This window comes from Muscardinus avellanarius, assembly GCF_963383645.1.
Source record: "Muscardinus avellanarius genome assembly, chromosome: 1".
In the NCBI taxonomy this organism is placed as follows: Eukaryota; Metazoa; Chordata; class Mammalia; order Rodentia; family Gliridae; genus Muscardinus; species Muscardinus avellanarius.
In genome coordinates, this window is record NC_137786.1 from 165020621 (window position 1) to 165269242 (window position 248622).

Here is a 248622-nt window from a genome sequence, read left to right on the forward strand (position 1 = left end):
GTGGCTAATGGCTATTGGATTGGATAGCACAAGTCCACGTTGAGCGCTGGATGCCTGAGGATGTGTACTTCCAATCGCGCAGCCAGGGCCTTCTCCAAACGGTGGGAGCGAACAGGGTATGCTGCTCTCTCGCGCTAACCTCCCCACCCTGGTGTTGTGCTCCTCAGGGTGCAGAGCCTGGGAGGGGGGGGCGGGGGGCGCTGAGCTCCATCTCCTCGTCACAGGGGACGCCAGCGCACACTTTAGCAGAAGCCAGGCGCGCATCCTCAGGGGACGCCTGGCACTGTGCAGGAAGGTTTCAGGACCTCTCCTTCCAGAACGCACCGGCCTGGAGAGAGGAACAAGGGAGCGCAGCGCCTTGCCCCGTCCGCCCCGCAGCCCGGCCGCCAGGACCCCCAGCTGGACTCGCTCTGCAGGTGAGCGCGGAGGGAGGGGGCCGAGGCAAACGCTCGAGCAGGACCCAGAGTCCTGGGATCTTCCCTGGGCTGGGGGCGGGGACGGTGCGGGTTGTCACCTGCCAGGCATCTGCTGTCTTCGCTTGCTTTCGCTTTGCAGGGTGCTTGGCGAGGCCTGGCACAGCGCAAGCAGAGCGAGCCGAGCAGGTGGCCCTAGAGAAGGCTTGGAGCTGGTGCTTTTAACCCTTGGGCAGCTCCTGCCTTCTCCAGGAGGACGCGTCCCCAGCTCGGAATCATTACCCTGCTGGCGCGTGGGCACTGGCTGGCTAGAAAGCGCCCTGACCTTGGTCTCTCCCTGGTGCCAGGTCTGCGCACGGACAATGGGCGCCGCGCTGGGCAGCGGGCGGCTGGCTCTTGTGCCCGGCAGGGCCTGCGGCGCCCTCCCGCGCTGGGCACCGTCCGCGCCCGCCAGAGGCTGCCACTCCAAGCCGGGTCCGCCGCGCCCTGTGCCGCTGAAGAAGCGCGGATACGATGTGACCAGGAACCCGCATCTTAACAAGGTAATGGGGCTGGGGCTGGGGCTGGGAGGGGAGGCTGGCCCGCAGGGCCCAGGGCTGGGGCGGGGGGGGGGGGGTCCCGCCCCCTCGGCCTGCGAAGGCTCCTCCTGGGCGCCCTTCCAGTGGCTTTCTGGTTCTGCAGCTTGGTGTGATTTGATTCGCCTTTTTTGTCACCCTCCCTCCGCATGGGGAGAAGTGAACCGGTAATGCAGAGAGCTTAAAATGCACACACACACACACACACACACACACACACACACACACACACACACACACACTATACAGACCATGATCCTCATGGTCGGGTCCCTCCTTCAAGCGCACCAATTCTGTTGGTCTTGGACAGTTGTTCAACCTCTGTGAGTCAAGTTTCCTTATCTTTTAACGAGTTTTAATGGACACACGAACGTTATAGGAGTTATGTAGAAAATGGAGGCAGAGTTCTTAGCATGGTACTTGGCACCAGTACTGGAAAAAATGTCAGCAAAGGTTATAATTATTATTCTGGGAGAAAGATAAGTTGAGAGTAGGGATAGAAAGGTCTAGAATGTCAGCAAAGGTTATAATTATTATTCTGGGAGAAAGATAAGTTGAGAGTAGGGATAGGAAGGTCTAGAATTATACAACGTTTAGAGCTTGGAGAATCAGAGATTCTACTTCAAACCTCTCCTTTAACAGAAAAGAAAAATGAGAGGAGAGGAACTTGCTCAAGGTCTCCATCCAGGTACTTCTGGCCCTGCCATGGGATTCACATCTTACAGGCTTTGGTCAAGTTTATCCCACTGCTATGCTATGTATCAACTCATATTTGTTTCTGGGAATAGAGGCAATCTCTTTGGCTTAGAGGACTGAGTTGAGAGCGATAGAAGCAGGAAATACATTTAAAGCCTGTGCCCCCACCTCCCCACAGCAGCTTGGACAGTTCATTTAAATTTCATGAGACTTAACATTCCCCAATCTAAAACAGATATCTTGACAGACCCACCATTCTTACTTCATTTTGTCATTGTGCAATTAAGTAAATCACTGAATTCAAACTACACACACACACACACACACACACACACACACACACACATATATATATATATATATATATATATATATATATATATATATATAGGGATTTAATCCAGGGCTATTCTACCTCTGAGCTACATCCCTAGCCCTTTTTATTTTTTATTTTGAAAAGGGGTGTTACTAAGTTTCTGAGGGCTTTATTAAGTTGCTGAGGCTGGCTTTGTACTTTATAAACTGGGCACAGTGGCACACAACTATAATTACAGTATATATATATTCTACTTCCCAGGGTCTTGAAGTTCTGAATTACTTTGGTAATATTAGAAAATGCAAGCTGGCTTAAAAAAAAAAAAAGGGCTCCTTTAAATGCCAGGCCTGGTGGTGTGCACATGTAATCCCCATGCTTGGGAGGCAGAGACAGGAGGATCCTGAAGGTTTGAAGCCAGCTGGCTCAAAAGACCCTGTTTCCAAATAAAAATATAAAATAGGTCTGGGAGTGTAGCCTGGAAGTATAAGGGTTTCCAGGAACCCCAGTACCACAAATAAATAAATAAATAAATAAATAAATAAATAAATAAATAAAATTTTTAAAAGGCTCCTTTAAAAAAAGATCTAGAAGACGTAAGGTTTGACTGAGAAGTCCAAGTGACATTCCTAAAGATGCAGATATCTCTGGCTCTACACTCCTCTCACCTCTGGAATGTCACCTTTATCCTCATGCTCTGTTCTATGGATTCCCTCTCCTTAATAGTGCCACAGTGTCGCCAGGCATGGTGGCGCACGCTTGTAATCCCCGCACTTGGGAGGCTGAGACAGGAGGATTGCACAGGTTCGAAGCCAGCCTCAGCTACTTAGTGAGGCTTTCAGCAACCTAGTGAGACCCTGTTTCCAAATAAAATAGAAAAGAGGTCTGGGAGTATAGCTTGGAGGTAGAAAGCCTATGGGTTCCACCCCAGTACCACCAAAAAAAAAAAAAAAATAGTGCACAGTGCCCTATCTCCTGTGCTCACACCACACTATCCAGAGAAGCTGCTGCTAAAAAGAAGAATACCTCCTTTGATGCCTCAGAGAGTGACTCTGATTGGATTATCTTCCAATTCCCAAATCAATTACCAGTAACTTAAGCCCTTGTAGCCTACCTCTGGGGTTGAAGATAGTGTTAAAGGTAGGACCACCCACACCGATTGATTGAGATTAAAGGGGATGTGGTTTTTATGTAATAAGTCTAGATATTTTCATCAGAGGGAGAAGGGATGGATGCTAGAAAGCAAACCTATACATTCCCACTACAGGCTCCAATTATTATGACAATAATTGCTTAGAAGTGTGGGAATATTACCAACCAGCATTAATTGCTTTGTGAATAGTTAAGAAAATAAAGGGAGAGCTCAAATGCCGAAGTTTTGGCCCCCTAGAAACACTCTTGTCCTGGCTGTAATTTATTCCCTTTCAAGTCATGTAATTGGAATGTGATCCATAAATCTGTGGGGCTTGACCTTTCCATGATGTCAAATAACATTTTTACACACCCTGGATGCAGGTCTGGGTTGAGGAAGGTATCTAGGTCACTAATGAGAATCTGCTGGCACCCCCTCCACAACTTTACTAACAGTGAGAGAGGGAAGCATCCCAGGCAGGGACATCCTTCTCTTCCCAGTGGCGTGCCCCCATCCAGCTGTCTTGCCACCTTCACCACTTAGAGTCTCAGAGAAGGGTTAGGCTTCCTGCTTTTCTGCAGCCAGATGGGAGGACTGTGCTGAGGTTCAACTGAAAAATGAGGCTATTAGTGAGGAAACAAAAGAGAAGGGCAGCTTTGAAAGAGTCTTTGGTGCCACGATGAGTGGGCAGGTTTGTGGGAGAATTTTTTTCCCCTGCTAGAACATGAGCTCTTCCAGGATGAGGACTGAGTTCCATGTACCTGTGACTAGCATCTACCTGAGGCAGGGCGGTCCTGAAGGATAGAGCAGTTAACTGTGTTTACCTCATTTCCATCTCTACTCAGACAGATGAGGAGAGGCATTTAAGTTGAAGCTTGAGGACCAGAGTGGTCAGGAGGTGGAATATTCTTAGCAAAGATGAGCTGCTAAGCGAGATAAGCATTGCTGTGCAGTGTAATCACTGGGTTTTAGGCCCAAACTGTCCTTCCTTGGCCGTGTGGTCTCTGATGACTCTCATAAGCTATCTTCCCTGTTACCCCACTGCTGTGACTCTCATAGGACACGACCTCTGTGAAACGTGTACTGCGCAAGACAATGGATGAACCTGGAGAACATTTGTTGAGTGAGACTAGCCAGTCACAGAAAGTGAAAGGTCATATGTTTTCCCTCAATATGTAGAAGCTAAAGAGTAGCTGGGATACAAGAGTGACCTTAGATAATGGAGGCTACACCCCAGTGGAGTGATGGAGAGGGATTGGGAGAGGGGAAATTAATGAAGGAAACACTTCTATTGATGTTATGTGTGTATGTGAAAATATCAATGCCAATCTCAATATCATGAATGGGGAAGAGAAGGGGTGGGGAGGGAGCTGGGGGGAGCTCACTGAATGCTTTAGAAGTGAGACTACAACGCACCAATAAAAGCGTGTGTGTGTGTGAGTGTGTGTGTGTGTGTGTGTGTGTGTGTGCACCTGTGTGTGTATATGATCTATGTAACACACACACTGGATGATTATATGCTATGTGGTTGTGTGGATGATTCTCAGGACTGGAGTTGGAAGGGCACTTAGAGATGATCTAGTCTGGAATTGTTTGGACCCTGGATCCCAAACTATGGGATAGACTATTAGTTTAGTGGGTCTACTAACAATTTATTTTAAAAAGAAATAGATTTGAATAAACTAGAAAAAGAGCAAATGGATTAACATGAATAAAAAGAGCTATTTGCCAGGTCATTGTCTATAATGTCTGCTTTTATTATGGATTATAGTAAATTAAACATTTTTAGAAACCATTGCTCTCATCCAATATCTTCATTTTCCAAGGAAAAGCCAAGCCTGGAGAGACCAGTGACTCTGAGAGATTATCACTGGCCATAAAGGTGGGCAGCGGCAGCCTGCCAGTGTTCCAGTCCATGGCGAGGACAGTTCACATCTGCTTTGGCAGATTTTCACATGTTACTATCACAAAATTGGCCCTGGATGATTCCAAGTTCCCTTCAGGGGTCTAGATTTTCTAGGTGAGACAAATTGATCAATATGTCAATTTCTTGTCTCTTTTCTTTCTTTCTTTTCTTCTTTACTAGTGTCCTGCCTTTTTTCCCTAAAATATACATAGTGACCTATTCTATTGTTCAGGTAGATTGTGGGAAAAGAGTATATCTTAGACATCAGTTTTGTTTTACTCACTTAAATAGACAAATATCAACCCAATTCTGTAGAAGTATCTTCATAGACATGAAATATTTCCTTAGTCTATAAGTATAGCAAGCTAACTATTGAAGCGTTTTGGCCTCAGCGTACCTATAGCCTCTTTTTCCTTCCTTCCTTCCTTCCTTCCTTCCTTCCTTCCTTCCTTCCTTCCTTCCTTCCTTCCTTCCTTCTTTCCTTCCTTCATTTTTTTTCCAGTACTAGGGGTTGAACCCAGGGTCTCATGTATGCACTCTAGCACTGAACCATCACGCCCGCCCCATTTATATCTTCTTTAGGAAGCACTGTCCTATTCCCCGTTCCCAAACTGGATTTCAATATATATTTTGTCATTCTGTTTCCTCTTGGCACTGAGCACACTTAACAATGGCTAACTGCTTTCTCTTTCCCCTCAACCCTGATCACTGTACCTTGAGGACAAAGACTGACTTGTCACATGATGTTCTCTCTGCCTGACTTGAGATTTTCAATAAATATTTGCTCTTTATCTCATTTGGGTCATGGCCCTTTTCCTCTCAGCTTTATTAATGTCACTACTTCACAGCTTGATGCCCTCATTGCCAAGTTAAACACCTACACATGACCCGTTTTGGAGGAACTACACCTATAGCACCTTAATCTTCCCAGCATTCCAGTCATTTCACCAGAGGGTCATGTTATTACCCAAAGTGCACCAGCCTCTCCCTTCGAATTTGACCCAAATGCCACCACCACCAAGAATAAAAATAACTATATATTTTCTATACAATCTTATTAACCCCTTCAACTGCTTCTCTAAAGTTTTTTTTTTATCTCTTGCACTTGACATGCAAGGAAATAATGAATGAAAAGGGTGGTTGATCAAATCACTTGGACTGTCACATTTCACACAGCGAGCCCCCAAATAGCGCAAGGTTGAATAGGTGGGAGCCTTCCTGCTTGGACGTGATGGTTTCTGTTTGGGAATGCGTGAAGGCTTGGAAGCCAACACTGCAGCTTTGGCTGCACATCTGAGCTGCACAGAATCCAACTGAATTCCTTCTGCATCCACTGATGGCTTATTAGGCTCCCTCACAGCTAGTATTTGTATCTGAATAGAGTATATATTTTTGTTCAGTGGCAGCTTAGAACTCAATGCTGTTTTCTTTGGATAATGGGTGAGTTGAATCATCACAGATATGATGACAGGGTTTTATGGAGAATTAGAAGTTCATTGGTGATGCCATTTTCTGCCCCTATGGCAGATAACATATGTTTGTCTGAGATCTCTGCTTTGGATATGATGTAGAATTGGGCCTCCTGATTAAAAGAGAAGCAATGAGTTATTAGGTAAACATTAGTTCTATAAGCAGCAATTTGCTCTAGACCGGGGTCTCTTGCACAGTGACTCAGGGCATTGAAATTCAAATACTAATTAGATATTTTAGGAATGAGTGAGCTGATGCAGGTTGGAATTAAATCTTTCTCTGTTGAATAGAGTCCAGCTTCATGAAATTGGTAAGCATTTGGTGTATGTGCTTTGTGCTTGGAACTGCTAAGAGAACTTGTATTAGACTAAAGGGCAGAGAATTCTAACAAAATGAATCCCTTAATAGAGAGGCTTAAACACGATGGATAAATAAATCAGGGTAGGCAGTCATGGGTTGGCATGGGGTTTAATTTTGCTGTTCCATCATCCTCACAGAACGTTTTACTTTTCATGGTTTAAGAAGGCTGCTCTTGCTTCTGCTGAAAATTCCAGAAGCCAATAAGAAGAGAAGATACCTTTATTAAGGGCATAATTCAAACATCTTAAATATCACTTCTACTCCAGTTGGCCATAACTTTGTCATATACACACTTAGCTATAACAGAATGTAGAAAACTTAAGCTTTGGCAGGGTACATGTGCTGTCAGCTAAAAAAAAAAAAAACTCTATACCATTAAATAAAGGGAGAATAGGTATTCTCTGCTATAATATGTTGATTTGAAACTTTCATTCTTTGCTCTGTCAATTTACCCCAACCTTTACAATTTATCTGTTTTTCTACATCCCTAGCAACACCATATCTCTTTGCATATCATCACCTCATACCTTGATTATGCAAGAACCTCCTTGCTGGTCTTCCGCTTTCCACTCCTTTTCAATTCACTCCTCAGGGTCTGGTAACCACACTATGAGAGGCTAAGACCTTGGACATATCCCTAATTGCTCTCTATCAGACTCCATATCTAATCCACCAGAAAAATCCTCTTGCTATCTTCATAGTAAATCTGGAGTCCCACCCCTGTTGCTGTGAGTTCTGCTTTGTTTCAAACCATCAACATCTCTCTTCTGGAGGCAGCTGCCTCCCGTCTGGTCTCCTCATTTCCACTCTTGCACCTCTCATTTATTCTCAACACAACAGGGGAGTGGCCCTTTAGACTTTTATACTGTGCATGACATGAGCATTTGTGTGATCATTATGAAGATCCCAGAGACAGGGCCCTGTGTTTCTGAATGCTTAATCTATACAACCATGTTACTCTTCCCTGAAAAACCTTGCAAAGTTGAAGATGTCCCAATGCCTTGCAGTATTTGGGTCTCATTGACCTCATCTTCTGCTCCTTGTCCATCTTACCCACAGCTGCAACCACACTGGCCTCCTGGCTACTCCTCACACACGGAGGCACGCTCCCCTCTAGTGTCTTGGTGCTGGTCAGTACTGGTTGCTCTTCCTAGAGCACATTGTCCCTAAAGAGCCACAGTAGATAGCTTCCTTTCTCCTTCAGAGCTTCTCACTTTGTCAAGGAGACCCACTCTGGCCACCCATTCTGAAGTTGTCAACAGTCCTTTCAACCTTTTTCTTCCCCTTAATATTTTCCCCTTCCCCCAGATTGTATATGACTCTTCCTAACATTATTTAACTGGCCTACTTATTATTTCTGTTGTACATCATTTGCATTTCTGTGGTATAGTTCAATATCCTTTTAGGCAAAGATTTTGTCTGTTTGTTCATTGATGTATCCCAGGTATTTAGATGACATTCAGTTAACAGAGAGTGAGTGGGTGAGTCATTCAGAGAGATTTCTGCTGAGGCTACCTGCTTTCATCTCTTTCTTTTACCTCTTCATTCACTAGAGATCCCTCCTTTCACTCTATGCCTCTCCATCCTCAATATCCTCATCAGTGCTGTTGACATGCCCAGTTTACAGTGTGGATGAATTGCATATTGGCCCCTTTTGTGCTCAGGGGCCTATAATAGAGTGAAATGCTGAAAGTAGGGGGTTGGCAGAGAGATATTTATTTTCAGTTTTACCAGCATTAAACAGGGCCCCGGGAAGAAAACATTTCTATACAGAAGGTATGATTATACCTTGGAACTGGAACTAGGTAGAGACAATTCTTGAGGCCCATAAAAAAAATCAAAAAGGGATTATCTACAGGACAGAGCAGAGGTGGGAGGCTCCAGCTTCCCTCAGCATCTCCAACTTTCCCAAACTCCCACCCTCCTCTTTGACTCCTTGGATCCTCTGTTCCTGCTCTGAATCCCATCAGTTTCCCTGTCCTGGAGGAGCCCTGTTGAAGATAAGGGAAACTATACCCGAAAGAGCCTCATCTCCCAGGGTCTGAAAGTTCAGCAAGCATGGCAGGATCCTGGAGCTTGGGAGGGAGATTTGTTGCTGCTGGAATCTGAAGTTGATAGAAAATATTTTCTCACAAACATGTTGTTAGACATAGTCAAATTGTTACCTACTGAAAGTATAATATGTGTTAAATGCACATTTATATGATCATTATGAAGATTAGAAATGTTGGTTTATGTTAACCAATGCTTAATTCAAAATGCAATATACTAAGTGAAATCTGTATCCACAAGTGTTACTGTAAAAAGATATAACTTGGAAAAATGGCTTAGAAGTAAATGTATAAAAATGATCGTGTTAAGCAGGAGGATTGCAGGTTCAAAGCCAGCCTCAGCAACTTATAGTGGGGCCCTCTGCAATTTAGTGAGACCCTGTTTCAAAAATAAAATAAGGCTCAGGGGTATCTCAGAGGTAAAATGGCCCTGGGTTCAATCCTCAGTACAAAAGATGAAAGAAAAGAGAGAGGAAGGGAGAGAGGGAAGGAAGGAAAGAAGATCCAGAGAGTGTTCTTGCCCCTCTTCTGCTTGCAAGGACACAGCAAAAGATGGCAATTTAAGAGCCAGGAAAAGGGTCCCACCAAACAAGGAGTCTGCTGGAGCCTTGGCCTTGGATCTCTCAGCCTCCATAACTAAGAAAAATAAATGTTTGTGGGTTTTTTTTTAAAAGATTACCTTAAGCTGGGTGTGGTGGTCAATACTGGGTGACGAGGTGGTAATCCCAATACTTGGGAAGCTGAGACAGAAAAGAAGGATCACAGATTTTGAGACCAGTCTTGGAAACTTAATGATACCATGCTTTAAAAAATAAAAAAATAAAATTGAGCTTGGAAGTAGAATAACCCTGGGTTTAATTCCCAGTACACACACACACACACACACACACACACACACACACACACACACACATGTTAGGACAGTGAGATTATGGGAGATTTTTTTTTCCTCTTCATATAATTTCCCTTAATGTTCCATTGTCTTTTCAATTTTATTTTACGGTTTCTGTTGGTAGTCCATTTTCTAGAACCAAGTACCTAATCTGCAGCCCATCTGCTATATATGGGTGGAAATCTCTCTAACGTACTCTTTTATAACTCACTATTCTATAGTCAATAAATTTAGATTCATGTAATAACAAAATGATAAATGTAATAACAAAATTAACATAGGAACCTGCTGCCAGTTCTAAAAACAGTTGTAAACAGAAATATCTAGATTATGTAAGCAACAGCTCTGGAGGGCAAATCCAGGGCAGAAAACATGTGTTGTCTGGCTCCAACCTGGACTGACTGGCATCTCAAGTTGGTCTCAGTCTGAGCTGTATATAGAGTGAGTCTTTCTTTCTCCTTCCTTTCTTTCTTTCTTTCTTTCTTTCTTTCTTTCTTTCTTTCTTTCTTTCTTTCTTTCTTTCTTTCTTTCTTTCTTTCTTTCTTTCTTTCTTGTACCAGATATGGAACCCAGGGGCATTGTACCTCCAAGCTACACCTCCAGCCCTATTTTTTAGTCTTTTTTTTTTTTTTTTAACGGTGAAGTGCCTCTCTAAGTAGCTGAGGCTGTCCGCAAACCACGATTTTCCTGTCTCAGCCTCCCAAATGCTGGGATTACAAGCGTGGGCCAGCAAGCCCGGCTCTGTATAGTTTCTTAGGATGTTTATTTACTCATCTTCTCCTCAGTTCCAGTTTCTCTTGGTTGTCTTCAGTCATTGTAGACTCTCCAGTTTATGGCTTTATTTTACTTTGCATTTTTGTCATTTCTACCAAAGATTTCTTTTCTTTTCTACCCTCTTCTTTCCAAAGGCCAGTCTTACAGTGAGAAGGGGAAAAAGGGTCTTTTGATTTGCATGGCAATTGCACAACATTCACTAATGTGCAGCACTTTTGTTTGCAAAGACAGGGATTACAGTCAGCTTCAGAAACCTTCACTTTGATGTGTAGAAAGTATATTGGGAAATCCTTTGGGGTGGTGTCCGGCTGCCTCTCTGATGCAGAGCACAAAACATGGTCTATGGTTGTGTGATGAATATCTGACGGATGTCCTACAATTGAGGGTGCCGAGGTCAGCGGTTAAAAGCATGCATTCATTTTGTACCCAGATGGTTGCCAGGCAGCCTGGTTAAAACACGGTTCCTACCAAAGGACACATTAAAGAGTAAAACATATCCAGTCATTTGAGGAGAGGGTTTTTTGATGGAAAGATCATCAGCTTTTGAGGAACTTGAATAAGAGAAAATCAAAGCTGCATTTGTTTTTTAAAGTGGTTACTGAAAACTAAAGAGATGATAGGGGTATAGTTGAATGGTCAGCAACTTGAGAATATTATTTTTAAAGCATTTTGTCTCATTCTGTATTGTTGCTTAGAAGTGAGTCGCATAAAACCCATAACATGAATGGTTCTGAAACATACTCCCTGTGATGTGGAATTCTGGAGAAAGCAGGCTTTCTTGAGTCCTTTGTTCTGCTCTTTCAGAAAACATAAGGAGGGAGTCTACATCTACACGAACTGGTGTCGTTTCTGAGTTGTGGAGCTGTCCAGGGACTTCTCAATAGGAGTGAGGCCACCAGGTATACAGTAGAGTTAGCTTCTAGTCATGGCACATGGTCTCTATCTTCTTCTTCTTCTTCTTCTTCTTCTTCTTCTTCTTCTTCTTCTTCTTCTTCTTCTTCTTCTTCTTCTTCTTCTTCCTTCTCTTCTCTCTCTCTCTCTCTCTCTCTCTCTCTCTCTCTCTCTCTCTCTCTCTCTCTCTCTCTCTCTCTGGTTTTGAAAATGGTACTGAGGATACCAACCCAAATCCCAGTTCTACTGAATTTTCTTTGAGAGGGTTATGGGGAGAATTTGTGTAATAATTTTAACATTGGCATTTTGTAGGATACACAACATGCCAAGAGTTGTTCTAAGCAGTTGATATGCATTAGCTTACTTAATATAATACTACAACCTTTTGAAGTAGACACAATCATTATTCTGTTATAAAGGAGAAAACTGAAGTATCAAGAGACTGGGCCGCTTGCCTATAGTCACACAGCTCATGATGGCGGAGATGGGTCCGAAGCCCAGGTCATCTGCTTTTAGGGCCCATGTTCACATCATTTTGCCATCACTATTTGTGTGCAAGGTCCTTCTTATTGGGGACTACTGCATGAGATCTGATATGCTCTGGTCCTTCTGGAATAGGTATTCTTTCTCCTTGCTGTGGGTCTCTGAGTGGCTGTGATCACTTCCACAAGCTGGGTTAGAAACAGGAAATCTTGGAGAGAATGTTAAAGATCATTGGATGCCTTCTACTCACCCTCAAAATAGGCATAATTCTCTCAAGACTCATTTGTTTATATAGTAAATTTATCAATAGACATTTGCTGAGTTCATACTCCATTCTGGACAGTGGAGACCTTGTGGTGAATACATTTCTTCTTCTGCCTCAAAGAAGCTTAGCATATGAAGGATGTCAGTGAGCACAAGTGAGTAAGCAGGCACTTTTCATTCAATGGGGAGGTAGGTGTGATGTGAGGGGCATTTGTACAAATGTTAAAGAAGCACGGAAGAGAGGAGCCGACAAGGTTTTCAGAGCCAATACCCATGGAAAAGTCAGAGTTGGCAGATGAAGCTGCTGGAGAAGAAGCCATTCAGGTTAGGTCGAGAATGGTACTCCCTATGAGAACAACCATCCATTACTTTTGTGGTCTAGTGTGCAGAAATTGAGCCATACTCCTATAGCTAACAAGGGGCCTCATTTTCAAAGAACCAAATAATATAAACTCTCTACTTTAACAAATAGAGTTAATATCCCAGGATTTGCATATGCTCTTTGATTTTGTTCTTTTCCTTGCTTTTCTTTTGCACAAAGCAAGAGAAGAGACCCATTCATGTTGGGCCTCTTAATAAAATCTTCAGCAAATTTCAGAACTTAGTATCACCCAGGGTCACTTCTATCACACTGCCTTCAGCAACAGTGCCATGTGGAAGCAACTGGTTCACACCTCTGCACTCCTTTGGCATGTGGAGGTAGTCACAACCCTTTTCCACATTTGATCACAGCATACATTTATTAGTGCCTGAGTCCAGATGTATCATTGTGTCATCTTTAGGTCCAGGGGATGGTCTTGGGCATTAAATAGCCAGCACAATGCCTTCCGCATAATAGATCCTAAATAAAAATGAACTACATAAATTACTTTCTTTTTTATTATTGTATTTTTTTAATGTGGATCATATTGAAAAAGTGGCATCATTCACACAGTGCTTGGTTCCCTGCTTTCACACTCTCCCTGCCTCCAGAGATCAGAAACCACTAGGATGAAGATGGATAATAAACACTCCAACTACAACCTTCCATCTCTTCTGAGAAGATGGTAAAAGGCTTCATCTGACCATATAAATTATTTTAAGATTTTTCCATGACACTCAGAGAATTTTTAAATCCAAGAGAAATCTCTCATTTGGCCATATAAATTTTGGAAATACATTTCTTTTCTGTATGAGAGTTTTCTGCTCTGAAGCTGGGCCAGGTGCATTTTATCTAAAGAACATCTTTATGATGAGGTTATTTATTGTTACCCTGGGGCTGCTTTCAAGACATTAAATTTGTACTTGCTGGAACTAGCAACAGGTTAAAGGATTTTGAGGGTGAAGGAGAGTAGTCAGCTAGAGTCAATTGTGTGTGACCTCCCCTTCCCACCCCCAGAGGCATAGCTAGTAACCAGATATTGGCAGCAGGACACACTGCCTAAAATCTAGGGATTTACAATCAGAAGGGTCCATGCTTCCTGCTATTGTTTGGCTATGGTTCCAGTGTATTGCCCAAGGGTGCATGTGTTGAAATTTCATCTTCCTTGTGAGGTATTAAGAGGGTGGGAACTTAATTGAACTACAGAGTCCAGATCTGAGGCCCTTGGGAGGCAATTAGGATTAGATAAAGTCATCAGGGCGGAACCCCATGATTGAATACTGATGAGTTTCTAATAAGAGAGTTGCCAGAGGGCACACACACGCAGGGGCATGCAAGCGCACGCACACACACACACACACACACATACACACACACTTCCTGTCTCTAGCCATGTGATGTCCTGCACCACCTTGGGACTCTGCTGGCAAGAAGGCCATTATCAGATGTGATCCCTTGACCTTGGTCCAGAACCATGAGCCAAAATAAAACTGTTTATCCAACCTCAGGTATGTAGTTATAATAATAAAAAGTGAACCAATGCAATTCCAATTTCAGTTCCACCATTCACTAGCTGTAGCATCTTGGAAAGGCCACTTCATCTCTCTAATCCTCTGCTTCTCCATCCGTGAACAGGGATGAAAATAATAAATATCTACTTGCCAATTTGATGTACTGATTAAGTGGAATAATGTGTATAAAGCCTATTATAGGCATTCAATTAATTCTCTATTTATTCACATCTCTAAAGCCTTTGCTCCATTCTGGACAGCATGTGTAAAGCCTTCTGTGGGCTTCAGCAGTCACAGACCCAGCAGGGCTCAGACCTGGCCCATTCCCACATAAAGCATCCAGTCTGGAAGAAAAGGGGCAAGCCGAGGATCAAACTCTTCTCCAAGGGCATGGGCAACATCTGATTTTGGCAGACTGGTTAGGAGAGGAGTGAGTTAGGGAAAAGGCAGACCAGGTTCATTGATAATTTCTCTGTACTTGATGGGACATACATCTGAAAAGACATTTATCTGAAAAGCCTAGACATTCATTTGAAAAGAATCATATAAAAATAACTCTAGAAGCAGAAATCCAAGTCATTTAAAGATCTAGTACTTCTGTAAGTCAAAGCGGGTATGATATTGAAGGTAATGACTGCCATCATGAATCTCAGTCCCAATGTTTTAGCACATTCGAAACAAGGTTTTAAAGATTACTCTAAAAAAGCAACCCCAAATTTAGTGCCCCCCCTCTCCATATCTTCCTCTCATCAATATAATACTCCTAGTCTTGTGAGGTTATTATAGCAAGACAGCATGATAAGATAATGTCTGTGATGATAGTTAAGTATAAAATTTAATATGTTGCTTCAAATTCAGTAAAATGGGAACTTGCTAGGCCAATGTCCTAACTAGCAGTCAGATTAGGTAAAGAGTTTTAACAAAGTCCTACAGTCTTCATATACTCAGCTATGGGTAATCAAAAAGTACTTACACATATGTTTGTTTGCTTGTTTGTTTGTTTGTTTTTGTTTCTGTTTTGTTTTCATACTGGGGATTGAATACATAAATATTCTACCTCTGAGATACACCCAAAATGAAAATACTTTTTATTTTAAAACAGGATCTCACTAGGTTTCTGAGAGTCTCCTTGAGTTGCTGAGGCTAGCCTGGAACCTGTGATCCTCCTGTCTCAGCATCTCGAGTGCTTGGATTACAAGTGTGTGCCACCATGCCCAGCTATATATGCATATTTTAAATGAGCATTTATCCTTTATTAGAATTCAGGATGAGCATTTCCCCAAAAGACCAAGAGGTAATCTCTGCCTTTGGGAAGATAATGTCCTAGCACTTCACCATATTGTACAGATAAGATGTTAGAGCCCCAGAGGAGTTGATGCTCTTCCTGCTAGGATGTGAATGGTGGATGGGAACTCTGACTGTGTCTGTCTCTTACACCCTCTGCCTTTGAAAGTAACACTTTTCCTCCAGTCCTGAAATAGTGCCTGGAATCAGCCTCAGTCCTTTTGAGTCCTTCCACAGAAAATCAGAGGAAAGACTTTAATATTAAACATTGTCATATATTGCAAACTTGAACACCAACTTAGCATCTCCTGTCATCCTGCCTGTCTATTTCTGATGAATGGATATGTTCCCAACTCCCAACTTCTTTTTAAGTCTCTATTTTTTTTCTTTGCAGTAACGTGATCTCAAAGATAGCCCACAAACTGTTTGACAGAAAGTCCAACCCTCATGTCAGACTCTCCTTTCTTATCTCTTTTATTTTTGGCCTCCTCTAGTTCATAGCTATTTGTTTTGACTGGTAAAAATCACTTGAGATGACAAGGACAGTGGATAGCCATGCATTGCTACTTGATGAAACAGGAGTAGAGACAGTTGGTGTGAAGAAAAACCTATTAACAACCATTTTTAGAAGCAAGCTTTATCCGCCCCTCAGAGCTGAAAGATTTACCCTGATCTCACACTCCAAGAACTGGCAGCAGCTTCTCCTCACGTCTGCGGAGCCTCAGAAGCTGTCTGGCCCATGGAGATGATGACATAGGTGCTGGTGCGGCAGCCAGCCAGCTGGTGCCAGTTGGGTGGGGCTGCCCAGCAGAGGGACAGTTCCCCAGTAACCTCAGGTTACCTCCAGTAACCAGTTACTGGCTTCAGCCTGAGCATCCTCATTGCTCCTTTGCTGACTGAGCTCTTCAGCACTCTGCAACCTCCTGCCAGTCAACAGGACAGCATAAGCTGCCTCCTCTGGGACTCACAACTACTGGGATGATAACATTAGAAATAATGGTATCAAACCTTTATATAATGCCTACCATGACAGGTACTCTTACAGGTGCTCTACATAGATGATTTCCAAGCAGAAGAAACATTGCGAAGAAGGTAAACTTGCCTTGTAGTTATTATCCCTTCTATTTTCACGACGTCTTCTCCTTTATACATTGCTATACAAGCATATCCTGAGGGTCTTCATGGTACCCCTGAGCTGCCCAGGGATGCCAACCTAGAAAGAACTTTTCATCTTACAGTGTCCTGCTTCCTGCCCTGGATTTCATCCCTCTGTACTTCATTTCCTGCCTGTCCATCCATCCATTTATTCAATCCTTATAGAACACCTACTAAATATCAGGCACTGTTAGATATTGGAAATAACATGATAAAGTTGACAGCTAAGAACCTTCTTTTTACTGAGTATATAGTCTAGTGAGAAAAGCAGATCATAAGGAAGAAACATAAATCATAAATATAGTTATTGGTGATAGGGAAGAAAGAAACAGCACTGTGGGAAAGAATAGTAGAAGATGTGCTTCATATGAAAAGAGGAGATCTTTTTTATTTTTATTCTTTTTAATTTTATTTTTTATTAAACAAATTGTTATTGAACATAAATGGTATACATTTAAACTATATTTGGTGCCCTCTCCCCCTGCCCACGTTTTCCCTTCCCCCTCCCATCAATGGTTGTCCAGGTTAACCATATCATATTCATAATTTTACACATATTCAGATGTAGACCCTCATTAATCAAGATCAGCCTTCCTCCTCTCCTATCTTTCCATTCAAACTTTGCTGATATTTCCCTTCCATTATCTGGAGTCCCACTGGTATCCTCTGTGTTTCCTAGTTTGGGCATATTAGAGGAAACATATGTACCTTCTCCTTCTGTGCTTGGCTGATCTCACTTAACATAATGTTCTCCAGGGCTTTCCATCTTCTTGCAAATGATATAATTTTGTTCTTCTTTATGGCTGAATAGAATTCCATTGTGTGTATTTCCCACAGTTTTGCTATCCATTCATCTGTTGATGGTGATCTGGGTTGGTTCTTTTTTTTGGCTATTACAAATTGTGCTGCTATGAACATAGGTATGCATATGTTGCTGTAGTTCTCTGAATTCAGCCCCTTTGGAAAGATACCCAGGAGTGGTATAGCTGGATCATATGGTGGATCTATTCCCACCTTTCTTAGGAATCTCCACACAGATCTCCATAGTGGCTGAACTAGTTTGCATTCCCACCAACAGTGTAAAAGGGATCCTCTTTCCCCACATCCTCGCCAGCATTTGTTGTTGTTTGATTTCTTTATGCTTGCCACTCTGACTGGGGTTAGATGGAATCTCAGTGTAGTTTTGATTTGCATTTCCCTGGTGGCCAGTGACGTAGAACATCTTTTCACGTATCTATTGGCCCTTTGTATTTCTTCTTTTGTGAAGTGTCTATTTAGTTCATTTGCCCATTTCTTGATTGGGTTGTTTGTTTTGCTAGTGTAGAGTCTTTTGAGCTGAAAAGAGGAGATATTTTAAAGAGGTGATATTTAGCCGGACGTGGTGGCGCACGCTTGTAATCCCTGCGCTTGGGAGGCTGAGACAGGAGGATCGCGCAGGTTCAAAGCCAGCCTCAGCGGCCTTAAGAGACCCTGTTTCCAAATAAAATATAAAATAGGTCTGGGACTGTATCCCAGAGGTAGAAGGCCCCTGGGTTCCATCCCCAGTACCACCAAATAAATAAATAAATAAATAAATAAATAAATAAATAAATAAATAAATAAATAATGTTTGAGAAGAGACCTAGAGAGAGGAACCAGCCAGGGAAGAAGCCGGGGAAGAGCATTTTGGGGGAAAGGGAATAATTTGTGTAGATTCTAGAGGTAACAAATAGCTTCACATGGTAGTTCTGGAAACTGACAACAAGCAGATCAGTAGAAGTGCGATGAGAACATGGGAGCTGTATAAAATCAGGGTAGAAAGAGCTGGGGATCAAATGGCAAAGGGCCTGGGTGTTTGTGGAATGTGGGCTGGATGCCATCCTCTATAAAACAGGATACTAGTAAATAGTTCTAAGCAAGGAAGGGGTATGACTTGACTTACATTACAGAAGATCTTTCTCAGATTGGAGGTGGGTAAGGGTGTAAGCAGGAGGATTTGTTAGAAGTGTGGTCAGCAATAGGAGCAAGAGAAGATGGGGACTGAAATGTGGGGGCATAAGGGGAGAGTAGAGGAGTGGTTAGATGGGATATACAGTTTCTTTCTTCCTCTATTTCTGAGAAGACTTGAGTGGAATAAAAATAGAATTTGGAGTTCATGTGATACAAACTTTTCACAGATCTGGCCCTGCGCAGGCAAAGTGTTGTCACTTTATCCATTGGACTGAGTTTTAGCGTGCCTTTCTCTTTGCCAAAGCCTAGTTTGTCTTTATGAACCATGATTCCTGGAGAATAAAAATAGAATATCAGAAGCCTGCAGGAATGATTTTCTTGGCTAGTTTGGCTCAATATCAGCCACTTGTCTAAGTAAAAAGCTGTCTAAAGATTTTTTAAAAGTTGATATTTTAATAGAATCAGCAATAAGCATATAGCTGAAAGCCTACTCTTGTTTCATATACAGTTTATTTTGTATCATCTGCACAAGGTCATCTGTCATATGATATGACTCTAACCAGGATGACACAGACACCACAGACAGCCCAATGGTGAAATGTTTTCCAGAATGAAATATTCTTGGGAGGCCAGCAGTCTTACAATTCTTGCACAATTGTGAAAGATCTTTTGGTTTTACACCATGGTTTTCCCAAATCTTTGATCTTGTGCAACTCACTCTATGTAATATAACTGTAGTGTTTGTCTTCCAAAGAGCAAATTTTTATAATGGAGTATGACACTGTAAACATTTCGTGGTTTTGTAGCTTCAAAGAAGGAAGGCTGTAAACACATTTGCGTCCACTTAGCTGATGGTTTATAGATCTGAGGGAGTCTTTGGCTCCTGCTTTCCAGGGAAAGCATTTGTTTCATTGGCTTTGCCTCAGAGGTATCATTCCCATCAGCCCATTCAGAGAGGAAGTGCTACATTAGTGTCTTTGGTCACTAGTGTCTTTTCCTTGTACTTTGTCTTTTGTGTTATAATTCCATTTCTGTCTTTAGTTATTTTTGCTAAGTTTGCTATTTCTTTCTTGTGTTTTTTTTTACCAAGTTAGAAGAAAATTTCTCTTACTTTCTTCTTTTCTGCTTGATGTTAGGACATGGTATTTAGCTCAGAGAATTTCTTTAGGCTTACTAAAAATTATACTTAATATGAATATGTTTTATTAATCTTATTTTAGATATCTTCTCATATGTTCCTTTCATTGACACCATTAGAACAGAGATGAGGTCATTTATGTGTGCTTAACTGACTCTCTGGTTGTTGAATATGATGATGTTGAACTCTGGGGAAACTGTAAATGCCTTCTTCCCCATTATCCTTCTGGAAGTGTGGGGAGACAAAAAACATTTTGGGGGCTGGGTGACAAGGAAAGATGTATTTGGGAATATCAATGGGGAAACCACTAACAAGGATAAAAAAGCACCAAGTGCAGTGGCTCATGTCTGATCCCAGTTCTTGGGAGTCTGAGACAGGAGGGTTTGCAAGTTTGAGGCAGCCTGTGGCAACTTAGCAAGGCCCTGATTCAAAATATCAAATAAGAAAATGGTTGGGGATATAGCTCAGAGGGATAATTCCTCTGAGTTCAAGCTCCAGTAGCATAAATAAATAATAAATAAATAAATAGTGAGTTCGTGATAGAGCCCAAAAGTCTTGTGTTTTATATCATGTTGGAGAGCATAACTGAAATTACAACATGGAAAATAGGGATAGAGTTGAAGAGAGATAAGAATGGGGATGGAAATGTGCAACAGGCAAGGTGAAATAGTTCAGGATCAGAATGAATGACTGCTGCACACCTGTGGGGAATTATTGTCTTAGTGAAACCAAACCAGGCTGTGGCCTGCCCAGTCAGTGTGAGAACCTATGATGGTCCCAGGAGATGTCTTGAGAACATGTTAGTCACATACTAACATCAGTGTCCAAACACAGGAGACACGGCAACCCACCTCCACAGACCTTGGCAATTGCCCTGTGCAGCTTGAAGGATTTCAAAGCCAAAGAGGTTGAAGAAAATAAGACCCAGAGAAACCCCATGTTTCCCCTCTTCCCATACTGTGGTGAACTTTTGTGCCAGAAGATAACATGCTCTGTGGACCTCACCAAGCTTGAACTCTCCCACTGTAGGATCCTCTATACAAGATGCCCTTGCAGGATTTGGGGCTAAGCACCAAAGGACTATGAGGCAGTCCTGTTTTTGTTCACTCCTTTTCCTATATCAAGGACTTTCAAGTTGTTATCATTGAATCATACCCACTTCTCACTCGTTGGGGAATGATGGAAACTGGATCCGAAACATGTATGTGGCTAAGATTTGATCTTGAGGCCTAAGATCAATTCTAGCCTCACATCTACTCTCTCTGCCCAATAGCAGATGTTGAGATCACATGATCACATCAGAGGGGCTTCTGATTCACATCAACTCCACTCCTTCAGTTCTCCTCATGTCCACTCAATTGTATCCTCTAACCCACTAACGCCAACACAGTTGGAGAGCTATGTCCTAATTATCTGCCCATCTTAGAAATTTTGAGCCACATACCCTTAGAAACAAGCTATGTTAATAGTATAATTTGAAAGGATATTAGGTTTCTTTCACATTAATGTTTTCTGTTTTCATGTGAAGCTTCAATTTTACTTTCTTTTTTTTTTCTTTTTTTTTTTTTATTGGTGCACTGTATTCATACATCATAGTAGGATACATACTTTTGTAGACATACATGCACACTTTTCCCAGTCAGCCCCCACCCAATCCCCACCCCATTCTCTCCCTATCCCTCCCTCCCATGCTTGGCTTAGTAGTTCACATCTAGTATTATGGCAGTTTATCTAAAATTAAAAATGATAATCTCACATAACAGTTTCATTTGTCTGATACCAAGCTTTTGATGACTTAAAGATAACATTTCAATATTTCTTTTTGCTTTCTTTCTTACCAGAGAATATTTTTTTCTATTTTTTAGGTGAACTATCATATATTTATATATTTACTTTTCTGAAAAAAATCTATCCTAATATGGAATATGGAGTCTAGGTACCCAAAACGATCTTGAAAAAGAACAAAGCTAGAAGATATATATTTTCTGATTTCAAACCATATAAAGCTACAATAATTGAAACAGTGTAGTACTATTCTAAAGGCAGATATATAAACCATTGGAGTTAAATAAAAGCCTAGAGCTAAATTCTTCCCTATATTGTCAAGTTATTTTTGACAAGGTTTCCATGAACATTTGGTGGTGGAAATGATAATCTTTTAACTAAATATTGTTAAAAAATAATAATTACATGGAAAAGAATAAAATTGGACCCTTACCTAATCCCATATACAAGTATTAACTCAAAATAGATAATAGACCTAAATACAAATCTTAAGACTATAAACTTTTAGGAGAAAATCTGGGTCATAAAACCTCACAACATTGAAATTGGCAGTGATTTCTTGGTTATGATTTCAATGACACAGGCAACAGAGGAGTATACAGACTCCCTAAAAAATAAAAAAAAATTGTATATCCAAAGACAATGTAAACAGAGTTAACAGTTACTAATAGAATGGGATAAAATATTTCCAATTGCTATATCTGAAGATATATTAATATTTCAACTAGAAATCCTAAAAATTAACAACAATAAGGGCAAACAATACCATTTAGAGATAAGTAAAAGACTAACATAAATAATGAATCTCCACAGATAACCAATCTTAGTTGTCTGTTGGATGGAAACTCTTGTTTCTCTGGTTCTGGTGTGTGTTACCTATTTCTTCTTTGTAGTTAATCTCTTTGAGTATTTTCTCTAGTGCTGGTTTTGAAGACATAAATTCCTTCAGTTTCTGTTTGTCATGGAAGCTTCTTATTTCTCCATCTAATTTGATAGAAAGTTTTGCTGGGTAGGAAATTTTTGGCTGGAAGTTGTTTTCTTTCAGAGTTTGGAATATGTTACTCCAAGCCCTTCTGGCTCTCATAACTTGGTTTGGGAAGTCTGGAGTGATTCTAATTGGTTTGCCTCTGAATGTCACTTGGCCCTTTGCTTTTGTTGCCTTTAAGATTCTCTGCTTGGCTTCCACATTGGTCATTTTGACAATTATGTGGCGTGGGGATCCTCTTCTCTGATCCTGTCTAAAGGGAGTTCTATAAGTTTCCTGGACCTTTGTATCAACCTCTTGCTCTATGTTTGGAAAATTTTCTGCTATTACTTCCTTGAAGAGATTGTTGATCCCTCTGGTTTCACTTTCTTTTCCCTCCCCTATTCCAATTATTCTTAGGTTAGCTCTCTTAAAATGGGCCAATATTTCTTCAATATCAGATTCCTGCTGTCGGATATTTTTTCCTAGATTAGAAACTATGAGTTCATTTTTGGAATGATCATCTTCTAAGAGCGAGATTCTGTTCTCCATGTGTTCTAGTCGGTTGTTTGTGCTTTGAATTGAGGCCTTTACTTCATTAATTGCATCCTTTATCTCTTTTTGGCTCTCTCTGAGTTCTTTTAGAAGCACCTCTATTATTTCTACAGTTATTTTCCTGATTTGATCTTCTAGAAATCTCTGATTTTCTGTTTTATCGGGTTCTGATGTTGTGGGGTTGTGGGCATTCATTGCTCCAGTATTATTCCTCTTTCCCATGATTTCGGAAGTTTGTGCCTTCTCTGGGTTCTTCCCTTGGGTCACTATGGCTTCACTTAAGGTGTTCTGAATCTCGAGTCAGTAGTATCTCGGACTCCACTACTCCTTTACTGGGTTGTATCACAGAGTCTCTGACCCAGAGAGTCGATAGAGGCTGCTTTAGACTGTGGGGGTTGCCAGGTTGCACGTTCTCCTATGGTGTGATATCTCTGCCACCACCCCTCCCCCACTGGGTCAAGTCCCAGGGAGTACAGTACTGGGATTTCTCCTCTGTGGCCCGCAATTTGACTCACTGTTCTTGAGTACGCAGATGTGGCTGTACTGGCCTCGCTGAATTCGCTGCTGCTGCCGCCGGTGGCAATATGGCGCCGCTGCTACACCCTCGGCTATGGGGCTGGCGTTTTTCTTCTTGATTTTGATTTCTGCTCTGAATCCCTGCAGCGTGTGCTGAGCTCGGCCACTGGGAGCTTTAGATGCTCTCTGCGCGGAGAAATCCCGCCTGGCTATTCCGCAGTGGCTCACCTCGGCTTGCTGTAGCCGTCCCGTGAATTCGCCGGTGCCTCCGGCAGTATGGCGCTGCTGCCGCGTCCTCGGGCGCGAGGCTGGTTATCTCCTCTGTGGCTCTGTTCTCAGTCCGCTTTCTCTCTGGAGCCTGGTGATTTTTTGTTTCACTGGTGATGGTGTTTTCTGGCTATGAAAGGCGCTGATTTTGTGGTAATGGAAATTTGTTGTTAGCGGGGCTCTTAAGCCCCGCTTTTCTCGGTCGCCATCTTCCCGGAAGTCTCCCTCAAAGTCCAATTTTACTTTCTTTAGCATCTCAGTTTGAAGAAAATGTAAGGGATTTCTGTTCAAAACATTGGATCTATATAACTGAGTTCATGAACTGTTTTTTCTTTTGAGGAAAAAATTAGCTTCGAATCCAGACCCAGTAGAAAGCTCAAGTCCAGGAGTCTAGGACAGGCTCAGCCACACTAGTGTCCATGAGCCCTGGCTCTGGAGGGCATCATTTACATCCTGGATACAGATACTCGGATGTGTGCTTTGTTCCAGCAGGAACTGTTTATGACAACATATAGGGGACATGTTTACACTTGGGATAAATACTTGGGTGGGAGGTTTGTGTTTCAAGACATTGAGCACTAATTGTAAATAAAACCATTTGCTGTGATTTAATTCTTATTTATTCTCTTGTAGGATCTTGTGGATGCAGACTGTGTACATTAGGGACACTTAGCTCATGCATTTCCATTGAATAAATCTGCTAAAGAAAAAGGTATTACTTCCCCAGCTCCTTTTCAGACTCAGGCAAGCATAGAAATCTGATGATTTTGAAAAGAACAATAACAGCTTCTGTAGGAAACCAGTAACTCTAACTCCTCAAGCAGGCGACCTCCTGAAGTAGCAGTAGGAACAGTGGCTAGGGGACTGAAGACAGTGATTATAGAGTGAGTGGACTGACTCTTCACCTGGGCTACCTGGGGCCTTGTCTTTTGTTTCTGGGGAACTGGCAGGGGTCCTTCTAAGGCTCCTTCCAATCTAAAGTTCACTTAGAAACAATGTACTGCCATTCTAATGGTGACCCCCCCACCAGGGGGGCTTTGTGGCCAATGGGGAGTACAGTCATTCATATTTTGATAAGACAATGAGCAGAAGAGTGAAATGGAAGGCACATGCACAACTTTGGAATTCAAGAAACTTGTGTTTGCATCCTGACTCTGCCACAAACTAGCTGTATCATCCTGGGGAGACTTACTTGATTGTCCTTTCCAGAAGCTGCATGTGCATGGAAAGAGGGTAACAATTCCAACCTCCCAAGGTTGTTTTGAGGATTAAAAAAGATAGTATATCTTTTTGAAGTGCTCAATCAACAGTTTCTGACACATAGTGGGATCCCAATAAGTGCCAGTAAGTCCTTTACCCTTTTACTAACATTGACAGAATTGCAGAAACTCGAAAGATAATGTGCTATCCATCTTTACCCAAAACACTCTCCAAGAGTTTTTGTCTTTTTTGAGTGATAGCTTTTATTTTTAACAAAGGCACATTTAGTACTACTTATTCTTTCAGCATGTGCTGTGAGTTATCTTTTGGGGGGGCAGGGAAAAGAGTTTGCATTTGTTTATAAAAATCCACAGTGAATGCTGAGTTCCTGTTCCCTTGGTAGCTGTAATTGCTGTGTGAATTTAGAGGTCTGATTGCTGAAGTGAGCACAGCTGTGCTGCTCTCGAGCTGCAGAGCCCTGGGGGAGCTGTGTGGTGTCCAGGCACCTCGCACACCCTGCACTTAGGTCGTTTGGGAGGAAGTTTCCAGTACCACAACCTCACAGGCAATATTTAATCACCTCCAACTCTGGGATTGAGGTTAGTCTGGAAATGAAAAGCTATTTGGGTTTACCACTACAGGGAAGTAAGAAGACAAGCCATATCTAAGGCAACCTACTAGGAGCCAGAGGCTCCTCTGGGAGCCAGGTGGGAGCCAAGATGTCTGTCTTTCTGATAAAGACAGAACCAACCAGCTGCTCTGTGATGTGTGTGTGTGCATACATGTGTATTCACACACATATTTATGGGTGCATTATTTCTCTATCTCAAGCCAAGACCTTGTTACCATTAGTGTCTAAATATACATGTGTGTGTAGTTATACATATATATATATATATATATATATATATATATATATAGACATTTGTGTGTAGATAGTTAAGAATCTCACCTTTATTCATCTGGATATTGCCATAGTCCCCCTACTGACTTTCCTGTCTTCAGCTTCTCCAACTCCCAATCCAGCATTTACTTCAACTTTTACCAGATGAAAATTTTAAAACATGAACTCCCTTAGAATGGTTTCTTGTGACCCCTTCCCTCCCACAGTACAACGTTCCAACTCCTGAGCACAATACACAAGCCCCTTCTCGAGGCGAGTCTCAATCCAGCCTTATCATCTCCTGTGTTCTGTGCCCAGCTACACTGACTTCTCAGTTCTCAAACACACCCCAGGCTTCTTCTCTATTCTGTGTTGTGGTGTGCTACCCTCCTGTTTCTCTTAGCTCTGACAGTTCCAATGTCAATTTCTTGATATCTCTAGACCAAATATGGGCTTTCCCCACTGTGTCTTCATATTCATTCCACTGCCATGACCCTTATCACTGTGATGCATTTTTCTTTTTATCCTATGTGCTGTAACAGGATTCCCCAAGAACAGAGCCTGTTCTGTGGGTTTGGTAGCCCCAAGAGCCTGACTCGGTGCTTCACATACATAGCAAATGTTTCATAATATGTGTTGAGTTAATGAGTTAATGAGGAATCTCTAAATGTCCAAGTATGGGTTGTGTATAAGACCCAACCACTGTTAGTCTTGAAACTCATTGAGGATTTTAGATATAGCTACCATGGCTGATTTCCATTTTGTACTTCTTTTCTCCTTCCATAGATCCAATAATAATTGGAGAACAACAGCAAATCCTTGTTATAACCTTATTCAACTTCTCACTTTCTTTGTAAATCCATTTCTATGGTCTCACAGCACCTGAAAGTCTAATCTTGGACCCCACTCTGTACTCGTCAGTTGCTGGGTAGTTTCAAGAAAGCACTTAAAGAAAAAAACAGATACCACCATCTTTAGGGAGACTTTCATGTGCCTTTCTCATTTAATCCCTCTAACACCTTTGGAGGTAGTTATTTATAAATTCTTCTTTTTCTTTTAGGAGGAAGAAACTGAAGATCTGAGAAGTTAAGTAACTTGCCCAAGATTTCACACACACAGCAAACAGAAAAGCCAGACAGAGTCCAGTGCAGCTCTGATTCCACAGCTCCTGCATGCTCTGCTTGACTGTGTCCACTCCGAATCTCTTCCCCCATCTTAAACCTCCCAGGAAGTAGGGAGTGGTGGCTGTGCAGGTGCTGTGCAGGTTGTTCCAAGTGTGCAGGTGTGGGGAATGTTGTCACCTTGGACTTTCATTGGGACAATGCTTCTTCTCTGAACTGGTGCTGGCTGCAGTGGTCAGCCAAGCCTTAGCCACTACTTCCAGCCCAGGCCATGATCTCAGTCCCTCTCTTTACAAGTGCTTTTGCCAGGTAGTATCCAAAAATCACATCACAGACATTATCTCATTTTTCACTTTGTGAAAAACCCTGCTTGGCAAATGCCATAAGTAATCCCATTTTATAGGTAAAAAACGACTCTGAGACACAGAGAATGTTACAGGCTTCTCTAGGGCTGATGAAAAATTTAACCCAATGAGTCTCAGACAAGATCTCTTTCACTCTGCCCCAAGCACTGCACCATACCCATTCTGTCAGCCCCTCAGAAGCTCTGGGCTTCCTTGGAGGCCCAGGTTTTCTTTCTGTGACCCTCATAGGTTGGTACGTGGGCTCTGCCATCTCTACCTAGTACTGTGTGCATTTAAGCTTATTGCCTTCCCTGGACTGGGGAAGGAGGGAGGGGGTATCAGGTTAAACAAAGAAAAAGTTAAAGAATTAGGGAGAAAAACAATAGAGCCAAAGACCATTTGACCAGATTGGGCTTTTCTTAAGCTTCCACAAGTGGTAAAGTGTTTCCTCATCCCTAAGATGTGTATAACATCACTTACTTGTTTTGGGGATTGTTGCAGGTTCTCTGTAACCTGTAAACCCTTTGTCTTGGTCAGTATAGGCAGCTATAACAAAACATCATACCATGGCCTGGGTGGCTTAACCAAGAGACATTTATTTTTCCTGATTGGTCATGGAGGCTAGAATCTGAGATTAGGGTGCAGCGTGGTTGGGTTCTGGCATGGGCCATCTTCCTGGCTTGCAGACAGCCACATTTTCCCTGTCTCCCCATGTGGTGTGTGCAATGGAGAGAAAGTTCTGAAACCTAATAAGGACACAAATTCCATAAGGAGAGCCCTAAGAAGTAACCTCTTTTTAGCCTCATTCTCTTTCAAAGGCCCAACATCCACTTAAGGGTTAAGACTCAACCTATAAATTTTTTAGGGACAAATGTTCAGCCCATAACAGCCTCCAACATGGAAATATTTACCTTCATGATGTTAATGAGGAAGGGGCAGAAGACTAAAAATTAGAAGAGGAGAGTAGGGCCAATCACCAGGGTCTCACAGTTTGGGAAATATATTAAGGTCACATGCAAAATTCTCTGCCTCAAGCCCATAGGAAGATCCTAATTTTTGACAGTGCCTGGTGACCTAAAATGGAAAAAAGATAACAATCTCACACTTCAAGAATTACCGCTTAAGGTTTTTTTGGTTTCCAGTATTTTTTTTTGTCCCATAATATGAGAGTCAATAAAAATGGAGCATTCTGTCTAAATTAACTTTTATTGTCTCTTATCAACAACCACAGTTTCAGCTTTTTCTAGGAGAGTAGGCCAAGGATAGTGTTCAAAAGAACCTGCTGAAAGGTTTCCCAGGGAGAAGACAATATACAAACCCACTGCTATCTACATCCTCACTTTTTTCCTTTTCAGAATAAAAAAAAAAAATAGAAAAACAAACAAAAAAGTCCCAGAACCATTTTCTAGCAGGGAATGTGATCCTCCCTAACTAGAGCCTTTGTGCACAGTAGACAATCCAGGGTATGGGACCAAAATGCTCCAGTCATTCTTTGTTTTTGGATGGTTTTGTTTTAGAGACACAATAATTTATTTAAAAGTAAAGTCCACAGCTCTTCTGAAAGACAGGTAAGCTAAGCACCAAGCAAGACAGACAGTCCTGAGAGATCTGGCTGTGAACAAAGAAGACAGAGACCTAGGATCTAAGATGCCGTCCCAGGGGCATCTGCCCATTAGTGGGTGTGATACGCACTGTCAAGATGTCAAGATGCAGCTGGGAGCCTCTTAGCTGTCAGGCTCCTAGCAGGGATCATAGTAGATCATGTGGGCTCTGACCCCACACCCCCTGAGTCATTTGGAAGGAGTATTTAAGTCAGGGCCTCCATTCGAATTGACCCAGAGGAGCCTTCCCTGAACACCTCTCTCGAGTTTCCCACCTCTATCTTCCTTTTTCTTTCTCCTCTTCTTTTTCTTCTTCTTCCCCCTACTTATCCCCAAGATGGCTGTTTGTTGGAATCAAAGGAGACAGTGCTGTTGGAGAGGGATTTGGGGACTAAATTAATGGAACATGCCAGGGAGAATAAGGCAAGAAAGAAACTCCAGTTTCTCTTCTTACCTCCTGCCTGGACTCCAAGGTGCAGAATCTGCCCAGTGCAGTGGGAAAGTGGCCCAGTCTCTTCTCAGCTCCACCAATGAGGATAGGCCAGTCACTTTGCTGCCTGGAGCCCAGGTCCTCCACCTATGTGTGGCCATGTAACCTCAGAGCTTCGCCAGGTAACACAATCAGATGGCAAATGTGAATATGGCTTGAAAGGCACAGCACTCTAGATATTGACATTATCTCCTCAGCTAACACTTACATGGCACCTTCTGTATGCCAAGTACTGTTTGAAACATTGTGCATGTGTTAACTCTTTTATGCTTCATAATATCCTTAGGAGGCAGGTAGTATTATTCTTCTCATTTTCCAGAATTTGAAACTCAAGCCCAGAAAAGTTAACTAACTCATTCAAGTGGAGCTGGCATTCACAACAGAGCACTCTAACTTGAGTCTCTCAACCTCTCTTCTGTGAACACTATTTGCAATTGCCCAAGGAGAAAGATGCATGGGTCCTGATAGAGTGGACTGTGGCTCAGTACTGTCCTCAATTTTCCTTGGTCCTCCTCCTCCTCCTTCTCCTCCTCTTCCTCCTCCTCTTCTAGCACTGGGGATCAAACCCAGGAGTGTTCTACCACTGAGCTACATCCCTTTTTGTGTTTTCTTAAATTTGAAAGAGGATTTTGCTAAGATACTGCATGCTGGCCTTGAACCTGCAGTCCTCCTGTCTCAGCCTCCCAAGCGTTGGGATTCCAGGCATGCACCATCAAGCCCAGACCTTGGCTTCCTTTGTCCAGTAGCCTCAGTCCACTCCTCTGGGAGCGAGCAGCCTCCATGTTATCCCCATTATTTGCCACATCATTGGATCTGCTCCATCGCTAAGATTTAATACTATCTCAAAGTGGAATTCCCTTTGTTTCTGCCTGTTCTCCCAGATACACATGAGTAGGCAACTCTGTGCTTTGACTCTTTTTAGCCATTCCCATTCAAGTGTCCTCTGTCCTAAAGCCTTGTGAGTTTTTCCTTGTCATCCCAGTGTCTCCCACCTGGTCTCCTCACTTGCTGCTCTGTTCCTGCTTCAGCAGCCCTGCAACCTGCTCCAGACGCTTAAGGCTGGGCTCTGTCTTACACTGTTTCTGCCTGCTCTATGCTCTGTCTTGCTCTGACTTTCAGAAAGGAGCACAGCTATCCAATGCCTGACAAATAAAATCAAGACTTCTGAGGCCATCATGTAGGTCTCCTGTGATCAGACCTCTCCAGCCTACCTCCCCATCACTTCCTTTCACCCCCCCCCATGATCCAAGAAAGCACAGCTTCTCACTCTAACACCCCTGCCTCTTTGCTTTTGTTAAGCCATCCCATCTCCTAGAAGGACCTTCCAGACCCACTTCCCTAGCACCACCACTGTCTTCTTCAGTGCCTAGAAAACTCAAAAGCCCTATGAAACCCTCACAATGTCATCAGATGAATGCACTGTTTTCCTCCTCTGGGCCCCTCCAGAGTTGTCCTCTGTTGCCCTTTGGCCTGGGAAGGGCATACCTTTAGGTTTGAGAACAACCTAAGTTTGAAGGTCAGGTACCTATGTAGCTGCCTCCCTCTCCCTCACAACCACCCCGACAACTCTCAACATCCTTTGACATCTGCCTTGCACCTTTTCATTTTTCTTCTTATGCTACTCATCCATGCTGTTACTTTCTGATTCTTTTAATGTAGACAGTGCATAGTGGCATTTAACAGCAGGAACCTTAGAACAAGCATCATCTGAGATTGAATTCTAGCTTATGCAAACCATGTGACCTTGGGGAAATTATGTAGGCATGCTATCTTCAGTTTCCTAACCTATGAAATAGAACCAATAATTGTACTCCTCATGAGACTGTTACAAAGATTAAGTGAGCAAATATACTTGAAGCTCTCAGAACAGTACCTGGCCAACAGGAGGTGATTAAATGTCTGTCACTGTGCTGTGTCCTTGGTCACATCTCTGTGGTGTGACAGTAAACCAACTGCTGATCATAAGGTGGCCTCAGACTTTGCAGAGGGGAGTTTCTGTGGCCAAAGACTAAGAAACCAAACCCTTATCCAGGCCACACAGTCTTGACAATGACTCTCGGTGGTCATAACTGATGGCTATTGGAGACCCACAGCACTTTTTGGTGGGAAACCCAACATCTCAACTCTGTATCTCTGGGCACCGGGGCCAATGCAGCGATCCCGAGGAGAGTGACTAAGTGCTGCCCACTCAGCTGTGGTGACTGACTCACGAACCAGAGGGCAGAGGGATGGGAACTCCACAGGCCCTTCTTCTATAAACATTTGCTGTCGATACCACCCTGCAGTAAGGCCTGGGGTTCTCAGGAGGAGTGATGCTTAACAAGGGTTCCTGCACCTGTGTGGCACGCTGAGGTCACCCCAAATGAAACTGCTCACCTTCACCATCCCCATCACCTGTGTCTGTCCAAGGCCCTGGGAGGGCAGTTCTGTCCCTGACCCATGAGCGCCTCAGCCCCCTCCTTCACGGTGGGTGGGGGTTGTCGCAGTTTTGGCCAGCACGTGGTGAAAACAGTGCCTGTGGTTCTAGAAAAGATGGGGCACAGAGAAGCTGTGCGTTTTGCAGTTGTGGAGACTGTCAGGCAGGAGGCGAGTAGGGAGGTTAGCAGTGCAATTGGGACCGGAGCCCTAAGGACTGACTTCCAAGTCTCTGACTGTTGCAGTCTAATCTCAGTCGGGTCGTTATTGTCCGCTCCCGGTCAAATCCTCAGAAAGATGGGGCAAAAGGCAGGTGGAGTTCTGCAGAATCTTATCTGCAGCGATTCTTTCCCTTTAGGGACCTTGGTCTTTCTGAGGATTTGACCGGGAGCGGACAATAACGACCCGACTGAGATTAGTCTGCAACACTGACTTCTCAGGAGCGTCTGGCAAGGTGAAGGAATGAATCCGCGTGACTGTGGTATGAGGAACAGGGAGAAGTGGGCACAGGAGTCAGCCCCAGGTACACAGCATAGCAGGGCCTGCTCTAGCCAGCTCCACATGGGGGACTAGTTTCACTTCTTCACTTGTCCCTTCACTCTCTGAGGTCTGCCAGTTTCCTGACTACTTCCCCAGCAAAGTAAAGGCCCGAGTGAAACTGCTCCCTCAGGAAAGACTTAGCTCCTGAATCCTTTACAAACATTGCTTTTCAAAGTACCCATTCTATACCACCATGGCTTTGGAATCAGGCAGGTCTGAGCTAGAATGACAGATGCTTCAAGTCTTGAAGAAACTGGGCCTCAGTCCATTCATCTGCAATGTTCTGCGATAAAGACTGGAGGAAAGCATTCGTATCCCTCAGAACATTGTCTGGCACAGAGTGAGTAGTGCAGTGGCTACTAGTAGTGTGTATTATCTTTAAGACTTTCAGTTTGTAATTACTATGCCAATAGTTTCAGATGCATCAGCATTACATGAGGAACTTTATAAATAAGAAGATTTTATTTGGTAGGTCTGGGAAAAGGATGGGGATCTTTTAGAAGTTTTCTAAAGAGATTCTGTTATGCATTTGGATTTGGGAACCACTAACCCCTAATTGTTCATAGTTGGGTAGTTGGTGTGTGTGTCTGTCTGTCTGTGTCCAGGGGTTGAACCCAGAGGTGTTCTACCTCTGGGATATGCTCCTAGCTTTATTTTATTTTTTATTTTGAAACAGGGTCTCACCAAGTTCCTGAGGGCCTTGCTAAGTTGCCGAGGCTGACCTTGAGTGTGCGATCCTCCTGTCTCAGCCTCCCAGGCACTGATGTTGCAGGGCTGTGCCCCTGCCCATCCATAGCTTCCCTAACGTGAACATGGCTCTGGTTCTTTCACATTGTTTCACTGCCCACACAGTAAAGGCAGTTTTGTAGGTGCGCTGACCTTTGTTTTAGAAAACCCTGACTTAGGTCTCTAAGCTATCTATCCCTCTTAATGAGCTAAGCGCCACCACTTCTCACATTAATGTGAGAGAAGGGGGAAGCAGGAGAGCACAGGGATTGGGAGTTAGGCTTTGGAATGGAAATTCCTGTCTTCAAATCCGAGCTTTGTCATCTAGATGCTGTGTGACCTTTGGCAAGTTGCTTAACCTCCCCAAACCAAGCTCCAGGACCACCATTTTCAAACTGCTTGTTAAACATTTTGTTCAACCCCAAAGCTGCAATTCAGTACATAGCAACCTTGCCCCAAACTCACTGCTCCTCTATCCCTCATTTCCCAGGGTCTCAGGCCCAGGTCTGGTACGCTCTATCAGTCTCTCACCCCAGCATCTCCCCCATTCATTCCCTTCCTGCTATGCCTGCCACTCCCATGGGAAATGAGGCTTCCACGAACACCTTCTAACCATCTGCAGGCTGTCACCCTGCTCCTTTTCAGGTCCTGAGTGGTCCCAGATCTGTCTGCTTTGGAGAGTCCTGATTAACATCTCAGGCTTTCTTTCAAGCCTGAACTACCCACAACCCCCTGCAGCACTGCAGTGCACCAACCTCGGCCTTTGAACATCCTGACTCAGGTCTCTAGCATATGACGCACACTCATTAACATGATTATTCAAGAAACAACAACAGTTTCGAGGAGAAATGCTGGAGGTTGGTATTCCAAGAAAATGTCAATGAGTGTTTTCTCCAGGCAACAGGCCTGATTTGATCAAATCTGCTTCATCCTGTAGATTTATCTTGGCATTTGGACTTGTTTGAAGCAAAGATTACAGTAGGTTTGGGTTTTACCTAAAATTATATTGCTTTGGAGCTTTGGAAGATTGTGTGCAAAATAGCGAGTCACCATTTAAATTCTGTGTGCAGGAATACATTCCCAATCATCAGTTTTATGGAAATCCAGAAATGGTAAAACTCATAGTATTATGAGAAACATGAAAAATAAAACTCACTCAGGTGTAAACTGACTAATACTTTTCTTTTTTAAAAATTTTTTGGGACTTCCGGGAAGATGGCGACCGAGAAAAGCAGGGCTTAAGAGCCCCGCTAACAACCAATCTCCATTACCACAAAATCAGCGCCTTTCATAGCCAGAAAACACCATCACCAGAGAAACAAAAAAAATCACCAGGCTCCAGAGAGAAATCGAACTGAGAACAGAGCTCAGAGCCATGGAGAAGATACACCGGCCTCACGCCCGAGGATGCAGCAGCAGCGCCATACTGCCAGCGGCAGCGGCGAATTCACTGGACGGCTACAGCAAGCCGCCGAGGTGAGCCGCTGCAGAACAGCCAGGTGGGATCTTTCGGCGCACGGACCATCTAAAGCTCCCAGTGGCTGAACTCAGCACACGCTGCAGGGACTCAGAGTGGAACTCAAAACCAAAGAAGAAAAAATACGCCAGCCTCACGGCCGAGGGCGTAGCAGCGGCACCATATTGCCACTGGCGGCAGCAGCAGTGAATTCACCGAGTCCAGTACAGCTACATCTGCATACTCAAAAACAGTGAGTCAAATTGCGGGCCACAGAGGAGAAATCCCAGTACTGTACTCCCTGGGACTTGACCCAGTGGGGGAGGGGCGGTGGCAGAGATATCACACCATAGGAGAACGTGCAACCTGGCACCCCCCATAGTTTAAAGCAGCCTCTATCGACTCCCTGGGTCGGAGACTCTGTGATACAACCCAGTAAAGGAGTAGTGGGGTCTGAGATACTACAGACTCGAGATCCAGAGCATCTTAAGTGAAGCCGTAGTGACCCAGGGAAGAACCCAGAGAAGGCACAAACCTCCGAAATCATGGGAAAGAGGAATAATACTGGAGCAATGAATGCCCACAACCCCACAACATCAGAACCCGATAAAACAGAAAATCAGAGATTTCTAGAAGATCAAATCAGGAAAATAACTGTAGAAATAATAGAGGTGCTTCGAAAAGAACTCAGAGAGAGCCAAAAAGAGATAAAGGATGCAATTAATGAAGTAAAGGCCTCAATTCAAAGCACAAACAACCGATTAGACCACATGGAGAACAGAATCTCGCTCTTAGAAGATGATCATTCCAAAAATGAACGCATAGTTTCTAATCTAGAAAAAAATATCCAACAGCAGGAATCTGACATTGAAGAAATATGGGCCCATTTTAAGAGAGCTAACCTAAGAATAATTGGAATAGAGGAGGGAAAAGAAAGTGAAACCAAAGGGATCAACAATCTCTTCAAGGAAGTAATAGCAGAAAATTTTCCAAACATAGAGCAAGAGGTTGATACACAGGTCCAGGAAACTTATAGAACTCCCTTTAGACAGGATCAGAGAAGAGGATCCCCACGCCACATAATTGTCAAAATGACCAATGTGGAAGCCAAGCAGAGAATCTTAAAGGCAACAAAAACAAAGGGCCAAGTGACATTCAGAGGCAAACCAATTAGAATCACTCCAGACTTCCCAAACCAAGTCATGAGAGCCAGAAGGGCTTGGAGTAACATATTCCCAATTCTGAAAGAAAACAACTTCCAGCCAAAAATTTCCTACCCAGCAAAACTTTCTATCAAATTAGATGGAGAAATAAAAAACTTCCATGACAAACATAAACTGAAGGAATTTATGTCTTCAAAACCAGCGCTAGAGAAAATACTCAAAGAGTTTAACTACAAAGAAGAAATAGGTAACACACACCAGAACCAGAGAAACAAGAGTTTCCATCCAACAGACAACTAAGATTGGTTATCTGTGGAGATTCATTATTTATGTTAGTCTTTTACCTATCTCTAAATGGTATTGTTTGCCTTTATTGTTGTTAATTTTTAGGATTTCTAGTTAGAATATTAATATACCTTCAGATATAGCATTTGGAAATATTTTATCCAATTCCAATAGTGACTTTTAACTCTGTTTATATTGTCTTTGGATATACAATATTTTTTTTTTTAGGGAGTTTGTATATTCTTCTGTTGCCTGTGCCATTGAAATCATATCCAAGAAATCACCGCCAATTTCAATGTTGTGAAGTTTTATGACCCAGATTTTCGTCTAAAAGTTTATAGTCTTAAGATTTATATTTAGGTCTTTTATCTATTTTGAGTTAATATTTGTATATGGGATTAGGTAAGGGTCCAATTTTATTCTTTTCCATGTAATTATTATTTTTCAACAATATTTAGTTAAAAGATTATTATTTCTACCACCAAATGTTCGTGGAGACCTTGTCAAAAATAACTTGACAATATAGGGAAGAATTTAGCTCTAGGCTTGTACTTAACTCCAATGGTTTATATATCTGCCTTTAGAACAGTACTACGCTGTTTCAATTATTGTAGCTTTATATGGTTTGAAATCAGAAAATATATATCTTCTAGCTTTGTTCTTTTTCAAGATCATTTTGGGTATCTAGAATCCATTTTACATATTAGGATAGATTTTTTTCTGAAAAATAAATATATAAATATATGATAGTTTCACCTAAAAAAATAGAAAAAATATATTCTCTGGTAAGAAAGAAAGCAAAAAGAAATATTGAAATGTTATCTTTAATCATCAAAAGCTTGGTATCAGACAAATGAAACTGTTATGTGAGATTATCATTTTTAATTTTGGATAAATTGCTATAATACTAGATGTCAACCACTAAGCCAAGCATGGGAAGGAGGGATGGGGAGGGAACGGGGTGTGGATGGGTGGGGGCTGACTGGGTGATGTGTGCATGTATGTCTACAAAAGTTTGTATCCCACTATGATGTATGAATACAGTGCACCAATAAAAAATAATAATAATAATAATAAAAAGAATAAAAAATAGGGCTGGAGGTATATCTCAGAGGTAGAATGCCCCTGAGTTCCATCCCTAGTACCGCAAAATAAGTAAACAAATAATAAATGAATAAATAAGCTGGGTGTATATTTCAGAGGTAGAATGCCCCTAGGTTCAATTCCCAGTATCCCCCATTATATATATAAATATATATTACACACATGCACATATACATGAATATATACAATGTATTAAATATAAACTATCATTACTTTATGCCAAAATATCACATTGTACTTCATAAATACATACAATAATTGCACATCAATAAAAAACAAATATATATAAAAAAATAAAAATAAAAATAAATAAAAATTTTTTATTGGTGCATTGTAGTCATACGTTTTAATGGGATACAAGATGGTGGAGACATACTTGCACACATCACCAAATCCCACCCCATTCCCTCCCCCTCCCTCCTTCTCATGTTTGGCTAAGTGATTGACTTTGATATGTTTGTTAACGTACAATATGTACATTAGAGAATTCAGAGAGGAAAACTTAAAGTGGTTTTATCTTTATGAGGTGCCTGAAGCTCCACCTGATGAAGGAAGTTAGAACTGGTATAAGTATGTGACTTATGATGTTTCTAGTCACGGGGTAGGGAGGACATTTCATCACCCTTCGTTTTTCAACTGAAAGAATTATTCCTCTGTTTTTAAACTTTTTAAGGTTAAGGACTTCTTTAAGAAAACAAATAAATGAGTACAAGCCATGTCTCTTTCTATTGAAATGTGTTTTGAAGCCCTACAGACAAAGCCATGCCTCTGGGAATAAATAGTCCAGCTGCTCTAAATGTTATGACAAAGGAATACAAGTTCAGGGACATGAACTTGAGATGCTAGACGTTCTCATGACCCCAGTGAGAAAGATAGTGGGGCTCCGGTTTCCAGGCCAGGGTTTTCTTTCCCCAAAAGACAAATCATCAGTCAGGCCCATTGGATTCTCTGTATCACCAGTTAGCTTTTCATAGAAACAAGGGGCATGCATGTGGCTCCAAGGTCTTTTTTTGCAGAGCTTGTATAATTTGGAAGTGTTAATGCAGTACAATAAGGAAGAGGAGCAGGCTGGCTCTAAGCTCAGGGGTAATCAGATAATGGCCACGGTCATCTCCTTCATGTCTGGTTTTTTTGTTCACCCCTTATTTACCAATAAAAAATTCTTTATCTAGCCATGTGTAGTTATGTACACCTGTAATCCCAGAATTGTGAGGCTAAGACAGGAGGATCACAGGTTAAGGCCAGTCTCGGCAACTTAAGGAGGCCCTCAGCAACTTAATGAGTGAGACCCTGTTTCAAAACAAAAAAATAAAATAGGGCTAGTGTTGTAGAACACTACTGGGTTCAATCCCCAATGCCATATAAAAGAGAAAGAGAGAGAGAAGGAAAGAGACAACTTATGGTATTTCCTCCTTATGTAAAGCTTTTTTCTTTATCCTTATAGACTTTCCTGAAAGTAAAAATGTAAAATTGAGGCTAAGAGGTCCTTTAACTCAGTCAAGGCCTACACTGTAATTAATCAATTAATTGAATTAATTAATTCTATACTGTAATTAATTAGTTAATTTATTCCAAACTGGAATTAATGGAATTCTGGTCTGTATAAATCCAACATCTGTATTTCCATTTCCTGACTTAGTTACTGAACCCATTTTATAAGGAAGAGTAGGCTTACTAGTAAGACAGATCATCAGGAATAGAACCATTAGGAACTTTCAGATAAGACTGATGCCAATATTAACAAAGAGAATTTATTATCTAACAGTCTACAAGGTCATGGGCAGACCCACTGTAGGACACTGGCTCTCAACCTTTACAGCACTTTATTTTATTTATTTATTTATTTATTTATTTATTTATTATTTTGTGGTATTGGGGACTGAACTCAGAGGCACTCTACCTCTGAGTTACACCTCCAGCCTTCTTCTTCTTCTTCTTCTTCTTCTTCTTCTTCTTCTTCTTCTTCTTCTTCTTCTTCTTCTTCATTTCTCCTTCTTCCTCTTCCTCTTCCCATTCCTCTTCCTCCTCCTCCTCCTCCTCCTCCTCCTCCTCCTCCTCCTTCTTCTTCTTCTTCTTCTTCTTCTTCTTCTCTTCTTCTTCTTCTTCTTCTTCTTCTTCTTTCCCTTTCTCTTCCTTCTTCCTTCTTCCTTCTTCTTCTTCTCTTCTCCTTCTTTTTTGGAAACAAGGTCTCACTAAATTGCAAAGGGCCTCATTAAGTAGCTAAGGCTGTCTGTGAACCAGGATCCTCCTGTCTCAGCTTTCCAAGTACTGGAATTACTAGCATGTGTCACCATGCCCGGCTGCATTTTATAATCATTTGAAGAATTTTAAAAAGTACTATTGAGCCAGGCGTGGTGGCGCACGCTTGTAATCCCCGTACTTGGGAGGCAGAGACAGGAGGATCGCGCTGGTTTGGAGCCAGCCTCGCTGGCTTAAGAGACCCTGTTTCCAAATAAAAAGGATAAAATAGGTCTGGGAGTGTAGCCCGGAGGTAGAAAGGCTTCCAGGAACCCCAGTACCACCAAAAAAAAAAAAAAGTACTATTGAGAGGTCTCACCTACACCGGTTCTGATTAAATTGGTCTGGGTTATGGCCTAGGCATCAACATTTTTAAAAGCTCTCAAAATGATATAAATGGTTAGGCAAAAATGAAAATCACTGCTTAGGAAAGATAGAAATGGTATCTTAGAATATGGACCTGAAGTTGGATGTGGTGGTACACACCTGCAATTCCAGCCCTTGGGGTACTAAAACAGGAAGATTGCAGATTCAATCCCAGCTTCAGAAACTTAATGAAAGCAGCAACTTAGACTCTTTTTCAAAGTAAACATTAAAGTAGGGCTGGATAGAATAAAGTAGCTCAGAGGTAGAATACCCCTGGGTTCAACTCCTAGTATCACAAAAATAAAATAAAAAATAAAAATGCAGAACTGGAGCTGCTAAATATCTGTTGCCTCAGAGGCAGGGGAAGTGGCTGATCCAATGACCAAAGGAGCTTAGGAGAAGGCTGGAGATGAGGCAGACACTGCTGGGAACCAAACTGTCCCGCCAGCTACCCATGGTGATCATTGTGGGAGACAAAGGTTTGGTTCTTTGTTATATATCAGCTTGTAATTACTTTGCATGCTTACATTTTAACTCTCCAACTGAATTATAAGCTCCCTCAGAGTTTGAGATACCAATACCCAAGATGTACAGTGTCTTCCCCACTAAACTCTATGCCCCAGAGGGGTGCCCTGTCATCGCTGTTCTTCCCAGTCTCCCAGGCACATGGTGACTGGAATAGAGAGGTGGTGGCAAAATTAGCCAGAGGCACAGACATCCCTGGAAAAGTGATATTTTCATGTTAATTTATTCCAGAAGCCATTCTGCTTTCATGCCTGAAACTAGGGCTGTGCTTACGCACAGCGTAACTGAAGCCACCTTTTCCTTGCATGTCCGTAGGCCTTCTGCCACACATTTAGCCTCTGTGCTTTTTCTTGGGTCCAAGCACATAGGCTTTGGCTACATTTTAAATCTGCTAGTGAGAATGGCCTTGGCAGAGGAGATGTGAGCATGTTCACTGGATCCTAAGGGCTGTGATTTTGAGGTTGATACTAAATCCTTCAGAGTTAGGAGAGGGGGTCTGACTTCACAAGTCAGCAGAAAAGCTGCCAAGAATGTGCTTTCCAAATGGCTGTGTACATAATTCTCAGAACCTTGGTCATTTCGCTGTGTGTCTGATTGAAAAATTATATTTGTGGTCTTGGGCAAGGCAAGAATAAAGGAATTACAGTTAATATTTATATGCATATAAGCAGAAAGATGTTCACTCTTTGAAAAAGTCATTCTTTCAAAGTTGAATACCACAAAGGGCAAGCAAATTTGGCTGGAACTTTGATAGAAATCCAACAGTCTTTTAGCTGTGGTACAGAAAGGGAATAGAAATGGGAAACTGAGATTTTATGAGTATCTATTAGGTTTATATATCATTTTGTAAATGTTAGATCACTTAATCCTTGCCATACTTTGTTTTACTCCATGAAAATATTTAAAAAATACAAACATGAGCCTATACTACATCTGCTTAAAGCTTTCTGTGGCTTTCCAGAGCTTCTAGAATGGGAAATCAAATCCTTGGGGCCTCAAAGTTTGTGCAGTGACCTCCTGCAGCCTGTTGTTCTATGTGCTCTGACCACAGCCATTCTCCAATGAGCCTCACTCCCTCCTTTTGAGAAATTTATACGCCTTTTCTCTTCCCTACCTCCCTTCTTCCCCACCTCTCCAGTCTCCAGTGGGCCTTTACTTCCTTAGTTCCAAGTCTCCCTTCACTGCCTGAGTGTATCAGTCAGGGTCTAAGCAGGAGTCAGAAACCATACTAGTTGTTTGAGCAGAGGAAATATAATATGGTGAGTCATCAATTAAATGCAAAGTTGTTAACAAGGTACTAGAAAGAGAAAAGAACTCTAAGCTGGGATTGGTGAAGTAGGGCCAATGAAAAAATCCAATTCATGGCTCATTTCCATATGACCAGGGAGCTAAGAATAGTTTTACATTTGTAAAGGATATTAGAAGAAAATAACTACAATTACTAACTGGTCCCTTTACAGGAAAACTTTCCAGAACTCCACTCTAAGGTATCAATCACTCGTTTAAGGGTGTCAGCTGGAGAAGCAGCTACAGCTTCTAGGGCTGGAGGACCTGAGCCCTAGACCTGAGAGGAGGGGACCAGCTGGCTGAGGCAGGTGTCTGCAAGGTGGGACACGATGAAGTTAGTTTTATAAATAATAAAGAGGCTGCACACGGTCCTGAGCTGCCATAGGAAGGAGCTGTTGCTGCCCAGTGAAGAAGCTCTGTCCAGGGGCCATTTGCAGATAGAGGAAACCACAGAAATCACTCTGGAACTAGACAGGAAGAATCTAGTTCCTTCTCTCCTCAGCTTTCCGTATCTCTCTATTGTTCCCTCTAGAGCTGAACATAAAGGTAGTTTGCAAAGCAAAAGTGAGACTTGCAGGATCTCAGTCCTGACATCATAATACAGATAATAGAGGAGTAGGTATGTAGCAAAAATTTAATAACTAACACAGGAAGCCATCCCTAGGCTTTCTGATGTGCTCAGGGCCCTCTGTCTTTATTGCACTCTGTATATTTTCTCCATTTCATTTACTGCATGCCTCAATTTCATCATCTGTAAAGTGGAGGTAATATATATTTATATATCTCCAATGGTGTGTGTGTTAATTTTGAAATGTGCTTCAAGTTGGGCTGGCACATAGTACTTGAAGCACATTTCAAAATTAACACACACACCATTGGAGATATACAAATATATATTATCCCCACTTTACAGATGATGAAATTGAGGCAAAGAGAAATGAAATAACTCTCTCAAGTGTATAGTCAGCTAGAAAATACAGGAACCAGATCTTGAACTCAGGTCTTGCTCTTAACCCTATGCTATACTGTCTTCAGTTTGTTTTTTTTCAATTGTTGTCTCACAACAACCAAAGAAAACGATATTATTTAAAATGTTGAAAAAATAAGAGTTTCCTTTAGAAAATTTGAACATAATTAAATGGTACTCTATCACTTTATGACAGTGAAGATGTGCTACTTAGAAAGCCATCTTCTAACTCCTGTCTACCTCTCTGGTCTCATTTTCTCTTTACCACATAGTCCAGATACTTGCAGGACTCCCCATGCTAGATTTTCTCTTTTCTCTGTGCCATTTGCAATACTGTTTCAGAATAAAACCAGTGTTCCTCAACAATACATGTAGCGCTCCCAAATCTGGCTGTCAAAGCAGCCCATTGTCTGATGCCAAAGTAGGAATTCAAAGGCATCAGAGGGAAATCAAGAAAAAAAGTGTGGTGGTGCACACTTGTAATCCCAGCATTCGGGAGGCTGAGACAGGAGGATCAGGGTTTGCAGAAGCCTCAGCTACTTACTGAGGCCCTTTTCAACTCAGTGAGACCCTGTTTCAAAAATAAAGAATAAAAAAATAGGGCTAGAGGTGTAGCTCAGAGGTAGAATGCCCCTGGGTTCCATCCCCAGTACCACAAAAAAAAAAGGAAGAAGAGTGATAGGTATCATAAACATTCGTTCATTCAGTTTACCGTCTAACCAACTAATAAAATCTAAGAATTTTATGTAGGCAGCTAAGTTTTCTTCATAGTCTATTTTAAAACCAAGAAATCAATCTTAGGCAGTTTTCTATGACTGGATATCTCAGATGTTCCTATGAATAGCAGTAGCTCCAGAAACTCTATTATATTAGTTATGGCCTAGAGCAATAATTCTGTTGGATGGAACATAGAGAAGGAGAATAGAGCACTGCTCTCAAAGCTGTTTATATGGTAAATATATCTATTTCTACATGAGTCTCTGTTTTTTAGCTTGGAGGGATTTGTCAGGAGAATCCACAAATTTTACAGCCACTGCTAATGAAAATAAGTGCTAACTCTCTGTTAGTAAAAAAACAAAAACAAGCTTGATCTAGATTAAGAAAATAGAAAGCAGATGGTCATAGGGGTATCTGATAGATTAGTAGACCCAGAACTAGGGGTTAGGAAGCCCTCAGAGTCTTCTAGCTTCTCTCTGACTGCCAAAAAGCCAAATTCTACTTCTAGAATTTCTCCACAACTGCTCACAGCTTCCCAGTTTATATTAAAATTTTAGTTTCAAAGAGACACAAATTTATCCATCACTTGATCCCAAAATTAAACAATTAGAGAAAGAATGTATTGGACTAGCTTGAAGCAGGTGACAATTTCTGGTCCAGAATATATATGTATGGGCAGGTGGTGGTTATTTTGAGGGGATCAGACACCACAAAGATGTTTATTATATTAAAAAAAAGGCATTTATAACCTGCAGAGGGGAAAATATGTATTTTATAACAGTGTGAGCACACAGCACTTGGTCACTTTTGTTACAGAACTGGAAGGGCCCTCAAGGGACCTGTGAAATGCCAGATTGTTTGGGCTATGGATTAAAAATTTACTTCTAAGCATTACTATTTTCTATAACAAGGCTTTGGTTACTTGTCTTGTGATTGTCTGGTAACCTCAAGCAATATAAAACCAAAAGTAATAATATAAGCAAAGACTTACATAACACCTTAATATACCAGACACTGTTCTAAGCACTTTAATTTAATTGACTCATTTAATCATCATTACAGTGCCATGATGTAGTATAATAGTCAAGGTTCTTGAGATAAACAGAACCAACCAGATATATAAAAATATGCATAAGGAGATTTATTATGAGAATTGGCTTATGTGATTGTGGAAGCTGAAATGTTTCACAATCTTCTACCTGCAAGCTAGAGAACTAGAAAAGCCAGTGGTATAATTCGGTTTGAATTCAAATGCCTCTGGACCAACAAGGTAGTTGTTGGTGTAAGTCTTGGAGTTTTGCCAATGGCAGGAGAGGATAGATGCCCCAGTCAAGAAGAGAAAGAATTCACCCTCCTTTGGCCTTTCTGTTCTGTTCGGGCTGACCTTCAATGGACTAGATAATGCCTGCCCACATCAGTGAAGGCATATCTTCTTTACTCAGTCCACCGATTCCAATGCTCGTCTCTTCCAGACACACCGAGAAATAATGGTTATTAGCGATCTGGGTAGCTCTTCACTCAGTCAAACTGACTCATAAATGAAATCATCACAGTTAGGTACTATTGTAATTTCCATTTTACACAAGTAGTAACTGAGGAACAGAGAAGGGAAGTCATTTACTCAAGGCCACTCTGTCAATCAGAGCTGGAAACAGGGTTCAAACCCAAGAAATCCAGCTTCAGGGTCCATGTTCTTCACAGAGCATGACCCATGCTTTCAGGGAGTGGATGGGAATAGCTGACATCCTAATGGATCAATTCATCAAGTAAAGAAGGCCTATTTCACTGGTGATGGTATCCAGAGCCAGGAACAAGGAAAGTGCACCAGAACGTGAGAAGAGAGACAAAAAATGTAAAACATGCAGGCGAAGGATAAATAGACCAACAGATGGAAGAGATGGTGTGAAGAACAGTGTGAAGTGGGACAGCCACAGAAGTGTTGAGAAGAAAAGAAATCCGGTCCCATTTACCAAATTGTGTTCTACAGACCTCCTGACCTCTTGATAGAAATGCAGTTGTTGATGAGCTACCCTCAACTAAATCGGAAGTTCACTAGTGATGCCAGAAGGCCACCTGTTTTACACTGTTAGGCTTCTCATCTCAAGAGAACATTGAGTGTGTAGCAAGCAGCCTTTTATTTTATACATTCCCAAAACCCCTGTAGATATCACTTGATATGGTATTTACTATGATGACTGTGATTATCTATTTATTATGGAAACAAAATATATAATGCATGCGTGTGTGTGTGTGTGTGTGTGTGTGTGTGTGTGTGTGTGGTACTGGGGATTGAACCCAGAGGCATTCCACCTCTGAGCTTCACCCCCAGCCCTATTTTATTTTTATTTGGAAACAAGATCTCACTAAGTTGTCGAGGGCCTCATGAGGTTGCTGACTCTGACCACAAACTTGCAATCCCCCTGTCTTAGCCTCTCAAGTACTGGGATTACAGGTGTGTGCCATCATGGCCAGGTTGCAATGCATTTTTTAGTAACTACTAATGATAGCAGAGTATAAAACAAAAATCAAAACTGCTGAGTTTTATCTATATGTGTGACCACTGACAGATAATTTCTCTGCCATATGATTTTTCTTTTCCCAAAAGTGTAGATTCAGACACCTGAATCAATGACAGATATCTGAAACATGTCCTTTCACATATATTCTTCTACATGTTCTACACCTCCCCACATTACCCTCTGACCATGGTAGACATCATTAATCAATCATGACACTCCTCACAGAGCCCTGATTGGCTTCCCAATCTACTATTAAACACAGCATCCCAGCCATCCACTAACAATTGCTTGAAGTTGATTCTCAGTTGAAATTGTCTTGTCTCTAGACTAGATGATCCACAAAGCTCACATAAGTTCTAACAATATATGGCTCTTTCAAAGGAAAAACGTAATTTCATCTTATGCTTCAAAGAATTCATTTTCATTCATATAAAAGTTTATTCAATAAATATTTTTATATTTGAATTTATGTGAAGTTTCATGCAGACCTCCCCTCTTCCCATTATTGCAATCTAGATTATAAATATTATTGGAACATTGCATGTCCTGAAAACCCTTCAAATATTTGTTATTAAATTATGCTGAGAGGTTGAAATAACATCACTTTAAACTTTTATTTTAGGTCAGCTTGAATTTGAATACAGCCCTATTCCAAAATAGGTTTAAAGTTTGAGAATTTGCTTTGACAAAGGGAAGAAGGGAAAGGAGGGAAGGAAAGGAAAGAAAGAAAAATATGACCTTGGATTTAAATAGGGGGAAAACCCACATAAATAAAAAAACTTTCTAAACTGCTAAAACCAGTACTGGCCTATTGATTACCCAAGAGAAATTCTCAGGCCAATTGTAAGTAACTAAAAGTTCTATATTTTTGTTTAAGGATTCTGAAACTCGTGCTTACAATTAGCTAAGACTAAGGGGAAATTTTAAAAAATATGGTGCAGTTGACCTTTGTTGATCTTAAGTCTCATGTGTGTCAAAAAAAAAAAAAAAAAAAAAACCCAAAACAGTGTTTTTATTCCATTGGCTATAGAGCTGGATTGAAATAGCTGAAAATGGTGATTTTCTCCTCTCATTAACCTCAGAGAACATCGTGTCAGACTAGGAAATGAATATTTTAAGTAGGCAAACAATTTTCCCAAAGCAAATATGAAGAAATCTGGAGATGGCACAGATAGGTGGGTTTTAATTTTCTGATCTGAGCAATACAGAAACATTTTGGTCTGGACGCCTTATTCTTAGGCCTGGAATGGTTCCTTCAGCATCAACTGAACCCTGGAACCAAACCCAGACCTTGCTCTGGAGAAGGTCTGGTCAGGAGTTTGGACTGAGTTGTATTATTTAACCAATCACAGACATGAGAAATCCAACACTCTTATGGAAACATGCACAGAGACAAATGGCCCAGGTCAGATGGAGCCCATTTGGTAAAACCTCAGGAACTGGATTGAGGTCTTGGAGAGCAGAAAGGCTGGCTGAATTAGCAAAGTGTCTGAACTTTAAAATATTTGAAAATAAAAGAGGCATTATAGTAAGGTATGCAAGCAGCTAAAAGTTAAATCTTCAAAATGAGCTATCTAGTGGAGCTGTCTATATCTTCTTGAAGAAATAAAGGTAACTCCTCTATAATTAGCAGAATCAGTATGCAAACAAATTGTGAGATGAACTTCTTTAGATGGCTGCTCCCTTTAAACGGGATCAACAGTCTCTCAATGCCTCTATGGTGTGGTAGAGAAAGAGTGCATTTGCAATCCAGAGATCTGGGTTCAGATGCTATTTCTGAAATTCCTTTCAGAAAGCTATTTACTCTTATTTTTAGATGCCATTCTAATCAATTGACTTTCCAGTTTCCCAGGACCCGAAATATTAGAAACAAGTCAACCCCCCAAAAAAGGCAAAATGACAATAACTACCAGTGATGGAGCTGGTGCCTTTTCAACAAGAGGAGGGGGTAAGGGCTAATTGGGTGATGTGTGCATGTATGTCTCCACCATCTTTTATCCCATGTACGGGATCCCAAGTAGTCATACACTTAAGATGTATGACTACAATGCACCAATAAAAAATTTTTTTTAAATAAGAGGAGGGAGACAACTTAGAAAAAACTGAGAAAATTGGAAGATCTGAGGCCATTTTATGAAAATTCTCATAGGACTTCCTATACATGAAATGATTGCAATTATTGTACTCAGAATAATGACTGCAGTTATTATTAAGATTGGATCAAATTCATTACCTGTTTAAGAAGGTTAGGAATATATGTCATACATTCCAGTTTAATAAGACTTTTTGGTGGTAGTGGTGGTGGTGGTGGTACTGGGGATCGAACTCAAGGATGTTCTACCTCTGAGCTAGATCCCCCATCCCTATTTTGTTTTAATTTTTACTTCAAAACAAGGTCTTGATAAGTTACTGAAAGTCTTGCTATGGTGCTGAGACTAATTTGGACCTGCAGTCCTCCTGTCTCAGCCACCTGGGATGGCAGGTATGTGCCACTGCACATGGTTTAATAAGAAATTTATTGAATATCTAATAGCTGTCAGACACTGTGGTAAGTGCTATAGATTTAAAGGAAGGAGTATGAAGCAGATAATGTAAACAATTTTGTTTTTAATTTTTGTCCCGCAAAGTCAAACTTTTAGCACTAAGTGGATAAAGTTTATTACATTGGAAATTTTACTTATGTAGAAAAATTCATTCTCTGGATTAAACGTTTGTTGCTGTGAATTATTTTGAATTCCACAGTTGGAAGAACATTAATCAGCTAATCAGGCTCATTCCCAAAAATGAATCTGATGCCTTCATGAATGTATGAGAGTTAATCCAAACCTTTTCTTTTCTCCACTTCCAAAAGGGATCATGTAAGGTTGGATTTGACAGCCAAAAGGAAACTGAAATTAATCAGTACCATATTTTTAGCCCTCAGTTTAACACTTTATTATTCTATAATCTTCACATGGATAGTATTTTTTTTCACCAACAAGACTGCAAATTCTTTAACATTAGAAACGAGGTCATATATGTGACCAGCTCAATGCTGTGTATCTTCAGACTTCGTTTAAGCTAGCATTTCTCTTTAGATTAGGCTAGTATTTTCTCTGTGAGCTATGTGCAAGTATTTTTCATATAGGTTACCACATTTAATCTTTGTATTAACTCCATATGTGTATTAAATGTAGTTATTATCATAAGTTTGGAAGTGAGAACATTAAAGCTGGTGATTTATGTTAGTCTATGATTCTACATCTTATAAGTGGATTTGAACTCAGATCCTAAACTCCAGCTCTGATGGTATTAAGCAATAGGTTTCAGCCATATACCTATTCTTAGTATTTCATTGTAGTTTAATTACATAGCAGAATATTTTTTAGATTTTTGATTATTTATTTTTCTTTTCTCATTTAGACTCTAATTTGTAGATCAGGTTTCACATCTGTGCTGCAGCTTAGCACCCAAAAAAGAAACTTTATATGTGAAAGAGCCATAGTGTATTTTTCTTTATCCTTTGGTTATTTTTCCTTTCCTGCTCACATAGCTTGTGGTTAAATTATTTTCCTTAGACTTTCATACTAAAATAATTTGCCTTTGGATAGAGGTCAAGCATAGACCATTTTCAATTCTCTACAAGATTGTTTTTCTAAGTAGCTCAAATGAAAGAATTCCATGTCTCACAATGGGCATTTGTAAGTTTGGTTATTTTGGATAATCAATGCTAAAATATAGAATCTCTTCAAAATCTCGCATCTTCTCTCTACAGCTGCCCTTAGGAAATGACCCAATAACTACATAGAAGAAAAGAGCAGGGACCCAAACACCCAGACTAGTTACCATTTCCAGACTCATGTAGCTGTTTGTCTCCTTCATTTTGAGCTGAATTTTTTAATAAGGTCTTTTAATTTTCCACTTTTTTTTTAAATTTATTTTTATTTTTTTTGAGTGACATAAGTTTTTACTATTTCTGTACAGAATTAAACAATATAGAATAAACACTAAAGCCATTATGGCAATTTAGAATAGATTTTAATAAAAAATAATCAAATATCCTGATATGCACATAACATAGGTAATAAAGAGAAACTAAAGAGAAGAATTTTTTAAAACAAGTAATGTCATTTTTCAAACTATTTATGTGTCTGGACGTTAAATACTTAATTTCACATATTTTTTTTATTGGTGCACTGTATTCATACATCATAGTGGGATACAAACTTTTGTAGACATACATGCACACAACTGCCAGTCAGCCCCCACCCAATCCCCACCCCATTCTCTCCCCATCCCTCCCTCCCATGCTTGGCTTAGTGGTTGACATCTAGTATTATAGCAATTTATCCAAAATTAAAAATGATAATCTCACATAACAGTTTCATTTGTCTGATACCAAGCTTTTGATGACTTAAAGATAACATTTCAATATTTCTTTTTACTTTCTTTCTTACCAGAGAATTTTTTTCTATTTTTTTTAGGTGAAACTATCATATATTTATATATTTATTTTTCAGGAAAAAAAATCTATCATAATATGGAAAATGGACTCTAGATACCCAAAACGATCTTGAAAAAGAACAAAGCTAGAAGATATATACTTTCTGATTTCAAACCATATAAAGCTACAATAATTGAAACAGTGTAGTACTGTTCCAAAGGCAGATATATAAACCATTGGAGTTAAATACAAGCCTAGAGCTAAATTCTTCCCTATATTGTCAAGTTATTTTTGACAAGGTTTCCACGAACATTTGGTGGTGGAAATAATAATCTTTTAACTAAATATTGTTGAAAAATAACAATTACATGGAAAAGAATAAAATTGGACCCTTACCTAATCCCATATACAAATATTAACTCAAAATAGATAAAAGACCCAAATATAAATCTTAAGACTATAAACTTTTAGGAGAAAATCTGGGTCATAAAACCTCACAACATTGAAATTGGCAGTGATTTCTTGGATATGATTTCAATGGCACAGGCAACAGAAGAGTATACAAACTCCCTAAAAAATTAAAAAAAAATATTGTATATCCAAAGACAATGTAAACAGAGTTAAGAGTTACTAATAGAATTGGATAAAATATTTCCAAATGCTATATCTGAAGGTATATTAATATTCCAACTAGAAATCCTAAAAATTGACAACAATAAAGGCAAACAATACCATTTAGAGATAGGTAAAAGACTAACATAAGTAATGAATCTCCACAGATAACCAATCTTAGTTGTCTGTTGGATGGAAACTCTTGTTTCTCTGGTTCTGGTGTGTGTTACCTATTTCTTCTTTGTAGTTAATCTCTTTGAGTATTTTCTCTAGCGCTGGTTTTGAAGACATAAATTCCTTCAGTTTCTGTTTGTCATGGAAGCTTCTTATTTCTCCATCTAATTTGATAGAAAGTTTTGCTGGATAGGAAATTTTTGGCTGGAAGTTGTTTTCTTTCAGAATTGGGAATATGTTACTCCAAGCCCTTCTGGCTCTCATGACTTGGTTTGGGAAGTCTGGAGTGATTCTAATCGGTTTTCCTCTGAATGTCACTTGGCCCTTTGTTTTTGTTGCCTTTAAGATTCTCTGCTTGGCTTCCACATTGGTCATTTTGACAATTATGTGGCGTGGGGATCCTCTTCTCCGATCCTGTCTAAAGGGAGTTCTATAAGTTTCCTGGACCTGTGTATCAACTTCTTGCTCTATTTTTGGAAATTTTTCTGCTATTACTTCCTTGAAGAGATTGTTGATCCCTTTGGTTTCACTTTCTTTTCCCTCCTCTATTCCAATTATTCTTAGGTTAGCTCTCTTTAAATGGGCCCATATTTCTTCAATGTCAGATTCCTGCTGTTGGATATTTTTTTTCTAGATTAGAAACTATGCGTTCATTTTTGGAATGATCATCTTCTAAGAGCGAGATTCTGTTCTCCATGTGGTCTAATCGGTTGTTTGTGCTTTGAATTGAGGCCTTTACTTCATTAATTGCATCCTTTATCTCTTTTTGGCTCTCTCTGAGTTCTTTTCGAAGCACCTCTATTATTTCTACAGTTATTTTCCTGATTTGATCTTCTAGAAATCTCTGATTTTCTGTTTTATCGGGTTCTGATGTTGTGGGGTTGTGGGCATTCATTGCTCCAGTGTTATTCCTCTTTCCCATGATTTCGGAAGTTTGTGCCTTCTCTGGGTTCTTCCCTTGGGTCACTATGACTTCACTTAAGGTGTTCTGGATCTCGAGTCAGTAGTATCTCAGACCCCACTACTCCTTTACTGGGTTGTATCACAGAGTCTCCGACCCAGAGAGTCGATAGAGGCTGCTTTAGACTGTGGGGGGTGCCAGGTTGCACGTTCTCCTATGGTGTGATATCTCTGCCACCGCCCCTCCCCCACTGGGTCAAGTCCCAGGGAGTACAGTACTGGGATTTCTCCTCTGTGGCCCGCAATTTGACTCACTGTTCTTGAGTATGCAGATGTAGCTGTACTGGACTCGGTGAATTCACTGCTGCTGCCGCCAGTGGCAATATGGTGCCGCTGCTACGCCCTCGGCCGTGAGGCTGGCATATTTCTTCTTGGTTTTGATTTCCACTCTGAATCCCTGCAGCGTGTGCTGAGCTCAGCCACTGGGAGCTTTAGATTTTACCTGCGGCGAGAAATCCCGCCTGACTGTTCCTCAGCGGCTCACCTCGGCTTGCTGTAGCCATCCAGTGAAGTCGCCGCTGCCGCCGGCAGTATGGCGCTTATGCCGCGGTCTCGGGCGTGAGGCCAGTGTATCTCCTCTGTGGCTCTGAGCTCTGTTCTCAGTCCGCTTTCTCTCTGGAGCCTGGTGATTTTTTTGTTTCTCTGGTGATGGTGTTTTCTGGCTATGAAAGGTGCTGATTTTGTGGTAATGGAGATTAGTTGTTAGCGGGGCTCTTAAGCCCCGCTTTTCTCGGTCGCCATCTTCCCGGAAGTTGTTTTCCACTTTTTATATGGCCATGCATTTCTGTTTTATAAAATTATTGGTTACCTTAGAAAAAATTAAAAACCCTTAAAAAAAAAACAGTGCTCACTTCATGCCATGAATAATGTGAAGTGCTTTATCTGCATTATTATAGTTAAAACCTATAACAACCCCCTGTAGTCAGTAATTTTCTTCACATATAATAGATGAATGAAGCTTAAAGAAGCAATTTGTCCAGAGCAACTCAGCGATAATAATTGCCAGAACCAGGACCTCAAACCAAATCAGACTGTCCCCAGAACCTTTGTTCTTCATCTTAAAAAAAAAAAAAATCAGCTTTTATTTTGGACTATTTTGATTTTTAGAGAAGTTGCCAAGATATAACAGAGAGTTCATGTGTGCCCTCGCCTCGTTTCCTCACATTGTTAACATTTCCATGGCACATTGGTCCAAACTAAGCAACTGATACCGGTGCTTTACTAATAACTAAACCCCAGACTTCATTTGGATTCCTCCCATTTTTCTACGAGTGCCCTTTTTCTATTCCTGGATCATACTGCATGCCATTATCAGGGCTCCCGAGCTCATCCTGTCTGGAACAGTGTCTCAGTCTTTCCTTACTCTTCATGCCCTTGGCAGGAGTGCTGGTAAGTATCCTATAGCGTGTCCCCCAGTTGGGTTTGTCTGACTTTCTTCTCACAATCAGACTGGGATTCTGAATTTTTTGGAGGAATGTCATAGAGGAAGAACCTCCGTTCTCAGCCACTTTGTGGTGCTATAACATTTACGGACATTTGTGTATCATAAGTGGGTAGGATATTTCTACTTGCTAATCTATTTGTCATTTTACCAAAAAATGAACTATCACTCTAGTATAATTTGGGAAAACATAGTTTATTTAGAAGATGTGTGTGTGTGTGTGTGTGTGTGCGCGCGCACGTGTGTGTGTGTGTGTGTTACTGGTGATTGAACCCAGAGGAACTCTAGATTCTATCTCTAACTACATCCCAGACTTATTTTGTCACTTTTTTAAAACAAGATCTCACCAAGTTACTACACAGTAGCTTTGAATCTATGATCCTTCTATCTGTCTCCCAAGTACTGAGATTACAAGTGTGAGCCAAGAAGATAATATATTTTTATGCATGTATGTATGTTGCACATTGAATCTCACTATTATATATAATTGCAATTCACTAGTAAAAGTATAAAAAAGAAGATAATATATTTTTAAATCTCAAGATGACTTGCATATTTTTATAATGATAATATTTTACCTAATCTGACTCCTTTACTAATCACCCCAGCTCCTCCCACATCACCCACCCTCAACACTGGAAAGGCTCTGCTGACTAGCCGATACCCCAACTCCTAATATTAAGATTTGACTAAGCATAATACTCACGAACGATGGGTAGAAACCAGAAAAACAGGACAGAGAACGCTACAAATATGAGAACCAGGAATTACGAAGAGACAGCAGAAATCACGAATACTGACCTACTAGAAATGCAAGAAGGGGAGTTCAGAATCTTGTTGTTCAATATGATGAAAGGATTCAAAACAAGTATAGAGGAGGTTAAAGGTGAATTAGAAACACTAAAAAAGAATCAGAAAGAGGTCTGGAATGAAATGAAAGAGGCAATAAGTGAAATGAAGACAGCAATTGAAAGAAACTCTGGAAGATTAGATGAAATGGAAAACAGAATATCAATATTAGAAGACAGTACATCCCAAACCGAAAACACAGTCAGCGATATACAGAAATCTTTACAGCAACAAAACCTAAACATCCAGCAATTATGGGATAATATGAAGCGCCCTAATCTACGGATAATAGGCATTGAGGAAGGGATAGAGGTACAGACCAAGGGCATCTGTAATATCTTCAAGGAAATAATCTCAGAGAATTTTCCAAATTTGGAAAGAGACTTCGATCTTCAAGTCCAGGAGGCATACAGAACTCCACTGAGACAGGACCAAAGAAAGACCACTCCACGCCACATAATAACCAAAATGACCAATATAGAGGCCAAGGAAGGAATCTTAAAAGCAGCGAGAACAAAAGGACGGGTGACATATAGAGGCAAAACAATAAGAATCACCCCAGACTCTACAACCCAGGTCATGAATGCTAGGAGAGACTGGTATGATGTGATTCAGACCCTGGAAGAAAATAACTTCCAACCAAGGCTCATCTACCCAGCAAAACTACTATTCAAGATCAATGGTGAATCCAAAGTCTTTCACGATAAACAGAATCTCAAAAAATTCATGAATTCAAAGCCAACACTAGAGAAAATTCTTAAAGAAATAAACCATAAGGAAGAAAAAAGAAGCAGACTTCAGAATCAGAGAAGAGAGGAAGTTAATAAGTGGGCCACTTAAGTAAAGAAGAAAGATCACACCACCCAAGAGTAGACAGAACACAAAATGGCAGAAAACAAAAATCATATATCAATAATATCTCTTAATGTCAAAGGACTTAACTCACCAATCAAAAGACATAGATTGGCAATGTGGATTAGGAAACATAATCCAAATATATGCTGTCTGCAAGAAACACACCTCACAGCCAAAGACATTCACAGGCTGAAGGTGAAAGGATGGAAAAAGATATACCATGCCACCAGTGACCAAAAAAGAGCAGGGGTAGCAACCCTAATATCCAACAAAACAGACTTTAAACTAAAACACATCAAAAGACAAATCAGGGCACCTCCTTTTACTAAAAGGAACACTATACCAAGAAGATATAATGATAGTAAATATTTATGCCCCAAATATGGGTGCAACCACATTTGTAAAACAAACCCTTCTGGACATAAGATCCCAAGTAGACCCAAATACAATAATTCTGGGAGACTTTAATACGCCTCTCACACCACTGGATCGATCTTCAAGGCAAAAGATGAGTAAAGACGTTTTAGAACTAAGGGAAACCATAAACCAAATGGACCTAATAGACATTTTCAGAGTATTTCAACCAGGAACTACAGAATACACTTTCTTCTCAGCAGCCCATGGAACCTTCTCCAAAATTGATCACATCCTGGGACACAAAGAAAATACCAGCAAATTCAAAAAATGTAATATAATTCCTTGCATCTTTTCAGACCACAACGGAATAAAAGTAGAAATCAACAACAGGAAACTCGAAAGAAAGTATACAAATTCATGGAGAATGAATGATACACTATTGAATGACGAATGGGTAAGAGCAGAAATTAGGGAAGAAATAAAGAAATTTATGGAAACAAACGAAAACAGAGACACAACCTACCAAAACCTATGGGACACCATGAAGGCAGTACTAAGAGGAAAGTTTATTGCATTGAGTGCCCACATAAAAAGGACGGAGAACCACCAAGTAAAGAACCTAATGACACAGCTCAAGGATCTAGAAATTCTGCAACAGTCTATTCCCAAAGCCAGCAGAAGGCAAGAAATCATCAAAATTAGAGCAGAAATAAATGAAATAGAGAACAAAAAAACAATTCAGAGAATCAATAAAACAAAAAGTTGGTTCTTTGAAAAGATTAATAGAATTGATAAACCCCTGGCCAACCTAACCAAAAGAAAAAGAGAATCAACTCAAATTATCAAAATTAGAAATGAAAAAGGAGATATCACCACAGATAGTGAAGAAATTCAAAATATTATTAGAAACTACTTTAAAAATTTATACTCCAATAGACTTGAAAACCTGGAAGAAATTGATAGATTTCTAAGCACAGTTAACCTTCCTACACTTAGCCAAGAGGACATAGCAAGCCTAAACCAACCAATAACAACCAAAGAAATAGAAATGGCAATAAAAATTCTTCCACCAAAGAAAAGCCCAGGCCCAGATGGGTTCCCAGCTGAATTCTACAAAACCTTCAGTGAACAACTAATACCAATACTGCATAACATGTTCCGGGAAATTGAAAGAGATGGAACTCTTCCAAATTCCTTCTATGAGGCCAGTATCACATTAATCCCCAAACCAAATAAAGATACCTCAAGAAAGGAAAACTACAGACCAATATCCTTAATGAACATAGATGCAAAAATTCTAAACAAAATACTAGCTATACGCATTCAAAACTATATCAAGAAAATAATACATCATGACCAAGTCGGTTTCATCCCAGAAAAACAAGGCTGGTTCAACATACGCAAATCAATACATGTTATTCACCACATAAATAGAACCAAGAACAAAAACCACATCATCATAGCAATAGATGCTGAAAAAGCATTCGACAAAATCCAACACCCATTTATGTTAAAAACACTGCAAAAAATTGGGATAGAAGGAAAGTACTTCAACATCATTAAGGCAATATACTGCAAACCCAAAGCCAACATTATATTGAATGGGGAAAAACTGCAAGAATTTCCGCTACAGTCAGGAACAAGACAAGGATGCCCACTATCACCACTCCTTTTCAATATAGTCCTTGAGACTCTTGCTGCAGCAATCAGACAAGAGAAGGAAATCAAAGGAATTCACATAGGAAGAGAGGAATTAAAATTATCCTTATTCGCAGATGACATGATCCTTTATCTGGAAGACCCAAAGAACTCAACCAAAAGACTTCTGGACCTGATTGACAAATTCAGCAAAGTCGCAGGTTACAAAATCAACCTAAAGAAATCAGTGGCTTTTCTTTATGCCAACAACGAATCCACAATGAAAGAAATAAAAACAACAATTCCATTCACTATAACCTCAAAACCAATAAAATACCTAGGAATAAACCTAACCCAAGATGTAAAAGACCTCTACAACAAAAACTATAAAACATTAAAGAAAGAAATTGAAGAAGACCTTGGAAGATGGAAAGATCTCCCGTGCTCATGGATAGGCAGAATAAATATCATCAAAATGGCCATTCTGCCAAAACTGATCTATAGGTTCAATGCAATTCCCATTAAAATACCAGTGACATTCTTCAGAGACCTAGAAAAATCAATCATGAATTTCATATGGAGAAAGAAAAGACCTAGAATAGCCAAAGCAATTCTCAATAACAAGAAACACGCAGGAGGCATTACAATCCCAGACTTCAAACTATACTATAGAGCAATAGTAGTAAAAACAGCATGGTACTGGCACAAAAACAGATATACTGACCAGTGGATTAGAATAGAAGATACAGAAACAAACCCACACATCTTTAGTCAATTAATCTTTGACAAAGGGGCCAAACACATACGCTGGAGAAAAGACAGCCTTTTCAACAAGTGGTGCTGGGAGAACTGGCTAACCATTTGTAAAAAGATGAATCTAAACCCCTATATCTCACCAAACACAGGAATCAACTCAAGATGGATCAAAGACTTAGAAATTAGACCTGAGACTGTGAAGCTAGTAGAGGAAAGCATAGGTTCAACACTACAACATATTGGCACAGGCAGTAACTTTCTCAACAAAACCTCCAAAGCTCAGGAAATTAAAGCAAGAATAAACAAGTGGGATAACATCAAACTAAAAAGTTTCTTCTCATCAAAGGAAACTATCAATAACCTAAAGAGGAAGCCTACAGAATGGGAAAGGATCTTTACCAGCCACCATTCTGATAGGGGGCTAATATCCAGAGTATACAAAGAGCTCAAAAGACTCTACACTAGCAAAACAAACAACCCAATCAAGAAATGGGCAAATGAACTAAATAGACACTTCACAAAAGAAGAGACACAAAGGGCTAATAGATACATGAAAAGATGTTCTTCATCACTGGCCATCAGGGAGATGCAAATCAAAACTACACTGAGATTCCATCTAACCCCAGTCAGAGTAGCAAGCATAAAGAAATCAAATAACAACAAATGCTGGCGAGGATGTGGGGAAAGAGGAACTCTTTTACACTGTTGGTGGGAATGCAAACTAGTTCAACCACTATGGAGATCTGTGTGGAGATTCCTAAGAAAGGTGGGAATAGATCCACCATATGATCCAGCTATACCACTCCTGGGTATCTTTCCAAAGGAGTTGAATTCAGAGAACTACAGCAACATATGCATACCTATGTTCATAGCAGCACAATTTGTAATAGCCAAAATATGGAACCAACCCAGATCACCATCAACAGATGAATGGATAGCAAATCTATGGGAAATACACACAATGGAATTCTATTCAGCCATAAAGAAGAACAAAATTATATCATTTGCAAGAAGATGGAAAGCCCTGGAGAACATTATGTTAAGTGAGATCAGCCAAGCACAGAAGAAGAAGATACATATGTTTCCTCTAATATGCCCAAACTAGGAAACACAAAGAATACCAGAGGGACTCCAGATATTGAAGGGGAAATACTAGCTAAGTTTGGATGGTAAGATAGGAGAGGAGGAAGGCCGGTCTCGATTAATAAGGGTCTACACTTGAACATGTGTAAAATTATGAATAAGACATGGTTAACCTGGACAACCATTGGTGTGTGTGTGGGGGGAAATGTGGGCGGGGGGGAGGGCACCAAATATAGTGTAAATGTATACTATTTATGTTCAATAAAAAAATTGTTATATAAAAAAAATAAAAATAAAAAAAAAGATAATATTTTGAGATTTAATGTCAGCTCTAAGTTCCTAATGAAGTGATGTTTTTCGTAAAGAGAAGTTCCAGTATTTTTACTTTGAAAAATCAATCTTAGCAAAGTAAGTCCAAATATCACAAAAGGTGGTTGTTGTTTTTTTTCAGAGAAAAACTTCTTTACTGTTATTTATGATAATGAAACATTTAAAAATAGCATAAATACTAACTGGAGAAACAGTTAAGAAAATTATAGCATTTGTGCACAATTATATATTATCAACCTTTAAAAAGATATTTACAAAAGGTGGGTCATAATAGAGACAATGTTTAGTGGAAAAAGCAGGATATAGCATTGCATTCTTTTTAGTCACTAAAAACAATACATACATTGTCCAAAAGTGACTGAGAAAAATACACCAGAGTGTCAACAGTGATTATCTGTGGGTGGCCAGATTATAAGTTTTACTTTCTTCTACTTTTCCACACATTCCATCCAATTAGGATGTTTGTGTTATCTTTTGTTTTTATTTTAAACAACTTTTTTAAAGAGTATGTTCTCAAGCCACTTCATGGATATTTGGTGAATTTACGAGGTGATTACACAAGAGAATCCTTGAGAGTTAATATCCATGAATTAGACTCCATTTTGCACTGACCCCCAGGCCACAGCACATCAAGGTCTGGGCACTAATGTCTCTGAGTACGGAGAGTGGAGAGGTGGAAGGAGGTCCACGACTTCTCACCTCATACCACCACTGAAAGCCTGTATCCATATACGTATACACATTCCCACATTGCAGCCCTGCAAAGACAAGGCAGACTCAGACAGAAGATGCTTAATAGCTCTGTGATCTTGAATGAGACATCCTACCTCTATCTGTACCTCAATCAAGAGGCAGTATGAAGGAGTGAGTCAGTGGAGTGCTCCTCCTCGGATTTGAGACATAGGCAGTTTATTGACCTCTCTGTGCCTCTGTTTCTTCATCTATAAAATGGGGATAATAACAGTGTATACCTTGTCGAGTTTGACGAAGGGTGGAATAAGTTAATACATGTATAGTACTCAGAATGGTTCCTGCATGCAATCTGTAGTCAATAAATGGGATATAATGTGGTGCCTTGTCTTCAAACAGTCAGTTTCTTCCCACTAGGAATTTGAAAATTTCGCACAAATGATTTGTTAGGTAACCTCCCATTCTCAAATGCCATCTTTCCAACTGTCCAGAAGCTACTGCTTCTCAAATTGTGGCCCAGAAAAATGCAAATAGGGTAAAAATGTGGCTGGAAACTCTTTAACACCTATTCATGTTGAAGAATTGTTCATAAAGTCTTATTTTAATCAGATAGTCAGAAAAGCATTCCTGAAAAAAACTGCCAGCTGAAGGATATAGCTCTTGGTTTTCCATGCTTCGGTAGTGTGTGTGTGTGTGTGTGTGTGTGTGTGTGTGTGTGTGTGTGTAAAATTTAGTTCTGCCCAAATAGATGTTTTCTTATAGATTAAAAGCCCCAAATCCCAAAAGTCAGCCAGGCGTGGTGGCGCACACTTGTAATCCCAGCATTTGGGAGGCTGAGACTGGAGGATCGCAGTTCACGGACAGCCTCAGCTACTTAGTGAGGCCCTCTGCAACTCAGTGACACCCGGTTTCAAAATAGGGAAGGGGGTGTAGCTCAGAGGTCGAATGCCCCTGGGTTCCATCCCCAGACCCACAAAATAAATAAATTAATTAATTAATTAAATTAATTAAATTAATTAAATAAAATAAATTCAAATCCTAAAAGTCCTCTTGTGGTCATATGTAGCATGATCTAACATTTTAGACATTTTAAAGAAGAAGATCAGTTTATTTGAAGTAATAAATGGTATGTGTACCTGGGGGTTACATAACAATTACTACTTAATATTTAACACAATATTAAGAATAATAACATTATAAAAGTGATTAGATCTCTTTATATGCTGGCAGACTCAAATACAGAGAAGCTATTGAAAAACTTAAGTTCAAGACCACTTGGTTCAGGGAAATGTTTGGCAAATTAAGTGAGTACTTAGGGTTTGAATACTTAGCTTTGAGAGACCTCACCACCAAAAAAAATTGGGGGGGGGGCAAATTGATGATAACCATTAGCAAGAAGCAGAGAATGAGGGTCTAAGGTAAGATCACTTCCTGAGGATGGGGACACCTAGTTCCCTAGGAAGGCTCTTCTTTCTTTGAGGGTACCTTACTGTCTCCTTGGCCCACTGAGAGCCCAGACAGAAAGGGAAATAGGTCTCCAGTCTGCTCATATTGAGCAAAGAGTGCCTGGATTCACAGCAAGAGTATAAGCCAGCCCATGTATTTTGGTTTTAAATTAATCCCCAAATTCAGTTAATTCAAAAGAGGATGTTTTAACTACCTGAGATAAGTTTATAATATCTGGATTAGTAGTAAAAAATAACCTTCATGCCAGGCATGATGGTTCACAACTTTAATCCCAATACTTGGGAGACTGAGACAGAAGTATTGGAGGTTTGAGGCCAACCTCATCAATTTAGCAAGGCCCTCAACAACTTAGTGATATCCTACTTCAGAATAAAGAGTCAGGGTCAGGGTTAGGGTTAGGTTAGGTTGCTCGGAGGTAGAATAGCCCTGAGTTCAATCCCAGCACACACACACACACACACACACACACACACACACACACACACCACTAGTATTAGTGAAGCACTGTCAGCTTCCCGTGTTTGAGAGCCTTTGGAGCCAGGGAGACCTGACTTAAGTCCTTTCTTCCCCAGTGTCTTCTTAGAGGTGCTGGGAAGATTATATAAGATTCAGTTTCAAAGGGCTGAGTGTGGAGCTGGGCACACAGTGAGCACTCGGGCGTTGGTGTGTTGTCTTTGCACCACACAGCAATCCTTTGAGGTTGTTGCCATCATCGCTCCCATTTTACAAATGAGAGAACTCAGGCTTAGAGAGGCTGAGAGGGTTGTCTAAGATCCAGCCTATAGAATCATTCCCCATTTCCTGAGGAAGCACAGCTTCCTCCAAACGCAACACTAACCAGATACTCATTCCCCACCCCACCCCCAGGCTTTATTGAGCGACAGGACAATTGGCAAATAGAAATTGTACATACTTAAAGTCTACAGTGTGATGATTTGACATTGTGAAACAATAGCTACTAATTAACATATCCATCACCTTGCATAGTTACCTGCCCTCCCTTTAAGTGGTGAGAACAAACGATCCAACCTTTTAGCAGATTTCAGGTATTATTAATTATAGTCACTGTCCTACATGTTAGATCACCAGAGCTTACTGATAATTAAAAGCTTGTACCCTTTGACCATCTTCCCAAACATCCCCACAGCAACCACCATTTTACTTGATTTCCATGACTTAGACTTTTTTTCTTTTCTTTTCTTTTCTTTTCTTTTCTTTTTTTTTTTTTTTTGTGGTATTAGGGGTGGAACCCAGCAGCTTCTATCTCCGGGCTACACTCCCAGACCTATTTTATACTTTATTTGGAAACAGGGTCTCACTAAGTTGCTGAGAGCCTCACTAAGTAGCTTAGGCTGGCTTCGAACCTGTGTGATTCTCCTATCTCAGCCTCCCAAGCACGGGGATTACAAGCGTGCACCAACACGCCCGGCTATGACTTTGACTTTTTCATAGTCCACTTACAAGACAGATCATGAAGTACTTGTCTTTTTGTATCTGGCTATTTCACTCAGCATAATATCCTCCAGGTTCATCCTCATTGCCAACAATGACAAGATTTTCTTTTACTGGGGACGGAACCCAGGGGCATTCTACCCCAAGCCCTACTATTTTTTATTCTTTATTTTGAAATAGTGTCTCATGCTTGTAATCCCAGCATTTGGGAGGCTGAGACAGGAGGATTTTCTTCTTTTTTTAAAGCTGAATAATATTCATACACATATACATAATGGGATATATATATATATATATATATATATATATATATATATATCCCCTTATCCATTCAAGCATCAACCAGAACTTAAGACTGTTTCCATATCAGATGCTCATTATCTATCGAACAGGTGTTTATGAGCAGCTGCTTCTCTTAAGCATGCATTTGGGAAAGCAGGAGCAGCAGCCATTTCCCCTAGAGGCTCTGGTGAAGTGGCCTCAGCTCTGAGTTATGCCATCCAGATCTTCTGGTCCAGACACAGGCAGGCCAGCAGCCAGTGAGACTAGTTCAGCGGTGTGGCCAAGTGTTGACAGGTCCCCATGAGAATAGGCTGTAGGGTGGGGAGGGGGAAAACTGAGCCCATGTTTGGGACAGTATCTTAGAATTCAGCTTGGCTAAACACAGTACCTGGAACTTGGAGCAGTCCAGACCCAGTGTTGTAGCTGCCTGAAAGCTGGGATGTCTGTGGTTTTCTACTGTGTTGGTTTTTCTTGACCAACAGTCATTTTATTTTATTCTGTAAAACTCACATTACATAATTATTGTCATCCAGCCACTATCTGGGTGTTTAATTAAAGCAGATCTCCGTTCAGTCATTAATTATAAAGACAGATCTTCATGGCAACCAATCTGCTTTTGAGTATCAGGCAATGCCCCGCCTCCACCCATAATCTGAAAGAAAACCACAGCAGAGTCACACATTCACAGTGGCCTGGAGCAGAAAGGCTCCCCGCTATGACCACAAAGAGGAACCACATAGATATGGTTGCCACCAAGTCCAGGAGCTGAGCCTCTCTCCCAGGAGTCTTGAATTGGAAAATGGAATCTCTTCCAAGAACCCGAGGCTGCTGCTTCTTCACCTCTGTGCACAGCATCGCTCATGCAGTCAACGCGCTGTTTCCACACTTGTTACATTTCCATATCATCCTACCCATAATGTCTAGGCCTAACATAAATTCATTTCCCTTTCTCCATGAGTTGTCAGGAGTAATGTTTCTTTCCTTTGAATGCTCGGCATATTTAGTTTTTGCTTGTCTTGTCACTTTATTATGAAATACATAGGAATAGAAAAGTATAAAGCTATGAAAAATAGCTATGTACCAATCATCTGGCTTATGAAATGAAATCATCTAAATGTGCTGCCCCTCTATTCACCTCTCTGGTTACATATCCCTTCCTTCCATCACCCCTAATGTAATCACAATCGTAAATTTTGTGTTTCATGGTTCTCATGCATGATTTTATACTTTTACTATGCTTGGAAAAATTCTTGAATTTTAATCTTTATGTATATATTTAAATATTTTATCAATTATATCGAATGCAGGTATCCTTCTTTGACTCTCTTGCTTTGATTTCTAGAGTGGGCTTCATGATAGTACTTACCTTCAACATGTTTTTTGGGGAAGACAAAATGAGTATGCAAAGCACATAAAGTAAGGCCATGTGTTAAGTATTAACTATTATTATAATTGTTCTGCTTATTGTGCCTTGAGAGTTATACATTAAGCACCAATTACATATTTAGTTTTAGATCATTTTTTCTAATCACTATAACTTTCCAATGTGCCAACAAACAAAAATCCTTTTCTCCATGCTTATGATTAAAATATTTAAACTTCGCTAAGGTTTGGCTATAACAAACAAATTTGCAATCAGTATGCTTTCTCACATGTTTCTTATATGAAGAATGTGAATTGCTGAATATTTTTCAGTATATTTTAACTCACTACTGACTGGGTGTGCACGCATGCACGCATACAACTCTTCTCATTCCTAGCAGACTGTAAGCTCTTTGAAGACAGGCCTTATGGAATCCAATCTTTCAGTGATTTCATTTGGCAAATATTTATTCAGCAACCAGTACAGACAGCATCCAGGTCTGGATGACAAGATGCAAAGATTAAATGGCATGGGCTATCTCCCAGGAGACTTTAAGCTCTTAAAGATACACTCAGGATACATGTAGTTAGAATTATTGTCATGTCAGAGGGAAGAGAGCTGGTTTTCACTGAATATTTATGGCAGTGTGTGCATATTTTTATTCAAACCAAACATTAATGGTGCTACTTGCTAGTTGTGTGCCTGAGTGTGCCTGGGACTGACTATTAATCTCGCTGAGGTTAGTCTCTTCTGATGAAGAAACGTGGCTTCATTGTGTTTAAGAGCACAAACCTGAGTTCAAATTCTGGCATCGCCACTTGTTACCTAAATTACCTTGTATAAGAGATGTAATTTCTCTAAATCCTCACTCCCTGGTTTGTAAAATGGTAGGAATTATGGTATTTATCTTGAAGGGAGTTTGTGAATATTGCATGAAAAAAATGCAAGTAAAATATTTATCCAGTGCCTGCCACATACTAAGTGCTCAATCATTGGTGGCTGTCATGATGATCGTGTTGATTATGTCATCCACTAACCAAAAGACATGTGCCCCTTTAGAAGTCCGCACGTCCAAAGTCAATATGGAATTTGTTTATTCACTCTACTATAAATCATTAGCTATAATCAAATTATCTAACTTGACATTTAGAATATTATCAATTACTACCTCTTCCATACAAATGTATTTGGCCTGAGCTTTGCTTTATGTATAGAATGGGAAAGTTTAATTTTAATGTTTTTAACGTTATATAGATTTTGTTCTACTTAGCTAAAAGAATCGTTAACTCCTGGTGTTCCTTCCTCTGGACTCCTCTCTGGACCTTGGGGCAGGCTTCCAGGTCCAGGAGCTCCACTGGCAGCTGCACACTTCAACCTCTAGAGGGAGCTTGGGGGGCATTTGAGTCCGTTGCTCTAACTCCAGGCAAAACCTCATTCAAACCCTTCCTGAAAACAGCAGTATTGGCTCTGCAGAGGAAGATTCCAGAATCCCTTCCCAAAGTCAATTCAGAACACTGTCCAGACTCCTCCCCTCTCATTCAGACTTAGTTTAATAGAAGTGGGACCTCCGGCTCCCCACAGAATCCCATCCTAGGAATTTTTCACAAATTTAGCAATTGTGGACACATAGATATTATCTCTTGGCTGCCTCTTTGCCCTTCTGCAAAAAATAGGCACAACAGTTCACAAATGATGAGCTTCAGCTGAACTTTAATCTGCCAAATTCATTGCAAAATATTTGTAAGCCTTCCTGTCTGAGAAACACATTCTGGGAAGCCGGGTGTGTTGGCGCACGCTTGTAATCCTAGCATTTGGGAGGCTGAGACAGGAGGGTCGCAGTTCGCAAACAGCCTCAAGCTACTTAGTGAGGCCCTCTGCAACACAGTGACACCCTGTTTCAAGTAAAGAATTAAAAACAGGGTCGAGGGTATAGTTCAGAGGTAGAATGCCCCTGGGTTCCATCCCCAGTATACTGCATTAAAAAAAAAAAAAAAAGAAATACATTCTAGGGGTTTTCGTTTAAATAAAACAAAAATACTTACATTTAAGGAGTATACTGTTTATGATAATGCTGGAATCATTTATGTAATAAAATGTCTTCACTCTCCCTCAAACAACTTCCTACTGCCAAGTACTTGGGAAATCCCTAGTAGGTATATTTGGATTACAAAGAAATTCATAGCAAAATCCTTTTTCCAGCATAAGAGAAAGAATGATCCCAGGACCCATTCTTTCTCTGAAGGACAGAAGAAAGATGAGAGCCTGTCTAAATATCTGAAGAGCCATCAATTGGAATGCAGATTTTCTCTTCATCATCTAAAAGTCAGACCAAGGACATATCAAGTAGACTTCATTATAAGACCAATTTTGCTCAATGTTAAAGAAAAACTTTGCTAAAAAAAAAAACAAACCTCTGGGAAGCTGGGCGTGGTGGCACATGCTTGTAATCCTAGCATTTGGGAGGCTGAAACAGGAGGATCGTGGTTCAGGGATAGCTTCAGCTACTTAGTGAGGCCCTTTGCAACTCAGTGAGACCCTGTTTCAAAATAAAGAATAAAAAATAGGGCTGGGGGTGTAGCTCAGAGGTAGAATGTCCCTGGGTTCCACACCTAGTACTGCAAAATAAATAAATAAATAAATAAATAAATAAATAAATAAATAAGCACTGTGGGTATGCTTAAATGAAAACTGAAAGAAAATCTATTGAGAATACTGTAGAAAAGATAGGGAGTAACCTCCAACTCTTAAGATTCTGTAAATCTCTTATAAAAGGGACTTTTTTTCCTTTTTTACTTCTTTCGCTTACTTTTGTCTTTTTTTCTGATGATATTAACATGGCTCTTTTTGAATATTGTTTACTTTTAGTGAAAAAGCCCTCTCTTAATCCACTGACCTTAATCCACTGACCTTAATGGTGCTATGAGATGGAGAGGAGGAAATGTCTACCAAGATGCATGGTGGTAAAAAGGTAGAGAAAATGAGGCTAGGAAAGATTTTATAGACCTGAGAGCATTGAGAGATGGAAGAAGTTAGAAAAAGTTGGGGACTCCCAAGGCAAAGATATAAAAAGATAAAAGAGCTTGGTTCATTCAATTCATGATGCATTTTCTGGAATAACTTGACTTAGTGTCCTAAGAAGTCGAGGCTAATAAGTAAGGGTTATAATCACAACATTTAATGGCCAATGTGGCATGGATCTGAATCCAACAAAATGGATCCCAGCCAAGTCAGGGTGCAGTGGAATACCAGGTAAATATCAGCCCTGCCAATAGGTTTAAAAAGCAACTTGTAGCCAAAATACCCCCAAGTAAGGCATAACACAATTACATTTGCTATTTAGAAAGATCACTTTTAGGGGAGGATAGATTGCTGCATTTCTTAATACTGTGAATGTATTAAGTTGATATAATTTATTTAATAAGTTACAGTGCTGAATTTAATCATAAACCCAGCTATAAAAATAAAGCTGTCTCTCACTCCAGAGCAACAACAACAATACCCACCACAATGTGCCAAAGTGAAAATCAAAGCTTATAAGAAATGTAACCCCATCTTTTTTTCTTCTTACTAATGCCAAAGCGGTTTCCAAGCAAAGTCTGGTTTGGCACTGATTGCTAAGTAGACATACTGAAAACAACAACCTCACATATTTATATTTTCTTCTCCTGGTGACACATGGATTAGAAAAATAAGTGGGGTTGAGTAAAATAGAAAGGGTAAGTATCAGTTAAAGGAAAGCCAGATTTCCCGAACAAGTAACCTCCAAATCAAAGCCAGCCAGCCAACCAAAGGCCCCATGTCACGCCACAGAAATTGCTCCACTTTCGTGTCTGGGAGCGTCATCGGCACTGTGGACCAAGGGTCACTTCCCAGTGTGTGATGGAGGATTTTTGCACTATACCCATAGGAGAAAAGGAGTCCTAAGCAGCATCTGGTGAACATCAGTCACTGGGGTTGTCAAGGATATTTTAGGGGACTGTCAAGCTCACGGAATAGAAGATGATGCCTGTGTGGAGGAATGTGAAGAGCACCCAGAGCTCTCAAAATAACTCCACTAGGGGCAGGCCATTGATTGATTCTATAAGGCAAGAGCTTGTATTCTGAATGGCACTTGCATGTGTGGCTCTTAAGTAGCCAGTGACACCCTCATCCCTTTGCTGCCCACAGAGAGAAACTTTGGTGTGTTCTTGAGATATTTTTCCAAGATCCAGCTCAACACAGAATGTCAAAGGTCCAGGGTGGGAGTAGGGGTATTCAGAGCCAGTGTGTGACCATGGGCAAGGGACCTATCTGTCTCCTCACCTGTAAAATTAGTCCTCGACTAATTTGTGGAATTGCTATCACACTTCTATAAGATAATGCAGAGCAATGGGTAGCTCTCTATTGGGTATCTAATGGGTAGATAAATGGATCATTGCCAAGTAAATAGTGATCACATAATATTGTTATTGATATTCTCAAATTAGTTCAGGCAGCTTTGGGGAAGGAGGAGAGGTGGAGTCCATTCTCTTCAACAGGGTGTAGACTCCCAGAGCCTTCAATGAGAGTGATCTGCATGGGCTTCAGAAGCTCTTAGAACAAGAGTGGAGTACATAAATAGACAAACAGATCTGAGAACAAAGCTCACATGATCATATCAATAGATGCTGAAAAAGCATTTGACAAAATCTAACACCCATTCACATTTAAAAAAATACTGCAAAAATGGAATAGAAGGAATACATCTCAACATCTCTTTTTCTCTTAACAAGAATGTATTTGGTGTACATAAGCTCTTCAGTTTAATGCAATCCCACATGTTGATTTACTTTTTAGTTTCTTGTGCCTTTGGAGCCTTGTTGAGAAAGTTTTTGGTTTTTTTTTAATCTGTGCCTATGTGTTGCAATGTTGGACCTATGCCCTCTTCAAGGAGCCTCAAGTTCTCTGATCTAATTTCCAAGTCTTTTGATCCATCTTGAATTGACTCTTATGCAGGGTGAGAAAGTAGGATTTATTTCCATTTTACTGCATATGGTTAACCAGTTTTGCCAACACCATTTGTTTAACAGGCTTTTTTCCAGTGTATGTTTTTGGCTTCTTTGTCAAAAATCAATTGGCCATAAGTGTGTGGATTTGTTTCTGAGTCTTCTACTCCATTGGTCTATGTATCTGTTTTTGTGCCAGGACCATGTTCTTTTTATTACCATGGCTTTGTAGTATACTTTAAAGTCAGGTATTATGATTCCTCCTACATGGTTTTTGTTGCTGAGAACTACTTTGGCTATTCTGGGTTGTTGTTGTTGTTGTTGTTGTTGTTGTTGTTGTTGTTGTTCCAAATGAATTTAAGGACTTATTTTTCTATGTCTGTGAGGAATTATCTTGGTAATTTAATGGGTATTACATTGAATCTGTAGATAACTTTTGGAAGGATGGCCATTTTGATATTTATTCTGCCTATCCATGAACATGGAAACCTTTTCCATCTTCTAAGGTCTTCTTCGATTTCTTTTTTCAATGTTTTATAATTTTCTTCGTAGAGGTCTTTTACCTCCTTGGTTAATTTATTCCTAAGTATTTTATTATTTGTGAGAAATCATGAGTGGAAGTATTTTCTGGATTTCTTTTTCAGTGGATTTATGGTTGATATATAGAAAAGCTCCTGATTTTTTTAAGATTGATTTATTTACATTGTACCTCTGAGCTACAGCCCCAGCCCTATGTTTTATTCTTCATTTTGAAACAAAGTCTCAGTGAGTTGCAAAAGGCCTCAACTTTGTATCTAGACACTTTGTTGAATTTGTTGATCAGTTCTATAAGTCTTTAGGTTGAGTTTGTTGGGTTTTCTAAGTATAGTATCATATCATCTGCAAATAGTTAAAGTTTGAGTTCTTCTTTTCCTATTTAGTACTCCTTTGATTTCCTTTTCTTGTCTTATTGCTCTGGCTAGAGTCTCAAGTACTATATTGAGAAGAAATGATGATAATGGACATCCTTGTCTTGTTCCTGTTTTTAGAGTGAATGCTCACAGTTTTTCCCCATTTAATATGATGTTGGCTGTGGGTCTATTGTAGATCCTTTATACTGTTGGGGTATGTTCCTTCTATTCTGATTCGCTGAAGTGCTTTTAGCACAAATGGATGTTGGATTTTGTCAAATGCTTTTTCAACATCTATATTTTTTAACGTTATCTAACATCTTTAAGGCAATATACAATAAACTCCAAAACAACATCATATTGAATGGGCAAAAACTTCAAAAATTCCCTCTAAAATAAGGAAAAAGATAAGGATGCCCACTATCACCACTGTTTTTCAATATAGTCCTCGAGACTCTTGTCAGAGTAATAAGACAAGAGAAGGGTATCAAAGAAATTCAAATAGGAAAAGAAGAATTAAAATTATCTTTGTTTGCCGGGCATGGTGGCATACGCTTGTAATCCCTGTGCTTGGGAGGTAGAGAGAGGAGGATCACGCAGGTTCAAAGCCAGCCTCGCTGGCTTAAGAGACCCTGTTTCCAAATAAAAATATAAAATAGGTCTGGGAGTGTATCCCGGAGGTAGAATGGTTTTCAGGAACTCCAGTACCACCAAAAAAAAAAAAAAAAAAAAAAAAATCTTCGTTTGCAGATGGCATGATCCTATATTTAGAGGACCCCAAAAACTCAATCAAAAGACTACTAGAGCGGTTTAACCAATTTAGCAAAGTACCAGAACACAAAATTAACCTAAAGAAATCAGTAGCTTTTCTATATGCCAACAATAAATCCACAAAGAAAGAAATACAGAAACAGTTCCATTTAAAATAACCTCAAAACTAGCCAGGTGTGGTGGTGCACACTTCTAATCCCAGCATTCAGGAGACTGTGACCCAAGTATCATGGTTCGTGGACGGCCTCAGCTACTTAGTGAGGCCCTCTGCAATTCAGTGAGACCCTGTTTCAAAATAAAGAATAAAAAATTGGGCAGGGGGTGTAGCTCGGAGGTCAAATGCCTCTGGGTTCCATCCCCAAACCCACATAAATAAATATATATATATATCCTCAAAACTAACAAAATGCATAGGAGTAAACATAACCAAAGATGTAAAAGACCTCTACAATAAAAACTATAAAACATTAAAGAAAGAGATTGAAGACCTCAGAAGATGGAAAGATCTCCCTTGCTCATGAATAGGCAGAATAAATATCATCAAAATTACTATTCTGGCAAAAGTGATCTACAGAATCATTGCAATCTCTATCAAAATACCAATGAACTTCATAGACCATCTATGACCAATCAGAGTGGTAAGCATAAAGAAATTAAATAACAGCAAATGTTGGAGAGGATGTAGGGAAATAGGAAGTCTTCTATGCTGTTGGTGGGAGTTCAAACTAGTTCAGCTGCTATGGAGGTCAGTGTAAAGATTCCTTAGAAAACTGGAAATGGATCCAGCATAGGATTCAGCTATACCACCATTGAGTATCTTTCCAAAAAGAGTGAAATCAGAGAACTACAGTAAAATATGCATACCCATGTTTATAGCCACACAATTTGCAATAGCCAAAATATGGAACCAACTAAGGTGTCCATCAACAGATGAATGGATTACAAAATTATGGAAAATAATACACAATGGAATTCTATTCAGCAATAAACAAAATTATGCCATTTGTAAGAAGATAGAAAGACCTGAAGAACATTATGTTAAGCAAGATCAGCCATGCACAGAAAGAAAAGGGACATATGTTTTCTCTAATATGTTCAAGCTAGGGAATTAGGGATACCAGAGGGACTCTAGACAATGGAAGAGAAACCTCAGCGAAGCCAGGGAGTAAGGGTAGTGGAGGAAGAAGGCTGAGGTTCATTAATAGATAAGCTACATGTGACTATGTGATGTGAATATAACATTGTTAACCTGGACATTTGGTGTGGGGACAGAGGGAAATAGGGAGGTTGGGGGAGGAACTAAGTACTCTGTGAATTGTTCCATTGTCAACATGATCTACATTATGATGTGAGACTAAAATGCACCAATAATTAAAAAAGGAAAAACAGAAACAATAACAAATGGGTGCAGAGCAGGAATAGTCAAATTTATTGGGGCAATTATGGGAGACCTATGAGACTGGGTTGGTAGGGAAAGTAAAATATAGGAAGAGAAAATCATTAAAGAATCATAAGTAAAAAACAGCTGTGGTCTTTGGAGACTAGTTGTTTGGATTTAAGCCCTGGTTCTTCCCCTCTGGTTCTATAGCTCAGGGAAGTTATTTCTACATTCCATCTATAAAATAGGCACAATTTTTATAAATCTATTTTAAAGGAGTAATGCAAGGATTTAACATAATATAATTAAATAGACCCTAAAATAGAATACAACAATGCATAAGAGAAATGATTAAAGACCACTGATTTCAATGTACCTCAATAAAAAAATATTTTTTTCATAGAAAAAAAATGCATGTTGTCAGAACTGGAAGAGACTCAGAGTTCCCTTGAATTCATAGATGAAGTAGCTGAGGCCCAAAGACACTGGCCAAGAGTCACACAGTTATTGATGAAAAAGCTAAATTCAAGAAATCCTCTGAAACCAGAGTAATTTCCTCTATCACTCATAAAATATGTCCCTGGACCAATACCTGGTCAGAGATTCTCAGCTTGAAGGCCTCATGATTCAAGGCACCCCCATCCTCTTAACTCTTAAGGAACAGCATATGCCTTTATTCTAAGGCATAAAGGGTAATTCAGACTGGAAATCATGTTGGTAATTGGTCCTAAGGTCTTGTCCATCAATACATAGACAAACGAACAGCCCATGTGTTCCTCAGAAGATGAAAGGATTTTGCAGTGTATATACAATGGAATATTAATTCATCATAAAGATGAATGATGTACTGATGCATGATACAACACAGATGGCCTCTAAAACATTATGCTAAGTGAAAGAAGCTGGACACAAAAGGTCACATATTGTACAATTCCATTTATATGAAATATATAGAATAGGGAAATCTATAAACACAAAAAGTAGGTTAGTGGTTGCCTTAAGGCTTGAGATTTCTTAGGGATTAAGGAATAGAAGAAATGGGGAGCAACTGCCTAATGAGTAGAGGGTTCCTTTGGGGAGTAATTAAAATGTTTTGGCTCAGCCGGGCGTGGCGACGCACACTTGTAATCCCCGCGCTTGGGAGGCAGAGACAGGAGGATCGCGCTGGATTAGGAGACCCTGTTTCCAAATAAAAATGTAAAAATAGGTCTGGGAGTGTAGCCCGGAGGTAGAAGGGCTTCCAGGAACCCCAGTCCCACCAAAAAGAAAAAAAAGAAAAAAAAATGTTTTGGCTCTTATATTCATGATGTACATTAACAAACATATCAAAGCCAACACTAAGCCAAACGTGAGAAGGAAGGAGGGGGAGGAAATGGTGTGGGAATTGGGTAAAGGATAATTGGGTGATGGGTGCATGTATGCCTCCACCATCTTGTACTCCATTAAGATATACGACTCCAATGCACCATTAAAAAATTTTAAAAATAAGATGTTTTGGAACTAGAGTTGGTGATTTACAACATTGTAGATATACTAAACGCTACCTAATCATTCACTTTAATATGGTTATTTTTAAATTAAAAATATATGAGACACAATAGATTGATTTAGCTTAAATTCTGGTAATATGTATAAATATTCAATAATGGCTAACCTAGAGGTTTGCCTACTCAAACTATTTGTGTCAAGTGTCTCCCTAATTTTTCATACTTTCTTCGACTCAGTTTCCTGATCGATAAAATAGGAATAATAATATCTGCCTCATTCATTTGTCAAGATTAAATGACCTATAGATGTAAATTGATCATCTATTTACATGTATATAAACCTATTTACATTTACATGATGTTTTTATATGTTTACTACATATCATTATATTATAAATACCCTACATTTATCTTGTTTAAAATTGTTTTCCAGCAAAACAAGCAGTTATAATACCATTAATCTTATGGGAAAACCATTTTTGCTGTTGTTTTCTTTTAAGAGATAACACCTATACAGCAAAGTAATCTTTCTTGCTCAGGGGCATTTTCCAAGTCGTCTTTAAGTCCTCAGGTGAAATGAATGTTCTGTTTCTAAGGCTGCACATATTCCAGAGAGTATTTGTCATAGAGTTTTGGGTAGGGTAAGTAAGGAACTATTCTCTAAGACTTCTTTTGTCTTCCCTCCGTCCCTAACAAGATGTGTGGATGTCATGATCTCTACTCCCTCTTCCTGTTCTTTGATCAGAAACGGCCACAAAGTCTCAGTCCAAACGCGAGGGAGACTGGGAGATACCTGGGAGTACCTGAACTATTCAGATAGCAATCCTTTTTCCACACCGTTCTGGGATAGTTTAAGGAACTTTAGGCCAGAAGTTCAGTGCTCATTCTTCCCTGACCCAAAATTTGTTCCTTAGAACTGAGCTACAGATTTGGGTTCCAGCTCCCCTGGGCCACTATAGCCACATCCCTGCCTTGGCTCTTAATATGAAGCCTCCGGCCTCTGGAATGCACTTGCAGCAGATCCTTCACCCACTCACCTGATCTTCAATTTGCACTTCCATGACCCCGCGTCAGATTCCCTACTCTAAGCATACTCAGTAAACTGCCTTTTGTGGACTTTCTTTGTTTGTGCCACTGAGGGTTGAACTCAGGGGAGTTCTCCCACTGAGCTATACCCTCAACCCTATTTTATTTTGGAAACAAGGTCCCACTATGTGGCTTAGGCTGGCTTTGGACCTGAAATCCTACTATCTCAGCCTCTCAAGTACTGGAATTACGGGTGTCGATGTGTATATTTAGACTCTGCCTTCTCTGGACCTGTTGGATACGCCTTTTCTGACTATCCATTGCCAGAACTTTCCCTCTATTACCAGTCCTCCCTTGCTGAATTAGGCAGCCCACAATCTGGCTTACTCTGTTTGACCCATCCCATCATTTCCCAAGACCTGGTTTTGAGGGGAGAAATGGAAAAAGTAAAGAAAGGGAAAGTATGAAAAAGCAAAGCAGAAAAGAGGCAAAGTAATGTAATGAGTGGACATTACATGGAGAATGAGATTCTAAAGTCTTAAAGTTGCCCCATCTTGCCTACAAGACCTCTTCCAAGTCACTGGACCTTTCTGAAAATTTTGTTTCTTCATATAAAACATGAAAGAGGTAGATAAGATGACCTCTAAGGTTCCTTTCAGCCCTGGAAATTTTATGACTTTATATGTAAGTAAGAAGTTTTCTTCAAGTTTCTTGGGCTCCTTTGAGAGTAAGAGAGAAGGGGGCAAAGGCATGGACACTAACTGGGAGGTTTTGTTTTGTTTGGGGATTTGTTAGATTTGTTTGTTTTCTTGTTTATTTTGAATTCTGAATAGGAATTATTTAGGTATATCTTGTCCTAGTGATTAACATTTTCCTGGTTTACCTGAATAATTCCTGAAGCTTCTACTTGCAAAATGGAGGGAGAGTTGACTTTTAAAATATATTCACCTGACCATGATGAAAGTATTAAAATTGCACAAGCAGAAAATTTATAGTGTACTTTTCATCCTACCCATTTTGCACTGGGCAAAAGAGGCTGAAATCCAGTATGTTCTCAAATTAGCTGAAGAAACGCCTTGTCAAAGCCCTCTCAATCCATCTGGTTATTATTATTACAGCATTGTGGGGTATATGCTTTCCATTGGAAAAAAATGAATAATCCCTTCAAATATGTCATTTCATAGGTTTTGAAATATGAAGGCAACTGTTAGGGGAGCTATCAAAGCAGTCTGAAGTATGGTGTGAGATGTCAAGGGAAAAATATAAGGAATTTTCAATAACTGGAGGTTCAACGGGTTCTAATGCCAAAGGCTGGGATTATAGGAACACTTCCTGGAATTCTTCAAGTCTGTTGTACATTGCATGGAGGCATCTGAACCCTGAAGGTAAGTTTTGAACCACCTGGGCCACATTAGAGTGCCTGGGGCCTGGAAGGTGAAATGACGGAGCTGCTCAAAGGTGTTGTGTAACATGACTACCCTCCCACAACACCACACACCCAAGCTTCTGTCCTTGTGTGGCATTCTGTTCCAGGGACACTGTGCCCTGTGCCAACTTCGCCTCTTACACGTCACCTTAAGGGACAAAAATCTTCCCCTTGAACAGTATGGAGAAGAAAAAGTGGAGTCAGATGGATCCTGAGACAGAAATCACTCAACACATCCCTCTTGACCTGTTGGTTCAGAGCAATTACTTACTAGCTCTGATCATTGGTTTTCTTCTTTATAATGATAGTTTTTAAGGGGAAACTCTTAAAGGAGGACTTGAATCAGATCCTGGATTTACAAGCACTTAACTCAGCTCAGATTTTTAATCTATTAAGTGGAAATAATTATAATATCTACTCATTAGTTAAAAACACTTACTGAAAACATTGCCTGATATCTAATAAGCACTATGTGTATATATCTATACATATGGATACACACATATATAATAAATAAGAGAGTATTTTATAAGTTTCTAATACTTCAAAATATTATACACAAGATTCAGGCACAGTGCCACATACTTGTAATTCTAGTACTTGGGAGGCTGAGACAGGAAGATAGCAGGTTTGAGTACAACCTCACCAACTTAGCAACCTAGTACTAGGGATTGAACCCAGGGGCATTCTGCCTCCAAGCTATATCCCCAGCCCTGTTTTATTTTTATTTTTATTTTTATTTTTAAGCAGGGTCTTACTAGGGTGATGAGAGTCTCACTACTTGCTGAGGCTGTCCTCAAACCTGTGATCCTCCTGTCTCAGTCTCCCATGTACTGGGATTACAAGTGTGCATCGCCATGCCCAGCTGCACGTGGAACTTCTTAGTGTCCAAAGCCTCTCCAGTTCTTTTGGTGGCAGCTATTAAAATTCCTCACAGGTCAAGAATGACGTCGTCAGTTCCTTGTATCAAGCGCCTGGCACGGTGCGGGTGCTTGTTCACTGTCACCATGTGAGTAAGGAAGTTTGAGGAGTCTTTGGTCTTCTCCGTTCATTTGTCAGGGTACCCACACATTCCAGAAGTGAGTCATTTTCCTGGCAGTGAGCCGAGCAAGCCCGCAGCATCATTTCCGTGCAGCACCTTTGTTCTCCTGTCACAGACCATCATACTGAGTCCTCATCATAACCCTGTGCCAGGGGCTCTACATTACACCAGGTATGTAGCCAAGGAAGAGGGGGCAACTGAAGTTCAATAACTGTCCCAAAGCCATGCATTCAGTAGCCAGTGGAGCCACGACTCAAACACAGGTCTGTCTGGCTCAGACTCTGCAAGGCTCCCCCTCACTGTGCCCTTTGCAGAGGAGCGATGAGTACTCCAGGTCTTGCTGAAGTGGAGGAGCATCCTTGGATATTTCAGACCATGCTCTTTTAACATTTTCTATTGCTGCTAGACAGCAATAAGAAACCCTTAACATCTCCTAATCCTGAGAGGACTGGATAAAATTCTCCTTTGTGGCTGGTTCAATTAATAACCGTTAAATAAACCCTTAGATCTGGAGACAGTTTGATTATATCCAGCAATCAATGAGAGAGAAAAAAAGCCCTGTTTCTCCACTGCTTACAATTAGATTCCCAACAGCATCTGTGTGTTGCCTAATTAAGGCCAGCGGCTCACACTTCCCTCTCTTTGGATATAATAATGAAGACCTGCCTCTAGAGGAAAGAGGGTTTTGCCAAGTCTCCTTGACCTCTCTGGTGGCCTTTGCGTCCTTGAAGATGGATTCCATTTATATCTGTTGTTCTCTCAAGTAGTATTTTGTCAACAAAGCTCAATAATCATTCCAGTATAAAAGGGAATAGCCTCCCTTTTGAAGCCTAAGAAACTGGTTCTGAGCTAGTGCTGGAAGCTGAATCATCATGACCTTTGGAACCAACTGAATGGCTCTTTAGAATAAAGGCAGCAGCCTGGATGTAATAACCCAGTAACATTCTTGTTCAACTACTTGAATCCCCCTGACTCGCCCCCATCGTTGTCATGGTGCCAGTGACTGTAATGATGGGATAGGTTAGTGGAGGGGGGAACATAGACCTGGTTCTCAGGTGCAGCCTTCTATCCCCTGGCTCAGGCAGGCCTGTGTCTCTGGTAAGATTCTGTTCAGAGGGAGTGAACTGACTTCCTCTGGCTGTGATAATAGGATGACACAGAACAGGTGGCCTATACCATCATTTTTCTCACAAATCCGGAGGCCAGAAGTCCAAGAGGAAGGTGCCAACAGGCTTGGTTCCTTCTGAGGTCTCTTTCCTTGGCTGGCAGCCAGTGGCCTTCTCGGGGTATCATCTGTGTCCTAGTCTCCTCTTTTTATAAGGACAGCAGTCAAAATGGATTGGGGCCAGCCTAGCAACCCAATTATAACTTGATTGCCTATTTTAAGACCCTCTCTGTAAATAATACCACATTTTGAGGTACAAGGGGGTGAGAACTTAAACTATGAATTTTGAGGGGACACAATTTAGCCTATCATAGAAGCCTATCAAGCATCAAAATGGACCGGTATCACCCATTCTAAACCATGAGGGTTGATGTCAGGAGCCCTTCCAGAGCCAATCTAACTCCCAGGAAAGGGAAAGCATCTAACAGGCCCCTGGAGCCCAGCATAGGTACAAAGAAGAGCTGAGTAACAGAAAATGGGACTGGTCTTCTGGGCTCGAAACATCCAAGGCCTGCACACTCTTCCCATCCTACATTGCTCAACATGCAAGGGGGAATGTGTGTTGCTTTCTCTCCCTCTGACACTAATTTTTAACCCATCCCTTCTCCTCTGCTGTCTCCTCTGCCCTGCCCTGTTAGAGAGCATCTTCTTACTTCACATGAACCATGACAAAGCCTTACCACTGCCTTGCAGCCTCCAGTCTCTGCCACTCCCTCGTCCCCCACATGGCTGCCAGTGGTTCTTTTAAGAGACAGCTGGACCCTCTGCCTCCTGGACTGTCTTCCCCATTGCCCTCAGAATCTTCAGCCATTCCTTAGCATGCACATGCGGCCAAGCCTAACACCACCAGTGGCTCCCCACTGCCTCTGGAAAAATATGGTTAGCAAGGCTTGTGGGGCTTTTATCCATTTGGTTTGACTATCTCCAGCCTCCCTGCCTGACAAACACTGTGTTTTAAGCCCCACCCTCCAGGTGCCCAGCACCCTGAGTCTTTTCTTTGAGGAGGCGCCCTGTGGCTGGTGCCTCCAACGGGTCCTGTTTCCTTCTCCTGCCTCCAGGTTTGAAAAGTGCCCCAAGACGAGGCCTAAATCAAAAGTACTCTTCTAGCCAGGCGTGGTGGCGCACGCTTGTAACCCCAGCACTTGGGAGGCCCTCTGCAACTTAGTGAGACCCTGTTTCAAAATAAAGAATAAAAAATAGGGCAGGGGATGTAGCTCGGAGGTCAAATGCCCCTGGGTTCCATCCCCAGACACACACACAGAAAGTACTCTTCTGCTAAGCCTTCCCCATGCTCCCCCGGCGCCTTCAAGGGGATTATTCTCTTCCCACTCCGCAGCCCCACAGCTCTTGTCCGCTTCTGCGTCCGTGCTGCTCAACATCTTGATTAGCACCATTTTCTTCCCCTTGCCTCTGTAAGATGTGGGCTCCTGAACAAAACACTTTCTCTTATCCATCTCTCTATATTGTTAGGGTCTCACATCGCCCCACACAGAGCAGGGACTCAGTGGGAAGGTGTAAATAAACAGGTAGATGAAGCCACAGGAGTCTCTCAATGGCCTTGATGGCCCATGCTGTGGGATGGATGAGCTACTTGATGATGTCCTTTACAACCTCCAGTAACAAACTCCCCTTGGCTAGCATCCATGCCCCACTCATCTTCAACAGTGCATCTGCCCTCCATGGGCCAGGTCAGCACCCCCATTCAGGACAGTCAGCAAAAGTGCTACAAGAGCAATGGTTGTGTTAAAATTAGATGCAAGGAAACAGAGCTGACAGTGGAGGCTAAAAACAACACTGACCTCAAAAGTCCCTGCACCTTGTTATTGGGATGTGAGACCCACACACTTCAGAAGAACCAGGACATGTGGATGCCAAACAAAATCAGACTAGCTGTCGGAGCTCTGGCCCAATAGACTGGATGCACTGCGGACACCTGACAAGCGAAGCTCTTTGTGTCCTTCCTCGTGTCCAAGAAGAAGATATAGAAAAAAGATTTCAACAGTGGTCAAAGGCCGAAGTAATACAAGTAATTGCCCATCATAAAATATTGAAAAGCAGGAAAATATCTAAGGAAACAAAAAAACAAACTAAATATAGCCAAATATTTTCTAAATTTTTTATTGGTGCGCTGTAGTCATGCATCTTAATGGAGTACACAGTGGTAGAAGCATACATGCACCTATCACTTATTTATCCCTTCCCCAAATTCCCACCCCCATTTCCTTTCCGCCCCTTCCTTCTCATCTTTGGCTTAGTGATTGACGTTGATGTGACATGTTTGTGAATGTACATCATGTACATCAGAGAATTTCCCTCTTCCTCCCTCAGTTGGGTCTCCTTATTTGCTCATCTAGTTTCCCCTTCTTTATCTAGAGTTCCTCCTATGATCCATTTTCTCCCTAGCTTCCACATAATAGGGAGAACATCCAATTTTTTACTTTTTGTGACTGACTAATCTCACTTAGCATAACATTCTCCAGTTCCATCCATTTCCCTGTAAATGACAGAATTTTGTTCTTCTTTATGGCTGAGTAAGATTCCATTGTGTACATATATTTTTCAAATGATTTCCTTAGACACAGAATGAAACAAGTTGACATTTTTTAGTCAAACAAATTCACAAATGCCAATGTATAGGCAGATGAATATTATGAAGGATAGGTTAAACTCTAGCAGTAGAAGAAGACAGCCCTTGTTCCCATGACTCCTTTTCCCACCCCCACCTGACACCCCTGTGGAACTTCTGAGGACCCCCTAGACTCCTCAAGTGCAGATTGGCATCTCCTAATCAATTTCCGACCTCAGAGCTAATTTCATTCATTTACTTGTTCATTCATTTATACTTTCTTCTGTCTTCTCTGCTTTCCTCTCTTTCTCCATTTATTCAGCTCCTCCTACAAGCCAGGCACTACTGTAAAAATAAGTAAGACACAGTACCTGCCATAAGGAGACCCCAGGGTCTAAATGGGGGCCCAGACTTGACAATAAACACTTGCAGTAAATTCAACAAATATTTTTAGAGCTCCAGGGCTATGCAGCTGACAGCAAGGCTACCAAAAAAAAAAAAAAAAAAAAACCAGAAGGCAATTGATTCTCTAGTCAGTGCCCAAAATAAGGTGGCCTGAATTCCCAGGCTTGTGCTTGGCAGCCACCTGCTACTACTAAAGGAATAATGGAGGAAGCTTTTCCCTTAAGGGCCCTGGCTCAGCTGTTGTCCCCAGCAGTGATGAGTGCACAGAGCAAGCCTGGAAGGTGAGGGAGGCCAGGGGGAAGACATTGCTCTTCGGCACTGGGGACATGCAGCTGCAGCCTCACAATGTGCAGGGCCAGGGCCTCTTTTGTCCCAGACTGCTGGGGAGTTAAGGAAGCCATTGTGCCTGGAGGTCTTTACATAATGTTGTCACTCATGAGTAAACCTTAAGGAAACCCAGGCCTTCTTTCACTAGAAGGGAATTGAGCCCATTAATAGGGGAAAAGGCTCTCCCCTGCCCTTCATATTCTAGCGGACGATGGGCCCTAGAGAGGGTCAGGCATCTGTATCCCATAACTGCATTCCTAAGCTTCATGGAGGCTGAAGTTTGGGCCTCCACACTGCCCAAGTCCTGGGACAGTGACTCACCCCTCCCTCAGCTCCACTTCTTGCTCCACTGAACCAAGGGCTTGGAGGTGGGAATAGGTGACTCAAGGCTGTCATGTTCCCTGGTCTCCTATAACTAAGGAGCTTTGTACTAGGACATAGGTTTAGTCACCTTGCCAAGGTTTCCTTTGTGTACCATTTGTATTTGTGTGGCTTGAGATGGTCCCTATTAACAGTATGAGAGCCCCTGAAAATTTCTGAACATGTAATTAATACATGTTATCAAATGGTACTTGTTTTATTACTTTGTAAGGACCTTAGAAAGGAAAGGGAATCAATGTGTATCCAGGGAGGGTGCCTGTTGCCTGGTTTCCTATTGCCATACTGGCAATTAATTGTGATGTTATCTTTCTCTTCTGACCTGTAAGCTCTAGGAGGGCAAGACCACACCTGTCTTGGGCTCTGTCACATCACAGCTCCTAGCATATGCCTAGAACATAGGAAGACACATAATAATATGCTGAGTGATATTTATTTATATAATAAATGATCTCAGATGATGTGATGATGGCCTTGAAAAATTAGTATTATTATCCTATTTTATAGATGAACAGATTGAGGTTCTAAGAAGCTGAGAAACTTGTTTACAGCCACACAGCCAATCATTAAGAGAGAGAGTGTTTATCCAGAGATTTTTTTTTTTTTTTTTTGCGGGTCTAGGGGTGGAACCCAGGGGCATTCGACCTCCAAGCTACACCTCCTGCCCTATTTTTTTTTTTTTTATTCTTTATTTTGAAACCGGGTCTCACTGAGTTGCAGAGGGCCTCACTAAGTAGCTGAGGCTGTCTGCGAACCGCAATCCTCCAGTCTTAGCCTCCCAAATGCTGGGATTACAGGCATGTGCCACCATGCCCGGCTTATCTAGAGATTTCAAATCAAACGCTTGCTTATGTTTGAACCAGAGGGCACTCTTTTGATAGTAAAATAAAGAAAAGAAAATCTTTTTTTCTAGTGCTCTAGAAATAACTCGTCATGTTCTATCTTCTTTCTAAATGAGACAGGCAATCGATTCTCTCATAATATAATTGTATGCCCCGCCAGGTCTCTCTCTAGCTCTATTGGGTGTGCTGACACAAATCACAGTAGATGGCAGCTCATTCCATCTCTTTTGTAACCCCAAGCAGTCACCTCCCTTCTTCACACACCCAACTCCTCCTTTATTTGCTCCCATTTCTCTATCAGACTTTCACGTTTAGATATTGTTGCCCCTGATCTAGTCTTGCATTCTCTACCCCATTTCCCTCTGCTTTGGGGAAAATCAATAGTCTCCATTATGTTCTTTTGAACTTTCCATAATGTTCTTTCTAATTCCATCTGCCAACTACAACATCCTCCACCCCGAGTTCACTGCTTCACCTAAAACCCTCTCAAGTGGTGATGGTATATCTTCTCACACTGCTCAACCCTCCAGGTGGGGACACGGGTACGCTTCCTTTCATTCCCCAAAGTAACTTTCATAACGGTAATCCCCATCCTCTTATTTATTTATTTACTTACTCATTCCTGGTATTGGGAGCGAACCCAGGGCACAACAAAATTTGTATTTCTGCTCCTTTCTAAAGAGTCATGTCCTTTAACGACACTGACCTTTACTTCTTTTTACCATAATCACTACCTCCTTTCACTCACTGAGGACTTAGGCACTCGCATATTAACTTTCTCCAACCCAATCCTGCCTCATCCTAGGTAACTGCAGAATCAATGTGGCTGATTCTTCTGATACCCTGGCCTCGCCCAACTGGAATACTTTCTGTCAGCTACTCCCAGAGTCAAACCCTGGACCTTGGCATCACATGGAAGTGGTGTATGTTAGAAATCCATGATTCTAACAGCACACTGATTAGAGATGCTGCTTGGTCGGCCCTCTGAATTCTCCACAGTGTCCAATCCGCTCCACCCCAACACATTCACTTAGTCCTATCCACTAACCTAATCCAATCCAGCTGGAGGCCCACAGTCCATCATTTCCACTCTGCCTGGAAACACCCTAAGCTTTTGCTCCTGTTTTACCCTTCTTGTGGGGGGAGGTCCATCCTTCAACATTTAAACATGATCTGGTCTCCCTGCCTGAACCTGCTCCCCTTCAGTAGCCAGACTTCTTGAGTTATGTGTGTTTTCATTTCCTACCTCCTATTTTGATTATGAGGACCCCCCCCCACTTTGTTGAATCTAGTAGACAATTTTCCATTCTCATATTTACTTGGCCTTCCAGAGAAATTCAGCAGTGTTGGCCACTACCCCCTTCCTGAAACACTCTTCCTTTGCCATCTGGTGATGCTCCACCATATGGCTCTACTTTGTGGCCGTGGTCTCTTTCAGTCTCTTCTGCTTATCTTTTCTATCCAGCCTTGAGAAAGTGAGATTCTCAAAGCTTAGGCTTAGGTACTGTCCTTCCTCTAAGCTACCTCTGAAGAATAATATGTCCCCACTTTGTTTTTGCTGTTTTTGTTTTTGTTTGTGGTACTGATGGTGGAACTCAGGGACATTCTACCTGTGAGCTACACCTCCAGCCCTATTTTATTTTTATTTGGAAACAGGGCCTCACTCAGTTGCTAAAGCTGTCTGCAAACCCGCAATCTTCCTATCTCAGTCTCCCAAGCACTGGGATTACAGGTGTGCGCCACCTCTTCTATCTCCCCACTATAGCTTAAATGACTATTTGCTAACAATTGTCTAATTAATCCTTGTTTTTTTCTTTTTTTGTTTTTGTTTTTTTTATTTTTTTATTGGTGCATTGCAGTCATACATCTTAATGGGATAAAAGATGGTGGAGACATACATGCACACATCACTCAATTAGCTGTTACCCAATTCCTGCCCCATTCTCTCTCCCTCCCTCCTTCCCATGCTTGTCTTAGTGATTGATTTTGATATGTTTGTTTAAGTACATCATGTGCTTTAGAAAGTTTCCCTCTTCCTTCCTCCCATCCCCTCAGTTAGGTTGCCTTATTTGCTTATCTATAGAATCTCCTTCTTCTAGAGTTCCTACTGTTACCTCCCTAGCTTTCGCATATTAGGGAAAGTATCCAATTTATTATTTTTTGTGACTGACTAACCTCACTTAGCATGATATCCTCCAGTTCCATCCATTTCCCTGTAAATGAGGTAAATGTATTTTTCTTTATGGTTGAGTAAAGTTCCATTGTGTACATATCCCACAGTTTTGTAATCCATTTATCTGTTGATAGACATCCTGGCTGGTTTTGGTGTGTATTATTTATTTTTTCTTTCCCATTATTCTCTTTGAATATTTTCTCTAGTTCTGGTTTGGAAGGCAGGAATTCCTTTAGCTTCTGTTTATCATGGAAGATTTTTATTTCCCTGTCTAATTTGAGAGATAGTTTTGTTGGGTAGAAAATTTGGGGCTGCAAGTTGTTTTCTTTCAGTTTGGAATATGCTACTCCAAGCCCTTATGGCTTTCATGACTCGGTTTGGGAAGTCTGGAGTGATTCTAACTGGTTTGCCTCTAAATGTCACATTGCCTTTTGTTTTTGTTTTCTTTAAGATTCTCTCTTTGGCTTCTATATTGGTCAGTTTGACTATTATGTGGCATGAGAAAATTTTTCTTTGATCTTGTCTAAAGGGGGTTCAATAAGTTTCCTGTACCTGTGTATTGACCTCTTGCTCTATGTTTGGAAAATTTTTTACTATTATTTCTTTGAAAAGATTGTTGATCCCTTTGGTTTTTTTTTTTGTTGTTGTTTGTTTGTTGGTTGGTTTTTGCGGGTCTGGGGATGGAACTCAGGGGCATTTGACCTCCAAGCTACACCTCCTGCCCTATTTTTTATTCTTTACTTTGAAACCGGGTCTCACTGAGTTGCGGAGGGCCTCACTAAGTAGCTGAGGCTGTCTGCGAACCGTGATCCTCCAGGTCTCAGCCTCCCAAATGCTGGGATTACAAGCGTGCGCCACCACGCCCGGCTGTTGATCCCTTTGGTTTCAACTTCTTTTCCCTCCTCTATGCCAATTATTCTTAGGTTAGTTCTTTTAAGATGGCCCATATTTCTTCAATATCCAATTCCTGCTATCAAATTGTTTTTTTCTAAATTATATGCTATGTGTTCATTTTTGGAGTGATCATCTTCTAGGAGCAAGATTCTATTCTCCATGTGTTCTAATCAATTGTTTATAGTTTGAATTGATGCCTTTACTTTAATAATTGCATCCTTTACTTCTTTCAGACTCTCTCTAAGTTATTTTCAGAAGTCCTGTACTATTTCTACAGTTACATTTCTTATTTGACCTTCTGGAGATCTCTTCAATTCTGTGTTATCATGTTCTGTAATTGTGAGGTTGTGTGAGTTCATTGCTTGCTTGTTATTCCTCCTTCTCATGATTTCAGAAGTTTGTCTGTTGCTTTTGATAGATTTTTCTCAGTCTCTAGGTGTCAGCTGGTAAATCCAAAGGCAAGTTGTATTGTATTCAACAGTGAAGAGTGAATGAGGAGGGAAGTGAAGGCATAAATAAAAGAATAGGGTTAAGCCTCAGATAGGGTCAAATAGAATGAGAGTATGAGTTTGGTAAGGTAGTATATACTAGAGATTAGAGATAGTAAAAATGTAGTGGTATTCGAGTAACCACTGTAGAGTTTTTGATACAGTGATATGAAGTGGATTTAATATAAGACAGGGAGAGATAAAAAAAAAGAAAAAAGATAGAAAAGGGATAGAGAGAGGACTTCCGGGAAGATGGCGACTGAGAAAAGCAGGGCTTAAGAGCCCCGCTAACAACCAATCTCCATTACCACAAAATCAGCGCATTTCATAGCCAGAAAACACCATCACCAGAGAAACAAAAAAATCACCAGGCTCCAGAGAGAAAGCAGACTGAGAACAGAGCTCAGAGCCACAGAGAAGATACACCGGCCTCACGCCTGAGGATGTGGCAGCAGCGCCATACTGCCGGCGGCAGCGGCGAGTTCACCGGACAGCTACAGCAAGCCAGGTGAGCCGCTGAGGAACAGCCAGGCGGGATTTCTTGGAACAGAGAGCATCTAAAGCTCCCAGTGGCTGAGCTCAGCACACGCTGCAGGGATTCAGAGTGGAACTCAAAACCAGAGAAGAAAAAATACGCCAGCCTCACGGCCAAGGGCGTAGCAGCGGCGCCATATTGCTACCGGCGGCAGCAGCAGCGAATTCACTGAGTCCAGTACAGCTACATCTGCGTACTCAGGAACAGTGAGTCAAATTGCGGGCCACAGAGGAGAAATCCCAGTACTGTACTCCCTGGGACTTGACCCAGTGGGGGAGTGGCAGTGGCAGAGATATCACACCATAGGAGAACGTGCAACCTGGCACCCCCCACAGTCTAAAGCAGCCTCTATCGACTCTCTGGGTCGGAGACTCTGTGATACAACCCAGTAAAGGAGTAGTGGGGTCTGAGATACTACTGACTCGAGATCCAGAACACCTTAAGTGAAGTCATAGTGACCCAAGGGAAGAACCCAGAGAAGGCACAAACTTCCAAAATCATGGGAAAGAGGAATAACACTGGAGCAATGAATGCCCACAACCCCACAACATCAGAACCCAATAAAATAGAAAATCAGAGATTTCTAGAAGATCAAATCAGGAAAATAACTGTAGAAATAATAGAGATGCTTCGAAAAGAACTCAGAGAGAGCCAAAAAAAGATAAAGGATGCAATTAATGAAGTAAAGGCCTCAATTCAAAGCACAAACAACCGATTAGACCACATGGAGAACAGAATCTCGCTCTTAGAAGATGATCATTCCAAAAATGAACGCATAGTTTCTAATCTAGGAAAAAATATCCGACAGCAGGAATCTGATATTGAAGAAATATGGGCCCATTTTAAGAGAGCTAACATAAGAATAATTGGAATAGAGGAGGGAAAAGAAAGTGAAACCAAAGGGATCAACAATCTCTTCAAGGAAGTAATAGCAGAAAATTTTCCAAACATAGAGCAAGAGGTTGATACACAGGTCCAGGAAACTTATAGAACTCCCTTTAGACAGGATCGGAGAAGAGGATCCCCACGCCACATAATTGTCAAAATGACCAATGTGGAAGCCAAGCAGAGAATCTTAAAGGCAACAAAAACAAAGGGCCAAGTGACATTCAGAGGCAAACCAATTAGAATCACTCCAGACTTCCCAAACCAAGTCATGAGAGCCAGAAGGGCTTGGAGTAACATATTCCAAACTCTGAAAGAAAACAACTTCCAGCCAAAAATTTCCTACCCAGCAAAACTTTCTATCAAATTAGATGGAGAAATAAGAAGCTTCCATGACAAACAGAAACTGAAGGAATTTATGTCTTCAAAACCAGCGCTAGAGAAAATACTCAAAGAGATTAACTACAAAGAAGAAATAGGTAACACACACCAGAACCAGAGAAACAAGAGTTTCCATCCAACAGACAACTAAGATTGGTTATCTGTGGAGATTCATTACTTATGTTAGTCTTTTACCTATCTCTAAATGGTATTGTTTGCCTTTATTGTTGTCAATTTTTAGGATTTCTAGTTGGAATATTAATATACCTTCAGATATAGCATTTGGAAATATTTTATCCAATTCTATTAGTAACTCTTAACTCTGTTTACATTGTCTTTGGATATACAATATTTTTTTTAATTTTTTAGGGAGTTTGTATACTCTTCTGTTGCCTGTGCCATTGAAATCATATCCAAAAAATCACTGCCAATTTCAATGTTGTGAGGTTTTATGACCCAGATTTTCTCCTAAAAGTTTATAGTCTTAAGATTTATATTTGGGTCTTTTATCTATTTTGAGTTAATATTTGTATATGGGATTAGGTAAGGGTCCAATTTTATTCTTTTCCATGTAATTGTTATTTTTCAACAATATTTAGTTAAAAGATTATTATTTCCACCACCAAATGTTCGTGGAAACCTTGTCAAAAATAACTTGACAATATAGGGAAGAATTTAGCTCTAGGCTTGTATTTAACTCCAATGGTTTATATATCTGCCTTTGGAACAGTACTACACTGTTTCAATTATTGTAGCTTTATATGGTTTGAAATCAGAAAGTATATATCTTCTAGCTTTGTTCTTTTTCAAGATCGTTTTGGGTATCTAGAGTCCATATTCCATATTAGGATAGATTTTTTTCTGAAAAATAAATATATAAATATATGATAGTTTCACCTAAAAAAATAGAAAAAAAAATATTCTCTGGTAAGAAAGAAAGTAAAAAAAAATATTGAAATGTTATCTTTGTCATCAAAAGCTTGGTATCAGACAAATGAAACTGTTATGTGAGATTATCATTTTTAATTTTGGATAAATTGCTATAATACTAGATGTCAACCACTAAGCCAAGCATGGGAGGGAGGGATGCGGAGAGAATGGGGTGAGGATCGGGTGGGGGCTGACTGGGCGATGTGTGCATGTATGTCTACAAAAGTGTGTATCCCACTATGATGTATGAATACAGTTCGCCAATTAAAAAAAAGGAAAAAAAAAAGAAAAGGGATAGAGAGAAAAGAGAAGGTATGTACAAGGGGAAAATCTTGGGAGAGAGTTTGGGCAGAGGGGCAAAAAACAAGCATACACACTCACACACACAAAAAGAACAAAACACCAGAACAACCCCAACAACAAATTAATGCAACTCTACAAATAAATGACTAGCAGACAGGGCCTCTGCAGTCTCTCTCTGTGCAATTACTAAGTGCCACTGGCACCTCTCCTGCTGTGAGTCTGGTTCTCTGGGTCTCTCTCCGTCTATGCAGATGGTCAGTATCAATGGAGGCTGGTCACCCTCCACACTTTCCACAAATCTGGAGTCTCAGTCTCTCCCTACCTCCATTGGTGGTGTATGCCTCTGAGACCAAACTCAATTAAAGAGTCTCTGTTCTCTACAGCTAGGGCTGGCCTGGTATGACTTCTCCCCATTCACCACGATTGGGAGGTCTGTGGCGATCCCGGAGATCCTACTAGTTGGGTCTGGTGTTAAGCGTAGGTCTCCGCCCACACTTTCCACTGATCAGAGCCTGCGTCTGTCTGAGCCTCTGCTATGTCCGTTCTTTGCCTCTATAAGCTTGACAACTCAAGATCCTTTCTGTAAGCACAATTAGCAGTATTAGACCTTCTGTGACTGGCTCATTTCATGGAGCATGACATCCTTAGGGCTCATCCATGTTGTGCCATATTGCAGGACTTCCTTCATTTTAGAAGTTGAGCAGCCGGGTTTGGTGGTGCATGCCTCTAGTCCCAGTACCTGAGAGGCTGAGACAGGAGGATCATAGGTTTAAGGCCAGCCTCAGCAACTTAATGAGGCTATCAGCAATTTAGAAAGACCTTATTTCCAAATAAAAATAAAAACTGAGCTGGGGAAGCACCTCAGAAATAGAATGCCCCTGGATTCAATCCATACCACCACCACCACACACACACACACACACACACACACACACACTTGAGTAATATTCAATTGTATGTACATACTACCTTTTTAAAATTTAATCATTTTTCAAGGAACATTTAAGTTTTTGTTTTTGTTTTTTGTAGTACGGGGGATGGAATCCAGGAGCATTCTAGCTCCGAGCTATATCCTCAGTCCTATTTTTCTAGTTTTGTTATTTTTTGAAACAGGGTCTCACCAAGTTGTGAAGGGCCTCGCTAAGTAACTGAGGTTGTCCGTGAACCATGATCCTATGGTCTCCGCCTCCGGAAGTGCGTCACCATGCCCCGCTACCTTTAAGCTTTTCTACATCTTTTCTATTATGAATCCTGCTGCAATGAGCAAGTAATACTAATATTTCTTTGAGATCTTGATTTTAGGTCTTTGAGTAAGTACACAGAATTGAGATTTCTAGATCATTATTGTAGTTCTACTTTTAATTGGGGGGGGGGACTTCATACTGTTTTCCATAGTAGTGTCACTATTTTTCCAGCAGCAGGATATAAAGGTTTCCATATCCTCTCCTCTCCTTTTGTTTTTTTTTCAAATATGTAACAATATTCCTAACAGGTATGAGATAATAATTTGCACGTCCCTGATGATTAGTGATATTGAGCATTGTTTCACATGCCTATTGGCCATTTTTGTGCTTTCTTTGAAAAAATATCTATTTAAGTCCTTAGCCGATTTTTAAGCAGGTTAGTAGGAGTGTGGGGTGTGTGTGTGTGTGTGTGTGTGTGTGTGTGTGTGTGTGTGTGTGTTTTGTCTTTTTTCATCAGACAGTTAAGTTTCTTATATATTTTGGGAATTAACCCCAAAGATATTTCCTCCCCTCCTCTAGATTGTCTTTCCATACTGTTGTTTGTTTCCTTTGCTGGACAGAAGCTTTTGAGTTGACAAAGTCCCACTTGTCTGTTTTGACTTTTGTTTCCTGTGCCTTTTATGTCATAATAAAAAAAAATCATCGCCTAGGCCAATGTCATGAAATGTGTCTCTAAGGAGTTTTAAAGTTTCAGGTTTTATGTTTTACTTCTTTAATCTATTTTTGTGTATTGTACAAACTAAAGGTCCAGTTTCATTCTTTTGCGTGTAGATATGCAGTTTTCCAAACACTATTGTTGAAGATGACTGACACTTTATCTTTCATCTCTTATATGGAATGTGGCTTCCTCAGGAAAGCCTCTTCTAGTCACATGCCCACCTTTCAAAGTAAACACCAGGGCTCCCAGAGTTCTTTATAGGCTCTCATGGCATCCTCTTCAACTGTTTCTCAGTATTTCTTCCAATGAAATAATTATTCAGACAATTATTTACTTACTATTGTTTTCCCTGTTAGAATGTGAACTTCCATTATTCCCAGCTGTATCCCCTGTTGCCTAGCATACTACATTATACAAAGAGTGTTCTCAATAATTTTCTATGGAATTAATGGTATCACTTTGTTTGGTAGCTTGGTTTGAATGAATGACAAATCACTTCATTTTGTATTTTCTGTATTAGTACCCTCCTCAGGAGTGTGAGTGAGATTTGGACTTTTTCATCTTTCTTTCACTGTGCATAACATTTGCAGTGTGTAGCTCATTAAATGAATGGATGAATGATGGTTAAATTAATCAAGTTAGGCCAGATGGTCCAGCTCTACAAAGTCAGGGTAAGAAACACATTCTAAAATCCTTATTGAAAGCTGTAGTCTATCTTGTTTATGTTAACTTTTAGTCATAAAAACACTTTAGGGTTGGGCAAGTGACTCAGTGATAGAGATGGTACTTAGCTTGGATAAGGCCCTGGGTTCAGTCCTCAGCACCAAGGGGGAGAAAAGAAGAAAGCAAGAGAAAGAAGAGAAAAAAATGAAAGGAAAGAAAAAGAGGAAAAAAGAAAAGAAAAGAAAATGGAATTTTTAGAGATTTATTTCCTATAAAAAGCCAGCCTCTAATCTTAGTTTCTCCAAAAGGTTTAAATGCATATACCCTAATGCCTACATATTTAACTGGAAACTTATGTTCTCCCTCCTTCTCCTTTACCTTCTTCTTCTTTCTTACTATAGAAAGTAAGAATAAGAGTCCTTTGTTTAGAACTTTCTGTAAACAACCTAGCTTCTATCTTCTCTCATCAGTGCAGTCAGCTGATTCTCTCTCTCTCTCTCTCTCTCTCTCTCTCTCTCTCTCTCTCTCTCTCTCTCTCTTGGTGGGGTACTGGGGTTCCTGGAAGCCCTTCTACCTCCAGGCTATGCTCCCAGACCTATTTTTATACTTTTTTATTCTGGAAACAAGGTCTCTTAAGCCAGCACGGCTGGCTTCGAGCCTGTGCGATCCTCCTGTTTCCGCCTCCCAAGCACGGGGATTACAAGCGTGCACCACCACGCCCGGCTCTCTGATTTTCTCTCTTTTACACATTTGCCCAGTGCAGGATGGTCATTAAGATCAACAGCTAAAGACAAAGAGGTGCTGCTGCAGTAGTGTCAGACCACTACCGTCATTGTGCTTTTACAACATATAACTCTCATATTTTAAGGCAAGAACTAAAGTTAGTATAAGGTAGGTGTACCAGTATTGGGAATGGTCTAGGAAGATTTGAGAAAGCTCTGATTATTAATAAATATATTTCAAAAATTATTTTGTAGAAGAAAAGGGCAGACCTGGGGAAGGATCTGGTTTTGGCCAGGAAGGGAGCAGCTATTTTAAAGTGAAGTATCCTAGCTAAAAGTAATTAGCAAGTGGAAAGGAAAGGGGAGCTAGGACTTCCTCTAAACTTCTAAAGACAGGTTTACATAATAATTGCTAATCTAGTTAGGATGGGAGGAGGGGATGACCTTTTTGAAAGGAGAAACCTGGGCATAAACCAGGAGTTCCCTGGGAAAAGTAAGGGGGTGGACTTTACCTATGTCAGAGTTACGTAGGAAAAAGCAAGATGGAGGATGTCGCGTCTATAAAAAGATTGTTCCAGGTTTTGTATTTTGGTGATTTCATTCAAAGCACCCCCTCATGCTTTAGCATGGGGCTATAACTGTCTTCTGTATTTCTATCTTTTTAATAAACTCCTTTAAATCTTCAGCAAGAGTCCGGCTATTGCATATCTATCCTTAGCTCAATACTAGAACCTGCAGGGTTTTTTTTAAAGGAATTGTTTCCACAGGACTACAGGGGTCCCCGGGGACAGTTCTCCTAAATGGTAACATTCATCTTTAACCGTAACAGTAGGTATGGTGATGCATACCTACAAACCCAGCACTTGGGGAGGCTGAGAGAGGAGGATAGCAGGCCGGCCTCAGAAACTTAGCAATGCTCTGTTTTAAAATAAAAAGTAAAATAGGGCTGGAGATGTAGCCTAGAGTTAGAATACCCCTGGGTTCAAATCCAAGTACAGTGCTTGACCACACACCCACACACACACACACACACACACACACACACACACACACGAATACTAATAATCATATTAAATAGCAGTTGGACACATTCTTATCATTGCTGCTCATTCATAATGAAACTTTTTCAAAAAGTCAATGTTTCCCCTCCCTCCTTAGCTAAGACATCGTATTATATCTCAATTAAGATATTTTCCAAGAACCTTAACTCCTGAGTCTGTGCATTAAGGATCAGAGTTTGTACAGACCTTTTGTCTTCCTTTCTGGAACAGTGTTCATAATTACCAAGGGTGCAGTGAAAAGCCCTGGCCCTGCTGAGATCAGCAATTAGAGGTGAGGACTAAAGACTTAAAATACAGACCAGCAACCAAGTTGCTCCTGATGCACAATGAATTTTAAGAATCATTGTTAAATGTAAATTTGAGCTCATGTCTTCTTTGTCCTTTTGTCCACTTTGGTAATTAGCAGACTGGCACCAAAATACTTTCTCAACAGAGGAAGTCCATGGGACACAGAGGCTGGAGGGTGGCTGCTTCCTCTGGGAACGGTAAAGGCACTCTGTTGAAGGCTATCCAAGGGCAAGGTGGGGGGTCATTGAAAGGAGACTTTAAATATTGACTTTACTAATCACAGGATATAGGTGCTAGAAAAGCCTGGTGGCTAAATGACACTAAATGTAGCCTGGAGCATGCAGTTGTTTATGTTGAGGCACTTGGAAGAGAGGTCACCCTGCAGGTCCCTGGGTAGCTTCCTTCTGAGGAGATAATGTCCGTCTAGAACTCCAAGCATATTTGCAGGAATTCCAGTGACTCTCCTGAAAATCAAGAATGCAAAAGAGTAGCTTATCTAGATATAGATAATCCCTAAGCCCATAGATCACAGAGTTAATTATATTCATGAAATGATAATTTTTTAAAAGACACTCAGATTCATTAAGTAGGGGGAATAGATTCTATTTCCGGAGGGAATTTTAAAAACTCCTCAGTGTTGATTATATAAACCAAGAACTGGTAATAAAAACACACATAGCTTAAGGCTTCATCATTTTCTTAATATAAATCTAATCTTAATATAAATCTAATAAAAATAGAAATGTCATTTTATATTTTATTGGTGCACTATAGTCTCACATCATAATGTACATCATGTTGACAATGGCATCTATTCACACAGTACTTAGTGCTCCCCCACTTCCTCCTTCCCAATACTGAGTGTCCAGGTTAACAATGTTATATTACATATATATACATAGTCGCGTGTAGCTTTTCCGTTAATAAACTTCAGCCTTCTTCCTCCCCTACCCTTCCTTCCTGGCCTTGCTGGAGTTTCCTCTCCATTGTCTGGAATCCCTCTTGTGTCCCTAATACTCCCTAGGGTGAGCATATTAGAAAATATATATGTCCCTTCTCTTTCTGTGCTTGGGTAATCTCACTTAACATAATGTTCTCCAGCATTTTCCATCTTCTTATGAATGAAATGATTTTGTTCTTTTTTATTACTGAGTAGAATTCAATTGTGTATATGTCCCATAATTTTGTAATCCATTCATCTGTTGATTGACACCTAGGTTGGTTTCATAGTTTGGCTATTGCAAATTGTGCTGCTATGAACATGGGTATGCATATGTTACTGTAGTTCTCTGATTTCACCTCCTTTGGATAGATACCCAGTAGTGGCACAGCCGGGTGGTATGGTGGATCCATTCCCAGTTTTCTAAGGAATCACCACACTGATTAATTTCTGACTTCAAATTATACTACAGAGCAATAGTCGTTAAAACAGTATGGTATTGGCACAAAAACAGGCACATTGACCAGTTGAAAAGAATAGAAGATACAGAAACAAATCTACACAGTTATAGTCAATTGATCTCTGACAAAGAAATCAAATTCATACACTGGAGAAAAGACAGCCTTTTCAACAAATGGGAGGCTGGTTATCCATTTGTAGAAAGATGGAACTAAATCCTCATCTTTCACCATGCACAGGAATCAACTCAGGATGGATCAAAGACCTGGAAACCAGACCAGAGACTGTGAAGGTATTAGAGGAGAGCATAGGTTCAACACTTCAACATATATGCACAAGCAGTAACTTTCTCAACAAGACCTCCAAAGCACAAGGAAATTAAAGTAAGAATCAACAAGTGGGATGACATCAAACTAAAAAGTTTCTTCTCATCAAAGGAAACCATCAAGAACCTAAAAAGGAAGCCTACAGAAGATCTTTACCAGCCACCACTCTGATAGGGGGCTAACATCCAGAATATACAAAGAGCTCAAAAGACTCTACAGTAGCAAAACAAATAACCCAATCAAGAAATGAACAACTGAATTGAATGACACTTCACAAAAGAAGAGATACAAATAGCTAATAGCTATTCTCCTCCAAAATACACCTCAAGCTCTTTTTCTAATTTTTATTTTGACCCAGAGTACTGTTAAATTACTGAGAGTCTCACTATTGCTGAGGTGGGTCTCAGACCCAAAATTCTTCTGTCTCAGCCTCTGAAGTATTAGGATTACAGGCTTGTGCCACCATGTTCTGCTATTCTTGAACTTTTAACTTCCAATTCAGTCTTCTTTGAGTTTCCATCAATAATTTTCTATCTGCATTTGGTTATTATTACCAGCTTAAAGTTTATTAAGCAGCTACCCTTAAATTCCAAATAAATGGTATCCCATCTCTGAGAACCAAGTAGTATGAATAGAATGGATAGAGGAGAGAGACTAGAGAGAGAAAATCAGAGAAAGAGAAATCCTAAAACACAAGGCTCAGGAATCTGTGTTCTCCATGATACTTGGCACCTGCAAGGGCTCCATCTCAGCTGTGTGTACTGAGTGCCTGGGTGTATTCTCCTCTATCCAGGTATGTCACACACAAGGGCTTCACATAGTTATCATAACAACCCTTTGAATTGGAAATTTCTGTCTTCATGCTCTGGTGATAGAATTGAGGATCAGGGAAGTTAAGAAAGTTGTTAATGATCACATAGCTGGTGGGGCTGAATCACAATCTAAATTCAGGGACCAGCTTCAAGGCTTGCTCTCTCTCTCTTTTGTGGTCCACTGCTTCTCATGGGCAAATCTGTCCCTGCACACCTCAGCTTCAGCAAAAATGAAACTTGTAATCTGGGCAAGGTGGCACAGGCCTATAATCCCAGTACTTGGGAGGCTGAGACAGGAGGATCACAAGTTCAAGGCTAGGCTAAGCAACTTCATGAGACCCTGTTTCAAAATAAAAATTTAAAGAGGACTGAGAGGATAGCTGAGTGGTATAATGCACTTGAGTTTAATCCCTGGTACCACAAAAATATGCCATTTGTGCTATTCTGCTGAGCACCCCAACCTACCAGGAACTAATAAGCCAGCCTACATACTTCCAAATTAATTCTGAAATATGAAGAGCTGTAAAAGAATTAAAAGATGGCTAGACCCAAACTCTACGGAAGTAGGGGCCATATATATTTGGTCTTTCACTGCATGCCCATTGTCTGGTACATGGCTGCTACTCAAACCATACTTATTAAACAACTGATTATGTAAATGGACTAATGAACCACACATTGAATGGGACTCAAGATCCAAATCTCATTTCTGTATCTTGCTAGGTCCATGGTTTTAGGTAAAATGTTGAATCCTCTTAGCCTTAGCTTTCTGATCTAAAATGTGGGATGATATGTTCACAGCCTACCTTATAGGGCAGTCATCCTAATGGGACCACTATCATAGAAAATAAAACTGCTTTGTATACCCTAACAAGGCAATTAAATGCAAACAATTGTTATAAACACAGTCCAAAATTGACTCTGGACCTTATAACTCCTGCCTCCTAGTGTCAAGAGAGAGAGGAAGACAGGTCACTCTCATCTCCCATGCACCACAGTGGTCAACTATCTCCAGGTAAGAAAGACCTCTTTCTTGGTTCACTTGGCAAGGGAACAGAATTGAAGTCAAGGTCCAGGAGAACAAGGATTTGGTCAACATAAGGACAGGAAGAGCCAAACAGCCACCTGCTGGGCAATCCCCATCTGATGAGCTTGTCTTTGGCAGTCTTAATGTCTTGTCCTGTTCTGGCACCCCACTGTTAGAAACAGATTCTAAGGAAGCCAAAAATACAGTGCACATAACTGAAAGTAACTTGGCAAGATGATTTACTTCTGCAGAGGAGTGTGCAACTAACATGGGATCTGGGTAACAATCACACAGAGCAGGCAGTCTGCTCGGCTTTTATCCCTCACCTGATCCTTTCCCTTCCCTGATTTAGGAAGGGTTTGGTTTCACAACTCTATGTGATTGGCTACTTTCCAAGACAGACAGTAACTTTGAAACAGAGTTTAAAATTCAGAAGCTAAGATGGAGGACAAAAACTAAGATGGTTGATTTCTGGAAAATTCAGGGAGTGGAGCATACAGCTACATGTATCAAAAACAAATGCCCATGTTACAGTTACACAGTGGAAGAAGTACATTTCTGTGTAATTTGCTACTTTGACAGAAAGGATGGTCTTTACTTCTTACATCACTGGTTCATCTGTACCCATAATGCCTATTCTGAGACCCTCACAGTTGTGTCTGTTTGCTTTATTCCTTCTGGTTAGGGTTCATCTTTTGACTAATCCTCCCAGGCAGAGCCCAGCCAAATGCAGTTGTAATTTTGGAGGAAGGAAACTGCCTTCCTTGTTCTCAGCTGCTCCCCTGCCCATAACCTTCCTCTGCTGTTACCCTGCTGAGGTTCAGCTGAGTTACAGGGCCATTGAGGTGCCAAAAACAATATTATTTAAATTTTAAATAATAGGCTCTTGGGATTGCGGGTCATGACGCATTCAGACTGCCATGGGGAATTTAGCCAAGAAAATGATTCACAATGATTCCAACGGTCCACCTCTGTTCCCTTGCTGGGTAAGGACAAAATCCCAGAGTTGCCAAGTATTTTAGGAGAGAGTCTTCCAATTTTCTTCCATTCTTGTTCATATTTAACAACTTTGCATAAACTAGCCTTCCAAAGTCAAAATAAACCAATAAAATAGCCACTATTCTTACATGCTTTCAAAGGGCCTTTATTAAGCACATGCCCTTGGAGTGTTAATGACCCACCTGAACTCTAATTTCTTCTACAAATGGGGATAACAACACCTGCCCTGATTAGAATCAAATGACATGAGCCATATGAGGGCATTTTAGGAACAAAAGAGCAGCAAAAATATGCAAGTTATTTTTATTATTGGCAAAGATATTGGACGAGGCATCTGACCACTTGGGTGATGAGTTTTCTTTTTCTATATGCTTTTAATGGTGCGTTATAGTCTCACATCATGATGCAAATCATGTTAACAGTGACATACGTGCACATAGCACTGGTCATCCCCCAAATTTTATTTTCAGAGAAGACTTGAGTAAATGGTGTAGAATATAAAAATCAGCTTGTTTCTTTAAATTTAATATTATCTTAAATAATACATTTTGATTAATATGTCAATACCAATATTGGGCAGAGAGAGGTGTTTTGTTGGAGGGCAGGTACTGGGAATTGAACTCAGGGGCATTCTACCTCTGGCCTACATCCCCGGCTTGCCTGCTTACTTGATTGCTTGTTTTTTTAAACAGGTTCTTACTAAGTTGCAGAGGGCCTCCCTTAGGTTGCAGTGGCTAGCCTTGAACCTGTGAACCAACTGTCTCATATTTCCAAGTACTGGGATTATAGGCATGCACCACTACACCCAGCTCAGAGTGAGAGATAATCCTGTCCTCTCCTTTAGTTTTAGCAAAATAATAATAATAATAATAATAATAATAATAATAATAATAATGTTAGCTGCCTCTCGTGCAATGGGGTGCATATGGTTTGAATATCCTGCAAGGGTCCACTGTATTTAAAGACTTGATCCCCATGTGCACCAGTGGGAGGTGGTAAAATTATTGGGACATAGAGCCTACTGGGAAGTCCCTAGGTCATCAGCTTGTGCCTTCAGGAGGTAGTTCTCTTGAGTTCTCACCAGAGAATTGTTGAAAGAGGACCCAGCATGGTTTCTCTTGTCTTCATTTCTTGGCTTGAGAGGTAATCATTTGTTCCCCTACCCACTAAGGCTATGATGTGCACCTTATCAAATGCCAAACCAATGGGGTTACCCCATCTTGAACATTGAACCCTCAAAGTGGAAGCTAAATAAACCTTCTTTTCTTCATAAGTAGCCTTGCCAGGTATTTAATTATAGTAAAAAAAAATGACATCTACAACTAGACTCTTCACCTATCTTATCATGTATAATCCTCATTTAAGACTGGGTTTTTAATTCTGTCTATGAACAAACTGCTATTCAAGGTCTCAAGTTGTATGCTCAATGTCAAAAAGGTAGTACATTACAGATATTCAGATCAGAATTGCCTGATTCCAAAGCCCCAGCTCGTAATTACTGTTGAGTTTCATAAAATAATCCCAATGTTTTGCACTTTGGTGGGCTGAGTACTTTTAACTAAAGAAGAATGGGAGCTCTCATAAACAAGGTCTCTCTGACATTCTCCTGCCCACCTCTCACCCTTCATCCTCCCCAAAGCTAGTCATAGAAACTAGAACTCCTTTTTCTCAAGAAGTGTCATAGAAACAAGAATTCTTTTCTTCCCAAAGCCAACCATAAAATCTAGAAAAATCATTCTCTTCCTTCTCCCTTGAAGACCTTCATTCCAAAAGTGTCTTCCCATCCCTGGGAGGAGAAAATGCTACATAGAGATGCCAAGAAGAATCCAAAAGATAGGCATTGCTGAGACTTACCCCCCTTAGTCTATCCCCATTAGGTAATACCCTTTTCTCCAATCATATTTCTATATGGAAGTCCATTCTGCATTGAACCTAAGCATAAAAACAGCTCTGCCAGGATATTTGAGTCTCCGTGTCAGAAACTCATAATGAATGTGATTAAAAAAAAGCTATGATTTCCTCTTTTTAATGTGCCTTTTGTTACCGAAGTGTCAGGTATTAACCCTTATGATGGGTAAGGGAAGATATCACACACAGAGTCTTGTTAATAAATCTCCATCCATCTGTTCATTCCTCCAGTGCATGTTATCAAGTACTAGTATTGTGTTGGGGATCAGAGATGAATAAGACCAAGTCAAGCTCTTATCTTCAGGGAGGGTGCTCTCACCAGTACATGGATAGGAGGCAATATATTGAAGCCTGGCAGAAGTATTTAGAGGGTTCTGGGGGGACACAAGGCACCCAGCACACTCTGGGAGGAGCTTTGGAGGTCATGACCTGTTACTTCGCTAAATCTTTTCAAAAGTACCAAGATTTCTCAGAAGTGATTGCCACAGTCCCGGGCCTATTCTGACCTTGCTTGGAAAAAGTAGCCGGCAAAGCTATGTTGGTTATTCACATGATTACTAACAACTTTAATGTTTGTATTATAAATTAATTCTTTGCATAATGCTTTTGCTGAATCCTCTGCATTCTTATAAAGTGGATGAAGTATTAGTATACCCATTTTCCAGATGGAGAAAACTAGGTCTGAGGAAATTGAAAGCGCTTGCTTGTATAGTGTAATGAGAGGGTAGGAAAAATCCACTGAGGTAGAACCATCATGTCTTTGTCAGGATGTGTCTTATCCTCAGGACTTGGAACCGGGAGCTTAGCTGAGAGGGGTGAGAGCGAGGGCTGTTCAGCCCTTAGATCACATTTCTCCAAAGTGGCTTATCTCCAGTGGCTGTTTATATTGGCACACCAGTTATGAAAAGCATATTTTTAAAGCATTAGAGGAAACTGTTTGAAGACCTTGAGATATTTCAAGAGTGAAGAGTGATACCCTCTTACTCTGCTTCCCACACAATGAGTGGCGCCTCCTTCCCTCCTCAGAGAACCAGCAGATCTCAGCAAGGCCAGACACTGTCCCGGCCCCATGTTGCAGGGGAAACATCTTCAAAACCTCCACATCCCTTCCTGTAGAAGCCTTTCAATGTGAGACCTTCTTTGAAGCTCAGAGGCTTATAAAGAAAGCATCTCTGGCTGCTGCTGTGTAGATTTTTATTGATTCTTCTCATTTCCTCCTTAGTTCTTCTGTCCATGATCACTCTGAAATATGAGCCTTCCTAGGCCAGGCTGTGAGCAATGTCAGAACTTTGCTACCATTTAGAGCTCACAGGAAGCCACCAAGCCTGTTTTGAGGTGCTCCAACTGTTCCCAGTATTTGCAGAATTTGTCCACAAAAGCTCCTGGGATGAAAGACTCTGTTCCATTCCTCAAGGAAATATCTGTCCGCTCCTCCCTCCTCATAGTTTTCAATTGCATGTATTTTGCAATCAGCTATACTTTTGGAAGTTGTTTCTTCATCTTTAATTCTTTTTTTTTTTTTTTTTTTTTTTTTTTTTTTTTTTTTTTTTGGTGGTGGTGGTGGAACTGGGATTCCTGGAAGCCCTTCTACCTCTGGGCTACACTCCCAGACCTATTTTTTATATTTTTTTATTTGGAAACAAGGTCTCTTAAGCCAGCGAGGCTGGCTCTGAACCAGTGCGATACTCCTGTCTCCGCCTCCCAAACGCAGGGATTACAAGCATGCGCCACCATGCCTGGCCATCTTTAATTCTTAAACCATTCATTGTGAAAGCTTCCCCCACGGCCTCATGCCATTTTATTTTCCTTCTCTCAGCCAATACAGGGATCCCAGACCCCTCTGAAAGCCCCTCCTGTCTGCTGCCACCCAGGGAAGCTGCATGGTGTCTGGGCTCTGTCTGTCTGTAGCCCCCATTCACTCAGCTCTCCCCAACCTGCTCCACACAGCAAACCATCACTTTGTGCCAGGGTGAATCAAGCTGTCTCCATTCTGCTACCATAGGCAGGACCTGAGTCCAGGGCTTCAGTCCTCAGCTCCTAGGCTTCTCTAGGCCAGCCTGGGAGTGAACCCCAATGTGAAGAAGCTCTGCACTGCCCAATAGTGTGTGTGGCTATTTATAGTTAAATTACTTAAAATGAAAAAACTCTTTTTTTTGTGGTACTGGGGATAGAACCCAGGGGCCTCCTACCTCTGGGTTACACTTTGATACTCCCAGACTATTTTATATTTTATTTGGAAACAGGGTCTCACTACATCACTGAACTATACTACCACACCTAGCTGACATTTCAAGTGCTCAGTAGCTAAGTGTGACCAGTGACTACTGCACTGTACAGAGCAGATATGAAACATTTTCCTCACGGAGGAGCTGAGCAGATCGCTGTGTTGGTGCAGTAGTGAGAGTGGGCTGCTATTAGCTTGCTATGGGAACGATTCACCTAGAGAGCTGGAACCTTCTATGTCTTTTCATTAGTGGTTCCTAATTTTTGGCTAACTGGATAAGTGAATGAATCTGCCCATCTAGCCATGTTGTTTATTGAATGCTTACGTTCTACCAGGCAGAAGGGACACATAGTTCATTTAGACATAGTCTCTGCCCTGAGACCGGAAATAAATACCATAAAGTAGTTTTGCTAATATTGCTCAACTGCTAATAGACCTTAACCTAGATCAATAAGAAACTTCAGTAGTCATCGTGTTTTGTTTTTTTTTTTAAACACTCTTTTACCACATCTGTTGAAAATACATCTTTCAACATCCATGCCCCCCATTCAACACAATAACCCGGTAAGGCAGCGGACTCAGAGAAGCAAAGTCATTTCCCCAGGATCACACATCCAGGGGAGAACTGAATGTAGACTTTTTGTTTTTCACAAAAAAAAAAAAAAGAAGAAGGAATTCCTTCCCACTCCCCCATATGGCCTGTGTGGATGCATCACCTCTCTGTCCTGGCTATAATCCCACAAAAGAAAGTAGAAATGTATCTCCTGAATGGAACACGAACTTCCCGTTTATGTTGTAGGTGGAAGGTCCCAGCCACCCTCCACATACGCCCAGCCCATGGCACCAGTCTTTGAGCCCAGTCTTGGAGCCCAAAGCTGGCTTCTGGTTTGTTCTAGGCAGTAATGAGCCCTGACTCCTCCCTCTCAAGGATTTATGATGTGTTCCTGTATCTGTAATTTTGCACCTGAGCACAGAAATACATCTGGGAGGATATGCTCAGGTCTCTGTTTGCTGAGACTTCCTGGTACTTGTATTTGTGACAACACCATATATCCATCCCAAGAATGTGCTCAGGGCCCTGATAAACCTGGGACGTGGGGGGAGAAGAGGAACAACAGCATCACTAATCCCACTTCCCATCACCAACCAGAAATCACATCACCCTAACGCTTAAAAATCCCAAACAGATATGAGTCAAGAATATACAAAAGAAGAAACTGCCTTTCAGCCCCCTAGTAGCTAATCAGCTTTAACTGTGCAGCCTCGGGGATGACTGTCCACAGCTCTAGCCTAGCTGTGGCCACTTTCTACGCCGTTCTGTTTGATTGATGGAGGAAGCCAGTTATCCCATAAGCAGTCAGCACAGAGCATGATGTAATGATGCATGATGTAATGATGCATGACAGAAAACCTCTGCAGTTACACATGTGCCCAATAATCCTTCCTGTAACCATGATGGTGAGAGGAAACAACGGCTGTGTGTGTGCCACGAGCCACGTGCATCAACCCAGGGGTGCAGGCACACCTGTTTGCAGATGGGCTTAGTGCATTGCTCAACAGTGTCTGAAATCACTGGCTCAATATGCAGCAGAAAAAGCACCTCCCTGATTAAAAACAACTCAGCCAACAACTTTTAAATCTTTTCAGTCTCAGGAGCTGTTGACTCCCTGGGTTCTACTTCTGGGTTTTCCACACTCACCTGCTGTTTGACCTCAGGCAAGCACTTTACCCTGCTAGCCTCAGTGTGGGGATCATCACCATAATACCTTCCTGGCAGGGTCGCTGTGAGGATCAGATGAGATAACAAGAATAAGGTGTCCACATCTCTGTGCCTGACTGTGAGGAATGATGCCAGTCTTTTCTGTTGAGGCAGCAAATTGCATAGAAGGGCACTCCTTTCTGTTTTGTAGCTGTGGCTTAGGCATTTGTTTCGTGACTGCGCATGTATCTGTATGCTCCACTCCCTGAATCTTCCCTGTCAGCCACCTTAGCTTATTATATGACTTTTGGTCGACCTGAGTCTTCCATCTCAGCTCATATAAACTTTAATTGACTAGGAATCTTCTAGAATGTTAAACTTTGTTTCAAACTTCCTGTCTTAGAAAGTAGCAAATTGCACAGATTTGTGAACCTAACCCTTCACCCATGGGGCAAGGGGCAGGACCACATCAAGGATAAAACACGGGTAGACCGCCCGTTTGGTGTGCTTGCTTACCAGACTTTTTGTTGGTTGCACACCCTTCATTTTTTGCAGTACTGGAGGCTGAACGCAGGGATATTCTACCGTCAAGCTACAACCCCAGCCCTATATTCTATTCTTTATTTTTGAAACAGGTTCTCACTTAAGTTACGGAGGGCCTCACTAAGTAGCTGAGGCTGGCTTCTAACCTGCTATACTCCTGTCTCAGCCTCCCAAGTACTGGGATTACAGGCGTGCATCACCACACCCGGCTGGCTGCACACCCTTCTGCAGAAGTAAATTGCCTTGTTACTTTTGATTTTATGAGTTTTTATTTGCAGCTTCCCTAGAATCCAGTTGGAACTGTCACAGGCCTTTGATGCTAAGGCAAGATCTTGAGCGCCGCCCCTCCCACACACACACTTTACCAGACATTGCCCCAGTGGTTGTTAGATCCTGGGAAGGTCCACAGATTTCCTAGAGAAGCCAGAGCAGATATGGAGGTACGCTGGGCTGGTGTCAGAGCAGGAGTTCTGGGACAACTGGAACATTTCCAACTATTCACAATGGGTAGGTCCCTGCCAGTAAGTCCCAGCCAGTAAGTACCATGAGAGTACTGGTTTGAAGTTTAACTATGAGAGTCAGCCATGTTTCAAAGCCACTTGATCTATTTTGAGGCTTTTTCTTTTAAAAACTAGGTAATATAATCTGTAGTTCTATTTGTGAAGCACACAGAAAGTGCTTTCTCAATGTGTTAAGAATGGGTATGGTCCCCTGTTGGCTTCCCCCATGCTAGGTACCTTCTCACCTCAGGACACTTGGTATATCTCAATGGGTAGGGTTCCCCTGTTGGCTTCCCCCATGCTAGGTACCTTCTCACCTCGGGACACTTGGTATATCTCAATGGGTAGGGTTCCCCTGTTGGCTTCCCCCATGCTAGGTACCTTCTCACCTCAGGACACTTGGTATATCTCATGGGAACTGATACCTTTTGACCTTTGAACCAGGATCCTGAGTTCCTATTAGCAAAACTTGTACCAGTATTGGGAATGGCCTAGGAAGATTTGGGGAAGCTATGATTATTAATATATTTCAAAATAGTTGTGTCAAAATGGTGGCAAACATGAGTAAAGAAAGGACTTGATTTCTGCCTAAAACAGGCAGCTATTCCAATGTAAATTAACCTAGCTCAAAGTAATTAACCAGTCAATAGAAGAGGAGTACTAGGCCTTTCTCTATCTAAAGACAGATCTTAAGAGAGGAGAACTAGGCTTTTATCTAAAGACAGATCTACATGATGATCTAGGGAGGATAGAGCAGGGTTTGACCTTGCCCTTCATGAAAGAAGACACCTTGCCACACCTTGCTCGGGGAGGTACCTTACAGGGACGTTCACTACTCAGAATTATGTAAACAAGATGGAGGTCATGGGTATAAAAATTCTGGTCCACGTGTAATCCCTTTGGTGTATTCATTTTGAGTCACCCCCTCATGCCATTTTGGCATGGGGCTGTATTTCTATCCTCTATTTCTATCTTTCTAAATAAACTTCTTTAAATCTTCAGCAATTGTCCAAGCTATGCATATTTATTCTTAGCTTAGGACAAGAATCCGCGGTAATTTTCTGTTTGTGGTCATTTTTGGCTTTTGTTATGGGTTGGGGGAAAGTGTGTCCAGGACCCTAGCAGGGGTCCCCGGGAACAGTTTCCTCAAACCATATTCTCCCAATCCGTTAAGTTTTGTTAAACTTATTTCTTCTGTAGGTAAATGTGCACTCTCGTACATTTCTTCCCTGCTGTCCTGAATGGTGTTAAGAGTGCCCATCTTATTTTGGAGCCATGATGCAGCTTAATTGCCTACATTTCTGCTTTACACATTTATAAATCTGAAGTTGCCCTAGCATTAGCTTCAGGATGAAAAAGCTTCTAGAAGGCATGTCTTCAAATCCTTGAAATTACCAGTTGCTAAATAGTCATTCTTTTTCCTCAAATACAAAAGAAGTTGGTGGAAATCAGCCAAGAGAAACACTTAGCCTTGTAGAGAGAAGCCGACTGTTATTTAAAGCCACAGCAGTCATTAACAAAGATGATGTCATAATTAAATGTCTGGGCGCCCTGGGATCCCTAGAGCCAAAGAGAGGCAAGCACAGTCTTTACCAAGACCAGGAACAGTCACAGAGCTAATGGTGTTTTGTGAAAGTGCCCAGTCTCAGGGCAAATTAGTTTTCTTCAAAAGGACAGAGGAACTCAGTGTGGCTCCCTGCTTGCAAAGCACACAAGGGATTTATGAACTAGTGACCTGGAGCTTTGATGAAGAAAAAGGTTGGAATTTTATGTGTGGAGTACTTTGAGAAGTCTGTGTGACATACTTTCAAACAGAGTAGGACCTATCTTAAGATGGACTTTTCAGGCTGGGCATGGTGCCTCACACCTATAATCCCAGTACTTGGGAGGCAGAGATAGGAGGATCAAGGTTCAAGGGCAGCCTCAGCAACTGAGCAAAATCCTGTTTCAAAATAAAACATAAAAAAGGAGTAGCTCAGACATAGAATGCCTCAGGGTTCCATCCCCAGAAACATGCTAGCACGCACACACACACACACACACACACACACACACACATCTTTAATACAGTTCCGGCAATTCTTCTGGAAAGGACCCTTAGTATCTTATGTCAGTAGAAAACAGAAAATTAAAGCAACAATGACATATCACCACCTACTTATTAGAATTAATAAAAATTTTAAAAAGACAACTGACTATTAATTGTGGGAGAAAACATAGAACAGAAACTCTCTCACTGCTGGTAGGAATGCAAAAGTAATGCAGCTACTTTAGAAAACAGTTTGGCAGTTTCTTATAAACCTAAAAACAGTCTTATCATATAATCTACCAATCACACTCCTAGAGATTTACCCAACTGATTTGAAAATTTATTACCACACAAAAACCTCCACAAGAATATTATATCAACTTTATTTATAATCATCAAATATGGAAGCAACTAAGATGTCTTCCAGTGGGTAAATGAAGAAACAAACTATGGTAAAACATAAAATGGAATAATATTAAGTGATAAAGAGTAAGCTGTCCAGCCATGAAAATGAATGGGATGGATGAACCATAATTACATATTTCTAAGTGAAAGATGGCAGTCTGAAAAGGCTACATAATATATTGTTCTAATTATATGACATTTTAGGAAAGTCAAAACTATAGAAATCGTAAAAAAGATCAGTGGTTGTCAGAGGTTTGGGGGAGAAAGAAAGAAAAAAATAAGTAAATCTCATAAGATTTTTGTGTGGTGGAATGATTCTTATCTGATACTGTAGTGGTGGATGTATAACATTATACGTTTATGAAAGCCCATGCAACTTTACAGCACAGTGAACTTTATTGTTCCCAGTTTTTTTAAACCACTTAATTTGAGCGATCCCAGGAATGTATGGTACAAGATTGTAACCAAATAATGTAACTTTATTAGAAACATACATCTCAGTGAAACGGATAGAGAAAAAATGTGTTGACTTAAGAAACTTTGAGCAATTGTGTTCGCCGCCGCCGTCGCGCCGCCGTCGCTCTCCAACGCCAGCGCCGCCTCTCGCTCGCCGAGCTCCAGCCGAAGGAGAAGGGGGGTAAGTAAGGAGATCTTTATACCATGGCTCGTACTAAGCAGACCGCCCGCAAATCGACTGGTGGTAAAGCACCCAGGAAACAACTGGCTACAAAAGCCGCTCGAAAGAGTGCGCCCTCTACTGGAGGGGTGAAGAAGCCTCATCGTTACAGGCCTGGTACTGTGGCACTGCGTGAAATTAGACGTTATCAGAAGTCCACCGAACTTCTGATTCGCAAACTCCCCTTCCAACGTCTGGTGCGAGAAATTGCTCAGGACTTCAAAACAGATCTGCGTTTCCAGAGCGCAGCTATTGGTGCTTTGCAGGAGGCAAGTGAGGCGTATCTGGTTGGCCTTTTTGAAGACACCAACCTGTGTGCTATCCATGCCAAACGTGTAACCATCATGCCAAAAGACATCCAGCTAGCACGCCGCATACGTGGAGAACGTGCTTAAGAATCCACTATGATGGGAAACATTTCATTCTCAAAAAAAATTTTTTTTTCTCTTCTTCCTGTTATTGGTAGTTCTGAACGTTAGATATTTTTTTCCATGGGGTCTAAAGGTTCCTAAGTATATGATTGGGAGTGGAAAAATAGGGGACAGAAATCAGGTATTGGCAGTTTTTCCATTTTCATTTGTGTGTGAATTTTTAATATAAACGCGGGGATGTAAAGCATTAATGCAAGTCAAAATGTTTCAGTGAACAAGTTTGAGCAGTTCAACTTTATAACAATTATAAATAAACCTGTTAAATTTTTCTGGACAATGCCAGCATTTGGATTTTTTTAAAACAAGTAAATTTCTTATTGACGGCAACTAAATGGTGTTTGTAGCATTTTTATCATACAGTAGATTCCATCCATTCACTATACTTTTCTAACTGAGTTGTCCTACATGCAAGTACATGTTTTTAATGTTGTCTGTCTTCTGTGCTGTTCCTGTAAGTTTGCTATTTAAATACATTAAACTATAAAAAAAAAAAGAAACTTTGAAAAGTAGTGGAATTTATAAGACTAAAGGCAAAAGAAACTGCAGGTAAGTACCTACTTTATAAAGTTGCTTCCACTAGTGGTACAAGTTAGCAATTTTGACACTACGTTATGTGCTTACTAGAATCATGCAGTTAGGTGAACAGGTGGTAGATGTTAGGAATCAAGACTCTTACTGATGGAGTAAGATTACTGGTGGTAATTTATACATCAGCCAGGTGACAGGCTAGAGTGAGCCTCGTGGTAATGGATTAGCATTGGAGACATTAGTATGAATGTATGTTAAGCTTAGATAGTTGAATATAGAAATATCTACAAGTATGTACTTAATGCAAGTTTTAGTATGCATGTGTATGTCTCCTTGTTCTGCTAGCTGAGAGGGAGTAGAAATAATGAAACCCAGAGCAAGGGGCACAGTAGCAAATGATGCCCAGATTTTAGTTTCTAATACCATTCTCCAACAAAAGAATGAGGGCTCCTTAAAGAAATGGCTGGTTCTAGGATCAGGGCAGGCAGTATACAAAAGGAATCGGGAGCATCTTGTAGTGCCAGAAAGTAAGGAATTTGTTTAGCAAAACACTACAGTATGGGACATGGCCAAGGGACACAAGAGCCAACTAAAAGAGCTCCCATCGGCCAAAGTGGAGCAATTTGAGCAACAAAATAAATAGAGCAGTATTTTATTATAGCCCAAAGTATAAAACAAATACTCATGAGCCTATAATAATATAAATAAATGATGACAGAGACAAATCTCCCTTTCAGAGTAATTCTCAAACGGGAGCAGCGTGACAGTGGAGGAACTGACAAGCACCACCTTCAGCCAGATAACTGAGATTAATCAAGAGTGATAAATCAGGTTCACTCCATATTCCCTTGAGCCTATGTCACAAGAAATGGCACTTGACTTGTGTAGTCTACCCTGGAAAACTCTACACCCCAGTCTAATCGTGAGAAAAACACAGGACTAATTCCAATAGAGGGTTTGTACAGAACTCCTGACCAGTCCTCCCCAAAACTATCACCATCAAAGAGGGAAAACTGAAAACTGGGAGGATCCTATGATAACTAACTGTGAACAACAACAATGAAAGATCTTGGGTAAAAACTAAGAAAATCTGAATAAACTATAGGCATTGGTTATAATAACCAATCACCATTAATTTGTTAACTAATGAATGTATCACATTGGTATAAGAAACTAATAATTGGGAAAACTGGGTGAAGGGGTATATGGGAACTCTGTTATATCTACTCAGTTTTTTTGCAAATCTAAAATTTTTCCTCCTCTTCCTCTTCCTTCTTTTTCATCTGTACTGGGGACTGCACTTGTGAGCATTCTACCTCTGAATTATACCCCAGCCCAGTTTTCTTTTTTATTTTGAAACAAGGTCTTGCTAAGTTGCTGAGGGTCTCAAAAGGTTTCTGAGGCTGTCCTTGAATCTGTGACTCTCCTGTATCAGCCTCACAAGCACTGTGATTACAGGTTTGTGCCACCATGCCTGGCTAAATTTGTGGGGTGTGTGTGTGTGTGTGTGTGTGTGTGTGTGTGTGTGTGTGTGGTGGTAACTAGGGCTTGATGAACCCAGGGGTATTCTCTGAGCCACAACCTCAGCCCTATTTTTTTTTCATTTTGAAATATGATTGCCCTAAGTTGCTAGGGCTATCCTCAAACCTACAACTCTCCTGTCTCAGCCTCCCAAGTACTGGGATTACAGGCATGTGGCACCACTCTCATCTCCAACTAAAATTTCTTAAAAGAAATAAATTTAAAGCAAAACCAAAACCTGATGATGTAGGATTTTTGCTATCTTTTTAGTGGTTTTACTGGTTCATTATTTTTGCCATCTTTCTAATGAAACTGACATAAGATTGCCCTCTACTTAAATGATGGAGGTGGGATTTGAGTCCAGGTCCCTGTCTAGTGTGGCACTGGCTTTTTTCTGCCTGTCTGTTCTTAGCTTCCTGCACATCCATTGACATGTGTGCTTCTCATTCTCCGCAGGGGATGGCCTTTACACTTGAAGAAAGGCTGCAGCTTGGCATCCACGGCCTCATCCCTCCCTGCTTCCTGAGCCAGGATGTCCAGCTCCTCCGGATCATGAGATACTACGAGCGGCAGCAGAGCGACCTGGACAAGTCAGTGCCTGAGTCTGTCCCTCTACCTCATCCCTGGGCTCAGCTGCTGTTTGCTGTGGTCCACAGGATTTTCTGACTGCCCTTCAGCTAGAAAAGGCCCTGAGAGATTCCAGCCCTTTCTTTAGAAGAAGTGATGTTTCCCTGAGAGACAAGGCTGGTTATGACAGGCACAGTTGATGTGTTCTTGGAGAAATGGGAACCAAATTCAAACAGCAGAATCTTGAGAGCCTTCTAGGAAGTAGTAGGAGATCAGTCACCCAAGAAGCACTGTTCAGACTTCAGACAGCAATGATGTTTAGGGGTGGGTATTTCACTGAGAAGGAAGACATGGAGCCAAGATGTAGACACAGGGAAATTAAAGAAGTGCTACATGACCCGAGTCTCTGGAATAAGGGCAATGTGGTGGGTGACAGAGTAAATGGACAGGGGACACCTGGGAGAGACCTGGATGTCATGTGTTGGAGACCATGGCAGCAGTTAAGAACCTGGCCTCCTTTCCAAGTTCTTCTCAGGAGAGATGCGGACATGCAGAGCCCATGTGGAAGTCCCTGGGTCAGCGTTATCGGCCTTACTAAGGAAGACAGTCACCTTCCCGGGTCACCTGGCTATGAATGGGCATGGCCAGGGTTTGAACACAGACAGCTAACTCCAGAGCCTATGTTTTTAATTACTCTGCTCTGCCACAGCTGAGAGGCAGAAGAACCTAATGGCTATAAGATGAGATTCTAACTCTAGACCAATCTCCAATCCACATTCTATCCCTGAATAACAAACGTAACTTCACCTCTCCAGGTCATTCTCCATCTGTGCAATGATTATGTCCAAGTTGCCTAATTCATATGACTATTTCTACAAGGTTTTGATGCATTAGTCTTTGTGATGTGCTTAGAATACTGCCTGATGCATATTGGCACTGTGTAAGAGTCTGCCTAATACATGTGTCACCTCTTATGGGTTCTGGCAGAAACAGAAAGAAGATAAGGGTCTCCTTTATACACAAAAAGCTAAATGTTCAAGACTTGAGGTCTGAGAGTATGTCTGCCCCTAAGGGCAGCAGAATTTCAGGTCACCCTGCGCCTGACTCCCATGCCCAGGAGTCACACCACCATATCAGGGCATCTCTTTCACCATCCACAGCTTCCGAGTGACAGTGAGCAGGTGAGCCTCTGCCCATGCTACCCTCTCTACTCCCACAGCCCTCGATTCTAAGGCTGTTCCTACTCGCACCAACTCCAAGGCCATACTGTAGCCCAGGTCACATATTCTCTCCTGTTTATCCAACTCAGATTGGGTCTAGCCATAGCACCCTGATGAGCAAACCAGAAATTATCCAACAAATTCGACAGCATGAGACAAGCCCACTAAAGTTGACCAATCCGAGCCTTCTTCTGTTAAATTTATAAAAAGAAAAGAATTAAAATGCAAAGTGAAATGTTCTCTTATAAATATATTAAACTTCAAAAATTAAAACTATGTTCTTCCCTCCCCAGTTCTTTCCAGCCAAACAAGCCTCACTCGTTTGCCTGACAAAACACTCCTGGCTCAGCAAGAGATGAGTGTGCCCATCATTGGGAGCGCCTCTTGCTATGTTGATTACTTTGACTCACTTATTTACCGGGACCCCTGATTTCAGCAGGTGCTTGGAGAAATGCTAAAAAAGCTTGCGCCGGGCGTGGTGGCGCACGCTTGTAATTCCCGCACTTGGGAGGCGGAGACAGGAGGATCGCGCAGGTTCGAAGCCAGCCACGCTGGTTTAGGAGAACCTGTTCCCAAATAAAAAGTATAAAATAGGTTAGGGAGTGTAGCTTGGAGTTAGAAGGGCTTCCAGGAACTCCAGTACCACCAAAAAAATAAATAAATAAAAACTTTTAAAAAATTTTTTTAAATAAAATAAAATAAAAAAGCTTCCCAGCTCCCTTTGGGTATGGGTGTGGTGCCACACATTTGTAATCCCAGCATTCAGGAGGCTGAGACAGGAGGATTGCAGTTCACAGCCAGCCTCAGCTACTTAGTGAGGCCCTTTGCAACTCAGTGAGACCCTGTTTCAAAATAAAGAATAAAAAATAGGGCTGGGGGTGTAGCTCAGAAGTAGAATGCCCCTGGATTCCATCCCCAGGACCGCAAAAGAAAAAAAAGCTGGTTCTCCATCAGGGCCAAGGAATAGTAGAATGAGACTTGGGAGGAGAAGTGCATAAATGGCTACTGGGTAAGGCAATCTCCAATGCTGGCAAAGAGTTTAGATCCTGCTCCAAATGTGAATTCTCTCTCCCTGAAAACATTGTCCAGAACCCAGATTTTAGTTCTGAACAGGTACTTTTGATGGAGAAGAGGCTGAGGCCCCAGAAGGTCACAAGACATCCTCAAAGCGACAAAGCTGGTAAATAGCAGAGCTGGGGTCAACCCCAGGGTGTTGCTGCCATGCCCAGGAGTCACACCACCATATCAGGGCATCTCTTTCAGCCTACCTCATGCCAGGGCCTCAAGTGTACCCATGCTATCTCAAAGAGTTATCCAGGAAGGCTGCGATTCAGCAGTCACACATCAATGTGAATTTTTCTTGTATTTATTTATTTATTTATTTATTCATTGATTTTGTGGTACTAGGAGTTGAATTCAGAAGCATTCTACCTACAAGTTACACACACACCCCAGCCCTTTTTATTTTTTGTTTTGAAATAGGGTCTCATTAGGTTTCTGAAAGTCTCACTAAGTTGCTGAGGCTGGTCTCGAACCTCCTGTCTCAGCCTCCCAAGTACTGGGATTATAGGCATGTACCACCACACTCATTCTCAATGTGAATTTAAACCCCTGGATTTTCTGTATAAGAGGGTTTTTCACTCATTCAAGTGTCAATGAAGGCTCTTTTCCTCACTTAGTGATTTCAGGCTTCTGGGGATAGGTTAAAAAAAAAAGAATATTTTTAGAAAATGCCTCCTGAAATGACTTACCACCCAGCCACCTGTGCCTTCTCTGTGACAGAAACCAGCCCTGTCTTAGAAGAGGCAGTTTATACAGCCACCCCTCTGCCTGTGGCTTCGCTGGAACCTACTCCACCCCCAAATCATCGCTGTGCCATTTGTCACTAATGTCAACATAGTAATATTGCTGTCTTACCCAGTGCTTGGGAGCACAGATTCTGGAGTCAGACTTCTTAGGTTAAAATCCTTATTCTGCCACAAAACCTTGAGCAAATTAATCTCCCTATAAATTACTTTCTTTGTCTCTAATTATATCGTACATACCTTACGGGTCCTTGGAAGCTGTGAGCTTATGTAATCTACTTGGACAGCACCTACACCGTGTGTAAGCAGCACTGTAAGGCAGGTTCTGTTCTCCACGTTTCATACATGTTGATCTCAGACTTAGGGCAGTGGATGCACCATTGCAGCTGAGCCAGCATGGGGATTCTGGCCTCTCCTGGGTCCCAAGATCAGCCTTCTGCTTCTCCCCCTCTTCCCAGGTACATCATTCTCATGACACTCCAAGACCGCAACGAGAAGCTCTTCTACCGCGTGCTGACCTCGGACGTGGAGAAGTTCATGCCTATCGTGTACACTCCCACTGTGGGGCTGGCCTGCCAGCACTACGGCCTGACCTTCCGCCGGCCTCGGTGAGCAATGGAGGGGCGAGAGATGCAGGGGCAGCCCAGAGGGAGGGGAGCGCATTCTGCCACCATGCCAGCTTGGGGACTAACTCTAGGGACTAATTCCTCGGTGGTTTAACAAGCCAGGAGAGTAGAGAAGCTGGGTAGGGTTGACAAGGGTTTATACCCAATGAAGAGGAAGACCTTGGTCTCCTTAACACTACTGGGCAGGGTGGATTCATAGGGGGCTGTTCAGACCCAGGCCCAAACCCTGCTGGTGGTTCTCCAAGGGGTCAGCAATGGACATTGATGTCACAGCAACATGGGGTTCCATACAGGTAGAACAGACCCCTGCCAACTACTTGCACTCCAGGAACCAAGTCACTTCTGGGTGGGACTCAAGAGAGTGCCACAGAAGTGGGCACACAGCCTGGAAAACAGGAATGTGTCGGTTCCACAGGAAACAAGAATCAGGGGGAAAACATAGCCATGGTAAAGGCCAAGAATTATCCTAAACGCTTTACATATCTTTTACTTAATTATTACACACACACCTGAGACAGGTACTATTATTATATGAAAAAAACAAGGCACAGAGACATGTTACCCAAAGTCACACAGCTCATAACTAGCAAAGGCAGGACTCAGCCCATGCGGTGTGAACCAGTGTGTACGGGTAACTGCTATGCTACGCTGCTTCCTGTAGTTTCTGACTATGAGCATTTGGTGACGATCTGGGTAGGGCACCATTGCAGCTCCATGATGGATACTTGACTGCCCAGGGGCCCAAAGTTGGGATGGCCAGACACCAGTTCCAGAGCCTCTCCTAGGAGGAACTGATGCAGCCAAGTCCTGGGTTTTGCAGCTGGGTGAGGCTGTATCACCTTCTTAGATTAGTCCCTCACACTCTTGGTACAGACTTCCCACATATGATTTGCCACAAATTCTTTTGTTCAGATGATTATCTAATTAAGTCACTTGACATGTGACATTCTGAGCCAATGCTCTGTTTCCATTTAGCTGCTTGCCAGGTGTTGATTTCACACCTGCCTGGTTCCTGAGTAAAATGAGAGTTTGGGCTCCACCCAGCCCTGCGCTTCATCTGAGGCCTGGCTTGGAATGGCTTCACGGATTAGCATCTGAAGGGCAGTTGGCCTGAAGGCCAAGAGAAAGACAGCCAGGCCCTCTTGGTTTCTGAAATGATAAACATTCCTGCCAGGCTCCTGGAAACAATGGAGTCCTCTATGAAAGGGCCTGCCCCCCCCCCAAAAAAAAGCTTATTAGCCTAGCTGATCCTAAAACTGAAACTCCAACACACCTGCGCTCTGTGTAACCTCACAACCTAGAAAAAGATGCCAGAGTATCTCGGAGCACCTGAGAGTCCTGGGCAACTAGACACAGCTGAGGATTCTGGGCTCTGTTGGGCATCCTTTCCCTGTCTTGCCTCTACTCTGGCACATTTCTCCATGGGCCTCCATGGGCCAGGGTTTCAGGAATGACCTCTTAAGGTCACTATTATGTGACTTTGAAAAAAGTAAAATCCAGAGGTGAAGCTGGGTAAAGGCCAGGACAGAACTCAACTCAGAAGGCAAATGCAAAGCAGCAGCAAGATGGCACATCCAGTATCAGCACATATTGGACACCTCCTCTTGGCCAGTCCTGCATTCGCTGTAACCTCTTAGACTTCAAATGATGTGCACATATTTGTAGATCTTAAATTTCTAGTTTCAATGTGAGGTCCAACCTGTATGGATGATGGAGGTATTAAAGAAAAATATTACTCACAACACATGTTAAAGATGGTGAGGCAGACTTCATTTAAGGGGACCATAGTCATAGACATAGGGAACTTACAACAGGATCTTGAAGTGAGGGAGAAGACTGAGCTCAACTCCAAAGCCAAAAGGATGAGTGGGGTGGGGCCCAAGAATAGAAAATTACTAAAAGGAAACAAGGAATAAGGAGATCCTGGCTAAACTGACTTGATGGGATTAGTGCTGAAGGCAAGCTAGGGTGAGGTGATACAATTTAAAGATGGTCATATTTCAAGGGTAGGAGATTTTTACTAACCTGACTTAGCAAGATTCCTATTCAAAGTGGGTTCTACATGGACTGTCTGACCAATTAAAAAAGAACTCAGGAGCCTGACAAAAATTTTGATCAGGAGAATGTTATTTAGAGAGCTAGGTTGTGAGTGGTGGAAGAATAGCAGACTTTGAAGCCAGGCAGCCTTGATCTTGAATATCAACTCCTGATGACTTTGACAATTAACTTAGCACCTTGTCTGTAAGTGGGATTAATACCGATTCATGGGGCTGTGTGAGGATTCCATAAGAACCTATATGTAAATGGCCCTGGTGGGTGCTCAGCAGCTAAGAACTGCCTGACCTGTCATCCCCAGGATCTGTCATGTCATCTGACTTAGTCACCCTACTCAAGAATGTAAACTGTAAAGCCGGGCGTGGTGGCGCACGCTTGTAATCCCCGCGCTTGGGAGGCTGAGACAGGAGGATCGCACGGGTTCGAAGCCAGCCTCGGCTACTTAGTGAGGCTTTCAGCAACTTAGTGAGACCCTGTTTCCAAATAAAATATTTTTAAAAAGGTCTGAGAGTATAGCCCGGAGGTAGAAAGCTTCTGGGTTCCACCCCCAGTATCTCCTCCCCCCCCACAAAAGAATATAAACTGCAAACCTATTGCGGCCATCTCAGTCCTCTGAAATTCTGCCATGCTTTGTTGTATGATTTAGATTTTACACTGTGCCTGTGCTTAACTAGCAAATACCAATGAGAAATTAGAAAGCAGGTTGTGGTAAGTTAGAAATGCTGGGCAAGAAATGGGACTTGGTATATGTAATTGGAGGTTCTGTGAAAATGCATTTGCATTTGTACAAAGTCAGCAGCCTTTAGCCTGAGTCAGTCTTTCTTATCTGCAAACAGGTGGGTATCTACATGTAGGCCAGTCACATATATGCAGGATCTCAATGGTTTCCATGTATTGAATGCTTGCAATGCTCATGGGGGGCCGGGCTAGGTATTTCATGTACATTATATCAGCCCTACAACAACTCCACAGGGTGCCTATTATCTTACTGAGAAGGAAACTAAGACAACTTGTCTAAGATATTACAGCTGACCCAGAGCTAATGCCTTATGTTTTTCTTGAATTTCCACCCCAGCTTCTTGTGACCCTAGTAAATGTAATACTCCAGAGATAAACAATTGCACCCTTGCATTCATATAAATGCCTTTGTTTAATGGCTCTGCACACAAGAGGAGCTTGTGGAGGAACTTGGGAGGGGCAGCATGCCGTGGCGGACAGAGCAACAGTGTCCAGAGGGAAAAGACCAGTCCCCTATTAATAATCATGTATCCTTGAAGTCTGGTTACTCTGCCTGCCAAGCTGGAGTCATAGAAACTGTCCACCTCATGGGGCTATTGTGGAAGTCAGCTGAGTTAAGTGGACATAAACATGCTTCACCAATTGTAAGGTCCCTTATTAACTTAAAATGTATTTTTCATCTTTTTTCTCTCACCCTAATCTCCATAAAAAGGTGTAGTTAAGGCTCACATTCATCTCATTACAGCTTCCTGTTTCCTGGTTAATGTGTCTGATGAGCCTCATTTTCTTGTACTCGAACATTTTTATCTTCCGCCACTTCTGCCACGGTACCCACATGTGCACACACATACACAGGGATCCCTGGGACATGAGTCACGTGCTCCTGTCTCCGAAATGTCCAGTGGAGCCATTTCCAGCCAAAAACAGGAAAAATGGATACCAATATCTTGACCAAAGGCATTCTGGGGGGAAAAAATACAACCTTATCTCAGCAATTGGGAAGATTCCTGGTACCCAGGGCATACAGGCTTTCAGCACATGATTTCCAACCCAGCAGTCAGTTGATTGGGAGCACACACACACACACACACACACACACACACACACACACACACAGTCCAAGAAGGCAGGCAGATAGCAAGGATTAGCATCATCAGACCCAACTCACCCCAGCCTCAAGGTCCTAACACACTGATTCCTTTTGCCAAGACAGTTTCACGCCCAATTCCCCCAGAGTCCTCTGCCAAACTGTTCCTGCTGAGCTGCTGGACAGACTCGCTCATGGAAAGCAAGTGCAAGGTCTCCAGTCAGTGGTTAGCTTCTCCTCTGGTCCTCTTAGTTCTTTATCCTTCGGTATTATGGGAAGAACACTGGATTAGGGGTCAGGAGGTCAGATTCCGCCATTGCCACTCTCTTTCTGGCCATAAATCCTAAGGCAAATCACTTTGCTTATTAGTCTCCAGCAAAAGTGGTAGGATTAGGCTGAATTTGTGGTTACTGTGATCTCTTCTAGCTCTGACAGCTTGCAATCTAATAACCCAAATTCTAAAACCTGGTTAGAAATTAAATCTTGATGTGAACCATGTTCACAGTGTGGTTGGGCCTAGGTTTTTCCACCTGTGATATCAAAAGTGCTGTGTTTGAGCAGCAATTCTCATTCTTGACAATGCATTAAAAGTATCTGGGAATAGCCGGGCATGGTGGCGCATGCTTGTAATCCCAGCATTTGGGAGGCTGAGACTGGAGGATCCCGGTTTGCGGGCAGCCTCAGCTACTTAGTGAGATCCTCTGCAACTCAGTGAGACCCAATTCCAAAATAAAGAATAAAAAATAGGGCAGGGGGTGTAGCTTGGAGGTCAAATGCCCCTGGGTTCCACTCCCAGACCCGCAAAAAAAAAAAAAAAAAAGTATCTGGGAAGTGTAATCCCAGCATTTGGGAGGCTGAAACAGGAGGATCGCGGTTCACGGACAGCCTCAGGTACTTAGTGAGGCCCTCCGCAATTTAATGAGACCCTGTTTCAAAATAAAGAATAAAACTAGGCCAGGGGATGTGGCTCAGAGATCAAATGCCCCTGGGTTCCATCCCCAGACCAACACACACACAAAAAATTTCCCGAGGCAGATTCTAGCCATCTTTATTTTTCAAAGGCTATTCTAATGGGTAGCTAGGGCTGAGAATGATGAAACTGGGTGATCTTAGAAGTTTCTTTTATATTGGATCTTCTATGAGTTTTAAGGAGTTGGTAACCTACATCTCATTTTTGTCACCCCAGCCTGGAAGTATATTTGAAGTTAGGGTAACGAGAATATAACAGAAATTTCATCTCCAACTGAGCCCTTTACAAGAAAAATAATTGAACTCCACAAAGCTCTCATTTTTCACTCACGGAGTTGGTGGGGAAAGGGAGCCTCACACCTGCCGTCATCCCAGCCACAGATTCCCTCCTCATATTCCTATCACTAAGCAGGAATCATCCCTTTCCCAAATGCATCCACATTATCATGGCTTCCCTAAGCAATTACCTACCTTGTAAGGTTAATATTTGCCCACTCATGTCGAAAGTTGATTAGAAGCTAGATGTGGTAGTGAACATTTGCAATCCCAGCATTTGGGAGGCTGAGACAGGAGGATCATGGTTCAAGGACAGCCTCAGCTACCTAGTGAGGCCCTCTACAACTTAGTGAGAACCTATTTCAAAATAAAGAATAAAAAATAATAGGGCTAGTGGTATAGCTCAGAGGTAGAATGTCCCTGTATTCCACCCCCAGTACCTTAAAAAGAAAAGGATTGGATAGGAGCAAACATCATACTCAAGGGTGAATCCTTTAGGCAAGTACATTGCTGGTGTAGCCTGGCTCACACAATGAACTGGGCCCCTTGGAATCCTTTTCAGGAATTTGAACTGAGACATGGACAAAGTTATGTGGAAATAATTTTCAAGCTGAGAAGGGAAATGAAGGCAAAAAGGATGCTGTGGTTTAGATTTTAAAGTCAGATCATTGTAGAACAAAGGCAAATGCCAGCTATGTAGGAACAGAAAAAAAGAGCAGGATATAAAAGGAGTGAGTCTGTGGAGAGAGACAGGGCAGATGGGAAAGAAGGAGAAGGAAAACCCAGGCAGAGATAGTGACTGGTCCCTAGAGCAGCCTCAGGTCATGACCACTTTTTCACACTAGCTCCTACTAACATTTACAGTACACTTTTTCTCCAGAGGTAACATAAGTGAACCTCTGCTTTGGATAACTAAAACAGCCAGGTTGGAAAATAGTTATGTAATCAGGTAGATCTTATGAGCTTCTAATCCCCTTGCTAATGTTTTGTATAGGACTAACAGATTAAAGTAGGACATTTTAGTCTTTAACATGCATTGTAATCAGCTGGAGGAGCTGTTAAAATACAGATTCAACAAGTCTGGGAAGGGCCCAGAAAATTTACATACTTAACAAGATGCAGGTGATAGTGATACTGCTGGTGTGGGAACCATTCTTTGGGAACCACTGGATTGAAGTGAAAAGTAGCTCACTACAAAACAAATAGAGATGATCTGAAGGAAGCAGATGTAGGCACGGGCAGCTCTGGCTTCACGTTAGTAGAAAGATCTGAGATATGGGTTCTGGCCCCAGTTCTGTTCATCAACTAGGAATTGACCTTTAGAAAATCTCTCTCCCTTTCTGAGCCTCAATTTCTTCATCTATAAAATGAAATCATTTTACTAGGTGATCCTGGGAGCTCCTTTTCACCTTGACAGACTCTAATTTGGGGAGATTAGGGCACTGTGACTATAAATTTGCTAAGCTTTTTAGCATTCGAGAAAAATGCAAAACTAGATAAAAACACATGCTTTTCATTTTCTGACCAAAAAAAGCTTGCAGACTTATCTATAAAAGTGTCATTTTTTTCCCAGAGAGCTCTGATTCACAAATGGGGATTTTCTCAAACAGACCAGCTGGGCAGTCAGGATCTGTTATGGATGGTTTGGTGCTATGGGTTGAGCGTTGGTGCTGGAATAGATCTAAGAGAGGTGGCATGAGGATTTTTTCCAAACCAGGAGGCTGTTCAGCTATTATTTGACGTGAATGTCACATGGGGTAAGTTAAATTGCTTTTGTATTCCACATTGCAAAAACATTTTGAAACAGAGAGATGGAGGAGAGAAGGAACACGTATTTTTGTGTCTGAATCACATGGATTTCAGTCTCCAAGTGAATTGGCTTATTCTTTTTTAGAGGAAATCGTGAGATCTACATTCAAAGAGGTAAATTTGTACTCAGTTGCCTTTGAGTTGCCTGGGACGTTAGCACCAAAATGAGCAGCTTGCTCTGTGGAAAGGGCCAAAGAAAGTTCTCAGCCATCCATGAGTTTGGATGGAGGAGGCTAGGAGTAAAGGTAGAGATGGTTGAGTAGCTCCTCAGAGATACAAAGATTATATTTCCCTTACTCAAGTTGGAGACAGATAAACTTTATGGAATGGAACAGGATGTTCTGAGTTTGACTTCCTGTAGCCAAAGGCAAATTTCCCTGTCAATTTAAATAAACTAATTTTTTCTTTTTTCTTTTTTTTTTTCTTTCTGGCACTGTGTCTTTCCTACTTTGTCCCTGGCAATTTCAGCCACCATGATCAAAAAAATCACCGTGAGGACAATTTCCTTACTCAGAGAAGGAAATGCGTACATGCAAGAGTTGAGTAGACCTTTCCTTAGATAACCTGGATCTCCCATTGACCTTGATCTCCCAGTGCACTAAAGGTTGTGTTTATTCACATTAAGTTTAGTCTAACAAGAGCAGCTTCTTGAGTGCAAATGGTTCGAATGGCTCTGGGCTAAAGGAAAGATAAAGAATCACTGGTGTAGAACTTCTTAAAGAAAAGTAAAAGCTGCTTCCATAAAGAACCCCACCACTGGCTGGCCAGCCCACAAAGTTCATGGTTATATCGCTGTACTGGTGATAGTTTAGTATTCCTATAGTAATCCCTTTTTTTTTTTTTTTTTTTTTTTTTTTTTTTTTTTTTTTTTTTTTCATTTATTTTATTTATTTTTTTTAATTAATTTATTTTTTAAATTGGTGCATTGTAGTCATATATCAATCACATTGGAGTACAAGACTTGAGAGGATATACAAGCACACATCATCCAATTAGCCCTCCTCCAGCCACCGTCCCATTCCCTCCCCCTCCCTCCATCCCACACTTCTTTGGTGATTTACTTTGATATATTTGTTTATGTACCTCCTGCATTTTAAAGAGGCTCCGTCCTCCAGTATTACATACCCTCTGATTGATCACATTAGTTGCTTCACTATAGGGCCCTTTCTATAGCTCAACCTCTTCCTGTTGCCCTTTTCCTCCTAGTTATTGCTGATTAAGAGAAGCGTCTGATTTATATTTTCTGCGATATTTCTCTGTGCATGCTGCGTTGCAAGTACCAATCCCACTCTTGATGGTCCCAGTAGTGGCCTGGCTACTCAGTGGACTGATCCAGACCTCGCTGGCTCACGCAGCGGCCTTGCCTCATGGGAGGACCCAGTTCTGGTCTCGCTGGCCCCTGAACCGGTCAAACCCCTAAGCTGGCTTTGGTACCAACCTTGGAGGCCGCAGGAGTGAACTTGCCTCACGCCAGGCTCCGATGCTGGCCATTGGCCCCTGCACCGGTCTAACCCCTTGGCAGGATTCCAATCCCGGCCTTGGAGGCCCCAACACTGGTAATGCCTCACGGCAGGCTCCGATGCCGGCCTCACTGGCCCCAGCACCGGCCTAACCCCTTGACAGGCTCTTAAACTGGCCTCAGAGGCCCCAGTACCGGCCTTGCCTCACGGCAGGCTCCGATGCCGGCCTCGCTGGCCCCAGCAGCGGCCTAACCCCTCGGCAGGCTCCGATCCCAGCCTCGGAGGCCCCAGCACTGGTCATGCCTCAAGGCAGGCTCCGATGCCGGCCTCGCTGGCCCCAGCACCGGCCTAACCCCTTGGCAGGCTCTTATCCTGGCCTCGGAGGCCCCAGTACTGGCCTTGCCTCACGGCAGGCTCCGATGCCGGCCTCGCTGGCCCCAGCACTGGCCTAACCCCTCGGCATGCTCCGATCCCGGCCTCGGAGGCCCCAGCACTGGTCATGCCTCACGGCAGGCTCCGATGCCGGCCTCGTTGGCCCCAGCACCGGCCTAACCCCTCGGCAAGCTCTTATCCTGGCCTCGGAGGCCCCAGTACCGGCCTTGCCTCAAGGCAGGCTCCGATGCCGGCCTCGCTGGCCCCAGCAGCGGCCTAACCCCTCGGCAGGCTCCGATCCCGGCCTCGGAGGCCCCAGCACTGGTCATGCCTCAAGGAAGGCTCCGATGCCGGCCTCGCTGGCCCCAGCACCGGCCTAACCCCTTGGCAGGCTCTTATCCTGGCCTCGGAGGCCCCAGTACTGGCCTTGCCTCACGGCAGGCTCCGATGCCGGCCTCGCTGGCCCCAGCACCGGCCTAACCCCTCGGCAGGCTCTTGTCCTGGCCTCGGAGGCCCCAGTACCGGCCTTGCCTCAAGGCAGGCTCCGATGCCGGCCTCGCTGGCCCCAGCAGCGGCCTAACCCCTCGGCAGGCTCCGATCCCGGCCTCGGAGGCCCCAGCACTGGTCATGCCTCAAGGAAGGCTCCGATGCCGGCCTCGCTGGCCCCAGCACCGGCCTAACCCCTTGGCAGGCTCTTATCCTGGCCTCGGAGGCCCCAGTACCGGCCTTGCCTCACGGCAGGCTCCGATGCCGGCCTCGCTGGCCCCAGCACCGGCCTAGCCCCTTGGCAGGCTCTTATCCTGGCCTCGGAGGCCCCAGTACCGGCCTTGCCTCACGGCAGGCTCCGATGCCGGCCTCGCTGACCCCAGCACCGGCCTAACCCCTCGGCATGCTCCGATCCCGGCCTCGGAGGCCCCAGCACTGGTCATGCCTCACGGCAGGCTCCGCTGCCGGCCTCGTTGGCCCCAGCACCGGCCTAACCCCTCGGCAAGCTCTTATCCTGGCCTCGGAGGCCCCAGTACCGGCCTTGCCTCACGGCAGGCTCCGATGCCGGCCTCGCTGGCCCCAGCACCGACCTAACCCCTCGGCAGGCTCTTATCCTGGCCTCGAGGCCCCAGTACCGGCCTTGCCTCAAGGCAGGCTCCGCTGCCGGCCTCGTTGGCCCCAGCAGCGGCCTAACCCCTCGGCATTTCCGATCCCGGCCTCGGAGGCCCCAGCACTGGTCATGCCTCAAGGCAGGCTCCGATGCCGGCCTCGCTGGCCCCAGCACCGGCCTAACCCCTTGGCAGGCTCTTATCCTGGCCTCGGAGGCCCCAGTACTGGCCTTGCCTCACGGCAGGCTCCGATGCCGGCCTCGCTGGCCCCAGCACCGGCCTAACCCCTCGGCATGCTCCGATCCTGGCCTCGGAGGCCCCAGCACTGGTCATGCCTCACGGCAGGCTCCGCTACCGGCCTCGTTGGCCCCAGCACCGGCCTAACCCCTCGGCAAGCTCTTATCCTGGCCTCGGAGGCCCCAGTACCGGCCTTGCCTCACGGCAGGCTCTGATGCCGGCCTCGCTGGCCCCAGCACCGGCCTAACCCCTCAGCAGGCTCTTATCCTGGCCTAGAGGCCCCAGTACCGGCCTTGCCTCAAGGCAGGCTCCGATGCCGGCCTCACTGGCCCCAGCACTGGCCTAACCCCTCGGCAGGCTCTTATCCAGGCCTCGGAGGCCCCAGTACCGGCCTTGCCTCACGGCAGGCTTTGATGCCGGCCTCGCTGGCCCCAGCAGCGGCCTAACCCCTCGGCAGGCTCCGATCCCAGCCTCGGATGCCCCAGCACTGGTCATGCCTCAAGGCAGGCTCCGATGCCGGCCTCGCTGGCCCCAGCACCGGCCTAGCCCCTTGGCAGGCTCTTATCCTGGCCTCGGAGGCCCCAGTACCGGCCTTGCCTCACGGCAGGCTCCGATGCCGGCCTCGCTGGCCCCAGCACCGGCCTAACCCCTCGGCATGCTCCGATCCCGGCCTCGGAGGCCCCAGCACTGGTCATGCCTCACGGCAGGCTCCGCTGCCGGCCTCGTTGGCCCCAGCACCGGCCTAACCCCTCGGCAAGCTCTTATCCTGGCCTCGGAGGCCCCAGTACCGGCCTTGCCTCACGGCAGGCTCCGATGCCGGCCTCGCTGACCCCAGCACCGGCCTAACCCCTCAGCAGGCTCTTATCCTGGCCTAGAGGCCCCAGTACCGGCCTTGCCTCAAGGCAGGCTCCGATGCCGGCCTCACTGGCCCCAGCACTGGCCTAACCCCTCGGCAGGCTCTTATCCAGGCCTCGGAGGCCCCAGTACCGGCCTTGCCTCACGGCAGGCTCCGATGCCGGCCTCGCTGGCCCCAGCAGCGGCCTAACCCCTCGGCAGGCTCCGATCCCAGCCTCGGAGGCCCCAGCACTGGTCATGCCTCAAGGCAGGCTCCGATGCCGGCCTCGCTGGCCCCAGCACCGGCCTAGCCCCTTGGCAGGCTCTTATCCTGGCCTCGGAGGCCCCAGTACCGGCCTTGCCTCACGGCAGGCTCCGATGCCGGCCTCGCTGGCCCCAGCACCGGCCTAACCCCTCGGCATGCTCCGATCCCGGCCTCGGAGGCCCCAGCACTGGTCATGCCTCACGGCAGGCTCTGCTGCCGGCCTCGTTGGCCCCAGCACAGGCCTAACCCCTCGGCAAGCTCTTATCCTGGCCTCGGAGGCCCCAGTACCGGCCGTGCCTCACGGCAGGCTCCGATGCCGGCCTCGCTGGCCCCAGCACCGGCCTAACCCCTCGGCAGGCTCTTATCCTGGCCTCGAGGCCCCAGTACCGGCCTTGCCTCAAGGCAGGCTCCGATGCCGACCTCGCTGGCCCCAGCACCGGCCTATCCCCTCAGCAGGCTCTTATCCTGGCCTCGGAGGCCCCAGTACCGGCCTTGCCTCACGGCAGGCTCCGATGCCGGCCTCACTGGCCCCAGCAGCGGCCTAACCCCTCGGCAGGCTCCGATCCCGGCCTCAGAGGCCCCAGTACCGGCCTTGCCTCAAGGCAGGCTCCGATGCCGGCCTCGCTGGCCCCAGCAGCGGCCTAACCCCTCGGCAGGCTCCGATCCCGGCCTCGGAGGCCCCAGCACTGGTCATGCCTCAAGGCAGGCTCCGATGCCGGCCTCGCTGGCCCCAGCACCGGCCTAACCCCTCAGCAGGCTCTTATCCTGGCCTCGGAGGCCCCAGCACCGGCCTAACCCCTCGGCAGGCTCTTATCCTGGCCTCGGAGGCCCAAGTACCGGCCTTGCCTCATGGCAGGCTCTGATGCCAGCCTCGCTGGCCCCAGCACCGGCCTAACCCCTCAGCAGGCTCCGGTCCCATCCTCGGGGGCCCCAACACTGGCCTTGCCTCACGGCAGGCTCCGATGCCGGCCTCGCTGACCCCAGCATCGGCCTAACCCCTCAGCATGTTCCGGACCCGACCTCGGAGGCCCTAGCACAAGCCTTGCATCATGGCAGGCTCCAATGCCGGCCTCGCTGGCCCCAGCATCGGTCTAACCCCTCTGCAGGTTACAATCCCGCCACGGAGGCCTCAGTAGTGGCCCTGCCTCACAGCAAGCTCCGATGTCGGCCACTGGCCCCGGCGCCCGCCTAACCCCTCAGCAGGTTCCGATCACTGTCTCTGTGGTTAGTATTTCAAAGGTTCCAGTTGTAATGTATCAGATCTCTGCCTCCCCCGAATATTGGCCACTGGCATTGCCACTGCCTCCACCGTTTCAAATCCTTCCCAGGCTCTTTTTCCACTCTGAATGTTGTCCAGTGTTCCTAAGCATGCGTGATGGTAGCATTCGACATTTGGTGTAATTTCTCCAAAAAAATAAAGTTGGTAAGATCCGGTTTCTGCTTCTCCTGAATACAAGTCTCTACCACCATTGCGAAGAATTCTTTCAACACCGCATTTCTCCTTGGTCTCCGCTAAACTCTCTCCTTATATGTGATGTCTGAGATTCTTAACAATATAGAGAAATAGCAGTCCTCTTTCACGGCGAATTTTTCCATAAGTTCCAGTGCATTTAGATAAGTTTTGTCTGCATCTCCAGTGTCCTGGCATCCATAACGGCTTTCTTACCACCTCTCCGATATTTTTCTTTATCTTTTTCTGTTCTGGGCCCGGTTTCTCCAGGGGTCTGGCGTGCTACTCGCAGTTCGGCCGGGACCCAGAGTCCCGCGATCCGGGCCCCAGCTGGCGTGCCCTGTGCTAGACCCCCGCCCAGAACCCAGCGTCTTACTGGGCCTTGTTTCTCCAGGGGTCTGGCGTGCTACTCGCAGTTCGGCCTGGGGCCCAGAGTCCCGCGACCCGGGCCCCATCTGGCGTGCCCAGCCCGCGACCCCTGCCCAGAACCCAGCGTCTTACTGGGTCTGGTTTCTCCAGGGGTCTGGCGTGCTACGCGCAGTTCGGCAGGGGCCCAGAGTCCCGCGACCCGGGCCCCATCTGGCGTGCCCAGCCCGCGACCCCCGCCCAGAACCCAGCGTCTTACTGGGCCTTGTTTCTCCAGGGGTCTGGCGTGCTACTCGCAGTTCGGCCTGGGGCCCAGAGTCCCGCGACCCGGGCCCCATCTGGCGTGCCCAGCCCGCGACCCCTGCCCAGAACCCAGCGTCTTACTGGGTCTGGTTTCTCCAGGGGTCTGGCGTGCTACGCGCAGTTCGGCAGGGGCCCAGAGTCCCGCGACCCGGGCCCCATCTGGCGTGCCCAGCCCGCGACCCCCGCCCAGAACCCAGCGTCTTACTGGGTCCGGTTTCTCCAGGGGTCTGGCGTGCTACGCGCAGTTCGGCAGGGGCCCAGAGTCCCGCGACCCGGGCCCCATTAGGCGTGCCCCGCCCGCGACCCCCGCCCAGAACCCAGCGTCTTACTGGGCCTGGTTTCTCCAGGGGTCTGGCGTGCTACGCGCAGTTCGGCCCGGGGCCCAGGGTCCCGCGACCCAGGCCCCGGCTTTTGTGCGCCGCGCGCGACCCCTGCCCAGAACCCAGCGTCTTACTGGGCCTGGTTTCTCCAGGGATCTGGCGTGCTACGCGCAGTTCGGCAGGGGCCCAGAGTCCCGCGACCCGGGCCCCATTAGGCGTGCCCAGCCCGCGACCCCAGCCCAGAACCCAGCGTCTTACTTGGCCTGGTTTCTCCAGGGGTCTGGCGTGCTACGCGCAGTTCGGTCTGGGGCCCAGAGTCCCGCGACCCGGGCCCCATCTGGCGTGCCCAGCCCGCGACCCCCGCCCAGAACCCAGCGTCTTACTGGGTCTGGTTTCTCCAGGGGTCTGGCGTGCTACGCGCAGTTCGGCAGGGGCCCTAGTAATCCCTTTAAATTTGCTATGTGCCCTAGTGGGGTAACATTGAAAACTTTATTTCTAAACTTGTTTCTTAGAATTTCTTAAACTAGTATTTATGAAGGACAAAAATTGTTTGAAATGGAAAGGAATGGGAAGATTCAAGAAGGGCCTGTCTGGGGTGCTAGAGACAGAAACCAGGCTCAGGCAAGGTGTCCCAATGAAGTGCTGTCAACATTTTCCAAAAGGTCATTGAAGGGGAGCAGTTAAAGAGATAAAAGGACAAAAAATGGGAGTGGTAGATGAACTCCAATTTCACGCACTTAGATGGTCTCTTCTGCACACAAGCTTCATGGGGGAAGGAATAGCATACTAGCATGCTGTTCTTCCTTGGATTTCCCACAGTACTGAGCGTGATGTCTTCAGGTTCTTACTGGAGAGCACTTAAGGGTCTGGGGGTGTAGCACAATGGTAGAGTACAGCCTTAGCATGCTGAGTTAAGTTCCTAGCACACACACACACAAAAATAGCCTATTTGACTAGATTCAACAAGCATTAGTTAAGCACCATCTTTATGACTGGCTATCACAAGCAAACACCTGTAAGATTCAAATAGAATACGAAAGTGTATTCATGGTCCCTGTCCTTAAGGAGTTTATAGCCCAGCTAAGAACAATTTTAAGGGCATCATAAGTCAATGAGTGACATATAGTATGGACTGTCATGTACACTTTGTAAGTATTGTGGTAATTCTAAGTAAGAAATCGCCACACTGAATTGTTAGTTCTTCATATAAACCTTGAAATAACGATTTTGATACACACTGAGAAGATGGCCCAGCATAGACCCTGACATACAGAAACTTACTGGCTGGATTCCATGCAGGGGAAACTGCATAGGCATAGTGTGTGGCTGGAACCAGCCAGGATCATAGCTAGAATCTCAGGACTAGGAGTGTGAAGGACACTGCTGGCTGTTCCTTCCGAACATCCCTAAGCTTTTCAGTTATCGTTTTCCTTCAAATAACCATGTTCTTTTAGAAAGCCTCAATCCTTCCAGAATCAAGTGATGAGCTCAGATTAATCTCAGCCTATTGTGGTAGTCTGGCCCCTTGCCAGCCTACATCTACATCAACATCTACATCATGATCTTGATGTAGATACATGACCCAATTCTGCCTCAAAAGGTGCAAGGCTGGTCTGCCAGAGGACTTTGGGGAAGGATTTTTCTCATTAAAAGAGAGCTTCTCCTTTCCCTGGACATTCTCACATCATCCTGGATGCCTGAAATTACAGTCATCCTATAGCTCGGAGGAAAAGGGCCTCAGGGCCAGGCCTAGAAGGCCAAGGATGGCAGTGTAAAACATGGGGAGCCTGGGTCTTCTGTGACATTATTGGTCCACTAAATAAACCAATCCTAGAGCCACATCCTAGACTTCTTGTTACATGAAATAAATGTCCTCTTTTTAGCCAGTTGAGTCAAAATCTTCTGTTATTTACAGCTGAAACAACTCTCCTCTGTGATAGAATTCTTGGATCACCTTTTCATAAAACAGTAGCTCCTGTCTATTTACGCAGCACTTCCAATGCACCAGGCACTCTTCTGAGTGCTTTATTCATTCAGGCCCACAATAGCTCTGTGTTACACAGCATCAGTCCCATTATCATGAGGAGGAAAATGAGTCATTGATAGTTAACCTTAAAAAGCGTACCTATTTTTATTTTCGTAGTAGGAATTAAACCCAGGGACATTCTACCTCCAAGCTACACCCCTAGCCCCTTTTCTTTTTTTAAATTTTTTAGCCCCCAGTCCTTTTTTGCCTCAGTTTCTCTTTTTTCAGTATTTTTTTAACCCCTAGCCCTTTTCTATTTTTTTTAAACAGAGTCTCACTCATTTGCTGAAGTTCTCACTAAATTGAAGCAGGCCTTTAACCTGTGATCCTCCTGTCTCAGCCTCCCAATTACTGGGATTACAGGTGTGCACCATGATACCCAGCTTAAGCTTATATATTTGGCACAGAGTAGAGTCAGAGTTTACTCCCAGGCTTCTGAATGTACACCTTTATCTTATTCCTCTTGTGTCTTTCATTTCATGAGCTGCTTCTTACCTCTCTGTGATTGAGCATCTATACCCAGGACATAGGACTCTCTACCACATCAGCCTGGGTGTCACAGTGAGTGTAACGCTCCAACGCCAAGGGTGGGGAAGTTTACACTGTACGTAAGCAAAGTACGAAGTTCAGAGTGAGCTAGTCATGGATCTTGATAGACTTTTGAGTGAGTTGAGAAGCACTGAGCTGGAAGCATTTCTTGAGGAAGATAATTCTCAGAAGAATACAGAGGAGAGTCCAGTTTCACTCATTGCAGCATGGGGGTAAAAGCCCAACAGTGTCCCAGCTGGAGACATGAAGGATAAAAACCCAGAACTCCAAGAAAGTAGAACCTGCAATTCATGGAGACTGGCTGGTGTGAAGGTGAGAGTGAACCATGTGGTGATGGAAAGTTGCACTTGGGCCACAGAAATGGATCACTGCGCTGTGCAGCAATGACCACTAGTAGTAGTACTAGTACCACTTGTTTTTATTGAGCACCAATACAGTGATGGTCAAGTTGCCTTTGCTATCTTTGAATCCCACAAGAGCCTTAAGAAGTTAGAGTGCCCAGTGGTTCCCAAATGAGAGCTTCAGGGATGAAGACTTGCCTAAAGCCATACAGGTGGAAATTGGCAAGACTGAAGCCTGAGTCTGTCCTATTCCAAGGCCTCTTCTTCCTTCCACTTTTAAATTGCCTCTAGTCCTACATGTTTTAAACACAGCCCTTCTGGATCATATGTGTTCCCACAAAGATGCCCCACCCCATCTGCCCCTAACCAAAAACAACAACAACAAAAAAACCCTAAACTGAACAAAATTAGCAAAAGGAACCTGCAGAAGTCCATGTGCATCAGTCTTGCATCTAGAGTCTCTTGCAGTGAAATGCTGTGAACTGTAGTTGCAAGTCAGGATGCTTGGTTAAAGAGTCACAAAATGAAAACCAGGGTTTGTCCAGGTCCTTCATACCTGTACAAAGCCTTTTAGGAACATGCAAGCTCCCATGATACTCCCTTGAGTTTGTGTAGGTATATTTAATGGCCTCTACATTTTAATTCATTCCATGGCTTGTGGAGCACTCAAGCCAACACAAATGTTACCTGTGTGCCTCTGCAGCCAGTTTCCAAGCCCTCCTAGACAACTCCCTGCTGGGGTTCCAAGACAGGCTGAGGCATTTGCCTCCTACAAGGCCTTTGAAAACAGCCAAATCTATTCAGGCAACAGTAGGTGAGACCTGTCATTGAATAGATGAAATTGATTAACTGTTAAGAGACTCCTGAGAACTGCATTCCTGCAGGCTTGTCTCCCTCTGCGGCACACACCAGCAGATCACAGAGCTATAAATCACCCAGCTCAAACCAAGATCAACAGAAGAAGCAACACAATGCCCACCAGGGGCACAGGTCAGTGGAGATTGTAGTAATAAAACGTGGGTCTCCTTCCTTTTATTCCAAAACTTGTTATTCCTCTTCTTTGTGCAAAGAGACTGGTCCTCCCCCCACTATTTAAATCAAACTTAATTCATAATTGTTGCAATATTTATATATGTACCAAAGTTTTAGGGTGAATTCAAACACAATACTTCCAAGCACCCTGTAAAACAGGACAGCCCCCTTTCACACAAGATAGAGAATTTGAGAGGGCAAGTGACTCCCCAAAGCTGTACAAATAGAGATAGAGCTGAAGCTAGGATTTGGAGCTTACTATTTGCTACCCAGAATTTTTACTGAACTGTAAAATTCCAACAGGAAGGAACCATAATTGTTTGCTCATTACTGTATACCCAACACCCAGAGCTTGTGACATGGTCTTTGTTAGATGAAAGGAAGGAGAGATGGGAGGATCAGTGTATAGATAGAAGAAATTTAGAATCGTTTCCCTGCTGATTTTTAGTAGAAACCTATAGGAGTGAGTTTCTTTCATCACTGGCTTCTCACTAAAAGACAATTTCACCTCTATAACTGTTTAAACTGGATTGTGTGCTAATTTTTTTTGGTGCACTATAGTCTCACATCATAATGTGGATCATGTTGACGATGGCATATATTCACACATTAATGTAAAAAGTGGTTTAATCCCATTAAGAACTTGCAGTAAGAAGACTTGCATAGGGTATAGTAGGCACTCAGTAAATGTTTCTGGAATTTAACTATATTTACATGCAAGGAAGAGAAAGGTAATCAAAAAAAGTTTCAATGTTACTAGAGTAATGAAAGAAGAATAGACTTTATTCCTTATTTGAAAAATAACTCAATCCCCAAATTCAGGCCTACGTAAACTGAAGAGAAATAGAGAGCTAGAGTGAAATGAGATCATGACCTGCCCATCCAGAATCCTTGGTTCTGGAGGATTAATAACAGTGCCCAATCCTTATCACAAATGAGGTCGTGAAGAGATTGCCCTTGCCTGCTGGTACAGGGTGGACTCGGGTGAGCCAATCAGTGCTTCTCGTGTGCAGTCAAGCAGAGGGACATAGATGTGAGGTTGTCATGGCAACTTTTTTACTGTTTGGAAGAATAGATGAAGTCAGCTAGAGTGACCCTCTTTGGATTGCATGGGGGTGGGAGTACGAGTATCCAGCAGTAAGGAGCCTAGAAAATTCCCTCCTTGTAGGCAAAGAAAATGCAAGAACTTTGAATTCAAGTAAAGGTAGAACAAATACAGGCCAGGTACTAGGTAGAATAATTATGATGATAGGTAACTAAATGATTTGATTAGCAAACCAAGAAGGCAATATTTAAGAGTAAGCCTCTACCTGGACCAGTAGTTTTAAACTTTCCTAATTGTCTACTTATGAAAAAATACAGACTTTAGATCCCTTTCCCAGGATTCTGATCCACTGTCAGGAGAGGGGCCCAAGAGTCTCACTGTAAAACAGTCCACAACTTCCTCTCCTGCAGGGAGCTTATGGACCTTATTTTCATCAATCCAGCCCTGGGCAAGCACAGAGCATTAGGAACTGGGCTGGAGCCCACTCAACTATGCTCACCTCATGGAAACACTTAGGGAGAAGGAAGCCATTTTCTACTTAAGCCTAGTTTAAAAACAAAACACAGAGTTTGATTACTCAGTGATTGATAACAGTTGTTTCCCAAACAAGCTATTTGGTTTATAGGTTGCATTTTTTTTAAGTCTTACATTCTACCATACTTAAAAAAAATATATTGGTACATTGAAGTCATACATCTTAATAGAATACAAGATGGTAGAGGCATACATGCTCACATCACTCAGCCCTTCCCCAATTTTCACTCCATTCCCTCCCCTTCCCTCCTTCTCATGTTTGTTTTGTGATTGACTTTGATATGTTTGTGAATGGACATCCTGTACATTAGAGAATTTCCCTCTTCCCCCCTCCCATCCCCTTCAATTAGGTCACCTTATTTGTTCATCTATAGTTTCTCCTTCTTCACCTAGAGTTCCTCCTATCTTTATTAATAGATAGAAACCAATAGTTGTTCATTTTGCCCAACAAACTTTCTCCATCTTATCCAGGTGATACACCCCTGCTTACCCCTAAAATCCACCTCAAATGTCTTCACATCGGGCTTCCTCCTCAGTCTCTGTCATCCTCCCTTCCTTGCAGAGTACTCTCTTCCCTCTTCTGTGTCTATCTGTAGCTAAATACTTACTATTTATTTATTTATAATACTTACTAATACACCATTATATTTTGGCCCTTTTGTCAAAAATCATTTGGCTGTAAGTATATGGATTTGTTTCTGAGTCTTCTGTTCCATTGGTCTATGTATCTGTTTTTGTGCCAGTATCATGCTGTTTTTATTACTATGGCTTTGAGTATAGTTTAAATTCAGGTATTGTGATTCCTCCTGCACGGTTTGCTGAGAATTACTTTGGTTATTCTGGGTATGTGTGTGTGGGGTTGTTGTTGTTCCAAATGAATTTAAAGACTGATTTTTCTATGTCTGTGAAGAATGATCTTGGTAATTTAATGGGTATTGCATTGAATTTGTAGATCACTTTTGGAAGAATGGCCATTTTGATGATATTTATTCTGTCTATCCAAGACCATGGAAGATCTTTTCATCTTCTAAGGTCTTCTTCGATTTCTTTTTTCAGTGTTTTATAACTTTATTTGTAGAGGCCATTTACCTCCATGGTTAAGTATTTTTAAGAAATCGGATATTCTCCCTAACATGCAGAAGCCAGGAAGAAAATGGGTCATAGGAGGAACTCTAGATGAAGAAAGAGAAGTTTAGATGAGCAAATAAGGTAACCTAACTGAGGGGGATGTAAGGGGGAAGAGGAAAATTCCCTAATGTACAGGATGTGCACTCACAAACATATCAAAGTCAATCACTAAGCCAAACATGAGAAGGAAGAAGGGAGAGGATGAGGTGGGAATTAGATAAGGGCTAATTGAGTGATGTGTGCATGTATGCCTCTACCATCTTGTACTCTGCTAAGTTGTATAACCACAATGAAGCAATAAAAAAGTTTTTTAAATACTCCATTATAGAACTTACTGCATTGTAATTTCATAGCTGTTTACAGATATGTTCTGTAATGTTTTGCTTTGTCTGACAGGAAGATCACTAGATAGGGTGTCTTATTGGCCTTTGTATCTTTCCCTTTCTTTATCTCTCGCTATGGCTTTGCCATATGGGAAAATGAATGAACAAATTAACTAATTAATTAATGAAGTGAATACACATTCCATGAGGGCAAGGATTTTGTCTATTGAAATAAATATCTCAAGTGCTTAGGATAATATTTATTGCATAGAGGGGATCCAGTAAATAATTATTGAAATGAAAATAAATGCATGCTTTAGTTTACACAAGCCAATAAAAACAAAATAATGGACCTGAAATATTTCCCAGCATGACATGATGAATTTTTCAAAGTGGCACCCATGTTATCACAGTCTCTTGAGCATATTAAAATTGAGGACCCTATTTGATACTTCTGTCATTGAATAGTTTGGACTTTAACTCTATAGACCTAAGTTACTCTAAAAGAGAAAAAGTAACAATGAAATTATTTAACTCATATCCACATATTTAGAATAAGTCAACTGCTTTTGTTATTTGTGGTACTGGGGACTGAACTCAGGAACATTCTACCTCCAAGCTACGCCCCAACCCTTTTTTTTATTAATTTCTTTTGTTGTTGTTGGTGGTGGTGGTGGTGGTGGTACTGGGGTTCCTGGAAACCCATCTACTTCCAGGCTACACTCACAGACCTTTTTTTTTTTTTTTTTTTTTTGGAAACAGGGTCTCTTAAGCCAGCGTGGCTGACTTCGAACCTGCACGATCCTCCTGTCTCAGCCTCCCAAGTGCGGGCATTACAAGCGTGTGCCACCACGCCCAGCTCTTTTGTTGTTTTTAAGCAATATCTCAGTACGTTGCTGAAAGTCCTGCTAAGATGCTGAGTCTGGTGTTGAAACTGTGATCCTCCTGTCTCAGCCTCCTGGGATTATAGGTATGCACCATTATGCCCAGCAAGTCAACTATTGTTGCTTCTTTTAAATTTTATCCTTGCGCAATACATTCTTCTATTAATAAGAAGTTTGGGATGTGAAGAATCCTCTAGCTCAATTACAAGGAATAACAATAGTAAAAATAATTTTATTTATTGAAAATTTACTAAATACAGGCAGTATATATTTTGTGTGATTTTCAACTTTTTCATAAAAGTTTTATGCGTGTGTGTGTGTGTGTGTGTGTGTGTGTGTGTGTGTGTGTATTTCACCTCCTAGGTTAAATTTAATCCTAAGAATTTTTATACTATTGTAAATGAGAATTTTTTCTAAATTTCCTTTTTCATGGTTCATTGCTAGTATTTAGATATACTGATTTCGTATGATGAGTTCTAATAGTTTTTGTTTTGCTTTGTTTTTGGGTTTTTTTTTTTTTTTTGATGGAGTCATTGGGGTTTCAATATTTTTTTCTATCCCTTTACTGTCAGCCTCTGTGTGTTGTTAAGGGTAAAGTGAGCATCTTGTAGGTAGCATGTAGTTGGTTTTCTTTCCTTTTCTTTAAACTTTCAGCCACTGTCTGCCTTTTGATTGGAGAATTAATCAGTTCAAAGTCATATGCTTAAAGGAACACATTCAAAGCAATTATTGATGATTAAGAACTTAATTATGCTGTATTGTTCATTGTTTCTAATAGTTTTGTAGATTCATTCATTGTTCCTTTTCCTTCTCTTTTGCTATCTTCCTCTGTGATATGATAGGTTTCTGTGGTATGCTTCGTATCTTTTCTTCAAAGAATTAGGCTCTTTGAACCTAAACATACCAGACAGGCCAGGCATGGTGGCACACACTTGTAATCCCAGCATTTGAGAGGCTGAGACAGGAAGATCGCTGTTCATGGCCAGCCTCAACTACTTAGTGAGGTACTTTGCAACTCAGTGAGACCCTGTTTCAAAAATAAAGAATAAAAAATAGGGCTGTAGGCCTGGGTTGTAGCTCAGAGATAGAATTCCCCTGGGTTCCAGACCTAGTACCACCAAAAATAAAATAAAATAAACATATCAGACATTATGCTCACTGCTTCCATATATTCTCTTTTATTTGTCACATACAACTTTATTGGAAACATTGTATGTCCCTCTTTTACAGATGGGGAAACCAAGGTGCGAATGTGGTAGTGGTTTGCCTGAGTCATTCTGCTGCTAACAAAAAAGACCTAGAATTTGCTTCTTAATCTATCCAAGCCTCTGCTCTTAGACTTCACAATAGCATTGATGTGCTGAAAATTGGATGAGACTTATTTCTGACCAAAGATGTATCTTTTCCCAGTCATTTCAAAGCAAATACTTTCTTGACTTTGAAAATTCCTGGTGCAAGCATTCTCAGATTTCTTTCTTTAAAGAGATGTACAGTTTGGAAGCTAAGCTTAACCCAAGCAACATATTAGGTCAAATGTGTCCACCTCCCCCTCCTCCTGCTTAATTGCATCTGATAAGTGGCCCTTTCAGACACGTAGTTCCAGGCACTTAACTGTCTTTTACATTTGCTTCCAGTGATCAGGGTCCCTGCAATTTAAACATATGTTTTCCCAGTGAACTTTTGTCCTCTTTGAAACTACATTTTGTTCTCTCTTATTAAATTCCAGCTTTCATGACTAATATGCAGTGATAGCTCCAGAAATGTTTATATGATAAATTAAAGTGGGCAGGGCCTTCCGCTTACAAATTGCTTCAAGATAGAATTCAGATGCCTGACCATAGAATTGCCTCCTAAATGGTAGCATAAAGTGGATTCCAGCTTTTACGGTTTCAGCTTGGCCTTGGCTTATGTGCCTTTTGTTCTAGCGTGTCCTCAGAGAGTTCTGAGCTCCTACCTGATTTCTCAAATTGAAGCTGCAGAGATTGACAACTCAATGAGGGGGAAAAAACGTGTATGTGCTTCTCAAACCTGTTTTGGAAAAACAAGCAGATGGGATGCTTTTCTCCCTTTATCTTGCAGATATGTGTAAACAAATGACTCACAGGCTCTGCCTCTGAGTCAGGGGACAACAATCTCAGAATCTCTGGTCGCAGATTATTTGCTTTGGATATCAGGAGTTTGAATTAGAACATAGACTTGTGCCAAAAAAATTTCTGCCCAGGGCCAGATTAACCAGATGCCTCCTAGGCAGCAGGAAGGTGTTTGTTTTATGAAGTGGAGGCATGTGTGGGATATTTCCATGTTCACAGCCGTGAAAGAACATAAAGAGTGCTAAGTGTAACTTCTCAGAGAAAGAGGGCCTGGAACCTCCATGATTATTATTTCTGGAGGAGTAAATATTTCAGTAGAAAAAGAAACACCTTTGTACCAACTCTCTTTGAGTTCCTTGGCACATTTTACTATTTCAAGTAACAGCTGAAACTACATTAACTTTCTCTTTTCTAATTGGAAGCATCTGTGAAATGCAGAATTTGAATTTTTAGATTCCTAAGTAATTTTTCATTTGGACAGGAGTGTCAATTTTCACTGATATTCCCTTTTACGGAGCTTTTTTTCTCCCTCCTGATTATAAGATGTTTAGCCAACTATGGTTGTGGATATACAGGGTCCTTTTCATTGGCTTTTCTATATACTCATGCTTTTTAATGAAAACTGCACTTTTTCAGCTACTTGCATACCTTATCAGGAACATTCTTATTCAAGGAGAACAGATGGAGAAATTCCCCCAACTCTTGGAATTCGGCTCAACAATTTTTCTACTGCCAAAAACTATCTCATAATCACGAAGAAGCCCACAGCAACATATTATATTTGCAAATTCCAGGAAGTAATAGAAGAGTAAAAACAATTGGCAACCTATTCCAGTTTTCCTCTATGTTCATAAAAGCCTGTTTTGTAAAGTGTTTTACAGATACCTTCTGAAACTTCAATAGGGGAGACAGGAGGGCACTGTGGCTTCTGAGCTTCTTTCCCCCGCTACTTCAGCTACTTCTTATATCAGTGACATTATCTCATCTCATGAGCCTCTCTACTCTCAGCAATCCTTGGCTCCCAAACTTGTGGCAGTGAGTTAATGCTGTAGCATTTATAAAATAGTCCCAGGTGGGAACCAAATAAAGGTTGATTTCTTTTCTTTCCTATTTTTTACATTTGACAGCTAAGGTAATAATGGCATAACTTACCTGAGGCCAACGATCAGGCCTCCAAGGAGCCAGGACCAAGCCTGAGTTTGCTGGTCTGACACCTTTAAGTCTCCATCGCTTGTGTTCTAAACTAACTCTGCAGAGTTTGGCAAACAGTGAATTGCAGATTGTACCAAAATGTCACAGAGAGAAAAAGACCTTGGGTGATATGTGCCCCTTTGCATATGTTTGTGTTGCTACTGGGATTTTAATTTAACATAGGTACGGGATTCAAATAATGCCAGCAAAAGAATGAGATGGACTTCCAGGGTTGGCACCCAATAAATGTTTGGAATATTGAGCTTAATACGCTGGATCCGCAAATCAGCAAGTTTCAGAAAGTGAAAAAGAAAACAAATCATAGCTGTGTCAAGACACGGGGAAACCAGAATATGTAATTGTCCTACCTATGAACCATGGTGTGAAAGTCTGTGTTTCCTGGAGGGGAACCGACATTCGTTCCTTTGGCAAACATTTATAAAGTTCCAACTTAAAATTAATCAAGAGGCCACTCTATGAGTGACATTATACAATTAAATTACTCATTCCAGCTTAGTGAGATCAATTTAATGATTACAGCTTCATTTTAGTGATGAGCAACTAAGATTCAGACAAGTTAGGTAAAGTTGCACAGCAAATAAAGATTGCATCTGGCATTTGATCCCAGTTCTGTCTAGTTCCAAATCTATGTTCTTGCAATAATTTCCATGGATATTTATGAGCCCTGCCATAATACAGTCATAGAATCATAGTTTTAGAGGTTATCAAATCTACCGCTTTCATTTTGCAGATGGAGAAACTGGTTCAGAGAGGACTGGTAACCTCCTCGAATTCGTATGTCCAGATATAGTAGTGGAAATTTTCTGCTCTGTCCTAACTGCTCCATTCCTACATTCAGGGCAAGAGAGAAAAGAATTGACTATTTATTGGAAAATCCCTTCCTGAAGTAGACACTGAATTTATAAGGCTGTATCTGAGGGCCCATGGGAATTAACAGAAGTGAAGGATACAGCCCCTGCCCTTGTGATGCTTTGAGTCTGCTGGGAGAAAACCATCCCACAGCAGCAAGAGGGAGCGGAGGAAGGGGAAGGCCAAAGGGCTCTCCAGAGCCAGCTGTCCTGCTCTCTTGCTCTGATTCAGCCCTTCAAGCTTGCTGTTCCGTGGCCCTCCTCAGTCCTCCAATAACATCTCTGTTATACCCCATTATATTTCTTTTTTTCTTGTTTGCCCAAACCAGAAAACCCTTCTGGACCAGAGACAAAATCCCGTTCATCTTTGTGTCCCATGTGCCCAGTGTAATGCCTGACACAAAGACAAATGCATGAAGTTCATGCAGGATCGAGGCAACTGTGAGCCTCAAGCATGTGAAATCCAGAAAGCCCTGCCCACTCCAAGCCCCTACTGACAGCACCACCTGGGCAGACTTCACCACTCATCCCTTGAGCCATACTCCAAAGATAGGAGCACTTCACATCCCCCCATATCTGGGAAGGTCAGAAGGGAATAAGACCACCAGTGGGCAGGTAGGGGACACATGCTCAGGCCCTTTGGAACATCCCATCTCAGAGGGAAGCAAGGCAGAAGCAAGATGGACTGTCCAGGGTACAGGAAATTCTTTATAGTGATTCCGTGTGTTTAAATAATTGAAATGTGCCAGAGATGGTGGCACACACCTGTAATCTCAGTACCTGGGAAGCTGAGACAGGGGGCTGACAGGCTTGAGGACAGCTTCAGCAACTTAGCGAGACCCTCAGCCACTTATAAAGAACCTGTTTCAAAATAGAAAAAAAAAATTAAAAGGGTTTGGGGGTATATCTCAGTGGTAGAATGCCCCTGGGTTCAATCCCAGTACCACAAAAAAAATAAAAAATAATAATACTCAAAATGTCCCTCACAACCCTAATACGCTGTTAGTGGCACTACAAACTAGTAAAGCCACTATGGCGATCAGTGTGGAGGTTTCTTTGAAGATCAGGAATGAAACTACCACATGATCTAGAAATAGCACTCCTGGGCATCTTTCCAAAGGAAAAGAAATCAGGATATTATAGTGATACATGTATATCCATGTTCATAGCAGCACAGTTAGCAACAACCAAATTTTGGAACTAGCCTAAGCATCCATCAACAGATGAAGGGATCACAAAACTACGGCATATACACACACTAGAATTTCACTCGGCCGTAAAGAACAAAATCATGTCATCTGCAGGAAAAACGAATAGATGTTGAGTATACTACATGAGATTAGCCAGCCTCAAAAAAATGAATATGTTTTATATGTGAAAGCTAGGGGAAATTTGGGAATAAGGGTAACCTCAGGCAAAAGGGCAGAAACTCCAATTGAGTGATGGAGGGAGATTAGGAAAGATGGAGGGGGCGAATGAAGAAGTAAAGAGTAATGGCTGAAATAATGCTGTGTAGGTATACAAAACTGCCAATTCCAACTCAAAGACTAGTATGGGAAGAAGAAGAGAGGAAGGTGGGTCCCAGAGGGAAATGCTCTATCAGTTGTGTGCACGTGCATTTCTATTACTCTATGCCCCAATATCATATAAAATTACCATGCATCAAATCAAAAATGGTCCTCGAGCAAGAAAGTAAAACCAAAGGACTGTGAGAGACCAAGCACTGACACCGTGAGTCCTCTGTCACAACCCCTCCCACGACAGTCACACTGCCCTGAGAACATTTCACAGACACGGTGTGGGGGAATCTCCCCACCTGCCTCTCCACGTGCTTGGCCTGCAGGACCGTCCAAGATTTTTTTTTTTTTTTTTTTTTTTTTTTTTTTGTGTGTGTGTGTGTGTGTGTGTGTGTGTGTGTGTGTGTGTGATACTGGGGATGGAACCCAGGGGCTACCTCCAAGCTACACTCCCAGACCCAGGCCTATTTTTTTTATATTTTACTTGGAAACAGGGTCTCTTAAGCCAGCACAGCTGGCTTCGAACCTGCGCAATCCTGTCTCAGCCTCCAAAGCGCGGGGATTACAAGTGTGCGCCACCACGCCCGGCTCCATCCAGGATTTCTAAATCTACTTCTGAGCTCCTTAGGCTTCCCCTCTTCTGCTATGCTGTCAGCTCTAGGAGGCTGCTGCTGGGCTTTCAAAATAGCCTCTTGCAGGTTTTCAGAGGACAGGCTCCCTTCCTGCCCAAAAAATGTGTGGAATGGTGCTTTCGTGGGCAACAGTGAGCCTTTGTTACAGAGTTGAAAGTGCACACCCCTCCTCCCTGAGCCTGCTGCAATCTTTAGCCTAATGTCACTGACCCTGTTTTAATTAAGTCCTCCTTTTGTGTTGGACTTGGTGCCAAAAGCCTAAGTGAACAGCTGTTTCAATGGGTTTTGTTGTTGGGTGGTTCCCCCCACCGATTCTATTTTAGGAAATTTCTAAGGGTCGCTCTTCTGCAGGCTGAGATAAGGGTTAAGAGTCTTTTTTCTCAAGAAACAACATTCTCTTAAGTGAACATTATCATTGTTTTTCTTTCTGTCTCATGTAACTGAATTCTAAAATTCAAGAGAATTTTTCTGACTCCTGATGGAAACTAGAGATAGTGATGTGATTTACAGGCCTTTGTTGGGAGGAAAAGTCACCTGTGCTTGCCCTTATAACATTTCAACAGTTTTTAAAAATGTACAGAGAAGGAATTGTAATGATCACTACTTATGATGACTACGCAAAACTTCGATAGTTGGCTCATTAGCCTCCCGGGGCTGCTGTAACAGATTTCTACAAATTAGTGCCTTTTAGGAAGAATTCTCACCTCTTCCAGCTTCTGCTGTTTTCTGGCAATTCTTGCTTTCCTTACTATGCAGATACCTCACTCCATCTCTGCCTCCTATATATCACATGGTCATCTTTACCCATTTCTGTCTATTCCTCCTCTTACAAGGAGAGCAGTCCTATTGAATTAACTCGTCTAATAACCTCATTTTAACGTGATTACTCTGCAAAGACCCTATTCCCAAATAAGGCCACAGGTACTTGTAGTTAGTATTTCAACATATTTTATTTCTGGAGGCTGAGAGATGCAACTCAAATGACTTGGTACAAACCATATAAACTCACAGAAACACCTTGAGGTTGTTTGGTACTATATACTCCGTTTGTAACTACAAAAGTCCAGGGCCCAGATCTGGCTCATTTCAGCACCATGATCAGAACCACTCATTATACCTAATGCAGATACTGTCTATGGGTGGCCTTTGTATGCTCAACACTGCGCTAGGCCCTGAGGTTACAGCCCTGAGGGAGGGAGATGCTCTCCTGGAACATACAGGCTAGTGGGGGATATGCATTAGAGGTATCATTTCCTAAAGGCCTACTGCTAACTTCCTGTGCCATAACACTGTCTTAAATAAGGAATTATTTTCCCTTGTGATCATTGCCAGAGGTCTGTTGAGGAGATAATGGCTGCTGAGATTAAGAGAAATGAGAAATCCTTCAAAAAGAGCTGGCCTGAACTTCTGCTTTAGCCTGAGCACCAATATTTTGTTTTATATATGAAACATTTTGTTGAACAAAATATAATACCAAGGCCAAGTTATGCTATGGAACAAATAGCCCCATGCTCTCAGTGATTAATATCACATGCTTCTGCACACAAACACACACACCACCAGCATCATCAACAACAACAAAAGAATGGGGGGGGGGGCTGTCCTCTGTGTCACTCTCACTCCAGGTCCCAAGCTAAAAAAAAAAAAAAAAAAAAAAAAACTGTAGCCTTATCTGGCAATGTGAAAAAAAAGAGAAGTGGGTAAATCACACGCCGGCTCTAAAACACCTCCACCCAGAAGTGTTCAGTTGCATCTGCTCACATATCATTAGCCAGAGCAGGTCACCAGGCTGTGCTTCTTTTCAGCCAATCAGGGAAGCACATGCTGTCTTGTACCTGTGAGAGAGAGAGAGAGAGAGAGAGAGAGAGAGAGAGAGAGAGAGAGAGAGAGAGAAGGGAGAATGAATGTATTTGGAGAATAATTCCACACTTGGATAGAAGGAAGAGTTTCAACCTTGTGCCGGGATGAGCAGCCCACCACAAATAGGCCTGCCAGGTCAAATGAATTGAGGACATGCTCAGTGTGGAGCATGTCCTCTGTGTGGGCTCAGTGCAGGCTTTGTTAAACATGGATCCAATCTGGGTGTGGTGGCATAAGCTTGTAATCCCCGTGCTTGGGAGGCTGAGACAGGAGGATCGCAGGTTCACAGCCAGCCTCAGCTACTTAGTGAGGCTCTCGGCAACTTAATGAGACCCTGTTTCCAAATAAAGTATAAAATAAGTCTGGGAGTATAGCCTGGAGGTAGAAAAGCCCCTGGGTTCCACCCCCAATACCAAACACACAAAAACAAGTGAATCCACCCTTTCCCCTCTGGGTGCTCACCGCTCACCCCGAAATGCCCTGCAGGATGGAGCCCTTCTCTTGCCATTCACTTCTCATCTTTGCCCCGTGGGCCTTGATGACTGTGCACCATGAAGAGAGAACTTGTGCTGTGCTTCTAGGAACTGCAGGCGGAAAGTCATACATCAGGGCCATAATTCCGTGTTACTCAGCGTTTCATTGCTGACCAAAATACCTGACATTGCCATTTTGAGAAGGAAAAGTTTATTTTGGCTCAGGGTTTTGAAGGTTTCAGTCTAGCACTGGCTGGCTCCATTGCCCTGGGCCTGAGGTCAGGCAGAACATCATGGCAGAAGGAGACAGACAGACAGGCAGGCAGGCAGACAGACAGACCAGGGACAGGATATACTTCCTGAGGGAATGCTGCTAGTGACCTACTTCCTCCAACCATGACCCACCTGCCTATAGTCCTCATAGCCTCCCAGTATTTCATCCAAATTATGAATCCATCAAATGGATTAATCTATGATGAGGTCAGAGTGCCCATGATCCACTCGTTTCCCTAACGCCTCGCCTTTAAATATGCTGCATTGGAGACCAAGCCTCCCACACATGAGACTATAGGGGTCATTGCAGATCCAAACTGGAACAAGTTTACATCTGAAAGATCCCCCGAAGGGCGTGTGTTTAAGGCTTGGTCCCCACCTTTGGAACTATTGGGAGGTAGTGGAGCCTCGAAGAGGTGGGGCTTAAGGAGAAAGTCAGGTCACTGGGGATGTGAGCTTGAAAAAGGTTTTGTAACTCCAGACCCTTTTCTTCCTTTCTTTCTTTGCCTCCTGGTTGTCATAAGGTAAAGACTTCCCCTGTCGCATTCTCCGTCCATGAGATATGCCATCAAAGTCCCCAAAACAAGAAGCCAGGCAACCATGGATTGAGACCTCCAAAACTGTGAGCCAAAAAATAAACTCCTTCTTCTTTTTTTTTTTTTTTTTTGTAGTTCTTGAGATAGAACCCAGGGACATTGTACCTCTGAGCTCCAGTCCCAGGCTGATTTTTTATTCTTTATTTTGAAACAGGGTCTCACTATGTTGCAGAGGTCCTTACAAGTTGCTCAGGCTGCCTGCAATCCTCTTGTCGCAGCCTCCCAAGTACTAGGATTACAAGTGTGCACCACCACACCCAGATAACCTTTCCTTCTTTTAAGTTTTTGTCTCAGATGTTTTGTCACAGTAACAGAAAGCAGAATAAAATATTAGTGGATGGAGATGAATGTTCCTGAGTCATTTCCTGCAGTTTCCCTTTAAACAGCCACTTCCCAAATACACATGCAGTATAATTATAGGTCTATATGTTAATTTATTTATTTGCAACTTTTTAGGGATATTGCTTCTGTATGTTGGCAGCTAGCCATGTGTAATATATATTGTATTTTCTCCTCTTAAGTTCTAAAATTGCATCCTTGAAGTAAACAGGAAAAACTTGGGAGAAGTCATTAGTAGTTTAAATTGCTTGCTTTTCCTTTCATCCATTCCAGTTAGTAGCTATGAACCATGAGATTCTCATAAGTGCCTGCATCCCATGTGCAAATTTTTGTGGGCCTAGAAATTGTAAAGGATACTCTGTTCCAAGGAGCCTTTATCCCCAAGCACTCAGCACCTTGGGATCCCAATAATTCACTCCAAGGCTGAGGATGTCTCTGTGTCTTGGAGCTAGGCCTGGGCTTCTTGGAGCCTCCCACCCTTCTTCCTCCCTTCCGCATCCAGCAGGATGGTAACATCACACTTGAAAGGCACCACATAGCTATCGAAGTCAGTGCCTCCCAGGCATCATTCATTCCTGAGGTTTTGGCTCCTTCTCAAGGAAAGAAGATTGAAACAGACGCAGCTGTGGAGCACATAGAACTTCTTGGCACTCAAATTGCTACCCCAAACATCTGGACAGGGCTGCCAGCAGAGCAGAGCAGCGTGTGCTCAGGGACTCTCACGTCAGCACCCCTCTCCGACTTACCATGTTGGGCAAGGTCAGACAAATATTAACTTTCATGTGTCTATAGGGCTTTGCTGTGCACAGGGATTTTTGCACACTTGCCTTGTTTGATCCTTGCAGTCATTCCATAACAGAGAAGCCGTTGTGCCCATTTCACTGAAGAGAAATTGAGGCACAGAGAGGGGAGGTGGCCTGCCCCAAATCACACAGCTAAAGGGGCCACGTTTCTGGGATCCCAGAGACCCATGCTTGGAGCTCACCTCTCCCTTTCCATTGATTCCTCTTACTCTCCTCAGTGGACAATGATAACACTCAACTGAGAGAGTTGCATAAAAATTATAACAAATGGGGAGCCTGCCAGAGATGGAACAGAGGTGCTCAAGAATCTTATTGAATGTACCAATGGATTTTGTCCTTTTGTGGTTTATTTCCCTTCCCAAGCTGTCCTTGTTTTTATGGACTATTAGCTCTGGCAGTGAATATGGAATTAGTCCCAACTGTGCATCACCAAAGACCCTTTTATTTTCCCCCCACTCAGTGACCCATTTAATGAAAGGGGTGTGTGTGTGTGTGTGTGTGTGTGTGTGTGTGTGAGTGTGTGTGTGTGTGTGTGTGTGTGTGAATACTAGGGGTTGAACCTAGAAGCATTCTACCTCCAACTACACTCCTAGCCCTATTTTATCTTTTTTATTTTAAAACAAGTTTCACTAAGTTGCTGAGGTTAGCCTCAAACCTTCAATTCTCCTGTCTCAACCTCACAAGTACTGGGATTCTATGCATGTGCCACAATTCCTTCCTTCTAATGAAAGATTTTTTACCTGCCATGCTTTATTTATGACCGCCTTCCTCTGTCATCAATAAAAGGCACATGTCACTGTTAATCATGTCTCCTGAGAAATGTGCACATCAGTGCATTATCACTACTTAAAATACTGATTTATAATTAGATGCTAACATTTATTGAGCACTGGTTATGAACCAGGTACTTCACTGAACACTTCACCAGCATTGGAACCTAGACGATCCTGCTCCCAGGTGCACACTATTAAATGGTACAGGAAGAGCTTTGGTTTTTTTTTTTTTTTTTTTTTGAGTTTTTGCCAGGTGCCAGCAGACACTGGAATATGCTCTTTAAATATGCATTGTCTTATTTAGTCATTATCGTAAAGACAGAAGCAGGTGTTGTCACTTTGTCCCTCTTACATATAAGGAAGGGAGGTGATGTGTGCAGAATCGTCTACCTAGGGAGCTGCAGAGCCAGGCTTTGAGCCCAGGTGCGCTGGTTGCAGAACACTTACATCCATCCCTCACCTTTGCTAACTTCCCTCTCACATTTCTCCAACACTTCATGTGAGCAGCTTGCAGCCTCATCACTTGTCACTGCTTGGTATTAGTGGAAATCACTTGAAAAATCCCCATCGCAGCCCCTGGGACTGGAGTGTGCTTGAGGTCTCCTGGAAGAACCAAGCAGGGCCAGTGCTTTATCTGGAGCCACCACAAAGGAGTGCAGAGAGGAGAGTATCTGCACTCCTCAGCTGGTCAGAACCTCACCACCTGGAAGGGGATGGAGGATAGTGACCTTAAGTGAAGAGTCGCTGGAACTGAAAATGGGCTGCTGAGGGCATTTCAGCGGAACTTTGCTCCCCCGTGAGAAACTTCTCCCTGAGCTGGTCTACATGCAATTCTGCTAGCAAATGGGTGGATGAGATGGAGACGCCGCTCCCAACCCTGCTGGGGTCTGCAATCCATTTGTCATCATCATTATCCCCCAACGCTGCACATTTTGCTTCCTCATCAAGAGAAATATTTCATTAATGCCTCTAAAGCGCATTTCTGTTTGGGGCACTTCACTCGGCACCTCCAGCTGTCTGTCAAGAATCAGAGCCCTGAAAAAACAAGAGGTTTGGGTCAATGGAAGGAGCAGTGGGCTCAGTAGCCTAGTTCAAGCAGGTCCTACCACTAGTGAGCCGTGTGACCTTGGACAAGTCACTTTGGACTTCAGTGCTCTTGTTTAGAAGGTGAGATTGTTGAGTCAGACATCTTAAAATTCCCACTTAGGGCAATCCTTTGGGTTGATTGTAGCTATGGCTTAGGTGCACTTCGAGAAGTGGTTAAAAAGCCTTTATTACATTTCAAAAGGAGATATATTTGCAGCATGATCTCTACAGACCATGAAATTATACATGCAAAAAATAAAAAGGGAATGGGTCTTCTGAAATTTTAGCAGCTGAAGTTTATTTATTTATTTATTTTTATGTGAATCATATTGAAAATGGCATACATTCAGACAGTGCTTGGTGCCTTCTCCTCCACCCCACTTCCCCTGCCCCCTCCCATTGAGTGTCCAGATTGACCGTGCTACATTCATACTTTTACACATATTCAAATGTAGCTCCTCCATTAATCAACCTCAGCCTTCTTCCTCTCCTACCCTTCCATTCTAGCTTTGCTGAGGTTTCCCCTCCATTATCTAGAGTCCTTCTGGTATCCCTAATACTCTCTAGTTTGGACATATTAGAGAAAACATATGTCTCTTCTCTTTCTGGGCTTGGCTGATCTCACTTAACATAATGTTCTCCAGGTCTTTCCATCTTCTTGCAAATGACATGATTTTGTTCTTCTTTACTGCTGAGTAGAATTCCGTTGTATGTATTTCCCATAATTTTGGAATCCATTCATCTGTTGATGGAAACCTAGATTGGTCGCATATTTTGGCTATTGCAAATTGTGCTGCTGCAAACATGGGTATGCATATGTTACTGTAGTTCTCTCATTTCAACCCCTTTTGGAAAGATACCCAGGAGTGGTATAACTGAATCATATGGTGGATCCATTTCTAGTTTTCTAAGGAATCTCCACACTAATCTCCATAGTGGCTGAACTAGTTTGCACTCCCACCAACAGTGTAAAAGAGTTCCTCTTTCCCCACATCCTCTCCAGCATTTGTTGTTGACTTCTTTATGCTTGCCACTGATTGGGGTTAGATGGAATCTTAGTGTAGTTTTGATTTGCATCTCCCTAATGGCTAATGATGTTGAACATTTTTACATGTATTTGTCATTTATATCTCTTTTTTGTGAAGTGTCTATTCAATTCAGTTGCCCATTTCTTAATTGAGTTGTTTGTTTTGCTAGTGTAGAGTCTTTTGGGCTCTTTGCATATTCTGGACATTAGCCCTCTATCAGAGTGGTAGCTGGCGAAGATCCTCTCTCATCCTGTAGGCTTTCTCTTTAGATTCTTTTGTTTTTCGTTTTGTGGTACTAGGGATAAAACCCAGGGGCGTTCTACCTCAGAGCTATACCCCCAGCCCTATTTTTTATTCTTTATTTTAAAACAGGGTCTCATTGAGTTGCAAAAGGCCTCACTAAGTACCTGAGGCTGTCTGCAAACCTGCGATCCTCCTGTCTCAGCCTCCTGAATACTGAGATTACACGTGTGTGCACCATATCTGGCTTCTTTATATTCTTGATGGTTTCCTTTAATGAACAGAAACTTTTTAGTTGATCTTATCCCACTTGTTAATTCTTGTTTTAATAACATGCCAGATAATTTGAACAATCATTTTTTCTGTGTTTGTAATTAAGCACACCAGAAGTCTGCTAAGTATCTTACCTCTTAATGCGTGAGCTTTTCTCTGAGCATCTTACTGAGCCTCTTTCTGGGCTCAGGGCACAGAGGGAATGTTGAGAAGGAAGGTTGTTTGGGTACAAACCATTTCCAGAGCAGGGCCAAGTGCATCAGGAGACCAGGAACACATCATGGGGACTGGCTGGTGTGGGATAAGTCTTTCCAAGGTCACTCGGGAGTCATCAGTGAGCCTGGAGCTGGAGCCCAGTTCTTTCAGCTTGAAATAATTGGCTCCTTGGCTAGGGATGTAGCTCAGCAGTAAAGTTCCTGTCTAGTGTGCCCCAGGCCCAGGGTTCAATCCCCAGTACCACAAAATAAATAAGCCCCATAAACTCATTGTTGGTGTAAGAGAGAAAAACTAATTTTCTCTCTGCACTTCCCAGTTCTCAGGTGGGATGAAGCCCTGTAACCAAAGACAGATTAGTAAGAGAAAAACAAACAGAAGTTTAATAACATGTTCCTCATGTACACATGGGAGAAACCCACGGAATGACTAGTTGTCAAAGAGACAGCTTGAAGTTCAGGATTAAATACCATCTTCCACTGAAACAAGGAAAGGAGATTGTTGGAGAGGCCAATTGTGGGAGGTAATGAGGAAAAGCACAGGAAGCAAGAGTGAGGCTTGTGGCACAGGTTTAAATTGGTCAGAGCTTCTAATGATTTAGACTTATCCTCCTGTTCCTAATCCAAAGAGGGAAACACTCTTATAAATGAGATTTCCTGTTTAGACATAAATTTCTCTTTAAAAATGGTAACTCACTCTTGTTTTCAGAGCTTCTCCTATGTCTGCAGCTTCTCAAAATAATCAGATCAAAGTAAGCCTGACTTTGGCATACTCCAACAGTGGCATATTTAGGGTGGTACAGTCTGCTCTCCTGCAGTTGGTACCAGACCCAGGTCTGGCCACTCACTGCTTAAAAGCCAATACTTGGGAGATGAGAGTTGGTGGGAAGGAAATCGATTGATCCAAGGGTCAAGATGAAGAAGCTGTCATCCTTAAAGCTCCATTTGGGGGAACTCAGATGCAAAAGAGGGACTTCAGATGAAGGTGCAGGGAGAATGAGCAGGAAGACTACATGCTAGTTGGGATCTTCATCACCCAGGGCATGTGTCTTCTTTTCCCCTTAGTTGTCAGGAAAATAACACCAGATCCCAACTCCTGGGGCTAATTCCTATAGTTCATTAAACAGATATATTGATTTTCTGAAAAGTAAACCTCATAGCAATTTAGACACTTTGCATTAGCTTATGCACAGAACTAAGGAATAAGGAGGAGCATTACATATTCTGGTATAATCTGAAGTTCACCAGATATTCTGCATTCTATAAATATAAAGAAATCCTATATAGCACTTAACATTTCCGTTGTTTATGTGTAAAGTCTATTTAAAAATTAGAATGCCAGCAGGGCGTGGTGGCGCACGCTTGTAATCCCAGCATTCAGGAGGCTGAGACCAGAGGATCACAGTTCACGGACAGCCTCAGCTACTTAGTAAGACCCTCTGCAACTCAGTGAGACCCTGTTTCAAAATAAAGAATAAAAAGTATGGCAGGGGGTGTAGCTCGGAGGTAGAATGCCCCTGGATTCCATCCCCAGACCCGCAAAAAAAAAAAAAAAAAAAAAAAAAAATTAGAATGCCAAGCAAAGGGATGAGGTATAACCTCGCAAAGAATAGGTCTCTAAGGAATAGCCACTGTTACACAGTCCTATTTTGGGGAGGTGTATTTTTTGTTTCCTGCATTAAGATTATTGTCCCATGGATCACGTGCTCTGAATGAGCTGAAAGAGGAGAAGGAGAACAATTATGAATATTAGAGCTGCAGCTAACGTCATAAAGACTTGTTAAGAGAGGAGCCTCTGTTGAGATTTTCTCACCTAGGAGTGTCAGCTCATTTGGAAGAAGAAGACTGGCTGCATAGTTCTTTAAAAGCTTCCAAGTTTATAGGTTCCCCTTGGTCCATTTATACTACTGACACCAAAGCAACTACCACTTTTAAACTTCGGAACTTGTAAACATAGCTGCTATTTCCACCCAAGGCAATCCTTGAAGCTCATGACCAAGTGTGATTTTCCAGACGTTAACTTCATGGAGACAGTCTTTAAAAACAAGTTTCATAAGACAAACCTGCTTCTTATTTTTGTCTTGATTGACAAAATGGTGTTTCAAAATGGCATGGCAAATGCTTGTGAAGGGGAGAGGGAGAATTTTTTTTCTTCTACCCACATAGGGTAGAAGTTAGTTGGGACTCTGTAAATTAGACTGGCCAAAGACTAATTAGTAAGAGAAAAAAAACATGAAGTTAGCATGTGCATTGTGCATGTATACATGGGAGCATCCTTGAACATCCAAAGAAGTGATTAGAACTCGGGCTTAAAAACAATTTTAGACTAAAACAAAAGGAAAGATGCTTGTGGCTTCGAAAGGGGAGGAATTGTGACGAGGTGTCTAGAAAAAGTATGGTTAAGAAGTGTTATTTTGTAGGGTTTGTTATGTAGATTTAAGTCAGTGCTTTCTCCACTGATGTTGAGTCCTCTTGGTAAAGGAGAGGAGGCATCTGTTCAAATGGATTTTTTTTTTAACAAATGTAAGTTTTCTTTACAAAAGAAACAATTTTGCCCATTTTTAGAGGTTTTTTTTTTTTAATATGTTGATTCTCCGTGGCTTTAGCTCAAATTCATCTGTAGGTCCAAAAGGCATATTTTGGGGCAACATATTCTAGTACCCTTCACCTGGAACTTGCTCTTGGACTTTATGAGTAAGTTAATCCAAAATCCTACACTGCTCCCCCATTCAGTGTGGTGAATAGGGCCCTGCAATCCCAAATCTTAAGTGTTTTCTTTCTCCCCTGCCCTCCACCATCCTTCATGTGGTCGTTTCCCTACCATAAGGCACAGGACACGCAGAGCGCGCCCACTGCCCCACACCATGCAGCACTGTGGTCAATCCTGGGACACAACACAGGACACTCATGAATTGCCTTTGCACCGACTCTTATCTGACACTTTGCATCTTTATCCCTCAACCATCGTCATTATCATTCATCTCTTCATTTCTCCATTTATTCAGAAATAATGTATCGAGTCTATGGCCATATGACCCTGAGCACGCCCAATCTCATCTGATTTCAGAAATAATATATTGAATGTGGAAGCTTGATAGAAATTGGAAAGCAAAAGAGACCTCAGAGTTAGGAACAGAGACTCCAATGGAGTGACGGAGGGATTTTAGGGGAAGGAAGAGGGGGGATAGAGACATAAAGAAGTAACCAGGGGAGAATGCTATGTGTGTATGTGAAATGACGATGCTAATCTCAATGACAGAGACTGAGGGGAAGGGGGGCGGGATCAGTGAGAAATGCTCCAAGTTTTGTGTGCATGTATATTCCTATCACTCTATACCTCAGTATGAAATAATCACATCACACCAATAAAAGTATATAAAGAAGAAATAATGTATTGAATTATGGGCAAAGCTTGGAGAACAATACCAAAAATAGATGCAGATCTTGCCTTCATGAAGCATACAGTCTAACAGGAGGGAGGGATATTAGCCGAGTAGTCACACAAACAAATATGATGCTCGTGTATGGATGAGGTATATGGACCACTATAACAAGGAGCCCCTACTTGGACTTGGAGATTATCAAAAGAATAGCAGACATTGACTACATGAAGAGTAAAGAGAGGCGGGATGCGCCAGGCAGAAAGTACAGCGTGTGGCTGGTCCTGTGGCAGGAAGAACATGGCACAGGAAGGGCTGGAAGAAGGCCAGTGTTGCTGACGACTGGAGAATGGGAGGAATGAGTCTTTGTTTTGTCTTGTCTTGGAGTCATAGTGGTGGAAGATTAGATCATAAATCTGGTTTCAGACATGTTAAGCCTGAAGTGCCTTTGACACGTGTCAGGTAAGCAGTTAAATATAAAAGCCTGGAGCAATGGCTCTAAAACCAAAGATGACCCCCCCCTCCCCCGGGGTATATTTGCTAATGTCTGGAGACAGTTTGGGTTGTCACAACGGAATGGGGTGCTACTGGCATCTAGTGGGTAGAGGCCAGGAATACTGTCGAATGTCCTAGAATGCACAGGACAGCCCTCCCTCCTCACAGGGGAGAATAATCAAGCCCAAATGTCAATAGTGCAGAAGGAGAGCGCCTCTCGTTTTCAGATATTTGAGAGTCATTGGCCAACAGCCATGGGCATTGATGGGATTACATAGAGAGAGAATCAGAGTAAGAAGAAAACAGGATAGTACACATCTTTGAGAAACTTCAATCACATAATGACTGAATGTCCCAAAATAATAAACTAAGGAAAGCAACCAGAGGGAAAGGAGGGGAAAAAAAGTGGAGTCATGGAAGCCAAATTTGAGTGGAAGGAGAGTAAAAGTGTTAGATGCCACTGAGTAGCCAAAGGATATCGGGGCTGAAAACTGCTCATTGCATTCATGGATGTGAAGGTCAGTGGGAGGTTGGTAGCATAATATTGAGCCCAGACATAGTGTAGTGTGGTGGGGGGATGAGTAGGAGGCAGAAACATGGAGGGAACTAGTGTAGGCAATGCATTAAAGAAGTTTGGCAATGGAAGAAAAGAGAAAGAACAATCCTGGCAAGGAATGTGGAGGGTAAGGACCTTCGTGATTCGGTGATATTTTTGTTGTTTTAACTTTTCATTTTGGAAACTTTCAAACATATCTAGCGTGAACTGATTATTATCATAGACCTCTAGGTACTTTGAATTCTATAGACTCAGTGGGGTATGGTGGTACATGCCTGTAACCCCAGTACTGGGGAGGCTGAGACAGGAGGATCAGATTCAAGGTCAGCCTCAGCAACTTAGTGAGGCCCCCTACAACTTAGTGAGATCCTGTTTCAAAATGTGTGTGTGTGTGTGTGTGTGTGTGTGTGTGTGTGTGTGTGTGTTGTGTGGTGCTGGGGATTGAACCCAGGGGCATTCTACCTCCGAGCTACACCCCCTAGCCCAATTTTTTATTCTTTATTTTTGAAACAGGGTCTCACTAAGTTGTGGAGGGCCTCACTAAGTAGCTGAAGCTCACTGCAAACCCAGATCCTCCTGTCTCAGCCTCCCAAGTACTGGTATTACAAGTGTATGCCACCATGCCTATGTGTGTGTGTGTGTGTGTGTGTGTGTGTGTGTGTGTGTGTGTGTGTGTTCCTGGATAAGGTTCCTGGAAACCCTTCTACCTCTGGGCTACACTCTCAGACCTATTTTTATTTGGAAAGAGGGTCTCTTAAGCCAACGAGGCTGGCTTCAAACCAGTGCGATCCTGCTGTCTCCACCTCCCAAGCACGGAGATTACAAGCATGCACCACCATGCCCGGCTAAATATTTTTTAAAAATTGGGCTGAAGCCGGGTGTGGTGGCGCACGCTTGTAATCCCAGCATTTGGGAGGCTGAGACTGGAGGATCCTGGTTCGCGGACAGCCTCAGCTACTTAGTGAGGCCCTCTGCAACTTAGTGAGACCCTGTTTCAAAATAAAGAATAAAAAATAGGGCAGGCAGTGTAGCTCAGAGGTCAAATGCCCCTGGGTTCCATCCCCAGACCCGCAAAAAAAAAAAAAAAAAAAAAAAAAAAAAAAAAAAAAAAAAAAAAAAAACTGGGCTGAGAGGGTTGCTCAGAGGTAGAATGCCTGTGAGTTCAATCCCCAGTAACACACACACACACACACACACACACACACACACACACACACACACACTTATATAATACTTATATAATTCTATGGACTCTGGATTCTATTTGTTTCTCCATAGAGTACTTTTTATTCCAATAGCGTTAACTTAACTGGACTCAGATTCCAAACTCTGTCTCTCCTAATTAGATGTAACTGAAATCCCTGTTCAGTTCTTTTCAGCTTCTAGCTGTGACTTTATTTTTAACCAGTCTCCTGAGTATGCATATTTTAATGGTCAGTCAATAATCTGGGCGGATTTTATACAGATTTGGGAGTTCGTCCTCTGCAGTTCCTTCCCTTTGAGAATTTCCCCCCTTTGCTTCCTGGCTGCTCCTTTACCCACCCTCTGTTCTCTGACACCTCAAGTGACTTTGGCTTTCTGCTATCTCAGGTTGCTTGCAGATTGGCCTGCCAGGCAAAAAGCCACACATCTGCAAATCCCAAGAGGTTTAATTTATGCTTTCAAAGGTGGATTCCCCACCAGTTTCTGCCTGCATTTGGCCAATCTACACACACACACACACATACCACATACACTTTGTAACAATAAAATAAATTGTTTAGAAATGAGTTAACAAGTGTGTGTGTGTGTGTGTGTGTGTGTGTGTGTGTGTGTGTGTGTGTTTATTGGGGGATTCAACCCAGGGCATTCTACCTCTGAGACACACCTCCAGTCCTATTTTATTTTTTATTTGAAAACAAGGCCTCGCTAAGTTGCTGAGAGTTTTGCTATATTGCTGAGGCTGTCCTCAAACCTGTGATCTTCCTGTCTTAGCCTCCCCAGTACTGAGCTTACAGGCATATGCTACCACACCCAGCTTGAGAGAATAAGTTTATAAATGTTATCTACAGAAAAGTTATTCTAAGTGACTGTGTCACTACCTGAATCCAGAAGTCTTATATGTAAGATGATAAAGACTTGGGCATGTTTAAGGACTGATGGGAAATTAATGGGACACCCCGTAGAGTGGTAGAAGGGATCCCCAGGATCCCCACAAGATGTACATATTCTTTCACCCTTGATTTCAGGGCAGAAGACTCATGTTCACTTACTTTAGGTCTAAACACTGAGTTCTAAATCAAGTTAATGAGCTGTTAGATAAAACATGTTCTATTATCCTACATTTACAGATAAACCTTCTGGATGGTCTGGAAGGCTATGTTTAAATTGGGAGTTCTCAGAATCTAGTAGTACAGAGAAAACTATCCCATCCCTGGACCTGCCTTCTTCCCATCCCAACTCCAGTCCCCACTTAAGGGTCATCCTGCACATGTGTCTGGATGTCCTAATCCAAGTTCAAGTCACAGCCTAGTCCCCAGTGTGGCCTGTACTCAGGAGAAGGGACCTGGAGAATAGACCCACACAGTTCCTGAATCAGCCTTAGGGCTGGCCATACAGTCATGGAATTCTGAGGTTCTGGTACCTGGTCTCGAGGCGGGGAAGAGGGTGCAGACTCTGAAGAATACAGGCTAAAGATGGCCACACTGCTGGGCCCCGTGGTCTCTAGGTCCTGTGGAGTGAAGCACTAGTAGGAGGATCAGAACAGGACCTTCTAATCTTTTGGAAGTTAGAGAAGGGATCCCTCTTGCCTAGGCCTTCGGCAAGCATCAGGTGATCCAATGATACTCAGTACTTTCAGTTTTTGCTTTGTTCCTAGTCTGACTACCTGGTTTCTGCATGTGTGTTTGTTCTTTTTAGTGGGCTGTTTATCACCATCCACGACAAGGGCCACATTGCCACAATGCTGAACTCTTGGCCAGAAGACAATATTAAGGTATGTTCAAAGAGGCAGAGATGACTCTTAGCTCAAAGGAAACCTGGAATGACTTCAAGGGGTAAATTACATTGGAACTAGCCTTGAACTGAGGGTAGAGTTTGGACAGTGAGGCATTATGCACATTAGGAGGTTGGTCAGGACCTTCTGCCCAAAGGAAAAGCTATGGTGAGCAATATCTTCCCATGTGGGTATGTGTACCCCAGATGTATGCAGCAGGTGAGGTATATATGCAGAGTGACAAAGTAAACCTGGCAGTTCTTCCTGGAGTACCAATTCTAATAAAAAAAAAATAGGGTAAAAACACTTCTATATAACAAACCAAGTATAATATGGAATGCACACGTCATTTAAATTTTTACATATAAAATATGCAACTTTGTAAAAGTTTATTAGCCTCTGGATAAATCCCCAGATTTCTCCTGCCTTAGGGACTTCCATGGACAGGTTTGCGAGGTGCTGGCATCGAACTTCACTGTCATTTCTGTAAACAACATAGGTGAAGCAAAATGCAAAACACCTGCTGGCTGCCTAGTGAGGGTATTTCTGGTATAGGGGCTAGAGGGGTTGGAGCTAACCAAGTGCAGGATAAGTAGCTCTCAGGGCCTCTGCTCTCACCGCCTGCCTCCCTGGGAGGCTGGACCACTCCACCACTGCTTTCTCTCCAGGCCCTCCCTCCCTCTTTCACTGCCAGTTTCCTGAGTCCCCTCTCCAAAGGGTGCCTAGTACAGCTTCTTCCTGCCTACCTTTCTTTATGTTCTACCCACTTCTGGCCTTTCCAGAAAGTGTTAGCATGTAGAACCAGGACAGGGGTAGAGAGTAGGACCCCCGGCTCTCAGGAGCCAGGCTCAAGCTATCACCTGGCCATGATAAGTAGATGATTTCACACACCTCTGGCCAGATGTGTTTTTGTCCTGTTTCTCTTTCCTGCTTACCTGCTTAGACTCCAATTATGTGCGGGCCTTGATCTTGCAGGTTTTGGTCTTAGTCTCAGGGAAGCTAGTTTTCAGGGCATTTCTAGGATGAAATTATAATAGAATCTTAAAGACAGTAAGGAAGCCAGCTTACCCAGTGAGGCATAAACTCCAGGCTAACCTGAGTGGGCATGATGCTGAGGTCCCACAAACTCATCTCCTTCACATTCCTGCACAAGTCAACCATGTACTGAAGCCTTGTGCATAGAGATGCTTGCTGAAGTTGAATGAACCTGGTCAATAGATTGTGCTGAGCATTTCTCATGTACTAGGACAGAGATGGGGATCTCCATGAATACATACCATACTTTTGTGCAAATATGAGTAACTGGAGAGAATGAAGAAAGGTACCCTCTTAACCAGAAATAGAAAGGCACCCATTCCTCCAAGCCAGCATAGGAACTTGGGTTTGTGAGCTAGACCTCTGGTTTCAAAGAATCCTATTGTTGAGGTGCAACGTGCACAACTGTCAGTGTACACAAATGGGCCCTGCTGTAAGAGATGCAAAATGTCAGGTACGTGGGCCCTGTCCCCCAAATGGCTTGATATGAATTGAAAATACAACCTTGCGAAGTATCTGCTGACTTCAGTAAACATTTTGAGACCTCTCTAAATCTGGTGTGCTAATTATGAGAGAGCTGGAGACAATTATTTTAGAGGAAGAAAAAGAGAGCTTTGGGATCACCATAGAGGAGGGGGACTCAGGCAGGCTCCACACAGAAAGTCATCCAGACCTCTCAGGAGATTTAAGTTACATGAGCAGATCTGGGCCAGTGAGTAGCATCCAAGTCAGTTGCATTCGACTATCCCTTAGTAAACATCTGTAAGAGCTGTCTGAGGACTCAGGGATAAAGTCATGTAGGCCCAAACCCAAGGAGCCAATGTGCTGGTTAGAGACTGACCCAGAAGCAAGGACAACACACTGTCTGTGCTGCCAAAAAGAGGAGCCTAGGATTGAGGAGCAGACAGGCACTGGCTGCCCATCCACCCCATGGGACTCCAGAGTTTATTCCTGTCTCATTTTGGAGAAGCCTGAAGGTCAATCACAATGATTATGGAGAAGCAACCAGACAGACCAGGTTTCTGGGAGGTCTTAAACCTCCCACCTACCTGCTCTGTGTGCAGATAATCTCTCTGAGCTTTGCTTTACTATCAAGATTAACTATAATACTACATGTGTACAGTCAAAAGCGTTTGAATGGACACTGTCACTTTTGGAGGTGGCGGAAGCAGCTGTAGTATGTGGTGCCTAAGGGCAGCCATGAAGAGGGTGTCATCTGGGAATCAGAGACCACAAATGGGCAGATGATTAGACCCTTAGACATATTTCATTTGGCCCTCAGTGGTTGTTGAAAATTTTGAATTTGTAGGCAACATTTCAAAATCAGGAGATTTTATTTTAAAAAAATCGAAATCCTTGGATTTCTGTAAAAACCAGGAGCATTGAATGCTAGGCCTATAGTTTGGCTTGTGACCAAGCCCATAAGGCTGACTGGACCACCCTTGGCATGCCTCAAACCCCTCCCTACCTGTCCTACTCTTGGGGCTTATTCTGTAGGGTCCCTCCCTCCACCCTAGTGTGCCCTTTCAAGGGTTCAGAAAGTCTTTCTTGTTTCTGGTTCCTTTGCTCTTTTCTCTTACTTGGAGCTCAAGCAGGATTTCCTCCCCCATTTCATTCAGTTCTCACAGGCACTGTGATCAGAGTGCAGTAAAGACTCTTGAAACTTCAGGTGGATTTTGTTTTGTTTTGTTTTGTTTGTTTTGTTTTGTGGTGGTACTGGGGTTCCTGGAAACCCTTCTACCTCTGGGCTACACTCCCAGACCTATTTTATATTTTTTTATTTGAAAATAGAGTCTCTTAAGCCAGCAAGGCTGGCTTCAAACCTGCATGATCCTCCTGTCTCAGCCTCCCAAGCACGGGGATTACAAGTGTGCGCCACCACGCCCGGCTTCAGGTGCACATTTTGCTCAGATGAGCAAACTGAGATTAAGCAACTTGCCTAAGGTGACCCACAAGTGAGTGTTTATGCCCCTCTGGAGCCTGTGCTGAGCAGCCCAGTGGGGGAGGCAGACTCCTGTGTGTTCAAGGCACAGGAGTCTTTGCACCCTGGTGTTGCTGGCTGCCTGGCAGGAGTTTCTGAATCAACTCAGAAGGTAGAAAAATTGCTTTCCGCGGTTTCCTCGCTAGAAAGTAGAGCTGAAATCCAGACATGAGAAAAGTAGGCTTCAAGAGGAATGGAGCCAGAGCCCAAGGCTGGGGAGATCATGAAGTTGTGCGCCCTTCTTACTCAGGAAGGAGAGGTGGGCACATGGGCTGCTCAGCGCTGTCCAGTGTAAATCACACAGAGGGGTGAGAATTGCCCTGTTGACTCTTTCCCACAGTGGCTACTGCCTGGAGCAGAGGAAGGCTCAGCTGAGAGTCACCCTCCTCCTCAACATTTCCCAAGCTCCTAAACCTCTCCCGCACCCACTCCAACAGCATCTGGAAGGACGTTCTGAGAGGCCCCTCTACTGACAGGCACCAGCCTAGTAGGTATTTCAACTTGGACCAGATTGACAAGGCCAAGTGCCTACCCAGCCTACACAGGCCTGGCTTGGGTTAATTCCCACTCTAAGCTCAGTGTCAGAAATTGGATTTTCCCCAGGAACAGTCTGAGATAGAAATTGGCATATTAGGAAGTATGCTAATAAGCTGTGGGATGGAAGGAGGCAAGATGGAGCAGAGGGAGAGTTTAAGCTGCAGAGAGGCAAAAAGAAGACCCAACTGAGCCCGGAGGAGCTTCTGGATCTCGGTCAGCCATTCCAAGTCATCCTGGGCAAGGCCAGGGGCAGGCCTTTGCACTTCTGCAGTGACCACACATTGGTTGCAGGACTGGGGTGTAGCGCTGGGCAAGGTAGCTCTCTTCAGTACAGAAAATTCCCCTTTAGTTCTTTAAGTCAGTGCAGACTTGTTTCAATAGATGACAAGCTGAAGCTCCTTTCTCCAGGATCTGGCACAGTGTCATATGCAAAATGGATGCTTTACAAATATGCATTAAATGAATGAATAAATTAATGCCCATTGTAGTCTTTTAATCTAGCTATCATCACCATCAGCTTCATCGGCATCTGTTAATTTGCAGTAGGAAACTTTGAGCTAGCACTATATCTACTACATAGTGGCTCTCAGCGATTCTTTGCCAAACACAAAAGGCAATCCCCACACAGCTTGAGAACCTTCCTACTTTCATGTGAAATAGTGATTCTAGGAGACATATGTAGCTCTGTTTCTTGCAGACTGGATTTATTGTGTCCCAGGAACAGGCTGGGGAGCACTTCCACTGGTCTCTAAACCTTGGAGCCTCAGGAGCAGCTGAACACTTGTTTTTCATTTTCTTTCATCATATCCTTTCCTCTCTGCCTCCCCACCACCACCTCCACCAAAACTCGGGCTGAGGATATCTGCTTAGTGTCTTTGAGGGAGAGTGACTAGACACAGTTTTCCTGCAGCTGTTTCTGCATACCATATCCCAAATGCAGGACTGTCATTTCATGTCAGTGGGGGTTCTCACCAGTCTACCAGCCTACCCCACCACCTGCAATTCAATGAATCCTCTGGCCTCTGAATATCAGTGGGCATTCAGCTGTCAAGCCTGCCATGCTAGGGCTTTGAACTGAGCACTGTGTCATGGGAGGTGCTGCCCCTGATTGATGGCACCCTGTTGTTTTTCAGGCTGTGGTGGTGACTGATGGGGAACGCATACTGGGCCTTGGAGACCTGGGCTGCTACGGCATGGGCATCCCCGTGGGCAAGCTGGCACTGTACACGGCGTGTGGAGGAGTAAACCCGCAGCAGTGCCTCCCTGTCCTGCTGGATGTCGGCACCAACAATGAGGTAACCGGCTGCTAGGGCTGGGAGCTTTGGGCCAGAAGGGCACAGATGGTTGATGGGTGGGGAGCACCTTGACAGGGTGGTTCTATCCACAAAGTAATGAGCCGTGTCTTTCCTGGCCCCTGCTTTGACCAGGAAACTCCCCCTACACAGTTGTGAAGTTGCCCAGCCCACCTCTCCCAGCCTCTCACTTCTGGGTCTCCTGGCTACTTCCTTCTTCTGTACCCACCATGATCCGACCCTGCTTGGATTTCCTTTCATCCCTTGCCTCCGTCATTCCTCCCCTCCCATCCCCTGTGAGTCAATCAGGCACAGAGACCCACGATGAAGAAGGTGGGAGGAAGCTGCAGTTGTCACCATTTTCAAGGTGAGCTGTCTCAGTTGAAGGATTAACACTCAGAACAACCAGGACCAGGGCCTCAAATGTCTGAGCTGGGCAGATGAGCATCCTATTAACCCAGTAAAAGAAACCGAGGCAAGGTGTGGGCGGTGAGCTTCACCTGCAGGATTCTGGGTGGCTTGGGATTGAAAGAGCGCAAACCCCAATGGAGAGTATGTCTGCTCTGGGTACCCCTGTGGGTCCCACCCCTGTGGGACACAGTGTGCACTTTTATGATTTTCATCCCTGTGTCTCTGTGTCAGAAAACCTGAAAAGGGATTCAAGAATTCCTCCTCAGTAACCTTTACTTTTGAGATCAGTGCATGGTCATCTTTTAAAAATCAAAATTAGTGGACATAGTAGTACGTGCTTATAATCCCAGCTACTCAGGAGGCTGAGGCAGGAGGGTCACAAGTTTGAGGCCAACTGGGTAATTCAGGAAGACTGCATCAAAAATAAAAATACAAAGGTCGGGGGATGTAACTCAGTGATGGAGCACTTACCTAGCATGTAGTAGGCCCTGGATTCAATCCCAATACTGCAAATAAATATATTGATTAAAATTAAAATTCAGGAAAGTATTAAAAATAAAATATCAATCATATGACCCATGCTAGTTATTTTTTAGATTTTGGTATATTTCTTTTCAGCCCTTTCCCCCAGCAAAGCATAGGGTTACATTGCATCTACAGTTTTTGTATCCTGCTTTTGGAAGCTTAAAGTATGCCATAGGTTTTCTCCCAGGTCACTGGTTGCTGTTCCACAGTGTCTCTTTAATAGCTGCCTAGTGTACATAATTTCCATAAGAAACTCCCTACAGCTGGACATTTACTTTATTCCTAGGCGTTTCACAAGGATAAATTGTGCTTTCATGCCCATTTTTACAGATTAATCTTTGTCCTCATCTCTGATAATTTTATTAAGATAAGTTCCCAGAAACAGAAATACTGAGGCAAATTGAACAACCTTTTTTTTTAGATTCTTGATTCACATTGTCATACTTGTATGCATTCTGCAGTGATCTCTCTCAAGAAAACTTGCCAAAGCACTTCGCATGGACTTCGTTTTCCCCAGCCGCCATAGGTCTCCATTTATAAACAAGAGTGAGCAGAGCACTGTCGCTCCTAGAAGGAATAATGCTTCATCTGCCTTTAAACAGATGCCACCAAACAAGAGCATCTGGCCAACTTTGCTTAAGAGCCAGGCGATCGCAGGGGTAGGAGGGATGAGGAAGGGCAAGGGGTGGGAGGAAGACTAGACTGAGAAGCAAGGTCCTGGTCCAGAATCTGCTGGTTAGGGACCCTGAAAGGGACTCTAACGAGCCAGGTGAGTCACAGCACCTCTTTAGACTTGATTCCCTTCCAGAGCAATCAGGAACTGGACCAGAAGGTTACTTAGCATCCTTCCACCTCTGCAAGGTCCTCCTTTCCACAGGCCTCCTAGTTGGCCTAAGAGATGGGAGGCTAAGCTGTGACACAGCCACCACCTGATTCTCATCAAGACCTGTCTTCAAGTTTCTTCAAACTTTGCTCTGCAGTGTTTCCTTCCCTGTGAGCAGATGTTTGAGTTTACACATGGCAGCGATTAAAATTGTCCTCCAAGCCAGGCATGGTGGCCCATGCCTGTAATCTCAGTACTTGAGAGGCTGAGCCAGGAAGATTGTAGGTTCAAAGACAGCCTCAGCAAGTAATGAGATTCTCATCTATTTAGCAAGACTCTGTTTCAAAATAAAAATAAAATTGGGCTGGGAGATGTAGCTTGGAGGTAGAATGTCTCTGAGTTCAAGTTCCCATAATAAATAAATAAATAAATAAATAAATAAATAAATAAATATTGTTCTCCAGCCTCCATCTTTTTAAAAGCTGGCCCTAGTCAAGCATGGTAGAACACTTCTATACTATCATCAGTACTTGGGAGGCTGAGATAGGAATATCACAGTTTTGAGGCCAGCCTCAGCAACTTAGCAAGAATCTGTTGTGTTAGGAGTATAGCTTTGATTTTGAATGCCTCTATATCCAATACCCAGTACCAAAAAAAAGCAAGAATTACAACAGTCTTAGGTTAGTTCTGAAGCCATTATACTCCCTGATTAGGTGCTGGTTACCTCTAGCAGCTCTATTGAGATTCTTTGTGGTTGAATGTCCAGCATCCAGCAATGGTATGTTGAAGTTTAGGGCTGACTCCAAATTGTAACAAACCCACCAGAAAAGATGTCCAGAAACCAGCTATAATCATGGACTAGGCCCCTATACCCAGTTTAATCTTATAATAACCTTGTAAGTGGAGTATCTATCATTATCCTCTCTTTCCACTTGAAGTAATTGAGGCCTAGAAAGTTCAGTTTGCCCAAAAAGACCTACTGGAAGTAGCAGGACTGGGATCTTTATTGGAGCCTATGTTTTCTCTCCCCAAATGATGCCCCTGTCTTAGTTTCTGTTATTTATAAGTAAAGATCATCTCTCTTGACTCTTAGAATTTTTATCACTAAAACAACTAGAACTATATTCAAACATTTAGAGGAAAAGGCAAAGGGCATTTCTCCCTCAATGCCACATTGTGTCCCTCCAATATTTGTTTATGCATATACATAGATGGAGTTATTACCTAGATGTAATCATAATGTGCTATAATTTTATTCCTTTTTTCAGTTAAGATTATTTTGTTAATACTTTCCCTTTACCTATTTAATAAAGGTTTATTGGGTGTTTAGTAGGTGTCAGGCACTCTGCTAGGCATGGTGGAGATAAATGAGAGCCAGGCCTGGATGGAATATTCTAGTTGTCAGTGTTTCAACACTGTCACCTAATTGGTCATTTTAATGGGTCACATGCTACATCTACTCTAAGTGTCTGCTTCTCCCCTGGGTGTTTCATCAGAACACAGGAATTCAAAGTTGCACAGTGACCAGCATGAGGAAGATGGCAATTTATCTCTTCAAGTGGATTCATTATATCAGCTCCCAATCTACACTTTAAAAAAAATCAGTTTGCAAGATTTTCTCCCCAAAAGTCTTCAGCACATCTTCTGCTCAGAGCAAGCCTAAGCTATCAGAGAGGGAGGCCCTGCCTTGCAGCTTTTATCTCACACATCAGTGCAGGGAGGGTACTGTTGTGAGTAGTTTTAATGTCTGAATAACTAGACCATCTGCGTGTATGTCTCTATAAAAACCCCCAAGGCAACAGGAGCTTTAATCAGAGTCAAAGAAAACACCCCTCCAGGTTTCCTGTTGAAGGAAAACATCTGCTGTCTACAGCTCTGAAGTGAGTCACTTTTACCTGCCAACAACAGGGAGGTTTGGAAAAATAAATACATGAAGCAGTGATCTCAGAAAGAGGGGATAGCCCATGTTAGGTTCCAAGGAAGCAAGAGCAGGGAGCCCCTCTCGGTGATGGTGATGCTTAAAGGAAACAAAATACACAACAATCACAATGTCCTGGTTAGAAAGGACATAACAGCATCCGAAATGCTGTCTAGTCAACTCCTTCATTTTACACAGGAAAAGAGGCCCTAAGCAAAAAGTGGCTTCTGCAGAGACTGGCTCCAGCCCTGTGCTCGTCCTCCTCCATGCTGAGGCTCTCGGGGTGCCCCAGAAAACTTGACCTTGCAGTATCCCCCCGAGCCTTGGGGGTCTTTTTCTGCTCAGGTGTTGAGTCTCTATAAATTTCTCACAAAGAGATGCTGTCCGGGCCTCTGGAATGGACTAATGTGTCTGTCTGCCCCAAGAGACAAACCTGGGAGCAGATCAGTAGCAGAGCCTGCTCACCTTGCCCTAGAGGACTAGTGGAGTGATGAGGAATTGTGGGGTCGGCGTCAAGCTGGTTATTGCAAGGTTTCTTCTACCTTGTAAGATTATCATCACTGTGACTAATAAACATTCAGTATTCACCATAACTCACTCTGTATATGAGTGATCAATGAGGATGCTCTTCCTGCGGCTTATTCCAGGGCTCAACTGAGCATTCCAAGAAATGAGCAACAGGCACAACTGCTACCCTAGAAGGAAGGCCACTATGCCCAGAGCATGAGCACAACTCATGAACTCCCAGACCCAGGGGTGCTCTGTATAATATCTTAGGTACCTGTTGCTACATAGGACAAATATTTTTCCACCAGGAAGTTTATCTCTCTTCCAGTTGAAACCCAAAACTTAGTGATATTCACAGTACAGAGAAGTAAGCCATTTGCTTCTACTTCATTTTATCTCCAAGGCAAACCTTAGGAAGACAGAGCTGAGGAAACAGCCCAGAGAGCATATCCAACGTTCTAAGTCCCGTGGCAGAGGAAGAAGTTCTGGTCCACCTGTTTTGGGTAAATGCCTTCACCCACAGATATAGTCATTAATTTACTTCTAAAGGGAACTTGGTAACTGTCTAAGAGAGAGAAAATATTCATTCATTCAGTTATTATTAGGTGTCAGGGTGCTTTTCTGGGCACCAGAGCTTGGAAATGAGTAAACTTAAACCCAATCCTGGGAAAAGCTGCAGTCTAGAAATCATGGTTTTTTGCTCTGTTACACCTACCAATAATTTGTGACCTCGCTTAACCTTTCCAAGCCTCAGAAATACAGTTGGAGGAAGCTCCAATGGTCTTAGCAAGTGCTTGCTAATTTTGAGAAAGAGGGAAGTGAGTAATAAAAAGACCCTTTCCCCCAAAGAACTTGCTTTATATGACAGAGATAATTATGATCATTTTATAACAGAGAAAAAATAAAGCAGAGAGAAATTAAATATCTTTTCCAGAGTCACAGAGCTAGTTAAATGATGGAGCATGATTTTCAGATACATCCAGTATGATTTCCAGGTACATCCAATTCCAAGGCTCAGAACACTTTCAAGTGAAATAGAGGAGTTCAGAGGGACCATCCTGAGACCACAGCCAGCAGGTTCAGCAGTGCCCTCTCCTCTGTAGTATACTGTCTCCTAAGAGTCCTTCTTCCTCTGTTGGTAGGTTTGCCAGACTTATCAAATTATAGAAATTAAGTTAAATTTAATTTTCTATAAACAATCATTTTAGCAATAAGTATGCTTCATGCAATACTGAGACATGAATTTTTAAGAAGTTTTTAAATTTTTAAAATTTAACTGGGCATCTTGTATTTTTTAAATTTTTATTGGTGCATTGTAGTCATGCATCTTAATGAGATAAAAGATGGTGTAGACATACATGCACACATCACACAAAAGCCCTTACCCAATCCCCACCCCAGGCCCTCCCCATCCCTCTTTCCCATGCTTGGCTTAGTGACTGACTTTGATATGTTTGTTTAAGTACATCATGTGCTTTAGAGAGTTTCCCTCTTCCCTCATCCCATCCCCTCAGTTAGGTCGCCTTATTTGCTCATCTATAGAATCTCCTTCTTCATCTAGAGTTCCTCCTGTTACCCATTTGGCATCTTGTATTTTATCTTGCAATTCTCCATGCTAAAAAAAACTTTTCTTCTAAATGCTTAAATGAGGAAGTCAGGGTTGGGGCTGAGTGCAAAAAGATCTAAGCTAGCAAATACTCACACCTTGCGAGACACAGGGTGAAAGGTGAACTTCTCGCCCTATGTTGTGATGAGGACATTATGTGGAAGATGCATTAGGTGGGGGCGCCACTCATTGCTGTTTCAGAGAAGGCATTGACACCCTGCCAGAGGAGATGCAGCTGGCTCAGAGCCAGCTTGTAGCTGGACATAGCTTTTCCTCCAACACTGCCCCAGCTTTCTCTACTCCCGAGCCTGACCTACAGGGTGAGAGCCTGGACTTCCCAGCCTGCACTGAATGCTTCCAGGAGAAGCAGGCAGAGGCAGGGAGCTGCTGCCTACTTCCATGGTCCCCTCAACATCATGCAACAGGGAGGACATGGGCGCTGCCACGAGACCTCATCACAGCATGGCTTAACTCAGCTTAGTCACCTTCTGGCTCTGTGTTTGAGAAAATTATTTAAACACTTGAACTCCTACTTCCTCATCTGCAAACCAGAAAGGAGAATAGGTTAGACTATTAGGAGGTTCAAATAAATAGATCACTTGAAAGCTCTATACAAGCAAAAGAATCTAGTTTTTAGTGTCATCTCCATAAGGACTTTTTTTTTACATTTTTTGTGGTTAGTGTTGAAGTATTTTAGGCATGAAATATTTTATAAAAATAAAGTATAAGAACATTTTTAAAGTTTTTAGAATTATTTATATCTTGATAGTATCTCATTATGGTTAACCTTTGATCTTTACTGAGATATTCTGAGAAATTTGGGGAAAATCAAAAATTCTTGAGTACCTCTGGAGAATTTGACTCATTCCAGAAACTGCATTTCCAGCACTGAGAAATTCATTCTATGCTGCCTGTTATGCCAAGACCCAAATCTGTGATTTGGCAATAGCCCAAGTTATAACTGACCATGACTATTTTAAATAATTGTATACACAATTCTTCCATGCTGTATATATGCCTGGATTATTGTAATTATGATATCTGTGCCATCTTTGTAACCTTTTTTTCAGTACTTGAGATGGAACCCTGGAGCATTCTAACTCTAAGCTATACCCCAGCCCTATTTTTTATTCTTTATTTCGAAACAAGGTCTCATTGAGTTGCAAAGGGCCTCACTAAGTAGCTGAGGCTGTCCATGAACCCGGATGGATCCTCCTTTCTCAGCTTCCCAAGTACTGGGATTACAGGCGTGCACCACCATGCCTAGCTTGTAGCCTTCTTCTTCAGTCTAAATAATCTCATCCATATTTTTCCTTGTGGTTGCACAGTCTTCAGAAACAACCCATTAATGACTGCCCAGATGTTCATTGAGTTTTACACCTCAGTTACTTTATCATCCCCATTAGGAGCCTTTAGATGGTCATTCTGAAAGTGGTACATGGGAAGAGAGGCACCAAATATGTCCCACCTTCACCCTGCAGGTACACAAACACACACACACACACACACACACACACACACACACACCCCTATCAAGAAAGAACTCAGTTTCAAGGATCAACCCAAGGGATGAGAAGAGTGAGAGAAAGAGATTAGGACTCACTTTCTTTCTAAATGTAGGTCTGTGATGTCTAAATATACACCTGTGCTATCTTTTTTTTTAAATGTAGACTTGTCTGAGTGCTAAACCCACCTCAGACCGATTATGTGGACCTGGACAGGGAGAGAAGGGTTGGGAAGGCAGATATTTCCTGTGCTTTTCTGCTCTCTGCACCTTTCCCCAACCAACTCCTACAGTGAAATCAAATCAGTATGCATCCAGAGTCATAGCTTAAAAAAATTTTAATCAACTTTTGCTGATGTACAAAAGAGCCTCCGAAGCATCATGGCAGTTAAGACCATGGACTCTTGAGTTCAAATTCCAGCTCTTGACCTTACTAGCTCAACATTTTCAGCAAGTTACTTAATTCCTCTGTATCTAATTGTTTGACTTAAAACAAAATATAATGAGATCTGTCTCACAGGTCATGTGAGAGATTCATTGGCAGAAATACCATGAAGAATAAAAAGGACCAGGGTGGGAGTAGTTAGAGGCAGGTGGCCCTTCAAATTACAGTGCAAGTAAGATTCCTGTGAAAGCAGAGAAAGGAAGATTGGGAATTGAGCAAGAAGAGCCCTGACAGGGAGGGTCTCAGTCAGGCCACTGGGAAGTCTCTGAGCAAAGACTCCTCCAATCGATCTCAGTTGGACAGGAATAGCCCCCAGCCCTGTACCAGGCCCAGTCACTAAGCAGACTATGGAGAGCATAGCAGAGGACAGCTGTCCACCAACTTCTATGAACATTCACATAAATAAGTAGACAAATGTGTCATTCCTGAATGAGTTGAGAAGAGAGATAAACTCTAATGAGAGAGACCATTCAGACCAAAGCCGACACAGAAAATGACCCCCAAACATATGAATTCTATAATAAAAATGGCTGCAAGTGGCAGAGTAGAGCTTCATAGGGTAGGGCTTAAAGAGAACATCTTTCTAGAGCTAACCTTTAGGGTTGTGTCATTCTTTTTTTTTTTTTTTTTTTTTTGGTGGTACTGGGGTTCCTGGAAGCCCTTCTACCTCTGGGCTACACTCCCAGACCTATTTTCACATTTTTATTTGGAAACAGGGTCTCCTAAGCCAGCGGGTGCGGCTGGCTTCGAACCTGTGCGATCCTCCTGTCTCTGCCTCCCAAGCGCGGGGATTACAAGCGTGCGCCACCACGCCCGGCGAGGGTTGTGTCATTCTATCTTTGTATACCCCTGGGCCTTGCATAGTGTGAGGCATTGCATGCATGAATGAAGTATTTTCTAAGCTGAGTCTCGATCAGGGCTTTTGGCGAGACCTACTAATCTCCATCCAGATGCTTCCTAAATTCAGCCACAGTGATTCTCCACACCGGAGTAGTTTTGTCCCAATAGGACTTTCAGCAATATCTGAAGCCAATTTTCATGGGCATGACTGAGGGTGCTAATAGCTAGAGGCCAAAGCTTTTGCTAAATATCCTGCAATGTGCAAGCTAGTCTTTGCATTAAAGAATCACTCAAGCCACAGTGTCAATAGTGCCAGCTATTACAAAACCCTGAAATAGCGCCGGGCATGGTGGCGCACGCTTGTAATCCCCGTGCTTGGGAGGCAGAGACAGGAGGATCGTGCAGGTTCGAAGCCAGCCATGCTGGCATAAGAGATCCTGTTTAAAAAAAAATAGGTCTGGGAGTGTAGCACAGAGGTAGAAGGGCTTCCAGGAACCCCAGTACCACAAAAAATAAATAAATAAATTAATTAATTAATAATAAATAAATAAATAAATAAATAAACCTAAAATAGACCCAGAGTATGTAGCCAGGGGACAGGAGACTATATGAAAGAGGCTTGCCTATATCGAAGCATCATTTATTTCCAAAGACCACATGTGAGTCCATTCTTAGTCTGTGGCTTGGCCCACAGACCCTTCCAAACCTGACCCCTGGGTGAGACTGAAGGGACCTGGCCAGCTTCCTCTCTTCCATTCCCACCTCCTGGTTCTTCCTGCTAATCATTTAAAACATAATGAGAACAAATCAGGAACAGTAAGAGTCAGCTCAGTAAATGGGTGCTGTGTGTTCCAGGAGCTGCTCAGAGACCCTCTTTACATCGGCTTGAAACACCAGCGGGTACGCGGGAAGGAATATGACGACTTACTGGACGAGTTCATGCAGGCTGTGACAGATAAGTAAGTGGGCCATTGCTGTCCCTTCTGAAAGAGGACTCTTAAGAGATACCAGGACTGAAGCCAGCACTGGTTTTGGCAGAATCACAAACAAGAATGAGTAGGCACGTGCTCTTTTGGGTGGTCTGACGATCCCAACTTGACCCCATGTTCTTGGAAGACTGAATGCTGTATAGACATTGTCTGGGAGAATCTTCAGGAGTAGAGAGGGTAGGGAGGGAAGAGGAGTGATAGCTGAAGGCTCTGTGATCTGGAGGTAGTTAAGTATCCAGGAGGAAACTCTCTTGGTCTGAGCTGTTCATGGGCCTTGGCATGAACAGGGATGTGACCAGTGTGCACAAAAGATGTTGCCCTTCTCATGAAATGGCTCTGGAAGGCAACTTGCCATGTTTGTCATCATTTCCCCTCTGTACAAGGATGAGGCCATGTTAATGAGCCATTGCAGACCACATGGGCTCCAGGCCTGCTGGGTTTATAAGGTGTCACCTCTTCACTGAGGTGCACAATATTGGCAGCTCCAACCCCTTGCCTGCCCCATCTGTCTGTCATCATGGCCACCACTCACCCTGCCAGGACTGGCCCCTGCTGGGAAGAAGTCCTGGGGACACCCAACATATGAGCTACGCAGGCCAGAGTTTCAGCAGCTCAGCAGTCTCTGAGACACAGAAGGTCTGCTTCTCACTTGAAAAGAGAAAAATTGCACTGTGGTGACAAAGAATGGGAAAGACCCTGTAGACAAGAGGAAATAATGCTTGAGTACAGCAGATCTTAAGCTGTAGGAGCAAGGACCCAGTGCACATCTGGAGGGCTTAGTCCTAGGAGTAGAGAAACCATTCTGAGAGAGGGAGGAAGGTAGAATACCAAACACAGATGCCAGCTGGATAGAAGGAGAAAGGAACATGTGGGAGTCCCATCTAGTAGAAGATAAGGTTATCAATAAAAGATGACAGGTGCAGAAAGAAAAGGTGGAGGTTTGAGGATGGAGGCTGTGTGACCTAGTAATCTAGGAGAGAGGGAAAATCCCAGGCCTGAGAACTACAGCCTGGTCACCATGCAACTCAGTGAGTCTGCTTGAGGTTACTGGTCATGAGTTTAGCTTAGATCAGTGGTGTGGTTTGAATGTGTCCTCCCCCCCCAAAAAAAAAATTATGCATTAGAAATTTAATCTCCAGTGCAACACTGTTGGAAGGTGGACCCTGATGGGAAGCATTCAAGTCACAAAGACTCCAACCTCATGGATGGATTAATGCCAATTCTGAAAGGACTCAAGGCTCTGAGTTCGTCCCTTGTTCTTATTCTCTGGGGCTCCTTTGCCATTTCCCTTTCCACCATGGTATGATGCAATACGAAGGCCTTGTAAGCTGCTGCTTCCTTGAATTTGGACTTTGCAGCTGAACTGTGAGAAACATTTTTTTCTTTATAAATTGCGCATACTGTGACATGCTGTTGTAGCAAGCAGCACAAAACTAGCTAAGACTGTTAACCTGTTTCAATGTTTCTCTTGCTAGGTTCAATTATCTGACTAGGGGTCAGGAAGAGACTAAGAGTAGGGTATAATCTGAGTTGAGGTTTTTCCAGGCACAATAGAAAGAGAAAGAGAGCTGAGGGTGTATTCAAGGGAGTGGTTGTAATAATGTGTTCTAAGGTCCAGGCTAATAAGAAGGGACATGAGGCTGTGGAGGGCAGCAGGGGTAAGAGACAGTGGGGAAGGTGGTAGGCTAGATTGACCATAGTCCTGGTAAGGTCTGAGAATTGTTGAGCTGGGTACTGAATGAATGAGCTGGAAAGGAAGAAGACGGAGACTGAAGTGAGATTTGCAAGTGAGATTATGGAGGAAGTGTGCCACTGGGTTGTGACCACCAAAGAAGCCAATTCAGGTGCACTCATAGAGGTACAGCATCTAGAATAAAGCAGGTGAAAGCCCAGTTCATTCTTCCCCTTTCAGACCACACTGAATACCACATGCAGGTCTGACAAGACACTTTGAGGCTCATAAATTACCTACGCCTTTAAAGAATGATAACAATGATAGTGAAAGGAGCGTGAGGTTTCAGTTGGTGAAGAGAAGAATCGGAGGCTGCTGTGTCTACATCAGGACTGCAGTACTACCTCCAGCCTCTGCTGAAAGCTGTTCTTCCAGAATTGGTTTGGATTGGATTCTGTAAATCCAATAGTCAATTGGTGAAACTCCAACAGAAGTTGTTATAAATGCAAAATAAATCAGAGCCATCCCACAATGTACTAGACTCTGTGGGACTGAGATCCCTGTCACAGAAGGAATTCCAGGATAGGTAATATTGTTCATTGGTGGTGATATGAGTGAATTTAAGCATAAGATGTTTTTTTCTTTTTAAAGTTTTATTGGTGCATTGTAGTCATACATCTTAATGAAGTACGAGATGGTAGAGGTATACATGCACACATCACTCATATACCCTTTCCCCAATTTCCTAACCCGTTATTCTATTCTGGCTTCATAAGACCCTTGGGGCTGCCAGGATAAGTATTATTAGTCCCATTTTCATTGTTTTGCTTTTAGTTTTTCTGGTGCTAGGGACTAAACCCAGGGAAATTCTACCTCCAAGCTATACCTCCACTTTTTTTATTTTTATTTTGAAGCAGAGTCTAAGTTGCTGAGGCTGGCCTCAAATCTATGTCATCCTTCGAAGATACTAGTCTTGTTTTTATGAAAAAGGAAACTTAAGCCCTAAGAGGGCCAAGGTACCTGTCTCAGGCCACACACTTCCTGGCTGGACTGTGAGCTGAAGCCAGGTCTGCTGGATGGATCTAGGCTGCAATGCTGAGTTACCTGAGAGAAGGGGATGAAACTGGCTTTCAGGGACACTTTGAGTTTCCTGTTTCCAGGACTCCCAGCTTATCTAATGAGTCAGTAGTCATTTCATGATTCCCCAAAGAGAAATCTGACTATTCATGTGAAAAGGTTAAATATACTAGTATATAAGACGGTCTTCAAAAAATCATCAAAAACCACTTCACAACTTCACAGGCACACACAGGCAGCCCGGGTTGAACCCTGAGGGAGGACAGGTCAGCCAACAGAAATGTGTCCTTAAGCAGAAAAGATGATGGATTGATAGTCGATTGTTTTGACTTCATAATAAGCTGAAGCAGATGTTTCTGTGGATACTGTAGATGGGGAATGAGCTGGTCCCCCAGGCCCTCTTGGGAATATAGTACCCCCATTATGGAATTTCTGGCTGGGGGTGAGTCAGAAACCCTGAAGCCAAACACAATGTATTTTAAGAAAGAACTTTGGAATACATGAACTCCTGCCTTCAACGTCCTCATCTCTGTCCAAACATCCTGCTAATAAAAAGCTTCATCTTCATACCCCTCCCCACTACTTGGCAGGTGTCTTAGGAATTTTCTGGCCTGAGAACAAACTTGCCATGGCTCAGTTCCTGTCCTGGACTTTGGCCATCAAAGAGAACCCACGAGGGCAGAAGGAAGGTCCATTTAAGTCAGTGATCCACAATAATATAAAGCTAGAAGCATCCTTCTCCACGCTGAGACAAAGACTAATGTTCCATGGCAAGAACTCGTCATTCATCCTTCCTGCTCTTCCTTGGCCTTGCAGTGGGACCCAGTGCTGCACTGAGCACCACATCCTGCTGTGACATGTTTCCCCCGGGGTTTCCATTTACGTTTTTCATTTGTTACAACAGAATGGTGGGAATTGTCTATGGTAAGTTTGGACTTGTAACCCTAGCTCTGACTAATTAGTCTGGGCTGACCAGAGTTTGTTATTACCAGCAGCTTCAGCCTTTAGGCAGGCCAAGAAAGGAAACCACCTCCTTCTCTAGTTCCTCGAATTCTGTATATTGGGATTCTTGAGCTACTGAGAATAATCAAGAAAAAGGTAAATAAGCTGTATGTAGTAGCACAATCCTGTCATCCCAGTACTTGAAAGGCTGAGACATGAGGATCACAGGTTCAAGGCCAGCCTCAGCAACTTATAAAAAACCCCAATGACTTAGTGAGACCCTGTTTCAAAATAAAAAAGGCTACAGGTATAGCTTGGAGAGAGAATGTCCTGGATTCAATCCTCAGTACAAAAAGAAAAGAAAAGGAAGAAACAAAGAAAATAATAGTTAAACATTACTTTTAAAAGTTATCCAAAGCTGGGTGTGATGACACATCTGTAAACCTAGTACTTAAGAGGCTGAGACAGGAAGGTCACAGGTTTAAAGACAACCTCAAGTAGTGAGACTCTCATCAACCTAGTGAGACCCTATTTCAAAATAAAATAGGGCTGGAGATGTAGCTCTGAGGTAGAATGCCCCTGAGTTCAATCCCTAGTAACACACACACACACACACACACACACACACACACACACACACACACCTATTTACATTTTAGCTCTAGGAAAATTTCTTTTTTTTTTAGCCTATTTTTCTATCTCTGTATTCCTCCTCTCTCTCTCTCTCTCTCTCTCTCTCTCTCTCTCTCTCTCTCTCTCTCTTTCTCTCTCTCTCTCTCTCTCTCTCTCTCTCTCACACACACACACACACACACACACATACACACACACACAGCTATCTACATTTTATTTTTATTTGTTTGTTTTTTGGTGGTACTGGAGTTCCTGGAAACCCTTCTACCTCCGGGCTACACTCCCAGACCTATTTTTACATTTTTATTTGGAAACAGGGTCTCCTAAACCAGCGCGCGCGGCTGGCTTCAAACCTGTGGGATCCTCCTGTCTCTGCCTCCTAAGCGCGGGGATTACAAGCGTGCGCCACCATGCCTGGCTGAAACAGGTCTCTTAAGCCAGCAAGGCTGGCTTTGAACTGAACCTGTGGGATCCTCCTGTCTCTGCCTCCCAAGTGCAGGGATTATAAGTGTGTGCCACCACGCCTGGCTCTATCTACATTTTAGCTCTAGGAAAATTTCTTTCTTTTTTTGAGCCTATTTTTCTATCTCTGTATTTCTTTCTCTCTCTCTCTCTCTCTCTCTCTCTCTCTCTCTCTCTCTCCCCTCTCTCATACACACACACACACACACACACACACACACACACACACACAAGTTTTCAAACTTGATGTGAGCCCCCACCCTTCTGGAGCCAATCTTCTGCTCCAGCATGCATACCTGGTATCCCTGCAGCCTAAATGGGATTCCCCATCCCATCTCCCCTCTATGACTCATCCCGCTGGTTTCTGTCCATATGTTTAGAGGGTACCCCAAAGGTTACCATTCAAATATACTATAAATGCATCTGAATATATCTACTGTCCCCTGACAGGGAGCAAAGGAACTCATATATGTCATGCCTTCTTACACAGCACCAAAGTAAAAGCTAGAAACATGGAGGTGGGATCCCAAGACTGTCTCCTGTCCCCTAGACTGTGGAGTTGAGGCACACACCTCCATTTCTATTTGTGTATAACAAACCACCCCGAATCTTAGTGACCTAATATTTACTTGCTTTTGATTTTTATAAACCAGGCTGGTGGTTCATCTGCTGGTCATGAATACGGCTGCCTCCAACTGATGGATGATCTTGGAGCAGTCTCACTCAAGACACGGAAAATGTTGTGCTCCTCTCTAGAGACAGAGTCTCAAGGTCTCTCTCTGGCTCACTTACTTGCTCTCTCTCTCTGTCTTCCTGTGGCCTGTCCAGATGGCCTCTTCTCTTAACAAGCTAGCTGAATTTTTTACATGGCATCCCAGGGATCCAAGTACACAAAAATAGAAGCTACTGGGCCTTCTTAAGGGTGACACCTGAGACTGGCTCAGTATATCTTCCACCACATTACATTGGCTAAAGCAAATCACAGATACATACTGTGGTTCCAAGGGAGAAGGTTTGACAAGGATGTAAACACTGGAAAGTGTGGTTCACTAGGAGCCACCAATGTAACAAACTATCACAGCCCATCCAGCCTGGGAGGGATAAGATATGGGGCTGAATTACAGGAGAATGTACTCTAGACATGCAAGAAGCACAAACGAAAATAACTACATAGTTATACATATATGCAGGGACATGTATAAAATCAATGGGCATTTTTACCTAGTTTCTGCTGTGTGCCAGACACTGAGCCAGGAATGGTGAGAAAGCCACAAAGAAAGAAACAGTCCTGCTCTCAAAGCACTTTGCAGCCAAAGACATTTCTTAGGTATCTGCTGGACCTTAGATAACCCGACCTTCTAAGCCTTCTTGGCCTCTGACTATTTATGTATATCTGATGCTCAAGATTTATATAACAAGTTGGGAGTTGCAACCCACAGATGTTATTTAAATTCACGGGACTGATTTAATTAATCTAAACGAAGAAGGTAAGAAACAGAAGACAACATGATTCACCACTTTTTATTCTTTTTGGGGGGAGGAGGATACTGGAGATTGAACCCAGAAGCATTCTACCTTCAAATGATACTCCCAGCCCAATTTTATTTCTTATTTGGAAACAGGGTCCCACTAAGTTGCCGAGAGCCTCACTAAGTTGCCGAGGCTGGCTTTGAACCTGCAATGCTCCTGTCTCAGCCTCCCAAGAACTAGGATTACAAGTGTGTGCGACCACACCAGGCTTCATCACCTTTTTCTGAACTGTGCCCTGTGGATAACTATGAGTCTAAGTGCTCAATTAAATTTAGGGTTGGCCGGGCGTGGTGGCGCACGCTTGTAATCCCCGCACTTGGGAGGCTGAGACAGGAGGATCACACAGGTTCGAAGCCAGCCTCAGCTACTTAGTGAGGCTCTCAGCAACTTAGTGAGACCCTGTGTCCAAATAAAATATAAAATGGGTCTGGGAGTATAGCCCGGAAGTAGAAAGCCTCTGGGTTCCACCCCCAGTACCACCAAAAAAAAAAAAAAAAAATTAGGGTTGAACTAGAATGTTAATGGTTGAAAAATCAAGGAGGGTGAAAGATTTCATGTCTTGTGACCATGTAGGGTTCTGAGCCCTCTCTAGATCCAACAGGGAATAATGTCATGACTGATGGCAGAGTTTTCCCTGAGCAAGGAAGAGGGGTGCGGCACACGTGCTGTGCTTTATCAATCTTGGATCTACAAGGAACGTTAGGGTCCAGGCATCTGTGACTCTATGAATCTCACACTGGCTGTTCCTGCAACTACTACAGCTCAACAGTAACTCAAAGGCCTCTAAATTATTCTCCAACTATTCAGAGTCTTTCTTTTCCAGGTATTCAGAAATTTCAAGAACTATACCAAAACACTCTCTCTTTTGAGCCACATGAAACTGCAACTGCTTCTTCTGAGCAACAGAAACATACAAGATTATGCTCCTTTGGGTAAAATCCAACCTCATGGGCCCCTGCTCACTATGGAGTAGAGCAGGGAATCAAATAGAGTAGGCATGGAAACACTGACCTCTGCTCCCCAGATAGGGCATTGCTTCTGAATCAGCAGGGGAGCTTGCTTATAAGGCATGTAAACACATACTCCTAAGCCATTGTAGGCTGGGTTGAGGCCTGAGTATCTGTGGTTTCAAAGCTTTTCTAATGATTTCAATGGAGCTGTGCAAAGACTGAAGCTTAAGAAAGTCTGCTGGACCACATGCCCAGAAGAGACATCTTTTGGTCAGCCCTAGCTCTTTGTCAGGCTGGCAGCTGAGGTGAGGGTTTAAGGGTCAACACACAGAGACTTTCCACAAGTTTTACTGACAAGCACTTACATGAGAAAGGAGCTAGCATATTCTTCGGGCTCACCCTGCCATGGCAGTCCATCTGGCCAATGCATCTGCTGTCTGGACACCTTCCTTCTAGCCTGGAAACCCTCCAACAGAGCTAGTGCCCACTGGTTCTACTGACTGCCCTTTGTGCTGAGAAACTTGAGCTGTTCTCATACCTAGCATCATTGCATTTCCACATGTGGAGAAAGCACTCGCATATCTGGACCCCCAGGCTTAGAAGATACATCGTGGGTTGGAATCATCCCTGACTTCCCTACAAGTGATCCCATGATCAAGTCCAATTCCCCGCCTCATTCTTAACTTTGTGACAGCTATTGAGCTTGGAAAGGGGAGATGGCAAACATGCAAATTATGTAAAGACAATGGTGAACTGCCTGGTTCAGGTTATTTATTCCAAAAAGCTTCCTATGAAAATACAAAAAATCACATCACACTCCCAATATATCTGGGTTTTTTTTTTTTTTTTTGGAATTTGACTTTTTGAACTGGAAAGAGAAATACATTGCATGAGGGGATACATTTTGTTGGCAAAAAATAGGTAGATGCTGCTGCCAAAACTCCGGGTCTGAACTTTATTTTTATCACTGAGGTAAGAAAATTCATCATAGAAACTCTGAGAAACTAGGAACAACAAAGACAAACAATGCATCTCATCCTGCATTGCCAGGATTTTTGAATAATGACTATGTGCCTAAGACTCTAGTAGGCCCTGTAATGAGATTCAAAAGTAATAAAAGATATGAGATGTGCCCTTAAGGGCCTTTGAGTTCTTTTTTAAGACAATATTTTTTAGCTTTTTTGTGTGTATGTGGTACTGAAGATTAAATCCAGAAATATTCTACCTCTGAGCTACATTCCCAGCCCTATTTTACTTTATTTTTTATTTTATTTATCTATTTTTTATTGGTGCACTGTATTCATACATCATAGTGGGATACAAACTTTTGTAGACATACATGCACACATCGCCCAGTCAGCCCCCACCCGATCCCCACCCCATTCTCTCCCCATCCCTCCCTCCCATGCTTGGCTTAGTGGTTGACATCTAGTATTATAGCAATTTATCCAAAATTAAAAATGATAATTTCACATAACAGTTTCATTTGTCTGATACCAAGCTTTTGATGACTTAAAGATAACATTTCAATATTTCTTTTTGCTTTCTTTCTTACCAGAGAATTTTTTTTCTATTTTTTTAGGTGAAACTATCATATATTTATTTTTCAGAAAAAAAAATCTATCCTAGCCGGGCGTGGTGGCGCACGCTTGTAATCCCCGCGCTTGGGAGGCAGAGACAGGAGGATCGCGCAGGTTCGAAGCCAGCCGCGCGCACTGGTTTAGGAGACCCTGTTTCCAAATAAAAATGTAAAAATAGGTCTGGGAGTGTAGCCCGGAGGTAGAAGGGCTTCCAGGAACCCCAGTACCACCAAAAAAAAAAAAAAATCTATCCTAATATGGAATATGGACTCTAGATACCCAAAACGATCTTGAAAAAGAACAAAGCTAGAAGATATATATTTTCTGATTTCAAACCATATAAAGCTACAATAATTGAAACAGTGTAGTACTGTTCTAAAGGCAGAAATATAAACCATTGGAGTTAAATACAAGCCTAGAGCTAAATTCTTCCCTATATAACTTTGTCAAGTTATTTTTGACAAGGTTTCCACGAACATTTGGTGGTGGAAATAATAATCTTTTAACTAAATATTGTTGAAAAATAATACTTACATGGAAAAGAATAAAATTGGACCTTTACCTAATCCCATATACAAATATTAACTCAAAATAGATAAAAAAAGACCTAAATATAAATCTTAATACTATAAACTTTTAGAAGAAAATCTGGGTCATAAAACCTCACAACATTGAAATTGGCATTGGTTTCTTGGATATGATTTCAATGGCACAGGCAACAGAAGAGTATACAAACTCCCTAAAAAATAAAAAAAATATTGTATATCCAAAGACAATGTAAACAGAGTTAAAAGTTACTGATAGAATGGGATAAAATATTTCCAAATGCTATATCTGAAGGTATATTAATATTTACTTTATTTTGAAATAGGATCTTGCTAAATTGCTGAGGACCTTGCTAAGTTGCTGAGGCTGGCAGCAAAACTGTGATCCTCCTGTCTTAGCCTCCCAAGTACTGAGATTACAGGCGTGCACCACCACACCCAGCTTAGTCTGAGAAGACAATATATTTTAATAGGAAATGGTTAGAGGAGAGTTAAGAACTTTACTTTTGGGTGTTGCCTTCAGTTCAATAGAAATTCAGGGGAAAAGAGAAGCAATCAGGAATGGCTGGAAAGAAACAAACATTGTACAAATTAGGGGAAAATTTGACTAAGCAGCAGGAGAAAAAGTGGTGTTCCATATAGATGAAACATCATGGAAAAGGCAAGCAGAAAGGAAAGGCAAGGAATATGGAGAAGATGCTAGAAGACTGGCCCAAATAAAGGTGAACACTTACTGGTTCACAATAAAGTGAAGTGGCAATGGAGTAAGTAACGTGTTTGGGGTTTCTTCAGAGAAATAGAACCAATTGGAATGGGGAGGGAGGATGAGAGGGGGGAATTGGCTCATGAAACTATGGAGGCTAAGTCTTATGATAGGCCATCTATCATCTGGATGACCAGGGAAGTCAGTGATGTAGCTCGGCAAAACCCCAAGGCGTAGATCCAGAAGAGTCAAGGTGTAACTCTCGGTCTGAGGCAAGAGCCCTCAGAGCCTGGGGTGGGTGAAAAGGGAAGGAATGACACTGAGACAAGTCCCAAAGTCGGAAGTCAGGAAAACCTCAAGATCTGGTGTTTAAGGTCAGGAGAAAATGAGGTTTCTAGCTCCAGAAGGAGAAAATTACCTTTCCTCTGCTGTTTTAGTCTATCCATACCTTCAACCAACTGGATGGAACCCACACTGGCTGAGGGCATTATCTTCCTTACTCGTTGATTTAAATAGCAGTCCCTTCTGGAAACATCCTCACAGGCACACTCAGAAATAATGTTTTACCAATTACCTAGGTATTCCTTATTCTAGGCAGGTTGATACCTAATGTTAACTATTATGCTGAGTGGCCTTGAAAGCTTCAAGGCCACTCAGCATACTAGAGCTGACCATGAGAATGTGAAAAGGGCTTCATTCATCTAACCTAGTGGTTTTTAAACCAAGTTTCCCTGATCTCAGGGTCTACAGGTGTGCATTGGGGATGCTGGAAAGAAAATGTTTTCCACCAGTCATAAGATATTTAAATCACTTGAAGAAATACTATTTTGTTTTAATTGCTTTTTATATCAGGTTTCTGCTCAATATTTCATTTAAAAATTTTACCGAAAGACAAGCATGGTGGTACACATCTATAATTTCAGTACTTAGAAATCTGAGACAGAAGGATTACAGGTTCTAGGCCAGCTTCAGCAATTTAGCAAGAACCTCAGCAACTTAATAAGACCTTTTTTTTTTTTTCAAAAATAAAAACTAAAAAGGAGTTGGAGTGCAGCTTCAAGGTAGATGTGCCTGGGTTCAATCCCCAGTACTAAAAAAATTTCTACTAAATATGTTACAACACCTTACTTTGAGATGAGTAAGCAATAAAAATATGAGCGATAAGAAACTATGAGAAGCCGGCATGGTGATGCATACCTGTAATCCCAGTGTTTGAGAGGCTAAGACAGGAGGATCACAGGTTTGAGGCTAGTGTAGCAAGACCCTTTTTCAAAATTAAAAAAAAAAGGCTATGGGTGTTACTCAGAGGTTGAAAGGCCCTGGGTTCAATCCCTAATATCACACAAAGGAGAAAGAAAAGGAGTATAAGGAGCAGGTATGAGAGGTTCCTGAGCAATAAAAATGGCAAGATGTAGGAAGAGATCAGAGAGAAAACACATAGCAGGGCCCCAACAAAAATTCTGCCCAGCCTTGGGAAATCTACTCTGATCAGCCTGGCCTGAGAATCTTTCCCTGTTTGTAATTTTGTGAGCTATATATTGCACTTTTAATTATTCTTACACTGTATTGCAACATCTACAAGGGTTGAATGGGGTTTTTTTACACCTTTTTTTTCTTGTACTTTCATCTTTCACAGTCAGAGAAGAGAGTGGGCAAAGATGTGCCTTGACCATTGAAGAAGGGTTACTCACGGTCTGGAGTGAAGGCCTTTCCAGGCCATTCCTGACTCATGTCTTTTGGCCCAGTAACATCATTACCAGACTGCTGGTTCCTAGGGCCGTGGTTTTCCTTACTGGGGGCCTGTGGGAACTGGTGAGGGAGAGCTCGGTTGACTAGCTGGTAGGTGAGTTGGTAGGCAATACCTTCACCAGGCTACCTATCAATTAGAAGGAACTGACAGCTATGAATCTGACCACATAGGAAGAAGCTCAGGGGAAGAAATTCTGGAACTCATTCTGGCTTGTCTGGCCTCTGAAGTTTTCCAGTCTCCAACTGACATAGCTAATTGTTGACAACCCAGTTCCTACATGTTCCCATCAGAATAGGAGCCAGATGTTGCATGGTGGCAGCTGTAAGCAGTCCATCCTGGGTCACAGAAAGGGCCCGGTGACTGTACCAAAATGCAGACTGGCATCATCAACTCGCTTAAGATCAATTTTACTTCCTTCGTGGCCAAGCAAACAGTAATCGAATGGGTTTGCAGTTCACTAGTTGAGATCCAGCCTCAGGACTGAGGTCAAAATGTGCTAGAAGCCACCCACTGGCCAGAGAGAAGGGCCCAATGATGCCGGCTGGCTGTTTCCTTGTCATTTTCTCGTAGCGGCCTGGTTTTTATCACCTGGATTCAAGAACAGGAACAAAATCATTCCAGATCTGAAACTTTCAGATGATGGCAAAGGAGATGAAGTAATAGAAGGGTGTGTTTCTGTGTGTGTGAAGAGGGAAGAGAAGTGACAGTTATGATTTTCCTCAATGCATGAATAATAACTGATTACTTAACTGGTTATATAATAACTGAATTTTATTTAACTGATTGCTATGCATGGGCATTGATACAAGCACTCTATACAGTATGAACTCATCTAGTTCTCACAACAACCCTGTGAGGTAGCTTCATTTTAAGAGATGAAGAAATCAATAGTTTTAAGTATGCCCCACCTAATGCTGGGAACTCTATGAAGATCCCACCCATGAACTATGGTGGCTAAAAGCACAGATTCCAGAACTACACTGCCCAAGTGAGTCTTTTATAAACAAGGTACTTATTAATATACTACCAAACTTACCTGTGCTTCCGTTTCCCCGTCTGTAAGTGCCATGTGTGCTGCTGGGGGGAGGGAAGACTGGGAACTGAACCCAGGGACATTCTACCTCCCAACTACACCCCCAGCCCTTTTTATTTTTTGTTCTGAAACAGGGTCTTGCTAGGTTGCTGAGAGTCTTGCTACAAACCTGAGGCTGTCCCCAAACCTACGATCCTCCTGTCTCAACCTCCCAAGTACTGGGATTATAGGCATGTACCACCATACCAGGCTTTTAAATTGCATTTTTAAGAATTAACTTTGGGCTTCTGGTGGCAGTGATGAGTAGCAATAAGCATGTGGTAGAACAAGCTTCATGACCAGAAAGAGGGAAAAGATGGGCTAGGGCTCCACCCTTTTGAGGTACTTTCAGTGACCTAAGGAACTCTCATAAAGCCCACCCCTTAAAAACCCACAGCACCTCTCGGAAGTGCTACCCTGGAACCACCAGCCCTTAACACATAGGCCTTTGGGGGACACTCATCCAAACCATGGCAAACCCTATTAAGTAAATATAATTCCTTCCTAGTCCACTAAAATCTAAGTTTCAGGAAGAGAACTTTTGTCTTTTGTGTTTACTGCTGGACTCAAGCATCCATAACAATGCCTGGCACAGAATGAGTTCTCAGTAAATATTATTGGATGAATACACATTTTAAAGATGAAAGACTTGGGGCACAGAAAGGTCAAGGAAGCTGCTTCATGAAGTAGTAGAAACCAACTGTGAACCTAAGTGACCTAGCTCCAGAACTCACTCTAAGTTGGACAGTCTCTATTCCGTTCTTATTCATATAGGGTGGGGGGCAGCCCAACATACTCTGGAGATAATAAACAAGGAAGATGAATGGGAGAAAGATCTGAAAGCTATTCTACTTAGCTTTTTCATGCCTTCTCTTGTTCAAGGGCAAGGTTTATTAACCCTAGCCATCATCCTCACCATAAGAGGCATGGACTAACCAGCCATCAGTTCCCATTTTCAAAACACTCTAGCTCTCAGCGGTAAAGGAACCATTCTTTTAATCAGCCATTGTCTGGATGAGTTGGCTGGCTCTTCCTGGTCCTATTTTCTTGACCACTGCCCTCTGGTTAAGTTGTCCAGCTGCCCCATCATTCACTAGATCTGGGCACCCTCTTCAGGGGTTCTGCCATACTTCAAATCAGCTCAGCTCACCTCAAAGGAAAAGCTAAGACTCTTGAGTGCCAAGCTTCTCCTGCTGCTTTTGAAGCTACAGATGCAAAATGAAGCTCTTCGACCGGGCATGGAGGCACATGCTTGTAATCCCAGCATTCGGGAGGCTGAGACAGGAGGATCACAGTTCATGGACAGTCTCAGCTACTTGGTGAGGCCCTCTTGCAACTCAGTGAGACCCTGTTTCAAAATTAAAAAGACTAAAAAATAGGGCTGGGGGTGTACCTCGGAGGTACAATGGCCTTGAGTTCAGTCCTCAGTACTGAAAAAAAAAAAAGGAAGCTCCTAAACTTATGGCATTCAGGCTACTATGAAATTTTGAGAACTTTTATTTTAATTGTAAAAGATTAGAAAAAGATCACTGTTACTCCTAAGCCCTGATTGCAGTGTTTCAAAGAGATATTCACAATTTGAATCCCTTGTAGCAGAAGTGGTCACTGCTCTATATCTCTTTAAACACTGAATTTTAAGAATGCCTAAAATCTGTATCTTATCTTTCTCATTTTATCCACCTACCTCTCTTCATAGGTGTGGAAATGTAGATCAAGAGAGAAAACTATTTCCCCAAGGTCAGATAGTGAGAAAAGCAGTAGAAAATTAAGGGAAACCTACCTAACTGCTCTCATTGATGTAATTCATGAAATCGCCTCCAAATATCCATTCATCTTGAACTTATCATGTGCCTTCTCTGTACCCCACAATGTGGCCAATATAAGGAATTCAGTTTTCTTTGGTCATGAAGAATTCTACTTTCCCTGGGATTGTAATATGGACACATAAAGTAACGAGAAAATAATTCAAGACAACATTCTATTTATTATTTAGGGTTTTTTTTCAGTTTGTTCATGTATTCACCCATCCATCCATCCATCCATCCATCCACTCATTCTTTGAACTAATATTTACTGAACATAGCAAGAACTCAGAATTGAATTTTGCTGTCAAGGAGCGTATAGTCTACTCAGGGGAAAAAGAGACACCCAAGTCATTACTGCTGTGTTCATATAGATTAATGTGTCCCTGGCTAACGGCCCTGCCTGCAGTACTAATCAAGGCTGATAGAGTGAATGAGGAGTCAAAGGACAGGGGAAACTTAGCTGGATTTTAGAAGCCACAGGAAAGAGTTAGCAACTAAATTTTACACACACACACACAAAAAAAAAAAAAAAAAAACCTACATTTTGCTGAGGTGCATTACACTCAATTATCACAGCAACCCTTAGAAACCAAGAAACTGAGATTCTGAAAGGTTAAGGAAACTTTCCCAGATCACCCAGCTATACTCTCAAATCCATGTGACTCTAAAACCTGTAGTTTTTTACTCTAGAGGGTATGTGGACCCTCTCTGCTGGCCAGGAAAATGCTCCCGACTGGTGGTGATCACTTGTGTTAACTTGCATCCTTGGGGATAAAGGGAGAGGCCTCAGGCATTGTGATACTGAGACCTGTGGCCTCTCAAAGAGAACAGGATGGCTTTCGGGGAACTGTGGATAACAGGTTGTATGTGACTGATGCTCCTGTGAGAGGTGTTCATTCATTCATTCCTTAAAAGTTGTTCAGCAAATATTTACTGAGCCAAGCCCACATGGGGTGGTGGGCATAAAAATGCAAATTTGGTCCTCAAATCTGGGTGTCTGAGATTGACTTCTCAAAAAGGGAAGGAAAGTGAGGCTGTTAAAACTCCATCTTCAGGGGTCCTAACACTCAATGGAAAGAAAGACACCACCTGGCCTTCTAGGACTCTGCCTAGTGCCTGCTTTGATGCAGTGCCTTGCCTCACCTGGTCTCTTCTCTTTCCTCTTTTCCTCTCTCCCTAACTTTGACCCACCTATATACACAGAAAAGGTTTCCTACTTTACTATTTTTTATCCCCAGACTAACTGATAATTCAAGGTAGAATTTAGTCAATTCTAGAATCAGTTCAGACTGTGAAGAAGATGGAGACATGATAGCATCACCTCCTATATGGTAAAAATATTCCCGCAGCACACCTGAACAGAGAGATACAAATGGGCCAGACTAATCATAGAAGCGTCACGGAGGACCTTAGCAGCCTCATGACAGCTGGGCTCATGCAATCAATGGGTGGGTATGAGCTGGCATCACAGAAGCCCCCAAGCCAGCCAGTGGGTTAGTGGCTAAGAGAAGTCATAAGTTTTATGAACAGGAGTTCCAGGAGTGGTTACTGTGCCCACAAGGAAAGACTTAACATTGACCCCTGACCTTGGGAAGGTGAAGAGGTCAGCAGACCAGCTACCACCCTCTTCCCAGCCTGGGACCGCTGGCGCCATGTGCGTGCATGCCCAGGAGCTCAGACAAACAGGGAAACTCAGGAGGAAATCCAGCTGTTCCTGAAGTGTTTCTGTCTGGCCTGGACTTGCCGTCAGAGCAGTGGCTTAGGAATGGCTACATTATCCTGGGGCTTTTGCTTAGAAATTGCTGCTTCCTGTGACTATCCTGCTGGTCAATGGGGTTTTCCCCCTGAGGCTAAAATGCCAGTCTTAGGAGCCGGTCAGTCTGGCTTCCAGGGAACCTCCCTGTCTGAGAGCTTGGAAAGGAGGGGCTTCAGAGGTCCACCATCACTAAGTAGAGCTCTGGTGACCACTGGATCACCTCCAGTGACCGGCAGCCTCTGTCCAGTCAGTGTTGAAAATCCCTGCCTTATATGGTGCTGAAATCTCAGCCTTTCTGTCCTCCACCCACTGGCTCTGCTTTACCCCTCAAGGCCACAAAAAATAAGTCTGCCTACTTCCTTGTCGACAGAGCAGCCCTTGGTGTGTTTGAAGACACCACTATGCCTCGTTTCCCTTTGCCTGCTCTTTGTCGGGCTCAGGGTCCCCTCACTCCCAACTTTCTCACCCACAGAAAAGTATTTCTGTCCTTTTTGTTGACCTCCTCAAACCCTTCCTCACCTCAGAGGAACGAATCCCTCCCTCATAGGCCTCTGTGGCTAAGCACTATTGTAACCAGTCACATCTGTCCCCCGATGTCCCACCATGTCTTCCCACCCTAGCTGTTCTCTAGGGCCCACATCTTCCCTCCTCTTGTTCCTCATCCTTCATCTGTCATCTCTCCTCCATGTTGGATCCTTTATCTTGTGTGTAACACTCCCATCTTCAAAACAAACCCACCTTTCAGTCCTGCCTCCCCCAGTGGCTGTCACCCTACCCTCCTTAGCAGCCAAACTTCTTGAAATTCTTCATCACTGACAGTCCCGCCCCTCTCATTTACATGTTCACCCCCCGTGCAGTATGGTTCCCCTTCACCACTTGAGAGTGGTCAGCAGAGTTCACCAGAGGGCTTCTAGAAGCTGACTCCAGCAGACACTCCTCCAGCCCCATTGCACTTGACACTCCCAGCCACAGCCTTTTGCTTGGAACTTGTGGCGGCTGCTCCTTGGGCCCCCTTCTGCCTCTGTGGCTCTCACAGCCTTTGCTGGGCTTGCTTTCTGGGCCTCCCTCTGATCCCTGATGTAGGAGTGCTCTGGGCCTGCTCACTGCGCTCTGCACTCATGTTGCCTGGGCACCCACATCTGGCCCATGACCTGGGCTGCATGCCCCTCTCACTATTCTTTATTTTGAAACAGGGTCTCACTAAGTTGCAGAGAGTCTCGTTAAGTAGCTGAGGCTGTCTAGATATTCAAATCTTCCTGTTTCAGCCTCATGCGCAGCCTACAACTTCACAAATGTGTCCATGCAACATCACACAAGTAGACGGCACCACCCACCACCACAATGGGCTCCTCCTTCCCCTCCATCTTCCACCTCTGGCCTGTTATTAAATCATCTCCTTACTTGCCAATATCTCCAGGGACTCAATCCCTAAAATGTGCCAGGATTTTGTATACTCTTATTTAATTCTCACACCAGGACTGCAAACGAGGCATTATTATCTCACTCTAGTATCAGTGCAGACTGAAATTTGTTAAATCACTCACCTGTGGTCAGCATTTACCAAGTGATGGAACCAAGTCTGCTCAGTCGCAAAGCTCGCCCCATACCCCCATTCTCTGCCTTTCTTCTGAACTATTCATTTTATTTTCTTAGTATCTTTTCCCAACCCCTCCTCTCTGTTGGAGGCCCCATTGCTTTGCACAATATGTCACGATCTCTCACTGTGGCTACAGGCTGCCTTGTCTTCAGTATATCTTCCTAGCCGTCGGTCTGTCATCCATTCTGCTTCCAGAATGTGCTTCCTAAAACACATGCATCTCCCTGCCCAAGCCACTCGGTGGGTCCCCATTGTCCTTAGGCTGCTTAGGCTCTTTACACAGCATGTTACAGGGTGGCCCCAGGGTCCCACCCATCCTCATCTCCCCATCTCCTCCCCTTCTTCACCTTCTATCTCCCAAGATCCAGCTCTATGCATTTTCCTGGACTCCAGGAAGGTTCCACACTCTCTCATTCTACCTGTATGCCATTCCCTCTGCCCACGACCCTCGTCCCTCCCCATCCACACTTCTCTGTCTGGGAACCCCTGCTCTTCCTTCACTCCACAACTCACGAAGTTGAAGTGCCCATTCTCTGATGCTCCCGCTTCCTGCTTCCCCCAGGGGACCAGCTGCCTGTCTTCTCACGTACTTTGTACAAAACTTTAGAATTACTCCTGCCACAGTGTGTGGCAATTGCCTTTTTAAATTTTCTTGTGTCCTCATTTGACTGTGAATATCTTTATGTTATGTCAAGTAGAACAGTTCATTGTTCATAATGGACACTGACACATGTTTGATGCATTGAATTTTTTTATCATGCCTAGCATAATTTAGTTCCTGGCACAAAGAAGATACCTGTACAAATTGAATTGGAACACAAATTTCAGTGAATAATTGTGATACAGTGTGACACATGTTATTATAGATATGTTCGAATATCATGGAAATCCATAGTAGAGAAGAATTCTCCTTATTATAAAGGTAGGGAAAGATGGATCACAGAGGGCTTCCTAGGAGAGGAGACATTTGAGCTGGGCCCTACAGCTTGAGTAGAAGTTGACCTGGACCAAAAGGTACCTTCTAGGAAAAGAAGCAAAGACATGGGACTGTGCCACATCCCACAGTGGCTGGAAAGCAGCAGAATGTACCCAGAGTGTCGGAAGACATAGACCAGTGTCAGCCAACAGAGTTGGGGCCAAAGTTAACACCAGCTATGGAATTTGGACACAACCCCAAAGACAGGGGAAGCCCTCTTAGGGTTTTCCAAAACTAACTGGCCCACACAGTCTGTGTACAGAAAGGTGTGGATAGGAGAAAGAAGGATAAACTTGAAGAGGTGAGACCAGTCATCGTAGGATCCTGGCCAGAAACAGCAATTGCAGTAACCCCAGAAGAGATGGCTTCACTCAGAATCCATCCAGCCCCATTCATACAAGATTCTTTCTATAGAGAGTCAGGTCCTTCAAAGCATGCTTCATTATAGGTGTGGAGGGAGGGACACAGCAGCGTAAGGTCTCTGGTAAAGTAAGTTTAGAAAATACAGAGTTAAGCACATTTTTTGTTTTTGGTTTTGTGGTGCTGGTGATTGAACCCAGGGGCATTCTACCTCCAAGCTCCACCCTCAGCCTGTTTTTTTTTTTTGTATTCTTTATTTTGAAACAGGGTCTCACTAAGTTGCGGAAGGCTTCACTAAGTAGCCAAGGCTGTCTGCAAACCCAAATCCTCCAATCTCAGCCTCCCAAGTAATGGGATTACAAGCATGCACCACCATGCCTGGCTTAGCATTTTGTGTGTGTGTGTGTGTGTGTGTGTGTGTGTGTGTGTGTGTGTGTTACTGAGGATGGAGCCCAGGGCTTTTATACCTCAGGACTATGTTCCCAGACCTATTTTATACTTTATTTGGAAACAGGGTCTCACTAAGTTGCTGAGAGCCTCACTCAGTGGCTGGGTCTGGCTTCAAACCTGTGCAATCCTCCTGTCTCAGCCTCCCAAGCGCTGGGATTACAAGCATGTGCCACCACGCCTGGCTAAGCACATTTCTTAATGTAAGACTTTTCAAGGCCTTACATATACATTGCATATGCTGTATGTAATATACAGTGTCCAAACTTACTTTAGCACAAAATCTCTTTCTGAGCACATCTCAAGGGCCCAGATTTTAATGGAATATATAGAATAGGAAAAAAATAGAATTGCATGATTCTATCAGCTCTAGTTCCAGGAAGGACAAAGAAGAGAAGAGGAGAAATATTTTTCCATTGTGTGACAACATATTCTCACTGAACACTCTGCCATGGGAGTCCTGCATGTGTTTTTCATTTAAAGAAGAGAGCCCACTCTTATGGAAATATGAATGGTAGCTTTTAGTCACTGTATTTGGAGACAGGCTGAGCAAGTTCACCTGCTCCTCCCAGGTCCCTGTTGTTTGTTCAGGCCTGAAAGAGGTCAGATCCAGGTGTTTGAAAGAATGGCAGGTCTTGACCTATGGGACAGAGGAACCAGGTCTGCAGTTCCTGGAATGCTCTGCTCTGGCCGACATCCCTCACTCTGCTTTAGGTCTGTCGATGAGGGGAAACGCATCACCTCACGCCCCCCCTTTCCCTGGGGCTGAATGCCAGCTGGCAGGTGCGAGGTCAGTTGGCTGTGGCCTAGGTTTCATCACGCTGTAGCACAGCCAGCTCGCTCAGACTCCCAGCACTGGTCACCATTTGCAGGCTCCCTCTTGCCTGGAGACGGGGCTGGGAGATGGGGAGGGGTGGGACATCCACCCATCATCCTGTCTGTAAGGGACCCCTAGCTTTGGAATACCTTCCCTGAAAGCTCCGACGCCATTTCCCAGCCGAGTCCCCAGGGCTGGGAAGTCTGTGCAGCTCCCTGTGCCGCTTGGGGAGGCGCCTTTTTCTCCATCGCAGGAATTCTCCCCTGCGGAATCATCAAATGTTCCTCCGCTGCTGCCAGGACTGCAGGGTGAAGAGTTCAGGAGTGCAAAAGGGGACAGATAAGCAGAAGGAGGCTTCTAGCAGAACAGAAAGAAGTACACAGCCAGCAGTAAAATCAGGAAACTACCCAGATCCCTGAGCAGCCCCCTTGGGAGGGGATCCACTGCTCCTTCCAGGGCCCCTGGCGGGCATGGCCTGCACAGAGTACTCTGAGACACTGACTCTCCAGCTTGGCTTCCCATATGTTGCTCTTACTAAAAGGGGTCAGATCTCTCCCTTAGTCTTACAGTATCTGAGTGAAGCTCTTACTGCATCAACTCCAACTCCAGACATTTAAGTAACCCATGCTCTGCCTTTGACATGCTCAAACCAAGAATCTGAGATCCAGAGAGTAAAAGGAAACTTGGGCAAGACCTTAGAGTTTGTCAGAGACAGAAAAAGAAGGGCTCTGTCTCCCCATCAGAGTATGATTTCCCCATTGGAGAAAAAAAATCCAGCTTTATTAGTTTTATGTTTTACAAACCTATATTGCTTTTAAATTTAAATTTAAGACAGATCCTGGAGTCAGATTAGAGCCAGATCCAAATTCCAGCTCCACCACCTACCAAGTGCAAGAGAGTGAACAGCCCCTGGGCAAATAACATCTGTAACTCAAGATTCCCTCTCTGAAAATAGCACCTACTTTCTCAGGCCATGTAAAGACTGACAGAATGAGTGCATGCAAAGAATAGGGAATAAATATCAATAAACGTTAACTATTTTTATTGTTGTTAGCATTTCAGTAAGTATGTCAAGTAGTGGATAATTAATGTTTAAATTTGTGTAGAGGCAAAAGCCTGTATTTGGATATATTTGGATACACTGAGAATAGTTTTTCCACCTAAGCCATTTAGATTTTCACTGTAAATTTTGTTTATGTTTTTAATGAGCTTTTAATTACTTTGTTCATTTGGCGGGCAAACTCCCAACACTCAGTTTCCATCACCCCTTCATGTAGCTACCCTTTCCTAAGTCACTGTTGGACAATAGTATCATTCAGCTTGTCACTGGTGCTCAGTGGATGTGGATGGATGGATGGATGGATGGATGGATGGATGGTGCTAAGACTGTGACTGAAGCAACCACTCTTGATCCAGGCTGGACAGTAACCTGGTCTTATGAAAGGCCACAGGAGACAGGACAGGGGCAGGGATGATATGGTCAAGGGCCCAGAGGTCTTGATGCAGATGTAATAGAGGGGATGGAACCAGAGGCTGTGGTCAGAGACTGAAAGGGGACAGGGAGAAACCTTAGAGAAGCGTGGTCACTGATGATGAAAGGCCCAAAGAGCAGCCCTGGGATGCATGTACAAGACGGACAGGGTTCTGGAGCTCTGGATACCTAGCAACTCTCAGACCACATTACTGGATGAGTGGTCCATGTGGCCTTTTATATCATCTCAAGTAGAGATTAAAGTGGCGTATTCCATCAAATTGTTCTATGGGAAAGAGGAGTATTTTATGTAAAACTGAGTTAAATATGAAATAGTAATCATACACTGAGAAAAGGTATTTATAATTCTTGCGGTATTTTTACCTTGGCAAACAAGTGGTGGTTTGCTTAAGGTCAAGTATGTTAGTTGTGAGTGTGTGTGTGTGTGTGTGTGTGTGAGAGAGAGAGAGAGAGAGAGAGAGAGAGAGAGAGAGAGAGAGAGAGAGAGAGAGAAGATGGAGACATGTATAACTTGTTTTGTGGTCTGACCTTTTCAGCATTTTAGCTACAGGCTAGTTGTGAAGCAATGCTGGAAGTCTTATATATAGTAAAATGTCACCACAACCAAAGACATTCTGTTCCTCACTCCCAATTCAAATACTTGAAATTCATACCCCAAACAAAAAAATCACAGAAATTTTTGGCTTGGTAAGCCTGGCATTATATTTGTGCATGGGAGGTTTTTATTTATCATTTCTATTCATAGTACAGTCGTCCTTCAGTATCCAAGGGAGGTTTGCTCTAGTACCCCTTGTGGATACTAAAATCTACGGATGCTCAAGTTCCCAATACAAATGGCATAAATTTGCATATAACCTATGCACATTCTCCTGTGTCATTTCTAGATTACTTATGAATCTTACATAATTTAAATGCTGTGGAAATAGTTGTTATACTATATTGTTGAGGGAATAATTGGAAGAAAAACATCTGTACATGTAAAGTATAGAGGCAGTTATTTTTTTCAAATATGTTGTGCTTGGGATTGGTTGAATCTGTGGATATAAACCTGCAGATGTGGAGGGGAGGGCTGACTGTCTTGTTGAGTACCTACTGTGCATCAGGCACTGTTCTTGGTACTGACTGTTAAAGAACTGTTAAGACATGGAATTGCTATTGAGAGAAATTATGAGATTACTTTCTCTTGAGTGTTGATGATTGTACCTAATGGTACTGGGGTGACCTCAAAGAGGGGCATTTTGTAGCCTCTCTGTTGCTCCCCCATTGAGGCACACAGGGAGATGTCATTAAGCCATCTCGGGAGCTCACAGAAGTTCAAGGCTGGTGCTAAGTGCTCTCCACCATTTATCATAATCCCTTACACCTCATGCTCCTCCCAAACTCTTTTTAGTCTTGCAACGCTAGATATGTAATCAATAAACTCTTCTATATCCTCATTACTCTGATGACCTGTTCTCCTGGTCTTGCTGAAACCTGGCTTTTCCCTTCTGCCATTACTTCCTTTTATAACCTCTCAAGGTTGTGCTCTCTCTCACACCAAATATATCCCATGCCTAGGAGGGGGTTGAGTATCCCCTCTGCAATTAGTACCACGTTAACCACCTGTGACCCTTCCTCTCTCAAAAACGTCTAAACAGGAAGAAGAAGACTGGACAGTAGGTGAGGAGACATAGCACTTGCTCTAGCATTGTAAATAGGAAATATGGTCAGAACCACATTTATGTTTAGCACTGTACAGTCTAAAACTCATCCTAGACTATAGCTAATAGAATTGTATTGTATACTTTAAATTTGCTAAGAGAGTGAATCTTAAGCTTTCTCACCACAATGCACACATGCAAATAAATCATAGGTGTGTTAGCTAACTCAATTGTATTAGCTAACTCAATTGTGATAATAATTTCACAATATATACATATATAAAATCATCCCATTGTATGCCTTCATAGTTTTTATTAGTCAATTATACATCAGTAAAACAAAAACAAATTACCCTCAGCTTTTAATCCTCACAACAGCCCACAGAAGTTAGCCAGGAAGATATCATTGTGACCAATAAGATATTGAGGTAAAGAAGGTAAAACAGCCAGGCACAATGGTACATGTCTGCAATCCCAGTACTTGGGAGGCTGAGACAGGAGGATTGAAGCCTCAACAACTTAGCAAGACCCTGTTTCAAAAATTTAAAAAAGGCCAAAAAAAAAAATAAGAATAGAGGATGAAGTGACAGGTCACTTGGTGGTAAGTAGAGATCCGGGTCAGGCCCACAGGCATCCTGACCCAAGCCCAACACTCTTCATCATTGGACCTCTTTGTTTCTGCCCCCAGTAACAAGACCCCAGCTCCAGGTGACCCACCAGAAGCTCTGTCCAGCCAAGACCGCCGAAATACCAGGCCAAAGCAAATATTGACCCCCCTCACTGGCACTTACGCTGGACAGAGTAAGCCATGCACAAATTATGAGGTTGGAAAAAATGTTTTCTGGGTCATATCAGTGCTACTCACCCACCCATAGCCACTAGCCTTGTAAGAAAGGTTCCTGGAGGGCACAGGAAGCCACCACAACCACCTGTTCTAGCAAGGTAATATATTTTCCCACAGCTGGTCCCTAGAGGGTCCCAAGCCAGTAGTTCAGACCAGACTGGCAATGTCAGGCCACTTCCTATCACATGCCCTGACACTCCTGTTTAATAGGAATCACTCAGGACCTTTTCCTCAATAAACATGACTTGAGATACTGTTACTCACAAATTGATCCAGGAGATGAAAATGACTTTTTGTCCGTGTGTTAAGTAATTTTTATTAATTCACTCCATGCCTGCTTCCAGAAATACTAAATAAAATGCACCAACAAAAATATCAGCCGGGCGTGGTAGCACACACCTGTTATCCCAGCATTTGGGAGTCTGAGACAAAAGGATCACGGTTCGTGGACAGCCTCAACTACTTAGTGAGGCCCTTTGCAACTCAGTGAGTCCCTGTTTCAAAATAAAGAATAAAAAACAGGGCTGGGGGTGTAGCTCAGAGGTAGAATTCCCCTGGGTTCCTTCCTCAGTATCACACACAAAAAACTATACATATATATATATATATATATATATATATATATATATATATATATAACCATAATCAAAGAGTAAACCCAGAGTGAGGGGGAAATCCGTACACAGAAATCTTAGGCAGAGGAGGCCTCCCGCAAAGAAGCAGGAAAAGTTGCTCTCAGCTTTCTGGGAAAAATAGGTGATGAAACTCTAATGAACCAGCCTCCCCTCCCTTTGTTTTGAAGACGGTGAAATCTCAGCAGCAATGCAAATTAAATTTCCGATAAGGCATGTCAAGCAGCTCACTGGGCATTGTCTCATCCACCAAGGCAGTGTTTCTCTAAGTCCTCTAGATTGTCAGAATTAGAACCATCTGGAGTGCGCGTAAAGATGCAGATTCCCTCCTCCTTTGAGTGAGACCAGCTGGGAGATGAGCCTGGTGATCTGCATTTTTAACCAGCGCAGTAACTCATTCTTTTACTCCTATAAGTTGCAGAACAACTTCACCAGGACGTGAGTAGATGACAGTGGCTTCATGCCATGGCCTTTCCTAGCGTTCCTTGGAACTTGTCAGGGACCATTGCCTGAACTTAGAGGAGTCTCTAACAGAGGAACTCCAGGCCTCAGAATGTGGCAAGGGTGATATTTGAAGGCTACAGAAGCTCCCCAGCAATTTGTAGTGAAGAAGCCTCACTCTCTGCATGCACTCAGGTTTGGAGTGAGCTTTCTCCTGGGATCACAGATGGCCACAGGCTACAGGGAAGGCTCAGCCCTCCTGGCACGCAGGGACTGCCATGACAGCCATGGGAGCCACTGTCTGCCTTAGTTCTAGGAATGTTTGCTTGGCTGACAACTAAGCCCAGTGCCCTTCGTTTCTTCCCTCCCCATCGTTGTCGTTGATGTGGCCGGCAGAGCTCTAATCCCGGCAGTTCCAGATCTACCCAGGTGACAAAAACCCAAATGACAGAGCCATGCCACCCCCCCATCCTGTCTGAGCCCCCACACTCTCCAGTTTGGACTGCCATCTGCCAGGGATCTGCTTCAGGGGGGGTCATCATGTCTTTCTTCCTCTTTCTCCCCACAGGTTTGGAATAAACTGCCTCATCCAGTTTGAAGACTTTGCCAATGCCAACGCCTTCCGCCTGCTCAACAAATACCGCAACAAGTACTGCATGTTCAACGATGACATCCAAGGTAGGTTTCCACCCACCTGACAAAGCCACTGGGGACTAACATCTCTCCACAGGGCTTGCCTGGGCGCCAAAGCGGGAGACAGGTGTCACCTTACAGCTGGTTTGCTGCCAGCAGCTGTTGGAGAAAGAACATTCAACTTGGATTCAGCTTCCACTTGGCCAGTGCTTAGCTTTATGACTTTGAACAAGTTCCTTAACTTTGCTCAGTTTCAGTTTGCTTAACTATAGGATAGTGATCATTACCACTTCGGAAGTAGGTAAGAATTACGTGCTTTAATACATGTAAGAAATTCTCAACAATGTTGTCATTTACTAGTAACTTTGACAAATTACATATCTGACCACAGTAATATTATCTATTCTATGGAGAAAATAATAATTGCTTCAGAGTGTTTTGTGAAAATTTAAAGAGCTGATATTTAGAAAGTACTAACACAAAGGACTCATCAGGCCAAAGCATCAGTCACCATAAGAATGAACTACAATTTGCTCTTGAATTTTCCACACAGGGCATTTCTGTCAAAGAGTCAAGATGATTCCTTCTCTGAATTTGGCTGAAATGTGTGCTCCTGAGACAATGTCTGAAAGACAGTGCCACCAGGGACACAGAGCATATCCAAAGCCAGTGTGAAACGTCTTCTATTCCTGGGTCCACTGGGTCATCTGTTCTAGGGCCCAGAACTATGTGAAGGTATTCATTTCCTGCTATGGAGGTGCCAGTATCTGAAGCTTGAGTGGAAAGGCAGCCTCTCTGGGATGATCACGTCTGATCCAGAAGTTCTCTGTAAGGAGCAGTGGAGCTCTTATTTGTTGAAACTAAAACAAACAAACAAAAAAAACTTTATGGGTCCACATAGGTTATTAGTGTGTGTGTGTGTGTGTGTGTGTGTGTGTGTGTGCGCGCGTACATGTTTGTGTTTCTGTGCAGTACTGAGGATTATGCCCAAGGGGCTTCTTCCTCTGAGATACTCCCCAAGCCTTTTTGTTTCTTTGTTTGTTTTGTTTTGTTTTGTTTTGTTTTGAAACAGTGTCTCCTTAGGTTACTGAAAATCTAGCTAAGTTGCTAAGGCTGTCCTCAAACCTATGACCCTTCTGTCTCAGCTTCCCAAAGATTGGAATTACACTTGGAAAGCACCATACCAAGCCACATAGATTATTATTTAACAAATAAAGTTTGGAAAGGAAAATTGGTTAAAACCAAAGATCCATGTCAGATAAAAACAGTGAGTTGTTACGGGCAGGTGTAGGTCCTTAAGAGTAAAAGATTGGCCAACATCTCATTCTACATATGATTTGTGGAGGCCCAAAGAGGTCACAACATTCCATCAAGTGAGTTAGGAATAGATTTGAGAAAACTCAAATCAGCTAAGACTTTTAGCTAATATTTATGATTTTTCACAAATATTTCATTTCTTTTTTTTTTAATTTTATTTTATTGGTGCACTGTATTCATACATCATAGTGGGATACAAACTTTTGTAGACATACATGCACACATCGCCCAGTCAGCCCCCACCCGATCCCCACCCCATTCTCTCCCCATCCCTCCTTCCCATGCTTGGCTTAGTGGTTGACATCTAGTATTATAGCAATTTATCCAAAATTAAAAATGATAATCTCACATAACAGTTTCATTTGTCTGATACCAAGCGTTTGATGATTTAAAGATAGCATTTCAATATTTCTTTTTGCTTTCTTTCTTACTAGAGCATATTTTTTTCTGTTTTTTTAGGTGAAACTATCATATATTTATATATTTATTTTTCAGAAAAAAATCTATCCTAATATGGAATATGAATTCTAGATACCCAAAACGATCTTGAAAAAGAACAAAGCTAGAAGATATATATTTTCTGATTTCAAACCATATAAAGCTACAATAATTGAAACAGTGTAGTACTGTTCTAAAGGCAGATATATAGACCATTGGAGTTAAATACAAGCCTAGAGCTAAATTCTTCCCTATATTGTCAAGTTATTTTTGACAAGGTTTCCACGAACATTTGGTGGTGGAAATAATAATCTTTTAACTAAATATTGTTGAAAAATAATACTTACATGGAAAAGAATAAAATTGGACCTTTACCTAATCCCATATACAAGTATTAACTCAAAATAGATAAAAGACCTAAATATAAATCTTAAGACTATAAACTTTTAGGAGAAAATCTGGGTCATAAAACCTCACAACACTGAAATTGGCAGTGATTTCTTGGATATGATTTCAATGGCACAGGCAACAGAAGAATATACAAACTCCCTAAAAAATAAAAGAAAATATTGTATATCCAAAGACAATGTAAACAGAGTTAAAAGTTACTAATAGAATTGGATAAAATATTTCCAAATGCTATATCTGAAGGTATATTAATATTCCAACTAGAAATCCTAAAAATTAACAACAATAAAGGCAAACAATACAACTTAGAGATAGGTAAAAGACTAACATAAATAATGAATCTCCACAGATAACCAATCTTAGTTGTCTGTTGGATGGAAACTCTTGTTTCTCTGGTTCTGGTGAGTGTTACCTATTTCTTCTTTGTAGTTAATCTCTTTGAGTATTTTCTCTAGCGCTGGTTTTGAAGACATAAATTCCTTCAGTTTCTGTTTGTCATGGAAGCTTCTTATTTCTCCATCTAATTTGATAGAAAGTTTTGCTGGATAGGAAATTTTTGGCTGGAAGTTGTTTTCTTTCAGAGTTTGGAATATGTTACTCCAAGCCCTTCTGGCTCTCATGACTTGGTTTGGGAAGTCTGGAGTGATTCTAATTGGTTTGCCTCTGAATGTCAGTTGGCCCTTTGTTTTTGTTGCCTTTAAGATTCTCTGCTTGGCTTCCACATTGGTCATTTTGACAATTATATGGCGTGGGTATCCTCTTCTCCAATCCTGTCTAAAGGGAGTTCTATAAGTTTCCTGGATCTGTGTATCAACCTCTTGCTCTATATTTGGAAAATTTTCTGCTATTACTTCCTTGAAGAGATTGTTGATCCCTTTGGTATCACTTTCTTTTCCCTCCTCTATTCCAATTATTCTTAGGTTAGCTCTCTTAAGATGGGCCCATATTTCTTCAATGTCAGATTCCTGATGTTGGATATTTTTTTCTAGATTAGAAACTATGCATTCATTTTTGGATTGCTCATCTTCTAAGAGCGAGATTCTGTTCCCCATGTGGTCTAATCGGTTGTTTGTGCTTTGAATTGAGGCCTTTACTTCATTAATTGCATCCTTTATCTCTTTTTGGCTCTCTCTGAGTTCTTTTCGAAGCACCTCTATTATTTCTACAGTTATTTTCCTGATTTGATCTTCTAGAAATCTCTGATTTTCTGTTTTATCAGGTTCTGATGTTGTGGGGTTGTGCACATTCATTACTCCAGTGTTATTCCTCTTTCCCATGATTTTGGAGGTTTGTGCCTTCTCTGGGTTCTTCCCTTGGGTCACTATGGCTTCACTTAAGGTGCTCTGGATCTCGAGTCTGTAGTATCTCAGACCCCACTACTCCTTTACTGGGTTGTATCACAGAGTCTCCGACCCAGGGAGTCGATAGAGGCTGCTTTAAACTATGGGGAGTGCCAGGTTGCACGTTCTCCTATGGTTTGATATCTCTGCCACCACCACTCCCTCACTGGGTCAAGTCCCAGGAGGCCCAGTACTGCGATTTCTCCTCTGTGGCCCGCAATTTGACTCACTGTTCTTGAGTACGCAGATGTAGCTATACTGGACTCGGTGAATTCACTGCTGCTGCCGCCGCTGGTGGCAATATGGCGCCTCTGCCACGCCCTCGGCCATGAGGCTGGCGTATTTTTTCTTCTCTGGTTTTGATTTCCACTCTGAATCCCTGCAGCGTATGCTGAGCTCAGCCACTGGGAGCTTTAAATGCTGTCTGCGCCGAAAGATCCCGCCTGGCTGTTCTGCAGCGGCTCTCCTGGCTTGCTGTAGCCGTCCGTTGAGTTCGCCGCTGCCGCTGGCAGTATGGCGCTGCTGCCGCGTCCTCGGGCGCGTGTGTCTCCTCTGTGGCCCTGAGCTCTGTTCTCAGTCCGCTTTCTCTCTGGAGCCTGGTGGGTTTTTTTGTTTTTCTGGTGATGGTGTTTTCTGGCTATGAAAGGCGCTCTTTTTGTGGTAGTGGAGATTGGTTGTTAGCGGGACTCTTAAGCCCCGCTTTTCTCGGTCGCCATCTTCCCGGAAGTCCCCCAAATATTTCATTTCTTGTACATGGTTCTAGACACACTACACATTTAATACAATAAGATGTTTGCATCTGCATCTTATAAGTAAAGAAACTGAAGAACAAAGAAAATAAGTAGCTTATAGCCAGTAAGTATACAATTAAGATTTGAGCCAAGGAATCTGGACTCTAAATTCCAACCTCATAACCACTCACCATGCTGTTCTAGGTTTTCTACTCACTTACGGAGCCAAGTGCCTCTTCCTTTTCTTATGGTCCACATCATGGGGGGTAAGAAAGGCAATAAGGTAATTTCTTTTGTATTTGTCATGAATTTTGCTGGGGGATAGCATAGTTGTAGCATACTACTAGGCAATTCATTTCTAATATATGTTTTTAGTGCTTAAAGACTATATGTCCAGAAGGGAGAAGACCCAGAGAGGGCCACACCCCATCCTTGCAGCCTCAGTGTTCTGTCTCTGCCTGATGCCTGAACCCAGGATGGACACTGGCTGGGCAAGCCAGCCTCACCCTGACAAGCAGGCATGATGCACAACAGAGCAGTACCATCCAGGGAGACCAGGTGGGGCAGGAGCCATTCTTTTACTGCCTGCCAGTCACTTTGCTTCAATCCAGCAATCAGTGGTGTGCTGTGGCCTTGGAGGAAGCACCTGCCAGCTGCCCAGCCATCCCCATCATGCCACTCGCCATGAGTCAGCAGCAGGATGGCCATCACCCCATCCCTGAGCTGCCAAGGCCAGAGGTGGGAAGTGGAAAATGAGGCCATGAGGGCAGCACACCTGGTGCAGAGTCCAGATGTGCGGACACACATGCAGCTTCATGTGTATACATCCTCATAATATGCACGGAACCCACCAGGACCCTGCAGCCCATCAGCCACCATCCCCCCACAGCACTGCCACACGAGGGAAAGAGGATAAACCACACTACTCCTTCTCCATGAGAAAGTTCACACTCCTTCATGGGGGTCTCTCCTCTGTCATCTGACTCTTCATTTGTACTCCTCTGACCTCCTTCCCAGTCATTTATCTGTGCGTATGAAAGTCCTGCTCATACTTTCTATCATCTCCACTCAAGCAACACCTTTATCCTTCAAAACTCAGCTCGAGGTTAATTGCCCCCACTCCCTGGTTGGATGCAGGTGCCCACCCCAGTACTCCCTGCATTTGGTCCAGTCTCTGCCATCACCATGCCCAGATGCCTGTATTGCCTTATCTGCTCCTCACAAGATGGTTCACTTCCAGTGGCAGCAACCAGATCTCAGTCATTCTTGTTTCCTGGGTCCCAGGACAGTGTCTGGAACATTGTAGTGTTTTTTTTTTAGTATTAGAAGAGTGAATGGATGATGTCTACACACAGAAACTGACATTCCCATAATCACACATACCCAGTCATGTAGGCACGTCTATCCTGGACACCTGCCCCTGCCTCCTCTCTCATCACATATAAATGCACCCAGAGGTGCTCTCCTACTCAGGTGTGTATATATTCATGTGTGCATGCCTACATGCAGATATATGGGCCTTTTATAAAATTAGATCAGTTCTAATAACTTTTATAAAATTGTTTAAGTTCATTAGCTTTTGCGTCCTAACTATAGCCAAACAGAAGAATAGTTTTCTGGGTCTCACAGCTAAGGAAGACAAAACATTTCTCATTCTTTTCTCAAAAATTAAAACCAAAGTGATAATCTAAAACTTGAAAAGCGCTGACAAATAGAACCAGGAAGTCAGAAGCTCAGTAATATTACTCTAGCCTTTGAAGAACACAGCCTCATGTTTAGGTGCAACCATATAATGAACAACAAACAGTAGAGGTGGGCATGGAGATGCACCGCCCAAACTCTCTTTCAAGGAAACACTCATTGCTCCAGCTCATGACAAGGCTGCCAGCACCTGAGGCAGAGCCCCAGCAGTGGAGAGCCACCTCCCTGCTGGTCCCGCCTTGTCAGAGGATGCCCTCATCCAGCTAAAGAGAATCTGAAGGCACAACCATGTCTGACCCATGCAGGGCAGAGTACCCAGTGTGGCTGGCTGAGGCTGCAAGTCTACATCTCAGCTCACCTTCCCTCTCTGACTCAGCCTGCTTCCTTCCCCTCCTTTCCACAAGGGCACTTCTAAAAGAACCTAAACACACTATGATGTCTCAGAATCTGCTTCCCAGGAGATACAAATGGTGCCAAATAATAATGTTTTGCATGAACACAAAACTTTAGGTTTGAACAGTTCTTCCACCCACACTGTATCAACAATACCTGGAAATGTCCCCCTCCTCCTCATGGGGACAGGGGGGACAGATGTTGCTGCCCCGTGTCACTGATGAGGAAACTAAAGTACAAGGGTATAAAGCCTGCTCAGAGCACGACAAGACAGGTGTGAAGCTGGGACCAGAACCCATTTTTTTCTTTTTTTCTTTTTCTTTTTTTCTTTGTACTGGGGATTGAACAAGGGGCATTCTGCCTCAGAGATACACCTCTGGCACTATTTTTTGTTGGGTTTTTTAGGGTTTTTTTGTTTATTTGTTTGTTTGTTTATTTGTTTTGCAGGTCTGGGGATGGAACCCAGGGGCATTCTACCTCTGAGCTCCACCTCCTGCCCTATTTTTTTCTTCTTTATTATGAAACAGGGTCTCAATGAGTTGCAAAGGGTCTCACTAAATAGCTGAGGTTGTCCGCAAACCACAATCCTCCTGTTTCAGCCTCCCAAATGCTGAGCTTACAAGCATGCACCTCCATGCCCGGTTAACACTATATTTTTTTTTTGGGTCTTTCTAATTTGCAGAGGGTCTTGCTAAGTTGCTGAGGCTAGCCTCAAACTTGTGATTTTCCTGTCTCAGCCTTCCAAGTATTGGAATTACAGTTGTATACTACCACACCCAGCTTAAAAGCCAATTATGTCTGATTCAGAATTCTCCACTCCCTCTATGACATCAGGCTGCTGATTGCTCCCACGTATGCAGGATGGTGGAGCAGATCCTCTTGCCAAGGGTTGAATTCCAGACCCCACCTGAGTGTGGGTGTCACTACTCCCAGCATCCTGCTGCCGTGATCCTTTCCCCTCATTGTTCCCAGTCTCTCCTCTAAATCTTGCAGTCTGCAGGCACAAAGATGGAGACCAGAGAGGGGAAGGGATGTGTAGTCAGAAGCTAACTGGTGCTGGAACCAGGACCGGCAAGGCTGGAATGTGAACTCCCACTGCAGGACTGGGGAGGAGATCAGGACTAAGTTGGAAAACTGGAATTGTTCCCCTTTACCTCCAGGTACAAAGCAGGGAGAAAGGAAACATAAAACTACATAGCACCCTCAAGAACGGGAAGGACAGAACTGAACAGAGGTGAGAGGGAAAGGAAAAAAGGGGAGAGACAGAGGGGAGTAAGCAATGAGGAATCACAGTGGCAAACAGAAACCAGAGCCACACTGAATGTGTGAACTAGAACAGGCACAGACCACCCAGCAGGAGCCAGGGACCCACACACTGCAGGGATTGAAACCAAGTGGCCCCCATAAGCATGAATCTGGAGCCATGCTACCTGCTCTGAACACCAGCCCTGCCTTACAGCCTTAGAAAGATAGAGCTAAAGTCCTCAGGAACCCCCAGGCTGAGCTCCCCCAAGGCAGGGCCACAGCCTGGTGCTTATAGGAGCTGGGGCACAGTACGTGAACTCTCTGCCAGTCCCACTGCACTATGCACCTCAGAATCACTGTCAGCCACAGGGCTACACTACAGCCCTAGAGAAAGAGCTTCCCAGGGCTTCCATGGTTTCCTCAGCCCCCACCGCCGCTCAGGCTCACAGGAAGCTTCCGGCCAGGCCAGACTGGTCCACAGCGAGCGGGGCTGCTAGGGCACTGACTCGTGGCTGGCAGCTCCTGCAGGAATTTTAGAATAGACAGAGCCACAGGTGATTTTTGTTATTTCAGCTGGGACTAGAGAAGCATTTCTGCTCTTAGTGAAGGAAAGAGAGGCTTGGAAGGGGAAGGCAGTAGGAACAGTCATGCTGAAGGACAAGCCAATTTTGACTTTGGGAAGGCGGCTGCTTACAAGGAGCCAGGTCTGGATTGCTGCCAGCCTGGTGCCCATGGGTCTTCACGTGCAAGCTGACCACACAGTGTGGCTGGGGACAGAAAAGCCCAACTGGCTCATCAGCTCCAGAGCATCCTCCACTCCCCAGCCTTCCCTGGACCTTCTGCTGCAGCCCCTGCACATCCCCAGGGCCAGGCTCCTATCAGGGCACCCATGTGCTGTTGGGCCTGCATCACCCCCTTACACTAAGCCTTAATTTGCAAGCCATAATACTCAATAGGCAGACACTGGACAGAGACAAGTCTAGGTCTGAATTCTTTCTGCTTTGTGACTTGGGCCAAGTGGTTTAATTCTCAGAGCATTCTTGTCCTTATCCGCAAATGGGGAAAAAATGTATTAACAGCCGTGACTAATAACCAGCCAGCACCTTGGGGATGGCCTGAGTGTGTTCCTAAGGCTCACATCTATTCTAGTTGGTTGGTACCCTGCCGATTCATTGTCAAGTACTTCCAGTACTGCCCCCATGTATAGCACAGGTGATGGTAAGGATTATAGGGACGGACAGCAGGAGCAGGCATGTATGGTACTCAGTTCATGGTGCATAATCGCCTCTCAACAAACAGGTACAAGAAGGAGAGAGGAAGGCTTGAGACCCAAGACAGAGAGGTTCACCCCTACATTTCTGCCAACTCTGTGAATGTGCTAGTTGCTGCGCCTAAAGCTCTTCCCCACTCTTGGCCAATTCTGGTTTGTCCTCAGGGGCTCAAGCACCACCTTCCTTGGGACCCTGCATCCAGAGCTCAGCCACAGGCGCCTGGATGAATCCACCCTCCCTTGGTGCCCAGGTATGGCACCAGACAGTGGTCACCAACTCTACAGGATGCTTCAAAGTTCCCCAGGGCCACAGATAGGGCACAGCCAAAAGGTGTAAAAAACACACCAATGAAAGATGATAACCCAGGCAGGGAAGGGGGCCGGTTGGCTACAGATGCCACAGTAGCTGCAGATGCAGGGACACAAATGGCCCAACTCTGAAGACTTTGTCCAGTTGGTTCTGTTTACAAGACACCAAGGGCTGTTTGGACTCATGGGGGTCCACTGCCCCCTCTCGGGCCCCCACCTCACCCACCACACACTGAGCAGCAGTTCCAGGCCTTGCTTTGGTTTCCCCAAAGGGTAACCCCCCACATCCCTCTGTCTCACCTCTCCACAGCCCCCAGAGCCTTGTTTTGTACTAGGTCCCCTGTGCTGAAGCAGGTGTCCACCTTCAGGACCTCCCAGAGGTGCATGTGGGGTCTCATGTAGTTGATTCTTGCTCCTTATACTTCTCCTCCTCTTCCTTCTTCTAATTCTTTCCCTCTTTTTATTATGGTGCTGGAGATTGAACCTAAAGGCACTCTGTGTCTGAGCTATACCACCAGCCCTTTTTATATTTTATTTTGAGACAGAGTCTTACTAAGTTGCCCAGGCTGGCCTTGAACCTGTGATCCTCCTGTCTTATCCTCCCAAGTATGCAGATTACCAGTGTGCACCAGCATGGCCAACATCAGACACTTCTTTTAGCCAATGTAGCAGCTAAAAACCTCAGAGAAGCTGAGCAGATGGTAATTATTCCCTCAGGCTTCTTCCAGACTGGTTGAATAGTCCTAACTCTGCCTTCTTCACAGTCTTGGAATTGCTGCCTGGAGAATCCAAGGGATCCAGAAAACTTCCCTATGACACAGAAATCATGGTGAAGTAGTGTAGAAGGTCCTTTGCTTGGGGTCCAAAGAGGGCAACCTGATTTTTCTGGATATTCAGGCCGGCAACCCATTGACAACAAGACTGTTGTATTCCTCTTATATATAAGAAAGTGAAGCCCTGGAAGAGGTGCTCAAAACACACAGAAGAAGGAATGAGGGCTGCCGTTGGCTGCTGTGGGAGGTGATCTGGTGTCACCAAAGCCACTCTGGCTTTAGGTAGAGGCTGCGCAGGCCTGCAAGGGCCAGGTCTCCACAGCCGCCTGGGCCCAACTCTCTCCCCTCCCTGCCTGCCTGAGCATCATCGCCCTCCCCCGGCCAGGCGATGAGTTCTTCCCCTCTCCCCCAGAATCTGTCCTTCAGCCTGGAGACTCCTTGAACTTTGTCAAATGTGGCTATTAAAAGCAGAAACCATGCTCTTGGGTTGTCCTTTTGTGGTGCTTCCTGAACCTACAGCCCCAGGCATTCAGTTTTCAGGAAGTGTAATTACGGAAAGCTCCCTCTGAAAAAGAAACTTGTTTTTCTTTCATCATGAATGGGAACAACCAGCCATGCTGTCAGCTGCCCGTGGCATGCACGGGCACAAGCCATGTCCCCCCACACATATCCTTGGACCCCTGAGTGTCTCACGGCAGTTACCTCCAAAAAGGTAGGCAACTTCCTTTCTCTTCATTTTTAAATCCCTGGCATATAGCTCAAGAGCCCCCTAAAATAAAAGTTAATAATGGAGATGATAACTTTATTTATCAACATATATATATATATATATATATATATATATATATATATATATACGGTACCAAGGATTGAACGGGGCGAGGGGCCGTTTTACCTCTGAGCTACACCCCAGCCCTAATTTACTTTTAATTTTGAAACAGGGTTTCCCTAAGTTGCTGAGGTCCTTGTTAAGTTGCTGAGGCTGGCCGCAAACCTGCCATCCTCCTGCCTTACCTACTAAAGAACTGAGATTACAAGTATGCACTATCACACCCAGCTTTACTTGTCAAACTTTATAAGGCTTGATTTTCCTGGTGCGTTGTGGCCTATAATTAGAATAGTTCTTTCCAGCAGAGGCTGTCCTCAAAAGAGGATCCTCAAAAAGACACCACAAAGAAGTAGCCCCGGAGTAGCCAACATGTATAGGGTTTCAGAAGCCAAGTGCAGAAAGAGATCTCCAAAAGAAAGAAGGAGCAACAAGGTCAAATGCTGCTGAGAAAGAAAGCTTAGAACTGGCCACTGACCAGGCAAGGAGGATGTGCTGGGTGACACTGATAAGAGATGAGTCAGTTGCCTGATTAGACTGAGTTTCACAGAAACCAAGAAGAAAAGAATTAGCCATCTGGGTTCCTGAACAGCCTCAGCGAGGCCCTTTGAAACTCACTGGGACCCTGTTTCAAAAATAAAAGGACTAAAAAAAATAGAGCTGGGGGTATAACTCAGAGGTGCAATGCCTCTGGGTTCCATCCCCAGTACCGCAAAAAGAAGGGGGGGGGGGAGGAGGAGGAGGAGGAAAGAATTAGAGACCATTAGTATGAAGCGGAGTAAGGTATAGAATGGGGCCTGCATAGAATAAGGCGAGCGCTTTTCAAAATGGAAGAGTGGAAGGGGTGTGTTAGGGGGTTACTAGAAAATTGAAGCCAGGAACCTTCTGAGCGTCATACACAGTCCTCTATTATTTTTATTTCTAAAAAGTGTCTCACTAAGTTGTAGAGGGCTTCACAACATTGCTGAGGCGCAAACTTGGATCCTCTTGTCTCACCCTCCCAAAAACTGGAATTACAAGCATGCACAGTCCAGGCTAAAGATGACGGCTTTGCAACACAGGTGTGTGCTGGTAGGAATAATCTACAAGAAAGGGAGAGACGAGGGACACAGGGGAATCACAGTACAGATTCCTAGAGTAGACAAAAGTCATGGGACCCAGTGCACCAAGAGAAGTGGTCTTAGCTAGGAGTAGGGACAGTATCTCCACGGTTACAGCAGGAAAGCGGAGTGTGTGGGAATGGCAGAGGGTTGATAGACTTGGTGGTGAGAGGATTCATAGATCTGTCCTGATTGCTTCCAGTTGAGCCTCACGATCCTCTTCTGAGAGGGGTGGGGAAGGCCTAATTGTGGGAACACAGTAGTACTACTGTGAAGTACTACTTTATGAAGTACACTTCATAAAGTTGTTGGGGAGATTAAGTGAGCGTGACACAGCGCCACAGTCACCATGAGAGCGACCAGTAAATGATGGCTGCCCTTGTATTCCTTTATTGAATGTGTGACTCCTTCCTATCCGATTCGCCATTGTATTCTCCGCCCCTTCCAGAGTCACAGAGAATGCTGACATCTCCTGCCTAAATTCCCCTCTTTACCACCCACCCTACAGCTCCTTCCATGGAGACAACACCTCTCACCTGCCTCCAGCTCCAGTAAGGAAAGGCTGTCTGGGTGGCCCACTCTGAGTGGACAGAGCATCACTTCACCCCAGGCGTCCCTGCCGGGCTTCTCACTGGTGACTGACCAGGCCAAGCCACCCTCTCTCTCTGGCCTGTTTTTTATCTGTACAACTGTGGGATGTCATAATCTCCAGTCCCCATCCAGTGATGAATGTCCCAAGGTGAGTCCAGTTTCTAATCCCAAACAATTTTTGAGAGGGAGTCTTTGGAACAGGGCTCTGATGGAATATCTTTAGCGCCATCTGCTGGTGGAGCTTTGTGCGTCTCCTCCTGTTAGGAGGCCCAAGGCTTTCCTGAAGTCGAATCTGAACTCTCTCCAAATAACACAAAACTAGCACTGCACCCAGAAAATTCACCCAGTTCGATGCACCTCAAACTTGCATTGGCATACAAATCATCCAGAGAGCTTTATAAATTCATATTCTGGCTCAGTATAACTAAAATGAAAGCAGGCTTTAGGGAACAGAGAGTAAATGGAGTTGTTTGCAGAGAGACAGAAATGGAGACCAGCCACCATGAGTAGACTTTGGAGAAAATGATGGGCCAAGGCAACCTAGGGATTTGGAAGGAGTATCATACGATAGACTCCTCTTTGCCACCTCTTTAATAACTTATTTAATAACTTAAATAATTATTGAAGCCGGGCGTGGTGGCGCACGCTTGTAATCCCGGTACATGGGAGGCTGAGACAGGAGGATCATGCAGGTTCGAAGCCAGCCTCAGCTACTTAGTGAGGCTCTCAGAAGCCTAGTGAGACCCCGTTTCCAAATAAAATATAAAATAGGTCTGGGAGTGTAGCCCGGATGTAGAAAGCACCTGAGTTCCATCCCCAGTACCAAAATAAACAAGCAAACAAATAAATATTAAAGTCTGCTTTCTCGGACATCAGTTAGGAATTTCTTTTGATTATACATTTATGGTCCTGGCCCTGGTATAGTCTAGCTTTATTCAGGGTAGATGAAAATGTAGGCAGAAGAATAGGAGTGGGAACTAATGATGCCCGGGGAAGTCATTTGGGTTAAGTCCTAAGGAATACTAGGTCTTGTGCAAAAGTCTTGTGGACAGCAGGAAGCATGTGGACAAAAGCACATATGTGTGAAAATGGTTGGATGTTTAGGGAAACACAAATATTGCCACTGGTATTGGGAGGCATGGAGCTACAAAGGTAGGTTGACAATATTCAGTTCTTTTCTAGACATAAACAACAAAAAGCATGTCACAGCTTCTTTATAATACTCGTCACATTTGCAATCATTGAATGGCTTCCTTCCTCACAAATAAGAATGGGCCTGGTCTGTTTGGTGACCCCTGGTACCCTCAGTATCTAGAGTCTGGTTCACAATTGATGCTCAATAAGTAAATGAACCAAACAATTTCCAAAGATCTCTGACTATCAATTGTTATATTTACTTTGTGCCAACGCCTTGGTAGATTGGATGTTCTCTGATGGAAGGGACAGGGACCATGTTGGATTCATCTCTGTCTTCCAGGATGCAAAGAATGATGTCTGTCACCTGGTAGCTGTGTGTGTGTGTGTGTGTGTGTGTGTGTGTGTGTGTGTGTGCTGGGGATTGAACCCAGGGGTATTCTACCTCTGAGCTATACCCCCAACCCAATTTTTTTTTATTTTGAAACAGGTTCTCCCTAAGTTGCTGAGGGCCTCACTAACTTACTGAGGTTGACCTTGAATCTGCAATCCTCCCGTGTCAGCCTCCCAAGTACTGGGATTACAGGTGTGCACCACCACATCCTGCTGTGATAGGCTCTTAGTAAATGCACACTGAACTCCTTGGGGGCCTCAGAAGTCCCGTAGTCCTCAGCCATGCCCCTGGGACTCTGCTGACAGCTCCACAGTGCCTCTGGGCCACTGCTGGGTGACGACAGTAGAGCCAGCACCCCATCTTCTAAGTGTGCCCCTGTTTAGAGTTTGCCTCCTGGCATCCACAGTGATTAGTGTGCACTTAATAGTCTCCCACTACTTGCTGGGCCCCTTATCTCCGCCCAACACAGAGCCTCTAAGCCAGGCATAAAACCAACCCATGTTCTGGGAGAAATCCCCACCCCTGAGCCAGCAGAAAAGCAAACCACTTGGAAAATTGGAAACAGAGAGCTCAGAAAATTCACTCATACCCGACCCTGCAACCATTAATATTTCATAATTTCTTCTGAATTGTGTGTGTGTACATGTATGGGTCTCATTACAATTAGAGTCATGATATGTGTACTCTTTAAGATTCTCTTCTTTTCGACTCAGTAAAGCAAAGTTTAGTGGTTAAGAGCACAGACCCTAAAGACTGACTCCCTGGGTTTAAATCTGGTTTGTATATATGACCTTGGACAACTCGGCAAACTGCTCGGCACCTCACTTTCCCATTCTATAAAATATGGATGCTAAAATTAAGACACGTGAGGCTGCCAGATGTGGTGGTGCACACTTATAATCCCAGTACTTGGGAAGCTGAAACGGGAGGATCACAGATTCACAGCCAGCCTCAGCAACTTTGTGAAACCCTGTTTTACAATGTGAAATAAAATAGCACTGGGGGTGTAATTAAGAGGTAGAATGCCCCTAGATTCAATTTCCAGTACCACCACACACACAAAAAAAAAGACACATAAATCTCTGTTAGTTACTAACTCATGGTATTTTCCAGGTTAATTAATAATTTCAGTTCTTATTTATTTTTGTGGTACTCAGGATTGAACCCAGGGGTGCTCTACCACACAGCCCTTTTTATTTTTCTATTTTGAGACAGGGTCCCACACAGTTGCAGGGGGTGGCCTCCAACTCAGCCTCCTGAATAGTTGGGATTCAAGTATGTGTGTGTGTGTGTTGGGGGGGTGGGGGTTATAGACATGTACCACCTTTTAAAACCTCCATTTTTAATGATTATAAAATATTCTACTGTCTACACTAGCTAATTAACTTAATCATGATTTCTTTGCTAGATGTTTAAGTTATTTCCACTCATTCTGCATTGTAGATAACACTTGACATACATGTCCTAGTACATATATTTATGATTTTTCCATACATAGACTTCCAGAAGTAGAAGTATGAAGCTAAAGGGCAGCAACAGTTTATGCTCTTGGTCTGTACCAGGAAATAGTTTTCTAAAAACGGATTGTAGACATTTAAAATTAAAGTATGCTGGGGCATTTTGCATTTTGCTACTTCCTCACCAGCCCTAAAAGACATCATTGTTTTTTTAATTGTGCAAGTTGAACAAGACATAAATAGTATCACTTTAATTTCGTTTTCTTTAGCCATCCTGGAGACTTAACATTGCCAACTGTGATTAGATTTTTATTGTGAACTCTCTGTATCAGTCAGGGTCTGCACCAGTTACTTTGACAGGGAGAAATTAATATAATGAATTGCTAATAGTGTATTAAAAGACTAAAAAGCAAACCAGGCAAGGCATGGTGGTGCACATCTATTGACAGGTCTTGGGAGGCTGAGACAGGAAGATCACAGGTTCAAGGCCAGCCTCGGCAACTTAGTAAGGCCCTCCCTATTTCAAAACACTAAAAATGTCTGGGGATTTAGCTCAGAGGAAGAATGTCCTTGGATTCAATCCCTGGTACAAAAAAAAAAAAAGAAAAGGAGGAGGAGGAGGAGATGGAAGAGGCGGCGGCGGCGGCGGCGGCAGAGGAGGAAGAGGAGGAAGAGGAGGAAGAGGAGGAGGAGGAGGAGGAGGACAGAAAGAAACACTATGGATCTGCTACCACCCCGAGGTTGGCTACCACTATTAGTGTCCTTGGGGGGAGGGCATCTTTCTACGAGGCCTCCAAGTTGTCTTAATAAATGGACAACATGCAAACTGGATTCAACTGCTGCTGGGAGATGAGCCAAGGCTGTGGGGGTCCCCAATTTATAAAAACAAAATCCAGGATGCTGTTATTCAATGTTAAATAAGTATTTTTAGAATATTTATGCTAATATTGCACAGAACATACTCATACTAAAAATATCTTGTTGTTTATTTAAAATTCAGATTTTACTAACTGTCCTACATTTCACCTGGCAAACCTACAGAACTGAATGATGTTGGGAAAAATGTTCTTCCCCCCACCCACCCACCCACCCAGCCTTTCCATCTCCCTCTAATGCTCCCTACTAGCAGGTCCCCATGTAAAGCCAGGCAGTAAGGCTGAACAATGGTTTACAGATCAAGCAATTTGTAGAAAGTGTGCATTTGGAGCTGAGGAACAATTACCCAATAATTGGCACAGTCCCTTGTTTTGGCTATTCAAGATCCATGTACATTATGCCATACATTTTTCTACCTTCCGGACAATAAAAGGGGGAACCTCTAACAAAATGCAGCTCTCCAAGATATGAAGACTAGCTGGGCATGGTGGTGCACGCTTGCAATCCCAGCACTTGGGAGGCTGAGACAGGAGGATCACGGTTCACGGACAGCCTCAGCTACTTAGTGAGGCTCTTTGCAACTTAGTGAGACCTTGTTTCAAAATTTAAAAAAAAAATAGGGCTGGGGTGTACCCCAAAAAAAGATATGAAGACCTTCTCACCTCCTCCCCCAAATGGGAAGAGGCCAAGTATCAATAGTTGTTTTATTCATCTTTTGGAAATAGTCATACTATCATTCTCTGATCAGGATTAAGTACTTTAAAAATTCAATGACAGTCATGCTTGAAAATTCTGCTACTCAATGACTAAAGTGTAAAATTAACATCCAGCCAAACATAGGAAGGAAAAGGGGGGAGGAATTAGCTAATTTATACCACTGCATATATTCACATAATAATCAAAGAATAAATATACATGATATTATTTATTTAACCAGTCATAAAACTATAGCTGATATTTATAAATCTCTTCAACCTCCTATTCCATGTTTTCTTGTCCTCAGGTAGAACCTTAGCTAGCCAGGGTCCTTTGCCCAGTAGGGTGACCCAAACCTCCATTTATGAGGGAAGGGCTTTGAATCTTCAGTAGTCCTGCCTCTCTTCAGTTGCAATAGTATTCATTAATACTTACTACTGGGCACGGAAGTACTCAAACATGCCCGCAGAGAATCCCCTCTGCTCCAGATATACTCTTCCTGCCAATTTTCTCTTGGCTGCCAGGCTCTATCACTTGTTTAGTGGCATAAAGAGTCCCAAATTAGTCGGCCGTGGTGGCGCACGCTTGTAATCCCTGCGCTGGGGAGGCTGAGACAGGAGGATCGTGCAGGTTCGAAACCAGCCTCAGCTACTTAGTGAGGCTTTCAGCAACTTAGTGAGACCCTGTTTCCAAATAAAATATAAAATAGGGCTGGGAGTATAGCCTGGAGGTAGAAAGCCTCTGGGTTCCACCCCTAGTACCACCAAAAAAAAAAAAAAAAAAAAAAAAAAGTCCCAAATTGTTGGCTGGTGATCTCAACTCCTAATTCAATAGAAACATATTTAAATCCTATTGGAAGCATTTCCTTCTTTGGAACTAATACCTTTAATCTGGTAGCATACAAGGGTGAAGGGACAAAAAACAAAAATCCAGAAATTGGGAAATTAGAGAAAATGGTGAAAGGAACCACGCCCACTTCCAGACCCTTGCACTCTGGCTATGGGAGAAAGCGTACTTGGATAGCTTGCTAAATCAGATCATATGTTGCATATTGTAAAACAGAACATCATTCCTTACTGAGTGTTACCTCAACTCAAGTCTTTTATCTCCTTGGTCAGCTGGCCATTCTACTATCTTATAGGCCAGCTGCTCCTCAGTGGTTAAGTACTCATTATGACCAATGAATTTTTTTAGCATGAGCCTTTTGCTGCATTTAGTTTACTGTGAAATTAATTCCTTGATTAGAAGCCTTGTTCCCTGGAATACAGCAGGATGGCAAATAAGCAAAAACAAACATCGATAGGTAGCTGGGCGTGGTGGCGCACGCTTGTAATCCCTGCATTTGGGAGGCGGGGACAGGAGGATCGTGCAGGTTCGAAGAGACCCTGTTTCAAAAATATAAAATAGGTCTGGGAGTGTAGCCCGGAGGTAGAAGGGCTTCCAGGAACCCCAGTACCACCAAAAAACAAAACAAAAACAAAACATCGATAGGTAGTGGTGCTGGCAGAAGCATTGTAGACAAGAAGTTGATACCCAGAATATCTACCTATTCTGGTAAGAATGGGTCTCTTTCTTAACTCTCATGGGACGATTCCAAGGTAATCAGCCAGCATTAGGTGAGTGGTCCCTCCAGGTGCTGGTGCCATATTAAAAGCTCAACATTGGTCTCTGACATTGACTCAGCAGGATCAGGAATGAATCAGCATTTGTGTAAGGAAGTCCATGCGTAATTGCCCTCTTTGTCACAGTGGTCACTTTGTATGGAAACCCACTGGGCAAGCCATAGGTGGCCGGGAGAGATGCAGACTGTCTAACACACACAAAACATGACATTTTGTCCACCTGGTAGTTGAAAGTCTATTCTCATTCTGTTCTTTGATGTGATTTTATATGGGGCACAGGAATCTTCACACTCTGTATCTGTTCCAAGAGGTCCTTCCATAAGCCAGATGCCCAGAACTCCTCACCACCGGTCTTAGAATTTTGTTTTCTCCAAGTCCCGACTATCCAGCTAAACCATTAACAACTGTTCATGAATCAGTATAGGTCTAGCCATCTCTTGGACCAAAGTGAACAACCAAATTTACAAACTGAAGTTAAGTGTGTCCATTGCCCTTTGCCATTATCCTTTAGACTGACCTTTTACTGGGGCTGTGAAGCTATAACCCTTTACTTCTCTAGTTGGTGCTAGCATATCATTAAGAATAATCTATAAACCAAGCCCACAGTTTTTTGTCCTTGGCCTGAAGATCTAAATAATTCCCAATGCGGCGTTAGATGTGGACTGAGGGAAGGAAGTCATGTAACCCTGGCTTAAACAAGTCTCAACGACCTGGTCACACAACTTACTTGTCCCTTCTGGGCATACTCAAGTCATTTGATGATGACTGCCAGATAGACACAGCCTTATCGCTTGCTGAGTAAGGTTGGCAGTTTAAGGCAGAGGGTCGCCTAGTGTCTCATGGTTAGACTGTGTTCTCATTTTCAAATGTGTCTTTATTCATGTATCCCTTGAAGTAAAGCATTCTATGGAGTTCATACTTCTTTTGGCCTCCATGGAATTATATCTACGCTGTCATTTTGTTTATAAATGATGGTAGTAGCAATACCTAGCTATCTGATCCTCTCTTTCAGGGATTAGAAAAAAACCAAGGATTCATTTATCAAAAGAAGAATACTTGTCTACAAAATAGGGTTTACTATAAAACTTGCATGCCTACAGGCTTAACTAAAAAAAGTTGCTTCTTTTTCCACAGGTCCTAGATGTTGGGAACTCTACTGAGAGTCTTCCCTCGGGGGTTGGGAGCCAATGGCCAGAGTTGATCACAGTCCACTCTCTTGCAGGCACAGCCTCTGTCGCTGTGGCAGGGATCCTGGCTGCTCTGCGAATCACCAAGAACAAGCTCTCCAACCATGTGTTTGTTTTCCAAGGTGCAGGTGAGGTAGGTGCCATCTAGGGATCTTCACTGTTGTCCAGTGGAAGAGTAAGAATGGGTAAAGTATCAAGGAGGTGTTCTGGGGTTCTGAGAAAAGGAAGCATTGTAAGTGTATTCAGGACATTGTAGCTGCCTGAGCCTCAGCATTTGAGTTTCTCAAAACAAGGACTTAATCAGGATTCTGGGAGTTGTAAGACTGGGGAAAAGAATAGGGGCTCGTTTTGGAGAGTCATATGATCCATGCTGAACAGCTTTTTGCCCTGTGTCTAAACATCCTCCTATGGTACTTCCCAGGCAGCGATGGGCATCGCCCAGCTCCTTGTCATGGCCCTAGAGAAAGAAGGTATACCCAAGGCAGAGGCCACGAGGAAGATCTGGATGGTGGACTCCAAGGGGCTAATTGTCAAGGTATTGTCAACCTGGATACCTGGAAGTTTCCTGACACCTACAGTGTCCAGGAACTAAACTGAAAGAGATCTTTAAGGGGCAAACTGCTCAGGCATATTAGAGGAGGAGAGTAATGGCAATGTCCTGCGCTCCTAAGCAAAAGATTCATCCCTAAGCAGCTTTAATTTTTCCCGTTGAAATGTTCTGAATATGTGTGTGCATTTGTGTGTGTTTGTGCATATGTGTGTATGTGTGCCCCATACAGCCTTTTCTCCCACCACTTTCTGCCTTGCACTAACCTTCAGCCATACTGAGTCATAGTTCTCCAAGAGTCAATTGTTCTCTCCTCCGCACTTTTGCACATTTTGTTCTTCTATCTGAAATGCTCATTTCTTTTTTCCACATACCCAATCTCATTCCTCAGCCCCATCCCAGTTTCCTTCTTATCTCAGCTCAAGCAGCCTCTAGATCTCAGTTTCTGAAATCTGTGCTCACACAGGCCTTCCTCTCTGTGCTGCATCACTCTGTGGGACAGGTGCCTTCTACCTGCTTGCATCCCCAATGCCCACTTAGCCTGATGTCAATGCCTGGCACATGGTAAGCACATAATTAATGTGAGAGATGAAGGAAAGAATGAATGAGAGAGAAATAGCTGAGCTTCTCATAGAATGTGGAGAGGGACATGACCCATGACCCCCCTCCCTTAGGGCTAAACTCAGAGCTCCATGCTTTAATGTCTAGGATTCTGCTAACACAGAATGTCAGTGAGAGAAGGCAAACCGTGGCAGAGGAGGGAACAGAGAAGTACATGAGGTCATCATTCAGGAACAGCAGATATCCTCCACAGAAACTGCTCCACATGCAGGAACTTTGTCCCGGAGATCCCCTCCCTTTCCATGTCACTCCAGAGCATGAGCCAGCCACAAGCATAGGCCGCTAAAGCTGCCACTCTTCCCTTTTCCCCAGTTTTCAACTTCATTTTGCTCACCCCTATCTCAGGAATTGTCAAAGATGACGTCTTCACTTTAGTCCTCTTGAGGCCAGCTGGCCCCAAGGAGTCATCAGAAATGTTTGCACTCAGGTGTCAGCATTCATTTCAGCCAAGGACTTCTATGGAAAAATAAAAATGCAAGGAATCTGGAGCTGATCGGGCACAGCCACCTATTCCAAGTCTATCCTGAAGCTCCGCTGAATATTATTCACAGGGAGGTTAACAGTCTATGAAAAATATTCATATTCTTTCCCTGGTCCTAGATGGCTCGAGCCCCATCCCTCAACTGTGCTGGATGTCTTGGGGCCAAGAGACTTTGACAGACTCAAGCATTTCCTAAAACTTTTTTGTCCTGGTGCAGGAAGTACTGAACCCAGAAGCTCAAAGAAATGCTTCATGGATTATCCCTATGTGGTTTGGGTTAAAGAAATACACGCTATGGGTTCCACCTTAGGTTCTACTAGGAAGTCTGATAAAGAACACAGGCCCCAAAACTTCTAAAAACTCAGACTAATATGTGGGACTCCATAGGGGAATGCTCTCAGAGTTTCCAAATATATCCATGCCCCGTCCAATGGGTGCTCTGCACAATAGCTGCTTCATGAGCCTTCCTTTCCTACAGGGGAGGAGCCACCTGAACCACGAGAAGGAGATGTTTGCCCAAGACCACCCTGAAGTGAACTCCCTGGAGGAGGTGGTGAGGCGGGTGAAGCCCACAGCCATCATAGGTAGGAGGAAGAAGATGACCTGCTGCCCATCCTGGCTAATGCTCTTGACTTGCAGATGCAGAGGCTGAGGCGCATCCAGGAGACATAAGTAACTTGTGGAAACATAGCTCTAATGCCTATCCCGTATCTAATTCAATCCCACAAACATTTATGGAATAGCTACTCTCAAAACCGCAGAACTAAGGCAACAGAGTTGGGGCTTACAATAGAAAATTTTAGATGACAGTGAAAAAGTGCTGGGCTGGTCTCTCTAACCAAGATGAGAGGGGCACTCCTCCACCACAGCAGAGATACATTCCTCTCCCTGTACCAAGGGAGCAGCCCACTTTCAATGGCAATGCCCAGGAGGGTCTTCAAGGTGCATCTCATGGACAGGGACATAAAGTCGATCAGCGAGTAGTCTCTTAAGGATGAAGAGAAGGATGGACAGGAGGCAGAAGAAGAAAGAAGATCCTCTGCCCCTCTGCTCTCTCAGTCCCAATGGAAGATGCCATATTTAAGATTCCTGAGTCTTTCGCGGTGGACCTAGTATCCCTGGAGAGGAATAAGTTGCTTATGAAGAGTAGGTATCCCCACTACCCACCTTTTCCCTGTAGGTGTTGCTGCCATCGCAGGAGCCTTCACGGAGCAGATTCTGAGGGACATGGCCTCCTTCCACGAGCGCCCTATCATCTTTGCCCTGAGCAACCCCACCAGCAAGGCCGAGTGCACAGCTGAGAAGTGCTACCAGGTCACCGAGGTCAGAGGGGAGTTCTTCCTTCTCCCAGCTGAAAGGAAATAGTACCCGTAACTACAAGTAACCCTTTGAGGGTGAAAAATCCCCATTATTACAAGCAATTGGAAGTTCAGAAAGATGAAATAACTTGCCCAAGTTCACAGAGCTAATAAGGAGTAGAGCTGGCCCTCAAACCCAGGTCTAACTCCAAATCTCAAGTCTTTATTATTCTGCCATCACAATCAAGTTTCCCTCTAAATAACATAGAGCTTTGGCCAGAATCCAAGGCTTTTATAGACTCTATGCCACTTCCATCCCTATAGTGTTCTGTGTTGACCTTCCCCAGGTGAAAAGGGTACCATGAGCTCATCATCTTTCAGCAGTTTCTTGGCAGTTGGATGGCCTGGGGGGGAGGGGTTGAGATTCCTGGTTAAATGAATAAATATGCTCTAAGGTTTGTTCACGCTGTCAGCACAATGTTGGGCATTTGGGAGAGGATGAAGAAAAGTCTGGCATTTGAAAGATAAACCAATCTCCAAACTCCCTTTCTGGTTTTCTTCCTGCTTCCAGGGGCGGGGGATCTTTGCCAGTGGAAGTCCTTTTAAGAGTGTGACTCTGGAAGACGGCAGGACGTTCATTCCTGGGCAAGGAAACAATGCATATGTATTCCCTGGGGTGGCACTGGGAGTCATTGCCGGTGGGATCCGGCACATCCCAGAAGAGATCTTCCTTCTGACAGCAGAGGTATCATCGTCCCTGTCCTTTTGAATGCTTCCACTAGGGCCTGTGGGTTGACACCATGTCCTACATCTGCTCCCAAACCCTGACAGTGGATCCCCAAAGTGCTTAAGGCTCAAGCATCTCTCCAGATTGCCTTGAGGTTTGACCTTTCCAATCACACCTGAGGCTTTTAAGGGGAGATGGGGAATAGTTAGTAGCAAAAGGTGTTGGCAGGAAGCACTGGTAGTAAGAAGATATACCTAGTACTGCTCCCCATTTCCCAGCAGTGCCACCTAGATGCCTGGACAGAGATGTCACCAAAGCCACCTGAAACTGGGGACTAAGGACCATGATGGGTGAGGGATTCTTCCAGCCACGTTACTCAACCACAGCTTGGGTAACAGTAAGCCTCACTAGGGCACTGTCTTTAATGGAGCAGGTTGGGTGTATGTCTGGCTTTGCTTACTCTGAGCACCATTATGGGGATGTTGGGTATATACCTGTTCCAGGTATTGTGCTAGAAAAGCTCCCAGAAAGGTTTTTATTTGAAAGAAAGGGTTTCTTTACCAAAAAAAAAAAAAAGATTAAGAATGGCAACTCATACTGGGTGTAGTCATGCATGCTTGTAATTCCAGTGCTCAGGAGGCTGAGGCAAGAGGATCACAGGTACCAGGCCAACCTCAGCAACTTGTCAAGACCCTGTTTCAAAAATTTTTTAAATGATGGCTGAAGGTGTAGCTCAGAGATAGAATACCTCTGGGTTCAATTGCCAGAACCGAAGAAGAAGAAGAAGAAGAAGAAGAAGAAGAAGAAGAAGAAGAAGAAGAAGAAGGAGGAGGAGGAGGAGGAGGAGGAGGAGGAGGAGGAGGAGGAGGAGGAGGAGGAGGAGGAGGAGGAAGAGGAGGAGGAGGAGGAGGAGGAGGAGGGGAGGAGGAGGAGGAAGAGGAGGAGGAGGAGGAGGAGGAGGAGGAGGAGGGCATCTCACATTCATAGTAATAGTTGTTAATAATAATTATGCTGCTGAAACTATCAAGTGTCAGAGCACTTGACATTTTTTCTTACTCTGAAGGATCCATAACACAGAAAGGTCTTCCTTGGAGAAGTTAAGCTAATCAAAGCCACCTACAAATAATAAATATATTTATTCCAACAAGCTCCTAAAGTTGTTCAGTAATTTCTAAGCTCCTTATGGATTTTCTCCTCACCATGCCATTGGTGAGAACCAAAACCAATGAGGTACAGGAATAACTTCCATCCAGCCCTGTCCTGATCCGCTCCTCTGAGCCCTGTAGAGTACTGCCAGTACCCTTGGTCCCATCTTCCTATGTCTGGTCTTTGAGCGCTGGCTCTGAAAGGCCATGCTCATCGTGTCTCCTGAGGGCTGCTGAACCACCTCAACCCTGTACACAACAGTTATGTTTTTGGGCCACAGCCTCTGTCCCTCTTTTCTGGGTATTCTGTATATGTATTTCTTCCCATTGTTATATTGGGTATTCTTGCCCTATGGCTGTGTGCAGAGCTGTTTGAAATCTTCTTTGGGTGGGAAGAGTCACTCCTTCTTAGAGTCAGGCTGAAAGCAAACTACCCTGCTGTGCAGAAACAGTTGCAAGAGCGCTTCCTAAGTGACCCCAGGAAACACCTGCACACCCAACCCCCAGTGCTGTGGGAGTAGCTTGGGCCCCATCTTTTCCTGAACAGCGTCCATCGATTATATAGGAACCTCTTCTGAATCTACTTTTTAAGAATACTCTTACTGGTGCATTGTAATTATACATCATAGTGAAGTTCAAAGTTATACAAACAAACATGCCCACAGTAGTTGGTGTGTTTCCTTTAGGGTCTCATCCCACTAACCATCCCTGTCTGTACATAATAGTGAGATTGGCAGTGATGCCTTCATACATGGGCATAGCATAATTTGAACTGTTTCGTTCATCATTGCTTCCTTTTCTCCTCCCCACATCCTTGCCCCCATCCACGTTCACTATTCTACTCATTACTTTTCTCAATTATCTAAAGTCTTTTTTGTTTCCTATTTCTCTCTATATTGGACACTTGGCTTTCTGAAACTACCTGATCCCGCTTAGCATAACCTTCTCCAATCTCATTCATTCTTGGGGTGTAGATGTGCAATGGAATTTTATTCAGCCATAAAGAACTACAAAATTACATCATTTGCCGATCTATTTATTAAGTACCTGCTATGAGCAAGGTCCTCTTTTTTAGGAGCTGACAGTCTCATCTCCAAAAGCCTGACAATGTATACTTTTGAAAAGGGTGCTTTTAGTTAAGACCATTTAAGTTGAATTAGATTTTCCTCTGAAAAATTAATATAGGATTTGGGAGATTTATATGCACTGCCTCATGTTAAGGTTAAAGAACCTAAACAGTTCTTTAAAATGGATAGAGTGCATATCCTTATGGTATAGACAAGGAGAGTGAAGCATAGAAAGTTTTTTTTTCTTTTTTATTAATATTATAGCAATTTATCCAAAATTAAAAATGATAATCTCACATAACAGATTCATTTGTCTGATATAAAATATTTGATCACTTAGAGATAACATTTCAATATTTCTTGTTTTCTTTCTTACCAAATGATATTTTTTCTTTTTATTTTAAGGTGAAACTATCATACATTTATTTATTTTATTTCAGAAAAAAATCTATCCTAACATGAAATATGAACTCTAAATACGTAAAACAATCTTGAAAAAGAACACAGCTATAAGATGTACATTTTCTGATTTCAAACCTTATAAAGCTACTATAATCGAAACAGTGTAGTACTGCTATAAAAGGCAGATATATAAACCAGTGGAGTAAAATAAAAAGCTTAGAAATAAATTCTTCCATATATGGTCAAGTTATTTTTAACAAGGCTCCCAAGAACATTTGGTGAAGGAAATAATAATATTGTTGAATATTGTTGAAAAATAATAATTACATGAAAAAGAATAAAGTTGGACCCTTACCTAACACCATATACAAATGTTAACTCAAAATAGATAAAAGACTTAGGTCTTTTATCTAATGTAAATCTTAAGACTATAAACTTTTAGAAGAAAACCTGGACCATAAAACTTCACAACATTGAAATTGGCAATGACTTCTTGGATATGATTCCAAAGGCACAGGCAACAAAAGAATAAACAAACTTCATAAAAAATAAAAAAATGTGTACATCCAAAGACAATGTAAACAGAATTAAAAGTTACTGATAGAATGGGATAAAATATTTCTAAATGCTATATCTGAAGGTATATTAATATTCCAATTAGAAATACTAAAAATTAGCAACAATAAAAGCAAACAATACAATTTAGAAATAGGTAAAAGACTAAAATAGATAATGAATCTCCAAAGATTTTTATATGACCAACAAACACATGAATATCACTCATCATTATCATAATATAACTAATCATTAAGGAAATACAAATAAAAACTATAGTGAAATACTACTTCACATTTGTTAGGATGGCTACTTAACATGAATTACCTAGCTCCAGCCCTTTACCTTGAGTTTGTTACTATCTTTACTTGTAAAGTGTGTTTCTTGTAAGCAGCAAATGGATGGATTGTGGTTCTTAATCCACTTTGCCACTTTATGTCTTTTTATTTGGGAATTGAGGCCATTTACATTCAGTGTGATTATTGAGAGATAATTTTCAATTCCTAACATGTTAAGATTTTATTTCTTTTTAAAATACTGTGTATTCTTCTTTGCTTTATTGTCTGCTGGATGGAAAATTGTTTCTCTGGTTCTGGTGTGTGTTACCTATTTCTTCTTTGTAGTTAATCTCTTTGAGTATTTTCTCTAGCGCTGGTTTTGAAGACATAAATTCCTTCAGTTTCTCTTTGTCATGGAAGCTTCTTATTTCCCCATCTAATTTGATAGAAAGTTTTGCTGGGTAGAAAATTTTTGGCTGGGAGTTGTTTTCTTTCAGAGTTTGGAATATGTAACTCCAAACCCTTCTTGGGAAGTCTGCAGTGATTCTAATTGGTTTGCCTCTGAATGTCACTTGGCCTTTTGTTTTTGTTGCCTTTAAGATTCTCTGCTTGGCTTCTACATTCGTCATTTTGACAATTATGTGGCGTGGGGAACCTCTTCTCTGATCCTGTCTAAAGGGAGTTCTATAAGTTTCCTGGACCTGTGTATCAACCTCTTGCTCTGTGTTTGGAAAATTTTCTGCTATTTTTTCTTTGAAGAGATTATTAATCCCTTTGGTTTCACCTTCTTTTCCCTCCTCTATTCCAATTATTCTTAGGTTAGCTCTTTTAAAATGAGCCCATATTTCTTCAATGTCAGATTCTTGCTGTCTGATTTTTTTTCTAAGTTATAAATTATGCATTCGTTTTTGGAGTAATCATTTAGGAGCAAGATTCTATTCTCCATGTGGCCTAATCAATTGTTTATAGTTTGAATTGATGCCTTTACTTCAGTGATTGCATTCTTTATTTCTTTTAGTCTCTCTCTAAATTCTTTTCAAAGGTCCTATATTATTTCTACAGTTATATTCCTGATTTGATCTTCTGGAGATCTCTGGATTTCTGTGTTATCAGGTTCTGATATTATGGGGTTGCGGGCATTCATTGCTCTATTGTTCTTTCTCTTTCCCATGATTTCAGAAGTTTGTGCCTTCTCTGGTTCTTCCCCGGGTCACCACAACTTCACTTAGGGTGCTCTGGATCTCAAGTTTGTGGTAATCTCAGCCGTCACTACTCCTTTACTGGGTTGTATCACAAAGTCTCAGATCCAGGGAGTTAATCGAGTCTGCGTGAGACCATGGAGGTGCCAAGCTGAGCATTTTCTCATGGGGAGCTGTGACTAGGGTGTGGTATCTTTGCCACCACTACTCCTTCACTGGGTTGGACTGCAAACTCTCAGACCCAGGGAGATTATCAAAGCTGTGCAAGTCCCTGGGGGTGCAGTACTGGGATTTCTCCTTTAGGGGCCACAATTTCACTTATGGTTGTTGTGCGCACTGATCTGGAGCTGTCGCAGGCATGGTGAACTTGCCACCACTGTTGGCAATACTACTGCCATGCCCTTGGCTGCGAGGCTGGCATATTTCTTTTCTGATTTTGAGTTCTATTCTGAGTCCCTGGAAGGCATGATGAGCTTGGCCACTGGGAGTTTTAGACGTTCTTTACACTGAAAGAACTGCTGAATTACACCCAAATGATCCGCAGCTGCTCACTTGAGTTCCTTGTTTACCTTTCCTCTCTGGAACCTGGTGCTATGAGGCAAGATGGCGCCAGCATAGTGTCTGCTACCACAATGCAGGCTGGTTTCTTTTCTGGTCTCTGGTTGTTCTTCTAGTCTTCTTTTTATCTGTCCCTTGTGTTTACATTTTTTTATTTCTCTGCTGATAGTGTTTTCTGGTTATGAAAAGCACTGATTTTTGTGGCAATAGAGATCGAGTGTTAGCAGGACTCATAAACACTGCTTTTCTCAGTTGCCATCTTCCCAGAAGTCGCATAGAAAGTTCAAAAAACTTATTATATATCTCTTGGCCTCTGTGCCACTGCACCAGGATGGACCCAGCAACTTGATTTTATGCTGCAGCAGGGAATTGTCAGTACCAGGTGTCTTAGAAGTGACCACATATACTGTGCTTTATCTCTTCACAAGATAACTTTCTAGTCATGGAAATCCTGCTCTCTAATCTTCTCTAATCTTCTATACCTCCACAAAGAGAATTCTTCAAAACACAGATCAGTCTTTCCTAATCCCTAATCTTTTCAGGCTCCTTGGGTTTACAGGATAACAAACAAACTCTTTATCCATGGTTTCCATATAAAGTATTTCATCAGTAGGCCTTTCTTGCCTCTTCAGCCTCACATTTAGTCTTTTCCTACCATTAACCCATCCAATGCACTGTTTTCATATATATATATATGAAAACATATCTGTTGATAGATAGCTAGTTTGGCTCCATAATTTGGCCATCGTGATTTGTGCTGCTATAAACATGGATATGCATGTATCCTTATAATATTCTGATTTGAATCCCTTTGGAAAGATTCCAAGAAGTGGTATAGCTGGATCTATTTTTAATTCTGAGGAATCTCCATACGTATCTCCATAGTGGCTGCACTAATTTGCAATCCCACCAATTATGTATAAGAGTTCCTCTTTTCCTACATCCTTGCCAATATTTATTGTTGTTTGACTTCTTGATGATTGCCATTCTAATTGGGGTTAGATGGAATCTCAGTGTGGCTTGATTTGCATCTCTCTAACTACTAATGATGTTGAATATTTTTTAATATATTTATTGCAATACATTGTTTTTACACCATGTTCTTGTGCTCTCTTGCCCCCCACCCAAGCATGTGTACATGATTCAATCTTCCATGAACCTCCCTTTTTCAAGTAATTCATATTCTGCCCATGGGCTCTCAGCCTGCGATACTTCTCCTGGGAAGCCTTTCCTGTACATGGCAGGTGGAGCCCTTCCTTCCTCTATGCATTTATGCTTCTCTCATTGCATTCACCCACTATAATTGTTTGTTAGTTGCCCACTGGCAGAAGGATCCTTGAGGGGAAAGACCATGACTTTTCATCTTGGGTCCTCTGCACCTAGCACAGAGCTCAGCATACTATAGAGCTAAGTGATCATTTGAAAGGAAAGGAGAGCCAGGAGTGTGAGGATGCAGAGGAGGCGAGACCCACTTTCCTGATCTATAAACTCTGAGGCGGGATCAGCTCCAATGCTCTTTTACTTCTGGGACAAACAGTTCTCAGAAAGCACCAATGGCTTTCCTTAAATTTAACGTGGATACAAGATCATGTGGAAGTAGATTCAGAGCCTCCGATTTAGAAGGCTGGTCTGCAAGGCTGGCTCAGCACCAGTATCCAAGGCTGGAAAATAAGACTCACAGAAGGTGTTTGCCTTCACTCACTGGAGAAAAGGCCTACCTCAGACTGGAACCATGGCTGGAAGGAAGATCATGGATCCCTGAGCACAGGGATATTGTTTATAGGGGCACCCTGGATGGTACAAGCATGTGGAAGAGGCTGGGACCCAGGAATTGAGGAATGTAGGAACCCTGTGCTATAGGCTGGAACAACCAAGAGGACACCCATACTCTGCAAGCCATGGGAGTTTTTCATCTTGGTCTTAGTGAGTTTCCTTTATAATCCAGAGAGCCTCATGTTCTTTTAAGCCTCAGCCAATCTCACAGTATAGAAGTGCTGTGTCCTTGGTTAAGCCTAAACGCTAAGTTCCCCTGGCACTACATGGTGGCAGAGTTAATAGTAGGAACTGCAGCATTTGACCACCTGTGTCAAGCTGGGTGAGTTCAGGGAGATGGATCAGCCTTCATTTGTGAAGGCAGAAACTCAATTTATTCCTCTTGATTCTGTCCTTCTCTCCAGCACATTGCTCAGGAGGTCTCTGAGCAGCATCTATCCCAGGGGAGGCTGTACCCACCGCTCAACACCATCCGAGATGTTTCTTTGAGAATCGCCATCAAAGTAAGGGACTTCCTACCCCTATACGTGGGTGGTGAGGCTAAACCACTTCCTCTGTGACTTTGGGAGAGCTAACAGGATGGCAGATGTGGAGATAGCTGAGCCCTTTGGGCTGCACTGCATTTAACCCAAAGGACAAATTGCTGTCTGCAGTCTGAGCCCCACCCCTAATGTTCACCCAGGTCAGTTCTGGGAAAGCTTCTGGATTTCCCCTCAAACAGCAGAAAGAAGAGCCATCAATGTTCATGGTCTTTTGGATTGGAATGTGTGTGGAATTTTTTTATGAATCATAATTGCCCATTTGTAAGAAAGGTTAGCTTGTATGGTATGATAGAAAGAGACTGGACCTTGGGGTCCTATCTCTGCCAATCAGCAGTGGAGGGGCGATGGCCCGATCTCTTCACTGTACTGAGCCTCAGTTTCCTGTTCTCCCAAAGGGGCCAGTGGTCCCTGTCTCCCAGAGTTCAGAAAATACCAAAAGAGAAGAGTGAGTAAGCTCATCACCCAGAGCCCCTGACCAGAGGAGATGACCTTTCTGCTAGAATGACTGGGCCATGGGATGATCAAGTTCATGGAATATTCCAGACTATGCAACTAAGTCAGAAATGATGAGTTTTCAAAGAATCAGAGCATGCTGTAGTAAAGACTGGGCCCAAATTATAACATTAAAGCTGGATAATGGGCCCTTGAGAGTTTGCTATGCTATTTTTCTATTAGTGTTTATGTTTTTTCCTATAATAACCTTTAAGAATATTTTAGAAAAATGCACTGCACAAAAGCACACACTCCTCATGAGTTGTTCAGTACAGTTTCCAGAGGCCTTCAGAACCAGCCATCCATCTCACAATCCAGCTCTGCCCTATCCAGTTCCTTCCTTTGGGGAAATATTTATATTCAAATTCTCCTGAAACAAAATATAATACCCAGAGAATATTATCTAAGATGTTTACCCAATTCAACCTACATCCAGGGAGGAAAACAAAATTAGGTACTGGACATTTATCATTACTTTCTTCTTATAGACAAGGAAACTGAGGCTCAGCAAGAATTACCTCATGGCTGGGGACCCACAAGTAATTAGAATTAGGCAGAATTTAGACTGGATTTCTTGACCCAGGCTCAGTGTTTCTTACATGTCAAAGCTGTCTTGCTAAGCAGAAAGCTTAAAATCGAAAGCTTAAAATCCTTCCTATCCAGTGGTTTCCTGGACCACAACTCATGAGAGGAACATGTCTGGGTCCTCATAGTGTGTCACCTATCCCAGGAACCCAAGCAAAAGGCCTGTAGGCAGGTTCTTTCTTAGACCCAGTTCCTTGGCCTAACATGTTTTTCCCTAGGTCCTCGACTATGCGTACAAACACAACCTGGCCTCCTGCTACCCAGAGCCCAAGGACAAGGAAGCTTTTGTAAGATCCCTGGTCTACACTCCAGACTATGACTCCTTTACACTGGATAGCTACAGTTGGCCCAAGGAAGCCATGAATGTTCAGACAATCTGATGAGTTTCAGGGGTTGGTATGGGGCTGGACGAAGCCCAGAGTAACACCCACAATATAAATGGGTTCCAAAATGGTCATCCTTGTCATTGTGGTTTTGTTTTTTGTTTTCCTCTGAGCATTCTGGTGTGTGGAGAGGTGTCAAGGCATACAGTGAATAAGAGCCTTGTCCTCAAAGGCCCTGGGAGTTCACTTTCCTATAACCCTTTTCTGAGTTCTTTCCCAAGCATTTCTTCATCCACTAATTGCCAACTATTATCTAGGCCTTGTGAGAAATTCAGAATCATGCCTAGAATCCTGCCTTTACAGAGTTCAGGGTCTAGCAGAGAAAAAAATTCAAAAATTCATTTTGCCATGAGAGGGAAAGTAATAAGACCATACAACTGTGCAGATAAAGGTCAGGGGTGCCCTAAAAAAAAAAAAAAAGAAGAAGAGACTGCTTCCTGTGAAAAGGTAAGACTCAGGGGAGCAGTGCTTGCACTGAGTCCCAGAAGTGGAGGGTAGGTGGGAGTCATGGGGAGATGAGGAATGTGAACACAGCCGTTGGCCAGAAAATGTGGCCCACCCATCAGGGCATGCAGTCCCTGACAAAGGAGCACCCTCCCTTCAAGCCTCAGTAGGGCGTGAGGGCTGAGTGGCTGGAGGCAGCCCAACAGCTGGTCAGGAGTGGTCACTGCTCTATGGGTCGCTGAGTATTACACATTCTTTTTTGGTTACTAAAAGGGAAACTGGAAAAATGTGGGTGGGGAGGGCCAGCCTGCCAAAGAGTAAGGAGGGGAAGAGAGTACCATGGGGAGTTCTAAGGAAGGTTAGTTTCATTTTCCTGGCTCTGGAACACACTCTCTTCCATCCTTCACAGTCTGAAGTAATTGGGCAACCCAGGGCAGCTTTCTTGGAAGAGGTAATGTCTATCCTGGAAGTTTCTTAGTCCAAGTTCAGCACGAGCCTTCACCTTCCTCATGTCCAGAACCTGCACCATAGGGAGCAAGGTTAAGAAAGCTTGTAAGCTTGACCTTTGAGGAGGGCAGCTTCCAGTCTCCCATTTATTTGTATGCATCACCCATAAGGCCCTACCCCTGCCAACTCAGCCTCAGGATCCTCACTGCCCAGGAGGACTGTCCTTGATGACCTCCTCTCCGTGATGAGCAAGGTGGGCTAAGAGGATCCTAAGAGTAGTTAGCAGAGCCACCACTCACATTTTGCTCAGGTCTTATTTTTACATAGATTCTCAACTTATTGGCTTATTCCCCTTTTAAGAAAAAAAGTTACTCAGTGCCCCTTGGACACTTCCACCTCCCTGCTTTTCTTTCTATTCAACACCCCCAATTGCACCCAATCTACTAATGCCCACTCAATCAGTACAGTTTCCCCGCACCCAGGGTGGTATTTCCAACTTTGAGACTGTATATGATATCTGCTTCCTTATTTCTGGTTCTCAGCCAAGAATATCGTGAGTAAACATTCCTCCTCTATGATCTTTGGTCTCACATAGAATAAGGAACTATTCAGAGGAGAGTCTGAAGAATGAAGCTGAGCACAAGAAAACCATTACACTATCTTTTTTTTCTTCATGTCCCAAACACCCACAGGAGTTTTGGGTTGTTTGTTTGTTTGTTTGTTTGTTTGTTTGTTGCAAAGAGCCAAGAATAGTCACATTTAAAAAACAGAACAAGGCCAGCCGGGGCCCGGGTCGCAGGACTCTGGGCCCTGGGCCAAACTGTGCGTAGCACACCAGACCCCTGGAGAAACCGGGCCCAGTACCCTGGGACCCAGGCAGGGGTCAGGCGGGGCATGCCAGCCAGGGCCCGGGTCGCGGGACCCTGGGCCCAGGGCCGAACTGCGCGTAGCACGCCAGACCCCTGGAGAAACCGGGCTCAGTACCCTGGGTCCGGGCAGGCGTCACACAGGGCACGCCAGCCGGGCCCGGGTCATGGGACCCTGGGCCCCAGGCGGAGTAGTGCGGAGCACTCTGGACCCATGGGGAAACCAACTGGATTATAGTGCTACTGAGTGAGTGCCTGATCCCACTACCTCCTCAAACCACATATACTGTCTTCTCTTATTAAAAAAAAAAAAAAAAGGAAAAGAAAAAGAAAAAGAAAAAGAAAAATATCGGAGAGGAGTTAAGAAAGCTGTTGCGGATGCCAGGACACTGGAGATGCAGACAAAACTTATCTAAATGCACTGGAACTTATGGAAAAATTCCCTGTGAAGGAGGACTGCTGTTTCTCTATATTGTTAAGAATCTTGGACATCACCTGTAAGGAGAGTTTAGCGGAGACCAAGGAGAAAGGCGGTGTTGAAAGAGGTCTCCGCGATGGCGGTGGAGACTTGTATTCAGGAGAAGCAGAAACCGGATCCTACCAACCTTATTTTTTTGGAGAAATTACACCAAATGTCGAATGCTACCGTCACGCATGCTTAGGAACACTGGACAACATTCAGAGTGGAAAAAGAGCCTGGGAAGGATTTGAAATGGTGGAGGCAGTGGTAATGGCAGTGGCCAGTACTCAGGGGAGGCAGAGATTTGATACATTACACCTGGAACCTTTGAAATAATAACCCCAGAGACAGTGATCGGAGCCTGCTGAGGGGTTAGGCGGGTGCCGGGGCCAGTGGCCAACATCAGAGCTTGCCGTGAGGCAAGGCCACTACTGAGGCCTCTGTGGCCGGGATTGGAGCCTGCCGAGTGGTTAGACCGATGCTGGGGCCAGCGAGGCCGGCATAGAAGCCTGCCATGAGGCAAGGCCGGTGCTGGCGCCTCCGAGGCCAGGATCAGAGCCTGCCGAGGGGTTAGGCTGGTGCTGGGACCAGCGAGGCCGGCATCGGAGCCTGCTGGGAGGCATGGCCAGTGCTGGGGCATCCAAGGCCGGGATCGGAGCCTGCCGAGGGGTTAGGCTGGTGCTGGGGCCAGCGAGGCCAGCATCGGAACCTGCTGTGAGGCAAGGCCGGTACTGGGGCCTCTGAGGCTGGGATAAGAGCCTGCCGAGGGGTTAGGCCGGCTGTGGCCAGCAAGGCCGGCATCGGAGCCTGCCATGAGGCAAGGCCGGTACTGGGGCCTCCGAGGCCAAGATAAGAGCCTGCCGAGGGGTTAGGCCAGTGCTGGGTCCAGCGAGGCTGGCATCGGAGCCTGCTGGGAGGCATGGCCAGTGCTGGGGCATCCAAGGCCGGGATCGGAGCCTGCCGAGGGGTTAGGCTGGTGCTGGGGCCAGCGAGGCTGGCATCGGAGCCTGCCGTGACACAAGGCCAGTACAGGGGCCTCCAAGGCCAGGATAAGAGCCTGCTGAGGGGTTAGGCCAGTGCTGGGGCCAGCGAGGCTGGCATTAGAGCCTGCTATGAGGCAAGGCCGGTGCTGGGGCCTCCGAGGCTGGGATCAGAGCCTGCCAAGGGGTTAGGCCGGTGCTGGGGCCAGCGAGGCCAGCATCGGAGCCTGCCATGAGGCAAGGCCGGTACTGGGGCCTCCAAGGCCGGATTGGAGCCTGCTGAGGTGTTAGGCCAGAGCTGGGGCCAGTGAGGCCGGCATCAGAGCCTGCCATGAGGCAAGGCCGGTACTGGGGCCTCCGAGGCCAGGATAAGAGCCTGCCGAGGGGTTAGGCCGGTGCTGGGGCCAGCGAGGCTGGCATTAGAGCCTGCTGTGAGGCAAGGCCAGTGCTGGGGCCTCCGAGGCTGGGATCAGAGCCTGCCAAGGGGTTAGGCCGGTGCTGGGGCCAGCGAGGCCAGCATCGGAGCCTGCCGTGAGGCAAGGCCGGTACTGGGGCCTCCGAGGCCAGGATAAGAGCCTGCCGAGGGGTTAAGCCGGTGCTGGGGCCAGCGAGGCTGGCATCGGAGCCTGCCGTGAGGCGAGGCCGGCGTCGGAGCCTGCCTTGAGGCATGGCTGGTGCTGGGACCTCCAAAGCCAGGATGGGAGCCTGCCGAGGGCTTAGGCCACTGGGGCCAGCGAGGCCGGCATTGGAGCCTGCCTTGAGGCAAGGCCGGTACTGGGGCCTCCGAGGCCGGATAAGAGCCTGCCAAAGGGTTAGGCCAGTGCTGGGGCCAGTGAGGCCAGCATCAGAGCCTGCCATGAGGCAAGGCCAGTACTGGGGCCTCCGAGGCCAGGATAAGAGCCTGCCGAGGGGTTAGACCGGTGCTGGGGCCATCGAGGCTGGCATCGGAACCTCCCGTGAGGCAAGACCGGTGCTGGGGCCTCCGAGGCTGGGATCGGAGCCTGCTGAGGGGTTAGGCTGGCGCTGGGGCCAGCGAGGCCGGCATCGGAGCCTGCCGTGAGGCTAGGCCGGTGCTGGGGCCTCTGAGGCCAGGATAAGAATCCTGCCAAGGGTTTAGGCCGGTGCAGGGGCCAATGGCCAGCATCGGAGCCTGCCGTGAGGCAAGGCCACTCCTGCGGCCTCCAAGGCCGGGATCAAAGCCAGCTGAGGGGTTATGCTGGTGTGGGGGCCAGCGAGACTAGAACCGGGGCCTCCCATGAGGCAAGGCCGCTGCTTGAGCCAGCGAGGTCTGAATCAGTCCACTGAGTAGCCAGGCCACTACTGGGGCCGTCAAGAGTGGGATCGGTACTTGCAACGCAGCATGCACAGAGAAATATCGCAGAAAATATAAATCAGACGCTTCTCCTAATCAGCAATAACTAGGAGGAAAGGGGCAACAGGAAGAAGTTGAGCTATATAAAGGGCCCTATAGTGAAGCAACTAATGTGACCAATCAGAAGGTATGTAATAGTGGAGGACGGAGCCTCTTTAAAATGCATGAGGTACATAAACAAATGTATCAAAGTTAATCACCAAAGAAGCATGGGACGGAGGGAGGGGGAGGGAATGGGATGGGGGCTGGATGAGGGATAATTGGATGATGTATGCTTGTATATCCTCTCAATTCTTGTACTCCAATGTGATTGATATATGACTACAATGCACCAATTTTAAAAATTAATTAATTAATTTTAAAAAATTTTTCAAAGAAAAAAAAAACAGAACAAAAAACACTGTTCAATTTCAAAAACTTACTATGAAGATACCAAGAAAAATAAGAATTGATAGTCATAAATAAATTCTTATGCTTATCACTGATTTTCCATCAAAGCTACTATAATTAAATAAAACAAAATGTTTTTTTGGAAAAAATTATGCTGAGAAAACTGAATATTCATATGAGGAAGGAAGAAGGAAGGAAAGAACAGACTTAGATATCTCATACCATACACAAAAATTAGTTCAAACCATTAAATTTACTCTAAGTCTGTGATCCATTCACAGAACTATATGTAAAAGTTAAAACTACCAATTTCTAGAAGAAAATTAAGGGGGAAAATCTTTGTGACTTGTTTTGAGGAGAGTTCTTAGATATTATTTTAAAAACACGATTCATAAAATAAATATGTTTCACCAAACTTTAAGACTTTATTACTTTGGAACATGCCATTAAAAAAACGCAAATAGCCAGGCGTGGTGGTGCACGCTTGTAATCCCCGCGCTTGGAAGGCAGAGACAGGAGGATCGGGCAGGTTCCAAGCCAGCCGCACCACTGGCTTAGCAGACCCTGTTTCCAAATAAAAATGTAAAAATAGGTCTGGGAGTGTAGCCTGGAGGTAGAAGGGCTTCCAGGAAGCCCAGTACCACAAAAAAAAAAAAACCACAAATAGCTGATTGAAAATATTTGCAAATCATATATCCAATAAAGGCATTAAATTCACAATACATAAGTAACTCTTACTACTCCATGACAACCCAATTTTTGAAATGGGCAACATTTGTGAATGGATAAAAAGCACATGGAAAAGTGCTTAACATCATTAGCTAGATGAAAACTGAAAACTACAAAAGGATACTTCACACTCACCAAAATGGCTATCTTTTTTTTTTAATTATGTGTTGGTGAGGATGAAGAGAAATCAATCCTCCAGCAGGATGTTATCTCCTAAGCACTAAGAAATTAAGGATGATTTCCCACTGCCTTCTAAATCTTCATTCTAAATTCTCTTGGCCTCCAATACACAGCTCCAGAACTGAGCAAGTGTCATGTAACATAGTGTATGCTATGGTTGCACCATTTGGGTCTGAAACACTCATTCCCCCTGCTCCCATTATCAGCCAAGGACTCAGTGCTACATCCCTCTGAGAACTGCCCTTGACTAAAGGAAGATGCTTTACCTGAGGGTATGCCATCATACCCAGCTGTAGCTTGAATACAATGACTAGTTGAAGCCGAATATGGTGGTACATACTTGTAATCTCAATACTTGGGAGGCTGAAACAGGAGGTTTGTAGGTTAACAGCCAGCCTCAGCAACTTGGACACTTTTTCCAAATTAAAAAAAAAAAACAGGGAAATAGGAGAATTCTCTCAGAGAGAGAATGCCTCTGGGTTCAATCTCCAGTACCTCCCCAATATATAAACAAAATGATTGGTTGATTCTAGAGTCCAAAGGTCCAGCATCCTGGCCTCAATTGTGAATACCTATAAATCACCATCCCATCTTTAGAGCTCTCCTTGAGACTGGCTAAGGTTATTATTATGACTTTGTGGATCACCATTTAACTTCTTATGCCCATCTGCTTCTCTTGGTACCTTCACAAGTGTTGATCCTGAGAAGACACCCATCACCAATAAATCTCTGAATTAAAATCTTAGATTGTGTCTGTTTCCTGGGGAACCTAATTCGCAACAAATAGAAGAAACTGGCCAACCTTATCAATTTCCCAAATTTTGCACCAGTCCCATATGACCACCAAAACCCTTGCTGGGTTTCTCTTTACCTCAGAAGAGACCTTCTGCATGGACCAAGTCTGATCCTTTTTAGTTGGTGTCTAACATCAGTAAATGCCTCTCTGGAATTCCTTTTCCCTGGGCTTTAATGCTTTCATAGCTCTTATATATCTTTAAACATATGGATTTTATAATTTTCCATATTTTCTGGTTGTTGCAGGAAATGTCTTGGGCTTCCATGATCTAATGCATTATACCTAGAAGTGGAAATCTCTAGATACAGATTTTCAAATTTTTGAATGTATATGTATTAACTTTTTTCCTAATCAAATTGTAGTCAGAAAGAATTATTCAAGCATTTTAAAAGTTACTGAAATTTGCTTATGGTCAAATTTAATAAAATATTTCATGTATTCTTTAAAAGAATATGTATTCTCACACTATTAAATTCAATGCCCCTTAAGCATTTGTGGGATGCAAGCTTATTGTTCTATTCAAATCTATACTCTTACTCATTTTTGTGTACTTAATCAGCTTCTCAAAGAGGGATAGAGTAAATGCTGGTAAAGAAGGATGCTGGTAAATTTTAGTTTTCCTTGTGTTTTGTTCATATGTAGTTATATTTTGGACCAATGTTATTAGATACATAAAGCATAGAACTGCGACAATTTCTAATGAATTTAAACTTTTGAAATTTTAAGTAGTGATTTTATTTCTAGTAATATCTTTGCTTCTACTTTTACTGATATTACCATAGCAAATCTTATTAGTCTCTCTTGCAATTCATTGTTTATTCAGATAGTTAAGCTCTTATACTAGCTGGTGATGGTGAATGCCGACATTATTTCTCCCACAGAATTCTTAACCATTGATTTCCAGAAAATAAGGTTGTTCTAACATTAAAACATATCATTTTATCAATTTTATAATAAAACTAATTATAAAGTATCCCAATATTTAAAAACACAGTTCAAAAAATATAAGCTATTTAATGTCTAATTAATTCATTAGTAGAAACCTACTACATTTTTGGTTGGGAAGGCAAGGAGAAAAAAATCATACTTCAAAATAATAAAGGCCGGTCATAGTGGCGCATGCTTGTAATCCCCGTGCTTGGGAGGTGGAGACAGGAGGATGGCACAGGTTCCAAGCCAGCCGCGCTGGCTTAAGAGACCCTGTTTCCAAAAATAAAAATGTATAAAGTAGGTCTGAGAGTGTAGCCCGAAGGTAGTAGGGCTTCCAGAAACCCCAGTACCACACACAAAAAAAATTAAAAAAAAACAAAATAATTAATCAAATTCCAATAGGTATGGGGAAGAATTACAAGATTTTCAGAAAGTTTATAATTAAGCATTGGTTACTGAAGAGCCTATGCTATATGTCCTGAACAAAAATAGCAATGTTTTACTAGAAATATTTCAGTCTCCTCCCATTCTGTCTTCAGGCCCTCTTCTTTAAGTTGCACCTCCCAATGTAAACATTTACTATAAGGCTTTTTTTGTGTGTGTGGTACTGGGGGATGGAACCCAGGGGCTTTTTACCTCCAGGCTACACTCCCAGCCCTATTTTATACTTTATTTGGAAACAGGGTCTCACTAAGTTGCTGAAAGCCTAAGTAGCTGAGGCTGACTTCGAACCTGTGTGATCCTCCTGTCTCAGCCTCCCAAGCGCGGGGATTACAAGCGTGCACCACCATGCCTGGTCTACTATAAGACTTTTTTATCTGAAGACATTAAACACATGCACTTCTGTACAATGTAGATTTTGTGTAAACTTTTAACCAGAAACTGATTTCTTAAAATAGTGATTTTCATAACATGAGATTTATAGACATTAACTAATGACTATAAGACTTGATAAGTATCCAACAAAACCAACTGTTGCACAAATCTGATGTATACCAGTACACATGTGGAGTGATAAGAATAAAGGAGTAGGCACTAAACTATATAAGTCCTGCTTGCAATGTTTGAAATGACTGAAGGAATAAACCACATAAAGTCTAAAATGCTGTTTATAGTTCCTGGGGTTTTAATTCTGTATAACTAAAAATATACAAGTATTGTGCTGAGTATCTTGGCACCTAATCTCATTACATTTCTTAAATATATTGTTTCTGGCATGTGATAGTAGTGAGCAAAACACGGAGGTTGCAATTCTGTCAAGCTTGTGGCTTTTCAATATTCCTATGGAAGCTTCATTAGATTTATTCGCTAAGCCTATAATGTTGGCTAATATGTACAATAAATAAGGTCCTGTCTCAAGTTCCACTTCCAAGGCAATAGCATCAGGCAGCCAAGTTTTATTGAACGCAACAGTTGTTTCTGTGACCACTGGAGTCTTTGAAGCACAGCCGCATTTTAGAACGATATTTCTCCAAATACAGAAGTTGCTTGCTGTTGAAAGCTCCGCGCCGCTTTTGACGTATAAACTGTACTGCATCTTCATTTTTCATTCCACTTTCAATCAGTGCTAGAGCAACAAGCACTGGAGTTCTTCCAAGACCTGCAACACAGTGCACAGCAATACAACAGCCAGGTTCTTCGCGAAATTTAATGTTTACAAGACTTAACCAGTCATCAACAATCTGGTTGGATGGTGACGAACCGTCATCAAAAGGCCAATCTAGAACCTGGATGCCTTCTTTCTCCACAAGAGCAGTGTCATAAGTTGCTTCACACACTCTTACTATTGTGGTAACTCCATATTTCTTAAGTTCCTCTATAAATCTGTTTAAGTTTGCACTGGTTGGGTTGTGTGTAATAAGAAATCTCATGTTCCTGTAGGTGACTTCCACTGGAGCTGGACGATTCATTGGAGCCATGTCACAAAACAGTTACGAGAAAAAAAAAAAGATTTTTTCCCCCTTAAATACAGCAACGGTGTCAAGGAACTGAAATCTACTCCGACGTCTTCCAATCGAAATCCTCAGTGTGTTGACTATGCAGTTGGGAGTGACAGGAAATGAAAGGCGCTTTCTAACAAGTTGCAACAGCTCTTCAATTCCCTAAAACTGAGTCAATAGAAAAGAAGTGCATGGAGGTTTACCCCATCCAGTCAGAACTCTTGTCAAATGCTACGAAGACTTCAACACTTCTGTGTCCAGGCTGCTCGCTCGCTCTCCGGGGCTCCCTGCTGGAGTGATGGCCTTCTACAGTTCACTTGTCCTCATACAGGTCGTGCTGTGCCTGGCAGTAATCTCCAGGGCCCTTCAGAAACTCCATAAATGCGTGACCAAGAACACAGAAAGGAATATGTTTACTCATGAAAGATCGTGGCCTACTCAGTCCCGTGGCGGCGGCACAGGCGGCGGCACAGGCGGCGGCTGCAGGCCCAGGAGCAGTCGGTCGTGGCGTCGCGGGGCGGCGGCGGCGGGACACCAGGCTCTCCCGTGGCCCAGCGGACTCGCCTCGAGGGAGCCAATACGCGCGCGCCCGGCGGCTGGCGTCACAAGCCCTCCCTTTTATAGCCGACACGACGTGCGAACCCACTCACCAATCGCAGTCGGGCAAGCGAGAGCCAATGAGCGAGGACGTGAGGCCCGTCCCCCTCAGACGTCACGCTGTGCGTGGAAGCGCTAAGCGGAGGGCGTTGGGACTTCCTTTTGGCGGGAGGGAGAGGGAGATGCTGGTGGGGACAGAGCGCGAATTGGTGGGCTGGAGCGGGCAGAAGATTCCCCAGACCTCCAGCCGATCTAATTCGTGTTTTAACTGTGTCTCTTGGGAACAACATATTGTCATTTTTAATCTAATCTGCCATTAAACTAAAAAAATTAGACCGCTTGCATTTTAACCCTCTTGTTTTTTGCTGCCTGACCCAAATTTACGCGCGCACACGCAGTGTGTGTGTGTGTGTGTGTGTGTGTGTGTGTGTGTGTGTGTTTATTGTTCCTTACTGATTTCTTTTGGGTTAAGATTGTTCCTCCCCTAACTTTGTATTTTCCCTCTACTGTTGTGGAAGTTGTAATTGTGCCTAACACTTCTTCTTTTTTTTTTTTTTTTGGTGGTACTGGGGTTCCTGGAAGCCCTTCTACCTCCGGGCTACACTCCCAGACCTATTTTTACATTTTTATTTGGAAACAGGGTCTCCTAAGCCAGCGCGCGCGGCTGGCTTCGAACCTGCGCGATCCTCCTGTCTCTGCCTCCCAAGCGCGGGGATTACAAGTGTGCGCCACCACGCCCGGCCTCTAACACTTCTTTAGTATGAATTGTAGGTTAGGCACTGTCCTAAATCTAAAGGGCTTTACATAAACTGAATACAGGAACAATATATGAATTGGAGATTAAGTAATGATTTCTATTGTCCTCTAATTTGTAAAAACCTGACACATAAATGTTAAATATTTTACTCAAGGTAATAGAACAAGTAAATGGCAGGGCTGATATGTGAATCCCACTATCCTAGCTCTTGTTTCTACCTCTCTTGGACCTCTCATTATATATGGTATTTTATATACCTTATTTCTATTCTTTAGTGCTGGCCTAAAAGATGTAAGTATTCAGAATTTTTCCTACTTCTTGAAGGAATTCAACATGCTTTAACTATTAACAATGCTGAGCATTTTATTTCTAATACCACAAATTAGATGTTACGGTTTATAAAAATGATTTAAATTTATCCAAGTTATCGATTTATTTGCTCGTTGTTCCTTCTTATATCTTCATACTTCTTTCTGAGATTATATTCTTTTATCCAGAAGTATCTGCTGGGATTTTATTTAATTCTGGATATAAGACTAACTTTGATGTATTTTTATATATTCCTAAAAATATGCATTCTCTAACGCATTTCCCTTACTATTGGTATATTTTCTTTATTATCAACTTTTTTCCTAAAAAAAGGAAAACTATATCTAGCGATCATTAATAAAATTATTCATTTAGCAAAGAAGTATAAATAGATAGGCATGATATATAATAACACATGATATACATAATTCATATGCCTAGATTTCTCATCAGAAATCATGGAACCAGAAACAGCAAACTAATACCTTTAAAATACTGAAAGAAAAGAACTGTCTATCCAGAACTTCATATCCATTAAAAAAATTTTCTTCAGGAATAAAGTAAAAATAAAGACATTTTCAGGCAAATAAAAACAGATTCTGTTACCACCAAATCTGCTCTAAGTAAATAATAGAAGTTGTTTGGGCTGAAGAGAAATAAATGATACCAGAATAACTAGAATTTCAAGTATGAAGGAAGAGCAAAAGAAAAGGTAAATAGGCAAATATAAGAGACTATTTCATGTTTTTTTTAAAGTGATGTGGGGGGGGGGGGTACTGGGGTTCCTGGAAGCCCTTCTACCTCCGGGCTACACTCCCAGACGTATTTTATACTTTTTTATTTAGAAACAGGGTCTCTTAAGCCAGCGCGGCTGGCTTTGAACCTGCGCGATCCTCCTGTCTCCGCCTCCCAAGCGCGGGGATTACAAGTGTGCACCACCACGCCCGGCTAAAGTGATGTGATTTTTGAGAGAAAAAAATGTTAATGTTTCCTAGTGGGAGGTCAATGTATGTATCTGTAGTATATATGACTGTTTAACCAAAAAAAAAAAAAAAAGAGAGAGAGAAGGAAGGGTTAAGTGACTTATATGGTTATAAAGCTGCTACATTTTACTTGAAGTAGTAAAAAATTATGAAGTCTAGACTGAAAAATTGGGGTTTACCCCCTAAAGAAACCACCAAAAACAAAATCAAGAGATATAGTTCATAAGAACCTCAAAGTAAATTGTAAATGGAACATTAGAAAATGTTCAAATAAACCGGGCATGGTGGCGCATGCTTGTAATCCCAGCATTCAGTAGGCTGAGACCGGAGGATCACGGTTTCCGGACAGCCTCAGCTACTTAGCGTGGCCCTCTACAACTCAGTGAGACCCGGTTTCAAAAGAATCCAGGAGCTTGGAGGTCGAATGCCCCTGGGTTCCATCCCCAGACCTGCAAAAAAAAAAAAAAAAAGAAAGAAAGAAAGAAAAAAAGAAAAAAAAGAGAAAATGTTCAAATAATCCAAAAGAAAGCAGAGCATCAGAGGAGCAAAATATGGAGAGGACAAACACAATAATAAATGTTTTTAACCCAAATACATCAATAATTACAAACATCAATTAATGAGAGTGTCAGGCTTAATTTTTTTAAGATTCAACAATGTTCTATCTAGAAGAAATTTATTTTTAATATAATGATATAGGTGTATGAAAAGAATTAGTCAGTGTGATAGTATACTCCCAGCTACTTGGAAGGCTGAGGCAGGAGAATTTAAATTCAAGGCCAGCCTGGAAAACTTAGTGAGATCCCATCTTTAAAAAAAAAAAAAGCTAAGGATGTAGTTCAGTGGTAGATCACTTTTCTAGCATGTGCAACACTCTGGGTTCATTTCCCAGTAGCACAACAACAACAACAAAAGATGGAATTAGATGTACCATTTAAGCAAAGCTGTAGTGGATATATAATAGTACCAGGCAAAGCAGATTTTAGAATAAGAAATATTGAGAAAGATAAAGGAAAACATGACATAATTGTTTTTGTTAGTATTCTCATTGCTATAACCCAAAATACCTGATGACTACAACTTGGAGGAAGAAATATTTGCTCATAACAAATTAGAGGTTTCAGTCCATATTAGGCTGGGCCAAATCTGTGGAGCTCAGGCATGGCAGCAGGAAATGGAAGGAACAACAGTTATATATGTAGTCCCCAAGGCCACAAACTCAAAACATACCTTTCTTCTTTCCTTATCACCCAATAAGTCATTAATCCATCAATGGATTTATATATTGAGGCGGTTAGAACCCTCATGAGTTAATTATTTTACCTCTGAACACTTTTTGATTTGGCAATACATGAGCTTTTCCAAGGAGATATCCTATATCCACACCATTGTGATAGTCAGTTCACCAAGAAAACATAACCATCTTAAATGTATAAGTGCCAAGCCAGAGTGTAAAACTATATGAATCAAAGATGATAGCCACTGAAAAGAGAAATAGACACGTCTACAATTATACTTAGATACTTCAATACTCCTTTCTCAGTAACTGAAAGAACAAGTAGAGAAAAAAAAATTAACAATGGTAAAGAAGACCTCAGCAACATTCTCAACCAACTTGACTTAACCTTCATAGAAAACATTAATCAATAGAATACATACTATTCTCAATTACACATGGAATGTTCAGCAAGACATACCACATCCTGGGTTTAAGCCTTATCAAATCTTAAATAATTTAAGTCATAGAGTTATTCTTTGATAACAGTAAGATTAAACTAGAAATCAACAGCAGAATGATATTAGCCAGGCAAGATGGCACATGCTTGTAATCCCAGTACTTGGGAAGCTGAGACAGGAGGATTGCACGTTCCTTGTCAACCTCTGCTACTTAGCGAGGCCCTCTGCAATTTAGTGAGATCCTGTTTAAAAAAAAAAAAAAAAAAAAAAACAGGGCTAGTGGTATAGCTCAGAAGTAGACTACCCCTGGATTCAATCCTCAGTACTAAAAAAAAATGATATTTATAAAATCTTCAAAAACAGTAATAGTCTTCTAAATAAGTTATGGATCAAAAAGGATAAAAAAGTTAAAATTAGAAAATATTTTGAACTGACAGAATATAAAAATGACACATCAAAATGTGCAGGTAGTAGCTAACGGGGTGCTTAAAGTGAAGGATGTTTACAACATTAAATGTTTATATAAGAAGAGAGTTTCATCAGTGATCTGAGTTTCAACTAAAAAAAGAACAAATTAAACCCAAAGTAAACAAAAGAAAGAAAATAATAAAAAGTAGAAATCAATAATATTGAGAAAAATATATATAAATGTTTAAAACAAAAGTTAACAGAAACAAAAGCTATTTTTAAAGGACCAAAAAATTTGAATAGTTCTAGCTTTCTTTTTGGGACAGCAAGAGCCCCGCCTTTGTCATCCATACCAACCAGTGCACAGTGCTACTAGGTTTTTACCTTGTACAGAATATCTAGTCACATCTCATCTCTGCTCTGACTGACAAGATATTTCCAAGTCATCAAAAATTAGCTTCATACTGGACACATAAGAGTCAGTACTGCTACTGATGGCAGTAAAGATTTTTAGTTCCTCCAGTTTAAAAATAAAAAGGTAAGAAAAGTCTATGACATTGTTTCCATGAGCATCAAAATCACCTGAAATATTTTCCTTAAGAAAGAATTCTATATCTTAACTATATTAATATATTATTTAGTAATTTATTATGCACTAGAAACTGAGAAATACTGCAAGGGTGGGGTAGGTGTGGGTTAGGCAGGTCAAGCAAACCATGATAAAAAAAACCCTATTGGTTTTTTGTTGGTTTTGCGCTACTTAGAATTGAACCCAGGACACTCTACCAATGAGCTATATCCCAAGACTTTTGTATTCATTTTGTGAGAGGGCCTCACTAAGTTGTCCACTGACTTCAAATTTGTGATCCTCCTACCTCAGCCTCCAGAGTAGCTGAGATTACAGGCACGTACCACCTACAGCTATTATTTCCATTATTGGCTGATGATGATTATACCTCTATGGAGTGATCTTTGGGAAAAATTAAAGGAGGCATCACTACAGAAAGATTGCCAAAGAATTCCAATTATTATCAGGCATGCTTGTTTTCACACACACAAAAAAAAACTAATGCGATCAAGCCCAAGTCATATTTTCCCCTTAGCCATTCAGAGCTTAATATATTCCTTAGAGTGCATTTGTAGAAGAGAAAAGCAAGTTTCTAAATAAATATTCACAAAAGTCTCCCTCTTCTTTTTTTTTTTTTTTGTGTGTGTGTGTTTGTGGTACTAGTGATTGAGCACAGGGACATTCTACCTCTGAGCTATATCCTGAGCCCTATTTTATTTTGAAACAGAATCTTACTAAGTAGCTGAGGGTGGCCATGAACCTGCAATCTTCCTGTCTCAGCCTCCCAAGTACTGGGATTATTCATAAGTGTATACCACCATGCCCAGCTATACCTCATCTTCTTCTTTTTTTTTTCCTTTTTTTCTGATAAACCTCCAGCCCTATTATTTATTCTTTACTTTTAAACAGGGTCTCGCTGAGTTGCAAAAGGCCTAAGTAGCTGAGGCTGTCTGTGAACTGCAATCCTCCTGTCTCAGCCTCCCAAATGCTGGGATTACAAGGATGCGCCACCACACCCGGCTGGCTATACCTCATTTTCTAAGGAGAGATGTGGCAGGCAGAAAGCAAACAGCCTAAGAGACTTTCTTCCTAGCTTCTGAATTTCATAAACCTAAATATCACTCTATTGTACCTCAGGTGGCAGCAGGCAGGGAAATAAGGTCAAAGTAAAGACAAATGAAGAAAAGTTTTTGAAACTACTTTCAACCAGACCTTTGACAGGAAGATACGCTCTACAGTGACCCATTCAGATTAAGAATGGACACAGGTGAAACAGTGAGAGGAGGAGGCACCTGCTCAGCCATCCAGACTCCTCACAGCTCACGCCATGGCCAGATAACATCAGGGGATAGAAATGTCTGGACAACAGAACATTTAACCAGGAGGTCACCAGGGAAATGAAACCCCTTGGGGCCTTGACAAAGTACCAAGTATGTCATCAATTAGAAAACATGCCAGGCGTTGTGACACACACTTGTAATCCCAGCATTCAGGAGGCTGAGACAGGAGGACTGCAGTTCACAGCCAGCCTCAGCTACTTGGTGAGGCCCTTTGCAACTCAGTGAGACCTGGTTTCAAAACAGAGAATAAAAATTAGGGCTGGGGGTGTAGCTGAGAGGTAGAATGCCCCTGGGTTCCATCCCCAGTACCCCCCCCCAAAAAAAGGGAACAAAACATTGTTCTGAGCCCTTGAGCTAAGTGGTCTACCTCTGTGATGTGCGCGCGCACACACACACACACACACACACACACACACACACACAGAGCTTTCAGGAAAAATCTAGCATTTATGAAGGGGGTAAACTCTACCTCTATAAATTATCATGTACAGTCAAGCACTTCGAAAATATTTATTATGACATTATTCATTATCAATGAAAAAAGATAAAAGTTTATATACA

At 42.9% G+C, this 248622-nt stretch overlaps 3 protein-coding genes across 3 annotated transcripts; 2 read left to right on the plus strand and 1 right to left on the minus strand.

Moving 5' to 3' along the window:
- Window positions 1-763: 763 nt before the first annotated feature.
- On the plus strand, window positions 764-231885 carry ME3 (malic enzyme 3; the record flags this gene model as incomplete). Its single annotated transcript, XM_080703143.1, has 14 exons — window positions 764-955; window positions 111740-111873; window positions 115334-115483; window positions 158583-158658; window positions 163345-163506; window positions 172938-173041; window positions 199363-199472; window positions 219271-219368; window positions 219657-219770; window positions 221363-221468; window positions 222065-222207; window positions 222754-222927; window positions 230291-230389; window positions 231724-231885. Exons 1-14 carry the CDS (start codon window positions 776-778, stop codon window positions 231883-231885), a joined length of 1812 nt encoding a protein of 603 aa, XP_080559269.1. The 5' UTR covers window positions 764-775.
- LOC308268098 (histone H3.3A) lies at window positions 108788-109198 on the plus strand (the record flags this gene model as incomplete). The annotated part of the gene is made up of 1 exon (XM_080703160.1): window positions 108788-109198. The coding sequence occupies one exon, from the start codon at window positions 108788-108790 to the stop codon at window positions 109196-109198; it is 411 nt and encodes a 136-aa protein (XP_080559286.1).
- Window positions 231886-240879: 8994 nt separating the features above from the next.
- On the minus strand, window positions 240880-241401 carry LOC308276970 (protein tyrosine phosphatase type IVA 1-like; the record flags this gene model as incomplete). The annotated part of the gene is made up of 1 exon (XM_080715962.1): window positions 240880-241401. The coding sequence occupies one exon, from the start codon at window positions 241399-241401 to the stop codon at window positions 240880-240882; it is 522 nt and encodes a 173-aa protein (XP_080572088.1).
- Between the last annotated feature and the right edge of the window lie 7221 nt (window positions 241402-248622).